Genomic DNA, 288358 nt, shown 5'->3' on the forward strand with positions numbered 1-288358 from the left:
CTTCTCCCAAAGGGTTGCCCCAATGGTGGTTTCAGCAGCGGAGAAGCTGGGCGGGGTGGGGGAGAAAGGCGGGAGCCGATCAGGGCTTTTCCCCCCACCGGGCAGCTTTGCAGCTTCTCCGCTGCTCCTCCTGCGGTGGCCACGCACACCCCAGCATGCCTAAAGTCATCAGCACAGGCGAGGGCTGGCCGGCATCAGTTACCGCCACGCTGAAGAGGCCCTGGGCGGCTTCCCCTTAGCGATGACGGAAGCCAGGGAGAACTCTCCTTAATAGGGTTCCCCGGCTGGGGAGCAAGACCCTCTCCCCGCCGCTGCTGCGCTGCCCTTCACTTGCTCTGGTTGGGCTTTCCCATCGCCTCCCTTTTCCAAACCGTTGGTGCGAAAGAGCGAAAGAAGAGCCTCTTTGCCACCAACGGTTTGAATTTCCCGCCCTTTTCCCCTGCCTTTTCAGTCCGTACGTCGAAGCTCTGGCCGCAAGTCGATCCGAAATTTTGCGGCTGGATCTGTACATACGTCGAAAAGTACGCAAGTCGGACCGTTCGTAGGTCGAGACCCCACTGTACTATGCTCCTCACTCACCTCCTTCCATCACATACTTGCCAAATCAATGCATTCCAAAACAACACACTTACCTATACCATATAAACAATACATCTAAACATATCTGGGCAACATACCTCTCACCTTCTTTTAGCTTCCAGAACAATTTTTCTGAGATTAGAAGAGACCTATGGCATAGATTGCTGTAGGAGCAGAACTGGTAACATAATGCAAATTGCAAAGTAGAAAATGAGAATGCGAAGTATAAAAGATAGTAAATGAGAATAAACATCACACTAAATTAAGCTTTGGCTGCCTGTGCATCTGGTAATCAAGGCTTAAATAAATACTTGTTCGGACAGGAATGTAAAACAACATGGAAAGTGTTCTGCCTTTGTCACCCAAGAAGTGATTTTCATATTTAGGAAAACCTCCAATAACTCATATGAGCTATTGGTATTATAACTACATTGTACAAAAGATATTGTTGGATGTGTACTTGTATTACAAATAGAAAATATATTTCTTTTTTAAAAAACTTCATGATACAAGCAAACAAATAAGTGATTTACTGTACTGGGTATCAGGAAAGTCTGTGATATAGTAAGTTATTATTCCTAAAACAAAAATTAATGCTGCACCTTTCCCTTGTTGTCTCACACCTTTTTATAATTCTTTAGTTTGGATGCATATAGATTTCATTAACAACTGACATAGAAATATCCTTAATAGAAACATCAGAGTCTACTTTAAACTTGTTCATATCCCTCCATTTTTATCTTTATCATTATTGTGGTAAGTTATGTAAGGCTGCTGGGTCTTCAGAGGTACTATCTTGCTAGTTCTGTAATTTTAACCTCTCTCCTCAGTAGTATTTATTTGTGAAAGACAAATTTTGACTGCCTATAGAGTACAGGCCTTAAAGTTGATCAGTACAGTACTTTAGAGAGGTTTTATTCTGGATTCTAGAAAGGTGCAGTTAATTGCTTAAACTACATATTGAAAACACATTCCAAAGGCAATAAACATTAAAACTTAGAAATTCTTGATCATTCTATATTATTCCCTCTCAGAAAACACGGGCAAATACACACGGGGATAGAAAAGCTTTGCCTAATTATTGTGCTTATTATTATTGTGCTTATTAACGGAAATAACCATGCTAACGCATACATTTGACAAAAAATCCACTAAAGATATATGGCAACAGAAAATTCAAGTGGAAAAAAAGACTTAAGAGCTATTGGTGCTGATATTTCACAAAATTGCAAACATGCCCTATGTACAGTTCGCACGTAGCTGCACCTGGGGCTAAAACTGTTCTTAAAACACATCATGTTAGTTTTCCTACCTCCCCCCATTAAAAAAAATGTGTAGAATTGGGTAATCATAATTCTTTTATTATACACTTACTTGATAAATTATATATCTGGTGTCATGCACAGCAATATTGCCACAGTTGATCATTACAGCATTACAACAAATAATTATTTAGAAACTTGGGTTTCCTGGTTTGTGTACAAAGTATTTTGCGTTTTGACAGCTTTTATTTAAATTGTGTATTTGCTGTCTTGACTCAGCTACAAGTTCTGTAACATGCCACATTAAACTAACACCTGAAAGTTGGCACAAATGGCAACCTTTGCCTGAGAGGTACAATATTGTAAAAAGAAAATTCCAGCATTCTGTAAAAACAACTAGTAGAAAGAAATAATAATTTATATCAAAATGCTTGCACTATTAGTGGTGTTTTGCACCAAAAATAATTCTGTAAAAGCATAATCCAATTAAGAGATATTAAAGGGTTAAAAACCCATAATTCCATAAAGTTTAAGAAACATTTAACTGCAACATTGTTAAATTCTCTTCAATTAAGATGGAGGAAATTAGCAGTTTGTTATACCACCATTATAGATAAATCCTCAAATTGCACACTAAGTTATGTTATAACAATGCAAACAGAAGAAATGTACAAAAATTACTCTAATTTATTTTGCTGCCGATTTTAACCTTTACATTTGATTTAAAGTCTGAATCTGGAGCTTAATCATTACGTCTGCTGCACCACACTAGATTTCACACTATTCGACTTGTACCTCTTCAAATATGTGCTGAAGTTTAGAAAACAATGGGAACAACTGCCTACTGTCACCAAGAGAAACGGTTTCGACTCTGCCCATCCAGATAACAGCTGTAAACCCTACAAGGAGGCAATGGGCATGTCACATTTGCTGCAACACGCCAGAATTTTATTTAATCTGGTTTGTCCAGGACAAATCTGTATGCCAGCTTCTCATTCTCAGATCGCTCCCTACTTAACTCCTGACTGCTTGCCTGGCTGTTAGTTCATGATTTCTTTTGTGTGCCATCCAAATCTGGCAGGTATTGGCTTGTTGGCTTGTTTCTCCTGACACACGGAACAATAGTTGTGTTACAAACCATGAGTTGTTTCTCTGGCTTGTTGAGAGTTTAGCTTCTCCTGCAGCAGAAAAGACCAAATGAGCAGTGGGAGCCGGCACATAATTGATTGTGATGACTGAAAATATCCTTGGTTGCTTGCATTCTCTGGAATCCATACACAGTTTTTGTTGCAGGTAAGGGCAACTACTGGAACAGCGGCCTGCAGTGCTACATGTGTAGCAAAGTTGTTAATTGGGCTTTTAATACGCATTGGTGTTGAGCCAACAAATTATTAGTTCTATTTCTATTAGAAATATTTTGAATATTTGATTTGTTTTATTTTAACACTATGAAATATTAATTTATGCCTTATTTATGATGAGTGCTTCTTAATTCAGTCCACCAGGGTTGCCATATTGCTAGCATTTTGAGAAGAAAACAATAGGTAAAAACATACAGTGTAAACCAACTGTTTTGATAATACTTTTTTTTTTTCAGGAAAAAACCACACAACTTCACAAACATGAAAAAAAATTAAGACTATTACTCTTTACACTTAAGGTGTAATTGCTTTTGATTTGAAAAAAAATCAAAACTGATTCTTCTTCCTTAACTATGCACAAAACAAGATTGGGAAAAACTCAGGTGGTTTCTTTCTAGGAAGATTCAGTGGCACAGACCACACTCAAAAACTATCCTCTTCAATATGATCTTGGTACCATTTTTGAAAGGATGAATACACTAAAGATGAATTTGAAATGTGAGCACCCAGGATTCACACTGAAATAGGCATCATGATTTCAGCAAAAAGCAAATATCCTTAATTTTTTTTTCTGGATCACATTTAAAATACATTCAATTGGCATGACAATTAGATATGCACAAAGAATTTTCAAACCAAATTGATACTAATATTCTGCTACAGAAAAACAAATACAGTACAGAAAATTATAAGCAATGTATCCAGGACATATGAAGCTCATTTTGGCTATATAATAATAATAATAATAATAATAATTTATTGTCATTGTAAAAATGCACTTTAAATAAGAAAAAGAAATTAGCACGTAGGCCACTACATATTCATATAATTAAATGCTTGTACTTAATGCCTTCCAAGAGCATTCGAAGCTTCACATTAGCTATTTACTTCAACAGCAACTTGGGTATGTGCATGAGATAATGAACTTTATATAAATATATAATGATAGACATCTATCCATAAGGTGTACTTCTAAGCACATGAGATGGTAAACCAATGTGGGGACCATATCATATTTTTTTTACAGAGGAGCATTCTATCATGTGAGCCATGTATGCTGTGAACAGAATGCTTTCATTTTAAAAAAAATCCCCAAATACAGAAAAATAAATACTAGGGAAGAGAGATTCTTGCATATCCCTCTCCCAGACATATTTTAATATGTAGTAACTATTTTAATATGGAGAAGTGTGCTGTCACATGAATAAGCCTTACTTGTATACTGCAGTGATATTTCTAGGCAAATATTTAACTGTTTGTAAGAACACCAAAATCTTTACCCAGTAAATGGAATCACTATGCAAACAGAACAATAATCCGTTTTGAATTAGAAATTCAGAGTTCGCTGTTTTAAAACAAAATGGCAGTAAAACCACATCTTGTTTGAGGCTTCAGATATGTGTCAAACAGTACATCCATTTTCCTTTGAATTAGTTAAGTGCAAAATAAACTAGTCTAGAGAAGCTCAACATTACATCAAACACAAACAAAATCTGAAGAAAAAATGTCAATGCACATACATACATTTCAATAAATCAATCTATCTGTACGAAAATTTCAGTAAAGGGCTCAAAAGCCAGTGCTGGGCATAAGGTTTAGATTCTGCCCTATGACACAGCATTGATTTCTTAACTTTTGGGTGATTATAAAGATAAATACAAAAGCCATGCAACAGTATTTAGCAGGCAATCAAGTGGAAAAGCAATTTCAGTACTAAATATGAGAATTAAATTATATAAATAAAACAAGTGTCGATCCATTTAAAAGCCAGAGACGTTTATTGTTTTTTGAACTGGACTGACTGCATTCAGTCTGCTTAAGTAAATCCCAAAATTAAATAACCCACCAAGTTCATCTTAAACAAGCCACAGTGCTGAATTTCTTCTTCACATTTCACAGATGTTTCAAGGCAAATGCGTCCTTGTAATTTCAGAGTCAGAAAGTCCATCTTCTTGCAGAGAGGGCTCATAGTCACCAGCAGTATTTGCCAAGTCAATATCTGGCTCATCATTGCTCTCTGCACTATAATCCACTTCTTCAAGAAAGCGAGGTTCATCCTCTTCCAGAACATATGTAGTGGGGCTACAGAAGGAACACCACACAGTCGGCTGTATTAAGTCCAATAGCTCATGTGAAACCATTCAATCATAATTACAAATATTTAATGCGGAACAAAACTAATAGGTTAATTCAAATATGGTCAAGATGCATGGTACTCTTAGTATGACCATTCAACTTATCACTAAGGGCTGAAATAGCGGTTACACAGGAGACTACTAAATGTTACAGACAGCAGAATATTGAATCTGGCAGTAAATGCACAGCACTGGTAGTGCCTCTGTCTTGATCCCTCCCCCCCCCATTTCACAAGAGGAGTCAAGTGTTATTACCTTCCAACTTGCTTTTAATTTATTTTTCGATATGCTTCTAAGTCAATTGTTCACTTCCTTGCATATGTAGTGTAATATAATTCAAATGAAAATTAATCATTACGTATGTTCCTCAATATTAAGTAATAATTCTGAGTGCAGAACTTCTAATGCTTATGTTAACACCTAATATAAACATCAGCCAGCAATATAAAATTCTTCTTTTATAATGACTAATTGTTAAATCCACAGCGGTATGTAACATGCCTCATTGCACAAGCTAGTTTTTCAAACCTGTAACTCTAAAAGGCAGTAAGTAATAGAAAAGTAATCCCCACAGCAACAAAACCGAGACTAGTGCTTATAAGGAATTAAGAGACTATTAAGATTTCAAGGTACATGATGTTGTGCAATCATGTAAAAAGGAATAAGCAAATGATATTAAGATTTAATGCAGTATCATTTAATTCAATTAGAAGAATGTTATTTATTACAAAATTCTTCAATGAAGCTTTAATTCCCCACATGACATAAGGAGTATAACATGATTTTTCTATGAAACTCCTCATAAAGTTAACTAAAATTGAAGTTAATGTCACCATAATTTGAGGGGAATCCAGCCGACCCTGTAAACAAGCAGTGAACAGTAACAAGAACAATATATATCATTACACCAGCAAAACAGCAGTGTTCAGAATAACCCAGGTTTCAAACTATGGGAAAAGGCAAATCTATTTATATGTATTAAGTCAAGCTCCAATCCAGCTGTGCTTATTGGAAAATTTTACCAATTCCCAAGCAATATGAATCCATTCTAATTTAGTAAATGCTGACATTAAATTTTATTCAAAATCTATCAAATGATAAAATTTACCTCTCTAAAGTGGAAAATTCAATTCCCTAGATGTTTTGGCCTACAATTCCCATCACACCCACCTATAATAATGAGAATTTTATGCCAAAGCACTTGCAGTACCAAAGATTCCCCATCCCTGCATTCTAATTCAGATATTTAGTCCAGGAGCAGAATTATGTGGGCAACACTACAGGTTACTAGATGCATTATTTTTCATGGGCACATTCATATAAAGACAATGCATCTCTTAGTATTTGATGGGAACAATATATACTCCATGGATCCAGATAAGAATGTTTCATATTGTTGTCATTTGTATCATTCTTAGTGGTCCCCAACCTTTTCCCAACTGTAGACCAGTTGGCGGGGTGCGGGAGTCCATGCGCAGGGGTGTGTGACATCCTTGTGTGGGGCATGCTTGTGGGGCAGCAGGAGATCTGTGTCCACCACCCGGTCCTGCCTAGCCCATGGACCAGTGCCGGGTCACGGACCAGGGATTGGGGACCCCTGCCTTAAACAATATACAAAAATAAAACCATTGTGTATTACCTTGTCACTTTACAGCTAGATTCAATCAATTCATTTTCAATGTCAAAGAGGGTAGATGGCAGATTATATTCCAGTGGGGAAGTCAATCTCTTCAAGCGCAACAACCCACAACAGAATTTGGCTCCCATCTCTTCCAGTTCATGTGTCCCAATCTGTAAGCCCTAATTAGAAGCAACAGAAACAAAGTGAGCAGTTTAGAAAACTGATGCCCCCTTTTTGATGCAACTGTTGAAATACTGGATAGAATTTCACTACATGTTTATGTTGGTATACACATTTGGCATAATTGTTGGTGATAAACAGCTGCAAGTTAAGAAGTCAGTGTAGGCATTTACTGTGACATCTAATAGCAAATGCCTACAATGACTTATTAACTTGCAACAGTTCATTGCTGAAATTTGTGCCAAACATGTCACATCACTGGGTGTGACTAGAATTCTGGATATTAACCCTCCCTTCCTCCCTTCCTATCTGTCCAAACGCCACTTTGGACATACAACAGACATACACAATGTAATCAAAATACAATTCAACAGAACAGAAAATAAAAATAAAATGCAAATAAATAATACAATCAAGTATAAAAATATATTTGCATATTTTTTAAAAAAATTCAAAATGGCAGACAATTTATCTTTTGAAAGTATGCCAAACAAGGAATAAAAATCTAGGAGCAGATGAAAACCAGAAATGTTTGCTAACATACTACCATGTTTCCCCGAAAATAAGACAGGGTCTTATATTAATTTTTGCTCCAAAAATGCATTAGGGCTTATTTTCAGGAGATCTTTTATTTTACAGTCATGTCATCTTATGGTTTCTGCACAATGCTGCACAATGGTGGAGGACGGGGTTTCACTTAACTAGGGCTTTTTGGAGGGTAGGGCTTATATTTCGAGCATCCTGAAAAATCATACTAGGGCTTATTTTCAGGTTAGGTCTTATTTTTGGGGAAACATGATGCTAGTAGAGAGGAAGGCAGGACACATGGAGTCCTCCTCTCATATAAATTCATTAGGAAAAATAATGCCCTGCTATAAGTGTGCTTACCATCAAAATAGCATTATATATATATATCTATTTTAAAGGGGTGGTTAAATTGCTCCTGTTTATTTTGGAGAGGTGATTACAGAAGACAAATCTGATACATGCATTAATGCAGATTAGGGCTGAGGGGTCCATGCCATTTTTTCCATTAGGGGGAAAACCCTTCCTGCCAACTGCTATTTATCCTGAAGATGCTATTTCCTATGGACAGCACATTGGAATGCAGTAACCATGGGTGCTCGCTATTTTTTACAGAAAACTAGTGCCAAGGCATGATCAAGAATGTGAGCCTCTGTGACTTCAAAGTAATTATGTTCATTGAATCCTGCTTGTTTGCCCCTCCAGAGGCCAATATATATTGATTGATGTGTCCTTCTGAAGATAATTCAAATACTTTTTTTAAAGAAGCATTTGTATTCCACCAATCATTTACCTTGTATTTCCCTTGATCACAACCACATAACGTGCTTTCCATGGTGTAACTCCTCTGAACACCTATTTCTCTCCAGACTACAACACGTGCCGTAGACTCCTTGGACTTTTCCACGACAAAACTGCAGCTGCTCATGCAGAATGCTGGAGCTGTCTGACTCAGAATCTTAGGAAGAGTCTACAGGAAGTAAGAATTTTAAAACAATTTTAAAGAATTTAATCTGTTTAACAGGCACAAACTTACATAACCACATCATATCCAAAGAAGATCATTTCTTTTCTGTTCTAGATTGGTATATTTATTCTTCTATAGACTCTGCTAGATTACTAATCAATACACTTGTCTTGACAGATACACATTTCAATACGTGTAATGTATTTCAAGATATTCTAAGGATTATTTGCGAGCAGCGACACTACAAATGGAGAAAAGATCACATAATGAATAATGCACACATTAAAAATATGCACGAGGCAAATATATAAATGTTTGGATCACAAACAAATAACCCTGAATAGAACAGCTCCTTCCACTCATGAAATGGTGATCCAGCAAAGAAGGCTGCTGAAAAGAAGAGAAATGGGGTGGAGACTCACAACCCCCACCCAACTCAGCTAGAATATCCGATGAGCAAATATCTCCTTAAGGAACTCTCCCACCTAAAGGAGTAAACTTAGGATCCCAAACATTTTCCTGAACTGGGGGAAAATGCTACAGTGAAGCATAGTATTATGGAATGGAACAGAATTGTAAATACTTTAATATAGAAGTTACACCAAAGGACAAAATAATAAAGAATAGGAAAGGTATCTGGATGACACCTATCTCCATTGAATAAAAATGTTGCAAGCAATAGAAAAATATTATTTACATGATAGTTTCAATCTGCATGTTTGTTTATTTCATGTATTTTACTACTCGCAAAATTAAAGGTAAGTCGTATCTTCATGAAATTCAGTCTACAGTATACTTCAACAATTTATGTACTAAATGTTGTCACAAGATGGCAGTAGACAAGAAGAAATATCTGCCATGACTTTGGGAATTTCCATATTAAAAATCTCTCCATCATACACTAGTGCCCAGTGTGATGAAGAGTAGTACAGGTCAAAAGATAACTTTTTAAAAAGTGATCTAATAAAGGTATCATCTGTCCTTGTTTTTGTACTGGATAAAGATTACACAGGTGTTTTTTTTCGGGGGGGGGGTTTAAACACTCCAATTTCCCATTCATTGTGACCCTCTAATTATTTCTACTCTACTCATAGAACTTGTTTTCTAAATGTATTCATTTTAAAGTCAGCATTTTAAGCTTTAGTTTTGGCTTTACAATACATTTCCTTTTCTTCAGCCAGTGAATAGACTAAAGCTTTTCCTCAGACAAACATTAAAACCACTTTCATTAGGGTTGGCTTCATTCAGTGCCCTGAATCATCTGAAACACCAGCATTATTTTGGCAGAAAAATGAAAGACGGGGTTGAACAACTTTATGCATACAGCAAATGAAGAGAAATCTAAGACTTTTGATGCCATCAGACTGAACATCAGTTAAGTTTGTTCTCATGGAAATACTTGGTAGAGGTACCTTCTCTTGTGTTCAGGAGGTCTTTCAAAAAAACTATTTTCTGAGAATCTACAGCACATGGTTATTTGTCTGTACTACGTAAAAACTCATAGGTGGTTACATTTGGTGAAAAAATGTGTATGGGTGGAAATCTATACATTAAGCTCTTGGAAAAATGATAATTCAGACCAACATATTTCACAGACTCTTTTCCGGATTTTTGATTGTTTCAGTAAAATACAGGATTTCCTAAAAACTGTTATGCATTCTTTCCTCCAAAAGAGAAAGCTCCTCTGAAGATGATCCTAATGGCATATGTCCATAATATTTCCCTCCTCTCTACAATATTTTCCCCTGTTCAAAAGAATGACTGGATTTAGTAACTAAATTTCCCCATACTACAAGTACTAAAATGTTTTATTCAGTGACTATCATCTCCTAAGGGTTAGAATCTAAACAGGAAACATATATTGTTCCTAATTTCAAACTGGTCATATGTATGCAAAAAAGCTCACCCTATAACCAAGGTCTTCAACCAGATCACAAGAGGCAGCATTAGTATGCCACATTGTTTCCTTGATGCTGCAGCCATACATGAACACGTTCTTTTTACGAGAATGACCATGATAATCACAAAAAACCTAGAAGAAACAGTATTTTCAACAATTTAAGATGATAAATCCTCATTAAGTATTTTCACCTATATTCCAACTCAGCTAGGAAATCTATCCATTTGTTTCAGGAGGGACTCAAGATCTAGTTCACAGATACCAATCCCAGTCTGACATGTGCCATGATAATAAACCACATGCTTTGTTCTCACCTTTGATGCCCAGCTTCAGCAAATATATCTTGGCTTCCTGAAACACAAGATGAATAACAACGAAGCTCTGGTTTGAGGGTTTCCTCCAAACCAGTTTCCTCGTTCAGATTTAAAGGGAATTCCAGATTAAGAAACCAAGATATATTTGTTATAGACACACATCCAAAGGAAAAGGAATGAAGCATGTGAGCAAACAGCTCACTCTTTAGTTGATAAATTGTGGGATTGTACTTTGCCAAAATATGCAATATGGCTGAGAAATTGGGTAACTTTGGGAAAAGCAAGTGTAACAGAGGGCCTGTTCCCACTGCCAGAATAAACCAGCAGAGGAATCCTTTATTATTATTTTATCCCAAATCCACAACTTCTGTGGTGGTGTGTATATCCTCACTGCCTCCTCAGGTTCTCTGTTGCCGCCACTACCACCATCTCCGTCCCTACTCAAATGGGTCTGCTCCACTAGGGCCAGGGGGTAGGCAGGAAGAACGGAAAGGGAAGGGGAGGAGGATGAGCAGGGTGGAAAGAGAAATGAGGGGCAAGGAGTCAGGGTGGGTGGGAAACCAAGCAAGGGAGTGGGGAGGGTGGGTGAGAGGGTGAGCTGGGGGGTGAGCGGGTGTTTTTGGGGAAAAAATCTGCTATCTGGTATAGCACTTTATCAGATAGCAGGAATATTTTTAAAAGGTGGATGGCATGTTTACAAATGTGGAATCAAATCAAATGAATCAATTCAACATCCACCCCAAAATAAATCGACCTCTGGGAGAGGAGCAGAAAAACTTACTCCTGTGCCACAGGGCTCTGCGTGTGCATGCATCTCATGTATATACTAAAATTTAAGTCAGTTTTTTTTAAGGAGAACACAATACAATGGGTTTTATAGTCAGTGGGATTGCACTCAGACATAGTAATAGATGAAACTGAATTAAAGCTGTTAATGTTTAAAATGTCACTACAAGTAAAAATAGAATATTCAAGCCAGGAAATACGAGGCTTAAAGATTGTTCAATACTTCAAACATCATCTACACTTTCTTAGGTGGCTTAATGATGTAAACAGACCCTTCTCATCTGAGAGAATGAATATAAGATCAAAATGACCTATAACAGACAGTCATCTGTATTGACATTTGCGCCATTCATGTATGAAATGCTTTCGGGGATGCTCAAGTTTATGATAAACTAGGTAATGAGAAATAAATCCTTTCCACCATCCATTAGCAAAGTTGCCTTTCCCCTGCCTCAGAATGCAGGACAAGCTCCTGAAGCAACTGAATAATCTTTTATTTCAACTATTTATAAAAGAACATCACCTAAGGCAACCATTACTCAACTCAATTCTTCTCAGAAACAATCATATCTGTCTGTACCTGCTAATAACACAAATCTCATTTATACAATGTAGTTTGCTAGGAAAAACTCTAGAAGGTTTTGCAAATATACTAGCCACACTGAAGCACACAAGAAGCTTACCAAATTGGTTTATGTATATTTTTGTAAAGAAATTGCATTTTCATGCAATGTCAACATAACTTTGAAAGGATTAAGCTGTATACACATACTTACCAGTGGCAAACGTTTTATAGCAGCCAAATACTGGAGCAAACCTTTTGCATGAAAAATTGTGGGGTGCAGAACTGGGTTTGGGTTTTGCCATTGTCTATTCAAGTCCTCCCCACTTAAAGAACAACGATGACTGCAGGACAAACATAATTCCAGTTAACAGTTTTCTTGCCCCAACAAAAATATTTTTATTCCCAGTCTGTCTTGCAATTTTAATTATGAAAATGCTTTTTAAAATTTTTATATTTTAAAAAATATCAACTAGAACATAGTTAACTTGCTCTCCCCAACATTCTGATTTCAATCCAGCCTTGAAAAAATGACACAAAGCAGTCTACATATATGTTATTCTTTTACTAAACAGAAAAACAAGTTAACAACTTCAGAGATGGGTACTGATTTATTTTTAAATATTTAACAGATTTGTTTCCCAGATTCAGATGCACTAAAACCCAACTGTGTGCATTCACAGAGACCACAAAGAACCTATATTATTGACCAGATTTTTCTATTATAGTTAGGAGTGACATTTCAGAATACATTCACATGTACTGTTGTAATGAAAAATGCTAAACAAAACTGCAATCTTATTTTAGCTATTGAATCAGTAGGTTGGAGCCCGAGAGGGTGCAGTATGGGGCTTTAATCAATGGAACAGCAGAATCCACTTGAAGTAAATAGGGCCATCACTGCTTTCAGCTGCACCTTCCTTCTTCACCCCCTCCTCTCATCCAAAATCCACAGACTAGTTCTAGAAAAACCTCAAGAGCTAATTTTTGGAAATTTATGAGTGTTACAAGGAAGAAGAGGAAGTTAGTTCTTGTTGTGATGCTGCAGTAGCATGAACATTATGTTGGCTTTATGCCTTAATCGTGCTTAAAGTTAGACTTACCAATATCAATGAAACAGTTACTCAGAATTCACTTTGCTCCTATTGCATTTAGTGGGTCTGCTCTAAGCAGGAATAAATTTGAATCCAAAGCATAATTTTTATACTATGAATTACATCACAGTGATGATTTTTATGCTACTTCTTTTCATTACTCAAAGGTTCCAGAGATGTAGAGTTGATAATGCTCTCAGCTTTTTAATGTTTACTGTTAAGGATTCTCAATCAAATCTGTGAAACACTGAGCACAAAGTGTTCACTGCATCATGCTGTTTAAAGTTTGTAGGAAGCATATAAGATCAGATGCATCCATTTGAGATTAGAAGGGTCCAGGCATAAGATTTATAGGCAAGGTGTACTGACAACGATTGGAAGAGTTCAGGCAGCATTAGACTCTGCCACTCAATGCAGTTAAAAACTTACTTTCCATTGATGACTCCATCAGGATTAAGCATTGGTACAATTTTAAAAATATATGATTCTCGTAAACTCTGGGCAGCAGCAGTATTACTCATGAGGTATTCCAAGGTTCCCTTCATGACCCAGCTTGAATTAGTCTCTCCAGGATGTACACGAGCAGATAGAAAAATATATGGACGATTTCCTTAAAACAGCACAAACAAAATACAATAACAGAACTGGTTGGCCATCACATCAAGCTGATTAGGAATTCTTAAAAATATACATTCAAACATGAAAATACATTCCAGTCACATTTTTAAGTAATTTTTGACTTTTAAAAAACAAAACAGTTTATGAACAGACAAGCAGGGAATAACTGGTATCTTAATAAGCACAGAGGTTAATTCAGCCAACTTTTTAAACACAGCATTCCCATGGTGGGTGAAAGGAAGAATCCACACCATAGTTACTAATGCTTTCTATTTTTATTCAGCTAGTCACTGTGGCCTCAGCAGCAGGCAGCATTTTTCTCACCATTTTTAACCACCATGGTACTTTGGTTTTAGTTTCCCCTCGCAGAGATACCAATTGAGAGAAGAACTGCCCCTACTCCAAATTCTGTATTTCAGAAAATATCAGAGGACCAAGAAGATTTGAGATCCTACAGATCCTTGGTCATCCCTATCATCCCTCCAAACATACCATGTCCCAGATTCCACTATTAAAAAGCCATAGCAACTTTTGTTGAGGACCTCTTTTAACACCTGTGAAGCTCCCTACTCATGGAAAAAAGATACAGTAATAGAGATGCCTTTAAATCTCTGGCATGCTCCCTCCCTCAGACTACAGAAATGCTTCCTAACCCATGTCATCAAAGAGCAAAGCATCCATCTCTCAACCACTGAAAAGAATGGCATATAATGTAAATCCATAAAATCTAAACATTTTGTGATTGAATGCCATCCAGTCGTTTTACTTTGTTACCGTTTCCATGTGCTATTTTTGTATATTGTTACAAAACTAATTAAAATATTTTAATGAAATGATTGACACTTAAAAGTGCTTAATGTTGGCTGGATTACCTCGCTTATATTTTGTTGAGTACTATATACATATCCATACAAAAAGGTACCGAGAAAACAACTTATAGAAGGGAAAGCAAAAACAATAAAATTTGTCATTTGAAAATATTTTAATACAGCCTCAACCAACAGGAGAAAAGGGATATACTTACTAAACTGACAGATATGTTCATAGTAATTTGATTCTGGCATGGCAGTTATAGTTACTACAGGACAATTGTTTCCTGAAAGTGTCTCACATAAAACATCTTGCCGAAAATATATCTGTTGAGGATTGTGTGTGGATTCCAATTTCTGGAGATGCATCTTCATCATAAAAAGAATGAGGTTGTTAGCAATATGCCTGGAGCTTGCTTCTTGTGGCTCAGCACCTATCACTTACATTTGCATTACAAATAATAAATAATTTAAAATCATATTGAAAAACATTTAACAGTGTTCTTTAATAAATTTAGTGGAATGTTATTTCTATATATTCATTTAGAATAGCTTTCACTTTGAATTGTTTTACTACCTATAACTATCAGATATAGGTTAATTATTTTACGTCTGTTCTTACAGGAACATGAAATTGGCTGTTACTGTAGAAGTATGGATAGATGAGGGGGAAAGGGTAGAATCAAATATATAATCTTGCCCTTATTGGAAATCTATGAAGTTGACATTAAGAAAATCATGATGGTCACACTGAAACCTGGAATACAGTGGTGCCTCGCTTAACGATGTTAATTGGTTTAAAAAAACATCACTATGGGAAAACATCGCTAAGCGAAACACCATTTCCCATAGGAATGCATTGAAAACCGATAATCAGTTCCAATGGGAACGGATTGCTGTCCTTAAGCGAAAATTGCCATAGGAAACATCGCTAAGCGAAATGCGGTTCCCCCATTGGAATGCATTGAATAGGTTTCAATGCATTTCAATGGTTTTGACAGGTCCGTTTTCGCTATTTTTAAAGTGTCTTAAAATGTTCAAAAACTGTTTAAAATGCTTGGAATCGTTAGTGCACCTTGTAAAACCTTTGCAAACTTAATTTGGCTTTGTTCTGAGTCTTCGTTATTTTTTGGTGAATTCCCCCCCCCCATTGAAATGCACTGAACTGTAGGTTTGACAGCTGTGAGTCAGATTGGACCCCGAGCACCTTTATTTAGCCTTCAACAGGCCTATTAATGATTTTAATCAGGGTACGATAAATACTTTGTTGATTTTCCCTATACAGAAAAGCAGCAGTAAAATTCTGTGTGCACTTCAGATTAATTTTACTGTATTGCAATTATATGGGAATGCTGGGAAAGGAAAGGACACCTAGCAAGCCCCTTCTTGAGGGAATCTTTTACAGCAGGGGTCGTCAACCCCTGGTCCGCAGCCCGGCTTGCTGGAACTGGGCCGCGGATACAGATCTCCTTCCCCCCAATGCACACGCAGTGGGCATGCTGCTCCTGAGGGCAGGGGTGTTGTGCCCGCACACATGCTCATGCCCCCTGCAAGCACAACACGCCCATCACACAAGTGTGACATGTCCCCATCCCCCGCACATGGAGCTCGCTCCCCCCAGCCGGTCTGTTGCCTCAAAAAGGCTGGGGACCAGTTTTACAGAACGCATTCATTTCTGAGCCTCACCAGTTAATTTCATACAATTTAATCCAAGTGTTTCTTCCTAGCATAATTTAAATATTTAGCAAGTATCTCTTCATGTGAGTTACAGTTACACCACAGCACACACCCAGAAAGTGTGTCCACCACTGTATTAGTACAACAATGTGGTTTGTTATTGTTTTAGTTATGAATTAAATGTACACCCTAGCTTGCTCCCTGAAAGATGCTAGAGGTGTTTATTGAACTATATCATAAAAGCCAACAGAACTGTGATTCCACCAAAAGTACTCTGAAGGAATGGAGGACAGCACTGATTCCTGTTCCCTTTACAGCCTTCTGTGTTACCTCCCATGATGTTCTGGTAGGTCTGTGCACTTTCTGGATCAGATTTTAGGTGGGGAGAGTGGCAAAGGGGACACAAGGAGAGGAGGAATCATTTCCACTCTCCTTCTGTAGGAGCAGCCCATGAGCAAACTCCCATTCACAGATAGCCTAGATCTCATTACTGACATAATGTTAGAGAGTACAGAGAGAACATTTCCTCAGTTACTGTAGGACAGAGTCCATTCCAAGCACTTCATTACTACTGGATATACTAGAATTAGCCACATTTCTTTGACAACTATGAAGTACCATCTACCCTGTTTCCCTGAAAATAAGACCTAACCTGAAAATAAGCCCTAGTATGATTTTTTAGGATGGTCGTAATATAAGCCCTACCCCCAAAATAAGCTCCAGTTCAGAGAAACCCCACCCTCCACCATTGTGCAGCAACCTGAAGATGACATGACTGTAAAATAAAACATCCCCTGAAAATAAGCCCTAATGTGGTTTTTGGAGCAAAAATTAATATAAGACTTTGTCTTATTTTCGGGGAAACACGGTATTAAAATTAACTCACCATTAAAGCTGAGTAAGTATAGGGATAATGGTAAGCAAAGTAACAAACATCATCCTTATGCTGGAAGGTGACTGTGAAGGTAATTGTGTAGTAAGACTTTCCCTTCTGACCTCCTGCTGCAATTGAACTTCTTGAAAAGTGATTTCTAGAAACAAAACATTAGTTTGTGTTTAAAGGTATAATGAATATTAACTGTATCTTTTCATGTAAATAATATACAAACACATAGCTCTTACTTTTACTACAAACTAAAAAGGATTGAAAATTTCTCTTTGTCTATATTCATTTTAACATTAATTGCTACAATAGTTAGCGAAATACTGTATTCAGTATTTATTTTCATCAATATCTTGCTACACTTACTTGTAATAACAAATATCTGTTCCCACACGAATCCACCAAGGTCGGCCATTTAGTGCCTCTTGAACAGAGTACATGAGGGGCTGCATACCTTTGGAAAAGATAAGTTATTGAACACAGCTGCACAAGTGCAAGAATTATAGGGCCAAATCCTCTTATTTACTTATGCAGGTATGGCACAAAATGGCATAACTTTTGGAGTCAAATCCCCAAATTAAGAAACCACTATAGACATTATCAATTATACACTGAATTATATGACTCAACATGCAACTGATAATGTCTTTGCTGATATCTCAGCATGAGGCATTCCATCTCCAAAGTTACGGCATTTCTGTAGTTAATACAAGAGGATTTTGGCCATATACTGGCACAGTTATCATTCTGCTTTTGAATATTTTATAATAAATTGTCAGGTAGGCTCGTGTGTTGTTTTCATTATTAATATTATTCATAATGTGTACAATACTTCAGCATTCACTATTTCTAATTTTCTTTTTCTATTTCATACTGTGTTAAACTCAGTGGTTGTATTTAAACACAATGTTTCTGATCCTCAGCAATTAGAACAAAACACGAGTGCTAGTAACCTGTTCTGACTTTGTCTCTTCTGCACTCAGTTGAACAAACTATAGTCTGCTGTTTGGGTATTATGGAATCGGAAGTGTTAACATGTGAATATAACCAGCGAGTATGTAGGTTTTTCCATCTTCTACCCAATACCTGCTTAAAACCTGTGTGACGTCTGTTTAATTTCAGAATATATTTAAATTAAGATGCTGCTATATTCACTTGTATCTATTGTAGCCTGTTATACATCTTTGTAAGGTAAAGGTTAAGGTTCCCCTTGACATTTAGTCCATTCGTGTCCGACTCTAGGGAGTGGTGCCCATCCCCGTTTCCAAGCCATAGAGCCAGTGTTTGTCTGAAGACAGTTTCCGTGGTCACGTGGCCAGTGCGACTAGACACGGAATGCTTTTACCTTCCCACCGAGGTGGTACCTATTTATCTACTTGCATTTTTATATGCTTTCGAACTGCTAGGTTAGCAGGAGCTGGGACAAGCGATGGGAGCTCACTCTGTCACGTGGATTCGATCTTATGACTGCTGGTCTTCTGACCTTACAGCACAGAGGCTTCTGCAGTTTAACCTGCAGCGCTATCACGTCCTTTATAGCAAAAACACTAATTATTAATAGCAGCACTACACTTGTCACTTACAGTGGCACTCAAAACTTGTAATAAATTTAACGAATTCAAGTTATTTAAACAAGCTCCAGGTGACTGAAATGTAAGAGTACAAACGAAACAGAATCAAAAGTTGTTGGAGAATATGGCATGAAATTAGAAATGAAACCTATGAAAATGACTCTCAGAATTCTGTTGCACCCACAATTTGTTTATTGCAAATACATGCTTCAAGCAACTGAACAGATGCCTGTGTCTGTCAAAACAAGACTAAGAGCATACGGTGGTACAGAAAATGAGCTGCTATTATCAAAAATTAGAGTACAGCTAAAAAGCTACCTGTTAATGACTAAAATCCTGTTGCACTTCCATGATCACTGTTACATACAGCACTGATGTTACCTGTCTGTCATGGGTTGGAGGGAAAGTTCCATCCTATGGGGAGTGGAAGGCGGGACATCAGGAGGAGGGGCTGTACTGTATATATATGTGGAGTTTGTGTGGAGAAGTTAGGAGAGCTGAAGGAGAAGCTGAGAGAAGAAGCTGGTGTGGGAGTCTGTGTGTCAGACAGGGTACTACTGTGTGTCAGTCAGTACCTACCTGATAGGTTCAGGTGTCTGTATGGTTAGCCAGAACTGATAGGTTCAGGGTCTGTGCTTTATTTAAAGGTGTTCTGTGTGAACCAAACTGGTGTATGTATGATTGAGACTAAGCCACGTTACTGTATCTTATTCACTTGATCATTTTATTTTTCCCTGTGTGTTATTTAAATAAACCTTATTCTTTTATTTGTTAAAAATCCATTCCTGGTCTGTGTGACTCCTTACAGGGAATGGTTGGTGGCAGCTTAGTGAAACTGCGGCATATCCCAGTAGGTCTGGGGTTGTCACAATCACAAAGGCTGATTATGTCATCCATTATGGATGCTAAAGTTTTCTACCCTTCCTCCAAGTTCTGAGACCAGGGATCCCTTTCAACCTGGGGGAAACTTTGGAAGCCTTGGGATGGGAGGATTCATTAATATCCAAAAATCACTACTGCTGGTCCCATCGATGGGACTGGGACTGGCAGTGGTGCTTTTCTGATATTATAGGCTTGCACTCTCCAAGGCTCCCAAAGGTTTCCTCAGGTTGAAAGGGATCCTAGAGCCTCAGAACCTCAGGGAGGGGGGATCTATAGATAGGAAACTTTACAAATTAATATCTGTAGCTGATATCATCAACCTTATGACCACACAGCTCTACCAATGAGATTCCAGCCAATGACAGATAAGAAGAAAAGGGTGAAAAAAGGGTAAATGGTGAAAAAATTAGGGTCAAACTCTTTATCTTTAACAACTGACAAGCAGGGACAAAGGAAAATTATTATAATAATCGGTGCAAGTAAAAAGAAAAGGAAAAGGAAAACAAGGGTTTTTTTTCTTAAGAGATCAAGGAGAAATGTAAACCAAGATTAATGACACTGAAAGAGCAGCAGAGGATTATATTGTCTGATCAAGAGGGGTTTTTTTGTAAAGAAGGAAACAATATATTGAAGAACTGTACAGAATTTAGGAATTCCTAACTCCCCTTTTCCTTTTTGTCACCCCTTATGTTAAAAAAATAAAAATTATTTTTAAAAAAAGAACTGTACAGAAGAGATGCAAGAATGACAGATTCCTTTGAATTTCAGAAAGAGAAAGCCATTTTCAGCTGGAAGAAACAGGCATAGGTGGGATATCAATAGAAATACTTCAAGCTACATAGATTGTAAAATCTTTACCAGAATATGACAACTCAAAACAACAACCCATAGACTGGAAATGTTCAATATGCATTCTGATCACAAAGAAAGCAGATGTCAAAGAGTAGTAGGTAAGTGTAGGACCATCAAATTGATCTATGCAAGGCAAGTAACATTCAAGACTTTGCAACAAAGATTTTTACCATACAGGGGTGACAATTGCTAGCTGTTGAAGATGGATTCAGAAAAAGAAGAGGCATGAGAGAGATGTGCCTCCATGATAAGGGCTGGACTCAATGATCCATAGAGTCCCTTCCAGCTCTGCATTACTAAGATCCAACACTAAATTTGCTATTGGAAAGCACTAAAAAATTTCAGAGAAAAATCAGCCTATGCTTTATAGATTATAGCAAAACCTTTGAACACATGGATTATAAAATGTCTAGACAATTGTAAAAGAAATGGGTGTGTCATAAAATTTGTTTGTCTTGATACATAATTTAGACTATGAACAAGGGACTACTGTTAAGAAAGTATATGGAGACATAAAATGTTATTTCCCTATCTGTTTGATTTATAAACAGAACATGCTATATGGAAAGCTGAAATAGATTTAGATGAAAAAGGAGTGAAAATTGGTGGAAGAAACTTCAATAATTTAAGATATGCAGATAACACCGTATTACTGGCAGAAAGCAGTAATATCTTGAAATGACTCCTGATGAAAAGTATTAAGAATAAAGTGCAAAACTGCTATTGAACATTAAGATAAAAATCATGACTACAGAAGAATTACATAATTGATGTTGACAATGAAGAAACTGAAACAGTTAAAAGATTTTCTATACCTTGGGTTCAATCATCAATCCAAATGTAAACTACAGCCAAGTAATCAAAAGAAGGCTGAGAGCTGGAAGGGCAGCTGTGAAGGAGCAAGAAAACATACTTAGGTCACTGGAGACCAAGGCCAGGATCATCCACTACAGCATGTACTAGCATGTACAGGTGTGAACATGGCATAATAAAGAAAGTTGAGAAAATACTGATGACAAATACTGATTCGCTGGAAATGTGGAGCAGAGTTTGATGGATATAATGGGACTATCTGAAAGACAAAAATGGAGAGTCACCTTCTCAGAATTGAATTGAATGAAGGGGGGAATCTGACCGGAGGGCAGCGAGTTCACTGGCTCTTTTGGCTGAAGTGACAGCTACCAAGAAAGCTGTTTTCAAGGTAAGTAGTTTAAGGTCAGACATGGCCATGGGTTCGAAGGGTGGGCACATCAGTGCATTGAGAATGGTCTGTAATGACCATTGAGGAGTAATACGTTGTGGTGGTGGGTGGGTATTATTAAGTCCTTTGAGAAACTTTTTCACAGCTGGATGAGAAAAGAGTCTTGCAAAGGGGGAAGGGTGGTGTGCGACAATCGCTGCAATGTAAACTCTGAGAGCTGGGATCGACAAATTGAAGAGATGGAGAAGGTAAGTGAGCAATGTTTTAATGGAAACTTGTATGGCAGGTAAGTTATTGTCTTTTGTGCATTGAAGAAAAGATTTCCATTTATTCTCATATAGGCGTCTGGTAGAGGACTTTCAAGCCCAATCTATGACTAACTGAAGGTCGGGATTATCCTCCAAGCTGCCAAGTGAAGGGATGAGAGGTCTGGGTGGTAGACCATCCCGTCGTTCAGCATCAGGAGATTGGGGACCAGAGGGAGTCGGAACGTGTCCGTCGAGATCGACCGGAGGTAAGGGAACCATGGTTGCCTCGGCCACAAGGAGGCTATCAAAATCGCATGTGTCTGGAAGTGGTGGATGCAAATTACAGTCCGTTGAATTAGTGGGATCGGGGGAAATAGGTAAAGAAGTCCCCTTGACCAGTTGACCATAAAGGCATCCCTGATGGAATTGGCATCGGTCCCAGCTCGAATGCAGTAACTCATGCATTTTGCGTTCAATCTCGAGGCAAAAACATTGACGTCTGGTGTCCCCCAGCGACGGCAGAGGAGACGGAAGATCGATGTTTTGAGGGACCACTCGTGCAATCTCGATGTTAGGCGACTCAGATGGTCCGCAAGGTTGTTCTCCTCTGTGGAGATGTGTACTGCTATGGGAAAGATATGGTGCTGGCAGCACCATTCCCAGAAGTCTATTGCTAGGTGTAAGAGGGAGGATGATTGGGTGCCCCCTTGTTTGTTGATGTAAAAGAGGGCAGTGGTGTTGTCTGTTGCCAGTTGGACTCCACGGCCTCGAATAAGTGGTAGGAAGGCATGGAAGGCTTTTATGATTGCTATGAGTTCCAGATGGTTTATGTGTAGCATCGATTCCTATCTCGTCCAGAGTCCGTGAATTTTGTATTGCAGGCAATGTGCACCCCATCCCGAGGGAGATTTGGCATGATTGACTTGAAGATCCAGGTTTTGCAGTGTAAGCAGGGTAATGCGGGTAGCTCTCATGGCGTCGAGACGAGAGTGTGCTATAATGAGCCAATTGTCGATGTAAGGGTAAATGTGGATACCCTGAAGACAAAGGAAAGCGGCAATCGGAACCATGCACTTTGTAAAAGTCTGTGGAGCTGTAGAGAGTTCAAATGGGAGGGAGCAGAACTGGTAAGCCGAATTGTTGGTGGAAGCGGAGGTACTTGTGGTGGGATGGATGGATGGATATATGAAAGTACGCATCCTTGAGGTCAATCAAGACGAAGCAGTCTCCCTGCGAAAGAAGGGGGATAACCCACTTGTCATTTGTGATGTGTTCCCAGAATGGGAGAAAAGGCCTCAATCTTGGGGGAAAAGGATTGATCTAGATTTAGATTTGCCTGGATAGGGGTATCAATATCATCAATAGCCCTTACCCTTCCCTTGCACCCTTGCTGGAGGTTGGCGGTGTTGTCGCTGGTTCCGAGCACGGGCTGTTGTGGTCGACAGTCCTGGGGTTGAGAAAGGTCTGTCAGATTGCTGTTGACCAAAGGGTCAGTGTGCCCGGTATCTCTGGAAAGGCTGGAAGGGTTTCTGGTAGTATTGAGAGGATCTGTAATTTGGTTTGTAGGGATGAAAGGAAGATGGGTTCATGTAAGTCTTAGCTGTTTTGCACATCTTGTGAACACTTTCCATGGTGTCGTCTGTTTTTTTGTTTTTGTTTTTAATGAAAAAGACCAATATCATCAAATAGAAGTTCTTCTATTCTATGCTTGGCGTCGTCAGTAAGGGATGTAGACCTGAGCATGCGTATCTGTGGATGGCTATGGAAGATGCCAAGGGTTTAGAAGCAGCTTCGGAAGCATGTCTGGCAGCTATTTTCTGTTGCCTTGCCAGGGAGGTTGCTTCAGCATGGGCGTTCATGAGGTCTGTCCTGATGGATTCAGGGACAGGCTCAAGAATGGGTAGGATTTTCGCCCAGAGGTGCCATTGGTAGGCGCCCATTGCTGCTTGGTGGTTAGCTGCTCTGAGTAGGAAAGACTGAAGGGAATAAATTCTTCTGGCTATGATGTCGAGTTTTCGTCCTTCTTTATTAGTTGGTGAAATCGATGGTTTACCTCTGGACTTTAGTAAGTTGGATTCGACTATGATAGAATTAAGAATTGGATGTTTTGCCAGGAATTCCATGTCAGGATCATGGGTTCTGTACATGTTGTCAGTGCGTCTAGACATTCTTAAGTTTGTAGGAGGAGTGTCCCAGGCATCTTTGATTATTTGCTCCATGACAGGGATGTATGCCAGGCTGAGAGGCTGTGACTTTTCAGTATGGATATCATCGAAGGTGATATCTGCCTCAAGGGAAGGCGGTTCCTCAACCTTAAGCTTGAGTGCAGTGGCCATACGGAAAACCAGATTGGAGTATGAAGTGAAGTCCTTTGACGGAGAGGATGGTCTTGTATCAATAGGGTCAGAACCGGGTGTAGGGATATTCGGAGCATACTCTGGCAACAACTCTTCGTCGGTGTCATGATCTGAGGGTGGTGGAGCAGATGAGGAATCATCATCCGAGTGGGAAGTAGCCTGAGACGCTCTAGATGGTGCAGTTCTTGATGTCGTAGTTGATGTAGTTGATGTAACATGGTGATCCTTCGAAGAATGCTTAGGTTGCTTAGATGGTAGAGCAGACGAAGAGTGTGAGTGTTGTTTTTTCAACATTGAAAGGGATGTAGATGTCGAGAGTGGTTCAATAGGTTTGGATGTCATTGTCGGTGGTGGAATCTGAGGACAGAGTTGCAAAGATTCGTCATGGAATTTTTTTGCTGGAGTTTGTAAAAATCCTTGGTATGCTTCCATCTGGAATTGATTAGCAAAAGGGAAGAAATTGTTCATGCCAAGCTGTTGGAAGGCAAGGTGTTGTTAGGCTAGAAAAAATGGGAACTGATAACATTTGAGGCATTGGAGCCGGTGGTTACACATGCTTCCTCTTCTCCTTATGTTTCTTTGGAGATCGAGGAGGAATCTCAGGTTCAGATGGCTCAGTGTTGAAAGCCCACCCTGAAATCGTGTTCGAATAGGCAGTGGCCAGACTGGATGGAAGCTCAGTCTCAACATGGCCAGTGGAGGGAGAGAAGCTACCAGGCAGGGCTGGAGCTTGTGCTGATGGAATAAGCACCTCATCCCTTTCCACTATAGATGCAGCAACTTCCATAGAAGATTCTTTCAATATGGGAGAGGGTGGATGCTCTCCTGGTGGATCCAAATGAACCGATTTAGCTTTCTTAGGCTTAGTAGCGGGAAATATGGGGGGGGGGGAGGTTGAAAGTCCAGGGAGAAGGGGAAGGCGGTTTGACAAGCTAAAAAATGACAATCTGACATGAAACATGCATGGGAGATCAAACGAAAGAAATTGTGGATTGATAATTGAAGTTGGTAATGGGTCCTTAGCAGGTATTTAGCGGCACAAAAGGCTTAATAATCACTCTCTCTCTTCTGTAGAACCTTTCAGCGGGGGGGAAAGGAACTGACGGGAGAGGTGAGTGGGAGGAACATTGCCTCATGGGAGATCATGTTACTTTTAGCTCTAGAATCTTCCGAGATCGTCAGCGAAGGCACGGACAATACCCACTGTGTGCATTCACAGAGGCCACGATGAAGAACCTCCTATTTTTCAAACAAAAAAGAACGGACTAGAGTGACAAGAGTATTAAACATGCCACATTTAACTCCTTTATTCCGCCTGTTTCTTGCTGACTGGATAGGGGCTCTTAATGGTAGCAATTATAAACAGATTCCGTTTAAAAACAGGTAGAGAAACCTAGACTTCAGAAGGGCCACAAGGTCAGTATGGATGGGGGATCTCTTAGCATACTTTCTATGCTGTTGCTGCTGCTGTCATTATGTGCCATCAAGTGGCTTCTAGGTTACAGTGACCCTATGAATGAGCCATCTCCAAAATGTCCTGTCAAAACAAACCGGGTCAGCTACTGCAGACTCCATTTGTATTGGGCCTTCACCTTTTCCTGCTGCCTTCCATCTTTCCCAGCATTATTATATTTTCCAGAGAATCCTGCCTTCTCAGAACATGCCCAAAGGGAATCCTCAGTTTCAACATTTTTGCCTCCAGAGATTATTCAGGTTTGATTTTATCTAGGACCCATTTTATGTAGTAGCATCTAAAAACTTTCAACAACAATTTCCCTTTTGATTAGTAAAAAAGTACTTTAAAGGATTTTGACCACTTCATAAGTAATTATACTTCTCAAATATATCATTTTAACAGAAAAAGAAAAACAGGTCTTACCATAATTAAATTGACTGTTTGTCTTCTCGCAGTTGATTATATTAAATCTGTAAGCAATGCCTGTCCGCATTCCACTGACTTCAAAGTAAAACCACTGGTGATAATGATTGCTGTTTATGTCAGAGTTCAGAATAAGATCATACTCATTTCTAAAAATGATCAGAAAGAAGTAACTTTTAAAATTAAGAGCAACTGTAGTACGATAATTAAAGTAAAAGAAAGGTAAAATCTTACTTTCTAATCTGAATAACTTTCCGTAGATTTCCGGATTCAAACTTGGAATTGAACTTCAAGACATCTCCTTCATCTGGCACTGGATAACTTTAAAATAAAATGGCAAGAAAAGCAAATTTACATCTAAAAGCAATTTAATTCTAATTTACATCAAATATTACTGAGTACATAGATTAAAGGGATAATGGGAACAACGTGGAAAATTCACTCTAAAAATAGTTACAAATGTCACTTATAGTCATTGTTGTTAGGATTTTAATTAGTAGGAGTTCCACTACCAGATATTTCAGATTCCTTACTGCTTTCCTCAATACAATTTAATGGATGAAATCTTGTTGCACAGTTCTGCATGAGCAACAAGGATAACAGCAGCAGTAGCAAATAACTACTGATTAAAGCTGACTTTGGGTTGCATGCAACTAGTATGCAATGTGATGAAGTTGCATCCACCTGAAACCATCAAAAGCTGTGTAATTTACTATTGGTTTATATGCAAGAAAATGTAATTTTCTTTAGAATATTCACAATAAGAATAGATTAGAATAGAAGTAGATATGGATTGCTTCATCTTTAACCTTCCCTATCTGGAATTCCTAGGGTTCTTGTTGAAAAGAACAACTGGGTGTTACACTTCACCTATTCAGTACTTTCAAAATGACTAGCTCTTTATACAAAATAATTTAAAACTGAAGAGGAATTAGGACATAAGAAAATGAAGGGAATACTATGAACCTACCTGATATTCTCAAGGTCATAAACAACTCTGTCTATTATATCATTAGGATGAATCAGCCTTTCAATGTCTTGGTTAATTTTTGTCCTATAAAAATAAAGAAAGTTCTCATACCACGTTTCTCAACTGTTAGCTAAGAAGAGGTAATTTTATGTATTAGAATTACACCATTAGGAAAGAATGAAGATTCTAATGTTCAAGTGAGATTTCAGCTTTAACATAAAATCCTGCTAAATATTTGTGGAACCAGGTACTTCCCACATAGAGAAAAGGCAGTTAATATGGGAACGGAGAACCCATTATTATTTTCCTTATTAGAATAATTATTTTCCTTCAATATGCCTAGCTTGTATTGGCAAGTGATTATTATTTTCTGTTAGTATTAGTAGCTAAACCCGGTTAAGATCTGAGAACAATTATATTTCATTAGTGATTCATGCAATTAGAGTTGTAAAGATAAGTTTAAAAGTCTCAGAGACTGTATTGTGCAGTGATTGGGTTAGTGTGCAAGCTTCTCACCTCTGGAAACCCCAATTAAAACATTACAAGGTTATAAATAAAGAAGAGAAATGCCATGAGCTAAATGTCAACAAAATGTACAAACATTTTATTTCTGAAAGTACAAGTCTTCCTTGAATTAGGTTCAATTTCTCATAGATTAAGTCAAATGGCTATCTCCAGCTCAAAGAATTGTTATACAGTTCAAATATATTCTCATAACTATTCAAGACCTACGTTAAGAAGAGTGTGCACAGTACATATAAAAACAAAACAGGAAATAGGAGATGAACAGAAAGAAAGCTTGATACAAATACAGGAGATTAATTCCAGGGCTTGATGAAAATGGCTCAAAAGCTGCAAACACATGTCGAAGAATCATATGTGAAACAGTACTGTTGAAAATTTGAACCTGGGTTCAATCCCAGGTAGCGGCTGAAGGATGACAGCCTTCTATCCTTCTGAGGTGGGTAAAATGAGTACCCAGCTTGCTGGGGGGGGGGCAATGTGTAGCCTGCATAATTAACTTGTAGACCGCCCAGAGAGTGCTTGAAGCTCAATGGGGTGGTATATAAGCAGCATGCTTTTGCTTTTTTTTTTTTTTTTTGCATTGTTGAAAGTACAAAAAGGCAGCTTTTAATGTTAACATGAGGTAAATCTTCAATGTCCAAGAAAAGTCTTGTTAAATGTTAGATATCACTGTTGTTTAATAACCACTGCCACAGAGCATCACAATCAATCATTTGTAAACCTACTTTGGAAACAATGCATCAGTTCATGGAAAGCAAAGGTAAAGGTAAAGGTTCCCCTTGACATTTTCAGTCGAGTCGTGTCCGACTTTAGGTGGCGGTGCTCATCCCGCTTTTCAAGCCATAGAGCCAGTGCCTGTCCAAAGGCAGTTTTCCGTTGTCACGTGGCCACTGTGACTAGGGAACAACGTTTTACCTTCCCACCGAGATGGTACCTATTTATCTACTTGCATTTGCATGCTTTCAAATTGCTAGGTTGGCGAGGAGCTGGGACAAAGCGACGGGAGCTCACTCCGTTACGTGGATTCAATCTTACGACAGCTGGTCTTCTGACCCTGCAGCACAGGCTTCTGTGGTTTAGCCCACAGTGCCACCACGCAAAACAGATAGGTAAATGTATAGGTTGTGCCTGTTGTGTTTCCTAACTACCCATCTATTGATATATAATGCCTCCTTTTTTCCCAAATCAAGGTGGTTGTTCTCTTTTTTTAGTGAGAGGTAATGGCTATCAATAGGCAGCCATGCATAGAAGTCAATATTATGGGCATCAATAATAAACTCTGAGGTTCTTTCATCCTGTACCATCTTTGAATGGATTTTCTGAAATAACCAACATGTTTTCTATTCTTACACAATTACGTTTCTGCAGTAGTTATTCTCATTTAATAACCATAACTTCAGCACTAACTGTACTCTGCTAGTACAAGCACCATATATTTTTACAACATGATTGGTATTTGCCATTATTTTTAAATAATGTTGCCTTATTTATTGTGTGACATTGGGCTCCATCCAATGTTACACCAGGAGTCCTTTATTTCCTCCATCCCACACAGTCCACAACACTGCTTCAGAGCAGATACAAGAAGAGGAGTAAGAGCAGCAGGACACTTTCTCTTTGTGTGCACATGTGTGTGTGTGGAGAGATTCTATTCTGTCAGTTATATCTGCTCTGCTGGTGGATGGACACCAACAGATAGGATCTGTAATAATTTTCCATGTTTATGGTAAATCCTTTCTGCTACAAAGAAATAATTTAAAAAACTTCTCCAAAGTATGAAATGGACTGTGCTCTAAAATATTGTGTTTCCCTGAAAATGAGACAGTCTTATATTAATTTTGCTCCAAAAACGCATTAGGGTTTATTTTCAGAGGACGTTTTATTTTTTTCATGGACAACTATCTACATTTTATTCAAATGCAGTCATATCATCTTCTTCTGGTTGCTGCACAATGGTGGAGGGTGGGATTTCACTTAACTGGGGCTTATTTTTGGGGTAGGGCTTATATTACGACCATCCTTAAAAATCATACTAGGGTTTATTTTCAGGTTAGGTCTTATTTTTGGGGAAACAGGGTAGCTAGCCTTGAAAGTATCATAGGATTCCTTTTTCAACCACATGCATATCTCTAAGCAACTAACAAATAACAGTAATCAAACTCAGAGCTGAATTTGGCAAAGGAAAAAAAGTAAAACAAGCAAACAAATGCTAACAAATTTCATTTTCCATTCTCTGTGTCTAAAATATAGTCCAGTGTTTAGTTTGGCCTCAGACATGGGATTCAGCAGTTAGGCCAAAACACAATCAAGCTGCTGTGACTTGATTGGCAGCACAAAGGGCATACCAAGGACAGCCACAAGGGAAGTACATGCTCATGGCCAGTGCTTATTCATGATGAAGCATGATCTGTCTACTCAAATAAGAGCAATGGTATGCAATGTAAGGCAAACAGTACACTGTAACCATTTCTATGTTTATCAGCAATTCAGCCATTAACCTAAGATTCTAAATATGAGCCAGTACTCCTAGTTGTCACCAGAGTTACACAAAAGAGTCAAGTTTCCAAGAAGAATCAGGCACAAAAATATCTCTGATGCATGGAAGACTAGCCCTCCTACTAACATAACATATAGCAAGGCCAGGGCCTTTGCACCTTACTATAGTGCAAACATTTTTATTTCACTAATAATGTGAGAAGAGTTCAGCTTCACATTATAATTTTGCAACGAAATTCTCATTTTAAGCATGGCCTCCCAATCCCCACCCACCCACCGCAAAAAAGGTACAAAGAAGTTTAACTTATCACATTGACATTTGCCCTTCATATGCTATTAACAAAACAAAGCTGGCACTCATGGTTCCAACAGCACGTTGTGTCAAGATCAACTTATCAACATGTCAGTACCAGGTACTACTATGTATTTGCACAGCACCAATAGTACCCTGGAATGTATTCCTCTGTACTACCAGAGCATAAGCTTTGGTGTCACACTGCATACTAAAGTAAATTCCATGCATCTTTGATACTACGAAAAAGAGATTTAGAGAAAGAAAAGAGAAAAAAAAACAAATCATTTGGCAGTGGTAGGATTTCCTGCCCTATCAGTTTGAAATATAAGGTTCAAGGAAACTGCACACACCCATTCACTGACAACTATGCCCAAAAAGGAGTTCAAGAAACCCCGATGTTATGAAGGAGAAATATCCAATATTTCTTTCACATACATCAGAGTTCGCATGTGACTGCCAGCCATTCTCTTCTTCCTTGTGGAAGAAAAGGAATAAAGTTTGAGATTAAAGTTTAAGAATTCTAAGACTTCTATATTCTGATAATGACGACGATGACAACTCTGATAGTAACAATGACAACAACAACAGTTCTTAGCACTTTACAGAGCATTTTATATATGGTGATCTGCACAACATCTCATTAAGATTATGATAACCTCACACAAACAATGGTAGAACTGATTTTAACAGATTGCTTAAGTCCCTCCAGAATATTCATGGAGTTCCAAAGAAATCTGAACTGGCGACCACCAAGGTCAGTCTTGGTATGGGAAATCCGGTATGTATCTTTCCCATTGCAAGAACTGCAATTTTGTCATATCATATAACTGAATTGCTATTTAAAAATATTCTACTTCAAGTTCTCATTGGGCTTCATTGTTAAAAAGTTTTATTTCATTAAATGAAAAAAAAAAACCTGTAGAGAAAACAGAATTGTACCTTCTCAAAAGATTCTCCCATAATAGCTTAATAAGAATAACTAAAATTATTCTTCGTTATTAGCAGAATCAAGTTTAATTCAGATTTCTACAATGGGATTTCCAATCATGGAATGTGGCATTCTCTAGTCTTGGTTCGTTTTGCTCTCTGCAACGTCTCCAGGATCTGCTTAACAGTGCTGGGGGAATGCTCTCAAACAACATGCTGGATAGAAAGAACAATTGTTTCATTCCCTCTTCCTTTCCATCCATAGAATTTTCACTGGATGCAAGTTCCTACTGTTCATGAATGAACTCTTTTGATCCAGACTAATGAGGTTTTTTAAAAAAATGTAATTTTATTGTGAATATTTCAGACACAAACACATAGTAAACTTCAACTACAGATTACTGAAAATGCTAGAAAAAATGACAAACTCACCTCTGCACACCATAAGGCCTTTCAAGAATAGGCTCTTTAAATGGAGGTGGAATGTGTCCAAAATAGTCTGGATAAGCCACTTCTGAATATTCAGGAACAGACTTTGTATTTTTAACTATTTCAATATAAAGTTCTGGATCATGAAGTTGTATTGTATCAGGCACCTCAAGCATCACTTGCTCTCCCACAGAATATGAGCAGGAAACTTCCTCGTCTTCAGGATCAGGTCCAGAACAGCATAGCTTTCCCAAATGCACAGGTCTTCCTTCAAATAAAACACTTCCACAAGATGACACTTGTTGAAGAGGCTTATTATAGGAAATTTCACTAAGGCTAGTTTTACACTCTTTTTTGTTCATGGCCCTTGTAGTATAAGAGCGTTCATTTTTGGAAGTATTTTGCAAAGAAATTCTGTCAAAATCTTTAACTATTTCATGGTTTAGGCACTGGCATGATGAAACATTCCTTTGATCACCTTGGTTCTGCAGGCTATTGTCTATGTTGTCATCATCCATTAGGAGACCCAAGAAAATTGGTCTTTTATTGCAGTCCTCGGTTTGTAGAGAATGACTCTCCTTCACAGGCATTTCAATTGCATGGTTTGCCAGAGACTGCTCTTCGCCAGCAGTAGGAACAACAATAGGCCTTCCTGGTCTTATGTTGGTTGAAAAAGGCTTTGGTTCCTTGGAAACTAAATCACATTCCTTACCATTTTAAAAAGGGAAGGAAAAAAGCAGGGATTGTTGCTAGAAATACTTAGATATCTGAATTCCACATTATATAAATAACAACAAAACAAGATAGGTCATGCCTAAGGGATTAAATATGATGTGGTAGGGGTATGTTTAAGAAAACAGAAGGAAAAAGCTTTTCTGGATAGAAGGAGCAATATACCTAGAAGCTAAGTAAAATATGGAGGAAGATGAGTCAACTGCAAGTGAGCTTGTCTGCAGACAAGCAGTGTCTGAAAAAACAAGGACACAAATGTACTCAGAAGTGAAGACCTTACACACTGATGCAGAAATTGACATAGAGATGTATCATAAGAACAGCTCTGCTGTATCAAGGTTTCAACCAAGATAATGTGGACATTATGGAAGTAATGTGGACACTTTTATGCAGAATCATGATGAAACCCTTCTTTGCCCTTAGCAAAAGGCAAACAACCACTACTCAGACATATATGGAGGTTCCTTCTAGTTACTATAGTTAATAATTATAATACACGACCATGAATTTTTCTAATCCTTTTAAAAAGCCATAACCACACAGAATAAGTATTTTTTTCTGTGCAGAAGTTACCACAATAAAATTTACTGGATAACAATAAGTTTTAATTTTATGAATTTCATTAATGTATGAATTGCACTGTATTGAGAAATGTATAATTATATGATCTTTCCTTCCATAGTTCATTTTTCTAAATGAAAAATGTATAGTAATCGTGCTCCAACATCTTGACTGTTTTGTTATTAATGAGGTTTTATATTCAGAGTATTTTTTTTACTCAGTTCAGCTTTATCCCACCCTTTTCCCACTATGGAAGAGAAAGAAACAAAGGATGTAATTATAATCCCTTGTTTCTTTCACTGTGAAACCGAAGATAGCACTCACTGGGATCCTAGGTAGCCTCCCATTCAGGCACAGGGAAGACTCATATATGCCTAAATTCAGCAAGGTGGGCGGACCACAAAAACAAAACAAAACAAAAAATCTATCACCTAAAGGAATATCTATTAAAATCTTTTATTTCTTGGCATTAAGAACATGTAAGATGATAAAAGAAAATTTTACCAATTGGTACAACTTCATCTTAGCAATTCTGAAAAGAAGAAAGTAGTTTTGGAAAAAGCATGCATTCAAGAAAAAAAAAGAAACAAGGAAAGACTACAGAATGGAGCAAGAAGTAAGGTAGAGATACTGTGGATACTAAGGGCTATAAGATCAATTTTAGAACTTTAGCTGTAGAAACTCATTTAGATTTTTTTCATGAAACTAGGGAAAAAGGAAGAAATGAAAGAGAGGAAAAAGAGAGATAGTCAGAAGTATAATGATGCTGCCTGAAGCTGTAAGAACAAAAAAAGTGTAATGGGAGGGGAAAGGGAGAAAAAGTCCAAATAAAAAAAAGGGGGGGGGAAATCACCCGAAAAGCAGATAGAAAGGGGAACCAAGAAGAGAGAGTATCACAGCAACCAACGGAGACAAAATGAACAGAAGCAGCAGAAATTTCAAAGAAGACAGCTGTGAAGAGACCATTAGGTGGCAAAATCTTAGGTTACAGTGGTTTCCATTAACTGAAGGCCACTCACGCAAGGAGTCTTGCAGTAAAGATGAAGGGACAGCAGCAAGAGGAAAAGGAGGTGGTCTAATTGAGTGTTTTTCTTTAAGTATGGGAAGATAGGTACAGGCCTGAAAGCAGAAGGGAAGACAATCAATGGGCATTGCTATGGAGAAAGAGGAGGGGGCATTCCAGGAAAGTCTCAAAGAGAAATTCTGATAGCTTAAGATCGCTACTTGACATTATGCATATATATTTTATGTTAAATACATTTATTAAGTTGCACTGTCGAATCTTCATAGCTTCATACTATTACTCTCTTATCAAGTTGCAACCTTGCAAGTTTGAATGTATAATATATTTCATTTGAATTAATAGCCCCATAAACTGTGCTTTATCTTGCCTGCACTTCTCATAAAATACACATTTCTTAATAAGACACCAATATCTATACCTGAAAATCCTCTGTAAGTTCTGGGAAAAAGCATTCATATATCTTCAGATCTTCTACTGATCGTCCTAATTCTTGCTTTGGTTTCAGTTTGTTGATATCAGTCTCTATATCATCATTCTAAGGAGAGGAGAAATCAATCTACATTATTGAAAGCCTCATGATACATAATAGTATTTTATACACAGACATTTGCAAATAAACTCTTGTAAACTCAAGAAGAAACAAAACAAACGCTTTTACTGCATTAATAGTGCACACTGACTGCATTTGCACAAAATGCTAAGTCACATTTTATAATTCTATCCCACAAAAGAAAAAAAGTCCATGAGAGATAGAGCACTCTCCACTTTCTTTTCTTCTTCCTCATGGTTCAGAGGTGGAATAAATGAGGATTCAGATTGGTTCTTTGCTAGGTATCAAAATACCGGTGATTAGTAAGCAAGCGAATTTTACAAACCTGTCTTGTTTCAGTCAAAGCACTTATTTTTGTGATCTTCATATGACATGAAATCAAAATACATAGGTAGCATAAAGAGGAATTCTAGCTTATTTCTGCTCCCAACTGCAGGATCTTGGGGTGACCGAGCTTGCTAAGAGATGGATGGTACTCAGTTAATAAGAACAGAAATTGAGCAGTTTCGGATTGTTTGCTAGAGTTCAGCAAGTTTGTGAAACATTACACTCAAAACACAGATTTGTACTTCTTTTCTACAAATCTAGATTAGTTTTCCCGGTACTGTTTTAACAAATCCTCTGTAGCTAAGAATTAGAATGTTTATGGTTTTGGAACATGATACATGGACAAGTAAATTTTCAGTACAAATATTTTCAGAAAAAGAGCACTGGTATTAGTTCTTCAATTCTATCACCAACCTTAAAATGTTGATCTATGTAATCTTCATTGTCATTTTCAATCTCAGATTCTGTCTCGGTGTCATCATTGTCATCACTTTCATCTACTACGTCATCCACTGTGATATAAAATTCTCTATAAGTAGGGCAGATGTACGTTTTCTACAATATGTACATCCCAGAAAAGAAATGATGCATGTGAAACTTTTCACTCACTAGCTGAAATCTAATACTACATTAAATTAAAACTTAATGAGACCATGACCTGCGTATTAAAGTACACAGATTTTTTGACTGTTAACAAAAACAATTTATACCACGCTTTTCACAGAAAGATGACAAAATCAACTAGTGGCACTCCAGTAATTTATAACATGCCTGTATGTACAAAGACAGCCTTCCAACAAAGACAAATAGAGTGAGCTTTGTTGGAGGTCTGGAGTGTAAGAGAATGATGTTGAACATCATGTGGAGTCAAATTCCATAAATGGAAGCTCCATTTCACAGAAGACATTTCTGTCCAAATTTTGGCAAGTGTCACTTCTTATTTTATTTATTTGATTTGATTTATACCCCACCCATCTAGACCAAAGGTCTACTCACTCAGCCCTTCGCATTAACCTTTTCAATAATATCCTCCAGCCAGCGGGAGGAGTGTCTTTTGGGCCTTATATAACTATTGGGGTCAGGAGATACATTATCTTCAATTCATCTCTTTCCATAGATGCTTCTCTAAATCCAAGCCAAAATTAATAGAATTTATAAAATGATCCACACAATTTGCTAATTTAACCATATTTTACTGCTGATTTGACACTTGTAAAAGTCTTTAATATTTTCACAGCCATTTGCGAAAACTATCAACTGCCAAATATCTCAAGCCATTCTAATAGATACTGGCAAGAAGGGATGAGCCACACATGCAGTTTCCACAATGCTACTGTGGACTATTTATTTATTGTTCTCCTTCTAAATTTAGAGTCAGTAGCATAGATTGTTTGTTACATCAGTCAACTTCATGAAGGGTTTTCAAAGGACTTCAAAAGGTAATGAATGGATTAGGTTGTATTATTACACAAATAGAAGTCAGGTTTCTTAGCTTTCTGCTTGATTTTCAGTGATTCCCTCCTTTCATTGCTGTCTTGGTCAAAATACCTCCCACAGTTCAGAACACTCCCAGCCTCCAGAGACAGCTTCTGGAGAGTACATGGAACTACCATGGAGGAAAGAAAAACAAACATTGCTTGTGCAAGCCTGCTTCTACTAGCACAACCATTGCACACAGACCACTGGAACAAGCTAAATTAATGTGAAATTTGTTTTCATCTCACTACATTATAGTGTGAACTCTTTCACTTAACAGATCAAAAGTAAAACTGGAGACTCAAATTTTAATCTCTTCTTTTCCAAAGGCAAATATTTCAATTATCTATGTTCTCATGAAACATAATATTTGCTATTCCTCCCTTTACAAAATGGAAGATAGCCTTAAATGAGAATATGTATTGAAATGTGTAACATTTCAATATTTTAGGATTACAAATAAAAAAGGCGTGGACAATTTTAGCCTTCTATATCTATACACTTTCCTTCAGTACTCTCATATGACAACAGCTACAGGCAAGACTACTACATTTCAAAATTAATCATACCTTCAGGAGGTAAACTATACAGCTGATACACTGGTCCATTAACAGGGATAATGGGTAGTTGAAAATGGAAAACACTTTTAATGGTTGGTAGCGGAAGACGATTTTTAGGATAGCATTTTCTCATTATCAGACTGGAAGTGTTGACAAGTGGATCAAGAGTTCTTACTGCAAGGCACTCCTATTACAACAAATAAATCATGATCAAATACAGTACTGCACCTTAAATATTTTACTATTTATGAACTATGCCTTTACTGTGGTAGTTAGTAGGTCTGAACTTTTAAGGACTTATATAATCTGATAAAGGTCCATTTGACACATTTATTTATAGTAGCAGACAAGCTGAAATATTGTCCCAATATAGGCATCTTCTTCTAGAAGGCTGCTTGAATATATCAACAAAAATTGCTGCCATATTTTAGAGTGGAAAAATTCATGCACAGTTTCTGCAGTGGAAAACCTAGCAGAGTGTGTGTGTGTGTGTGTGTGTGTGTGAGTGTGAGTGTGTGTGTGTGTGTGAGAGAGAGAGAGAGAGAGAGAGAAGTTAATGCTCAATTGCACTGAAAGCCTCTGCACATAAAATAGAGTTGCTGTTCATGCACAGAGAGTGATGATGGAGGGGGAAAGGGGTTAGCACACTCTCCTTCTTCAGTCATTCAGATTAAGTCTATTTTGAGCTCCTGAATAGATTAATTTTGTTCTGGGAGCCCACCAGATTGGTGCATATCTGAAGAAACATGAATACTGTAGCAATACATGATTAACAATTAAAAAAAACATTATGTGAAGGTGCAGAGAAAAAGAGTGAGCCGTCCGCGAAAGACAAAATGGAGGCAAAAGGAAAAGAAGGGAAACATCAGGATGTGGTTGAGAGTGGTGATGGAAAAGAAGGGTTTTTGACAGTTGAGGAAAAGGCAGGAAAGTTGGAGATATGTCTAGCTGAAGAAGAGTGGGAGGAGCAAGAGGTGTCGGTGTGGGAGGAGTGTAAAAGTGAAGAGGGGGTGGTGTGGTTTAGCACAGTGGTGGAGGAATATGAGAGGAAGAGGAAGGAGGAAAGACATAAGGCGTTTGAGAGGGTCCAACAACAAGGGCTTTTGAGGGATTTCCCAAATTTGAAAGTTGGCGGACTACTCCCTAATCACACAGCTGAGGAAGAGAAGCCAAAACGTATGGTAGCCCATGAATGGACTGTCATCGTGGCTCCGCAAGAGGCTGAGTTGCGTCAGGAGCAAGAGAATTTGACAGCACCCTTTCCTGAAAGACCGGACGAGAGGGGGAGGGTGAGGCACTCATGTTGTGGGATGATCTGTGCGATGAGGAGTGTCCCAGCCCCCGTGATCGGAGCCCAAGGAGTGACAAGGGGTGCTACACCACTAAGCCCATGGGACTACACCAAAAAATTTATTAATGTTAATAATGTCCTGTTGCCACAGTTGGAACCGACGTTGCCTTTAAGCGAAGTGCTGGTGGATGTTGGAGATAATAAAGTTTAAAGTTCTAAAGTTATCAAGACTAAGCCGTTATTATTTCCTGCCGAAAATGAGGGACCGCCTAAGGGAGGTAGCAAACTTCTTCACACATTCATAAACGCTATTGATGAGAATAGGCTCCCAATATAAATTACAATACGGCCACTGGTCCTCCTAGCTGGAGAGCAGAACTACTTCCTGACTGCAGTTCTCGAGAGATTTAATTCCTCACTATAAACATTAGATTGAGGTCAAACAATCTCATGTTGTGGCTTATCTACTGGTATCTGTGAAGATTCTCATTCATCCAGGTGAGGCTATCTGGAATTTGAGTCGTGGCAACTGGATTTCTTTCTTGTTAGGTTGAAATGTTTTGTTACTCATCCAAGCTGAGCTGAATGAGACTGAAGAAGCTGCTTGGATGAGTAGCGAAACATTTCAGCCTAATAAGAAAGAAGTCCAGTCGCCATGACTCAACTTCCAGCTTACCCACTGATCTTGCCACCATATTAGTAGATAAGATTTGTGGCTGGGGTAAAACAATGACTAAACAGGACCTCTGAAGACCTAAAAATAAACTGGGTTACCATTCTGGGTATTTATTGCTTTTAGTTCCAATATGTCCTGGAATCTAAGAAAGTAAACAAAATGTAATCCTAGAAATGAACAGTCAGTGTTTGAAAGCATATGACTAAACATCAAATTTCTAAGCACCCAAATTTAATGTAATTCAAATCAAATATAATTTCAAGAAGTTCTGCATTACTCCAGCTGGGCACTCTCTTGTTACATACTGTTGGCTATAGATGAACACTACTCTTGGCTATAGATGAACACTAACTGCTTCCACATAGCTAGAGAGAGTACATTCAGTAGTATCTCGCAAGACAACGACCTCGCATAATGACGAATCCGCATAATGACAAGGTTTTGTGACTGCCATTGCACTTTGCAAAACAGTGATTCCTATGGGGGAATTTCGCTGGACGTTTTGGTCTGTGCTTCCCCAGACATTTTTTTTCGGGACCGATGCTTAGTAAGAGGTCGATTTAACAGCTGATCGGCAGCTCTGCAAATGGCTTCCCTAGGGTGTTTGGGACCGATACTTAGCAAGAGGGCGATTCAACAGCTGATCGGCGGCTCTGCAAAATGGCTTCTCTAGGGTGTTTTCTTTCGCAAGACAGCAATTTAAAATGGCTTCCATATGGGCGAACTTCACTGGGCGATGACTATTTCCCCCATTGGAATGGATTAAACGGGTTTCAATGCATTCCAATGGGGAAACACTTTTCGCAAGACGATAATTTCGCTAAACAGCGATTTCAATGGAACACATTATCATCATCTTGCGGGGCACCACTGTATAATTAAGAATATACACACATTCATGTAAAAAGTGCTCCCAAAATTCAGAAAATGGGCACAGAAGCCAGGCAAGTAAATGGCAAATCCAAAGATGCTTCCTGATACTGATTTTAGCATTTTAGCTTCCTGTTGTGTATGTGAAATACTGTTCAGTCCCAGGAAAAAGAGACAGTGCACTACAGAAACTGTTGAAAGGTCCTCTCTTTCAGTTTTGACCCTAATTCTGATCCTAGCCTTAGCCACACTTTAAGCAAAGGTGCATAACATTTTACCCGTTTACCACAGCCCATTAATAGACGTGGTTAAAAGAAACTTGTACTTGTTCTTTTAATAAACCTTGTAACAGATAATGTAAACTAGCAAGGGGGATATCCTGCATCACCCCCAGCTCCACCCTGACACCCACTTATTTTATTTATTTAAAATATATTTACCCCAACTTTTTTCTTTAGAAGGACGCAAGGTGGCTTACATCATTAAAAGAAAATCTTTAAAGCTAAAAACTTTAAGTACACAAATATAAAAAAAAAGAGTCAAACATCAACTACACCAGTGGTTCTTAACCTTTGTTACTCAGATGTTTTTGAACTGCAACTCCCAGAAACCCCAGCCCGCACAGTTGGTGGTGAAGGTTTCTGGGAGTTGCAGTCCAAAACTCCTGTGTAACCCAAGGTTAAGAACCAGTGTACTACCTAAAGATAGTAAACAAAAGCAACACCAAAAATGCATTAAAAGCAGTTAGGCACAACCATGCATTAAAAAACCCCACTAAGGTAGCCAGCCGTTAAGGGAAAGCTTGTCTAAGAGAAAGATCTTCAGCTGCTTGTGGAAGGACAGCAAGAATGGGGCCAACCTGGACTCCTGTGTGAGGAAGTTCCAAGTCTGGGAGCAGCAACAAAGAAGGCTCTCAAAGTTTTGGCTACCAAATGTATGTGTAATGGGGTCATTTGAGGCCATTCCTTCCTACTTGTTGCAAGCACTGGTGGGGATGCTGTTCAAAACCAGACATGACTATCATGGAGGCTGTTGTTGGTCATTTGGAGAAGAAAAAAAGGGGGGATGTAGTACATCTCTGAAGTTCAGAGGGGGCACAGTCTAGGGCAGGAATCTCCAAACATCTGACTGTGAGCGCCAAACTGGATATTTTCAACATCTTTGAGGGCCGAAGGAAAAGGAACATGTGCGCCCACATGCCCCCTGCCTGCCTGTCTGCCCCCCACCTGCCCATCCCCCACCCACCCGTGTGCACAGGCTCAATGGTACGGGCTGGATAAAATGGCAAGGTGGGCCGGATGTGTCCTCATAGTTTGCAGACCCCTGGTCTAGGGGGAAAATTATTTATAGTTCACTCTGAATATTTCTGAAAATCATGTACATTATGTAAGATGTATGTAATTTCAAAGGTCACGGTCATACTGTCAACAACTGTCCATAAGGGCTATCAAGCTTTTGTTTCCTTCAGCTGGCCATCGCAAACATAGCATGCACCTATCTGCACAAATGATAATTTAACCAGGTAGAACCAGCTGTACAATGGGCGGTCCAGATCTCTCTTAGGTGATTACATAAATCAGTGGGACTAAGAATTTAACTGTAAGATCTGGTGCTTAACCTTGCTTATTCCCTCCTTCCTTTTGTGTTGTGTAACCTTGTGGGGGGGGGCTTTCTAGTTTTTATCATTTGTAAGCTCTTCTGAGCACCTTTTTGGCTGAGTAGTACAGCAAAAATGCTGTGAGTAAATAGAGGATTAGTGAATGTAATTAATGTATTTCCCTGCAAAACAAAATGAAGAGTAGTAATTGCACATTTTTAAAGATTTTAGCCATTAAGTATGTTTCTACTGACATCTTAATAGTACAATATACTTATCTATACTCATAAAAACTTACTTGTGATGTGTTATATAGAATTTTCATCCCATTGACATCAAGGAATGCTTTCCGTCCCAACTTGATGTTTGTAATACTTTTAATACACTGCAATATTCCCTTGCGGATCAACATGTGTCTATGCCGGCTATCATGACGGTGCCAATCAACATAAATTGTTAAGAGCATTTGGATATAGCCTCTGTCTACAGCTCTCCTTGCATTTGTTTCTTGGGGGAGGGAAGACATAAGAGTCATCAACAAACTCTGGAACAACTAAAAAGTGTCAAGCAGGAAAAATTCTAATAACCAATTTTGCTTCTGCTAGGATGAAAACAATTCCACACTTATCCTGGCTCTCTGATAAACCACCACTGTCTTGTTTTCTTACTACATTTGAAGGAAAAACATTTAAAAACCAGCACAAGGATTGGCTGTTAAAGATGCCAGAAACTGACAAGCCAAGACAAAGTATCTGCATAAATAGTATGACACAAGAATTGACCATGGAGGTTCATATACAAATCTGTACTCAGAATTCAATTACCCGAGTGGCTCTGGGAGAGGTTAAATACCCTTTCTTCCTAGCCTACATCATAGGGGTTATTGCATGTGTTAACTAGGAAGGTGCAACAACAATATACATTTAGCTACATTGGAAAAAGTTTAGATAGAAATTGTTATCTGAAATAAAAATAACAACAACAACCTAAAGAATGAACATGGTTCAAAATTCTGCTGCAGAGTTATGATAGTGGCCAGTATAACTCTGCAACAGGATCTTGCCCATGGTGAATACTGAGGAGCAACAGTTATTATTCCAGAGTGTGGATAAAAGATCAATGCTGTTTCTGCATTTTAGTTCTATTTCCCTGTTAAAACCACCCACCATTCTCACCATTATAAAAGGCAATACATAAAAGGATTTATTCATTTTCAAACTGAAAATGAACATTGTATAATATAATTCACAATGTTAATTTTCAGTTTTCACTCTGCAATTGTCAAGCAGCATAATTTATCAAATTCTGGAGGTTCTAAAATAATTTTAATAAAATATGGCACTATATACTTACTTGATTTTAGCAATGCAGCAAGAGTATCTAAAGCGACCCTGTGAATATAAAAAAATTGATTGAAAAAGACAAGGAATTTAGGTGACATTCCTGCTAGTAGTTAAGCATAACACTGCAATCCTAAATTATAACAATATGATAATCCTTTGAAAAGTTAGTAATAATATTCATTCAAAGCATTTTTGTTCTGTAGCCCACAGAATCTGTTCCCTGTACAGCAGAATGTATATGCAAAATCCAGATACAGTACTGGTGTATTTTGAAAGGCTATTTCCTATGGCTACAAACATCCTTGTTGCAAAGTCTTTTAAGGGAAGTTATTCACATTTTATAAAAATAGTGAACCTTCAGCTCAAGTACTCAATTTCTATGTTACTTGTGTATCCAAGAAAGAAGTAATCCTTTAAAAACTATTATCATACGCATTTCTCTTCTTAATTATTTATTTATTTTTTATATTTTATTTGGTACAAAGAAAATAACCTAGCTGCTTTAGTTGTGACTTGCAAAACTAATAGAATAACTGCATGCTCTTGAAAGTCTAATCCAGTGACGGCAAACCTTCTGGGCCCAAGTGCCCAAACTGGAGGGACCCCAGCAGGCAGCAGGCACAAAAGTGGCGGCTGAAGGGGGAATCCTGAGGATAGAGGTGCCTTGAGACCCCACTCCGGATCTGCCACCAGCACCAGCTGCTCCAGATCCTGGCCTGCCACCTGTCAGGGTGCCAGCACTGCAGCTGCAGCCGCCTTCTCAGGTTTGGCTGCCGGGGGGGAGTAGCGATCTGGCAACTTATGGCTCACATGCCCACAGAGAGGGTTTTGCATGCCAGCCGTAGCACGCCGTGGCATTGCTGGCCTAGTCTAAGGAAGTGGATTCTAACATCATCATCATCATCATTGAACTGCAGAGCTGGAAAGGACCCTATGGATCATCAAGGCCAGCCCATGTCAAGGAGGCACAGTGGGGAATCAAACTCCCAATCTGCAGCCAGATACCTAAACCATGTTGAAATTAATACATCAGTGTTTAAGATGCCATGACTCTTCGGTTTTTATTTCTGTAATATTTCATGAAAACCATAAGAAACTGAATACATCTTTCTCAGTATCAGGTCATTTAATAAAATGATGTTAATTTATCCTTAGAAATTATAAGCATTCCTTACTTTAAATGCCATATGGACTATGTTTAAAACAAATAATGGCCACAATACTGAAAATATGCATACTTTAAAATATATTCAATATTCTACTCACTTCATAAGGCCTGTATTCTTCTTGCTAAACGGACCAATTATCTTAAATATCAATTCCACAACTCCATTCTTACCCAAAGAGACAGCATTTACAGCTGAAAATAAAAGACCATATATTTACACTGAAGTGCCGATAACAATGTGAATATCTGCATTTAAAATATCATAAATCAAACCAACACACCATCTTATCCATTTGTATTTCATTGAAGCATGATAAAAATACCAAAATCAAAACACTGATCTTGGTCAATCACTGTACGGAAACTGCATAGTGAAGTCTCAGGGGACTAAATGTGTATTCAACAGCAATGGGAAACCTCTGGCACATGGGCCAGATCTGGCCTGAATTGGACAAAAAAGGCTGTTTAAATATTATGTTGCTATTATATTGCAGGCCTATTAATGAAACAATCTATTTGATTGCATTTGTTCACTAGTTACTCTTACCCTTACAACATAACTGTACAGTTAAAATATTAAGACATAAGACATAAGACATAAGAAATTTATTTGTCATTGCGCTCACAAGTGGGTGCAACGAAATGAGGTGCTCTTCCCCAAGGTAAAACTGGACAACACTACAAAAAAAAGTTAAAATATACACAACTTTCACCATCCAAATATACAGTAGATACCCCGTTTTCTCTCAGCAATTAAAATTCCACCAAAAACCTATGGCCCCGCATTTAAACTCAATACTGCACTTGGGTAAAAACTGTTCTTGAATCTGCTTGTCCTTGCTTTCAATACCCTGAATCTCCTTCCTGATGGTAATAGTTTAAAGAACTGATATCCCGGATGAGAGGAGTCTTTCAGTATGTTAGATATCTTCCTCTTACATCAGAAACCTTATGACAGACACACAGAAGGCTTAAGTGCAAGCTACTTGTATACAAAAGGAACTGTTTGTTATACAGGCACTAATCAAGAGCATTTAACTTTTAAGGGTATTGGTGAGGTAATGCTAATATTTTTGTAATCTCTGTTAAGAACGTGGAAACAAGCTACAAAATTTGCATTCCCTCTCCTGATATCAACTCCCCTCCTCTTTACCTAATATTAAACACTGCTTCAGCATTAGGTCAATGATGGCTAATACTAACTTGAGATTGTTAACCATGAGAATCAAGATTAGTATTAAGCTGTGAATAATGCAACATATAATTGTGAATAAAGCTCACAACATCCTTCTTCCACCAACAAATGTAGAAAGATCACCATACTATTGTCTGGCCATCCAATGATACAATACCTAACTCAAGGGTGTCACACCATACAGGATGCATATGAAATGAACTTCTAAAAGTATATGAGTCAGGTACTGGAACAAGAGACAGGGATAGAGCCTCTGCACCTATAACTACAGGCAAGTTGTGTGCTGTACTTGTTATGTTCCTGAACACATAGACAGTGTGCATATTTTTAATGTATCCAAATATATTAGTTTTCACTGCTAATATTAATACAGCAAGACTGTACTTTTATCCTGTATATTAAACACGTCCATAAGTAGAAACATGTTAAGGGAAAAATATCATGGTACTTACAGTTAGTTGAATATACTCGTAGCACCTGGAGACAAGGTAGTATTAGCCTTTGATTCTGCAAGTTCTGTTTCACTATATTTAGAGTAATATTTAAAGCACCACTAATTCTGGCTTTTACTCCAATTTTTTTATCTGGAAATTCAAAGGAGACAGAAACATTAGTACATATGCCAACTGAAATTTAGATCTAAATAATTCATTGAAAATAGACATGGAATTTTTGTATTATTCATACTTCAGACCCCAGAATTTGCCAAGAAATCCCCTAACTAGAATTCTGGGAACTGCTGCCAACAAAATCAAAGTTATCAGAGGAAGTTTTCAGTTTCTCAAACATGAGGAATGAAGCCTCTGTCAGGAGCCATTAAGTTCCTATGAAGAAACAGGAAATAGGAGCCCGCAGCTAAGCTCCATGGGAGCTGCAAGAGATTAGGTGACTGATGGTGTCCCTGCCCATTGGGCTCCCTACAGGGTGCCTCAAAAATATTTTTTTTCACCATTGCTCCATGTGGTAGCTAAAAAAGAAAGAAAGAAAGAAAGAGAGAGAGAAAGAGAGAGTTTTGTGTATTCAAAGTGTATTCAGAGTGTATCTTGCAACATGACAGGTATCACTTGAGACAGAGCTATCATCATTATGAAGTCCTGAGCTACTCCTGATGAAGTGATCTTATCAAGGATGGAAAAGTCCCCCAGAACTAAAGCTACAGGGACTCCAGCGTCTTGGGTAATTCAGGAAAGGAGACTGTTATGTTACAGTATGAGTAGTATGCCAAACCCTATTCTATCCCAGGAAGTCACCTTCAGTTATACAAACTCAAATCCAAAATGCAATGGTACGCGTCACCAGGTTGACAGGGATGGAATTATAACAGATCGCTGCAACTCTGCCTTCACAGTCCCAGATATTTCCTGTTGTGGAACTGAGAATCCAGGAAGACAGACCTGAGAGAGTTTAAGCCACTCCCCCCAATTCCAGCTAGCCAGATCCTTATACTTTGGGCCAAGTTAGCACTTTCATCCAGGATAGATGTCGCTTTTCCATTCACTGATTTGGCATTCAGCAGCACTATTTTCAATTCTGGGTGCTTGTCATGAAGATTATGCAGGCTATTTGAAGTGGGGACAGTTTGAGAGGAAACAACAGCCAACCGCCTTCCACAGTCCGTAGCTGCTGTGCTCCCCTTGTGATACAGTATAGGAAAAGTTCCCTCCTAACCAGTGCACTGAATGAGTTTAGCCATATAGTCTGGTACTGAAAATCTTCTGTGTGGAGCTCAGCAGTCCCATGATAACTTTTTAGTAACAAAATCTCAACTCCAGGAAGAGACATGCACAATGTAAAACCAGTACTGTACTTCTGCCTTCAATTTGTAGACCAATGCAGTGTTAACAAAGTCATTCAAACAGCAATCTGCATCAAATGGGTTCGAGATTCACTTTATTTTGCCCAGCATGTTTATCAAATGAATCTAACAATCTTCACCATAGTCAAGCAGTTGAATGCAAGTTACCTATTACTTGCTTTCCCATTAGATCTTGTTATCCTTTCCCCTACCTACACCACAGAATCCAGTTCCAGATCTGAAGACAGATGAATTGAAGAGAAAGTGAGATGGGGGAATCCCTATTTATTGGACAAGATGCACCGCTGCACTAAACTATCACAGCTTTTCAGAATCAGCAGTACAACATCAGGGTAAGTTCTCAGGAAAATGGCATGACAGAAAAGAAACAAGTACAGGTGTTAATAAATCTACAAACAGTGTACTGTTGTAGTTCTTGTACTGTCATGACATTCACCCAAAGAAGGCAAATGAGCCTTATAGAACAAAAAAGCTAGCACTGGACAGCCTGCTTCTGCTGCTGCTGAAAGCATAATTTGTATACTTCACTGTCATCAGGAGTGTGAAAGATCCTTGCCTCAAGACTACTGAAAAGCAGTGATAGATCCTCCCCACGTTCAATGCAAAACAAACTACAAGTCATAAGTGAAGAAATTGCCAGATGCAACTGCCATTTAAACAGTTCCATTCTCCAACCAAGTTGCAGCCTTTTGTATTAACTCAGTTTTCAGGAAGTCTTCACATACAATTTTCATACATGGAGCACTTCATTTAGAAGTTTTAAATAACCATAATTGAGTCCCTGAATGCTGGGCTTTACTGAATAAGTCTATTTTGCAAGTTTAAATGTTTTTAGCTATTCAATGTATTTTTATTACTATCATAGTTTAATTTTTTTTAACGGTATAATTTACTGTGTTTTTAATTTTACTGTACTTGTTTTAACACTGTGAGTCGCCTTGAATCTCCTCATCAAGAGAAAAGCTACATATGAGAGAAATAAAATCAAATAAACTATCAGTGCATGGATAGCATCATCCAGGCTATTTCTGAGCTTGTTATAATTAAATGTGGAACAAGACAGAACCCAGGGCTCTTTTGCAATTGCGGAGGTAATTATAGGGCTATTCATTTATTTAAGTAGGAACGCTTGTGCATAAGATAAAAAATTTCATTTGCTTACATAACACTAGGTTATCAAAATTAATGGCATCATTCTCTACAATTCCAACAAAATCCTAATCCCTTCTACCACATCCCAAACCCTGCTGCCTTTGCACCTTTTGGCACCCACCTATTCATCAGTATAAAATCAGCACTCTTATTCTACGCATAATGTAGAACATAATTCAAGTAGTTGATGGTGTGTGCTTTTCATCCAGCAGTACTCACCATAAGGTAGCAGCTATAATGGGAATCTATTTAGGCTCTGCTCACCTTTTGGACCTACTTTTGCAAGAAGAGAATGAAGTAGCACCATTAAGTCTTCATTTGGTGGGGATTCTTTACTGACATTCACAAGCAACTGCAATAAAATCTGTGTACCTCCTCTAGCAACAAGAACACTTGTTCTGCGGTTGCTCCCTGGAAATAAAGTATTAGTGATCAGCACAAATCCCAAGACAGACATTTTTATCATACGGTGATTATAAATTACATTTTCTTGATGTCAGAAAATATAGATTGCATTTTAAATTATGTGGGGTCATCAAAATAAATATTTATGAGAGGAGAGGAACTATAGACTCTGAGGGATAATAAAAATTACAGTTTAATATGAAAACTTACCTACTGCCACCAGCTCAATTAAGATATTTAATATATTCAGTGTAGTTTGGAGATCTCTAGTATTCTGAAATGATTTAATATTAAATATTTAATTATATTTACACTGCATCTTCCATAACATATATAAATGCATGCACCTAAAGCTGTAAAAATTACAGTTTGCAATTAAAAATTGTTCATAATGGTTAACACTTACACTGCAACAATCCTCTTTTGGAATCAAGATATATAAAAGTAAACACAGCTATATTTTATATATAAAAAGTACATATCTGTTTGTCTCCGATATCAATTTGATTTTAAAAGAATAAACTTTGGCTATATCATGCCTTAGGTTTTTATCGACAGCAGTACTAATCAAATAAACACAACTGTCGTTTATTTAAAATATATTTAAAACATCTTCAGATTGTATATTAAGTTCTGATTCCTTTTTAAAAAATCAATGAATATAAACTAACTACTATTGGAATCAAGTTTTCAAACTGCAAGAAATTTAAATCACAATGGCCCCTCCAATTCACTATAAATTCAGACTATATTTAAAAAGCAACATATACTACCTCTAAAGTTGTGAGAATAACTTCTATTCCTGTTGAACCTTTGGCAGTCATTTCCTTCCTGATTTTTTCTGAAAGTTAAAGATGTACATTTTTAAAATATAAAAATATGAGGAAACTAATTGCAAACATGGATGAGTTAAATGTGTGGAAAATACTATCACATTACTAAGAACACAAAAACAACACCAATTAACTAATGGCAATACTAACAGATTTAAATTTCAGAAATGTAGAGATTAAACACCTTCAGCACTCTATAATGTTTTGTTGTTTGTCCCACTTGCTTCCTTTACCAGCAAGAGCTGCTTTTTCTGACTTTCCCACAGTCCTGCTCTTGGTTAAAACTCCTATAAGAATAGTTTACCTTCCTCTCACTGCTCATAGCTTCCAAATGTTCTGTGGTCTCTCTTCTCTAATCCATAAAATCAGGAGCTCAAAGATAAGATAGAAAAGTATCAAGTACATTAAGACCTAAGTGTCTTTAAACTCAATAGCTTAAATCTCCATAATTGAATGAAAAGGCTATCTATACTGTACTAACTGTAGACTACTAGTAACTGAACTGTGCTTCTTTTATGTTTGCTCAAGATAATACACCTTCTAAGAAAAGGGGAAAGTGGTCAGTCCCATCTATACAGTACACTTGACTCAGCTTATACAGTGGACCCTTGACTTACAGACGGCTTGACTTACAGACTTTTTGAGTTACAGACTTCTCTGGCCGCAAAATTTAGGTTTGACTTGCAGCCTGAGAATTGACTTACAGACCAGAAAAAAACCAAAATGGAACAAAAACGGCCTGTTAAGGGATTAATCGGTTTTCAATGCACTGTAGGTCAATGGAGACTTGACCTACAGACTTTTTGACTTGAGAACCGCCTTCCAATATGGATTAAGTTCTCAAGTCAAGACCCCACTGTAGTCTGAACACAGCTTTTTGCTAGTGTACTCCTGAAATTGGCAGGACATACAGAATATATCCAAGAACTGAAAAAGAAATCAAAAAGCAACCTGAGTTAATGGTTGATTTCAATATACAGTGGTGCCTCACTTAGCGATGTTAATCCGTTCCGGAAAAAACATCGCTAAGTGATTTAATTGCTAAGTGATATTAAAAAGCCCATAGGAACATATTAAAATGCGTTTAATACGTTCCTATGGGCTAAAAACTTACCTTAAAGCGAAATTCCTCCATAGCGGTGGCCATTTTGGGTGCCTCTAAAGCGAGGCAAATCAGCAGCGGCCATTTTGTTTTTGTGGCAGCCATTTTGGAACCGCTGATCAGCTGTTTTAAAAAGTTCACTTTGCCATGATCGCTTCCCTGCGATCATCGCAAAGCGAATTTTAGCCACAGGGGACATTGCTAAGGGATCGCTCCAGCGATGGCCAAAAGTCCATCTCAAAGTGATTTCATCGCTCAATGGAGCGATCGCTAAGCGAGGCACCACTGTATATTTATTTACCTTGACTTTGAGCCAGGTGAAGAATTTTTGATGTAACATATCTGGCAGCATCTGCATCCACCAAGCATTCTGCATTGATCTTCTCAAGCTGCGCCAAGAGGCCCACGATACGAGAACTGTTGGTTAAACTACACAAAATCATTAAATGAACATATTTAGATATTACAGGCATTTTTCAGAGTACAGAGTGAAAAACTCAGAGCAAGTTAATTACTAACCACAAGATGCCTGTATAGAAGAAGCATACTCAGACTAGGCATTCACCTGCTGTTCCTATGCTTTCTTTTCTTGTAAGTAGTGGGAAAAATGAAACAGAAAAAATATATAGAGAAATACATATTTATCATTAAGCTGGACATTTAAGGTGGATCTAGATATTAAATGACTGCTCCAAATGAGTTCCAAATAAATTCTGCCTATACTGGGACAACAGAAACAAAGAGGAAGAAATTATAGGGAGGCTCAACAAATATAAGAAAAGTGTTTTCTTTTAACTCCTTTGATACTTGCAAACCCCTATCCAGGGAGGTGGTGGTGGATGACGTCAAATTGAACTCACAATGATATACTGTACATTAGAGATAGGGATATTCATATACAAATATCCCCGCACAGGTGGTGTTAATGAGGGTCCAGCCCCATGGGGCCGGATGGTCAACTCACTAATCTGCTGTGGACGCGGACAGCGCGATTCTACCAATGACTCCGCAGCACGCAATCTGCTCACCACTCCTGGCAGGAGGCGGGAGGACATGCCTCACTGCAAGGTTGAAAAGTGGTGAGCTGCAGATTGTCGCTGTGGAGCCACTGGTAGAACTGGGCCGTCTGCAGTAGATTCCCCATAGATAACGGTATCCATGGGGGATCACTTCCAAGGCCCTGCCTTGGATGCAAAAAAATTAAAAAAGGTGGAAATATCCAACACTATACAAGGTCTCCGGCTCCTTCTAATGGGCAATTATAGTAAATACATCTTGGGGGAAGTCATTTAGTATTTTCAGGAAGCGGATAAGTGAATGAGTAAACAGTGATCCTGTGGAGGGGGGGGGGGGTCCTACTGTATATCGTTTTGGTGCCAGTAGTTGTAATTAACCTATGAGGATTCAGATTAGTGACAGATTTATTCACAGTCCAAGTTAACTGTAAAGTAAAGGTAAAGGTTCCTCTTGACATTTAGTCAAGTCGTGTCCGACTCTAGGGAGCGGTGCCCATCCCCGTTTCCAAGCCACAGAGCCAGTGTTTGTCCAAAGAGTTTCTGTGGTCACGTGGCCAGCACGACCAGACACGGAACGCCGTTACCTTCCCACCATGGTGGTATCTATTTATCTACTCACATTTGCATACTTTCCAGCTGCTAGGTTGGCAGGAGCTGGGACAAACGACGGGAACTCAATCCGTCGCATGGATTCGATCTTACGACTGCAGGTCTTCTGACCTTGCAGCACACAGGCTTCTGCGGTTTAACCCGCAGCGCCACCATGTCCCTTTAAAGTTAACTGTAATATTACTCAATTAGGACAAAGTGCATTATGAAACAAATCACCTTTGTTGTTATCAGGTACCCAAGTACCTCTAGACATCTATAATGAACTGAAAAATTCACATCTATTTAGAATTAAATATAGTCTTTCAGCGTAGTTTAAGACACAAACCAAAAAAAGGATATCACCTTTCTGAGGACACTGTATGCCAACACCTCCTTTTTTTGCCCCAGCTCCACCCCAAGTAGTTAGCATTTTCTGCATATTAAATATGCTTAGTCCTCAGTTAGCCATTTCTGGGAGTCATGCTCTTCCATATACTTTTAGGATTTTTTTTTCTCAAACATTTTTCTGAGGTGGTATTTCTGTAAACAGTCATCTCTGAATATCAGAAATAAAGGAAATAATAGATTTAAATAGTTTTCTTTACATAATCATTCTAAAAACACAAGAAACTACTGTTGCCTTTTAAGAACATAGACTATAATCCATTCTGCTTGTCGACGTGTAATACAGCTACCTAGCAAGTAATTTACTGTATACAGATGAAGAAATATTGGTTATAAAACAAAAGTATATATGGCATTAGTTTAATAAACACTGTCAGTGTATGTATAACAAGGCTATTATGGATTGCCATTTCTTGGTCTGCAGTTATAAAACATTTCCACTGCTAGTAGTATTGTTCAGTATTTAGAGTCAAGTAGCTACACTATTGTATTCACCAACATAGCCTAGGATGGGTGAAATGTGTCATTTTTTAATTGAAATCTGATTTTGTTTAAATCAACCATTTTAAATCTACCATTCACTTCATGGAAAACATATAAAATCAAAACGTTTTCTACATGCACATGCTTAATAAACAGGTGGAGAGGAAGAGAGATAAGTGGTGGAGGCGGAAAGAGGGAGAAAGAGATGTCTCTACCCAGCACTGCATGTTCTGCAAGTGATATTTCCTCTTGGTCCTTGATTCTTCATGAAAAAAACTCAACCCCTACTTCAGAATAAGTGTCAAATGCAGAGTGTACAGAACTAACTGTAGTCTGACTCGATAGTATATATATATCTGGTCATGAATCATATCTGTGTGTTCTCATCCATCTGATTTACTGGAGACCCACTGCCTCTGCTTATAAGAATGCTTGTAAGAATAAGGAACAGAATCGTTGTCGTTTAGTCATGTCCGACTCTTCATGACCCCATGGACCAGAGCACGCCAGGCCCTCCTATCTTCCACTGTCTCCCGGAGTTGTGTCAAATTATTCTGGTAACTTCGGTGACACTGTCCAACCATCTTGCTCTCTGTCGGCCCCTTCTCCTCTTGCCTTCACACTTTCCCAACATCAGCGTCTTTTCCAGGGAGTCTTCTCCTCTCATGAGATGGCCAAAGTACTGGAGCCTCAGCTTCAGGATCTGTCCTTCCAGTGAGCACTCAGGGTTGATTTCCTTTAGAACTGATAGGTTTGTTCTCCTTGCGGTCCAGGGGACTCTCAAGAGCCTCCTCCAGCACCACAATTCAAAGGCATCAATTCTTCAGCGGTCAGCCTTCTTTATGGTCCAGGTCTCACTCCCATACATCACTACAGGGAAAACCATAGCTTTGACTATACGGACTTTTGTTGGCAAGGTGATGTCTCTGCTTTTTAGGATGCTGTCAAGGTTTGTCATCGCTTTCCTCCCAAGAAGCAGGCGTCTTTTAACTTCGTGGCTGCTTTCTCCATCTGTAGTGATCATGGAGCCCAAGAAAGTAAAATCTGTCACTGACTCCATATCTTCCCCTTCTATTTGCCAGGAGGTGATGGGACCAGTGGCCATGATCTTAGGTTTTTTGTTTTTTTTTTGATGTTGAGCTTCAGACTGTTTTTTTGCACTCTCCTCTTTCACCCTCATTACAAGGTTACTTAATTCCTCCTCACTTTCTGCCATCAGAATGGTATCATCTGCATATCGGAGGTTGTTGATATTTCTTCCAGCAATCTTAATTCCATCTTGGGATTCCTCCAGTCCAGCCTTTCGCATGATGTATTCTGCATATAAGTTGAATAAGCAGGGGGACAATATACAGCCTTGTCGTACTCCTTTCCCAATTTTGAACCAATCAGTTATTCCATATCCAGTTCTAACTGTTGCTTCCTGTCCCACATATAGGTTTCTCAGGAGACAGATAAGGTGGTGAGGCACTCCCATTTCTTTAAGGACTTGCCATATTTTGCTGTGGACCACACAGTCAAAGGCTTTTGCATAGTCAATGAAGCAGAAGTAGATGTTTTTCTGGAACTCTTTGGCTTTCTTTATAATCCAGCGCATGTTAGCAATGTGGTCTCTAGTTCCTCTGCCCCTTCGGAATCCAGCTTGTACTTCTGGGAGTTCTCAGTCCACATACTGCTGAAGCCTACCATGGAGGATTTTGAGCATAACCTTGCTAGCATGTGAAATGAGTGCAATTGTACGGTAGTTGGAGCATTCTTTGGCACTGCCCTTCTTTGGGATTGGGATGTAGACTGATCTTTTCCAGTCCTCTGGCCACTGTTGAGTTTTCCAAACTTGCTGGCATATTGAATGTAGCACCTTAACAGCATCATCTTTTAAGATGATGGAATGCCATCACCTCCACTGGCCTTGTTGTTAGCCATACTTTCTAAGGCCCACTTGACTTCGCTCTCCAGGATATCTGGCTCAAGGTCAGCAACCACATTATCTGGGTTGTCTGGGATATGCAAATCTTTCTGGTATAAGGAACAGAATAACTGCCCTCAATTGGGGTGTGGCAACTGTTTCAGCAATATGTTTGCAAGGAATAGTAAGCAAACTTTATGGCAGCTTTTTCTCCCCACTGGCCTCATCTGGAGACATCAGAGACATCTTCTCATGTGATTTTTCCTTTTTCTGGGAACGACTTTGAAATTCAGCCAAGAATGTGGGCATGTGTGCCAAGTACAGAGGAGAAAGTGCCTGCACTCCAGCCGAGGTTTGCCTATCTTAGCTGAACAGTATCTGATCATTCCCCGTTCTTCTGAGAAAAAAGTTATACCTAACCAGATATTCCTATCAGCTATCTCCTGCAACAGCTTCCCTCCAACTGTCTACCCAAAGCACACCATCAGTAGCTGAATGGCTGGCAGGAGCAAGATAGCTAGCTAGTCCATTACCTATTCCACACAGACTACCCTTCCTTTCAAGCAGAACTGGATCCTGTCCAGTCACAGGCTCGGCCCCTTCCACTGAAGAAGAGCTACTTATCCAGTCACCATTCAGTGTTTCTTTCTAGGAGGCAGAAAGCTAACTGATCAAGGGGACAGGGTTACCAAATATGGAAAGCCATGAGTTAAATGAAGCATATCAGGCAAAAACAAAAGAGAAATAAAGAAGACGAAAATGTTGTCTTAAAGACTAAATGCTATATTTTAATATGAGCTTTCATGGACAGGTCCACTTCCTCAGATGTGTTAGATGAAGCTCAGTCGTAAGGCACATCCTACCCTGCCTGCCCTGAATGAACAGGATTACTGGCAGGGACACTCACAGATCCATTTCTGTCATTGGAGCCAACTATTACCTCTGCAGTACAGAGTGTTTTCTAGCTGGTTAGCTTGGTGTACCTACAATTCTTTTCTCTAACCTGGCCTCAGTAATCACAATCAATGCAATTTTACTAGTTGTATCTCACCTTGAGATCTATCCATATAGTACATGTTTGAAATACTTCAGTAAATAAATGGAATAATCCACGTTCTGGTAAATCTAGTCTTCCAGATTAGACTACTCCAATTTATTATATGTGATTTAACATTAAAGACAGTTCTGAAACTACATTTATCTGACACAAGTTACATGACCGTTAATAGAACTAGACATCAGGATCTCATTAAGTCTGGGCTTTTGCCAGTTGTAGTGTTTTCAAGATTCAGTTTAATGTGCTGGTTTTGTACTTCAGACAAGGATACATAAATGATAGCTGCTAGTACACTATTTTATTCAACAGAGGACTTTCCTTAGGTGTTCATACCACCTGGGATGTAACAGGTGGATACAGTGAAACTGGTCTACTTGGTAGTGACACTCTATCCATGGAATGTTTACTGAAGAGACCCATCTTGTGCCTACCTTGATATATGGCTTTCTAATCCTCTGAACATTGCTTTCTATTTGTTTATCTGCTGGAATTTTCATGGCTTTTCATGTAACACAAATTATTTTAAGTCAGTTTCCTGGAACTAAGTAAAGTATAGGGTATAAACACTATAAGTAAACAGAAACTACAAATCGTAACAGAAATGTAACAGCCTCATTATTCCTGCAGAGAAACTGCCAAACAACTTGCAGTCCAGACCACCTGAATGTTAGCACACACTCAAGAAGTCAAGACTCAGTAAAGGACTCTCAAGGTTCTGAAGCTTACATATTATCGCCTTTCCAAGACAGCAACATACCACAGTTTATGTAACTTTGGTGGCAAAACAGTATGTGCAATTCGCACAATTTTTGTTGTTTACAGTCCAGTAAGAAGTCATACGCACATATCTAAGCATGCTTATCATACCTATATAAACACTTCTCTGAGAACGACATTCGCATTCTTCAGTGTGCTAATTATTCTGAAACAGAGGCAGAACCTATTCTTGAAGAAAGCCTATGGATATATGACACAGTTCTACAATACATTAACAATAGATTGCACCTGTAAATGTTCATCTACAAATGTCAACATATGTGAAACTTTTAAAAATATCAGAGGTAAAAAATTATTCTCTAATCTGAAAATGTTTCATGAACACTAACAGATGCTCTGTGTTAGCATTCTGGATGTGTTTGGTGAAACTATCTATGTAAGAAGTAAGAATATTCTGAAGGAATGGTTTTGGAAAATATTGCTCTAAGCATTAAGACCATCAAGATGACTTAAAAGGGTTTAGAAATTGATATTCCTTTCAAGCCCTATACTTAAAATAAATTGTTATGGAGATCCTGGCAGTTACTCTCAAGGGTGATGTGGTAATAAATTGGGCACTTGAAAGTATAAATAAATGTTACAACAGTGAATGGGAAAATCAAACTGAGAAGAAATTTCCCCTCACTGTTATTCTTCTTCCACAGGTTTTTCAACTCACCGGGAAATGCTTCCTACTTGCCAATGATGAGTGGAACTGTCAAGACCCGGCCATTTTCCAAGGGGTCTAAACATCCTAACTGTGATACAGAACCGATTACCTCGTCTCATAACTGAGTTACTTCCTCTATTACTACCTTTGCCCAAGAAGCAAACTAAACATAACCTATATCTTAATCATTTTTATACAGTGATCTAATTCTAGAGTCTCTCCCATACACAATTGCATCCTGTTAAGTTACCAGGGCAACCATTTCATGTCATAAGGCTACAGTTCCTTTAAATCTACAACCAGAAATTCACCATCTTAGACAGTTCTACTGTGTTCAGTAAAATAAATCTGGTACAAATGGATGCAGCAATTATATATTCAGGAAATAAATTACTTTAATATACTAAACCAAGAACTGTTTTATACATTACAAAATTCCAACATGCACAGCATTTTAAATCTTTCTGACATATTCCTTTTCTATAGGAATAGAGAGCTAAGATTATTTGCAAGTCCCAGTATGCATTCAACAGTAATACAAGCATAACAATCAAGTACCACTGATCTTTTCCCAGAAGTAAATTCATGCTCTTCATTTAATTGTACATAATCAAATTAGGAGTGACAGAGTGATTCAGTGGATTACAGCCTAGGACTCAGGAAACCTGGTTCAAATCCCCACATGATCATGGACATGTACTGGGGAGAAGCACCAGTAAAACCACTCTTTAAATATCTTTTATACTTTTAAAACTCTATTAGGATTGCTGTAAAATGGATACAACTTGACAGCACATAACATTAAAAATGAATTAAAAGGGTGATGTATTGGAAAGAGCAAGCACAGTCTTTGAATCCAACCGAATGTATTCAGCAAAAACATGTATATTTTTTCAGACTTTGTGAAACACTTGCTCTAGTTATTTGTACAATCCACAGCAGATTCCTTTCTGAAATATGTTTGCCAATTTAAACCACAGTATCTTATATTTCCATTTTTCTAGTACTTAAACAAGTTTGCTGAAAGCGGCGCTTTGCCGCGGGGGGTGCAGGGAGGTGGCAGGCCTGCCCCTGCCAACCCCCGGCAAAGCGCTGCTTTCAGAGGCTTCCTGGTGCATTTCCACTGCCTGTTTACCTGCTGGGCATGCCTGGGGAAGCTTCTAAGACCCAGCGCCAATCAGCTGTGAGGCGGGGAGGGGCTGGAGCAGAGAGGAGCACAAAATGCCTGCCGGCTATGAGCTGCTTGGTGCTCTTTTTCCTGCTGTTTTGAGGCTACCAAGGCAGTGTGAGGAGCTGGGCTCAGTCTACAGGTAAGTGATTTATTTTTTAAAAATGTTGTTTTGGATTTTTTTCCCCATAGGAACACATTAATTAAATTTCAATGCATTCCTATGGGAAACCTTGCCTCATAAGATGACATTTTTGCTGGACGGCATTAACCGTGGAACGGATTAATTTCGTCTTGCGAGGCACCACTGTACATATTTTACTTTCATACACTCTAAAGTAATATATACACAAACAGTTTTTAAATGGGATGGACATTTAATCCATGGTACATAAATTCATAAGAATTATCCTTTCCTCCTAGAACGGAAGTTCATATTTTGTATTTTCTCCTTCACACTCAGCAACATGAGAGAACTCCACCGTAGTAAGGAACCAAAACTGCTTCAACAAGGAAGCAAGCTAATGTTAAGTTTTTTTCTGGAAACTTACATTGTAACAGTACATTGACATTTATTTCAGCTGACTACTATCAGTTTCCTTGCCAGCTTCAGCTGTTAAAACAAAGGACAAGAAGGTTTCATACTAAAAGACAAAAAAAAATACATGATGGAATTTAAAGAAAAGCTGCTTCATCAAACCCTAAACCTAAAAGAAGGAGGCAGTGCATCTCTAAAATTTGCATGGAAGTAGATCTATCAAGAAGCACAATTGCAGTCTTCAGGTTTTTTCAGATCCATCAATTAGTCAGGTCCAAATTTCAATCTGCAGTCACCACTCTCACTTTATGTTTTATACCAAAGACAAACTAACATTCTCTTCTGTGACATTCACTTGCCATTTCATGCTCACTTTACAAGTGAGCGTCAAAGGAATAAACTTCCAATTTCTACTTCCACCCACTCTTCATTTACCTTTTTTCTGATGCCATTTTTACTTTATTCATCCTGGAAAGATTTTTCCTTCATATCAACCACAAAGGATTAGTTCCTCATATCAACATTTTGGATGATCTGGGGAAAAAATGAGAACAAATGGAGAGTGAGAGTAATATTTGGCATGTGAAACTGATCTAGCAACCGCCTCACCTTCAGAATTAGTTAAATACCTGTTTATGTGAAATCACTGAAATCGAATACTTTTGTGATTTGATATCCTCCATCTGCTTTACTCTTTTTTCTTTCGGTATGTTGTTATTAAACAAATTTTTAAAGATTTTTAAAAAAGATTTAGTAAGAGAATCAGATCAGCACTTGAGAAAAGCTATGTCATCTGCAAAGAGCAAGGCAGGTAATTCCTTGGAATTATATCTTGGCTGGTTGGGAATAGAAAACAGAGGCGGAGGTTTCCGGTCCGGCTCTTTTCTTGGAGACCATGGCTTCCTTGGACATCTCTCAAGATGTCAACGGCCCCACCCACGTGGGTGGCCATACCTTAGACCTGGTGTTCTCCTCCAAGTGGAGAGAGTGTGATCTGATGGTGACTGACCTTGTCTCAGTCCCCTTGTCATGGTCGGATCATCGCCTTAATAAATGTAACCTGTCAGTGGCTCTCCCTCCCTGCAGGGAGCAAGGACCTATTTTAATGTTCCGCCCTCAAAAGCTACTGGATCCTATAGGATTCCTGGATTCCATGAGAGGGATTCTGGCTGACTTGCCTAGTGCTCCTGTTAAGGCTTGGTTGATGGCTGGCTTGCTGCCGCCACCAGGGCTATTGACATAATCATTCCTAAACGTAATCTCAGTTGCAGAGCTCATCCAGCGCCCTGGTTTAAACAGCAGCTGCGAGCTATGAAGCAGAACAAAAGAAGGCTTGAGTGCAATTGGAGACGGAACCCGACAGAATATTATCGGAAAGCTATCAGGATCACGACTAACCATTACCTTACTAAGGTGAGGGCTGCTAGCTGAGTTCACTTCACTGTCTAGATAAGCGAAGCTTCAAATCAGCATGCGGAACTTTTCCATATAGTCCGTGATACATCCAGAATTGGTCTAAGTGATAGGCCTCCTACCAGTATCTCACCTGACCAATTTGCGGCATTTAAAAAAATCTAAAGTGGAGGCCATCTGCAGGGAGCTCTCTCCTTTTTTGAATGTAGTGGATTGAGCAGAGATGTCCAATGCTCCGCCTTGCCCGATGTGTTTCAGCCTGTGACACCGGATATGGTGGACAAGGTGCTTGACCGCTGTAGTGCCACCACCTCCTCACTTGACCCTTGCCCAATCTGGCTAATCAAAGCAGCTAGGCCTATAACAACCGAATGGGCCACTGCAATAATTAATGGGTCTCTCCAGAACGGCATTCATTGTTGTAGGAAAAAAGGAGATGTAGAGCTGGGTGTCATCAGCATACTGATGACACGAAGCCCCAACCCTAATGGGCTTAATGAGTGTCCATTAGGAAGAAACCATTAGGAAGAAACCAAATTTGGCAGCGGATGAAAAGCAACTATAGGCCTGTTGCCAATGTTTCTTTCCTTAGTAAAGTGGTAGAGAGGGTAGTGGCTGACCAGCTTCAGGCCTTTCTGGATGAAACCAACACCCTGGATCCATTTCAGTCTGGCTTCAGGCCACGCCACAGTATGGAAACGGCATTGGTCTCCCTGTTTGATGACCTCCTGAGGGAGGCCAACAGGGGCAAAATGTTTCTGTTGGTCCTTTTCAATATCTCAGCCGCCTTCGATATCGTCGACCAGTTTCCTCCTGGGGAGGATCTCTGAGCTGAGAATCGGTGGTCTGGCGTTAGCCTGGCTCCGATTCTTATTGGAGGACTGTCCCCAGAGAGTACAGCTTGGGGACAATATATATACTCCGTGGAATCTCAATTGTTGGGTTCAACAGGGCTTGATTATCTCCCCAATGCTGTTTAAAATTTACATGAGGCCACTGGGTCCAGTCATCGGGGGGGGGGGGTTGTGTCATCAGTATGCTGATGACACCCAGCTCTACAACTCCTTTTTTCCTACAACAGTGGATGCCGTTCCATCCTTTCAGCACTGTCTGGATGCCGTACTGGGATGGATACAGGTGAATGGTCTGAGGTTGAACCCACACAAAACGGAGGTCCTGAGGGTGAGTGACCCAGATATTGGTGGTTTTCGGAAACTCCCTCTCTTTTTGGGGGGGTGACCCTCATCGCGAAGACTGAGGTTTGCAGCTTGGGGGTACATCTTGATCCGGCGCTTACCATGGAAACTCAGGTTGCATCAATGGTCCACACCACCTACTTCTAACTTTGGCAGATTGCCCAGCTGCATCGCTATCTTGATGTCGGGCCCTCACCACTCTGGTCCATGCACTTGTACTCTCGAGACTAGACTACTGTAATGCACTCTACGTGGGGCTACATTTGAGATTGATGCGGAAGCTTCAAATGGTGCAAAATGCGGCAACCAGACTTCTTACTGGGGTGAGAAAACATCAACATATCTCCCCTACTCTGGCGGCCTTCCACATTAATTTCAAAGTATTAATGATGACATATAAAGCCATAAATGGTTTAGGATCTCAATATCTGGCAGAATGCGTTCTCCCACCTAGATTTACCCATATCACTCACTCTAGCCAGGAGGGGCGGCTGAGGGGCCTAATGCCGAGAGAGGAGAAAGAACAAGAAAGTGGGCCTTCTCGGCAGTGGCCCCTCAGCTTACGGAACAATCTTCCCCCAGAAATTTGTCTGGCTCCCTCACTGGGCGTTTTTAAGTGCCAACTGGGCATTTTTAAGAGCCTGGCTCTTCAGACAGTCCTTCCCTTCTGTTGATACCTAACTTATTTCACCATCCTCTAGTGCAGTGGTTCTTAACCTTGGGTTATTCAGGTGTTTTTGAACTGCAACTCCCAGAAACCCAGCCAGCACAGCTGGTGGTGAAGGCTTCTGGGAGTTGAAGTCCAAAAACACCTGAGTAACCCAAGGTTAAGCACCACTGCTCTAGTGTATTAATATTGTTGTTTTATTTTATTTTAATATTGTTGTTAGCCACCCAGAGTAGACTTCGGTCTAAATGGGCGGGATATAAATTAATTATATAAATAAAATCATGATATATCTGTGGGCAGTAGGGCTAAGAAACAGTTATAATGGATCTACTGGTTAAGCAGAAGGTAGAACGCCTTCATAAGACATGCAGTTTAGCGACAAAAGATGTCAGAGAACGGTAAATGAAGAATATTGCCGGGATATGCAAAATGGTGAATATTGAGATACTACTAATGGCAAAATGAAAGGTTTGGTATATGACAGATTATTTGCCAGGTAAGCCCAATGACTGTGGAGACTTGGGGGGGGGGGGCAAGGAAAACAAATAAACCCAGAGAAACAATTCTGTTTGGAAAACCTGGCCAGAACTTTATTAGATACATCTGCCAATAGCCCTTGATGGAGTGATCTGTCCTCCATGGAGGACAGACCCCGCATCAACTTCCCTGATTACAGTTGACGATGACTGCAGTAACAGGATTGTTACTAGCCCCACCTGTCACTACAAGGGGTGCAACAGTTTCCGAGTTGGGCATATACATAGCTTCACTGATTCCCACTCCCTTGAAGGGGATACTCTGGGGAGGGTCCTACCTCCATGGGGCCTTCCTCAACCACCTGAATCCACCGTCATGCTTCAAAAACAGTCCAAAGAAAGGGATGGCAAATAGAAACTGTATACAACTTAACCTCTTTTTCACTCATAGAGCAAAAAATGGGTGGGTGTGAGTAAGCTTCAAGGAGAATCACTGGCAGCCATGTTATTCTGCTTGGAGCTGAGCTGCAGCTGCTTTTGTACATTACCTGAGGAACAGATTGAAAACTCCATCTTTCTGATCCGCTAGGCCCACCTGATTGTTTCTAACATGGGAAAATAGCCCACACTTATGCAGAGAAGGCTGGGGGGGGAAATGGATCAAGATGGCAGCTGCCATGCCACCATCACCCCCAGCCTCATGGAGTTGCCACCAACAAACACAGTCTCCAGATAAGTCTAGACTGATGTTTTTAGAATACAAAATGGTACCTCTAAACAAACCTGTTAACTGTGTACAAAAATCCACAGGATGATATTTACCGGTATTTTCTACCCAAGATTTTCCAAGATTTGTTTCTCACAGAGAATCTCATAGCTAACAAATCCTTTCAGAAAAATTTCTTTGGAGAAATGCCACATGAAAAACCTCTGACCAGTCCTCACAAGACCTGCCTCACATTACTGTAACAAAATCAAAACAAAGTATGAACAGTTATATAATGAAGTCTGGAATTTCTCATCTTATCTTAAAAATGATGGATAGCATCGTCAAAATCCTTGTCAAATTCGTCTTCTAGCTGTCTTCAGTTAAACTGTTATGGAGGGGAAACATTTTGCAGAAGACTAGATTTTCCATCTTTGTGGGCAGTCTGTGGTTTTTGTTTTAGCTAACAGATGTCAATGTGAGCTCAAAATCTATACTAAGTAAACACATGAGGATTTATTTTTGCAAGAAAAGCACATTTTGCTTTTATAATTATAACTGTATTTTTTATCCAACAAATTATTTTACTTATAGTCTATAAATATATTTACTTATAATATATAAATATTTTCTAGAAAGTCATTATTCTGAAAATGATTTTATAACAATTTCAGCCAGAATGTTATTGGGATCTTCCTGTGGAGTAAGTGAAACTGCAGTAAGATATAATATACTGTACCATTATATCTTCACTGAGACTATTACCATGATCTTCATAACAAACTAAGCATCTTCCTGTCAAGAGTGCTGTTCCTCAATAATTTGAATGGGAAACATCGCACACAACCCCACCCCCAACTTCAAATCTTAGGGATGAAGATGTCATCATCCATCTTTTACTCTTCAGTCTCTGGAAAAAATTAATCTGCATTCAATTTCAATTATTATCATACGTCTTCCATTATGACAGTAAAACTAGAATATATAAATAAGGGCATAATCCACAAAAATATTTGTTTGTATAGTTGCAACATAAAATGTATTTGAACAATGACCGGGCTGCTTCAGTCTCTGACATCTCAGGTTAAAATAATCCAATTAGGATACTCCTTTGAGGCTCATTGCCAATCAATCAACAAACTTGACTTGTTTAATTCGTACTCTGTCGCAATACAGCACTGGTTCATGTTACAAGTATTCTGCTGATAAACAACCTATGGGCTATGCCGTGCAGGGACACCCAAGACGGACAGGTCATAGTGGAAAGTTCTGACTAAACGTGATCCACCTGCAGCAGGAACGGGCAAGCCACTCCAGTATCTTTGCCAAGAAAACCCCATGAAAAGAAACAAATAGGCTAAAAGATATGACGCTGAAAGATGAGCCCCTCAGGTCGGAAGGCATCCAACATGCTACTGAGGAAGAGCAGAGGACAAGGACAAGTAGCTCCAGAGCTAAAGAAGTGGTTGGGCCAAAGCCGAAAGGATGCTCAGCTGCAGACCCACCTGGAAGTGAAAGGAAAGTCCGATGTTTCAAAGAAAAATACTGCATAGGAACCTGGAATGTAAGATCTATGAACCTTGGGAAGCTGGATGTGGTCAAACAGGAGATGGCAAGAATAAACATTGACATCCTGGGCGTCAGTGAACTAAAATGGACAGGAATGGGTGAATTCAATTCAAATGATTATCATATCTACTATTGTGGGCAAGAATCCCATAGAAGAAATGGAGTGGCCCTCATAGTCAACAAAAGAGTGGGAAAAGCTGTAATGGGATACAATCTCAAAAATGATAGAATGATTTCAATACGAATCCAAGGCAGACCTTTCAACATCACAGTAATCCATGTTTAGGCACCAACCACCAATGCTGAAGAGGCTGAAACTGACCAATTCTATGAAGACTTACAACACCTTCTAGAACCAACATCAAAAAATATGTTCTTCTCATTATAGGGGACTGGAATGCTAAAATAGGGAGTCAAGAGATAAAAGGAACAACAGATACGTTTGGCCTTGGAGTTCAAAACGAAGCAGGGCAAAGGCTAATAGAGTTTTGTCAAGAGAACAAGCTGGTCATCACAAACACTCTTTTCCAACAACACAAGAGGCGATTCTACACAGGACATCACCAGATGGGCAATACCAAAATCAGATTGATTGTGTTCTCTGCAGCGAAAGATGGAGAAGCTCTATACAGTCAGCAAAAACAAGACCTGGAGCTGATTGTGGCTCTGATCATCAGCTTCTTATAACAAAACTCAAGCTTAAAATGAAGAAAGTAGGAAAAACCACTGGGCTAGTCAGATATAATCTAAACCAAATCCCTTATGAATACACAGTGGAAGTGAAAAACAGATTTAAGGAACTAGATTTGGTGCACAGAGTGCCTGAAGAACTATGGATGGAGGCTTGTTACATTGTACAGGAGGCAGCAACAAAAACCATCCCAAAGAAAAGGAAATAGAAGAAAGCAAAGTGGCTGTCCAACAAGGCCTTGCAAATAGCAGAGAAGGGAAACAAAATGCAAGGGAGATAGGGAAAGTTAGAGAAAATTGAATGCTGACTTCCAAAGAACAGCAAAGAGAGACAAGAGGGTCTTCTCAAACGAACGGTGCAAAGAAATAGAGGAAAATAACAAAAAAGGAAAAACCAGAGATCTGTTCAGGAAAATTAGAGATATTAGAGGAACATTTTGTGCAAAGATGGACATGATAAAGGACAAAAATGGGAGAGACCTAACAGAAGGAGAAGACATCAAGAAGAGGTGGCAAGAATACACAGAGAAATTATACCAGAAAGACCTTGAGTCAGACATCCTGGAGAATGAAGTCAAGTGGGCCTTAGAAAGCATGGCTAACAACAAGGCCAGTGGAGATGATGGCATTCCAGCTGAACTATTTAAAGTCTTAAAAGATGACGCTGTTAAGGTGCTACACTCAATATGCCAGTAAGTTTGGAAAACTCAGCAGTGGCCAGAGTATTGGAAAAGATCATAATCCCAAAGAAGGACAGTGCCAAAGAATGCTCCAACTACCGTACAGTTGCACTCATTTCACACGCTAGCAAAGTTATGCTAAAAATCCTACAAGGGAGGCTTCAGCGGTATGTGGACTGAGAACTCCCAGAAGTACAAACTGGATTTCGAGGGGGCAGAGGAACTAAAGACCAAATTGCTAACATGCGGTAGATTATGGAGAATGCCAGAGAGTTCCAGAAAAACATCTACTTCAACTTCATTGATTATGGGAGCTCTCTCCTTTTTTGAATACAGTAGATCGAGCAGAGATGTCCAGCACTCCGCCTTGCCCAGTGAGACTTGATCTCTTTCAGCCTGTGATACCAGATATGGTGGACAAAGCGCTTGACTGCTGTTGTGCCACAATCTCCTCTCTTGACCCTTGCCCGGCCTATCAAAGTAGTCAGACCTACAACAACCAAAAGGGTCACAGCAATAATTAATGGGTCTCTCCAGGAGGGCAAGGTTCCCCTTGCCCTCAAGGAGACACTCATTAGGAAGAAACCAAGTTTTGTGGCGGACGATACTGGCAATTATACGCCCGTCACCAATGTTTCTTTCCTTAGCAAGGTGGTAGAGGGGGTGGTGACTGATCAGTTTAAGGCTCTTTTGGATGAAACAAGTGCCCTGGATCCATTCCAGTTGGGCTTCAGGCCACGCCACGGTACGGAAATGGCACTGGTCGCCCTGTTGGATGATCTGCTGAGGGAGACTGACAGGGGCAAGATGTCTTTGTTGGTCCTCCTCGATATCTCTGCCGCCTTCGATACCATTGACCACAGTATCCTCCTGGGGAGGCTATCCGAGTTGGGAATTAATGGTCTGGCGCAGCCTGGCTCCGATCCTTCTTGGAGGACCATCCCCAGAGAGTACAGCTTGGGGAGAATGTCTCGGCCCCATGGTGCCTCAATTGTGGGGTTCCACAGGGGTCAATTATCTCCCCAATGCTGTTTAATATCTACATATGGCCGCTGGGTGGGTCATTAGGGGGTGTGGGGCTTCGTGCCACCAGTATGCTGATGACACCCAGCTCTACATCTCCTTTTCTCCAAGTACAGTGGATGCCGTTCCGTCCCTTCAGCGCTGCTTGGACGCTGTACTGCAATGAATGCAGGAGAATGGGCTGAGGCTGAATCCGGACCTGAGGAGGTCCTGAGGGTGGGTGGCCCCTGCATTGGTGGTTTGGGAAACTCCTTCTCTTTTGGGGGAGTGACTCTCACCACAAAGAGTGAGGTTCGCAGCTGGGGAATCCATCTGGATCTGGCGCTCATCATGGAAACCCAGGTGGCATCAGTGGTCTGCTCCGCCTATTTCCATTTGTGGTGGATTGCCCAGCTGTGTCCCTATCTTGATGTTGGGGCGCTCACCACTTTGGTCCATGTGCTTTTAATCTTGATATTAGACTCCTGCAATGCACTCTATATGGGCCCACTGAGATTGATGTGGAAGCTTCAAATGGTTCAAAATTGGGAAAGGAGTACGGCAAGGCTGTATATTGTCCCCTGGCTTATTTAACTTATATGTAGAATACATCATGTGAAAGGCACGACTGGATGAATCCCAAGACAGAATTAGGATCGGCAGAAGAAATATCAACAACCTCTTATATGCAGATGATACCACTCTGATGGCAGAAAGTGAGGAGGAATTAAAGAATCTCATAATGACGGTGAAATATCATGGCCACTGGTCCCATTACCTCCTAGCAAATAGATGGGGAAGATATGGAAGCAGTGACAGATTTTACTTTCTTGGGCTCCATGATCACTGCAGATGGAGACAGCAGCCCCGAAATTAAAAGACACCTGCTTCTTGGGAGGAAAGGGGTAAAAACTTCAACAGCATCTTAAAAAGCAGAGAAATCACCTTGCCAACAAAAGTCCGTATAGTCAAAGCTATGGTTTTTCCTGTAGTGATGTATGGAAGTAAGAGCTGGACCATAAAGAAGGCTGACTGTCGAAGAATTAATGCTTTGGAATTGTGGTGCTGGAGGAGTCTCTTGAGAGTCCCCTGGACTATAAGGAGAACAAACCTATCCATTCTTAAGGAAATCAACCCTGAGTGCTCATTGGAAGGACAGATGCTGAAGCTGAGGCTCCAATACTATGGCCATCTCATGAGAAGAGAAGACTCCCTGGAAAAGACTCTGATGTTGGGAAAGTGAAGGTAAGAGGAGAAGGGGACGACAGAGGACGAGATGGTTGGACAGTGTCATAGAAACTACCAACCAAACTCCAGGAAGCAGTGAAAGACAGGACGGCCAAGTGTGCTCTGGTCCATGGGGTCACAAAGAGTCAAACACAACTTAATGACTAAACAACAACAAAGATTGCAATACAGTTTCAAGAACACAAGCAAGCAAAGATGTTTTTATGAGTACTGCGGGCATGAAAATATTAGGTGTTTAGTTTTCTGAATTAAAAAGCTTACATTAATACTTTTACAATATATGTTCATGTTGCATGCACAACATTCTCTTCAGTGTTGAAGGGATTGTCACTCTCAAATTGGCCTTCTCAGCCACTCTAGATGCTGTTCCAAGTCTTCCATACAGAGCACCTTACCATAGTCTCTTGAGACTGAAGGATGCCTAATCTGCATGCACAACTCTATACCGTGGCGCCTCGCAAGACAATGTTAATTCTTTCCGTGAAAAATCGCTGTTAACCAAAAACATCGTCTTGCGAAACACGTTTTCCCATTGAAATGCATTGAAAACCTGATAATCCTTTCCAATGGGAACGGATTGTCATCGTAAAGCGAAAATTCCCATAGGAAACACTGTTAAGCGAAACGCGGTTCCCAAGCGAAGACAGCCGTCTAATGAAACAGAGACCATTAAAAGACTCGTATAGTGAAGCAAGACCAAGCTGTCAAAAACATCATAAAGCGAAAAACAGGGACCTAAAATTTAATCGTCTTGCGAGGCAAGGTCCCTAACATCGTAAAGTGAAAATCACCCATAGGAAACATCATTAAACGAAGTGCAAGATCGCTCCGAAAACCTCATCGTAAAGCGAATTCGTCGTTAAACGAAGCAATCGTCTAGCGAGGCACCACTGTACTGCCTAACAACCTAGAGTCATAAGAACTAGTTGTTTTAAAGTCATAAATGTAAAGCTTCTTGCAAAATAAAGACAGATTACTCCATCACAACCAGCATTCCATAGTGATGCAGGTTTGAGGAGATCAGTCTTCATTTGACACAGAACAGAGGCCTTTAGAGACACTGCATCTCTTTGCAAATCAGGAGATTCCAGGGTCACTACTGGCTGTTTGGCTTGGTCTCCCTCTTCCCATTATGATTAATTGTAGTCCTTACCAAGAACTTACATCTTGAAAGCAACCACACTGATGGTAAAGATGCTAAAACAATTACTGTAACCTTATTCTTCTCCCTAGCCAGACTAATTCAGAGTATTTTAAAAATGTGTTCTCCCATACAAACCCTAAAATTTTCATACGAAGCCCTTCCTGAAGTGCCTGCCCCATGGGTGTGGCATTTATTTAAAATAACATAATCAAACAAAGTAATGTGGAATCTTTAAGACAAAACAAATTTATTTCTGTGTGAGTGTGATGTTTCTGAAAAAGTGGGTTGTACACTATGAAAACTTAGACTGAAATACTTTCTTTTTTCAGTCACAAAAGTGCCACAATACTTTTGGTTTTGTCATTTTTGGTTTCTTCAGTAAGGCAGAGGAACTACTCTGTGAAATCCTTAGTTATAAGTATATATAAGATACTTTTTTGTTTCTTTGTTTGCCTATGCATGCACACACAGTGCAACTAGTTAGTGGGAGAAATCAGAGGTCTGGCACATTTCCCACATCCAAATCCACTCCTCTGCCCCAACACAAGTGTCTCAAGTGCCAGAAAATCTGCAACTTGGATGAGGCAGAGAAACAGGTGGATACGTGAACAGTTTGTACAGGCTTCCCTAGTAGATACATACAGGTTGTTGTGTAGAAAAACAGTCTGTACTGCTTTATGGGAATTCTCTACACGCAGCTGCCTCTGTTGAAAAAAACATGATGTGTATTTCACTGATAAGGTCTCCTTTTAAAATGTTTTGGCACCATCTTGAATAATTTAAATGCTGTGATTCTATTAATGTGGTATAAAATAAATCATCACTGGAGCCCCTTAGGACATGAGATGGAGTCCCTTAGGACACAAGAGAGTTATAGTTCAAATTAAAAAAATCATATAGGGTCAAACTGCCCACCCACACTGGTTTACTGGAGAGCTGGTAGTGATGAAATGAGTGAGATGGAATGATAATAGCAGAAAACTCAGATTGAATCTAACTATCCATTGGAAGGCCTATTCCATGGCAGTCATTCTTCTTTGCCATGACTGCATCTGCACAGAGTCATCTGGCAGAGCTCTTTTGAATTGTCAAGGACTTATTAAATGCTAGCCCGCAGGAAGGGAATGCAGACCACTCTGAAGCTCACTGCGAAAAATGTGCACAACACTTTGCAGGCAAAAACACTCAGATCTGCTCTGACTTGGATTCTGTAGTTAATACAGGCCCTGTGGATGTTAACTATGGTCTCTGCTTGTTCTGTGTTAAGGGAGAAGTTTCAGTTTTTGCACCCTGATGATGTGAATGGGATACTTGGGAGAGGTGAACACTACATGTCTGCCGGACTCTTGCCTTTCCTGGCTCATAAAAGCTGCCAGAGGGGGCTGTCCAAGTGGGTACAAGGTGTGGCAAATGCCTCCTTAGAGCAGAGTTGGATCCTAGCATGCTTAAATCAGGCAGTAGTAAAACCAATGTTGAAAAAACCCTCCTTGGATATCACAGTATAGGATAATTACCAGCCAGTGTCTAATGTTCCATTCATGGGCAAGTAGGCTTCTCAGCTCCAGGATGAGATAGATTACCTAGATACATTTCAATCTGGCTGAAGGCCTGGTTATGGGACAGACTACTTTTGTTGCCTTGGTGGATGACCTATGCTGGGAACTGGACAGGGGGAGTGTGTCCCTGTTGGACCACTCAGCGGCTTTCGATACCATCGATTCTGATACCCTTCTTGGCCGTCTCTCTGGGACAGGACTTGGAAGCACTGTTTTACAGTGGCTCTGGTCCTTCTGGAGGGGAGAATTCAGAAGGTGGTGCTGGGGGACTCCTTTCTGACACCCTGGCCACTGGCTTGAGTTGTCTCAGGGATCTGTTTTGTCCCCTATGCTATTTAACATTTACATGAAACTGATGGGAGAAGTTTCTAGACTCGAGTTTGGGGGTTTGGTGTCACCAGTATGCGGATGACACCCAACTCTATATCTCCTTGCCATCTAAATCTGAGGCAGCTGTTTCAGTTCTAGATTAGTGTCTGGAATCAGTAAAGGACTGGATGAAAGCAAATAAACTGAAACTTAATCCAGACAAGACAGAGGCGCTCCTGGTCTGCTGAAAAGGAAGATCAAGAAATAGGGACGCAGCCTGTGCTGGATAGGGTTACACTCCCTGTGAAAACAGAGGTGTGCAGCTTGGGGTGCCCCTGGATTTGTCTCTGAGCCTGGATGTCCAATTTTCAGCAGTGCCAGGACTGCCCTTACACTGTTAAAACTAGTGCACTAGATGTGTCTGTTCCTTGAGAGGGCTGATTTGGCCATGGTGACACATGCCTTGGTTACATCTCGGCTGGATTACTGTAACTAATCTATGTTTAGAAAGTGTTTGGAAACTTCAGTGGGTCAAAAAAGGTATGGCTAGATTGTTTACATCACTCTCCTGTTACAGTAGCTCCACTGGCTGCCCATTCATTTCCCAGCACAATTCAAACTGCTGGTTTTTAAAGGTTAACTTTTGAAGCCCTAAACGGCTTGGGTCCAAGCTATCATATCTCCCTTTATGAGTCAACCCAAGTATTAAGATAATCAGTAAAGACCTTTCTCTCAGTCCCACCACCCTTATAGCACGTGTGATAAAAGAGGATCTTCTCTGTCACTGTTCCCAGATTCTGGAACTCCCTCCCATGGGAGACTAGGCTAGCCACATCTTTGCTATCCTCCCAGAAGCAGATGAAGACCTTTCTCTCCAGGCAGGCTTTCATTTAGATATGTGGTTGACTAAGGGGATTTTTTTAAGTGATTATTTTATTCTGTTGTTTTACTTGTGTTTTTAATATTGCTCTTATTCTGAGTTTTAATATATCAGTTTAATGCTTTTTAAATTTTGTAATTTATTTTTTAGCTTTTAACTTTGTTTATTTTAATACTGTAAGGCACCTTGGATCTTTAAGGAGACAGGCAAGATACAGTATATTTGTAAATAAATAAGTAAATCTACCATTTTTAACACATCTGTATTCCATGAAGATGATGCACAAAATGAGCCTATTCACTACAGAAAACCACTCCCTATATCCCTGCAACTCCTGGATAAAACATTATGCATCAGAAACCTACTTTAGTTCCAACATCTATAAAAAACTATAAACTCATCTGATAAAATATGAGTCAAGCTGAATCTGAACCAAGGCATTATGTTTAGACAGCAGACATCTAGATACCTATGGGAAGCACATAAAGAGGACATGACTACAAAAGCACTCTTCTGCTCACACTCTAATACAGAAGCACATATACTGTCTCTGGTAAAGCAGGAGAGATGCATCTATTGTGACTAGTATCCATTAATAATTCCATTCTCCATGAATTTATCTAATATTCCTTTAAAACCACTGAAGCTGTGGCAGCAAATTCCACTGTACTTATGCAGCTTGTGAATAAATAATTCTTTTTATCTGTCCTAAATCTCTTACTGTTCAGTTTCACTGGCTGACTCTTCTAGTGTTACTAGAGAGGGAGCAAAGCTTCTGCTTATCCACATCTGATGTGCTATGTATAAGTTGATACATTTCTGTCAAGCCTCCTATTTCTCACCTTTTTCCCCCTAAGGTAAACACAGCTGCACTCATTGTAAGCCTTTTCTCATGGCACAGCTGTGGCAGCCTCTTGATCATTTTGGCTGCCTTTTCTGCACCTCCCATCTCTACATCACCCTTTTTCAGTTTTGGTGATCAGAACTGTACACAAACCAAGGATTTGTGGAAGGCTAGTATGACACCAGCAGTTTCAATTCCCTTTTTAATTACACCAGCAAGAAACTTCTTCTTTTGTTTTAACAGCACCCACTCCATAAGTTCACATTTTCACCCAAGACAGCCCTCCCAACCCCAGAGTCCTTTGACTGGGTTACCCACTGACGACTGTACACATGAAACGAATACTGCCCTAATATGCATCACTTTGCACTTGCTTATGATCAAGCTCATTTGTCCTTTAAACAGCCATCCCCTCAGCATAAAGCCATCCGCTTAGAGCAGTGGTGTCTAACTGTGGCCCTCCAGATGTTCTTGGCCTTCAATTCCCAGAAATCCTGGCCAGCAGAGGTGGTGGTGAAGGCTTCTGGGAATAGAAATCCAAGAACATCTGGAGGGCCACAGTTCGACACCACTGGCTTAGAGGATTTTTCTTTTTTTTGTTTGTTTTTTTGCAACCTCCTTGGCTCTAACCTCTGTAATTGAAGATGATCAGCCAACCTGCCCGCCTCGCTATTCACCTCAACTCCAAGTCATCTGCGAACAAATTAAACATCCTCGTCTCAGTAGCGAAGGAGTTTGGAAACATGAAATAAAAGGTGCAAGGGCCCTATGGAAAGGGAAGCTTTGGGGAGCACCAACCAACCAGGAGTGAGATTATCTGTCCTGGCGAGACCACCTCCCCTCTCAAACAAACCCCCCCTCCGCACACCGAGGGTCTGCAGAACCCAACCCCAAACTCTCCCCTCATTTATCTCTGTCGCCTCCGAGGAGCCGTGCCGAACTCTGCCGACAGGCCGGGACCTCTTAAAGGGGAGGCCAGCTTGCCTCGCTTTCCACCCCAGGCGGCCAGTCACCTTCTCTGGTGGAGGGCGGCGGTCTTCCTTAAGGTCTGGCCTTCGGGCACCCTCAGCGCCAAAACCGCCCTCGGCGCAGTCGCGCCCAGTGAGGTCCGGCCGCACCGGTGGAAAAAAGATGGAGGGCAGAACCTTCCGGGCCGGCCCAAGAACGAGGCAGGTGCCAGCCGGCGGGGCCCAGCCCGGCAAGCACAGCCGCCGCCGAACGCCGCTCCTGCGGAGAGGCGGCACCAACCCGGGGCTGTCGCTACACAAGCTGAGGAGGAGGAGGACGCAGCAGGAACCTGTCCGCATCCTGGAGACGTCACTGCGCTCCCCTCGCCCCCGCCCTCCACGCGCGTGCACCCAACTCGCACAAGCCGTAGGCGCGCGCGCGCTTGTGCGTTCCTTCCCCAGGGCTGGCGGTTAAACGCTCTTCCCCTTGAATGGCAGGTCGCGGCTCTTCCCCCCTCCCGCGCTCTCCCCCATTCCTGAGGAAAGGAGGTGCTGCTTCCCCTCAGCCCATAATAGCCGTCGTTTACTGTCGACCCCCCCCCCCGGTTTTACACACCTGTAGTTGGCGCTCCCTGGGACTTGACTTGGGGACTCCACATGCTGCTCGAAAGTGAACGCAAAATAATAGGGTGACAAGGTTATTTCCCTCCCTTCCTCCCCCCATTAGATGTCCCCATTAGGGCGGCCATAATATTCTGTTACGGCCAAAGCAACGCAGCTCGTGGCACCGTAAAAGCGAACAACTTTTATTAGTGCAAGGATAGGCGATACCTTTCTAGGCCCCAAATTTTCAAAAAATAACTCATACAATATGCCATCTTTCATGGCTAAATCCTAAGGCTCCATATTGTACGATTTTTTATTTTTTTATTAGCGGCCTAGAAAGGTATCGCCTGTTATTGCATTTGTGTTTTGTAATGCTACACGGCTCCCCCTTTTTTTATTTCAAGTTTTATTAGGCATCAGCTTTCGTAGCCTGTAGCCCCCACCCCACCGCTACGCCTTCCCCTTCAGGGGCATACAGTAAGATCTTTCGCATTTCCGTTGCATGTGATGTGCCACTCCTGACTCTATGTGTATATAACTGGCAGCCTGCAACTGAAGCAAACGGATTATCTTAGGCCAATAACACTTGTTAGCCTTTCAAGCGCCGCAAGACAGCTTTTTTTGCTGCAGTTTAAGGACAACATTCCGTTAGATCAAGATAAATCCAAAATTATCCTGGCTAGATGTCAAAGCTTCAGGATTGCTGCACCAGTTTCAGAAATGTTGGTAGTAGTCTTGCTGGCATTCACCTATATACTGTACAGAAATTAAAAATATTGCAGGGTAGTTATGTCTTTTATGGATGCAAGCACAATGTAAGTATTTTTTGCTACCTATGGGAGGGATCAATATAAAGAATTTTGTGTATGTATTTTGAAGCCTCAAATATACAAACTAGCTGGTTCAGAAATAGATATTACCAAACAGGATTTTTACAATTTTTGTATGGAGTAGTTGATACAGTGTTTCAAACTGCTGATTTATTACCCTCTCATGTTTGCCCTATCTGAAAACTAGTACTGTACTGTACTTTCCTAAATATACATACCCATTTGTTTCTCCGTCACATATATATTGAATTTTTAGAGGTTTATATTCAATTCAAGGTTAGGTTTCCTAAGGTTCTGAGGCTCCGAAGATATCTCCTTCAATCTGGGGAAGCCTTTGCAAGGAGCTTTTTATATCCTAAAATTGCCACCACATACTGTATATATGTTTGCCTAAGGTTCTTGGGAGTTTCAAACAAGATCAGAAAAATTAGACCTCGCCATCCCTATTCTGATTTATAGTTGAATGGGGAATACTGTACATGCAAACATGTTTAATTTCAACACTAAAATTGGTATGTTACTAAAGGAAAGGGGTACAGCAAAGACATAGTGGTTCAGCTTGCACCCAGCTATGCATCTTTTTAATGTAATAATTGAACCCCGACCTGGTTCTTTATATGTTAACAAAGCATGTAGCGTATACGTACAGTATAAGTAAAAAAATTATAGTGTTGTCCTCTTCCCTGGTAATTTCGCACTCAGATATGAGCCACTGGTGACAATAGCGTGTAAATATTCAAGCTATATATCTTACAAAGGAAATTGGATGTTCGACAACTCCCTTGTATAGAATGCATCTTTAAAAATGTATTTTAAGAGTTGTAACTTAATTTAAGAAAAGATCATTAGAGGCAGTTTGCTGCACCATTATTCTCAGTTCTCCAAGCAGAGTTTTTAGGCATGCAGCACTTATCCCTGCTTGTTTTTCTTTGGTATGATGTCACTAGAGTCTTACTGCCAGTTTTGTAATTAATAATATTAACAAGAAGAAGAAATTAAAGGATATGGAAATTAGATTGTATCATTTTCTTCAACATACTAATTTCAGCAATTGGAGTAATTCTAAAATCTTTAGTTACCATTTTAAAACAATTGCTAATACCTGCTAATTTGTGTCCTAAATTGAATTATCAGTTATGCCATCTCAACAGCTAATTCTAAGCTCATTAATTTTTAGCTTTGACTTCTGTGTCTGCTCCAATGCATCAACAATGCTGAGAAATAAGAAGTGCAATGTAATGATTACTTCATGAGAGTGCAGTGATGTTATTGTGCAGCAGAGCCAATCAACATTATACAAGCCAATTCTAAAAATGGGAGAAACTCAAATAATTTATATATAACTCAAATAATATATACTGTATAAACTCAAATAATATATATAGTATATAACTTTGAATCTGGACTTCAGATAAGCAGCAGATTTGGTACAGGTGTAGCAGACAGTCTGTTCTTGCTCTGTGCCACATTTGGGGAAGTTTGAACAGAGGTGTTTCAAGTTACGATCCTGCTAGACTGGGTGTGCACACAACTCCACCTCCCTCTGTGCAGCTCTCTTCCTTCTCCATGCAGCAATTGTGTGAAGTTCCGGACACGATGGAACCCAGCACGCAAGGGGGCAGAACCACACATGCAGGGGTGAAGCTGCCAGAGAGAGAGGGTCAAAGCGGGGCTGAAAATTAGAGGGTACATTGGTTACAATTTTTTAAAGAGTAAAATTATTCCTCCGCCTGCAGAAACAAGCAACTTTAAACATCCCCAAATTTGAATCAGTTCAAATAAATGGAGAATACCTACCTTGCTTGTCTTGAAAGAGAATGGTTGGCTCCACATACTTTTTTAAAATATTAAAATAATACAGGTTGCAGGGTCAGCTGTAGCTTCCTTTATTGAGACAATACTGTATATCTTATGTTAGGTCTTCATACTGCTCCCCACCACCATTTTTCCCAGCAATATTGTCTTTTCTGGTCAGTTCTGTATTTTAATTATACATGCATGGTAGGATAGCCTCAGTTGACTCATTTTTGCTTTAGTGAGTGCTCAGGCTTTTTTTTTTTTGTATATATATATTTTATTTTTTAGCATCGGGGGTGACAAGGGAAAGGGGGAGTTGGGATTTATGAGGAAGAGGGTAGACAATTACATTCTAATATCCAATCTATATCTATTGCCATGTCAAATTTTGAGTCATTCTATTTACTCTTTTCTGCCTTGTATATACAGTTCTCATTTCCATATATATTTTTCAGCTACTGCCTGTTGATTTAGTCCATTTGTTGAATAAGTGCTCAGGCTTGACTTGATTAAGCACCCCATTTCTGCCTTTCTGGTAGGCTGCGGTATCTGTAAGGTTCTCCGCTAACACCACATTTCAAATTAGTTGATTTTTGTCCCTGCCTTTCTTCACTTTCTTTCACATAGTATGATTGATTTTGACCTTGGTTTTTAGTGATAATCTTTACTAACTCCCAACACACTTTTTTTATTTCAAAAGTGTAGGGGACACCTTTAGGACATATGCACACAATATGTTTGCAGAATTTTTTGTCAGATATAGCATTTCATCCTCAGGTTGCCTACCCTAAGGAAAGGGTTTGGAAATTGGAACATAGCTTTCTAGTCTGCATTCTGTGGAGCAGACATGGCAACATTAGTTTACCTGAGCGGTTAAAGAGTGTGTATATTTCTCAATTGTATGTGATGCACATACTCATATCTTTGCTTTATCATTTAATTAAGTTCAAAAACAGCCTTTCAAAATACTTTGGCACAGAGAGCCTACAGCAATGATGGTGAACCTATGGCATGCGTACCACAGCTGGCACGCGAAGCCCTTTCTTCTGGCATGTAACAAACCTTTTGAAGTGACTGTAGCTGGGATTCCCCCTTTCTCTTCCTGTTCTGGGTCCTTTAACTTCCTGTCCATCCCCATGATTCCCCCTGAAACTGCTACTCCCTGTTCCAGTTCTGGTCTTCCGGGCGGCATGGCAGCCACTGGTTTCTTCCCCACCCCCTCATTTTGGGCACTCAAGCCGAAAAAGGTTTGCCTCCACTGGCCTACGGCCACATCCTAGCTGTTCTTGCTTCTGTCCTCTCTGAGCAACCCTACCCTGTTTTCCCGAAAATAAGACCTAGCCTGAAAATAAACTGTGGTGGACAGCCCACACGTCACTCCTGTCAGTCATTTTAGAGCTCTACTGCAGGAGCCTATGACAGGACAGGAGGGGTGGAGTCAATAGAACTGACAGAACCAGAGAGTCAGTTAGAACACTGGTTCTTAACCTTGGGTTACTCAGGAGTTTTGGACTGCAACTCCCAGAAGCCTTCACCACCAGCTGTCCTGACTGGGGTTTCTGGGAGTTGCAGTTCAAAAGCATCCGAGTAACAAAGGTTAAGAACCACTGAGTTAGAAGACTGTGAAGTGTTTAGAGAAGATATTGGACAGTTGGTGTGTTACAGAATATGAAAGAGTTAAAAGGAATTAGAAGTACATAGACAGTCAGAATATATTGAGACCTTGATTAAAGTAAATGAATACAAGCAAGCTTACATGTAATCAAATCCACGTTTATTGAATGAAAGATAATAGAACATCCATGATTTTCCTTCTGTGATTTACTTACTGCTCCATAAATAAACCTTGTTATATTTGGCAGCAAGAGTGTTAGATTCATAATTGATATAGTAAGGATACTATCTTCTGGTGGCAGCGAAAAAGGGGGAAAGAACAAGTCATGTCCAAAGGTGAACCTGTGTGAGAGGCAAAACATATAGGGTACACTGGGGGTGTGGGACATAAGCCCTAGCATGATTTTTCAGGATGCACGTAATATAAGCCCTTTCCCAAAAATAAGCCCCAGTTAAGTGAAACCCTGCCCTCCACTATTGTGCAGCAACCAGAAGAAGATGACATGACTGTATTTAAATAAATGTAGATTGTTGTACATGAAAAAAAAGAGAGAAATATCCCCTGAAAATAAGCTCTAATGAGTTTTTTGAAGCAAAAATGAATATAAGACCCTGTCTTATTTTCAGGGAAACATGGTAATCAGATCAGGTACTCTGCTGGAATTGTGTGTTGTCCTCGTGGCGCAGTGGTTAAAACGCTGTACTGCAGCTAAAACTGTGCTCACGACCTGGGGTTCAAATCCCAGGTAGCCGGCTCAAGGTTGACTCAGCCTTCCATCCTTCCGAGGTCGGTAAAATGAGTACCCAGCTTGCTGGAGGGGGGGGCAATGTGTAGCCTGTATAATTAAAATTGTAAACCGCCCGGAGAGTGCTTGTAGCGCTATGGGGCGGTATATAAGTCCAAAAAAAAAAACAACTTCTATTTTAAAAAGCCGAGAAATTCCATTCTTTAGAAAAACTCAAGTTCATGAATATGAGATTGTGCTTCTGTAACCATGATTTAAAAAGCAAGGAAATGATAGTTTACATTATATCCTCTTATGTTCACTACTATTCATAAAGTGACACCAAGCAAAGGGAAATCCCAGAAGCTGACTCCTGTTTTCATCAGTTAACAACTTCTCACCCAAACACAAAGCAATTGTTGAGGCTATTTTTTGACAAGTGTGAATGGTAGTGAGCAGAAGACAATGTCCTGTAGACCAGTGGTCCCCAAACTTTTCCCAACTGCAGACTGGTTGGGGGGGATGGCATGCTCATGGGGGTGGAGGTGGCGTGCCCAAAGGGGGATGGAGTGTGCTCACGTGCATGCGCACTGTGGTGCTTGCGGGGACACAGTGCACATGTGTGCGGTGGCACTAGTGAATGGCATTCACACACATGCACGAGGCGTACTTGCAGGGGGCGGAACGTGCCCGCATGCATGAGTGCGACAGCGCTCACAAGGGGGCGCTCGCGGGGGGGCAGGATATCTGTGTCAAGGGCCAGGTCCTGCCTAGGCCACGGACCACTGCTGGGTCACAGACCAGAGGTTGGGGATCCCTGCTGTAGACCATCTTGACTGTTATCAAAATTCAGGCTGCCCTTTGCTATGCAAAGCTTGACATCCTTTTTCCTGCTGGCAACATGGACTTGATATTGTGCAGCAATATTGGGCCATTTCCTGGCATTTTGAATCATGGTTAGTTCTGTGCTGTCAAGCTGGGACCTACTTATAATGACCCTAATAGGTCTTTCAGAGTACAGTAAGTAAGCTATTAAAGGAGCACTTTTACCAGTTCCACTCCCCTGGTGAGTTTCCATGGCCAAATGGGGATTCAAACCCTGGTCTCCAGAGTCCTATTCCATCACTCTATCCACTACACCACACTTACAGAACCACAATATCCCACATTCATCAACTGGAGGTTTTTAGGAATAGAATAATAGTGTACTGTCAAAAGATGCTTTTGTGTTCATGATTATGCATTTTGAGAACAGGTGGTGACAGTCTGAAACACCCCCACATATATCACAAAACTCATTGCTCCCTCATTGGATAGCTAAAGTGGCAGCCAATACCCTATCACACTGCCAGAACTCTCAGTCTTTTTAAAATTTGTTTCTTCATATTATCTTGTCACTCACATCACTGCATGGGGGAAAAGGCATTCAGGTCAGATCTTTGCTGGTTACTGTTAAGGCCAGCCGTTTATATTGATGTGCATAAAATTGTACAACCTATGACTATTTTTCAAATCTCTTCCTTATCTAACAGAAACACAGATTTCAAAGGTAAACTACAAGATCCACTCCACGCACAATCCCTTAACAATATATATGGCATTTCATGATATATCACTGCAGATAAATTTGAGCAGTATCAATTTCTGCTCAAAGATGGTGGGCATTTCAAGATATACAGTACACAGCTGAAGCAAATTAGAGAATGAATAGAGGTATAATTTAATTGGTCATCTGTTTTGCACTAGTTCAGTATTTTCCCCCCAAAAATGAACCACTATTCATAGATCCCACCTAAAAAATATAAAATATCCCAAAATATCCCTAAATGTAAGAACCATCTACTCACACTATCTCCTATATCTAATCTGGATCATTTTCAGTTTATTGGCCCACATCCAGCCTATTACCTTATCTAGTGTTATGATTCAGCAGTTTCATAGACTCATCTACTGTAAATGGAGAAATGGAGCAGAGGGCCATCAGCATACTGTACTGATGACACCACATCTCCATATCTCTCAATGTCTACACCTAGCAGTCTCATGTGGCTGTTAAACAAGATGGAAGTCTGCAAAACTTAAAACAAGTGCCAAGTGGACCAGCCAGCACTCCAACATGACCACCCCAACTCTGTTTCTTGGAACTGACATTGCACAAGCACCCTATGATCACAGCTCCTACCCCAAGCTCATATAACTGGTCTACAAGAATACAGTCAATTGTATCAGAAGCCACTCTCTTTCTATAAGCAACACTTGTTGCACCATTCAGATAAGAACGGAGGATTCTCTAGATACTGTACTTTTACACTATACCTACCATGACCCCTCAGATGTTGCTATACTTCCTATTTTTCCCTTTGACTCACTGGCCTCAGTGGTTTTGGCTGATGGAAATTGGACTCTTACCATCTGGATAATGACAGGTCTCCTATTCAGCCACTACTTGTTGTCTACATAATGTATCTGTTCTATTCCCATTCGTAGTCAAGCTGTTCCTTGAAGCAGGATGCTTCACTGTGCTTGCAGGGCTTGTCTCAATCTGGTCCCATTTGTGAATTTTTTTTCTGTAGACATAATTGGAAGGCATCTTTATTGCAGTCTTTCAAATGCTAGCCTAGGTCTGTGACCAAGCTTTTAACAGTATATATTTTAGCGACTTCAACTTCTTTTACCTTGTTTCCCCGAAAATAAGACCTAACCTGAAAATAAGCCCTAGTATGATTTTTCAGGATGCTCCTAATATAAGCCCTCCCCCAAAAAATAAGCCCTAGTTAAGTGAAACTCCACCCTCATCATTGTGCAGCAACCAGAAGATGCCATAACTGTGTTTGAATAAATGTAGATATGGAAAAAAATAAAACATCCCCTGAAAATAACCCCTAATGCATTTTTGAAGCAAAAATTAATATAAGACCATGTCTTATTTTCAGGGAAACATGGTATTATATATGCTGCCATTTTATATGTATATTCTGATTATTGTTATTTTCAGACTTTTATTTAGTGACGGGTTTTTGTTAGTCTATTTGTAAGCCATCTTGCATATTTCCACAGCAGAAAGATGGAATATACATTTCTGAAATTTCAAAAGAGTTACATAAACTATTTCAAGCAACATTGAGTTTTATTTTGTTTCTAAATGCTTCCTGCATAGGAAAAAAGGGGGAGTACTTTATATAACAAACAGAAATAATCCAGCCTTCGGGAATAAAGTGAGCACACTAATAATAGGCTATAGCAGTTGACTTTCTTTCCCACGATAGTACATTTTTCTTGGATCTTTTACACATTCCTTGTTATTTTCAGAAACTCTGCTGTGTTTCTTCATATTTTTTCCAAGTTTTGCATTAATTGATTGTAATACTATTTATCTGCAAGTTTTAGAAGCTTACTTCTAAAGGTTAAGATTCCTCAGTACAATTCATTCCTGTTGACTACAATAATAAAAGTCACAAGAATGATCACTTGAAATAAACTGCCATGGTGCATGATATAAACAGTGTAGACTGCAATGTTATACAAAACCTACAAGGGAATAAATTGTTGTGAACAGAGTGGAATGTACATCTGTATAAACATGCACAGTGTAATGTTCTAAATCTCACAAACATTGTTTTTATTGAACATGTTCTGAACAGTTTAACATTTCTGTGTTTCTGCAGTTCAGTATCACATATTTTAGGAGTTCCTGGAAACCATAGTCTGGATTAGAGATGGGGGTATTCATGTTCATATACAAATACAAATATCACCCCTGCAACTGGACTTAATAAGGGCTGGTCTGTCAGCCGGCCTGACCACTCACATGTCTGCCAGTGGCGACAGTAGCTGCCTCACTCATCCTTCCAATCGCTCCCAGAGCTCTGCTTTCTTCCTGCTCAGCTAGCAACTCAGCAGCCATGCAGGGGGAATCATCCTCCCTCCCACTGCCTACACCTGCAATAAACTGAGGAAAGTATATTTGCTGTGGGTTAGCTGCAAACAGGTGTGACCAGCTTGCAACACACATCCAAGTTACAGCACTTTTTTCCTTTACAGTGGGGTCTTGACTTGAGAACTTAATCCGTATTGGAAGGCGGTTCTCAAGTCAAAAAGTCTGTAGGTCAAGTCTCCATTGTCCTACAGTGCACTGAAAACCGATTAATCCCGTAACAGGCCGTTTTTGTTCCATTTTGGTTTTTTTCTGGTCTGTAAGTCAATTCTCAGGCTGCAGGTCAAACCTAAATTTTGCGGCCAGAGAAGTCTGTAAATCAAAAAGTCTGTAAGTCAAGCCGTCTGCAAGTCAAGGGTCCACTGTACTATCAAAAAAGTCCCTGAAAGACAGGCACTGTTCATTTTCGGAGACTTTAACGCTAGAGTTGGTGCTGATCACAATTCTTAGCCCACTTGTCTAGGCCGTTTTGGCATTGGAAAGATTAATGAAAATGGCCAATGCTTGCTGGAGTTTTGCTGTTATTATGATCTTTGTGTCAGCAACACACTCTTTAATACAAAGCTTCAACACAGAGTTACCTGGAGACATCCAAGATCCAAGCATTGGCATCAGCTCGATTTGATCCTCACTAGACTTTCTAGCCTTCCTAGTATTACGATCACACACAGCTACCAGAGTGCTGATTGCGATACTGGTCACTCCTTGGTGTGTAGTAGAGTAAAACTGCTAACAAAGAGATTGTATCACATGAAAAAGGAAGGAAGACCATGTATTGACATCAGCAAGACTTGCAATCAAGGAAAAATGGAGGAATTTGCCCAAGCGCTTGAGGAAACGCTTCCAGGTCCAGCTGATGCAAATGCACCTGAACGATGAGAACATTTCAAGAACGCTGTGTATAACACCACCTTGTCCACCTTTGGCAAGAAGACCAAAAAGACGGCCGACTGGTTTGAAGCCCATTCAGAGGAGTTGATACCAGCCATCGAGGATAAGAGGAGAGCCCTAGCAGCATAAAAGGCCTATCTTAGCGAGTACAACTTGCAAGCTCTTCGAGCTGCTCATAGCCAAGTCCAACAGGCTGCCAGGAGATGTTTCAATGATTATTGGCTTCAGCTGTGCTCTCAGATACAGATAGCAGCGGACACAGGTAACATCAAAGGAATGTATGATGGTATCAAGCAGGCTTTAGGTCCAAAACAGAAGAAATCTGCTCCCTTGAAGTCTGCTACAGGTGTGATCATCCAGGACCAAGCACAGCAGATGGACCGCTGAGTGCAGCACTACTCTGAGCTATATTCCAGACAGAATGTAGTAACTGAAGAAGCATTAAATAACATTGAGTGCCTGCCTGTCTTGGAAGAGCTGGACAACGAACCAACCCTAGCAGAAATAAAAGCGGCCTTGGACTCCCTCACCTCCGGCAAGGCACCTGGAAAGGATAACATCCCTGTTGAAGTGCTGAAGTGCTGTAAAGAGATCATCACCACCAAACTGTATGAAGTATTTCGTCTTTGCTGGAGGGAAGGTGGAGTACTACAGGACATGAAGGATGCAAACATTGTCACATTGTACAAAAACAAAGGAGACAGGGGTGACTGCAATAACTACTGTGGCATCTCTCTTCTTAGCGTTGTAGGGAAACTGCTTGCCCGTGTTGTGCTGAAGAGGCTCCAGGTGCTTGCAGAGTCTATCCAGAATCACAGTGTGGATTTTGAGCTAATAGATCCACCACAGACATGGTATTCTCCCTCAGACAGTTGCAGGAGAAATGCAGGGAACAACAACAGCCACTCTTTGTGGCCTTCATAGATCTCACAAAGGCCTTTGATTTGGTTAGCAGGGATGGCCTTTTTAAAATACTTCCCAAGATTGGATGTCCCCCTCGACTCCTTAACATAATCAGGTCCTTCCATGAGGGAATGAAATACACTGTAGTTTTTGATGGCTCAACATCAGATCCCTTTGACATCCAAAGCAGAGTAAAACAGGGCTGTGTCCTCGCACCAACCCTTTTGGGGATCTTTTTTTGCTGTCATGCTAAAGCATGCCTTTGGAAGTGCAACAGAAGGTGTCTATCCAAGGACTAGATCAGACGGAAAGCTCTTTAATCTCTCTAAATTGAGAGCGAGGACCAAAGTCCAACTGAAATGCATACGGGCCTTCCTCTTCGCAGATGATGCAGCCATTGTTGCCCACTCTGAAGACCTCCAACAACTCATGAATCATTTTAGCAAGGCCTGCCAAGACTTTGGACTAACAATCAGCTTGAAGAAAACACAAGTCATGGGCCAGGGTGTGGACTCACCTCCCTCTATTACCATCTCCACACAAGAATTGGAGGTTGTTCATGACTTTGTGTACTTGGCTCAATGATCTCTGACACTCTCGCTCTAGATGTCGAGCTGGATAGACGCATTGGCAAAGCAACTACCATGTTCTCTAGACTCACAAAGAGAGTATGGCTCAATAAGAAGCTGACAACATATACCAAGATCCAGGTCTATAGAGCCTGTGTCCTGAGCACACTCCTGTACTGCAGTGAGTCCTGGACCCTTTGTGCACGGCAGGAGACGAAGCTGAACACCTACCATATGCGTTGCCTCCAATACATTTTTGGTATCACAAAGTTCCAAATAGAGTAGTCCTGGAACAAGCTGGAATTTTTAGCTTCTATACATTACTGAAACAGCAACATCTACATTGGCTCGGGCATGTCGTGAGAATGGCTGATGGTCGGATTCCAAAGGATCTCCTGTATGGAGAATTAGTGCAGGGAAATCGCCCCAGAGGGAGACCACAGCTGCGATACAAGGACATCTGCAAGCCGGATCTGAAGGCCTTAAGAATGGACCTTAACAGATGGGAAACCCTGACATCTGAGTGTTCAGCCTGGAGGCAGGTGTTGCATCACGGCTTCTCCCAATTTGAAGAGACCCTTGTCCAGCAGACCGAGGCAAAGAGGCAGTCACGAAAGCAGCAAAATCAGGGAGGTGGACAGGGAACAGATTGTATTTGTCTTCAGTGTGGAAGGGATTGTCACTCTCGAATTGGCCTTCTCAGCCACACTAGATGTTGTTCCAAGTCCTCGATACAGAGCATGTTACCATATTCTCTTGAGACTGAAGGATGTCTAATGTAATCCAGTGTGTGGGGGGGGTGTCTAACTTCACTGTTGACATGATGGGGGCTGGATGGGTATCAGATGATGGGAATGTCATGCCCCAGTACTGCCCTTTAAAAAACATTATTAAAAAGATGTGATGTACATCTTTGTGCAGTTTTACCGTATTTTTCGCACCATAAGACACACTTTTCCCCCACAAAACAGGGGGTGGTGGAAAGTCTGTGCATCTTATGGAGCGAAGAAAACAGATCATATTTTCCTGTTTTCTTCTCCTAAAAATTGGTGCATCTTATGGAAAGTTGTGTCTTATGGAGCGAAAAATACGGGTAATTGTTATTTTAAAAAGGAAGAGCAAATTTACATGTGCAAACAGAGGCACAACAGAGAGAAAAAATGAAGACATAGTGGTTGAGGGACAAATAGGGTTGGCGAATGGAGGAGGTGAGGAAAGGACAGGCAGTTACATCTATACATGTATAAATCACCAAAAGGATTCTGGTTAACTCCTAGAATCAATTACTGCTTAATTTTAGGATGTTGCCAAACAGCATTCCTAGCACTATTTATCCAAAGGCACTTGTGTGCAACTCTTCCAACTTTTCCTTTACTAATTTTTTTCTGGTAAGAAAAAGCAAAGAGTGCTAATAAGGGAAGGCAAGAGGCTAGAAAGGGAAGACTGTACCGTTTGAATCCCCTCTGAAATTCTGAAAAGGAGGCAGGATGATTGCATAATAAAAGTCTTTCCTAAAAGCACATGAAGATACATTTTTGTTTCTATGATAACTCCTACTGTATTTATTTTGCTATAGGCTCTTCGTATATTTGTCACAGTGAGGCGCCTTGGACAATTTTTGGGGTAGACATGGTGCGTTTTTAAAAAACTAGGATCATTCCATCTATTTCAAATGTTTGCATATTTATTGTTTTATGAGTATTATTGCTTAGCCAAAACAGCCCTTATCTACATGCAAAGGTCTCATTAATCTTGGACAAATCTCATAGTTTACAAAAGAACACTGTGAAGGAGCTGTAGAGGGACATCTGAACATTCAGCCTGGAGGAGAAAGAACAGAGTGAGCCATCCCCTCAACTAAAGACGCCTGAAATGAAAGGAGAAATAGAGTAAGGAAAGATAATAGAAAGTGAAGAGCTGAATGTAGAGGAAGAGAAAGAAAATCAAAGGGAAAGAGAGAAAAGGTTGAGATTTATCTGGTGGAAGAGAGGAAGGAAGGGGGAGGAGTTAATTTTACCCCTGTGGGAGGAGGAAACAGGAGAGGAAGGGGCAATTCAGAATACCGGTGACAGGAGAAACAAAGGAAGGAGAAGAAAGAAGAGAAAAGAATTGGAATATGACAGAATGCGAGGGTTGTTAGAGGACTTCCCTAATTTGAAGGTAGGACGATTACTACCTGATCCAGGTACATCTAAGAAAAAGGGGACACCGGTGGATCCATTAGAATGGACGGTCATGGTTTTTCCACGGGGACAAGGTCCCTCAAGGAAGGTGATTCGTCCGGACTCTTCCTTCAACCAGACACCACCGGAGGGAGGTTGGGCCAGACACCCTTGTTGTGGGACAATTTGCGCAGTCTGGAGTGCTCTGATGAGGAAGCCCACTGATCGAGAATGTTTTGGGCCAGCCCCCCAATGAATCCCGTCAGTTCTAAGAATTGTTGTCCCCACAGTATGGCCAGTTGCCCAATATTAGTTTGTTTGAACCTGTAGAAGTTTTGTTGATTCACCTAATGTTAAACAAAATAAATCTGTTAATGTTCAAAAAGAGACTCCGTTCTCATTTCCCGCCAAAAGAGAGGAACTGCTCCAGATCTTTAATAAACCCAATCACAAACACACACTCTTCCTCCCTCCCACTGCATGGAGTGTCCAGGCGAGCAGATCCTATCTGATCTTCTTTGCCTATCACGATTCGTTCAATCTTGCTCATTTTCCAAACAATCATTAAGACACTCAGTCATCATTACACTGTTTTGGGATTCTCCTTATCTTGGGCTCCCCCCCAAACTGATTGTGTTCTTTTGTAAACTATGATATTTATCCAAGATTGATGAGACCTTTGCATGTAGATAAATGTTGTCCAAGAAACAGAAAAGCAAGTAAAAAATAACAAGCCTTGGCTAAATAGAGAAGTGCGCCTTTTATTAAAAGCCAGAAATGCTGCTTTTCATTCTGGTGATGAACTACAGTACAGAGAGGCTAGAGCTAAACTGAGAAGGGGCATTAAGGATGCCAAAGCTATGTACAGCCAGAGAATTGAACAACACCTTGAAAGTTCTGACACTCGCCGAGTGTGGCACGGCCTAAGACAAATCACTGGTCAGAGTAACAAAAACAGTCTGTGTAGCAGCAGTGATTTTTTGGCTGAGCAGTTAAATCAATTTTTCAGCCGTTTTGAGGTGGAAACAGGAACAACCATTATTCCAGCACCTACTGTCTATAATACATCACTAGAATCTACCATCAACAGACAACCACTAGTACTGCAGATTTCAGATGTGAGACGCGCTTTCCAGAATATTAATGTTCGAAAGGCAGCTGGACCAGATGGAATCATGGGACAAGTTATTAGGGGCTGTGCTGCAGAATTAGCTGGAGTTTTTACGGATATTTTCAATCTATCCTTGTTGCAGTGTTCAGTCCCTACTTGCCTGAAGACATCTATTATAGTGCCAGTCCCCAAGCAGTCAGCTGTGGTATCTCTCAATGATTACAGACCAGTAGCTTTAACATCTGTTGTTATGAAATGTTTTGAGAGATTGGTGCTGGATTACATTAAGGCTAGTCTTCCACCTTCTTTGGACCCATGGCAATTTGCATACAGGAAAAATAGATCTACTGATGATGCTGTGTCCATTGTACTCCATACTGTATTGAGCCACTTAGAACATCAGGGAACTTATGCGAGGCTGTTGTTTGTGGATTATAGCTCTGCTTTTAATACCATTCTACCAAATAGGTTGTTTTTTAAAATGATCAACCTGGGATTACCTCAGGAGATCTGCATGTGGATAAAGGATTTTCTGACAGATAGGCCACAGTCAGTAAGGATGGGATCTCACCATTCTTCTACCCTGGTACTAAGTACAGGAGCTCCCCAGGGCTGCGTGCTAAGTCCCTTCCTCTATTCCCTGTACACACATGATTGCACCCCACTGTATAACACCAATGCAATTATTAAATTTGCGGATGATACGACAGTGGTGGGGCTCATAAATAAGAACAATGAGTCTGCTTATAGAAAGGAAGTACAAAGGTTGATACTTTGGTGTAAAGAAAATCATCTCACACTTAACATCAAAAAAACTAAAGAACTCATAATTGATTTTAGGAGGAAAAGATATGTACATTTACCACTGTACATAAACGGTGAGGAAGTGGAGAGAGTTGGTAGTTTTAAATTTCTGGGTACTTACATCTCAGAGGACCTCTCATGGACTACAAATGCCAACATGCTAATGAAGAAGGCACAGAAGAGGCTGTATTTCCTGAGAATGCTCGGCAAGTTAAATTTATCTCAGCATTTGCTTCTGTCATACTATCGTAGCACCATTGAGAGTGTCCTAACCTATGGCATTCTGGCATGGTTTGGGAGTAGCTCTGTAGCGGACAAAAAAGCTCTACAGAGAACCATTAAAATTGCCCAGAATATCATCGGGCTCCAGCTACCAACCCTGGATGACATCTTCACATCCCGCTGTCTAAGGAAATCACATAGCATCCTGAGAGACTCTTCCCATCCTGCTTATAACTTTTTTGAACTGTTACCATCTGGCAGAAGATATAGAACAATTAAGACTCGGACCACACGTTTTCTCAATAGTTTTTATCCCAGAGCTATAATTGCAATTAATAATGAGCTTAAAGACCACCAGTAGTGAATAATTAGTTGGACTGTGTAACTTGGCCTGCGGTGTAGATGTTTGTATTTTTAGTGGGGAACTTTTAGTGGGTGTTTGGGAATTTTATGTGTGTGCATGTGTCTGGTCTCTGGGTGTCTGTGAATTTCGTTGTATGTGTATATACTTACAATGACAATAAATAAATTATTATTATTATTATTATTATTATTATGATAGAAAGCTGTTCCTTAGGAACTTCCATTGGGTTCCTGTCTTCCAGCCTAGACTTTATTTAACAGTGTTTGGATTGTTAAGGTTTGAACCTTGCTGCTAAAAGTTATTTTAAGGGGTCTTTTTTTAAAAAACACAATCTGTCAGTACTTTCTATTTTGTTATTGTGGAACTGTAGCCAGATATAGGTGTTCTGAAGGAACAATTTAATGGAAACATCAGCAAAGATTACAGAGACAGAGAGAGAAATATAGTGGGAGGTTTTATTAAAGAGATTCTGAGGGAATATCAGAACTGTCTCCAACTACACTACAGGTTGATTTGCAGTTTATTTTACCCTTCTATTAGGATTAGGTGATCACTTGGAAACCAGTCTGTTTTAGTGCCAGGGTCCACACTGGGCCCTCAATCTGTCTGATCTGCACCACAGGCCACTTCCTTTGATCCTCCCCCTGCCCATCCTCAGCTCTTTTGTTATGGTTCATTGCAAAGCTGGTGGGCTGTTAAAAGTACAGTACGGTATTGCATGTTAGGCAAAAGGAATGGTTTCTCAAAATTTTCCACAACGTACACATACACACATACTGCAGAGCCATAGTAGTTTGCCATAGTTTCTTCTATGTCATAACAATTTCAGCTTCTTTCTCTCTCTCTCTCTCTCTCTCTCTCTCTTTTTGCCCATGAAGAGGTGATTTAGAGCTATACAAATGCTTTTTATCAATGCAGTGATAATCTATTCTAGTGCTAAACTTGGTAGTTTGGTTTTTTTTTAAAAAACACAATACTTTATGGTGATAAGGGGAAAAGATTGGGCGTTCCCACTATCCAAAACATCAGGCCCGGTTTAGTGCATCAACAGTACACCACTCCTCATCCCTGTCCTTTTGGAGAAAGGAAACTGATCGCGCAAACAGAAGTCTGTTCTAATCGTTCAGGATTGAAAAAGTAGAAGGCCTCAGCAGCAGAATTAAACAAACAAACAAACAACCTCCAGGTCAGGAGCAAAAAGGGGTGAGCTGATTGGAATTGGCTATTGCCTCATATGATTAGTAAAAACACCCACCCACAAATGTATCTGTTTTAACATTCGCAACAAGTCCTGCGGTAATCGCAGGCTACCAACATGAATTTGACCCCCAACTCCGGGAGGCAGCGGAAGACAGGAGGGCCTGGCATGCTCTGGTCCATGGGGGTCACGAAGAGTCGGACACGACTAAACAACAACAAGGCACCTTTCATAAAACAGGGAGCCAAAGTACTGCGACAACAAAGTCCTGGTTTTCTCTCTTTGGAGAAACTGCCGCTCTTGCTTCTCTGAAGTCAGAGCCAGAGCACCGAAGCCACCCCTGGAAACCCGTCAGTCTCCTGAAGGCAAAACCTGCCACACTCCGTTCAGTTTAGTCGTTGCTGGCCATCTATTTCGTGCGGGTGATCGAAAGAAGCAGCGGAACACCGTGTCCCTAAATGTACACTCCAGAGGCACGGTTGAATATACACATAGCGTGCATATAAATCAATGGTCCAAAAATATTAAGACTGTGGGAATCTGAGGAAGCAGAGTTTAATTCGTGAGCCCTCACACTAAAATGATTTTTTTAAATAGCATTAAAAGTGCCACTTTTGTGTGCCTCACGCGTTCTCTACTTTTTTAAATATCTCTATAATGAAAGTGGGAAGGGCGGTTCCTAGGGCTGCCATTCCTTCCGGAATCCGTTTAGCGGTCGGAGAGCCGCGCGCACGCGCAACAGCCAAGTTCGTGCCCGCTTTCTTTGACTCTATGGTCGGGGCTTCGGAGAGAAAAGGGAAGTACCGAAGGTGCTTTCGGCAGGCGTTGCTGGAAGGAGGCGACGGGTCCTGTCGAGGTGATCGTGTGGTGGAGGCTCCGCCCCCCCTTCTCCTCTCCTTTTCTGCCAGCCGTCGGGAGTTGCCCGGTAGATAAGCAGCGGCCACGGGGTTCCGGAAGCGCGTCCCGTCACCTGGGACATCAGGTGGGAGGCCCCTTGCAGCCTCCACGGTGCTTTACTGGTGGCCGCCGAGCCCGGGGCTGTGTATGATTCCCCACACACACACACCCCGCTCCAGATGGACTGGCTAATCCAGTGGTCGAGCGTAGCGTGGATCCGAAGAGGTTGACCGTCCCTGCCCACTAGCCCGGGTATCCCTTATACATTTTGTGTAAGGGATGCCCACAAGCGCCCCGCATCCCTTATACTGTACATTTTGCCAGTCTTAAAAACCCAAAGAACGAAGGATTAGTAAATTGTATACAGCCTATGCCCTCCCCAGTTTGTCAGTAACAATGTTTGGCTCTCTTTGTTTTCTATGACCAACGTCTGTGTAGGTTTAAGATCATGGTTATGAAGGCTTCAGTAGAAGATGATGATTCGGGCTGGGAGCTCGGTATGCCTGAGAAGATGGAAAAGAGTAACACGAACTGGATAGATATTACACAAGACTTTGAAGATTGCTGCAGAGGTAAATTGTCCTACATATATATTTAGGAAATATCAGTTATGAGATTAACAGTGGTGGAGCAGTAAGGTTGAGCGGCAGTTTAGTAGACCCGAGGAGCTACTAAACTAGTAATGCCAGAGTCAATAAAGCTACCATAAAGCTTTTATGAAGAGAATTGCCATTGCCAGCTGCTGCTTAAACACGGCCCAACCGTTTCTGTTGCTTCTGGTTTGTTGCCAAAATTATCTGTTCTACTGTACAGTACATCATTTGTAAGTTCATAGACAACTTCTGCTATTTATGATAGGCCACCAGTTAAACATGGTGGGGACTGTGGGGGAGTCTGTAGTGTATCATTCCAGCTACAGAGGCACCAGAAATAGACCCATCTCTGATTCATTGAGATGGAAATACAAATAATACAGTCACCTGTGGCTTCATTTACAAATACTGGTGAGATGCCCAGTTCAACTAACTGTTAGCATCAGATGGCATGGCTGAGACCAGCTTCAAAACTTTGGGTTAGTTCTCTGCACTGTAACTGCTGCCATCCCAACCTACATGCCAGCTATCTGGCTTACTGGCAGCTCTTCTTGAACCGTGAAAGAGAGAGATGCTGAAAAGTTCTGTTTGGTGACATTTTTAAATGTGTATGTTTACAGCATCCTATGAGCTGCAGGATGTGCAGCATGCATGTGTGAGCAATGTGCAGATTGCTCACACATGCATCAAAATAAATATTACAAATTCATAAAAAAGAATTACAGGGTGAGAAACCTGGAGAGTAGAATCCTGCCTTTTCCTCTCTTCTTGTCTGCAGCTGGTGAGAGGTCAAAACATTAGCTAGACCAGTTTGTTGGCAAATGCAGGTGTTCTTCTCTTTTGTTTCCCTTGTTTATTCTTAAATGCATTCTTGATGCACTCCCCTCCTTGATTCTGGAAAACAGTAAATCATAAATTGTTCCTGTTGACAGCAGCCTTGTGCATGTTAAACGTGATCCCCGGCTCTTTTTTTCTAGACAAACTCAATATATCTTGCGATTGTCTGAAATTCTGGGTCTAAATATATATATTTTTAAAGTGCTAATTCTTTACATACGTAATTTTAGAAGTAGTGGTAGGTAAAGCACTTTAAGATATCTTTATCACTGACCAAAATCCTGTTGGTTCTTTATGCCACTCTAAGTGCAGTGGCATAAAGTTCTACAGCAAATTGCTACAGATTAAGAAGTTGCTGCTTGTATCCCTTGTCGTGCACCATTTATGTGAGATGGTATACAAGGAACACATGTGGCAACTTCTTAACTAGCAGCAATTTGCTATTGTGGTTTATGCCACCGTACTTACACAAACTAACCAATAGGATTCTGGCCAGTGTTAATTTTCATATGCTATTTCTTTGCTAACTTTCAAAATGATTAAATTCAAACTTGAGTACATTTATTGTTTTACATTAATTGATTTTTAAAATAGAACACTTTGAAATGTATGGAGTTGGATCCAGAGACCATTGTTTTATTTTGCTGGCAGAAGCATCCTGAAGTAAAAGCACACCGAGAGTTCTCCTGGTGGCAGAAAAATGGGCTCTGCTGCCAAGTGCCTCACTGTCCGCCTGTCCCAAACACAAACATAAATTGGGAGTAGGACTCTGGCCTGTATGCTTGTTTCTCTTTGTGTAGGATTATTTAATAGCCTTAGTTTAAAAATGTTTACATCTCCCTAATGTGTTATTTTTGAATTTTCTTCTAGAATTGAAGTTGGGGGAGTTGCTTCATGACAAACTGTGAGTTTGCAACAAAAATACCACTTTTTCACATGTGTGTTCTAATCTCTTCACCTGGATCAAATGCTTACCCTGGCTACAGGTCTGTTTCTGGGCCCAGTTCAAAATGCTGGTTGTGGCCTATAAAGTGCCAATTAACTTGAGTCCTGGTTATCTGAAGGACCACATCTATCTATATGAGCCTTCTCAGGTTTTAAGATCGTTGGGAAGGCCTTTCTTTTGGATCCATCACCTTCACAAACGTATTGGCCATAAAATAAGCCCTTTTCAAGAGGAGGAGCCTGTTGTACTAAAAACAGAATCCTATAACTTTTTCAAGACTAACAGATTGTATTTGGTGTGTTTTATAAAGTGGGCTACACTCATGAAAGGTTATGTTAAATAAAACCTGCTAGTCTTTAAGATGCCAGAAGACTTCTTTGTTTTTGCTGTTAAATTAATTATAGTATCTTGTCACACACTTCTCCAGTAACAGCTAGATGCCATTGCATACATAATATTGTTGTATTAAAATTGTTGTTGAAAATATATTCATTCACACACCTTAGCCAAGAACATGCTTAGTTGCTGGATTTAACTTAACTTGCTTAGTTAACATGCTTAGTTGCTGGATTTCAGTACGTCTGTCCTAAGCCTTTAGTCCTGCAATACCTGGTGCATAAACTGTAATCATAAACATAATTATTACAGTGGTGCCCCGCTTGACGACGACAATCCATTCGGTTAAAATCGCTGTTAAGCGATATCGTCGTCAAGCGAAAGGAAAAAACCATTGAAATGCATTGAAAACCGGTTCAATGCATTCCAGTGGGCGAAATACCTCATCGTCCAGCATAGATCCTCCATAGGGGAAGCCATTTTTGGTCACTGTCTCCCAGAAATAGGTCCGGAAAACAGTGGGCGGCCATTCTGAAACCCGAAGATCAGTTGTTTTTGATAGTTGTAATGCGTAGAATCGGTTCCCGAAGCAGGGAACCGATCGTCGTAAAGCGGATTTCCCCCTTTCAATCATTGTTTTGTGACCGCAATAGCGATCGCAAAAACCTAATCGTGAAGCGATTTCGTTGTGAAACGGGGTAACCGTCAAGTGGGGCACCACTGTACTTGGGAGTAAGCACCCTTTGGATACAGCGAGGTTTCCTTCCTAATTAATAGGATTGTGTTTTAAAGTATATTCATAATAAACGATCCTAGTTTTCTTAGCTTTGTATTTAGTTGTTTTGTTCTTCTCTAGCGAATCATATTAATTTTAAATTGCTCCAGCAATTAAAAACTATGAAGAATTTATGGAGTCTGTATTTGTCCTTAAAATAACTGCCCAGCGTTGCACAATATGCCAAAGTAACTTCAGTACACTCTGATTCTGCTTTGCAAGTGTATATTTAAATACAATGCTTTGAAATAATGATCTCTGTGTATCTATGTATTTATTAGTGCCAACCTTGGTTTTTTGTGTGTGCGTTGCTTTCCTTAGTTTTGGTCTTTTTGAAGCAATGTCAGCTATTGAAATGATGGATCCCAAAATGGATGCGGGTATGATTGGAAACCAAGTTAATCGAAAAGTTCTCAACTTTGAACAAGCTATCAAGGTTAGCATTCTCCTTGTTATTTTTAATTTATTGAGTTTCATAGAGTCTGTTGTTGAATAAGCAAAAAAGTACATAGTTTTAAATCCCTAGAGGAATATGGAATTCATCCAGTTCTACTTTACCAGAAACCCGCCCCCCCCCGATCCACCAATACAGTCAAGTGCAAAAATACAGTTAGAATTAAAGAACAGGTTGCATCTGATCATAATCTGATCCTGTGTATGTTTTCCCCAAGAGCAGGACCGAAATCAAGTTTTAGTCATTCTTCATTGCAACAGCCTGACTTAAAATGAAGAAAATTATTTTGTTGTTGCTTCTTGCTAAATAATGGCTGAAATCAATAGTAAGTGATAGCTGGAGTAGGCACAATAAATCAATTGAGCTTGCAGAGGAGTTGACTCAGGTCCCTACTGATTCAGTGGGCCTGCTATAATTGCAGTTTACTACTGGATTTCAGCCAATAGATAGATTAATTAATCTATTGTGAATTATCCAGAGCTCTACCATCAGATCCTGATTTAACTTATGCCAAATCCTTTTGCATGGGATCTGTCCCCCTACAATTCAAATTTGAGACGATGGTTCACATCTTCATCTTTCACATGGAGCTTTTTAAAACGCTGTTCAGACTACATTTGCTACTCATGGGAAGTCATATACATTCTCACTCTCTCTTTCTTATTATTTTGAAGGATGGTACTATTAAAATCAAAGACTTATCCCTGCCGGAGTTGATAGGGATAATGGATACTTGTTTTTGCTGCTTGGTAAGAATATTGTTTTGTTTTAATGATGGATTTGTAGATACGCCGTAAATACGCCGCCCAGAAGCTAAATACGCCGCCCAGAAGCCATTGGCAATGGTGCAGCTAAAAAATATTGTAAATAAATAAATAATAATAAATAACTAAGTTTTCTAGAAAACTTTTAGGAAAGGTACTTAGTTCAGTGAAAGTCTCTAATGAAGTGAATGAGAAAGATAAAAAAAGATGATCAGGCTTTCACGGCCAGGATCTAATAGTTTTTGTGGGTTTTTTGGGCTCTTTGGCCGTGTTCTGAAGGTTGTTCTTCCTAACGTTTCGCCAGTCTCTGTGGCCGGCATCTTCAGAGGACAACACTCTGTGCTCTGGTGTAATTTGCTCTCCCAAGCACATGTTAGGAAGAACAACCTTCAGAACATGGCCAAAGAGCCCAAAAAACCCACAACAACGGTCAGTTTTAACTTCAGAAAAAAATTGTATCTTTTATTCTGCAGAATCCACCTAGAGAGTAGTGTCTATTAAAGACAGGTAGATTACTTCTAATTAAGCATACACAGGATTGCATTTTAAATAAGATATTGATTAAAAGTGCAATACATCTTTGTGAAAGTTGTCATTGCTGTATTAAATTATCAAATCGAATAACATGGAAATTAACGGTACATAGTATAAATATTGTTTCTGCATGAGTTGAGAAAAAGTGGTTTATTTCCTCAGCAGACAAGTGTGGATAATGTTGTTATATTCCTTAGTGTATGTGAACATAAACTAGCATATATCTTTTTTGGCAGAAACAAAAGTAAATGACATGGGCCCAGTGTTATCTGTTATACATAAGAGCCAGGAAAGTGTATCTGTGCGTCAGCTGCCATGCCAAGTGGCATGGAGCCTAATTGAGTCCCAAGCAGCTTGACATTTGGTTGGGGACTTGGTGAGCCATCTGTTGTCAGGTCCATCTTGTGTGCAGTAAAAGAGTCTTGTGGTGCAAGTGGTTAAATTTCAGTACTGCAGTCAAGATCCTGCTCACAGACTAAGTTAGACCCTAATGGGCTTAGGTAGCTAGCTCATGGCTGATTCAGCTTTCCATCCTTCCATGGTTGATAAATTGAGTACCCAGGTAGATGGGGGATGAGCAGTGTGTAGCTTGCATCATTACATTGTAAACTGCCCAGGGAGTACTTTAAGCACTATGGGGCAGTGTATAAGCAGCGCAGAATTTAGAAACACTAATGTTAGAGCAAATTCATTATCATTATCATTAACTGAGAAACCAATTGTTAACTTTGATAATGTCCATGAAAATAAATTAATTTGTTATATTAATTGTTGATAGCCACTTAGTGACATTGTTGAGCAAGAGAGAGAGAGATAATTAAATTAAAACTTTACCCTCAAAGATAACAACTTGAAGTAACATGAAACAGTAATTGTGACTCAACCCAGTAATGTTGCTGCCATCTAAATATTAGCTATTAAAACCATCGTTTTATTTCTCATCTCTGCTTTCAGGGTCCCAGAATATAAAAATATTATTAATATTTTATTCATGCTATTTGTTTACCAAAATATGTAATATTATAGATGTAAGGAACATTCATGATGAAAATTGGAGCACTTCATATATATTTTTTTCTGTAGTCTGTTGGAAAAATTGAAGTATAGCATTTCCCCTTTCTGTTCTCAATAATTGTATTTTTAAAAAATTAAATAGTTACTGTGTAGTGATGTATTTATGAAGCAAGTTACAAAACTGGCCTGCTGTCAATTTATATTATGTATATAATTTTTACAGATAACATGGTTGGAAGGCCATTCCTTGGCACAGACCGTATTCACTTGCCTTTACATTCATAATCCAGACTTTATAGAGGATCCGGCCATGAAAGCATTTGCTCTTGGGATCCTAAAAATTTGTGATATTGCCAGAGAAAAAGTAAACAAAGCTGCAGTATTTGAAGAGGTAACGTTTTGTCCACTTGATTCCCCCCTCCCCCTTCCACTTAATAAATACAGTTTGCATTGTGCCTTTGAGTAGTTTGGTGCTTGTAAATTGCTTTGTTTTGATTTACTTAGAAAATGTTGTATTGCTTTTATTGTGGGAATATGTTCTGTTTTCAAATTCTTCTCCATTTTGGTCCATTCCTCATAGCTACCTTATATTCTTTATTGTGGAAATAGGTAGCAAACGTCCCTTCTCCAGCTCAGGTGTAGTTTGCATGTGTGAACAGAGAACCTCCAGGCATGTCTGCTTGGTTTGCCTCCACTAAAGTACTGGCAACTATTGCAACTGTCTCTTGTTGTTGCATATTCTTTATTTGGGAATTTGTACCCTGCCTTTCTGTCTCCAAATTTCATGTGTCCAAGGTCCACTGTATTACAAAAGCAAAGCATCAGTAACACTAATTTTAAAATGTAAACCAGTGAATAAAATTCATAAGGCAGCACTAACAAACTGTGGCCCCATTCGAAGAGCCTCGTGGCGCAGTGGTTAAAACGCTGTACTGCAGCTAAAACTGTGGTCACGACCTGGGGTTCAAATCCCAGGTAGCCGGCTCAAGGTTGACTCAGCCTTCCATCCTTCCGAGGTCGGTAAAATGAGTACCCAGCTTGCTGGGGGGGGGGGCAATGTGTAGCCTGTATAATTAAAAAATTGTAAACCGTCCGGAGAGTGCTTGTAGCACTATGGGGCGGTATATAAATCCAATAAATAAATAAATAAATAAATATGTTACATGAACAAATTGCTGTGAGTGCTGTCTTTCAAATCACAAGAAGAGATCCTCAAGCTCTGCTGGTTTAAAACTGACCAGATTTCCCTGTGCTGTCTGATCTTGCAATTACACTTAATTAAAATAGGGGTGGCCAGCCATCAAGTGTCTGAAGTGGCCATAGCTGCCCCATTTTGTATCCGCTGGACCATGGCTAAATCCACCCCTTTCTAAAAATAAGTTTAAATGGTATTTGGAGCCTAAAAGAGCAGAGGGTGGTATTAATTGCTTTAAAATGGCCAGTTGAGCCGTTGAAGGTTTCTGCAGCATGGTTGGCCATTTTTTCATCTTTTTCTAAAAATCTCACACACACCCCCTTTGGCATTGGGGGAAGGATCCTGAGCTGCGCTTTGTCCACCGTGGTTTGAAAGATGGTTTCAGAACATCCAAAGCATCCAGTCTTATTGGTGTTAAGTAAAGCTATATTGTCAGTCCAGGAAATAGTATCGTATTTTTCTGTGTATAAGACGCCCTCCACTTTTGTAACCCAAAATTAAGAAATCTAAGTGGGGCTTAGCAAGTGGAGTGGAAAGCAGGGATCAAAGCCCTGCAGGATCACTTTGATTCCTGCTTTTCCCTTCACTTGTTTTTGTTATCTCCTCAGCTTACTTCCATTTATAAGATGACCCTCAATTTTTAGTCTAAAGATTTTAGACAAAAGTATAGTCTTATACATGGAAAAATATGGTATATCAAATTAGAACAGTTCATTTATGAAATTATTTGATTTGTATTCTTCCTTTGTTGTAGAAAAGTTGCTTTGTTTTTACTAAAATTTTGGTGGAATGATGATTTTTAGCATACCTTTTACATATCTTGTGATTGTCTTAGAGGTAATATAGTAACAACTGTGAGCATGGCTCCAGTATGAAACCGGAATTCTGCACTTCAAGCAGAAATGCTGCTGACAAATATGTGTGGATTATGGTGCTGACTTCCCCTCTCTTTTGCTTTTAGGAGGATTTTCAGTCCATGACATATGGATTTAAAATGGCAAACAATGTGACAGATCTTCGAGTTACAGGTAGAATTCAACAACTCATCATACTTTTCTTGAACAATGTCATGTTTTAGTGGTTTTAGAAAATAAGACTTCAGTTACATTGGAAGGAAGTCCTATGGAATCCAGTGTGACTTGGAAGTCTGTAGACTTACTGTATATGATATCACTTAATAAGATAATGGCTGTTTTCATATGACCCTGAGTTGTCTAGAATCGAAGGATCCTGCATCATTAGTCTTATCAAACATAGGGTTTTTTAAGTATTATATCCAACTGGCAAGCTGTGAACCATCCATTCAAACTCGTTCAACATATGTCTTTTACAATTCTGGTTTTAGTCTGTAGGGCTTATTCAAATCATTGTTGCAGATTCTAGTGTAACTGTGGACTGATTTGACCAGTGCTTCCCAGCCTTAGGTTCCCAGGTGTTCTTGGACTACAGCTCTCAGAAATCCTGATCAGCTAGCTAGTGGTGAAGGCTTCTGGGAGTTTTAGTTCAAGAACATCTGGGAACCCCAGGTTGGGAACCATTGGATTACACCAAGAAAAGGTTTATTAAACTAAATAAACCAAGGGGGAAAATCCTCTAAACCAGCTTTTTGCATTAGGAGTTCCTCCAGATGTTCTGATGTGCAAATCACATCAGCCCTGACCCACATGTTTTTGTTGGTTAGTGATGAAAGGATATGTCTTCTAAATCATCTAGAGCAGAGGTGGGAATTGATTGTGTCTTATAGAGCCTGAGGAGGCCCTCACACCCTTTCTCCTGTCCTTTTTTTGTGTGTCTTGTATTTTTTTTATTTTGTGTCTGTGTTTGTGTGTTTGACTGTTCTAAACAATCCGACCCCAACAAACTTCCATGGGGCAAAATCATTCATTCTATGTTGCCTTGCTGCAGTGACACTGGCATAGAATAACAGTTCCACATAGTATGTACATGTCCACTAAGATGAACAAAACGTGTCTTACATACTTTTCTAGGTATGTTGAAGGATGTTGAAGATGACATGCAGCGACGAGTGAAGGTATGTTTTTGGCCATTTTAAAATATAATTTTATTTTTTACATAGAAATTCCCAGTACAATGAACACAAGGACAAACATATTATCAGTTTTTACTAGAAAATAATCACAGGGTCATTAATCCTTCAGTCCATTAATTATTTTCTATTACTCAGTGAACTTCTGTAACTATCTGGTAGGACTTACTGTATGCATTATGTATGATCAAAATGGCTGCTGTGTTGCATTCAATCTTTCAGGCTTTGCAAGATTTGGTATAAAAATATGTCTGTTAATAAGTAGTTTGATCCTGGATCAAGACTTGTTAGATTGATTAGCTGAGCGTTTCCAGTTATTGCAATTATTTCATTTCCAATTACTGAACAGTGTAAAAGTCTGTTGGCAATATAGACTATATGTCCCTTAGGAAAACACCCATACTGCAATTTTTGGAATCTCAGTATCTTGTAATATGGCCATTTTTGTTGATTTCTATGATTATCTTGTCTCATTTGAAGACAGTTCAGAAACTGGTCCAAAATGAATAGGAATCTTTTTCCCGGGTGTGTTAGATTTTGCTTTTGAGTGTTTTATTTTTACATGGAGAAACATATAGGAGTGGTACCCTTTACTTCTGCTCTAAAATATATTATACCATCTTATTCTCCAGATCAGTCTCAAGGTCAGGAAAAGAGTATCAGGAGCAATGAAGCATGAGGAGATAAAGTTCACATGGAGCCTGTTTGATCAGACTCTCATCCTCTTTTTATACCCTTTTGATGTAAGACCTAGATCTCTGTGCTAATGTGTTAATGAGACAGGCAGAAGAGAAAACCAGAACAGCTCCTGTCATTACACTCCAGTTGATTTTCAGTCTAGCTTTCCTAGGCCAGGTCTGCCTACTCTGTCTATTACACTTTACTCTCCTCTCTCTCCATGCACACCTTCCAAACAAAATATACACATATTGTTGGAAATTATAAAGTACTGTTATATTGACAGACAATGATGATTGGCATACCATATATTTAATGTTCCAATGTCTTTAATTACAGAGCACTCGAAGCAGGCAAGGAGAAGAGAGAGATCCAGAAGTGGAGCTTGAAGTAAGGATTCTTGTAAGCTATACAAGATGATTTAAAACATGCTGTATAATAAAGTGTATTTGTGTACTGACAAGTGGAAAGACAATGTAGAATAAGACTGAGCTGTATATAAAAGCACAAGATTGTTGGGGGTGGTGTTTTTTGTTTGTTTTTGCCTCTATATTTGGCTTCTGCACCATACTAAGTAGGAACTGTACACAGTAATGTATAATATAATATCATCAGGGGTTCTATAATAGAAGATGTTGCAATTTAATTTCATCAGTGGTAAGATCTTGGAGCCACAGAGGTTTTTGATACTACCTGTTTAATTGTTTTCAGAAAAAAGCTTTGTTTATTTAGTTTGTGAGAATTTATTTTAAAATTATGTTTGCCTTCAGAATTGCAAAGCAACTTTGTATGCATGAAGAGTAAAGCATGTTTCTGGGAGCATGTTACTCAAATTTTAAGTTTCTAGGAGTTTGAAGTATCTTAATTTTGTAATTTGATTTCTTGTAGCATCAACAGTGCTTTGCAGTATTCAGCAGAGTGAAGTTTACACGGGTATTACTGACTGTATTGATAGCCTTTACCAAAAAAGAGGTATGATTATTAAATAATTCCTTAGTTACTGCTAATGCTACAGAATATTGTCGTTTTGGGTATGCAAACCAGATTGTTTATGTGGATCCTCCATAGAGAGCTTGTACTACTCAGAGTTGCTGAGTACAAACCCTCAGCCTGAAAAGCAAGAAAATGCTTGCCTTCATGATTTGCTTGTAAATTTCCTAGTTTCATCCATTGGTCACCCTTGGAATGGTGGTGCCTTGGTTTGATCCATTGGAAATGCTCTTATTTGATTAATTAGAATAGTTCTGACATCCCCTGACTGAGAGATCTCAGGGTGGAGTGCAGTCCGTAAAACAACATAAAATAGTTGTAGAACAATATAATGCAATTCAGCAGGATAAAACAGTATGATCTCAAGTTCTTACCTGCAATACTGGTTGCAAAGAGAGAGGCTGAAGCGGAGAGATAGGGTGCATGCATTGCCTGTATAACCTAGCAATGATCAAATAAGTGTTTTTTGAAACTCTGCCACTATCAGTTGGTGTCAGCAGTCCTGGGATTGATGGGCCAGGGGTTTGACTGCAGCTTCCGGTCTTCCTCTCTACCGACCTGGAAGCAGAAGTGGACAAGTATGTTTCTAAAAGCAGTTCCTTCACACCACATGAAGCAGCCCGATATTTTTACATATCAGAGGCTACATGTCTAAAATATTAGGTAGTAGGAATGCAAATACATATTTTAAATCAGCGGTCCCCGACCTTTTTAGGGCCGCGAACCAGTTGGGGGGAGAGAGCTCCATGCGCGGGGGGCCTGTTACTCTCACGGGAGCGGTGACAAGCGTGCACGCATGTGTGACACGCCCCATGTGTGTGTGCGGAGGGGCAGAGATTCGTATCCACAGCCCAGTTCCAGCGGGACCGACCGGCACCGGTCCGCAGACCAAGAGTTGACAACCCCTGTTTTAAATTACTGTAATATTAGCAACATTGTTTTTCTTGTGCTGCTTCTTAAAACAATAGGTGTTGCTTTTCTTACCTGGTAACATAAACAGTTCTAAAAATTGATTTTAACAGACTAGTGCAGTTGCAGAAGCTCAGAAGCTGACGTCTCAGGCAGCTGACCTGCTTTCTGCTATCCACAACTCATTACACCATGGTATTCAGGCTCAGAATGACACAACAAAAGGAGGTAAATAGTTGTTTTAAATGCTGGAAGACTACCATGCTTGATGGCACCAACTTCCAAGGGGAATTGACAGAATTGGTATGGAAAACAATCCTCTAGTGTTCATCTTAAGATAGTTTTTAAATGGGATTTGGCAGATATATTCAGTTGTTATTAGAACATTGATGAAATTTGGTACTTAGATAGAGCATCTTGTCCGTTTGAAGCACGTGCTGTAAATTGTGCAGTTGCTGCTATTTCATGTGTACAGTAAGTAATAGGTTAGTGCAAATAAATGGTTTTCCTTTTGAAAAGCACATTGGTAGGCATCTTAAGTGTGGTGCTCTGAATCATGACATATTTCATGATTCATGGTTGTCTTTTTTTAAAAATACTCTTATATTTCTGGTAATTTTAACTTAATTGAATTCTTAACAGTAATTTCAAACTGGTATATGACTTAGAACAGAAGGTCTCACTGCTTAACTTAGTGGAAAGTTTTCTTTTTCTTTCAGTTTATTTTATTTTAATTTTTTGAATATTTTTGTTTGTATAAAATATGTGACATCACTTAAAGGAGAGCTTATGAGCAAGAAAGGAATTATTTAACTTTTATATATTTTCAGATCATCCTATTATGATGGGCTTTGAGCCCCTTGTTAATCAGAGATTGCTTCCTCCAACTTTTCCTCGATACGCAAAAATCATTAAGAGGGAAGAAATGGTCAACTATTTTTCAAAACTTATTGATCGAATAAAAACTGTTTGTGAAGTTGTCACTCTAACTAATTTGCACTGCATACTGGTGAGTACCAATACTGTGAACATGTCTGACTGGTTGGATCAAAAAGGTTTCTTCCTTGTATGAATCTTAGGGTATAGAGAGTATTTTGTGGAAGACAGAAGTATTCTGAGATTGGAATATGGTTGGTCCCAGGTGTATAGCTGTAGGCAAACCATATTCTTCCTCTTGGTCTGAAGTGGCAGTAGCCAGGAAGATACAATAATACATGGGTTTCTGGGTATGCTGAACTCTTTGTCTAACTAGTGAGGCACACACTACCAATTACACCACTTTCAAGCTTTTCTCCTTCTACCTTCAGTTGCCTGCTGTATTTACCTTTGGTCATAGGGCCAAGAAGGGGGAGAAAGATTGGAATTGGTTTTTGTGGGTTTTTCGGGCTCTTTAACCGTGTTCAAGACACACTAATCACCCATTACAGAAAAAGACAAAAGCCTATCTGACAGCCATAAATACTGCACTCCCAAGCCAACTACACCAGAGCACAGAGTGCTGTCCTGTGAAGATGCTGGCCAAAGAGACTGGTGAAACGTTAGGAAGAACAACCTTCAGAACACGGCCAAAGAGCCTGAAAAACCCACAACAACCATTAGATTCCGGCCGTGAAAGCCTTCACGAATACAAAGATTGGAATTATTTAGCCAACCAGATCCCCTCTGACTCTCAGTCCAGAGCTGAGTGAGTACAGGTGCCTGAATAACTTTGATCCAGAGCATGTTCGCTGCCAAGAAGGAGTCCTGGCAAGCAGAGGGATGTTGTGAAGTTTTCTTTGCATTTATTCATTATTTTTTCCATCTCCATATTCCGGCTCTGTCTCAACGGAACTTTGCAGTGTTATTTCACATAAGTGTCTTTATTTCTTCCTTTTTGCCCAAGAATGAGGGAAGGGGCTGTGCTCTGAGTAGTTCACCTTTCTAATTTATGACATTGTGCACAGAAATGTGAATATGCTGTGACCAAAATCCTGTTCCACAGCTGAATCAAGTTGGAGATCATACCTAGCAAGCAGTTCTGCAGTTGCACAGAGACAATTGCCTGATTAGGCATGCCATGTGGACTGCCTGGGCACAACTCTTGTGAACTTCTGCAAGTGTAACTTTACACTAACATAGTGCAATAGCATTTCAGCATCTGTCTTTGACTTCATTTTCATTCCATGTCATTTCAGACCCACATAGCATAGCATAAAGGAGACTTTATCAGTCCTGTGCATGGTGGCATAGAAGTTTAGTCCTACTGTTTTCATTGAGACTTCCAGCTTAGGAGAACATGTTTAAAGTGCAAAACTACAAGGGCGTCAAATGAGGGAATCATGGGCAGAAATGGCTCCTTAAAACATGGGGAGGTTGTAATATTTGCTTATGCATTTCTGAAGGAGGAGCTGCTCTTAGGGGAGCAAAGGATTGTTAACAGTGACTTTTTTTCTCCAATTCATGTTTACATTTTAGGATTTTTTCTGTGAATTTAGTGAACAGTCACCTTGCGTTCTTTCAAGATCACTGTTGCAGGCAAGTACAAAATGCCTTCTACACTAAAATGTTTTTACTGTGTGTTCATAACTGGATGAATTAGCAAAACTTCCCTGTGTTGCAGACTACTTTTCTTGTGGATAACAAAAAAGTATTTGGCACTCACCTCATGCAAGATATGGTGAAAGATGCCCTGAGGTCTTTTGTCAGTCCGCCAGTTCTTTCACCTAAGTAAGTAGCAGACTCCGGGCTTCCAATTAATTTGCATATGTATTGCTGTGTCTTCATGTTTAATAAGACAAAAATACTGTTGTTGATGTTTTAAAACTGCCTTTGTTTGTAGAGCACAGAACATCTCAGTGGATTTAGGTAACTGAATATTGTTAATGAGTTTGTAGTTCTGAAGGAAGATTCTTGGCTGCTATGAGAGTGGGACTTCCATGCAGCTTTGTTTCATTGCAGCTTTGTAGGTAACCATCCACCAATTATTTGATGCTCCGTAATTATTTATGTCTTAAAATGTGAGGCAATATTTCTCTTCCTCATCAGGAGTATGAATTCAAAGTGCTGGCAAAATTCTACCCATGATCACTGGAGGTCAGATTATCTGATACAGATATTCTAAAGTGTTTCTGATTATTTCCATATTCAAGCTCAACCCATTATTTTAACTCCTGAGAAAGTAATGCACTTATGAATAAAGTTATGTGTTTAGAATTTTAGTTCACAGATAGTGTTAAATGGAACGGGCATCTTGTGGCTGCTTGAGCCCTCAATGTAATTTTAGAAACCCTTTGTAAATAATTAAGACTTCTTCTGGAAATAGTAGTGGCTGAAGCCCTGCTCCTTAGCATAATAAATCATACTAGAGCAGGCCCGCTGCATCAGTGGGGTTTTGGTGAATCATCTCCTCCATAAATTCCATTGATTCAAATGGGCTTACTCTAGTTACATCTTACTACACTAAAGGAAGTCACAATTAGAATATGCTCATTTGAATCAATGGGATTTACAGAAGAGTTGACTCACCAGATCGCTTCAGATTCAGTGGGCCTACTCCAGTGCAACCCACTGTGCTAAGCAATAGGATTTCAGCTGATATATCCTTCTTCCAAGTGCCTTCACCATGAGAAGTGGGGAGAGAGAGAGCATAGGGTGTAATAGAAAGAGAGGAAAGGGGTAGTACATTCAGCTCTGGGCCCACCCACACCTGTATGAAGCCTTCAGTGGGAGAAGAGTTCCTCACTCCTGCCCTTGGAACAGCTTTAATACAGGTGCCTCCTGGGGTTTAAGGCTGGTATAGCCCTTGGGGGGAGTCCAGGTAGGAGCTTCATTTTCAGGACAGTGTTTTTAACTCAGAATGATCATCTTCTTCATTCTCTCTTAGGTGTTGTCTTTATAACAACCACCAGGCTAAGGATTACATTGACTCCTTTGTCACACACTGTGTCCGAGTGAGTATTGATGGTGTTAAAAAAGCTTTGTTAAAATAGCTAGGTATAATAGGTATGAATAATACCTTCCAGAATTCAAAATCTTTCTGCCTGTTTAATCAAATTATTATCTTCCTTTTTCAAGTTGAGAGGCGTTTTATTATTTGAGAGACGTGCTCACTGGTGTGAGAGGAGTATAATTTGGAATATAACATCATGTCAGAGTTTACTTTTTTTGGAATGTAACTCCCTAAATCTGCCAACCAACGTGGCCACTGATGGCCAGAAATAACTTTTCCAAGCTTTTTATGTTCATAAAAGGAGAGGCAGTACAAAGGCCCCAGTAACCCCTTCCTTCTGGGCCATTTCCCAAGAAGACTTATCCTTGTCTCAAGTGAGTAGGAATTATACCATATTTTTTAAGAGTTGGTGATTCCCTCTAGGAACCTTCCCTTCCACCCATCAATATTCTGCCTCCGCAGAGGGTGACAGGTTGTTGCATCTACAGAGAGAGAAGAGCAGAGTGATGCACTGCCTGAATATTTGGATTTTTGAGGTAGTACCATCTGCACGAATTAATAATGACATCTTAAAATTTGCATTTAGGGAACGCAAGTCCCTAAGCATGAAAAGACAAAAAGTAAGAGCAAAGATAACTTTTCCTTTTTTTTGTGCTTCATCATAATGCATTTAAAAAAGAAAGTTTTAGTTAAATGTTAGAATCAACATATAGGTGAATACAGGAACAACAATTTTAAGTGAATTGACCTTTTCTGTAACCCAGAGATGTTTTGTATGAGAATTCTTTGGTTGTGGTTGAGTGTTTTCCGGGCTCTTTGGCCGTGTTCTGAAGGTTGTTCTTCCTAACGTTTCGCCACTCTCTGTGGCAGGCATCTTCAGAGGTTCTTTGGTTGCCAATCTAAGCCAGGTTTAGCCCCATTTTTATAATGCTGGATTAACAGTGGGCTAGGCCAGAAGATTCTTCCAAACCGTTCTATCTCATCCACATACTCCCTGTTGAGAAAATGGGGACTGTAGTTGCATGTGGATTTGAATGAAGATAAATAAATATTAAGAAATGATTTAGTGAGAAGCTCTTTATTGCTGTTTTTTGCATGGGCATACTTGATGTGGGATATTGGATGTTGTAGTTAAAAATGTAACGTTTTAAGCTCTGCTTTTTGGTTAATTTCTCAAAAGTTTATGATAGACTAGAGAAATACATCAGTCTGTGATTTGTCCCTGAACCTTTATTAGCTGCTGTTCCCTTTGAATGCCAGATGCCTGCAAAGGTTGTAGTGCATGTGTCCAGTTCATTAGGCCATTAACACTCAACATACCACCTGTGAAATCAATAGCATGGTATAACTCAGCAATTTAGGTATCATCTGGCTGTGGACCTAGAGGTTGGGAGTTTGATTTCCCACTGTGCCTCCCTGGACACAATAATCCATGGAGTCCCTTCCAGATCTGCAGTTCTAAGATGATGAAGAGGATATATATCAGATATGCTCTTCCACATGCTTGTTTCAATACCATCCTCAATATGTCTGCATGTATGATTTACAGTCAGTAGGCTTAGTTCAGCATCATCCTGTCTTGTCAAAAATAGGGTTGGACGTGAGCTCAGCACATAACTAGATTTCCTGTGGAGGTATATAAAATGTCCCACAGTTAGTGTTGATAAAAAAGATCACAGTTATCCTGTCTCTAGTTTCTTAAAATAGTAGTCTAAAGATCTGTGATGTAGATGGAGAATGATGTAGAAGTCTAAAACTAATCACTTTCCTTTCCCCCCTCCCACTCCAGCCATTTTGCAGTTTGATTCAAATTCATGGGCATAACAGGGCTCGTCAGAGAGATAAACTTGGTCATATTCTTGAGGAATTTGCTACTTTGCAAGATGAGGTAATTAACAGACACGACACAGAACATTGTACGGTGTGACACTTTGAAAACTGTTTTGTGTTTTATACACTTTGAAAACTGTTTTGTGTTTTATACACTTTCCCTTTTTTCATGGCTGATATGTTTCTAGACAAATGTTTAAAATTGCACAGTCACAACTGTTGGAGATCTGGACATCTTGGACAGGGTTTAAAGCTGTGCTCTTTGGTTGTTCCTGCCCCATGTCTCCTCGCATCTACCTGCTGACCTTGCTTATTCTGCCTTTCTATATTCGACAAAATGCAATTCTATTCATCCACATTTTCCATATTTGGGATTCACTTCAATATTTGGGATTGTATTCACTTTTGTCTCTGCTGTATGTATTGACAATATAATGCTGCGGATAGCAAAGCACAATGGTGTGTTAATTGTGCAGTAATATTGGCAACTGATGGAGTTTGCAACACATAATTGTCATAAAATCTTGCTCCTAGCAGGCTTTAGCTGACCAAGAATATATTAGTTCACGAAACAAAATTCTAGTACTGTATTTGGTTATGTTTGGAAAACAGTGTGCTCAGTTTAATAACCACATGATTTTAGGGTAAATCACAATAGAATCATAACATGTTTTCTCAAATGCTTGCGTTCATCTTGTTTTTATAAAAAATGACTATTTTCATAGAACTACCAGTTTGAATCTAAAATTGAATTAATTTGAAGCAACAATAAAATTGAATTTATTATTTAATTTGGCCTCATTTTCCACTGGCAGAGAGTTCCAGAGACTGAGGGCAGAAACCCTGTTTTATTTTCCTGCTAAATGTGCCTCTTGCAATGGTAGTATAGAGAGAAGCCACTCCTGAAATTCTTTAAAACTGTGTGGGCTCATAAGAGAGCACATGATTGTTTAAATAGCCTGATCCTTTAAATGTTATAACCACTACTCTGAATTGTGCCCTATAAGTAGTCTAGTGATAACATGCAGGGTTTTTCTTATCAATAGAATTTGTAGATGCAGAAATGTAAGCTAAGTGTACTTTTTTTTTAACTTTTAAGGCAGAGAAAGTAGATGCAGCACTTCACAGTATGCTACTGAAACAAGAACCCCAAAGACAGCATTTGGCATGCTTGGGCACCTGGGTCCTTTACCATAACCTTCGCATTATGATTCAGTACCTTCTTAGTGGCTTTGAGTTGGAGCTGTACAGCATGCATGAATATTACTACATATATTGGTAAGTGTGTGAATTTATTTGAAACCTGAAAAGAAGCACTTTGCAAACCACTAGAAACATAATAATGTGCATTGTACAGCAGAAGAGACAATAATGTACCATGCATGCAGAATGTGGACTCATATGGTTGTATGTGATTTACTCATACTGTAGATAGAATTGCACTTAAAATAGCCTTGGAGACTTCATAGAATAAAAGCTTCCCTCCACATTCAGCTCCGAGTCCCACCCCATATAGCACATTGGGTCCCTGATCCTGCAGAGACTTTTTGAAAGGGGTGCAGAGGGGAAAGGGTGGGAAATGTCCCTTCAGCTTAATTCCTTGAATTAAGTTATCTTGTAATTCAAGCCATTGTTTTTAGCTGATCAATGTCTTTTCTTCATTTCAATATTTTAAAGAAGATTTTGAAAGGGTGATCTTGGTGAACACAAATGGTTTTTATTGACAACTTTGATTTATAATCCTGCAAGGATATGTTTCACTGAAGACCTAGTATGGTTAAATCCTGGAGTTTTCTTCAAATATATGTGTTTGAAATTTTTAAAATGTTGATGTAAAAACAATCCTTTGGCACCATTAACTTTGTTCTTCTCTACTCGAAATGTGTTTGAAAGAAAAGCTTACCACTCAAAAGTGAGGTTGTGTGTAAACAGAAAGCCAGCAGGTAATGGTCTACATTTAGAACTGTTTCTACTGTAGGTATCTCTCAGAGTTTCTCTATGCCTGGCTTATGTCAACACTCAGTCGTGCTGATAGCTCTCAGATGGCAGAAGAAAGAATAATGGAAGAGCAGCAGAAAGGCCGGAGTAATAAAAAATCAAAGAAAAAGAAAAAAGGTGTCTATGCTTTTCAAGTTGCTTGTGAGCTGCTTTTTTTATCTATTTCCTTCAAGAAATGCCAAATTAATCGTAGTTTTACCTGTGAACAGCTTGATGTGTCCCTTTAAATTAGATGGTAGTTGTTCTGTAGGTACGTCATTCTCTCTTCCTCTTCTTCCATTTCTCGGCATGAGTCTCTGTTTCTGTTTAACTATTTTATATTGGAGAGTAAGAAAGACTATTTCATGACTAAACTACTTTTGTCAGGCAGTTACTTTGTGTTCTTTTGTTTGTTTGCAAAATTGAATATAACCTTAATTCTTCACTGTTATTTCTGTAATTCAGCAGTCATTGGTCACAATCCTCTGGGTGATTTACAGATGCATGTGTTAAATTGCATAAGTCACCACAGTGCAGTGTCGCCAACTGATGAGGGTCAGATTGGATTACTAGGTGTGAGCCTGTTGCACAAGCCGCTATGTGTCTAGTAATGTGATCGGCACCTTGTTAGTGCCAGTTTGCTTTTTGTGAGTTACATAAATTAATTTAGGCATGTTTCAAAATTTCTCCCAACAGAACTCTAGCCTGTTTCCATGTCAGTTGAAGGCAACAATGTGTGATTTCCCCCTGTAGCCTTGTTGGAAAAAGGGAGTTGCAGTTGGAGAAGAAATTGTTAGTTCTCCCCTCACCGGCTGTAATCTGTCCTGAATTGCTCGCATTCAACTTCCATGGGCTTCAGCAAAACCCTTTTCCAAGCCTAATGAGGCTTTAGTTTCACCACTGCTGTCAAATAATTCTTATGGGTTATTATTAAGGCAGTATGTCACCCTCATAACGTTCCTTATCTAATTATTGACATGATTGTGTGCATTTTGAGTTCTGAAGAGAGAGTTACTGTGCCACTCGAAAGATGCAAATGTTGCTTAATATTGTGTAGTATCGGTAAAGTTTCCATAACCTAACTAAAACTTTTTCATGCATGTAATTTGCAGCTCGTCCTCTGAGCAGAGAGATTACCATGAGCCAAGCCTATCAAAACATGTGTGCTGGGATGTATAAGGTGATGTATTGTGGGTTAAAATTACCAATTCAATATTTTAAAATTTCAAAACTTACCAATTTTGTGAAGTATTTAAGTATAATTTTCCGAGTTGAGAATTGTATCTAAATACTCCTAAAGGATTGATTTTACATTTAGGGCCAGGATAGGCATAATCGTGGCAATTGCTCAAGTATCAGATGAAATAATTCAATTAAAGGTGAACAGCACCGATTTTTTTTCTGTTTAATACAAGTGTCAATCCAACAGCTAACTATAGGAGTTAGGCTTGCCGAGATGGGGAGAAGAAAAAAGTGTGCAATCTGGCAGAGATAAGGAACCTGCAGAGGACCTCTGGGCCAACCCATATAATACCTTTTCTTCCAAATACTTTAGTTAGTGTGCGTACAGAAGTATACTGAGTTATCTATTGAGCTGGCACTGAAGTAAAAGGTAACAATCCAGAGACTAAATAGTATTCAGAGTTAAGAAATAAGATAGTTTAAAGTCCACCTAATTATTGACAAAAATGTGGCAATCTGGGATCCTTAGCATGACAAAGAGGACATTTTTGCTATAATTTTGTGCATAATGTGCACTAGCGTTCCTGTTGCAAGCATATGGCCATTGGCAGTTTCCTCATTATGCTGTTTTCCTTTTCTTGCCCATTTTCCTGAAGACTATGATTGCATTTGACATGGATGGCAAAGTGAGAAAGCCAAAATTTGAACTTGATAGTGAGCAAGTTCGGTACGAGCACAGGTTTGCTCCATTCAACAGTGTCATCACGCCGCCGCCAGTGCACTATCTACAATTCAAGGTGAACCAGTTTTATTACTAATGCATTGTAAGACATTTGTGTATCATGAGGGTAATTTTGTGGGGGGTTTTGTTTTTAATTTTGAGAGTTGATTTTAACTGCCAAATGCTTATTCTTTTCCTCCTCAGTCAGTAATCTTTGCTAGGAAGATGTGTTTCCCTTGGATTGGGGAAGATGACCAATTTGTTTGGAGTCCTCCATTCTCTATTTAAAAAGTTGTACCCCAGACATTTCCGTTTTGCCTGCTTCGCAGAAAGTGCCGTATATGTAAAAGTGAGATCAGAGGAATTTATATATTGCCCCAGGTTCCTTACATAGGGAGAACAGTATATGTATGTATAGGGAATTTATATTCATAGTCTCAGAAGACTTTCATTAAGGTCTTCATGTTACATAGTTTGAATACCATGCCATAGATATTTATCACTGCAAAAGAACATATTCCACACTCCATTTTTTTCAATTTTCCAGAAAAAAAAAGGCAAAAATGGCTTTGGGGGGGAAAGGGGAAAAAAACCTCCCCCCTCCCCAAGTTTTTCCCCAGGCCTTCTCATCTCTATATAGAACTAAACATACGGTGTTTCCCTGAAAATAAGACAGGGTCTTATATTAATGTTTCCTCCAAAAAACGCATTAGGGCTTATTTTCAGGGAATGTTTTATTTTTTCCATGTACAGCCATCTGTATTTATTCAAATACACTGGTACCTTGACTTATGAACTTAATCCATTTTGGAACGGCGTTCATACGTTGAAAAGTATGTAAGTTGAAGTACCATTTTCCATTGAAATGCATAGGAATGGAATTAATCCGTTCCAGCATTTAAAAAAATTACCTTCAGAGGTCTCAAAGGGCTTTCCGCCCAACATCAGAGGAAGCCCTTTGAGAGCTCCAAAGGCAAAAAGGCAGGGAGAAAGGGTGGTAAATTCGAATTTCCAGCCCTTTCTCCCTGCCTTTTTGCCTTCAGTCGTCTCAAAGGGCTTCCTCCGATGCCGGGGGAGGGGGGGAAATCCCTTTGAGACCTCCGAAGGTGACAAATGGCTCCGTTCGCAAGTCGATGCCAATTTTTGCGACTGGAGCTGTTCGTAAACCAAAAAGTTCATATGTAGGGACATTCGTAAGTCAAGGGTTGACTTACAGTCATGTTTTCTTCTGGTTGCTTCACTTAACTGGGGCTTATTTTGGGGGGAGGGCTTTTATTGGGAACATCCTGAAAGATCATCCCAGGTCTTATTTTCAGGTTAGGTCTTATTTTTGGGGAAACAGGGTATATTTGCCAAAATGAAAAGCAGCATTTTCAAATACATGTGTTAATGTCCAATTACATAATAATTTAGGAATTAAATAATCTGTACAAATTGTTCTTGAGAGTGCTGTCATCTTGATGCTACTAAATTGTAGTCTAATTTTGAATGACTTAAATAGGCATTTTTGCCCTTTTAAACAGTATCTTTCAATTGATCTTTATTTCTCCAATGTTATTTAGGAAATGTCAGACCTAAACAAATATAGCCCTCCTCCTCAGTCCTCTGACCTCTATATGGCTGCTAGCAAACACTTCCAGCAAGCTAAAATGATACTGGAAAATATTCCCAACCCAGACCATGAGGTGAGTCACTCTCTAAACCAGGGCAGGCAATGGGAGCCCTTCTGATGTTTTCATATGGCAGTTCCCATAATTCTCACTATCTATGCTGACCAGGTGTCATGAGAGTTGTAGGCAAAAATCCCCTAGAGGACTACCCCCACCCTATACATAGAAATACGGAGAGTATGTTTTTAACCTCTGTACATGTAGTTTAAATGGGTAAATAGACTTTTCGACTTGCAGCCACCGTTCCAATACGGATTAATTCCGTAAGTAGAGGGTCCACTGTATGCTGCCTCGGAGCTGTTTTTTGATCCTGGATAACGTTTTGAAAAATGGGGAAGGAAAGAAGGTACTTCTTTCAGTTTATGAAAGTTATGCCTACAATCTGTCGCCAGCAATCTAGAATGGTATTTGGCATGTGTTTAAGCCTTAGTGGGACATCACATTGCAGGAGTATGCACTGAATAGGATTTTTTTTAAAAAAGGAAATGCACTATATTAATCCTTAATAATAATACTTTTGAACCATACTGCCAGTCCTCATGAAAAGACAACTCTGCTGATTTGTAAACAGTATAACAAAGAACATGTTGCAACTTTCTAAATTGCTTAGGGCAATAATGATTGCAAGTATCTTATTTTTACTAAATACTTGCCAATACTGTACTGATCTTTTAATGTTTTGTCTTCTTGTTTGTGCACTTTATTTCTGTCTAGGTCAACAGAATCCTTAAAGTTGCTAAACCCAATATTGTGGTTATGAAGTTGCTGGCAGGAGGTCACAAAAAGGATTCAAAAGTAAGAAAAACACTACTAAATTTAAAAGTACTTTTGAAAACACAAATTTGGAATTGGTCAAAAAGAAGTAGGTAGAATGCAAGTATATCACAAGCTTGGGTGGTGTGACTTATTGATGCACTTTAATGGTTTGCTGTTAACATTTGTATACAATTTCAATACCAAGAGTGGATGCCAAAATACATTGGCAGGACATGTCTTTTAAGCTAGCAATTTAACCTAAGTTTTAAATATGTTTATTTGAAAGGACATTTGACAAACTTTCATCTTAAATGTCTATTTGATTTGATAAAAATATGGAAACTTCTTGAGTCGGCCTCTCAAAAATCTTAATATATGGGTACAATATTAGGTGTTGCAATTGCAAATGAAAAGATTCAGAAAACAAGATGAACAATAAAGGAAGGGGTAGTGTACATTTCTATAAAATAACTGATGTTCAGCTGCAAGGGCTTATTTTAGATTGTAATATAGTGTGCATCTGTTTGAGCGGGCAATGTGGTGATCCAGGCATCATTCTTATTACTGACCTCTGAACTCATTTCGTACCGATTGTGGCCTAAAAACAGTGTGATGCTTACAGTAGGATTGGGATTTATTCCCTTCACTCTTTTTTCTTGAAAACATGCTCTGGACGTATTTCGAACTCTGGAACAGAGCTTTAAGGTGTGTGGGCTGGAGGGAGGTGGGAAGTGTCCCCTTTCTGTTTGTGCTTGCAGAAGGTGTTTCCATAAATAAAATGAGACTTCTGAATATTAGTGTATGCCCCCCCCCGCCAATAAGTAAGTTACTGTCATGAAAAAAATACTAAGTAAGAATCAGTCATACTCAATTTTATAGGTTGGCCTTACAGATTTTCTGCCAGGCTCTTCAATTCAAAAATTATTACCTTGTGTAAGACAGTTGTTTAGAGTCAACATTATGCTCACCCTCTTACTGTTTAAACAATTAATAAGAACATGTAATTAGTCATTTAGATGTCCATTCAAGTATCTTAAAATCTTTCTTCTAGGTTCCTCCAGAATTTGACTTCTCCCCTCATAGATACTTCCCTGTGGTGAAGCTTGTTTGAAAGACAAAGGATTAGAAGAACAAATGAACTGTACCTTGTATAACAGAGTTGCCTTGGTCGACTCTCCTACTGTGCTCAAAAGGGTCATGGTGCTCTTGGGAAAAAGTACTGCTGTATAGGAAGCAATTTTATTCTGACTTCCTTTACACACCCTGAATCACAGCTGCTGTTTAAAATATGACCATATTGTACCACTGGGGCTGATTTTATCAACTACATTGTTGAAGTATTGTATGTTTGATTTATTGCACATTTAAGTAATAAATTGTTTTTCTCAAATGTGTAGAAAATTTGTAAACCTTTCATCAGACTTTTTGTCATTTTGAAAGTAAAGTCCAAGGGCAGTTGTTATGTTTCAGTATGTACTGGCGAGCAAAAACAGTACAGCTTCAAACAAATTGCTTTGATGGCGGTGCAGCAGCATAGATTTTGGGGATCTTTTGCACATATAAACAATTACCTCCTTTTAGCTTTTCTGCAAACTGAGGGATTAATTTTGGAACACAAAATTTTCGGCAAAACAGACATGTTTCCTGTTCTGACTACTCCATAACTATTTCAGATGCACCAGGAAAACTCCATATTTGTCTACAGCACAGGTGTCAAAAACAAGGCCCGCGGGCCAAATCCGGCCGCCAGACCTCGACTGATGGCCCGCGGAGCCGCCGCCAGCCTTGCAGCCTCCCCCCCTTTTTTTTTCAATGAATTTACTCCGTGCCTGCACGGAGTAAATTCATTGAAAAAATGGCTCAAGTTAACAAGGCTACATCCTCCTTCCGATTGGCTGTGGCGCTGTCACTCCTTTCCTCTCCCTCCACCCCCTGCTCCCCCTCCCTCCTTCCCGTGCCTGTTCCTCGCTCGCTCTCGGCCTGAGGCGAGAGCCGTTCCCAAGGCCGTGCGAGGAGGGGGCTCCGCGCCGCCTCTGTCGCCCCGAGGGGAAGGGAAGGGAAGGGGAGCAGTGGGAGTTCCTGGCCGGGCTCCGAGGCAGAGGGAGGACATGCTGGGGGGACGCGGGAGGCAGCGGCCAGCGCAGCCCTGAGGAGAGGGAGAGAAGAGGGAACGCGGAGCGATGCGCTGGCCCGGTTGGGTAACGTCAGAGGCGGCCGTTCGACCCAGCCGCGGAGAGAAGGGAGAGAGGGCGGGAGGGCTGGCTGGTTGCTCCCTTCCCTTCCCTTCCCTGACGTTCCGTTCTCTCTCTTGCTCGATTGGAATGCCTGAGGATTTGAAAGGACCGAAGAATGCGTTTTTTTGCAAGATCCAAGCAGAGTTGCATATACTAAATAACTCTCTCTCTCTCTCTCTCTCTCACACACACACACACACACACACACACACACACACCGGCACTTTCCCTTCCTTCACACACACATACGCATTCTCTTCCTTCCTATAACTCTCTGTCTCTCTCACACACACACACACAGAACCCGGCACTTTCTCTTCTCACACACACACACACACACACACACACACACACACACACACACACACACACACACACACACACACGTTCTCTTCCTGTATCTCTCTCTCTCACACACACACAGGCACTTTCTCTTCCTTCACACACACACACACACACACACACACACAAACACACACACACACACTTTCTCTTCCTTCCTTTTCCCACCAAGTCGGATGGGGTCCTTGCAAGGCCATCAGTACAGATACAACCGGCCCTTTGATGGGGACCAAACTGCTGATGCGGCCCCCGATGAATTTGAGTTTGACACCCCTGGTCTACAGTATACAGTAGTACCTCGACTTACGAACATCCCTACTTACGAACAGCTCCGGTTATAACTTTTTGCTTTGACTTGTGAACGGAGCTTCCACTTACGAACTGAAACAGGAAGGGAAAAAAGGCGGGCAATTCAAATTTCTAACTGTAGGTGGGAACAAGGCTGCTTCTTTGTGCTGTAGCTCTTTCAGCAGTTATAGGGTGTGTCACGGTTGGAGGCCTGGGAGAGCCTCCTGCTTCGGAGTGAGCCTGTGTGTGTGTCTGCAGGGAGGTAAGCTGATGTTTTGTCCTTTAAAAAACTGTTCTGGGTGGGTTTTGCTTCGGAGTGTGTGTCTGCAGGAAGGGTTTGTTTCTGTGCTCTGCTTTGGAGCGAGTGTGTGTGTATTTTTGGAGGGGTTTTTTTCCTTCTTAAACCTCAGCAACGGAGGTGGCTCTAGTGCAGTGGAGGCAAACCTTTTTCGGCTCGAGTGCCCAAAATGAGGGGGTGGGGAAGAAACCAGTGACTGCCATGCTGCCCGGAAGGCCAGAACTGGAGCAGGAAGTGGCAGTTTCAGAGGGAATCATGGGGACGGACAGGAAGTTAAAGGACTCAGAACAGGAAGAAGGGAGAATCCCAGCTGCAGCCACTTTAAAAGGTTTGTCACGTGCCAGAAGAAAGGGCTTCGTGTGCCAGCTGTGGCACACCTGCCATAGGTTCGCCATCACTGCTCTAGTATATGTTTTTTGAGTTTTTTTCTTAAAGCCTCAGCCATGGAACACCTTCCGACTAGGCTTGCTGTGCTCTTTTTAATTTTTTGGTTATTTTTTTCCTCTGGGCAGCAGGGGGGAAGCTGTGGCTGCTCACCAGAGTGAGGGAAGCTCCGGAGGAGCAGGAGGTGGTGGGTGGGCAGGCAGGCGAGCGCTTCCTGGCCAGGTCTCTGGCCCCGGCCCTGTTCACTTCGGCCAGCCTTTGAGGCTTCCTTTCTCTCCTGGGTTTTGTTTTGTTTTTTGCAGCCCCAGTGCGTTCCTATGGGGCTTGCAGTGTTTTATTTTTTTGAGTATTTTTTTCTTAGGCCGGAATGGATTATTCAGTTTTCAATGCGCTCCTATGGGAAATGGTGCTTCAACTTTACAAATATTTTGAGTTACGGACACTGTTCCAATACGGATTAAGTTCGTAAGTCGAGTTACCACTGTATTTGGCTGCTGCAACTTTTCGGTCTGGTTGTTAATATGTGTCTCTGAAGCAGATTAGTTGATACTAAATATATTACAGTACAGAGTCTATTATGCTTTAACATAAAAACTCTTGTCAATGGAATTTACACTATTTGTGACCAACAGGGCCTGTCCATTTCACTACTACAGTTGGAACTCATACTAGATTTTACTCTATGCCATTAAAAGTTTTTTCAGAGAGGCAGGTTCTTGCATACAGATGCACTTCATTTTCTAAATTTAAAACCCTGCCACAGCAAAAGTCCCCCCCATGATAACATTTATTAATTCTTGTATAGTGTAATGAATGTTCTGTGAATTGTTTCAATATTTGGTCTGAAGCATAATGCAATTTAGGATTTTAGTTTACAGTACATGTTTCTAGCATATGCAAAACACTACATATTTTTAATATCATTTGAACCGATCTCTAAGCATGTAAGTCATATAATTCTTAGTCTGGAAATGTTTTAAAGAGTTGACTGCTTTGGTGGATTAAATATGAATAACTGGGACCAAAATTCTAAATACACGTACCTTCCAACTGCAATATTTTATTGGAACTCAAAACGCCAATCAAATTGCTAAAGTCTTGTAAATTCATTAATTCATCATTGATCTTACAAAATCTTTCCTTTACAGACATTAGATTTGGTTTTATTGGCTTGACCTTAATATGGTCCACTGAATTAAAAAGTACAGTATTTAGTTTCATAAAACAGTAGAGTAATTACTCAAAACTGTTCTCTTTGGTACAACAAATTTGTACCATATTTATTACACCCCCTGTTATGTTCAGGAAACTGGAAAGATGATGGTTGGTACCAGTTCAGCATAATGTTCTTTCTGAAACAATAGGATTAGAGTTTTACAACTTGACAGCCAGAATCCTCTAGGGCATTTACACTGGTGTATGTGTAACTATGTAAATAGCAGAACCATCACTAAATTATAATGTGACTTGTCATGCAAGCTGGAGTATGAGTGGCAACTGGTTAGTTAGCAGCAACTCGCCACCACAATGTATGCAATTACACACATAAATTCCCTACAGGATCCTGGCCTTTATTTAACATAAGAGTAAGATACTTAGTAGGACTTAACAGACACTTCAGGGTTTGCACATCTATATTCCCCATGTATTCAAGTTTTAGTAAGATCATAAACAAATGGTCCACTACTTTTCAGCCCAATCAAGGAAAATTCCCACTGCTAATAGCTAACATTTTTACTAAGTTCTCCTGTTCAGAGCAGAGAACATACCAATTGAATAGATGAATATAAATACTCAGTCTTAATGTTTACTTAGAAACAGGTCCCACTGTTGTAAACAGCATTTACTTCAAAGCAATCCATTTAAAGAAAGATTACCTTAGAATGTTCCAGGATATAATTTATCTGAAAAACACTGCTACAGAAAATAAATATAAAATTCATTCTCTAGGTTCATTTGGTTTTTAAAGCAAGAACCAGCAATACACGGGAAGAGGTATGAGGAAGTTAAGAGAGTACAATAACATCTCTAAAACTGTTAATAATTCCAGTTTTTGTGCCAAGAAAATCTTTTTGTCATCTTCAGGAAGAAAATCGGGTAAAGCAGCTGAAGAACAGGTACAGATTCCATATACCATAAAGAAAGGTTAGGTTTCCTTCTCCTGACACAATCCGGTTCATAAGAGTACAGTAAACAACCTATTATTTAAGTCAGGCAACAAGTCCTAAACAAAGGTCAGAACTGATTTAAATAAAGACTTAAGGATGATCAACTTCAGCTGAACTTTTCAAGCCTTGAGATTTTCAACGTAAGTAGTTCTTGCAAGAGTCAAAAACTAATCATTATTCACAATTTCTGTTGATGCTCTTCACCAAATTTAAATAAGTGATTTTGCAGGTTTGGATCATCAAGATTCTGGACTGCAAAAGAGAAACATTTTAATATTAATATTTTCCAAGTGTTGTGATAATGGAGAAACTGGTAACAATATCCTTACCAAAAACAACTGTGCTTATCTGGCAATCACTGCACACATGCTCTGAAAGTACACTGGAACCTCTACTTACGAACTTAATCTGTCCCAGAAGATGTTCATTAGTTTAAATGTTCGTAAGTAGAATCAACATTTCCCATAGGAATGCATTGAAAACCAATTAATCCGTTCTGGCTGTTTTAGGTTCTTATGTAGAGGCACCGTTCGTACGTTAAAGCAGTGGTTCTTAACCTTTTTGAAAGAAACGCCCCCTTGAGCCATTGAGGAAGTTATCATCGCCCCCCTCCCTGCGGTGATGATATTTGTTTATTTATTTATTTATTTATTTATTTATTTATTTGAGACACTTAAATCCAATGACCCCTGAAAACAAAATTAAATTGCAAGAAAATGAAATGCCCCCCAAAAGTAACATTTAATGATTTAGTTGCAAGAGAATTTTAAGATGCAAAAAGAAATATTAAAAGGGCATAAAAACAAACCACAATGCAGGAACTAAAAATTTCAAGATGAAAACTCTGAAACTAAATTAAGATTGGAGGAAAATATATATTCATGCACACTGTAAAAAGGCTGCAGTCATCTTCACAGGTGTGGCTTGCTCCAGTGCCCCCCTACCGCCCCCTTCTGCTCCAGCGCCCCCACGCCGCCCCTTTTTGTTCTACCGCCCCCCTGAAAAATGAAATCGCCCCCTGGGGGGCATTATCACCCACGTTAAGAACCACTGCGTTAAAGCATTGGTTCCCATAGGAACTAATGCAAAGCTGGTTAATCCATCCTCTACCACTAGGGGGAGAATTTTCTTTTGACCTAAGATGAACTTAGGTCAAAAAAAAAGGGCAGGGAAGGAGGGAGAGAACACCTTTAAAACCAAGCACCTTTTAAACAAAACCAAGCACCTTTTAGGTTAAAAAAAAGGCAGGAGAACACCTTTTCAACAGAGCACCTTTAAGAAAGCCACAGAATCCAGCAAGCATTATTCCAGCACAGAACTCTTCATCACAAAAGGAGAGTCTAAACTGCATTTTACAGTCTGCCTGCATCAACAGCCAGCACAACCCCTCACAGAATATTTTCTGATTTTAAGAAAAAAAGACTGTGGAGTCTAAACAAGACAGAGGGTAGAGACTTGAGTCTAAACTCCATTTTAAAGCCTGTGCCATCAATCATTATTCCAGCACAGAACTCCTCATCACAAAAAGGGAGCATTGGGGGGGGGGGAGACTTGAGTCTAAATTCCATTTTAAAGCCTGGCTGCCTGCATCTACAACCAGCACAGCCCCTTACAGAATATTTTCTGATTTTAAAACAGACTTTAGAGCCACATTTTACCCACACACATTTTAAAACTAAAATTTACACTGCAAGACCCATCAGAGCACAGAAGCATAAACCCCCACCTAGCCCTACCTCCCCAAGCTGCAAAAAAACCCTGTACAGTAAATACAGTGTACTCACCCAGAACAGGAAGTCTCTCTGTTTTGGAAAAGTCAAAAAGCCTTAAAAACAGTCCGTACAGTACAGTACCAGGCAATTCCAGGCAGTACCAGGCAGTCTAAAGACTCTCTCCCTATCCACTCTCTAACTGCTTGGATGAGCGAGGTAGCAGACAAGCATCCTCTTCGCTGGCCAACGGTCAACTGAAAGTTCAAATTTCGCACTTTCCCTGCCTCCCCCATGGGTTTTTTTCGTTTGTACGTTGAAGCTCCGTTCGCCAGTAGAAGCAAAATTTTGCGAACAGAGCTGTTCATAAGTTGAAATGTTCGTAGGTAGGGACGTTCGTAAGTAGAGGTTCCACTGTATGTGCATGTTTTCAACTGTGTCAGACCTTTGCACTTGTAAAACTCCACAAAGAAGTTTTGCCTATTACTACTGTACATACTGCAAAATCAGTAGAAAGTTTATTAACTTTTGCATTTTAATATGAAGAAAAATATTTATAAAATCACTGAGCTAGCCAAAAAACCAAACATCTAATGGTGCAAAAATAGTTTTAAAGTGTCCTAAAATTTGTTTCCCAGAATACAGTACAGAAAATATAGGATTTGAGAACACAAGAACTTACCATTGAAGTTATTTGGTTGGTCAACAAGGGCAGCCTGCTTATCTGTTTCAGATTCTGCCTCATTCACATCTAAATTATAGTCCACTCCTTTGCTGTCCTGGTTGACTCTTTTGTTACCTGGGTCTTCTGCAAAGACATAACCAGTAAGCATCTTTATCCATAATATGGAGTAATCTGGTGTTTTTAACATCCAAAAATTTTCAAATAGTAGTTTTTGCTAGGTTCACTTGCAGCATTTTGCCAATTGATTTAATAATTTGTGTGAGATGAAGATCATCTCATAAAGCTTGAGATTGCTCCTTTGCCTATCCCACTGTTAAACCATTTTAGAAAAGAATGGAAGTTTGTTAAGCACTAAATGCTGGATCCAAAATTTTTGGATATTTGCACATTTCCTTGAATATTGTAGGTGCTAAACTACAGGTAACAGATATACTGAGTAGTAATTTAAACTTCCAAATATACTGGACAGTCATTTCAATCCTCCAATAAAACTTAGTAACTTTGTTTTTATACTAACCACCCTTACTGGTATCTTGATCATCTTGCTGAACATCATCATTTAAGAGTTGCTCTCGCTCAATTTCTTCATCATCCACTTTGGCTTCATTGTTATTTTGATGGTCCACTGCTTCTAGAAGTTTGCCAGTTGTCCTTCCTACTAAAACTTCTTGAAGCCCATTTCTAACTTCTTCGTATGAGTTCTGCTCTATTCCTGGTTCTCGGGGCAACTCTTTATTGTCCATGCTAGACTTTGCAGGCATTTGTAGATGGTCCTGACTGACAGGAAGATCATCTTTCTTGGATTCATCTTTATTTATAACAACATCACTGGTTCCTTCTGTAAATTACCATAAAATTGCAGTTAGAATTCAGTGCAAACTGAATTTTATAGCAGATTGCTAAACCCAACACAAAAATTTGCTTTTCTTTCTACAGTTCATCTCCTGTAACAGCAACTTTAAACGTTTAATAAAACCTGAAACTTCCTCAGTTCCTGGAACCTGTATTTGGTTTGTTAGAGGAAAAGCTTATTAGAACAGTTTACTTATTGTACAATTATTTGTAATCTGTGTAAATAGCTGTTTATAAATTACTCAAGTGTAATTTATATATGTGCATGATGCTGGGTTACATTTTCCTGCTCTAAGCAAATTGAGTTAACTAACCTTGTCAAAGGGAGTAGGGGCCATGATCAACAATGTGCATAAAACTGGGGAGGGGTGTGTGTAGGGGGAAAAAGTCAGGTTCTCATTTAACTTTTTTCCCCTTGGGCTTCATCTTTATTCCAATCCCACTGGTTTTAATTTGCGGTTATAGCTGTGCTCCTGACATCATGGCCTTGACTACATCTCCTGATTCACCAGCAGCAACACAGGCTGGACGTCCAAGTAATGCTGCCACCATGCACCCAACTTTGTTCTAACTTTGTCTTTCCCATGCAAAGAAAGAAAGTCTGCTCAAACACAAATGGGTTGGATCCAGACACCAGCTTCTGCAAATGGAAAGGCTGATTCCATCCAGAGAAAATTTCTGAAGAAGGGAATGGAGTCCGCCACAGAAGGCAACTTTTGCTGGTTTGCCCTCCTCCCCCTCCCTATATCATTTCCCATTCAACCATGCAGAATTATGCAGGAGGTGGTGCTAGGCTGCCAACAGCAGGAAGGAATAAGCAGAGTTTGCACCCTGCTGTCTGCTTGTAGATTGAGACCCTGGAATTCTGCTTCTAGCTAAAGTGGAGATGAAGTGATACACGGCTGCTCTCTCCCCTTTCAAAAAGGCAACATAACTCATCTGTTGTCTCCCAGAGATATTCAAGAAAAAAATGTGAAAGGAAAATAAGTGACATCAGCACCAGTAATAATATGAATAGGTCAGAGCAGGTAAAGGAAAGCTTAGGAATACTTTTTTCCCCATCTATTCCTTTCTATGTAAAAACATGCAACTTCTTCAATGTAAGCTGAGGTTACCCAGTCCTTTCAAATCACCAATGAGAGTGTTCTCTGTGTGAAATTCCACTCAAGATTCATGAGCAAAGTCTTCCTGAAATTGTAAACTGAGGGTCACAGGTAGAACGTGTTAAACCAATTTAACTTCAGCACAACCCAAAATGTACATGGAAACAGGATCCACTTCATGCAAAAAGAGATCTTAATACATAAGGTATTTCAAAAAATAATTATGTCTAACCATTTAAAATTTATATCAATAAATGTTTTTTTAGGAAGGAACTGTTTTGAGAAATAAATCGGCGTTGCTATTAACTCAGGAAAAAACGTCATGCAACCCTGACTCAAAAAATACAGCCCCACCTTCCACATTAATCCTGACGAGATAAAAAATGACTTGTCACCTTTGTTGCTATATTCTTACTTTTTTGATCATCCATTTCTGCCATGTTTTTTACCATAGATGTTGGCTTCAATGCTTCTAACTTCGAAGACTCCTGTTTTTCTGGTAGTTCATTTCCCTGTTTTGTTAGATCATGGTGCTGCAGTTCTGGCTGTCCAAATGTTGGCACCTGAATGTTAACCTGTGTTAAAAAAAACACCACAGCATGACAGAAATAAAAGAACAGAAAAATAGCTAGGCACTTTCCTCTCATGTCTATTTTAATCAAGATGGAACAAAACAAAAAAAAACACCCAGTGTTCAAAATGTATTTTCACTGTTCCAGGTTATGTTTCATTACAGCACCACAGTTACATGTTAGTGATTTCAATAGCAACTTTGGTTGTTGTTATGTGCCATCAAGACTTAAGGCAACCCCACGAATGAGTGATCTATGGACTAGATGATCCATAAGATCCCTTCTAGCTGTGCAGTTCTAAGATTATTAGGATGACTGGATATGGTGATGGTGGTTGTCCTCAGTAGCCCTGCTCAGCTCTTGCAAACTCAAGCCTATGCTTTTCTTTAGGGAGTCAATCCTTCGCGCAGTTCATCTTCTTTTCCTGATGCCTTCAACTTTTCCCAGCAATACTGTTATTTTCCAGAGAATCCTGTCTTCCAGAGAATACTACCAGAGTTCCAAAAGCTATTTCTAACATGTAATTAATTACACATTTCTAGTATCCAGGCATGCAAAAGGTATTATTTTATATTTACAATATATTTGCTGTTCTCAGGTTCGCCCAAAAGTTATGTTACGGTTGCATTTGAAAGTAACTCTTTACTTTCCTGTTATTCAAAAGCAACTAAAAGCAATATTTTATTGCTAGCCCCAACTAGAGTAAACCCTCTATGTGGGATTTAAATAAATGCTGATTTACTATTTAGATATTGATTCACAGGGTTAATCTCTCGTTAAGATTAGCAATAACATACTGACCTAAAACATTTTTACTTATTTTTAAAATATGGCAATGCTCCAACCCAAACACACCTAAACAGTGAGATCACACATATTCTGCACCAATAAAAACAACTAGAAGTCATACTGCAAAAGGAGTTAAGTTACCTTTGGTATGGTAGAATGATAACGTAACTCAGATAAGGCCTAGTTATTGTGTGAAGGAATCTGATAGAAATACAGTGGTGCCTCGCTAGACAGTTACCCCGCATGACAGTTTTTTTGCTAGACATTGACTTTTTGCAATCGCTATAGCGATTCGCAAAACAGTGATTCCTATGGGGGAATTTCGCTGGACAATGTTTGGTCCCTGCTTCGCAAACCGATTTTCGCTAGACAACGATTTTGACAGCTTCCTCCACACTAGCAAAACAGGTGTTTTCGGGACCTAAGCTTCACAAGACAGCGATTTAAACAGCTGATCGGCGGTTTGCAGAGCGGCTTTCCTATGGCCGATCTTCACTAGACAGCGACGATTCTTCCCCATTGGAACGCACTAAACAGGTTTCAATGCATTCCAATGGGGAAATGCTTTTCGCTAGACAATGATTTCGCTAAACAGCAATTTCAGTGGAACGGATTATCATCGTCTAGCGAGGCACCGCTGTAACTGATTTTTTGGTAACTCATAACTTCTAAGCTCTGCAAACTACTGAAGATGTCAAAACTGCCGTGGTTTAAGTAAATATATTTTGTAATAGCTTCTTAAGAATAGGTTCAGATTCAAATTTGGGTGGCTCCTCATTTTGTGTGGGAAATACCACAGGAGTCATCTTCTTAACTTTAATAGCTTAATTTTTATTGGTAACAGAGGGTTCAACGTTATTCACAAAGGGTTCAAAGAAACTCAACTCAGGCAACAAGTCATAACTGTCCAAAGCATATTCAGTCCTCTCATCAACCAAACTTAGAAGAGTGCACGGCCAAATCTCTCCGCATCTGTCGGCTTCCGCAGAGGTGCACTCCAAACCGTGCAGATGGCAGAGTACTGTAACTTGCGTCGGATCAAATTACCTGTCAACCCCTTCCCTTGTTTTTAGGGAAAACTACTACTGAAAAGTGATTTAAACTGCTTAAAAAAATACTTGTCTAATACCAGATATCTGTTGGTGGACCAATGAAACCCAGTGCAAGGGGGTGGGAGATCCCATTCCGAGCATCCAGAAACAAATGTACTCCAAAGCTCTGTGTAGGTTCCTGTATTCCCATACCTATCCAGCTAGTGATGGTTACTAGTCACGAGCAGGACTCTGCAATACCTAAAAGATGTATATTCCACATGTTTAAAAAAAGATGAAAAGTTTACAAAACATACACAATGCAAGAGAGATGAAAGCCTTGTTCTTAAGGATGAAGCAATAGTGTGAATAAAACTGATTATTTGTAAATTAACAGATAGGTGTTTACAATTTCACCACTGTTTAGGAAATTGTATCTATGGTGGTGAAGTTGATCTAAATTTCTTGCAAGTTTAGATCGCTGAGTTACATCGATCCAGCTTGCTTTAATTTTTCAGAAGCTTTATACCTACAGATCCATCAAAATGGCACTTTCAAGTCCCATTAACACGTGATTAAGTTAAACAGTGTACAGATTTCTCCACTGAAATCAACAGAGATTTAATCTGTGTGGGAAGGCTGTTAGTCAATATACTCACACATGTCAATCCTTTAAAGAGTCATACTGGGGATGGAGACAATTTAGGTCAGATCTACTGCACCAGAGGTTACCTTACTCTCCCATCTTCCCTCTGCCTTTTCTTCCTTCCAGTGATAGCAAATGATTTCATTTACTTTCAAAATTTAAAAAATCACTCAAGTATGTGAACCTTTACTTGTTTGCTTAGAAATGAGTTATTACTGTTTACTATGGAAGCATGTAAGTCAAAGATTTTATTAGAAACAGTCACACAGAGGTTGAAGGTTCTGCTGCATACTTGAAAAACCTGAACTACTAAATGCTTATTCCTTTTTTAAGATAAAGGACCACATGAATCTGTTCATATAAAATGTAAATGTTCAAAGTAAACCATTTGAAACATCAACAAGACTGCTCTATTATGGCTGTATTCTATAACTTTTCTGCAGAATCCATCCTAGAGTCTAGCAACAGTAGCATTCTTTTAGAAAGGAACCTACTGACAAAATAAGAAGTCCTAGAAAAAATAATAATTTAAGCAACCATATGAGTTTCACCCACATGCATCCTCACTTCTATTATAGTTTACAGCTTTTCAAATATAGAGACTAATAAAGGAGGAGGAGGAAAATGGAAAGTTAGAAAGCCAACAGGGCTATGGAGGCTATCCAATGTACTGATGTTACAACTTGCTCTTTATATGCACAATGCAATGAACTCGTACATTTCCGAAAAGAAGTTTATTTCCTTGAAACCAAGTGAGTCTGAAGCTAGCTGGCTAGGAAAGACAGAGATGCTTTCAGGATGTAAGTAGCATTTACTTCCCAGTTTTCCTGCAACTTTTAGATCAATAAAAATAGATTTAAGTGTTATCTGGGTCATTTTGACCGTTCGTTTTTCTAAGGTGAAGGTGAGGGCATTAAAAAGTAACAAATAGTATACCAAGCAACTCAATAAGTCACTAAAAGATGATAGCAGCAATAGCAGTAACACACTGGAGGTGAGCACTGCAATCCATGCACAATCAAAGAGGAACTGAACTAAATAGGCACATAAATCCATCAAGTCCAACCTCCTGCTCAATGTGGGAATCCAAATCAAAGCAGATCTGACAAATGGTTGTCTAGTTTCCTCTTGAGTGCATCTAGTGTTGGAGCACTCACCACCTCCTGAGCTAATTGGTTCCACTGTGATACTGCTCTAACAGTCAGGAAGTTTGTTCTTTCTCTGAAATTCAGCCCAAATCTCGTTTCCTGTAACTTGAGCTCATTACTATGTGTCCTGCAATCTGGGATGACTGAGAACAGCTTCTGTCCCTCCTCTATATGACAGCCTTTCAAGTATTTGATAAGTGCTATTATATATGCCCCTAGTTTTATTTTCTCAAGGCTGCATGTGCCCAGGTCTTTCAGTCTTTCTTCACAGGGCTTGGATTCCAGTTCCCTGATCATTCTTGTCACCCTCTTCCAAACTTGCTCCAGTTTGTTGGTATCCTTCGTGAAGTGCAATGCCAAGAACTGGATACAGTACTCTAGATCAGTGGTTCTTAATGTGGGCAATAATGCCCCCAGGGGGCGATTTCATTTTTTAGGGAGGCAGTAGAATGAAAAGGGGCAGTGTGGGAGCAGCGGAACAGAAGGGGGTGATAGGGGGCGCTGGAGCAAGCCAAACCTGTGAAGGCAGCTGCAGCCGTGGTGCTGCCAGACAATCCAGCTCTTTCTTCCTGCCATATCTCGCCTTCCTCCCTTAGGGGAGCACCAATTGTGGATTGGGTGGAAGGAAAGGGTCTCTCGGGTCCCCATCCTTGCCCGGTGAAGCGCTGCCTTGCCTCTGGGTGGGGAGGGAGAGACAAACACCGTTTGTCCATCCTGCCTTCCCGCCCACCTTCCCGCCTGTTGCAAGGGAAGCACGGAGAGAAACGGGTCAGTTTGGGGTGGCATTGCAGGATTTCTAGGGACAGGGCTGGCTCAGGTCATCCTGGGTGGGTGGGAATTCGGCAGCTTTTCCGGCTTTTTTTGTTGTCCTGTTATGGCTGGCTGGCTGTCAGGGGGGAAGAAAGTTCATCTGGCCGACTTTAAATGGCTTTGAGGGATGTTGGACTTGAGTTCTTCCCGTCTTCTGTGTACACGGGTGTGATGTGCCTCTATGTGTAAATCCTCTGGGAGAGAAAGCTCTTAAATTGAACTGAGAGCGCTGAGGACAAAATCCACAGGGCTGTCATAGAGAGACAAGCAAACGCATTGCGGAAAGTCAGCTGCTCCTCTTTCTCCCTGAACCCTGAGGATCCGTTCAGTGGAGGCGAAAAGGGCGGCATGTCAATGGCTTGAGTATAACAGTTTGCTTCAAGAAGGGAGTGGCAGGGGCACTCCAAAAGGTTTAGACTACAACTCCCACAATCCCCTACCCTTGGCTCACTTTCCCACCCATTGCAACGGATGCGCAGAAAGAAATGGGTTGGTTTGGGGTGGCGTGCCATCTCTTATTGAGCTATTCAGCAGTTCAGTTGTTTATTGTTCTGTTGGGTACTTGGAAAGTGGTTTTTAAGATAATTTGCTATGGATGTTGTTGTAACCCTCCTCCCCCAAAGTAATCTGTGTGAGTAAATGTTGCAAAGAGTGTTAGTTACTCATTACTTTCTGACTACTGTAAAACCCTTAGGACTGTGAAGTGATTGGCATAAAACTTGTAAATTCTTCTCAAAATCTTCTGAAAAGATAATGTGAAAATGTTACATTAAACAAGTTTTGTGTGTAGAAGGTTGCTTTGGTCAACATATTTTTGCATTATTCTAACAAAGCTCCTTGAATTAAAAAAAAAACAATTTAAAACTGCTACAAGGCAATATACAACCGTAATTTGCTTCTCTATTGCCTTAATACAAAGTCTACTATCTACAGAATTTCTTTCTAACTTTGCTCTGCTTTTTCAAAAAAATTATTTTGAGACCCAAGTGGGTTGCTATTTTGAATTTAGGGTTCAGACAGCAGCAATATTCCTTTCCTTTTAAACAAATTATTATTCTAAGATTCTCCCATTCTTAAAATTCTGTTAGAACTTGTAGCTGAAATGACAAAACCAATTGCTAACATATTATTACCAGCAATGGCAATGCCAGCTGACATATTATTGGTCAGTACGAAGACTAAGTCTTTTGGTGAAACTAGAATGGGCCATTAATACACAGTCCTGGCTATGTTTTCATCAGGATGTGGCCAGAAGCCATGGAGACATATTGTTTTTAATTGCCACCTTTTAGTATCAGAGGTAGTTTGTGGAAGATAAAGTGAAGCTTTTATCAAGCTGCATTTTTCGAGGTTTGGAGTACACAGGCTTATGTCCAGTAAGGATCATTTTGCTGGTGGAAGGAGAAATTAGGCTGCTTCCCTACCTTAATTTTCTTTCTCCTGTGCTGCCCTCATTCTCCATTGCCACCACACCAAACTCAGTTACCCAACTCACACTTAACAGCAGATCTGAAGTGGTCTGCAAGAGGGAGGGGCATCACTGAAAACTGTCTCCTTCCCTCTTCTGAAAGGGGACAGTGCCTTCTATCAGTGGAGTGACTTACACTGGATAAAAACCTCAGCACCCTTTTTTCATTTTCATGTCTTGTTTTGTCTTTTGCCCATGAGTGATTGATTGATTAGGTATCCTTCAGTCTCGAGAGACTATGGTAACGTACTCTGTATGGAGGACTTGGAACAGCATATTGTGTGGCTGAGAAGGCCAATTCAAGAGTGACCATCCCTTCTACACTGAAGACAAATACAGTCTGTCCCCTGTCCAGCTCCCTGATTTTGCTGCTTTCGGGACTGCCTCTTTGCCTCTGCCTGCTGGACAAGGGTCACTTCAAATTGGGAGAGGCTGTGATGCAATGCCTGCCTCCAGGCTGAACACTCAGATGTCAAGGTTTTCCATCTGTTGAGGTCCATTCCTAAGGCCTTCAGATCCCGCTTGCAGATATCCTTGTATCGCAGCTGGGGTCTCCCTCTGGGGCGATTTCGCTGCACTAATTCTCCATACAGGAGATATTTTGGAATCCGATGTCAAAGGGATCTAATGTTGAGCCATCAAAAACTACGGTGCCCTTCATTGCCCAATGAAAGGACCTGCTGATGTTAAGGAGTTGAGATGGACATCCAATCTTGGGAAGTATTTTAAAAAGGCCCTCCCTGCTAACCAAATCAAAGGCCTTCGTGATATCTATGAAGGCCACAAAGAGTGGCTGTTGTTGTTCCCTACATTTCTCCTGCAACTGTCTGAGGGAGAATACCACACTGTGATTCTGGAAAGACTCTGTCTGCAAGGACCTGGAGTCTCTTCAGCACAACACAGGCAAGCAACGCTTAGAAGAGAGATGCCTGGGTAGTTATTGCAGTTTGCTTCATTTTTGAATTCTTGCGCTCTGTAAAACATTTTGTGTTTCTCTTTGTTTCGTACTTTTTTAACGTGCACTCCAGTTCGATATTGTATTTTGATTTCTCAGTTTTATGGTTTCAATTTTTTTGTGCTCTTTGTGTAAACTTTTTATGTAGATATATACAGTGGTGCCTCGCTTGACAACGATAATCCGTTCCAGCAAAATTGCTATAAAGCGAAATCGTTGTCAAGCGAAAGTAAAAAACCCATTAGAATGCATTAAAAACCAGTTAATGCATTCTAATGGGGGAAATACCTCATCATCCAGCCAAGATCCTCCATTGGGCAGCCATTTTCCGGTGCCTATAAAGCGAGCAATCAGTCCTAAACACAGCGGGGAGCCATTTTGCACAGCACGGAGCCATTTTGCGACCCGCCTATCAGCTGTTTCAAAACCATCGTTATGCAAAAAATCGGTTCCTGAAGCAGGGAACTGATCATCATAAAGCGGATTTTCCCCATTTAAACATCGTTTTGCAATCGCAATAGCAACAAAAGTTGCTGACCCTGGTATTGTCGTCTAAATAGCAAACTGAGTCTACATGACCCAATTCACCACTCTTTGTGTTAATATTTCCCTGCTAAACAAAATTTTAACTCTTACTTGGTCATTTTTGTCTGATGTATTTGAGATGTTTTTCTTCTCCTTTATTTGAGGTATCTCACTGCCTTTTCTTGAAATCGCTTCTATTCTTTCTTCACATTGTTCTTTCAGTTCCTTCATCTGATTAATGCACTGAGACCTTGAATGAAAGTGAAGGATGATCAAATACATTCTTCTGGAGACACAAGATACAGTGGGGTCTTGACTTAAGAACGGCTTGAGTTAAGAACATTTTGACTTAAGAACCGCTCTCATAGGAAAATATTGACTTGACTTAAGTACTTAGATTTGAGTTAAGAACTGAAAAAAACCCACGTGGGAGGCAGGGAAAGTGCAAAATGTGAACTTTCAGTTAACTGTTGGCCAGTGAAAAGGGTGCCTGTCTGCTTCCTCACTCCTCCCAGCGTTTAGAGAGTGTATTGGGAGACAGTCTTCGGACTGCCTGGTACTGTCCTGCCTGGACTGTATTTTCCCTGCCTTCCCTGAACCTTTCTTGACCTAAGAAAATAAAGAAACAAAATATCCCCCTCTAGTGGTCGAAAGCGGAATAGCAGCTTCCCATTAGTTTCTATGGACGGAAAAGAGCAGATACGGATCAAATGGTTTTCAATGCATTCCTATGGGAAATGCAGATTTGACCTGAGAACTTTTTGACTTGAGAACCGCCTTCCAATACGGATTAAGTTCTCTAGTCAAGACCCCACTGTATGCACAATTTGTAATCTACTAAGCCAGTGTGGTGTAGCTATTGAACCAGATGCTGGGCTGTGGGAAGACCCAGTTTCAAATACAGTACTTACCAAGCCATGAAGCTCAGCAAGTGATCTTGGGCCAGTCATTATGTCTCAATCTAATGTAACTCACAGGGTAACTGTCAGAATAGTACTATTGGGAGAGTATTGGGAGATATAATAAAGCCAAACATAGCCTGCAAAACAACATTTGTACTGGGCTACAAGTTACTCAAGTGGAGAGTTCTGACACAACACAATCCATCTGGAGCAGGAACTGGCAAGCCACTCCAGTATCTTTGCCAAGAAAACTCAATGGACAGAAACAAAAGGCTAAAAGATATGACGCTGGAAGATGGGCCCCTCAGATTGGAAGGTGTCCAACATGCTACTGAGGAAGAGCGAAGGACAAGGACAAGTAGCTCCAGAGCTAATGAAGTGGTTGAGCCAAAGCCGAAAGGACGCTCAGCTGCAGACGCGCCTGGAAGTGAAAGGAAAGTCCGATGCTACAAAGAAAAATACTGCATAGGAACCTGGAATGTAAGATCTATGACCCATGGTAAGCTGGATGTGGTCAAACAGGAGATGGCAAGAATAAGCATTGACATACTGGGCATGAGTGAACTAAAATGGACAGGAATGGGTGAATTCAATTCAGGCGATTATCATACCTACTACTGTGGGCAAGAATCCCATAGAAGAAATGGAGTAGCCCTCATAGTCAACAAAAGAGTGGGAAAAACTGTGCAGTGGAACCTCTACTTACAAACATCCCTACCTACAAATAATCCAATTTACGAACAGCTCCTTTTGCAAAATTTTGATTCTACTTGCGAATGGAGCTTCACAATACGAATGAAAAAAGGCAGGGGAAAAGGGTGGTAAATTTAAATTTGCTAACCATTGGTGGCGAAGAGGCTTGCACCCCAACAGTTAAGAAAAGGGAGGCTCAGCCTCCTAGGGGTCCGCCGCTGCCGCGATCGCCACCATCAGAGACCTCCCGGGGGTCCCCCGCTGCCATAATCGCTGCCTTCAAAGGCCTCCCAGGGGTCCCTTGCCACCACGATCGCTGCCATCTGAGACCTCCTGGGGATCCCCCAGCGCTGTGATCCCTGCCTTTGGAGGCCTCCCGGGGTCTCTACCAGGGCTTCCCCTGGCAGGCCCGGTCTATCCCGGGAAAGCCTGCGTTGGGGCGGGGAAGCCCCGGGAGGTCTCCAATGGAGGCGAATATGGCGGCGGGGACCGCTGGGAAGTCTCAGGTGGCAGCGATCGCAGTGGCAGGGGACCCCTGGGAAGTCTCCGATGGCAGTGATCACTGCGGTGGGGGACCCCCGGGAGGATTCAGATGAGAAAAGTGCTCCTTTTTTAAAAAAAGTTGTTCTGGGTAGGTTTTGGAGGGTAGGTTTGGGCCGGGGGGTTTATGTTTCTGTGTTGTTATTTTTCCCCCACTCCCAGCGTGGGGCTAGCTCCAATGTTTATTTTTGGATGTTTGTTTGTTTTGCAGTGACAGCGTGGGACTTGATGTGTTTATTTTCTTTCTTTCTTTCTTTGGGTATTTTTTCCTTCGGACGGAATAGATTAATCAGTTTTCAATGCATTCGTTTTAACTAACGAACATCTTCTCAGACAGATTAAGTTCGTAAGTAGAGGTTCTACTGTACTGGGATATAATCTCAAAAATGATAGAATGATTTCAATACGAATCCAAGGCAGACCTTTCAACATCACAGTAATCAAAGTTTATGCAACCACCACCAATGTTGAAGAGGCTGAAATTGAACAATTCTATGAAGACATACAACACCTTCTAGAACTGACACCAAAGAAAGATGTACTTCTCCTTATAGGGGACAGGAATGTTAAAGTAGGGAGTCAAGAGATAAAAAGAACAACAGGAAAGTTTGGCCTTTGAGTTCAAAACGAAGCAGGGCAAAGGCTAATAGAGTTTTGTCAAGAGAACAAGCCGGTCATCACAAACACTCTTTTCCAACAACACAAGAGGTGACTCTACACATGGACATCACCAGATGGGCAATACCGAAATTGATTATATTCTCTGCAGCCAAAGATGGAGAAGCTCTATACAGTCAGCAAAAACAAGACCTGGAGCTGACTGTAGCTCTGATCATCAGCTTCTTATAGCAAAATTCAAGCTTAAACTGAAGAAAGTAGGAAAAACCACTGGGCTAGTCAGCTATACTCTAAACCAGTGGTTCCCAACCTTGGGTAACCCATGCGTTTTTGGACTGCAGTTCCCAGAAGCTCTCACCAGTAGCTGTGTTGCCTGGGATTTCTGGGAACTGCGGTCCAAGAATACCTAGATTACCCAAGGTTGGGAAGCACTGCTCTAAACCAAATCCCTTATGAATACACAGTGGAAGTGAAGAACAGATTTAAGGAACACAATTTGGTGGACAGAGTGCCAGAAAAACTTTGGATGGAGGCTCATAACATTGTACAGGAGGCAGCAACAAAAACCATCCCAAAGAAAAGGAAATGCAAAAAAGGAAAGTGGCTGTCCAACGAGGCCTTACAAACAGCAGAGAAGAGAATGGAAATAAAAATGCAAGTGAGATATGGAAAGTTGCAGAAAATTGAATGCAGATTTCCAAAGAATAGCAAGGAGAGACAAGACGGCCCTCTTAAATGAACAATGTAAAGAAATAGAGGAAAATAATAGAAAAGGAAAAACCAGAGATCTGTTCAAGAAAATTGGAGATATTAAAGGAACATTTTGTGCAAAGATGGACATGGTAAAGGACAAAAATGGTAGGTACCTAACAGAAGCAGAAGACATCAAGAAGAGGTGGCAAGAATACACAGAAGAATTATACCATAAAGATCTGGATTTCCCAGACAACCCAGATAGTGGGGTTGCTGACCCTGAGCCAGACATTCGGGAGAGCAAAGTCAAGTGGGCCTTAGAAAACTTGGCTAGCAACAAGGCCAGTGGAGGTGATGGCATTCCAGTTGTACTATTTAAAATCTTAAAAAATGACGCTGTTAAGGTGCTACACTCAATATGCGAGCAAGTCTGGAAAACTCAGCCGTGGCCAGAGGATTAGAAAAGATCAGTTTACATCCTAATCCCAAAGAAGGGCAGTGCCAAAGAATGCTTCAACTATCGTACAATTGCACTCATTTCACACGCTAGCAAGGTTATGCTCAAAATCCTACAAAGTAGGCTTCAGCAGTATGTGGACCAAGAACTCCCAGAAGTACAAGCTGGATTTCGAAAGGGGCAGAGGAAATAGATTGTTAACATGTGCTGGATTATGGAGAAAGCCAGAGTGTTCCAGAAAAAACATCTACTTTATTGACTATGCAAAAGCCTGTGACTGTGTGGACCACAGCAAACTATGGCAAGTTCTTAAAGAAATGGGAGTGCCTGACCACCTTATCTATCTCTTGAGAAATCTATATGTGGGACAGGAAGCAACAGTTAGAACTGGATATAGAACAACTAACTGGTTCAAAATTGGGAAAGGAGTACGACAAGGCTGTATATTGTCTCCCTGCTTATTTCACTTTTATGCAGAATACATCACGCGAAAGAAAGGACTGGATGAATCCCAACCTGGAATTAAGATTGCCAGAAGAAATATCAACAACCTCCGATATGCAGATAATACCACTCTGAGGCAGAAAGTGAGGAGGAATTAAAGAACCTCTTAATGAGGGTGAAAGAGGAGAGCGCCAAAAATGGCCATCTTAAAAAGCAGAGACATCACCTTGCTGACAAAGGTTTGCATAGTCAAAGCTTTGGTGTTTCCAGTAGCGATGCATGGAAGGGAGAGCAGGACCATAAAGAAGGCTGACCACCGAAGAATTGATGTTTTAGAATTGTGGTGCTGGAGGAGACTCTTGAGAGTCCCCTGGACTACAAGGAGAACAAACCTATCCATTCTTAACCCCTAGTGTTCAATGGAAGGAGAGCTCCTGAAGCTGAGGCTCCAATACTTTGGCCATCTCATGAGAAGAAAAGACTCTTTGGAAAAGACCCTAATGTTGGGAAAGTGTGAAGGCAAGAGGAGCAGCGGACGAGATGATTCAACAGTGTCATCAAAACTACCAACATGAATTTGACCAAACTCTGGGAGGCAGTGGAAGACAGGAGGGCCTGGCGTGCTCTGGTCCAGGGGTCACGAAGAGTTGGACATGACTTAACGACTAAACAACAAGAAGTTACTCAAACCTCCCTGTTCTTACTGTTCTGGAGAGTGGCAAGAGATTTACTGCATTTGGTCTGTACAATTACATTTTATGCAGTCTCTAAATAACATAAGGCACTCCTTATAAACTATATTCATTCTTTCTTAGACGCAAACTTTCCATTTTTTGCATTCACATTTCTGATATTATAGACAAAAGGTAATGTCAGAGAAAAATGTCCTTGATGTTAATAACCAATCATTTAAGGCTTTGTAATTTTGATTTATTCACAGGTACAGTAAGATGATCAAATTGAAGGTCTAAATTCAGATGTGAGTAAATTAAGTATACTTTTAGAAGTACTTCAGATGTTTAGCTATCCAGGACTATACGTATCTACTCAAAAATAAGTTCCACTGACTTTAGTAGATGTGTCATGGAAGTACAGTATGTAGAAACATAAGAATGTAGCCTCAATTCCACTGACTTCAGTGAAGCAAGTCAAAATGGTATATGGCCATTTTGCTTCTAATACTACTAGTGGACTAATGCAAACTTACATGTCATATGTAAATTTCCTTTGAAGGTTGGTCTGGTTTTTCTGAAATTTATATATATCCAGTTGGAGCTTTCCATATTCCTGCTGCAGTTCTTTCAAGTGTTCTGGATCCATAATTTTTTTTAAATTTCAAATTATGAAATAGAAAAAAATATAGAAGTATGAGGAGAGGAAAATATAGATTATCAACCAGACTGATGTTAGTATTTCCATCATCAAAAAGATTAATGATCTACAGTAAGAAGATAAATGTCTATATGAGTTAAACCCCTATTACTCCTTAGTCTTTGTGACTAATGGGAGGGATGACATCACCATCAGTGGCAGACTGCTGCTGATAAAAGACTTCATTTTTTTATTTTGGGGTACGCACAGCTTTCACATGATGAGACAATTATGGGTGCACAAAATCATGTACACCCGTAATTGAAAAAGAATTAATCAATTCTCCTGCTGCTAGTGACGTCATTCCTGTTGAATGGTGTTTCAATCCTTGTATTCACCAGGGCTTAGCTCTAGCAGGTACGTTTATGTTTTCAGCTTTAAGCAGCACAACTAGAGGGTAGTGAGATCTTTTTCTAGCTCCATGACAAAGATAATCTGTCCGCATGCCTCTATGCAGATTTATCTATCCAAACAGACTATGCCATAAGAAGAGTGGAGGCCTTTTGTCCATAGAGAGAGAAGGGACGGGCGATAAACTGATACATTTGGAATCTCTGAATTGAGATAACTGTATTGAGATAAGAAGTGCTACTTGAGGTAAACAAACAAATAAGGGGTGGTCTACTGAGGGAGACTTGAAGCCAATCTGCTCTGTAGATTCCTGCCTGAAACATTTTAGGCACTGCATATTTAGAGGATTTTTTATTTAATTTTAATTAAAGTGAAAGTAAATTCCTCACATACTCCATACTCCGCCTTTTAAAAAAAAAAAGAATTGATGGATGAATAATTTAATCAGATCTCCAGCATCTTGTCTACATTAGTCCTGTGGCTTTCACTTTATAAACAAATTTCCTACATGCTACAATTATAGACATTCTGTACGGGCCTATGGTTGGAAACAATTCTGGTTGCTATCACAGTTTCTTAATACTCTGAATGGAAAATTTTCTACCAGTAACTATTTAATGAAGTTTTTTAGGGAGAAGCAAATTTATATATTAAAAAGATGTTGTTTTATTGAGATTTACCTTGAAGACTATGGATCAGTTTCTCATTTACTGTGATGTTATTCAGCAGTGTTGCCTGGAAAAAAGAAAAAAAAGTGACTGAGAAGCAGTGAGTTAAATCCAGACTAAAGACTCATTCTATAAGCCTACTCAAAAAATTATTAAGTTTGGATCCAATCTTACAAATTGGCATTTACTTTCCAGCATTATATAAATGCTAGCTAATCCTCGTGGTAGAATAGTCTTTGACTATCCTTAAACCAAAAGAACAGGGGCTGTAGCGTGGATAACCATCTAGTAATACTATAGTAGTAGAGCAGTTTTATTCAGACAATGCTGATACCTTGAATAGATCAAAACGCACACACCGCACACACAAAAGAATTATGTTACTCAATGTTTATGTTTATCATTTCTTAAGTGCCATATACAGGATTACCCAAAGATTAAAAAAACCCCAAGGATCAAGCATGACATAGGCAACTGCAACATTTCCAGTATTATTTTTTTCTTATGGACATACACTCTAGGAAACAGTCTTCTTCAATTTCTTTTTTTCATCACAATATAGTTCTACAATACGTATAACTGCATACAGTACTCTTTTTTAAAACTGCAGTTTTAGCTATGTGCCTAAACATAACACTTTTCCTACAGTATTTCAACTTTGTATCATATAAAAATTGGATGCAATGCTTAAATACATCCCACAAATATATATCTCCTAGATAGTCTGGGCCATTTGTTATAAGTTCTGCTGATCTCATCATAGTAAAATATGAACAAAATGAATAGAGGCAAAGGGAAAAAAAGTAGCAAATACAGAAGAACTGCTCTTTTATCTTGTCTTTTTTGGGGGGAAACCCTAAATTTGAAGAAGCCCTTCTTCATGTAGTAGATTCCTTTATACCTGTTGCTGAAATATTTGATAAAAAAGCAGAAGGCTTTCTTGCTGTACAAAACATATCTTGCCCCAGCTGGTGGGCAGATGGTATAACACTGCCTGCCTGAAATTTCCTGGGGAAAGAATGTCTCTTTATCCAGGAAATTTCAGGCAGTACAGAATGGTCTCTAGACAACTTATAAACTACTTAATTCCACTCAACAGGCACCCACGTCAGAATCAGCGTGTTAAAGCATATGACCTGACACTATGATTATGACACTGTGCAAATGCAAAGTTAGATACCACATACAGAAACAGAATCTTGAGAATCAGATATTTCATTTTTTAGAAAACTGAAAAAAAATCATTGTTTAAAATCTCAGAATATTAATGGAGTACAGGCAGAGCTGCCAGCAGTCATGAAGTCAGGAATGCAGTTCCCGCTAGCTTTGGAGAAACTGTGATTATTAAGAGGTGCCTAAACAATGCACCCTCTCATTAAGATAAATTAATGAAAAACATAGACTAAAAGGAGTAATTATCTGTACTTGAAAGCAAAGAGAAAAATTGAGAACAAAGTTCATTTTCCTACAAATTGGTGAGGGTATGTGTGAGGGTTCAACTTTAGGCTCCAACTTCAATTCAAAGAAATCAGCAGATCCAGGTTGTTTCAAAACAGGTGGGGGAATTTATTGGAGGATTAAACAATAAACAAGTGTCTAGAACATGATTATAAGTCTTTTCTCCTTCTGCCAACTGGTCGGGAAGGGGCTTCGACTCGTTGAACAAGAACAGGTTTGACAAACAGGTCCCTGGAGATTGTTTGAGACCCAGTCCTTTACGGTCTGCCTTGTCGCTCCTTCCAGAAAGGACACGGTCTCCTCATCCAGATTGTCATCCCACAAGATCGGTCCATCAGGGTCTCAATTCTCCCAGGATCTTCCCTGTAGTTCCTTCTCTTCATTTCTCTCACTCTCCATTCCAACCTTCCTCTCTTCTCTCTACTCGTTCCTTTTCTTCTCTCAGTCTCCTTCTCCACTCCCTTGCCTCTGTTTCCCCCTAATAAGAGGGTTTAAGACGAATCTCAACTCTTCTCCTACTATCTGCCTCCTCCTTTGGCACTCTCAATCTCTCCCACAATCCTGTCCGCGGATCCTGCATCCACACCCATTCCCAACCCGAGGGTAACTGCTCTTCCCTCCTTTCTACTTCCCCTGCTCCTGCTTCAAACTCCACCCTCTTTTTTTCTCTCCCTCCCCGCCTTTTCTTCCTGAACTTCCCCTATCTTCACTTTCTGTATATCTTCTGTCAGCTCCTCACTGTCTCCTGCAGAGGTTCCACTGAAGGTTCGGTATGGGGTCCACCTCCCCATCTATGCTGTTGAGGAGGGACGGCTCTCCAGCAAGTGGGGTATCCCTCTCACCCTCTGTCTCACAGTAAGAACACATCATATCAAAAGGGGTTAAGGAACTCAAAATTTATGCTAGATAGATAAATCCCTAGTTCACTAGAGCTGATAAGAACTTGAGCTCCTTACTCACAGTTTCCTGATGATGTGGAAAAAATATCAGGATGGGGCTGTGGATGAATTAAAACCTAGTACAGCAATCTACAACTTTCAGTTTGATACATCTATTTTGTTGTTTTTTTATGTCTTTAGCATAAATACTTCAAGGTTTCTCTAAAACAGGCATATACAGTCCTCTATTTATCAAAATAACAAAAAAGATGTGAGCAGCCAACACAATGCTTAGAAGCTCACATATGCTACATTAGAATATAAACATTAAGTCCTTCTCTAGTTTGTCTTTTGAAACTTCCATTACTCACGCTCTGTTGTTCTCACAGAATTTTTATTTAAAAGTATCAGTTTATAAATTACCGTGTAAAACATGAAAATCAAGCCAAAACAATAATTCACCATCACATACAAGACTTACACAAAGCAGATGTTAACAACTTCTGGTAGGAAAGTCAGATCCTAGAACTCATTTTATTCTGCAAAGTGATGAAGATTTTTTCTTCACTCTGAAATCACTTTGCAAAATAAATCATTATTTCTACCCTACAATGGTGAGAAAAAATTACCAGCCTTAAATGCTCCAGTAAATCTATACCTGATATAAAATCTGATCCTCACAGAATGAAATTCCACTTTAACCAGGGAGTTGCTCAATGGGACTAGTTCTGTCACTGTAAAAAATATAGTTCTGCTCTGTCTCATAGGCTTTTGGCAAGGATACAACTGAAAAAGAAATATTGCTAGATACCCTCAGCCTGGAGGATAGAACAGGCAATACTTTTTTAATTAGGAAGCATGTCCTAGATTTCTATTGTGAACATATTTTCTTCATTTGGATTTTGTAATAGATCAGACTTGCATTATACATTAACAGGACAATAAACGGGCCTATAAAAAGCTAAGTGTACAGTCTTGTAAAATTCAACATAACTAATCTGTTTCATAGCAGGCAAAAAAAAAAAAGAAAAAGAAAAAAAGAAGAAGACAAAAACGTTCTGGCACCTTAAAGACTAATTGCTATATTTTAATGTGAGCTTTTCCTCAGGCTTATAAACAAACCTCACATCAAAATACAGCAGTTAATCTTTAAGCCCTGAGGAAAAATTAACCAAGAAAAATGAACAATCTGCTCATAAAAACAGCTAACTAATTACAGCTAAATGAATAAATTATACCAGTCGCTGACCTCTTCCTACACCCAACACCTATGTTGAATAGTCAAACCATATCTAAATTGTCCAACTCTGGTTCCATATGAAGATGTTGGGGGAGAGAATTCCACAGCTTTGGGCAGTTAGTATTTAAGGCCTGAAGAAGTGGATTTGTCCACAAAAACTCTTATCAAAATACAGCAGTTAGTCTTTAAGGTGCTCAATAGGCTTTGGGTATTCTTCCATTTGGCCACAACAAAATAAAGAAAAACACATAACTAATTCATATCCCTTGCCATGTATTTGTTTCACAGGTCCCCATTTTATTTCCATGATATATCAGGGGTGGGCAATGTCCCAGTGCCTAGGGCTACACATGCCCATTCTTGGCCATTGGAGGTTGCAACAGTGAAATATCTTCCTCCTATATTAACACCCTAGAAGCAGTATATTTCTGCTGCCACCCTTAATGTGTACTTTTAAAGCCTAATTCCTATCACACTGAGATTAAACCCTCCACAGCAGAAATCTTTTCCTTTATGCCAGAAGAGATGCTATACAATTCAGGCACTAAAAAATATTCAATAAATCTACTTTTTGCATACAAATTGCACAAAGAGGCCCAAAACAGAACATTACCTTCTCATCCCTGTGTATTTTGTTTGCATTTTCCATTAAGAAATTATGACGGATCTGGATTTTCTCCATCTCTCCTCTCCGTTCTCTTTGGAATTCATTACTTTCCAATTCTGCCCTGCGGACTTTGCCTTCTAATTCCATTATATGATTCTATGAAATACCAGATAAAAAATTATGAAGAGAAAGTCTAAAAAAATTTCAATAAATATACAATAATCAATTTAAATTCCAGAAAACAAGATTTATTTATCTACACATATCTACACATGCAAATGTTCACACCTCACTCACACAGCAATCAACAGTGCGCCCTCATTAAATCACTTACTGAGGTGCCACTGAGTTGCACAGTTTAAGAACACAGATACAGATAGATGGTGAGAAAATAACACTGGGAAATAATATGGCAACAGCTGTAAATGATCATGCAACAAGGGACAATCAAGGAATCAAGAAATGGTGTTCACATACTGATCTAAAATAAGCAGCTCCAACTTCTGCATTAGGCCTATTTCTGTGTGTACATACTTATGCATGTATGTATTCATGAATGCACAGAGATGGTTCACATTTGTATAAATATCACGAAACACTGTTAAGAGTTTCCTCGTTGAATGTGCTGCAATACTGTATTTAGCTAACATAGCTACAGTATTCCTCACACATTTTTCTTCCCCTCTTGTATTTGCTCTTATGGCTAAGACTCAAATATCTGTCAGTGGAAAGATATGGAAATCCTGAAGTACATTTCATATCTGAGGCTTTAATTTGCTTAAATCTGAAACAATGGAGAAAATACATTTTTGCTTCTTCAAACAATCTGGCAAGCAACAAAAGAGCAATACTGTACCTGCAAATCAACAACGCGAGAACTTGCAATCCAGTAATTGAATCCTAGAACAATTATACAAGCCACAAGTGCTGCTACTAGAAGAGGTGGTGATTTCATCCCACGACGGCTATTTCCAAGTCCCACCATATCAAACAGACAATCTGTTGATTTAAAGGAAAAGATGTATTAACTTTTCCCCCCCTCTTGATTTCCAAAGTTTCCAACTGGGATGATAGCAAAAAAACCCACCCCAGTTGTAGTACAGAAGTGCTTACTTACAAGTAAAATTTATTGATTTCAACCCCATGTCCCTCCAAATGTATGTGAGAAATAGAAAGATTGTTGTAGCTGATTATCCAAGGTAAAAGAAATGGGACGAAAAATAGCTTTTGGGATGAAGAACTTGGGCAATTACTTTACCCAAAGCTGAAATAGCCATGATAATATCCAAAGTCTATTTAGGAGAGGAAATAGCAGAATAATCAAAGTTTTTTTCAAATCTATCCTGTATCAACAATCAAAACCAACTTAAGAGTCTAAAACAAATATTTGAACACAATTTAAAACGTATCCTATTTCTTACACCCACCCATGTAAGTGCAACAGTGTAAATCTTAGCAGTGAGCTGCCACTGGTTAATAGGTCAGTGAGTGTATTTCCTGCTGCACACTAGTTACACGATTTGACATATGCCAGGAAATGCAAACAGACTTTTTAGTACATTCTTATCAATGAAATGTATGTCATCAGACTTATACTGGCATATTCAATTGGATTCTGACTTTTAAGACAATTTAATAATTCAAGCAAAACAAAATCCAGAAGACCAGAAGCCAAACTATTATCATTACATACTGAATGCACAGGTGAAGATTTTAAATAGGCACAAAAAGAAAGGTAGCATCAGCAAGCAGTGAAACTATCAAGTACAGTGGTGCCTCGCTTAACGATTGCCCCGCATTATGACAAAACCGCTGTATGACGATCTTTTTGCAATCTCAATTGCGATCGCTAAACGATGGTCTAAATAGGGTTTTTTCGCTTTGCGATGATCGGTTCCCTGCTTTGGGAACCGATTCTTCGCAAAATGATGTTTTTTTTACAGCTGATTGGTGGTTTCAAAATGGCAGCTGGGTGCTTAAAATGGCTCCCCGTTGTGTTTAGGCAGCAAAAATGGCCGCCATATGGAGGATCTTCGCTGGACGGTGAGTTTTTACCCCATTAGAACACACTGAATGGGTTTCAATGCGTTTCAATGGGGTTTTAAATTTCATTTTATGATGTTTTCGCTTAACGGCGATTTTCCTGGAACGGATTATCGTCATTAAGTGAGGCACCACTGTAGAGGGTTTTCTACAGTTAGGGGATAATACTCGAGAAAGCCATTACTTGTCTCTTCCTGCAAAGTAAGCACTCACAAAGGTATAACATCGGATCGAGCAGGTACATAAGGAGAGAGGTGTTCTCTCAAATTTCTAGATCCCAAGTCTGTTTATAAATTCCAGTTTTACAACAGCTGATAAACAGTAATATTATTTATAAGCAAGAAGAGTATTCTACAAAAGCAAACAAACTAGCAAACTGCTAGTATAATCCGTTTTTCCCATTAATATTAGTAATTATTACAAGAAAGTATTAATATTATGGTAGAATAATACCAAAAAAGCAAGACCAAAAAAAAGTCTCAGTCATAGCCTAAGTCTATGTCTATTTGTAGTAATAACATAAGCCTATGCCTACTCAAAAGTATGTTTCACTGAACAGCTACCAGGTGTGCATATTATGTTTTTAACTGATTTACCATACATACTTGCATATAAGCTGACCCAAATATAAGCTGAGGCATCCAATTTTACCACAAAAAAACCTGGGAAAACTTATTGACTCAAGCATAAGCCAAGAGTGAAAAATGCAGCAACTACTGGTAAATTTCAAAAATAAAAATAGATACCAATAAAATTACATTAATTGAGGAATCAGTAGGTTAAATGTTTTTGAAGATACTGCCCTTCTGAGCTGCGAGACACACTTCACTGCCTGCAGAGGGAGGACTCATACCGGATGCTGCGCTTATCTACTGCTCTAGTGCTGCATAACAAGATGAAGGGAGACAGAGGATAGAGGAGGAAGGTGGGAGGAGGAAGATGGGTACACAGAATATGCAGGAGGAGGAGAAGGATGGGGGTGTCCTGGAAGCAGAAATGCAGTGTACTTAACCCGGGTCATAGGACCACCCACAAAGGCTGCAGGCACCCGTAGATGAGCGGGGGAGTCTGGAGAACACCTGCACTGCAGGGAAGAACATGTAATTTTGACACTGACTTGAGTGTAAGCCAAGGGGGTGCTTTTTTAGCAAAAAATGTGCTGGAAAACTAGGCTTATACTCAAGTATATATAGTAAATTGTTTTAAACTGGTTCTTGCTTCAACATATCCTGAGTTTTCAATATATGGCAAGACAAAAATATGCTGTATAGCTCTGCGGCTTGGGTATCTCACTACAGAGCCAGAGGTTGTGAATTCAAATGTCCACTGTGCCTCCTTGAGAGCAGCTGCTCTCCATGATCCACTGCATCCCTTCCAGCTCTGCAGTTCTAAGATTATTATGAACTGCTCAACAGCTCAGTGGTTTAGGTCTCTGGCTGCAAAGCCAGAGGTTGGGAGTTCAATTTCCCACTAGACCACCTTGACAGTGGCTGAACTCCATGATCCATAGCGTCCCTTCCAGCTCTGTAATTCTAAGAAGATTGATGATGATGATTCTAATAAATAAAGTGATTGCATACAGAATTATAACATCAGTGACCAAACCACATTAAAAGACTAATTTATACATGTATGACATTTTCAAATGGAAGCCTGTATTCATCAGTTACCTCCCCTTAAAAGCAATTTTCCCTACACTGCACCCATGTGCCTTATTTTATATATCACATTTGTTGTCCACTTCAGTCATATGTTAAGTTGTACTCTTGTATTTTATAAGTAAGATACAACTCAACATATGCATGAAATACTATACAAACACTCTGCACTATTTGGAAGACAATGAAATCCTAACTTCTCTTTAAAGATCTTCTGTTGCTTGCTCCTTTTTTCAAAGTAAAATCTTTATTGTATTTCTCAGCATACACTATGGGGGAGTTAAGGGGCATATAGGACTTCAACCATGCTCATGAACTGTTTGGCTTCCATCCAAAATAAAATGTCTGTAAATATAATCTCAAACTGCAGTATGACTATCAAATTATATTGAAGAGGTGAAAGTACTAAGCACATTGACACACCCTTTGAAGTAACAAGAAAAGTAAGAAAAATTAGGGCTGAAGTTTCACAAACCTCAATGAAATTAATAAGGTTTTAACCATCAAATACATTTTAATCTCCTGTGGCTTTTTGGACAAGAGTGCATTAAGCATTGTGAAGGAATTAGCAAAATAGGGTTTAACCATCTGATCTAATTCCCTTAAAAATCTTGAAAATAACTGAGAGAAAATGCCTATGCAATTAGAGTTGTCACAGGCAGGTGCTACCTCTATCCTTGAAAGAAGGGAGTATCTTTTGAGAAGCAGTAATACTTGATTTCTTATAGTATGCTGATTAAGTGCATATGGTAAACTCATGCTTTACTGTTGCAAAAGTTACCAATTAATTAGCTTCAGTAAGGACTCTATCTGATTGGCACTCATGAGGGAATAATGGGATATAAGGCCAGCTAGAAGAATGGTTTAGTAAACAGCTCGTTGTAGCAACTTCAAATTTACTTTAACATGTAATTTAATCTGCTATTACGCTAAACTCTGCTTGTCCCCTGGAACTACACTATTAATAAAAGTATAGCTTGAGGTTAGATAGTTTTGTTGATTGACATAGGACTAGCCCTTAACTGCCTAATTTTCTGAAACTGATTTTGGTTATTATCATTGCTACTTAGTTTTCTGAAACTGACTTGTGCCTATCATTATGGAACTGCTTCATAGCATCATCACTGTTTTAGAGTTATTAAGCTTACTTTTGAATGTATGTTTTGCTAAAAAATTGAGTAAAAATAATGACATTAATTAAATAATTACAACTGTGTTTTTATTCAGACAGCTTAGGAGTTGTTGGTACTGTACTAAACTCAGCTTTACACTCAGTAATCTTTTTGGCCATTTTATGGCCTTTGAGTTTTCTATCTTGCAAGGTCGGTTTGCAGTCTAAAGCAACCACCTGCCCGTTTTGTTCTCCCTGGAACACCAAGTGAACATGGGGCTCAAAGGTGTTGGGAGAAGGGGCTCACAGGCAGTTTTCCCAATCCATAGCACATTGACCTGCTTGGCAAGCAACTACACTAGGTAGAACAAGGGTAGTATGGCTAAGTGATCAGTGGATCATTTCTATGGTAACCTGGCATCCTTCACAAGCATGTATAAAGTACACTTTCCTTTAGCATTGAGACCGAGAGTTTTCCTCTTCTTGTATTCAGATAAAACAACAGTTCTACCAATTTCTTTGCTTTGAAACTTTAATTCCAACCTGCTTCAACAACTGGAGCTTTTCTGAAAACTGTTTAAAGGCAACAAGTAATACAGAATGCAACTTCCCATCTCTTGAAAGGCATACATATTGCTGGATGGAAAGTAAACAAGAATTAGAAATATAGTCTTGGAAAAACAGATAAGAATGATTGTTTCAAATCTGTAAAACCAAAATAACTAGGGGAAAGGGCTATCAATGCTAGCCAGTAGTGAAAAGAAAAGGTGATTGCTCCAAACTAGCTGGCACCAATGTTCCCTCTAAGCAGCAAAGCCATGTGGCTACGCAGCACTGGATTGGGGCTGCACAGCTGAGCCCGATTTGCTGTCCATTTGCTTCTGCTTGTAGCTGGAACCCTGCAAGCATGGGGTGAGGCTCCCATCCTATAAGTATAGAAAATTAGAGGGAACGTTGGCTGGCACTGTATTTTATGTCCTGCATTGGAATCATTTCCTAATGTAACTTGTGCCAGAAGCATTTTTAAAAAAACTACAGATGTGGAAATGCCTTTGCTTCCCCTCCAACTGTTGTTGGCAGGGCAGAAGTACTGCAATGACTGAGCACTGAGTAAGATTATTGTGGAAGTCAACGAAGAAGCATATCTGCTACGATGGGTGGACAAAGCATACCCCAACATCTGTTGCTGGGCTGTAACTCCTAGTATTTCTCCTTATATCATTCACTATGCTAACCAGGCTGATGATACTGAAGTCCAACAGTATCTGAAGGGCTGCACTGTGCCTACTCTTGCTGTGTAACATCCTCTTCCTCATTACTGAAGAGGATATAGTGGCTGAAGATAGGCTGGTTCATCGGCAGTTGACTACGAAGAATCTAATCTCACAGGCTCAGCATATTAATTAGACCTGTTTTCTCCTGTTCCACTGCAGTTCCTCTTTCCCATAAATACTCTTATCAAATATGAAAGGTGGTGGCAAAAATACAGCTTCCCACGTTAAAAAGAGCATTGCAAATTTCTACAACAGACTTTAATTAGGCAGTTGTTTAGTGACTACAGCGACCTTGATTTAAAGAAAATACAGATCAGAATTCTACTGCTAATTTAGACTTGCAAAAGGGAAATCACTCAAATCTTGGTGGAAAATATCTGCTCATTAATGAGCTACTAGTTGCTTTTTGGACCATGTAATTAATTGCATAATAGGTCATGTGCCCAGCACCTTCTTAATGACTGGCAATTTGGTGCCAAGTCATATGCAATTTCTCCGATGCAAGTGAAAATCAGCAACAGGATTCTGGCCACAGGTTTCTACTTCCACACGTATACAAGCAGGAAAAAATTCACTCTATGTTTGTTTTTTCATACTATGAGTCTGTGAAGGAGTAGAGGCTAGAAGTGAGCCGTCCGCGGAAGTCAAAAGGGAAGACAAAGACAGCGGAAGAGAACAACAGGCTGGCAGTGAAAGTGAAGGGGAAAAGGGAAAGGCATTGACAGGAGGAGAGGGGGATGGGAAGTTAGAGGTGTGCTTGGCTGAAGGAGAGTGGGAGGAGTCAGAGGTGACGGTTGGAAAAGAATATAAGGACGAGGAGGGGGTGGTGTAGTTTAGTTCAGTGGTAAAGGCTTATGAGGAAAAGAAGAAGGAGGAAAGACGCAAAGCGTTTGAGAAAGTCCGATTCCAAGGATTAGTAAGAGACTTTCCAAACCTAAAGGTGGGCGGTCTGTTACCCAACCCTCCTAATCCTCAAGAAATATCACAGAGAATAACCGTCAGAGAGTGGGATGTGATTGTAGCCCCAAGGGAAGCCGAATTGCAACGGGCAAGGGAGAACGCAACAGCATGGATCCCTGATGGTCCGGACGAAAGAGGGTGGATCCGACATAAATGTTGTGGGACGATCTGTGCAGTGAGGAGTCCCCCCAACCCTCAGTTGGCATCCAAAGAACCTTATGGGGGACCTCACCCGTAACTCCTTGGGACATTGATCAAAGTTTAAATGTTGGTGGGAACGGCCAGTTGCCCATGTTGGAACCAAAGTTATTGTTTGAAGATGTGCTGGTGGATGTAGGAGAAAATAAAAGTTCTAATGTTAAAGTTATAAAGACTCAGCCATTGTTGTTTCCTGCCAAAATGGAGGGTTGTAAAAACGAACGTTTTTACAGTCTTAAACCAAAAACCTAAACAGAAAGCAAACTGTCTTTATTGTCTTATATAAGTTGCACTTCACTCTAGCAGTCAAAAACTTCAAAAGTCACTACTATTCTTGTTTGTCAAATACTAATACCATGAAAAACAGTCCTAAATATAAAAGGTGAATTGTTTCTATGTGGAAAGACAAAGCTATGGCCAGAATCCTATTACTGATTTATGCCTTCATAGGAAAAACTGCATAAGCTAATTATACACAAAGAACTGCTACCATAAATAAAGTCTGTTTATCTGATGAATTCTCCAGAAGTGTATGCCTAACAACATAAATCTAGTAGATGCCAGATCCAGATGACTGACTGAGCTTCCACAGTGGAAGTCTTTCCCTAGAGGTATGATTACAACATATTAGGTAAAGAGACAGGTCATGACTGCTAAACACATGTTCAGTCCTAAACAATCCACAACATGCTTGATTCTAAACAGAGGCTCAACCTGAGAATATCATGCCAAAAACAAAAGAAAAATGAAAACATAGACAAAAATGTTACAGCATTTTAAAAGACAAACTGCTATATTATTAAAGGTTGCTTTAAGGTGCCACATCATTTGTCCTTTTAAAAATTATTTTTTCCTTTGGGCTTTGGACTAATATGCTACCACAGACTAACACAGAAACGTCTTCTAAAGCCACTGAAGAGGTACCTTAATTTCTATGAGAATGTTTCTCCCTATTTTACAGGAGCTGCAAAACAGACACGGTAAATAACTGGATTTTCTAGTTTAACTTAAATAAAGCAGATCAACAGTTACATACAAGCCAAACCTCTCATAGGGAAAAGGATTTGGTACTGCTGTTTCAAATATCCTGAGAATGTAAGTGTATCTCCCAATTTAAAAAAGCAGAAGTAGCTTCCCAAACCCATTTCCACCCCTGTACAGTACTGTAATTTATCACTCTTTCCCCTCTGCTGTGTACACTGTGCTTGACAAAGCTCCTGTCTGTTTCCAGTCTCCACTCCTGCTCAGACCACAGGGTACATCTACAGGAGAAAGAAATAAGCTTCTCCTGTTGCACTGAGAAATATAGAGCTGCAGACATTCTCTGCATTGCAACCTGTCGAAGTTAACTAGAGGGAATATTGGAAAACAAGTTCTGTTCTCATCTGAGACATTCAGTGTGATTCTGATCATACTATAAACTGATGCCACAAAATTTATGCTAGTTTAGATCAGATGTGCTAAAACATTCAGTACTGCATTCTGTAATATCCAAACTTATGGACATGAAAGTGAAAAGAAACAATGAAGTACGGGGTCATATGGGCCCACTATACCTTGTAAAAACCACGAAATCAATAAATATGATAAATAGTGTCCACTTTTGTCCAAATTTATGTAACTGAGAAGAAGCAGTGGGACAGGGGGAGTCTGTAACTTCTGCAAATCACCAGCATCTATTTTCAGAAATTAAAGCTTTCATCCTGCAGAACCCAATTAAAGAGAATCAGAGGTTTTTAGTTCCTAAAAAACCACTATAGCTGATGATGTCACTAGATTACACTACTGGATTTTAGCCACTGAAAGAATATAAATAAACAAGCCATAACACAAATTTATTTTACAAAAGCATTAATGCACACACCATAACTCAACAGCAGCCTGGCATTCCCACTGACTGACACAGAAGAGGAAGTTTCATCACCATCTTCACCACATCCCAAATGCCTTCACTACTACTTCCAGCCAGTCTCTTGTCCTGCCCTTGCAGTAAGACTGAAGATAGGCATAACACAAGACTAGCCACACAAAATGGCTAGTCCTTCACACCAGCACAAATGTCTCACTCTGAAGCATCCTCTCTTATAGGTAGGTCCTGTGGGTGCAGTACAGTGGGAGATCACCTGTGCCAGCAGCACTTGTGGTGTCTGGTTCTAGATAGGAAACATCTCAGGGGAGTTGAAAGGGTTCTCTGGGAGGGCAAAAGCAGTGCAATTTGTTATCCCTCGCACACTTGAGCACTCTGCCATACTTTGCTTAATGAATGAGCTGGCTTCAACATTATGTATTGGAATTCTAACAATTCTCTGGGCATGAAATCATAAGTGTAACTCTATTTGTTCATTTAAATTTCTAACTTAGGTCAATTGATTAATGTATGTCCATGTTCCAATTAGTTACAGTTTTATATGTACTGTATTAAAACATGCATTTTTCTTAACTATATTTTTGGTAAGAAGATGCACATATAAAATAATTTATAACAACACTGGTAGTTTTGAAATGAGAAATGTTCAGTTTTATTTCTGTTTCTTAGGTGAACTGATGCAAATTTGTATTATGATCAGTTGAGATTTAGTGTTTGTTGCATTAAGGCATGTTCCATAAATTGCTGGAGAATGTTATCACAGGATATTTATTTATAATTAATGGATATGTGTAATATTTGAGGGTAAGAAGAGAATAGTAAACAACTTCTGAGTACACCCAGAAACATTGGAAAATGTCATTCAGTCAAAACTGACTTGAAAGCATGCAATTATTATTAATAGCTAGCTAAGCCTGCTGAGCTCACACTAAGCCAGCTGAATCAAACTCTTTGCAGCCTATACTAGAAATTTACTTAAGATACCCTTGTCATGGCCTAACTTATTCTGGAAGAGTGGCTATAGGTCTGGGTTCCACTTTCCCGTCCCCGCATTTTCTGGCTCTTATGATGGCTAATCTCAGCCAGCATAGCAGTTGTTCTGGTAGATCAAACTAGGCAGGCAGATATGAAATCAGCCAGCATAAATGGGTTCTGCCAGCACTACGGCAGTTCTGTCAACACAAAAAGCTTCTATCTATTCCAAACCCAGTACAACGGGTGCATCTTTGAGTCCACTGCCTATCTAGTTGAGAACTCCCAGAGAAAGACTTCTAGGCTCTAGAACCTAAAGTGTGAAGGAGGTGCCAGAAGTGGAATGTACCCATACTTGACGTTCCAGAGCCTAGAACACTTTCTCTCTCTCTGGAAGCATCTTTAAATTGTTTTAGGATGCATTTTAAAATTCCAGGGGGAAAACAGTATCACCTCACTGTTTGCAAACTGAACAATGCATCTTAAAATACAGTAGATCAAATCCCATTTTCCCACACTCCATCTCATTTCTATTATGCCTTGTTGCATGTGCAGTTCTTTTCTTCAGCTAACTGTATTCACTACCCCCTTCACAGACACAAGTCCACTTTTTAAATGGGGCAATCTATGGCCTGCAATCAATAACTGTAAGCCTGAAATTAACAGAGCAACTGCTATGTTAAACGGATTCTGGCCACATTTTCATTGTCATTGTGTCAAGAATTACTATCTATTTATTTAAAATATCTGTTCCTCACCTTTCTTCTCAAGAAAGACACAGAGCAGTTTACAATATTGAAATAAACAATATTAAAACCTTTTTTTTACAAACAGTCATTTTTAGTTCATAAAAATCTAAGCAATTATAAAGGCAACACAGCCAGACATACATGATCTACAATATTTCTGTCACATTTTTGCAGACATTCTGTACTTTATTTAGCTGTCTGGACAGCTCAGTGTTTTAGGTATCTAGCTGCAGAGCCAGAGGTTGGGGATTCAATTCCCCACTCTGCCTCTGAGAAGAGCAATCCTATGTAGCCTTGGGCAAGCTGCAGTCCCCAGGATGTCCCCAGAAGGCAATGGTAAACCACTTCTGAGTATTCTCTACCTGGAAAACCCTGAAAAGGGTTGCCATAAGTCACTTGTGACTTGTTGGCACAGGGGGGAAAAGTATTTATTTATGCCAGGTCTCAAGGCACCTTAAGGGCATTGTGGCATGTGCACAATAAAGACTAACAAGTTTCAATGGCACAAGTTTTACTTACTGATGCCTGCCTTACCAGATGCAGATATTTTAACAGGATACTTTTGTGAGCATGCAACAGAGAAGAAAGAAGTAAAATGTACTTTGGACATGGAGTGTACATTTTGTAAAAAGCGAAGAAGCAAAAGTATACTTTATCAGTGCAGTTCAGTAAAAAACTACAGAATTAAGTAGACCCCCAGATATCACTTAATGTTGCTATTTGTTTGAAAAACATCCTGATTTGACACTGGCTTTCCAGTACTTTCCTAAATGAACATCCTAAGCATAAGAAAGTGGTGGACTGTTCCCAAGATGACAATACAGTGGTGCCTCGCTTAACGGCGATAATCTGTTCCAGGAAAATCGCTGTTAAGCAAAAACATCGTAAAGCAAAAATAAAAAGCCCATTGAAACGCATTGAGAACCTTTCAATGCATTCCAATGGGCTTAAAACATCCAGCGAAGATCCTCCATACGGCGGCCATTTTCGGTGCCTGTATAGCAAGGAATCTGTCCCTAAACGCAGCAGGGAGCCATTTTAATTACCCGGTGGCCATTTTGAAACCGCCGATCAGCTGTTAAAAAAACGTTTTGCAAAGAATAGGTTCCCGAAGCAGGGAACCGATCATCGCAAAGTGAAAAAACCCTATTTAGACTATCGTTTTATGATCGCAAAAGCAATCGCAAAAAGGTCGTCGTGAAGCGGATTTGTTGTAATGCGGGGTACTCGTAAAGTGGGGTACGACTGTAATACTTATTTCTATGTGAATAATACTATTTCTGTGGGATGGTCATGTTATTTGTAGCAGCAGAAATTAAGACAATTCAGGTTTTCTTCCTTTCAAGAAACATTCTCCAGTCCATGAAACTTTTTGTCAAATACGACTTAGTAGTTTTAAGGTTCTACAACACTTGAAATAAAACAAGTATTCTCGGAATATGTGTTGCTTTTCTTCTGTTTTCTTTTTAAAAACAGTAATGTAAGAGAGAACATGTTTAATTCCTCACTTTCTCATTTTAGGACATAATAAATATTGCCTCATTCCTAAAGTTTATCTGTACTTTGAAAATAATTTCTGTGCATCATCAGATAAATGTCAATTTAGTCTACAGGGCAATGTTCTCGATACAATTAAACCAATCATTTACAGAAGGAAGCTCCGTTTTGTTATTTTTAATGCACTGCCTTCCTGGTAGCAAGAGGTACACCTGAAACCAGTTCAATATCTGACACATTAAAGTGTCCTTTTACCCAGCAAAATTACTAATGATTCAATAGTATATTAATATCTAACATATCATTAATAAACTTAATTAATTGCTAAAAGAAACATATATGTGACAAAATTGTTTTCCAAAGAAGCTGAAGTCTCTTCATACAAAAACAAAACAAAACCAAAAAACAACAGATACGGTTTCTCAAGAATCTACCTGCCTTCTTAAAAGAGTTATTTTTAAAGCTAATTCAAATACTTGTTTGCAAGTATTTTTCAAGTGCTGTGTTTCAATTGCTTAAGGTCCAATAGTAAACTATGTGTTACTGGAATTGTTTTAGAAAAATGTGAACAATTTAAACAATAGAACCACACACTTCCAGCATCTGCAACATAAACATTGCATAATGGCAAGAAAAACGGAGAAAAGCAAGTTAAACTAGTTCACCTGAAAAAAAAATTAAAATAAGCTAAATAACTGAATCCCATATGGGCACAGCAAGACAGTAAAGAAAGAGAGAGCAAGACTGAGAGGGCAATACTTAAATCAAGCAAAAATTAGACTTCTGCTTTTTAAACACCACGTACTGTATCTCTCTCTGTGTATGTGTTTGTTTTTATAACGACCATGTATCTCCAAATTGTTTGTACCGTATTGTGATTCTGAATATCAAGGAGAAAGCAATGCAAAAAAATCAGTTTTCTTTAACATGCACTACTCCATGAAACACCTCAGTACTGTCAAAATAGCACAAAGGCATATTAAGAGGAATCACAAGTTGAGGCACTGAAAAAATACATTGATAAAGTGATTTATTACTGAACTCCATGACATTCTCAATCCCTTTAAACTTTCACTTACTTCACTATAACTAGACATGGATTAATAGCAATGTAGGTGTTTCAAATATAATCATGCACTCATCAGAAATTGACATTGTTCTAAACTAATAGAATGGTGGGTTTTCCCCTAGGCAACATAAGAGATATCACAAGCTATATTTGCCTTCTTTCCCTATGCATAGCAGCACTGAGCAAGTGTTCAGTTTTCCAACCATCATCACTTACTGTTGCCTCTACAGATGTCAATTTTTAACCTTCTGTAAGTTGCTCCTTACCTTCTCAAATCAAATATTCAAGCCAGGATTTCTTTTTTTAAAAAAAGAAGGAAAGAAAAAGGAAATGAAGCTCAGAGCCAACTCGTTGCTAGGTGTAGATGAAGTTTTGCTGTTTTACAGGTGACGACGGGCAGGAAAGTCACCGCCTGCTGACTTTCACCGTACAAACGACCTACTGTACATTAACTTCTCCCCACTTGCATATCTGTCACAGACCGGGGGGGGGGGGGAAGGAAAGAGGAGTGAACTGGAGATGAAAGAAAAGGGGGGGGGGAGAAGCCAAAACTTGCTGTTCCCTTTTCAGGTAGAGATGAAAGGGCTCCCTCTTCCTTATACGCCCCCACCCCGCTCACACGCTCTTTTCCCTGAGCACGAATAATAAACCCGAGGGAGGTTTCCCTTTTCTCGGCAGTTGCTCCTCAGGAGACTGGAGCGCGTTCCGTTTTCGAGAGAAAAGAGCAGTGCAATGAATGGCAGTCCCTCAAGAACAGGGCATTGGGGGGGGGGGACTGTGGAGGAAGGCAGCTCCCTGGGTGGCGTTCATAGGGTCACGACAAGAGGGGCAGCGGCGGCGGCGGCGGGGGGAGCCATTTTCTCCACAGCAGACGGGATTGAGGAGGGGGACAGACTAGGGAGCCGGCGGCAACGCGTAAAGCGCTCACTCACCTCTCCTTGCCCCCGCAGCCTCCCCTCCTCGGCGGCACGGTCCGCGCTCTCTTTCCTCGGGCTCGCTCAGGAGGTCATGCCTTCCCCACACACCTCCCAGAAGGGGAAAAGGCCGAGGACGAAGATGCCTCCGCTCTCCTCTCCCGGCCCCTTTCAAACCCTCCACGCCCTCCTTCTCCTCCTCCTCCTCCTGCAGCAGCAGCAGCAGGAAAGGTTTGGCTGAGGAGAAAGAAAAAAAAGGGAGCGGAGCTGCGGCTGGGAAGCCAAAACCAGCACCAGGAGAAGGAGGAGGAGGAGGAGGAGGAAAAACCAGAGGGTTTGGCGTCCAATCTACCGCTGGTGCTGCAGGAGGCACTGGGGTGGGGGGTGGAGGGGGGGGCAGAGCAGGAAACACAAGCGAGAGACGGCGAGGGAGCCGCCGGAAGAGCCGCTGCCAGGCTGCCAGGCCGGCGGATTGCCCGGAGAAGAGCGCCTCCTCTCGCCGCCGCTGCAGGCGGGAGAGGCGGCGGAACACCTGAGGGTGGGGTTGGCGTGGGTCCTGTTGGGTGAAAGGGACCTCAGTGTGTTTTATAGCGCGAGCGATTAAAAAAAAAAGATGAGAGATAAAGATTATGGATTCTTCTCCCCTTTCTGGCTGCTGGCCTGATAAAACTGAAACCACCATATAGCAATGGGAATTTCTCTTACCGCCAACGAAGACTAGTTTTGCTTTTTAAGATATTGGGGAACAGTGAGGCGGGGGGAGGGGCCCCCGCTATGTTGTGGGAAAGAAATCCTTGATCTTTTTTTGAAAAAAGATTCATCTTCCAAAAAGCACCGCTCCTACCTCTCTCCGAAATCGTTACTGTGGTAATACTTTCGCCCGATCAATCAAAACGGCACAAAAATGAGCAGCCCTTGAAAAATAAACTCCCTGATTGAAAAGACAGAAAACAAAATTAAAAAAAAATAGATCAAGTCTACTTCCTCAGACGTTTAATCTCCTGTATGTCCACAGAAAAAGAACACTTAAGCTCACATTTTTTTTGCTTCTTTATATTTTTAATTTAGTTTTAAAAATTGTTTTATAAGCTTGCACAATCTAAACATGTGTACTTTTCTGAAAACTACAGTAACTACTGATAAATCCTTATCTTGAGCATGGTTAGATATCCATTCATATAAAAAGACATGTAACTGGTAATATGGTGCTTACTATTAAATATCAAGTAACAAAGATTAACGTGCTTGTTGCTCCCTATAGGTAGATAAACAATGTTATTGGCAAAAGCAGAAAATTAGTTCTGATATGCCTAAGAATATGTAAACATATACAGTATTAATGAGAAGTATAATACTGAAGAAAGATGATAGGAAGAGCTCAAAATAAATGAATTGACAGCATACTGAAAGACTGAACTAAATCACATACAGTATTAACATAGATATTACTAGCCCGTAGCTACATTGCACAAAATGATTGGTCATTTTGAAACCTTTGGCAACACATGTACTAAAATTTAGAATAATACAGAGACCTTTAGCATGGCTCCTGTACAGGAATGCTATGCAGATTCATGAAGCAGTGAGTGGTTTTTTTTTAAATAGAAAGATTAACAACATTTGAAGTCATATGCCATTCTTCTGAAATGTACTACTCCAGAATGTCGCAGTTTTTCTTGAATTACCATTTATACAAGAACAAAGTTTTATCATATCCAGGACAGACTTTCAGTATTGCTGACATCTTTAACACAATAACAACATACCAGATTTTCCTGCTACAGTTATCTGCTGGAAGTTGCACAGTACTGGCAATAAATAGTTTCCTGATTCCAGCCAATATCCTCACCATATGTATTAACTTACATGTAGTCATTGGTATGGCTCAAGTAGTTAAAGATTATTATTTCATAGTACCTGTAAAGTACTGTACTCTAGCATCAGTGCTCAGGCAGGCTCAAAACTACTGAGCACTAACTACCATGTTTCCCCGGAAATAAGACAGGGTTTTATATTAACTTTTGCTCCAAAAAAATGCATTAGGGTTTATTTTCAGGGGATGTTTTATTTTTTCATGTACAGCAATCTACATTTATTCAAATACTGTACAGTTACATCTTCTTCTTCTGGTTAATGCACAGTGGATCCTGGTGTGAAGAGCAGAGATCCAGAAGAAGTAGCCATGATAAAGTCTGATCTGTCCCATTTTACATTGTGCCCAGTGGACACACCATAGTCTAATTAGGTAATGCTGCAGGTATTGTTCACAAGGAAAAAATAAGTGGCTTCAAGTTGTAAGAAATAAATATTAAACATTTTAATATTACGTTTCTCATTTGAATGGTATGTGTAATGTGATATGTTGATGTAGCAGGAGATATGATCCAGCATATAGCTTGCCGGATAGTGGACAAAATTCTTAACTGTGATTTTCACACTGCTAACATAGTGCCAGATGTATAATGGAAACTGGACAGCCTTGGATGAGCAAGACACATACCATTATAGTTCCAGGCCTGTTGACTATATAGATACCTTTAGAATATTGACCACCACTATTCTACAACACTGAAACAAAGCTGATAACTTTTTGTTTGATGGAGAGTTTTATGCTGGTTAGCAAATGGAAAATAGTAATGTTTCAGAAGCTATATGACTCAGAGGTGTTCCTTTGTATCAGTCCACTTCTGGGAGTAAAGCACTTATTAAAATCACGTATAGATATAATGCTCAAACAGAGGTGATAGATAATTACCAAAGTTCTGCCCATATTACCTTATGAACCTGTATATTGCTCAAGGTATTTTGCTTCAAATCTAATAATCATAGCTGTTCAAGCTTTGAATAGATTCATATAATTTCAGCAAATGATGAATACTAAGACTGCTGTCCTGAACACACTTTCCTGGAATAAGCCCAATAGATGCATCAGGTGGGCAACAGGCAACCTTCAGCTCTTGTTGGACTGCAATGTTCTGCTTTTCTCATTACAGTATTATTGTGCAGATGGAATATAGAAGCAATGTAGATAAATAAAGCTTATAGAATTAGACTAGCTGATGTTGTCTGGAATCATTGCAGCAATTAAAAGACTTACAGTATAAGTACCATGATACCCAGATGAAGTTTGATACGTTTGGAAATGGTTACAGTATCTGATTTCATTCTGGAATTAACACTTTTTCTGATATAAATGGCAGCTGTGACGAATACGGGCTTCTGATTTTCCTCGCCCCTAAAGATCTATAAAGGTCTGTAAGGCTTTTAGGTAGATGTTCAGGCATCAGATTCTGTGACTTGACATTATGGAAATCTTATATCTTCCAGAGAGAAAAAGAACTGGGGATTTTTTTTCTTAATGATGTTTTCTGGCATACATTTCCTGATGACAGGTTTTTTACAGAGCAGTGATTCCGTGGTGTTTGTTCAACTGTATATTGGGCAAAAGGCATTAGTACACTACACTCTACAAAGGTTTTGACAACTGTAGAAACAGTTGATGTGTTGCTGACTTCTTTCTTTATTAATGTCAGAGCATTACACAATTTAAAATTATGGAAATAGGTGAAATATAGGTACAATTAAAAACAAATTATAATTTTAAGATAATTAGGTGGTTTTTTAACATAATTGGTTTACTTCAATAGTGTTATCTCCAGGGCTTGAAAAATTGTAGAATATCTCATCATTCAGTCAAAAATTTCACCAGTCAGCATGACTGGACGATAGCCTTGCAATTCATGCTAAGAAATTTAAACTAGGTACTTGTTCACTTTTATTTCTACGTAACAATGCGTACAAACCGAAAATAAATTGTATTATGTACTCTCAGACTTGGGTTGCTTTATCACCTGCAAGCTTGTATTTTGAATGCCTTTCTTTTGAATGTCTCCAGCAAAAATAAAACTGAAAGCAAAAGCGCACAGCCTCTTAAGGAGCCACAGTTCCTTCCCACTTCAGGATGTGTCCTCGTTTCGGTTGAAATTGGGAGCAGGAAACCTCCATATTCTCCAGTATGGGACTACTCTACATTCTCCTGCAGAGCTATATCTCTATGTGCTGCTCAAACTCTCTTCTTGCAAGAAGAGGGAAGTTTTCCTGTTGCAATGGGAGGGGGAGGGGAGGACTGCAGGATTAGAGAGAGACAGGCTCGTGGAGCAGCATTTTTCACTCGTCACAGACGAGTGGATGAGTGCAGTTTTCAAGCCCTGGTTATCTCAGCCATTTGCTAGATCTTTTGTACATATGATGGGGCATAAATTGCGTATACCTAAGTGTTGCGTTGATTGAATTTCTCCAGTCACAGAAAATATGTCCTGTATCCAAGTAGCTCCATTTTATTTGATTATTCTTTGCATTTCCTACTTTGCTTCACAGTATATTAAGTGACTTCCAGATGGCCCAGTTAGAGTCTTGTCCTGGTGGGAGACACTCTTCAGCATTCATCAGTTCGGTAAATTGTCTTATTTTTGTTCTCCGTGGGTTTAGGCTAGCCTCTACCTCTTTAGAGCTTGAGATGTGTGCAGAAAACCTTTCATCAATTTTAGCCAGGTTGTTGTCCATGAAATGGATGGGTTTTGTGCTGTATCATCTTATTTAGTTAATTATTTGCTAGCCTCTCTCCACATACTTCTGGACGGGCAATGACAACCAAATAATAGACGTTTTCAATGGGGGTAGGTTTCAGGCAGCCGGAAATAATCCTGCCCAGTTCATTAAAAGCTACCTCCACTTGTTCAGCATGTGCTAATTTATACCATATGGCACTAGCATATTCTGTTGTGGAGTAGCACAGAAATCTATTGTTCTTATCGTTTGTGGGTGTGCAACCCTGTCTGACCCAGCCAGTTTCCTAACTATGTTAATTTTGGGACAACATTCTGTTTCATGTTTAAATGTTTTTTGTAGGTCAAGGTTTGATCCAGAGTGACACCCAAATACTTTGGGGTATGGCAATGTTCCAAAATCTTGCCTTCCCAACTAACTTGGAGCTTCCTCTCTGTTGAAGGTTCCATGAGTGTTGTTGACTGCCATGAGGAACACAGAGTTTAGCAAAGATTTAAAAAGTCACCATTTTTGACTGATTGCTATGTGTATGTTGTTTCAAAACTGCAGATCAGAGTCACTAGCAAAAAATTTTTAAAATTGCCTCACGCTGAATGTGACAGAACAGAGTAAAAAGCAGACTCAAATATCTCCATGGAAGCTGTAAAATATTCAACAGATTGTGTGGAATTGTGTTTCCAGATGGCCACTTGTACAGCTTATATTTTCAACAGCACGGTTCTCTGCCTGTACTAAGATGTCAGTTTTACTGCATTCACTGAGGCTTAGCCCCAGGTACAGAACTGTAAGTCTAAGCTAGTTTAGTTTTAATGTCAAAAGCTTTTCTACATTCATGAGCAGACAATTGTGTTACTTCCCTGCATTAATTTTGCTGCTGTTTACAGATTGCTTGCGATATAAAAATTGCAGCCTTGGTTGTTTTACATTGGGGTCCCTTCAAGCCAAATGTTTTTAATTCTTTGCCATGTTTAATTTGTTTTTTGCTTTCTTTGTAAAGAAACAAAATACGTAGCAGCCACCTGAAGGAAGGAAGATGGAACAAAATTACTGCATGCAGTTCATTTTTGTGAAGTCTCTACTGATTGAGGGGGAAGGGAAAAGAATTATAAGGGTTAGGAAACAATAAGCTGCCTGTTTAAGAATTTGTTATAATCCTTTTCAAGAAAGCTGTACAGTATGTACAGTATTTGGCATGTTTGGAATGTTTATAAAACGTTTTATAAAGAAGGTCACATGGGACCTGACAGCTGCAACAAAACATTGCAGTTTAGACTTCTTCTCCTACGTAGGATTGTAGCTAACTAGTTATACCCTCTTTCCAGATATTCTGTTCCTTTTTTGTTCTTCTCCCCTTGCAAACAATCCTTCCACCCCAAATCATCCCTCCCTCCTGGGTATTTGTTTTTATTCTCACACTGCAAACATCTGAGTTCTCGTAAATTTGCTGATACAATACCTTCTCTTTATGAATAGTTGGTATTGTGTGACATGCCTAAGGAGCAGCACTCAGGTAATGGAGGTTGCTCTTTGCATGAATGATCTGTCAGAGGAAGCCCAAAACAACTTGCTTATAATTATACCAAGCCTGAAGAGTGTGGGAATCCTGGCAAAATGTTTACTAAATGAGAGTTCCTTTCTGATTAGAATGGAAGGAGTAATATGGGAAACTACTCCTTGATCAACTGTGGTTGCCTCTCCAGGGTGAGAGTTGGAGGAACTGTCTTGCCGTGGCTCTGGTTCCTCTTGAACTTAAAAGATGGTGCTAGGGACTCCTACTTGATGCTTTGGGCCCTCAAGGTTTCTCTTTGTCCCCCTTTCTACTTTATGTATACATAAAACTGTTGGGAGAGGTTGTCTGGTCTTTTGGGTTTGCTGCCACCAGTATGCTGGCGACACTCAGCTCTGTGTCTCCTTTCCATTTCACTTCAAGGAAACTGTCTTCGTTATAAATCAGTGCTTGATGCCATTCATGTACTGATTGAGGATGAACAAAGTGAAACTTAATGCATTGCAATCAGAGATGTCCCTATCCATTTGAAAGGTAGAAGAGGAAACAGAGTCAACCTGTGTTGGATAGGATTTCATTTCCCTTGAAAACTGAAGTTCACAATCGGGATATATTACTAGATTCACCCTTGAGCTTGGATGTTAAGGCTTAGTTGGTGTCCAAGAAGCCATTTGCACAACTAAACCTGATGCACCAGCTGTACCCTTTCCTGGAAATGTCTGATTTGACTGTGTTGACACAAGTCCTTGCTATACCCTTCTGGGATTCCTGTAACATACTCAACATGAGGATGACTTTGAAGACCATTCAAAAACAGACTGTGGATCAGGGCTGCTTACAGGGATAATATAACTCCCTTGTTACAACAGTTTTACTGGTTACCAGTCTGTTTGAAACAATTCAGAATATTGTTTATGATGACCCTCTACAGCTTGGGTCCAGGCTATTTGAAGGATCATGTACAGTATTCCCGTTTAACCAAGCCTGGCTTTTGAGATCTTTGGACAAGGGCCTTCTTCAGTCCTGCAACGTTCACAGACATGTTTTGTGAGGATAGGAGAGAGAACATTTCCAGTGGCTGCTTCCAGGCAGTGGGACTCCCTCCCATGTGAGGCTAAGTTGATCACCTCCCTGTTGAACCTCTGCACAAGCAAAAATGTTCCTTTTCAGGCAGACATTTGCCAACTGAATACTGTAGTCTGATGAGGAGTCTTAGTGGGGGGTAAAGTACACTTTACTGTTCTCTTAGATGTTTTAAGTGGTTTAAAACTTTTTAAATAAGTGTCTTTTAATACGAGTATATGTTGTCATATTTTAATATCATAATTTATAGTGATTTTAGTTCTATGTATTCTTAGTCATTTGTAAGCCACCTTAGATCTCTATGCCCTATCTCAAGCTATGTTATAGACTGGCGCATGTGTTACTATCTTGTGTGCTGCATTACTACCTGGAATTCCTGCAGCTGCTCATCTGCAAAAAAAAGTAGCAGACTCTTGGGTACCAGAGGAATGTGAGAATGGTTATTTACTGCTTGAAACAAATCCCTCCTGCAAGTAGTACCTTCTAACCTTCTGGAGCCAAAAAAGATCTGTGTGCTTTTTGAACATAAATGTTTTCTAACAGATTTTTAGTTATTCAATGATGAGGGAAAGTCACCCTACCATTATTGTTTTAATATAATATAATTGTAGAACTGAAGAGGTGGATAGGACCATGTGGATCACCAAGTCCAGCCCCTGCCAAGGAGGCACAGTGGGGAATCAAACTCCCAACCACTGGCTCCGCAGCCAGATACCTGAATCACTGAGTTATTTAGCAGTTCTGTTTTGTTTTTAAGTGTTTTTTTGCAGATGCTAAAGTGGAATGAGCAAGTCCAGGTACAGACTAATAGTAAATTGCTGCAACATGGAAAACCTTTACTGCATTTGACTTAGTTATAGCACTGGTTCTTAACCTTGGGTTACTCAGGAGTTTTGGACTGCAACTCCCAGAAGTCTTCACCACCAACTGTGCTGGCTGGGGTTTCTGGGAGTTGCAGTTCAAAAACATCCGAGTAACAAAGGTTAAGAACCACTGAGTTATACCACCATCTTGTTTATGTTACTATGGGAATGAAGTGAGAGGTGGTTGTGGGATTTTGCTTGTTCTACACCTTCCAGAGTAGTGTGAATTCAGTAACTGGGTGGTATATTTAATTAATTAATTAAGTAAGTAAGTAAGTAAGTAAATAAGTAAGTAAGTAAATTGTAGTGCTATATTTTCACTGTATGTTTAGCTTTTTTGGTACACAGTATATGTGGTGGCACTGTGGGCTAAACCGCAGAAGCCTGTGTGCTGCAGGGTCAGAAGACCAGCAGTCGTAAGATCGAATCCACGTGACGGAGTGAGCACCCGTTGGTTTGTCCCAGCTCCTCACCAACCTAGCAGTTCGAAAGCATGCAAATGTGAGTAGATAAATAGGTACCACCTCGGTGGGAAGGTAAAACGGCGTCCCTAGTCACGCTGGCCATGTGACAACGGAAACTGTCTTTGGACAAGTGCTGGCTCTATGACTTGAAAAGGGGATGAGCACCGCCCCCTAGAGTTGGACACGACTGGACTAAAAATTGTCAAGGGGAACCTTTACTTTTTACCTATACAAACAACAGCACCAGCAAAACAGACAATAATTTCTCCTCATCAGTTTCATGGGAGAACAGCTGATTTTGAATATTAACAGATTGGTAATGATGAAACGCAGAATTGTACCTCTTTACACTAAAAAGATTTACCAAGTTATTTTGGAAGCTTTAAAAGTTACAGTAAACTATGAGCTGAAAAACAATGGCTGACAACAAAACATAGTGCAACAGTCTGAGATGAACACATTGTCTTTGCTCTTAGGAATAAATGCTTATTTGGTTATCCCACTTTTCCATCAAAAAAGGAGCTGAAAATACAAAATTAAAAACAAAATATTGCTTTATATGTATGAAATAAACACAATTAAAACACAAGAGGAACTGAGAACGGCTTGACGCCGTGATGAGACAGCAGCAGGAGGACAAAGCTCTGTTCCCTGGGTTGAATTCTGACCTGTTTGGGACACCCTAGGGTGTCGAAACCACCCCGGAGAGGTGGTGAACTGGGGGGAACCTGTTGATCATGAGGGGGGACGGCGGTCATCCCCGTTTGATCCAGGAAACTCCCTAATCAGCCAGCGGGCAGAAAAAAGCAGTTTCTTGCTTGCAAGTCATCAGCAGCTGACAATTAAGAGTAGCAATAATCAGCTATTCAACATCAGTGTTACTACTGGGTGAGATATATTTTTACAACTTATGAATGCTTATGAATACCCCTCGAGAAGACAATTATTATATACAGAAAAAAAGAACCTTCTATCAGTCTCATCAATCATATAGCGGCAGAAAATCTGGAGAGAGGGATAGTTGATGCAAAGAAAATAATTTAAAGATTTATGGGACATTAACTACTCATTTAAATATATTTAAAATATACTTTAAGAACATTATAATTTGGCGTTATAAATCTTAAGAAACTTTCTCGTAAGTTATTATTAATTAAGATTGGACTTATCTCATGTTTCGACTATTTGAAGTTTTTTGGCATAACGCCCAGAACAGTGACCTTGAGTAATCTACTGCTGTTTAAAAGCCTGGAAACCTGTTTTTTATTTATTTTGGATTTTTTCATGCCTGGCTGGACAATTAACCCTAAAGTGGATCTTTTTAAACTGTATTGTGAGACTCTGAGAACTGCCCCGAGAGCTGGAAGTGTTTGTGTTTGCCTAGCTGGTGTAAACCTGTGGGAATTAGGCCATCAGGCCACAGATACAACCATTGCATTGTACCTTCGTACTTTGGGGGTTTAAATTTTGGTTCAGGTCTATTTAGCCAAGGCGGACTCTTTGAATTGACTCTGGAAACTTGGAATATTTGTTTACCTGGCATCAATTTACCAGGGATCAACTATGACACAGATACAATCAGAGAACTGGACTGTGAGTCTTGGGAGCTTCGAATCTTGGGCAGCTGGAACAGAATCGCACAGCAAGAGCAATTTTGGGATGAAACAAAATCTACCCGTCAAACAATACTAGAAATAGTGAGATCCCACTACCAAGAGGAAAATTTATTTAATGAACATTTGAAGAATCATAGTCAACAAGAGACAGGGAATAATGAAGGAAATGAGAGTGTACCGGATGATGTATACCAATCAAAAGATGAGCTGGAGGAAATTAATAGGGAAAACTTAAGAGAAACAACGTTAATCTTGGATCCAAAGAGAGTATTAAGGGAAGACAAGGGGAGAAAATCAGCAAGATTAATTTTTAAAAGTCTGGATCTATTGAAGATAGATCAAATGCCTAAAGATCTAGTGGAGATGAATCAGATGCACAAAATGGTTTCAGGGGGCATGAAAGATGGCAGAATGTTTAGAGAGACAGAAACAAAAAATGAAAAAAAAGAGAAACAAGAGAGGAAATTACTTAGAAAGATGAAAAAGGGGAAAATAGGAAGGGGACCCTTAATGTTGGAAAACATGTATATACAGTGGTGCCCCGCATAGCGACGATAATCCGTGCAGCAAAAATCGCTGCAAAGCGATTTCGTCAGTATGCGGAAATAAAAAGCCCATAGGAATGCATTAAAAGCCATTTAATGTGTTCCTATGGGCAAAAAACTCACCTTAAAGCGAAAATCCTCTATACGGTGGCCATTTTCGCTGCCTGGTAAGTAAGGAAACCGCGCGAAAACACAGCAGGCGGCCATTTTATTTACCCAGCAGCCATTTTGGAACCGCCGATCAGCTGTTGGAAAATCATCGCTATGCTTTGATCGGTATGCGAAACAGGGTACCAATCATCGCAAAGCAATATTTTCCTATCTAAACCATTGCAATGTGATCGCAAAAACGATATAAAAAAATTCATTGCTATGCGGATTCATCGTTAAACGGGACGCCCGTTAAGCGAGGCACCACTGTATTTAACTTTGGGAATTGTAAAGAAGCATATTCTTTATATTAAAAAGGAGAATTAAATTGAAATAAGGGACCTCTAACCAGGGTAAAGATGTAATATGGTGGCTTTTTATTTTATGTTAATTAAACTAGATATAAGGTTGGGGCATGGAGCCGGAATTACTTTTATTAAGAATGTTATTAGAAGAACTTGAGAATATTGTATATGATGAAAGTAATATTATGATAGTAGCCATATTGTATACTAAAAATGTTCATGAATGGTTTGAGTGTTTGAAAGATGTCTGGAATCTGGGATACAATTGGGAAGACACTGAGGTGTAAAAATCAAATAGTTGTAAGCAAATCATGTAACACGATGTTTGATAAAAAAAACACAAGAGGAACTATATAGCTAGCATCCAAGTATGCAATCCCCTTTCACCTATAGCTGTATTTACATCCTGTGGCCTGTGTCAATGAAGAGAAAAGGCTTAACTGAATGCTACTAATGTCATAAAGAAAATAGGGAAGCACATGTGCTGGTTTTCCTTGGATGTATCCCCAGAACAGATGTGATCCATAATGATGGACTCACTTCTCCATGGCAATCTGTGCCAGTCTCTCCTAAACTGCTCTCACCCAGGTGTTTTAGACTGCACATCCCATCAGCTTTAGCCAATACCATCAGTGGCTGGTGATTATCTAAGTAGCTGCAAGCTGGGGCAGACTGTCTATGCCATATTTTAATTCTTACAGGAAGATCAATGACCTTCATTTTCAGGAGAAGAACTACAGTTTAAGAAAGGTTCTAGCCTTGTATTTGAAATGCAGAGTGGAGGTTTTCCTAGTTGGCAAATATGCTGTTCATGAAGGGCTGCAGTAGTTCCTTAGGCTTGGAAGAGCTCCAGCTTGAGATTTCAAGTACATTTTATAGACATTTGATGTTATTTGGGCATTTTTGTGCCAAAAGGAACAGAAGAAAAAACCTAGTATTCCCCTGTAGTATTCCCTGATAGAATTTCCATCCTATTCTGACACAAAAGGAACTAGAAATCACAATGCAATTTTAAAATATCAGTTTAGGCGTTCTCTGGAGAAAGCCTAAACTGGATCTCTGGAGATCCAGAGCAGCTGTCTTCACATCAGCACCTCCATATCAAGGATGAGATCCCTCAGGGGTCATCTTTTTAAAAATATATATATCGAGATCTCTGGTTTATATCAAGAAATAGCTTCTAAAATAAATCCGAAATAGTATTTTAAATTACTAATCTTTAATATTTCAGTGCTAAAACTTCAGGGACATCTCAGGAGCTCCACAAAAACAATATCTGACCAGCTTCAGGCCCTTTTCAGTGCAATGTTTCAGCTGATGCATTCAGGATAAAGGTTTAGCCTTTCATGGAAAGGAGTCTGTTTAACCTGAGTTTGACTGTAACACAACAGTGAGAAAATTGCAATCTTCCACCTATTGTTTGGTTCCAATTTCCATCAGTGCGAGGCAGCTTGTCCAATGCTGAGGCATGGTGAAAACCAGTATCTACAAGACTGTGGATTTATTCCCATTTCTTCTCTGATAGATGCACTGTCTAGCACACACTCTTTGCACGCACACTGTAACAAAATGCCTTTATTAGCATTTTGATGGGACAAATATTTAAAGTATTAGCATAGGGGCATGGACATGAGCATAGGAAGAAAGCATGAAGAACACACTTTTTGCAAACTAAGGCATTACAAAGGAAGTAGAAGCAGATTAAGATTTAAGTAATACTCACAGGTGTTTTTGCTAAACATTTGTGAGTCCATTGATTATGATGATTTATGCATTGTTGTCTTAACTTGTTATACTGCTTGGCTGACAACACAGAACTTGGTTATTTACGTCATGATGCTGTTGGGATGACCTAAGTCTTACTTCTCTGTGTATTGACTCTCTTGAAAATAGTAGAAAAGGAACAGCTAGCAGAACAGTATCTCTGGGTGGGAACTATTGCCCACAATTACAGTAGTTGTATACCTAATTTTAAGAATGTGACAAGATGTTGAAAAGGACCTCCAAATTGGTTTAACTATAGGTTGGTGTATCGGGTAGACTCTACCGGTTCCATCAGGAAAGGTCTCTCCTAGGCCAATAGGAAATTTTATTTACTTTAATTTTGCTATTTGTATTTATGGGGCTCTTATAGAACATGTTAGCCAATTATGATGGAATTACTTTACAATAAAATAACAATGATATAAAATGTTGTCATGTATTAACAAGTCGCCTCCAACCATATGAATTAGTGACGTCCAAGAAGTTTGGTCAGTAACAGCCCTGCTGAGGTGTTGCAAATTCAGTGCTGTGGTTTCATTTATTGAGCCAATCAACCACATTTTAAGCTTTCAGCTTTTCCCACTGTCTGCAACTTTTCTTAACGTTAGTATCTTTTTCATTCAGTCTTGTCTTCTCATGATATATCCAAAGTTTGATATGATAGTCTAAATTTAGTGTTTTAGATCTTTGCATTTTGTTTCAGTTTAGTATTGGAAGATAAAATGATTAACTTGAAAATAAAATACAAAACTGTAAAAACAGAATATAAAAACCAGTGTGATAAAAATACAAATGCAAAGGCCAGCATCATAAAAATACAGAGGAAAGCCAATATGATACAGGAGAGTACAAAATAAGGTAAAACCAGGCCAAAATGAGCAATACTTTAAACTATCCAAATATAGTACACATTTAAATGAATATGAGCCAACAGTGCAATGTGGCTGCAAAAAAAAGACAAATGCTATTTTAGGATGTATTAACAGAAGTATGGTCTCCAAATCCTGTGAGGTACTAATTGCCCTCTATTTAGCAGTGGTTAGTCCTCACCAAGAGTATCGTGTCCAGTTCTGAAGGATGCCAACAAACTGGACCAAGTCCGGAGAAGGCCAACAAGGATGATCAGGGGACTGGTAACCAAGCCCTGGGAGGATAGACTGAAAGAACTAGGGATGTTTAGCCTTGAGAAGATAAGATTGGGGGTGGGGTGGACGATATGATAGCACTTTTCAAATATTTGAAAGGTAGTCATATAGAGGAGGGGCAGAATCTATTCTCAATCATCTCAGAGTGCAGGCCACATAACAATGGGCTCAAGCTACAGGAAGCTAGATTTAGCCTGAACATCAGGAAAAAAACTTCCTTACTGTTAGAACAGTATGAAAATGGAACCAATTACCTTGGGGGGGGGATGAGCACCCCAACGCTGGAGGCATTCAAGAGAAAAGTGGATTACCGTCTGTCAGATCTGCTTTGACTTGGAATCCTGCACTGAGCAGGGGTTTTGACTTGATGGCCTTATGGGCCCCTTCTAACTCAATTATTCTATGATTCTAAATAGCCAGCATTTAAGAAGCTTAGGGATTGTTTTTCTTTCTTTATCAAGAAAAGGCCCTCTCCCTCCTAACACCTCCAACTTTGACAGCTTTGTGGGGAAGGCAATGGTAGATTATCTTATGGGACATGTAGGCAAATATGGGGAAATATGTTCCACCCCAGTCCCAAACTAAAGAGAGATTTTAAAAGGTTAAAAACAGCATTTTGAATTGGACTCAGAAATATACTTGAAGCGAGACAGGGCTGTCCTGATTATATGGCTCCAGTTAAAAGTCTGTCTACCATATTTAGACCAGCTGTAGTTTCTGGACTGCCTTAAAAGACAATTTATTTATTGGTTTGTTAGTTTATTACTGTATAACAAAAGGGAAGTTACTAGAGCATGGATCACTGCTGCCAGTTTATTTATTTCGAGATACTGTACATAGTATACCAGGCTAACCTGGTGAAAGCTGTGTTCAGCAGTCACTCTAGCTTCTTACTATGGCCAGGCTCCATCCAAGCTTGATCCTTCATGTCTAGATTTCCTTTGATTTGAAAATTGGAAAGACTGGCCGTCCTCTTTTTGTGAAGATGGAAAGATTAGGCAGTGAGCCTTGTAGGCAGATACACTGTTTTAGAGCCTATAGTAGTATTAAACCCTATGTTTTGCAAATATATTGTATACTGGGATCTCATGGCTAATGTACCTCTAGCTTGTGTATTACCAAATATTTTTTCATTTCCTTTTGTGTTCTGGATTCCTGTTTCAGATTTCATGGTTCAGTAAACCATTAAGCTTGAAATGTGTCACTGCTCATAATGAATAAAGACAAAAAATATAGCTGAAGCTGAGCAAAGATAAATTCCAGGGACAAAAATCAAATATAAGCAGAATAAATTAATAGTAGGAGCAGAGAGTGAACAAAATAGGTGAGTGGTTGTGGCGGCAACAGCAGCAGCAAGATGGCAAAATTAGGCTAGGAGCCAAGCAGGAACAGGAAGCACGAATAAAAGGGGCAAAGTCCTCAGAGATTACCCAATTGGTGTTTGTTGTACAGAGAAAAGCCTGCTAGTAAGAAGGGACTGTTTACATAGGAGCAGGAAAGGGCTGTAATCATTCACAAAGAGTAGAAAATAGAACAAAGCAAAGAGCCACAAAAGTGACTTGGGACCTCAGAATCCTGTGGCTTCCAACAAGCTTATATAGGTGAAGCCCCATTACAGTCCAGCCAGCTCCAGAAAGTCTGTGCTAACATCGGTCTATTCTGGTCTTTCTCTTGTTAATCATCCATATGGCATTTTCCTCCCCAAAGATAACACTACGTATGTGGTGGCATATGATTTAAAGCTGATCCAACCAATATACTCCTAAGAGATTGCAGGTGTTCCTGTTCGAGTGATTACAAAGGCGAAATTGCCGTTTGTCAGAAAAAGGATGAAATCCTGTTCCATAATTTCCTGTTCTGTAACATATTGCAGGTTACAGTACTTGTCAATATTTAAACATAATTTCGCTAGGTTAGATGTCAATACAATAAAAGCAGAAAGAAACCTTTTTCATTTCTTGTTGAGTAATCTGTCTTTTAGGCTTGTTTGCATGCAGTAATGTTTTTTTAAAAATAAAACATCCAGTCCCACCCTCAACATCCTGAGGCTCCTATGGAATCCCTTTCATTACAGGGGGTGGGGTGGGGGTGGAAAATTTTTTATTTCTGAAAAGTCACTGCAGTAGTGAAATCATCAGCTTTGCAAACAGGATTTCAGCCAAAAGTGCTCAACACCAAGCCATGGACTACTAAAATGTTTTCTGCATTCACTACATGCAGCCAGTGACAGCATCCAATGCTGTTTAAATACTGATAGTGGGAGACCTGCAAGCATTTTTTTTCACAAGTGGAGGTAGTCACGCATCAGTAAGCTGGTTTTCCTTACAGCCTTGTGTATTAACAGAAGGTTGTTTTATTTAGTGAAATATGTCTGAAGAGGTGGATTGTAATCAATGAAAGATCACAATAAAATCATAGAATCATTGTAGGGTCGGAAGGGGACCTTGGAGGTTTTCTAGTCCAACCTCCTGCCCAAGGCAGGAGACCTCATGCCATCCCGGACAGATGGCTGTCCAATATTTTCTTGAAAACCTCCAGCAATCAGGCATCCACAGCATCCTGAGGCAAGCTGTTCCACTGATTAATGGTTCTTACCGTCAGGAAATTCCTTCTTATTTCCAGGGTGAATCTTCCTCTGATGAGTTTCCACTCATTGGTTCTTGTCCACAATACAGAATAAATCGATGCCCTCTTCCCTGTGACAACCTTTCAGATGTTGGAAGACTGCTATCATGTCTCCCCTCAGTCTTCTCTTTGTTAAGCTAAACATACCTAGTTCTTTTAGTCATTCTTCATAGGATTTAGCCTCCAGTCCCCTTATCATCTTTGTTATTCTTCTCTGCACCCCTTCCAAGGCCTCAGTGTCCTTTTTTGTATTGTGGTGACCAGAACTGGACACAGCACTCCAAGTGCAGCCTCACCAGTGCGGTATAGTGTGGTACTATCACTTTCCATGATCTTGATGCTATCCCCCTGTTGATGCAGACTGGGACTGTGTTGGCTTTCTTGGCAGCTACAGCACACTGCTGGCTCATCCTTAGGTGGTGGTCCACTAGGGCACCTAAATCCCTCTCACAGGTACTACTGTCAAGCCAGGTACTACATATCCTGTACCTCTGCATCTGGTTTCTCCTGCCTAAGTGCAGGACCCTACTTTTCCTGTTACTGAACTGCATCTTATTGGATAGGGCCTAATGTTCAATGTGCAAGTAAACTGAAATAAATCTATTTGTGTTTAAAATGCCCCAGACTTTTTGTTTAGTATGTGGTTTTAGTGATATAGCGTATGCAAGAGCAGACTTAACACAGCTACGTCTCTGAAAATTCATGACAAGAGATCAGTAGTGACCAATCCCTTTCTATTCCTTCTCCCTCTCTAAGTATACACTCTGCATCTCCCCGGTAATTTACCACACACATGCTCCTGTCTCACCCTACCCACTGCCGGACAAGGTTCACAACAGAAACATTAGGAATTGGGACTGTTGGTGCATCGGAAGGGCTTTCCCATGTATATTTGTTTCAAATATTTAAGTCCTGCCTTTCAGAATAACAATCCTTTCATATAAGCATGCAAGTAAACTCAAAGTACATTAATAAAAAAACACTATAAGCAATATTAAAATATCAAGTCACAAGGATGCACTTCCCCGGGCCACTGTTGGTAGAAGGCCTTTCACAGGAAGGGGAGGAAAGTCCAGGTGGAACAAGGAGCAAGGTGACCTTCACTCACCTGCCTGCCTATCTTTTGTGGGATCCTTCCCACATAATCATTGGGAATAATGGCCCTGCCTTGGAAAAATGCATCTGGAGTAGGTTCTGCACTGGTGTCCCCTTGCATGCCTCTTTCTTCTAGGATCAGCTCCACAGAGTGGTATTGCTTCAAGCTGATCTATGTTAAGTATATATTTGGCAGGTCCCTGGCATGCAATTAGTTTTAGAGTGTGTGTTTGGCACTGTTTTCACTTCCTGTGTTGCAGAGGGATGAGAATGGCAAAAGAAATTGTAGGCAGCCAGTTTCTGGGGAGTGCATGTTACAATTTCTCTGTGCCTCTCCCATGTGCCCTTTTTTCAAGTCATGATGGACCTGCTATGGAGATACCCCCATGCTGGGTGTGTGAGAGGAGGCAGCCCAGGAGAGAGTTGGTGAAAACCTTGAGTGAGAGTCCAGTCTGATAATATATAGTATAGTCATGGTTGACTGGAGATTCCATTAGTTTTATTGGGCTGTGTGATTATAATTTTTTTAAAGGAAATCAGTGTCTAGTTGTTAATTTTACAGGTGCTTTTAAAACACAGAAGTCTGTTACCTGGGAATTCGTATTATATGCCTTGGCTATTAGGACAATAATATCTTGGATATGGACACTCCAATTGCAGTATTAAGGAAGAGGAGCAGCAGAATAAAGCAGTGACCCATTTGTGCTGGACCTGATAGTCAAGGTGGTTTGTCATATTGAGATTCCCTCTCCTCTCTTGGATTTTTGTTCTCCTGCCAAGGCAGCCTGAACTTCTGTGCTCGCATGACTTGTGGTGTTCTTACTCAAAGGTGATCATAACATTTCTTCCTTCAATATAGAAACCTCAGCTTCACCATATCACCGCAAAGAGAAAGACAGGAATAAGGCATGCACATCATTTCAGGGGTTAAAGTAAGGCTTGGAAAACACAAGACATACGTAAATCACTGGCACTTTCTAATTTCCCGATATAAAAATGTTTTAAGCTAGCCCTTCTTGGCAAATGGAAATGGGCAGGAGAGCTTTCTTTTGCGTAAGCACCTGCTTTTAAAAATTAATCTGTGTGTGAGAGAATGAGGAAATGGAATCAATGATATGTAGGGAATCAGTCAAATGCAGGTGTAGTTTTAGAAGAGGCAGCATCTTAAAGATGAACTGCTACATTTTAATGTGAGACTTTGTGGATCAAGTCCACGTCCTCAGACATAAGTGTGAGATTACATGGCAAATTTTATACATTCATACATGGCCCCAAACTAAAGAGACACTGGTTGGTTAAGTTGCAAATTGTGTGAGTCAATGAGGTATTTCACACTTAGTAATGACTTCTGTTTCATATTCAGACCTTTTCCATTGAAGCTTTGCACTGTGAAAAGCAATAATGTTGATTAAGTGAAGGAACCCTTAGCTATAGAGCAGGGATCTCCAAACTACGGCCTACAGACCACATCTGGCCCGCCTTGCCATTTTATCTGGCCCGTTGCCTTCAGCCTGTGCCCTTGATGTTGTGTGTGACATAGTTAGGCCCTGTAATTGTGTTTGCAGAATAAATGTGGGGGCAGAGATGGCATCTGGATTTGTAGCAGTGTTTAGTCCCCATCTCTGTGTCAGTGTTGTGTAAGTCGATTGTGTGTCAGTAGGCGCTTGAGATTGTGGGGTTGTCTGTAAGCAAGTATGGGTCTCCCACCAAGTGCTTGGGAGAGTGAAGTATTCTTGTCAAGAAACTAGTGGAGTGAGACTACAATACCTATTCAATATGATTAAGGAACAAATTAACAGGGCAAGGCAAGTATCTAGAAGTAGCCTACTGCAAGATAGACCCAGAAGAGAAAATACCAAATACCACTAGTTTCACTTTTAGTCCACAACTGAGACTACTCACATGCACCATAAGTGATCCTGAGCCCATCTCAAGGACCACATCACCCTTTGCGAGCCTGCTCAAGTGTTAAGATCACCATCAGAGGCCTTTCTTGTGGTCCCTCCATGCTCACAGGTGCATTTGGTGGGGATACAGGAGAGAGCCTTCCCTGTTGCTGCTCTCAGCAAAAACAGACTTCTGGTGAGAGTAGTCTAAGTTCCCTTCAGTAGTCCACTGAGCAGAGGATGGTGGGGGAGTAAATGGGATGCTACCTGCTGCTAGAGCTTGTGGGGGGGGGGGAAAGCATCATTCTAGAACATATCAGCTGAGAAATTCTGAAAGGTGTAGACAGTATAAGGAACATTTCCAAGCCCTGACCAATGCTGGCTTCCAGTCATGCACACGACCAACCCATATCTCCCAGCCTGTGGGAGCGAGGCTCTTTGCTCCCTGCTGAGCCATAATGTTCAACCTCTGCCTTCTACATCCACTCACAATTGTACAGTGCACCAACGCAGCCCAGAGCAGGAATGGGGAACTTGGTTTCTTCAGATATGGTTGGACTGGAACTCCCATCACCTTTCTAGACTCTAAGGGTCCATATGTTCCCAATCAGAGCCCAGAGTTTAAGAGACCTGTGTGTACACCTCAAATTCTTATCCAGCTCTGCTACACTCAAGAGTTCATGAATTTCTTTAAACCAGTGGTTCCCATTCTTGGCTCCCTGGATGTTATTGGACTGCAGCTCCCAGAAATTCTAGCCAGCACAGCTAGCGGTGAAGGCTTCTGAGAGTTGCAGTCCAAGAACATCTGGAGATCCAAGGCTGGGAACCATAACACACTAACTTTCCCGAATCGGGGTGTGTGTATGAAGGTTATAGAAGTCCACCCAAAACTTCTGTTTTCTGGAAAAACCCATTGTATTCTTTGCACATACACCAGAAGAATAGATGGGAAATGAGTGAGAAGAGAGAGAGTCTCACTTGCACAAACAGATAACTGAGCTGGCAGCAGACACCATTCATTTGATTAATTCATTATTCTAGCTTTCCTAAATTACTTTTCATCCATATGGGCAGCATGATAGTGTACAAAAAGGATTAAAAACAATAAAAACTCTTGGTAATCGCAAAGATTTTGACTGTTGCCAAAATGGTATAATGGTGTTGTACCATAATCAAAACTTAAAGATAAGGAGATAGCACTGTTCACAATGTCTGCACTGCAACTGTGACAAAATTATGCTTTTGCACACAGCAGAGAGAGGGGGAAAGGTATGCTTAGCATCTGTTATAAATAGGTGCCAGGTATCATAAATTATTCCCCTCAGTTTCACATTCCTCCATTACCTCATCGCTTATGATAAGAGTATTTATTCTAGTTCCTTGGAAATAGGACTTCCATGTCTCATACTTTGCAAGTCCCCATCCCGTTCTGACAGATTCTGGTAGTGAAACAAATAAGGGCCATAAAATCCATTGCTAATTACCTCTTTGCTTTGGCTTTCTTCTCACAGTGAGGAGCACACCAATGCCTGATACACTTTTGGGCCATGCAACCTCATGTGAGTTTTCTTTGGCTTGTACTGCCTATTTGTTGCATCTGTTTGCTATAATTGTATTCAATAAAATTTGGGCTATTTTTTTTCCCACACAATTGATTGATAGGAGGCCCAGACCTATGCTGGATTCAGATGGGCAGGATCAAGCCCATGGCAAACTCCTCCCCCTGGGTGATAGTGGTGCTTTGGAAGAAAACAAATGTAAGTGGGAGTCTGTAGGACTTTGTTTAATTAATAGTGATTGCATGTTAAAAGAAAAAAAATGTAGTCTTTAATATAAAGTTAGAGAAGACAGACATTCTGAACCACTCAGCATCTAGGCCTATAAACAAAAGGCATTTAAATGGAAAAACATGAAATGAGCACTTATAGGTCAGCAGTTCCCTGCGGAGCTGTACTTTCTAGACTTCAATATGATATTATACCCATGACTGAATTTTTCATAATGAGTTTTGTGGCCTAAATGCACTTTCTTTAAATTGATGCTTTCTGCTAGGTCATTTTTAAAATTTGTTTTGCTTTGTGATTGATATGCAAGAAACATTTTCTTGCTTCAGAGGCATTTGGACAGATGGTGTCATTATATTGGGTCAGACCCAAGGTTAATCATGTGTAAAATAGTCCCATTGTTGTTTTTTTATGGGATTACTCTAAAGATGTCCAGGTTTGGATCTAGCCTACTGAGATTAAGGTGTCTGCCAAAATGCCTTTAAGATCTGACTCCAACTCACTGATTGAGTTCACGGCCAAAAGTTTAGTAATACAGGTAGCTTTCACTAAAAGAAAGAAAAATGTGTGTTGTCTTTTAGTCTAATAAAAATAAGGTATCCGCAATAAATATTGATAAAATTTGTACCATTGTTCCAAATATATATATGCTTAACATACTGACATTTATGAGACTGCTGTACTTCAAAAGCCATGTGCAATGGCAATTGTATCTTGGATAATGTAGCTTCACTGGTGAGCATTCTTTGGATACTGTCCACCACCAATCAGCTCCAAATACACCTAAAAGTAGCATCATCTAGCCAACATTTTACCAGCTTGTCCATAAGAATATTCCGGGAAACTATTAAAACCATTGCTGAAATCAAGATAATCTATATCCACAGCATTCCTCTGAACTATCACACTTGTAACAGTGTGTTTGTGTGTGTGTGTGTGTGTGGGGGCAAATAGTCTGGCATAACTTGTTTTTTTTTTTTTAGAAAAACATGTTTGTGTTCAGTAATCACAAGTTCTCCCCTGAACACTCACTGACAAACTGTTTAATTATCTGTTTGGGAACATTTCCTGATAGCACTCATAGAATCTCACCTCTTCTACATGGATTCTCAGACTATAGGTGGCTCCTGGATTCTGAAATGTCACTTGGGTGCGGGCTAACTGTTTGCACAAGCTGCACAATGAGCTAATTAGGATCACGCTGAATGGAATTAAAAAGAACCCATGCCCTACTGCTGTGCCAGAAATGTGCATGACATCTCTTTAAAAAGGCAGGGTCAATCGAAGTGGAAACGTGTGGATGCCTCCATTTCGAACCAAACTGTAGCAACAGTGACCTCAGTCAGATCCAAATGTATGCATTCATCTGGCCCAGGAGACTTGAATTCATTCAAAGTAATTTTTCCTTCCTTCACCACACCTCTAAAAATGTGGGCTGCAGCCCCCTCCCTCTCTTATGTTTTCAGTTTGCACCACACAAGGGAGCACAGGAATTGAAGAATGCTAAGGATTTAAAATTAGGTAAAGTAGACAAAAGTAACAATACTGCAAACTCTTCAGACAGGCCTTACAACATTATGTATTTTACTACTTGTTTAATTCTATTCAGGTAGGTGTGCTTAAACCATTGACTCCAATGGGTTACAGACATCTAAATGAAGGGGCTTAGAAAATGTCTTTTTTTTTTTAACTCTAGCATCCAGAATACCCCTGGTAAAGCATGGCCCCTGGCTTTTCCAATCTTTGCCTAATTGTACTTGATCAGTTTGAACAGTCATATAGCCACAATCTCCAGCACTGCTCAACTCTGAGTCACTCCTAATATGATTATGAAATTATTTTTGTATATGGCGATGATATACAATGGTGCCATCTGCTGGGCAGTTTAATACTGTATTGATGAGAAAGATTGGCCCATTAACATCTGCAGCATGACAGACACATGTTTATTTTGTTGTTTCTTACAATGTTGAATTTGTATGCTTAGGTGATGGCTTATTTAAGTCTGTTTTTTAATTCTCTTTGTCCTGAGCCATGTGGCCTTTATATTATTGCATTACAGGACAGATGACATACGCTATTCCATGGTCTCGCCCCAAAAGGATAGTTAAATGTTAAAACACAGACACTTCCAGGTACAATATTAAATAGTATCTTTATACAGAACCCCAGTATGAAAACTATTACTTGGGGCATGATGTCCAGTATGGCAAGAACAGCTGCCCCAGTATTTTTTTGCCCTGATTGTCCTCCAATTTTTTTTTTTACATATATTAGCACTACATCAACTTATCACCTTTTCACTAGCATTGATATACTTGTTTAATGCTAGATCACCTCCAGAAGAGAATTTTAAAACAAAAAACAAAATACCCAGAAACAATCCAAACAAAATACATTCCTGCGGTATATGTTATTTCTGGACACGTTAAGAAGAACTTTGGAATGCTGCCACCTTTTCTGGAACACTGTACAACCCTTTCAAAACCAAGCGTCGGGATTGTGAACCATAAAAGGATTGGTAGAGGTGGAACCAGAGAAAGGAAGGGAAAAAAGAGGGGTTCTGAGCTTAAACGTGAGTTGCATCACATTGAGTACGAACTGAACTCCTGGATCAATTCACAATAATTGTGACATCAAGTGTATAGAATCCTACACAGTTGTTTTATTTAAAGTATCCCATGAGCCTTCAAGTGAATGTTCAGATGCTGATAGCCATCCAGATAATTCCTTACATACTATCGCAATTATACCAGAAAGCCACATGTAGTAAAAACAATGCATGGCAAAATAGACACATACATGGTCCAGCACCAGACTTGCTGTTGGCCTTGAGTTTCAAAGCAGCAGCAGATGCTTCATGCTTCAGCCAGGCTTCTGGGTAAAACGAATTAACCAGATGCACAGAACAAGGTTAGTGAAGGAATAACACTGATTTCCAAGTTGCAGCCAGCCCAATTTAAGGTTTTACTGTTAATATATAAACCTGTAATTGACTTGGGACCTGGCTACCTGTTGCCATACAGACCTGTCTGGTTCCCGAAGTCATTAGAGACATGCCTGTCTGTAATGCAAGCCTCCCTGCTGTCCTTTAGATTAATGTGTATATCACCTGTGTGCTCTAAGCAGATGACAAAATACACACAAAAACAAAACAAATGACAAAAGAAATGGAGTACTGTATTTTTCCATTTATAAGTCATCTTGCCATACTTCCTGAGGTCCACACTTCAGAGCAGGGTATTGAAAGTGGTTGCATAATACGTGGAATATTCCACCTCCTGATATGAGACATGCCGCTCCCACTAGACATGGGCACTTCATATTGTTTTCCCTGGAGAATCCCAATCCCGCCTAATTTGCCCCCCAGAACAGGCTGGGCCACTTACTGGGTATTGTACGGCACTCAGCTCTGTCGTCATTATTGTGCCAATTGTGGAAGGAGCCCGGCCAGCTCTTCCCTGCCTCCCCGTGCAGCCAACACTTTGGTGCCAAGGCAGAACAGGGGGTCCATGAGTCGTCAGCTGCAAGGGGAGCTGGGCAAGAACTGGCCGGGCTCCTTCCGTGATTGGTGTGATGACCACAATGGAGCTGAGTGCCATGAGGAGCCCAGTAAGTGGCCCAGTCAGTTCTGGGGAGCAGGATTGAATGTGATTAGGTCACCATGGCACCTGCGATGCTGTGGTTCACATTTGTTTCTCCAGGGAAAGGAATACTAAGTGCCCATGTCTTGGCTTCCACAATTTTTATTCTGAGGCCTTCATTAGAGACATGCCTGTCTGTAATGCAAGCCTCCCTGCTGTCCTTTAGATTAATCTGTATATCACCTGTGTGTTCTAAGCAGATGACAAAATACACACAAAAACAAAAGAAATGACAAAATAAATCGAGTACTGTATTTTTCCATTTATAAGATGCCCCCATTTATAAGATGCCCCCCACTTTTCTAACCCCCAAATTAAGAAAAATTAAGCTTTTGAGTATTCAGCCTCTAATGAATGTATTAGTCTTGAAGATGCTGCAATACTTTGGAGTTTGTTTTGTTTTGTATTGCATTTTTTGTGATCCAGGCTGAAACATAACTGAGAATCTTGGAGATTTCTGATTTTGTTGATGGAACAGATTAACATGTACACCTCTCTGAAATCTATTAAAAGGCACCCAGGTGCTTTATACTGGAGGTGGGTAGGCATCTTTGATGGACACAAGGCCCAATTCTGGCACCCCACCTGTATTTGGATCATACCTGTATGCCACCAAAATTCAGCAGCAACAGGGGGAAAACAGGTTCAAACAAGCATATTATTTGTTTCACATGCATTGTAGCAGTTCACTATTGAAGTCTGGCAGCACAAGAGTGCTGCACAACAATTAAAGCAAACAGTTTCTGTCTTTCAATGGGATTTTTCTTTTTATCACTAAATAAAAAAATGCTGATCTTTAGAGGCACCTTTTTCAGGGGTGCTTTCAGAGACCTCAAAAACAACTATATATCTGTTGCCTGAAACATCACACAATAGTTCACTTCATGCATTACACAAGTAAATTACTCATAAAAATTGGAATACTAAACTAACACTGGAAGTTGTTCAATGTATTTTAGACAAATATTCTCCAGGTTTTGGCTCTCTGTTCATGAGTTTCATTCTTTTTCTAGAAGCAGGTGCATCATTTCCTCTGAAAACTTAAGAGAGTCATCAATTATCCAGTCTTTAGGCATCAAAGGGAAGATATATTCTACATCCTTGGGAGCAGATACACCTTCAATTCCAAAACTGTATGTTGGTTCCCTCCACACTCCAGTTGTTTTGGGCTTCCGTTTTAACAAACCTTTGAACAACTTCCACTGTAAATCCTTCAGGCTGTCAAAAGTGACGTACTTCACTTCTGAAAACAACAAAAAGCAGGAGGTTCAAAATGCAGCTCTTATTTAAGAGGGGAAAGAGAAGAAACGGCATTGAACAATAAGCAGGAAAATGCACTAGTTTTGATTGGGAGTTCTGGATGCTAGGTTGGCTTCATCGGTAAAGGGGGGGAAATGCAACTGTGCTGCTTTTGGGAGCTGATGAATTCTCCTGGGGTAGGAACCAGCTTTACAATTCAGTTTGTAGGATTTAAAATGATGATGCATGTAGTAATGGCAGCAGGCATTGTCTTAGCAGAAAAGACAAGTCCAAAGAAACAAAGAGAAAGAAACTACATGATCTTTAAATGTAAGAGAAATACATTGAATATTAATAAAATAGGACCCCCATGTCCGTGGAGGATTGGTTCCAAGCCCCGCTGCAGATGCTAAAAACTGTGGATAACAGTGAATGCTATACATAGCAAGGGAAACGGGGGGAAATCCAGATATTTTCAGGTGCATTACCAGAACTAGATACTAGAGGGTATTAGAAACCATACTATCTATTCTTCAACAACAAGAATTCATAGCACAGTCTCTGGGTCTCTCTAGTTCTGGTAATACATGTGAAAATAATGTTTTCTGGATTGTTTTCATTTGATATTTTTAATATTTTCAGGCCATGGGTAAGTGAAACTGTGGATACTGAACCTGCAGATATGGGGGCCTTACTGTAGTATTATGAGGTTGACTAGGCTGGAGCCAGAAGAGGGGGACCAAGTAACAAGGGCAGGGAGTATCAGTGCATTGAAGGAAGGAAGGAAGGAAGGAAGGAAGGAAGGAAGGAAGGAAGGAAGGAAGGAAGGAAGGAAGGAAGGAAGGAAGGAAGGAAGGAAGGAAGGAAGGAAGGAAGGAAGGAAGGAAGGAAGGAAGGAAGGAAGGAAGGAAGGAAGGAAGGAAGGAAGGAAGGAAGGAAGGAAGGAAGGAAGGAAGGAAGGAAGGAAGGAAGGAAGGAAGGAAGGAAGGAAGGAAGGAAGGAAGGAAGGAAGGAAGGAAGGAAGGAAGGAAGGAAGGAAGGAAGGAAGGAAGGAAGGAAGGAAGGAAGGAAGGAAGGAAGGAAGGAAGGAAGGAAGGAAGGAAGGAAGGAAGGAAGGAAGGAAGGAAGGAAGGAAGGAAGGAAGGAAGGAAGGAAGGAAGGAAGGAAGGAAGGAAGGAAGGAAGGAAGGAAGGAAGGAAGGAAGGAAGGAAGGAAGGAAGGAAGGAAGGAAGGAAGGAAGGAAGGAAGGAAGGAAGGAAGGAAGGAAGGAAGGAAGGAAGGAAGGAAGGAAGGAAGGAAGGAAGGAAGGAAGGAAGGAAGGAAGGAAGGAAGGAAGGAAGGAAGGAAGGAAGGAAGGAAGGAAGGAAGGAAGGAAGGAAGGAAGGAAGGAAGGAAGGAAGGAAGGAAGGAAGGAAGGAAGGAAGGAAGGAAGGAAGGAAGGAAGGAAGGAAGGAAGGAAGGAAGGAAGGAAGGAAGGAAGGAAGGAAGGAAGGAAGGAAGGAAGGAAGGAAGGAAGGAAGGAAGGAAGGAAGGAAGGAAGGAAGGAAGGAAGGAAGGAAGGAAGGAAGGAAGGAAGGAAGGAAGGAAGGAAGGAAGGAAGGAAGGAAGGAAGGAAGGAAGGAAGGAAGGAAGGAAGGAAGGAAGGAAGGAAGGAAGGAAGGAAGGAAGGAAGGAAGGAAGGAAGGAAGGAAGGAAGGAAGGAAGGAAGGAAGCAAGCCTAACAGACCAGCAAAGACTGAGCATATGGGGTAGTCATATATGAAGTTCAGGAATCTGTTTCTGTCTAGCTTATATTGTTCTAGAGGAGACCATGCTGGATAACAGCGCTCCACAAGACAACATTTTGTTGTATATCCTACCTCTCTTGCCCAGTTGATCAGGTCATTTTTATACTGATTAAACAATATTATGATGCATTAGATTGGACCTGGTCAAAGACAGACAGAGCCATTGAAATCAGGAGCACGTTAAGGCAGCAATTTGCCAACAAGATTTATGCCAAGTGCATTATAGTGGCAGATGTAACTAACAGGATTTTGAACCATCACATCATTTTCCTAGTTAATGGAAATCTGCTTTGGTTATTGATCCCAGAGCGGAGGACATGTGGCCTTTCTGGTAGTGCTGACATATAACTGCAACTCCCATCAACTCTAGCCAGTGTGGGCAGTAGTGAAGCGTGATAGGGGATGTAGTTCAACAGCCTTTAAATAACCAATGATGAGGGTGGGAGAGGTAGCCCAGAAATATCTAGAAAGTTTCCCCTCCTTTTTTATAGAATGCTTTCTATGTGTCTCTGTTGAAACAGTTAAAATGCTATCAAGAATGGGCATAGAATCTAGGGGATTATGGTTCAGACCGCACTTCACTAAGCATGACTCTTCGCTGTGGTAAACATGCCATGCATTAATAGTTTACATAAATCAAGCCTTTTTTTTTCCAGTTTCCTCCATGCAACACAACAGTGCAGCTATCCTATTCAGATGCGGCTCTGTTGATTTGTCATTCTTAGAACATATTTACAGAGAACTAGGGCTTTGGAAACAACTTTGAAAAGGATCTATTTTCTGGTAAACATGCTCTGGACCACACTTCTATTTTCACTTTTAGATTGTTAACTAAGAACCACTTATGGCAACAGGCTCTCAGTTAGCCCTACCAATTCTCACACTCTTACTCACCCCTATTTGCTTTCAAGTACAATTTGCTCACCTTTAACTGTTGGCAGTTTAGGAACACTTAATTCTGCTGATTCAGGCAGAGTTGATTTCTTCTTTGTGCACCTCAACATAAAATACTCCATCCTGCACAGTATCTCCCCAGAGACACATAGTTTTTGGATGGTGGAGACTGGCAAGGAAATGCAGTTCTTAATTAACACCACATAAGGAAGCAAATAGGCTGGAGGCAATTCTTCAAGACCATGTTTCTGCTGCATTCGAAAAATAACACTTTTGCTTTTTGACATAAGCAGGTGTTTGGAATGTATACGCATGGAAGTGCCTTTGTCTTTTCGTCTGTCTTTTAGAGAAGCAGGTTTTTCTTTTACAACATCCTCCTTCTCAGGCCTGACAAGGGAAGGGTGATGAAGCTCCTTGATGCCCAAGACATTGCTTTTACCACGTTCTGCAGTCTTCTTGTAAGATTTTACAATTGAATGAATAGCATGGAAAAGGGATGCGTGAGACTCTATAAGAGTCAAATGCTTCTGATCCTTTTTAAGGTTTCCATAGACCAGCAGCAGTTCCGATATCTGAACAAAAACAACAACACAAGTCTTTCTGCATGAAGCTGTGAAGAGACGGATGCAGTAGTTTGAGAATATCTAACCCACCTTTTCATCTATTAATTTCTTCAGTTCGTTAACCACAAAAGCTGAGAGCGCAATGCAAAATATGCATACAAAAAAATCAATCTAGTAAACCCTAGTAACAGCAGCAGCAACAACAAAAAACAGCAAATCTGAACATCAGCAAAAGTAATCATTCAATGATCTTCAAAAGCTGTCTGGAAGAGAGTGTCACATTTGCCTGGCTCCAAATGGAAGGACAGGGAACAAAGTTCCATAGCCGCTATGTGATGAATACTAAACAACAACAACTTTCTAGTTCTCTACGATTTGCAAAGCCGCACTATGCTGGAATTTTTTGCTGAAATGTCACCTGGCACTAGCAATATTCCAGTGAAAGTGATACCCTATTCTTGTTTTTCCCCATTGTTGTTGTTGTTGTTGTTGTTGTTGTTGTTGTTGCTGCTGCTGCTGCTGCTGCTGCTGCTGCTGCTGCCTGCCTGCGTGTTCTTTTGTACAAGAAACTGCCAAATTCTGTGCAGCTCACTGCCCTTTCTAGGAAATCTTATGTAGGAAAGATGCCCCTTTCTACAAAATTACAGCAATTCGTTACAGATCAGTGTTTCTTCCAGGAAAAAAAGGACAACAAAACATCCAAAGGAATCTCACAAGACTTCCTGGAAGAAAAAAAATACCTTGTAAAAAATGATATCACTATGAGGAGAAAAGAGGGGTTCCCCATTCCACCCCAGTTTCTCATCAAGAATGAGTGGCTGAAAGATTCACACCCCTAGTCTATGGCATGGGTCCTCTGATCAACTGACTGGATGCACACAGCAAGATATCTCCTCAAGATTCCAGTAAACAGACAGGTTTGTATGGAAGGTCCTAGAATTAACCCAGAGCATAAATGCTTTGATTAATTGATTCTGACAAGTCCTGATTTAAAGTGTGCTGGAGCATCCCGCCCGTTTGCTTATACTTAGCTCCACCCACTACCACTAGCAACTAGACTTTGAGCCTGTTGTATCTTCTACAAGGTGAGATCTAAAGTAGGATTGTTCTTGACAACTGAGAATCTTTAGTTTTGACATCTACTTAACTTAACCGAAGGGTGTACAACTTCTGGGGCCCGAGATGCCAAATTGCCACCCTCCCCATCAAAGCTTGGACACGATGCATTTATTTAACATACAAACAGTGCAATAATTACTTTTGTGTTAAAAAGAGGACAAGCTTTAGCGCTGACTTGTTAAGTCTAACACATCACTTCCAAATGGCTCCCAATACAACTGCACCACTCGATCAGCATACTGCTGAGATTTCATGGCATGATCGTGATTTTGTACCTTTAAAGCAACTACTTCTGTATCAAAGTGAAGCACTCATGGAGCACACACCTTGTTTGCAAGCCAATTAGTGCTTTCAGGAGGCTTTTAGAAGCTGGGAGCTGGCTCACAAATAAGAATCAGGCTCTCAGAGTACTTTGCTTTCATGTGTAAGTGGCTGCTTTAGAAGTTACAATACAGTATGTCTTTTTGCACAGCAGGAGCAATGGCACTAGGGATTCTGAGGGTCACAAAGGCACCTGCATGTAGCCTGCCTGTTGTTTCGCCTGTTACACTCACAAGAGGAACCAAGCAAAGGTATACAGGCTATACACTCCGGCATGTAGCTTGCCAGGATTTGCCGGTATCCTGGCTCTCCATTGTATGTACTGTATATAAAGCAATGGATCAAAACTTCAGTGGTGTGGATCTGGAAAACTTTAGGAATACTTCTGCCATAACAACTGGGACACATTTCTTTCAGTGGCGCTAATACAATAAGTCAGCATGCACAGGTGTATAATGGGGATTTGTTAAGACAACTGCATAAGTTCCATTAATTCAAGCGAGACTATTCTAACTACAACTTACATTAGCATAGTAAGTCCCAGTTAGAGAAGGCCCATTTGAATCAATTAAACTTTTGGAACCTTAATACAATCACCATGAAGCCACTGATTCAATGGGCCTTGTCTAATGTGATTTACTTACACTGAGCATCAGGATTTTGGCCACTATTTACTTACTTGCATTTCCTTTGATTTCACAAACTAGCATCAAATCAAAGAGAACATCCCATGCTGTTATTTTTATTTTTAGAAGTTAACCGTCCATAAAGCTGGATGTGCCACTGAAGGACCACTGTAACTGGGCCATACTGATCGTGTGGTCTGCACAATCCCCATTATAGGAAGTATGCTGTTTCAGAGATGAATAATCTAGTGGAAGCCAGTTCTGGCAAGTTGGTGCACACTAAAATGCTTGTGACAACATCATAATTTGATTTTGAAAGCACACAATTTTGTTAAAAATAAATGGAACAGAAGCATGTAAGAAGCGTAAAAGATTGCCTAATTCCGTTTTCATTGCAAAACACTCACACTGCAGCTAGAGGAAAAGGACTCCTCCTTCTTGCTGCTCACTGTTGGCTCTCCATCTTCAGTTTGACTACTGGTGGCAGCACTTTGCTGAAAATCAGACAAGAACAATGTGCTTAGAGTAGTGGCATTGTATTTCTTTTAAAGACTCTTAAAGAATGTAACTTTGATTCACTCTGCACCTTGACCTGGGTTGATGGGTATGGGTGTCATTTGGTCTTTTACTGTGGACAGAAGAATGTCTTGGGCTCTGACTGTGACCAGAATTGAAGAAAAGGTCCATTGGAAACAAGACAATTCCAGGTATTACAGTGAATGAAAGGTACATGTAATGTATATAGACTGCTGTAGAGTTACTTGAGATAATCTTATAATATTTGATCCTGACTGCCGTTCTGGCAAGTGCCTTACTTACTAAATTGTACATGGCTTCCTTCAATTTGAAACAGAAGTTTTGTTTTGGCATATTTGCCCATTATTTTCTTTTGCCAAGGTATCCAACAGCCTATAAATATAGTTCAACAAACCTTTCTGTTATGTCAAATTTATCACTTCAAGAGGCATTAAGAATAATGTAAATTGCATCATCTTTGAAGGTAAAAAGGTAAAGGTTCCCCTTGACAATTTTTGTCCAGTCGTGTCCGACTCTAGGGGGCGGCGCTCATCCCGCTCTTCAAGCCATAGAGCCAGCGTTTGTCCGAAGACAATCTTTCCGTGGTCACATGGCCAGTGTGATTTAGACACGGAACGGTGTTTACCTTCCCACCGAGATGGTACCTATTTATCTACTCGCATTTGCATGCTTTCAAACCGCTAGGTTGGCGGGAGCTGGGACAAGCAACGGGCGCTCACTCCGTTGTGTGGATTCGATCTTACGACTGCTTGGTCTTCTGACCCTGCAGCACAGGCTTCTGCGGTTTAGCCCACAGCGCCACCACGTCCCCTATCATCTTTGAATCTTATTAGTTAAATTACAACTTTGCACCTGTATAAAACTTGATCTGCTGTTAATAATTAAATTCATTTAACAGTAAACCCTAGAAAGAAAATCTTCTTTCTTTGAACAGAATGCAAATTCTAGTCTTTAAAGATACAATTGAATTAGAAACTCACTTTGTGACCATTAAGCCCTTACAGAAAAGAAACAGAGACAGGATAAATAATCATAAATTTCATCCTGGACTCTAAAATAGCTTCTCTAATTTGGTTCTATTTGATATGTACCATATTTTCTTAGCAACTCATCCAATAAAACCTATTCTTTCAAAAGAATTAAGGGCCATCTTAATTCAGTTATTTTCATATTTCCATACAACAGTGACTGAACTTGATTTTGCTTAATCAGAATTTGGCATCTTGAAAAAACAGAAAATAATTTTGAGAAGAATATTCATCTTTACTACAGTGGCTAGTATCCTGTTGGTGCAGATCTACATGTATAGGGCTGATGATATCAACAACTGAGGGCTTTTATCTTTAATTAAACTTTGGTTTATGTTTGTTGTACTTTCATGGTATTTTGCCTAATGTGGAACTTAGAACTAATTGACTGCAAACCATTTACTCACCTGTAGCTGGATACGATGCACGTAAGTACTCAGAACTACTTCTGAAGTTACTTTGCTGTGCAGCAGTGGTTAAACTGCTGTACTGCAGCCAAAACTGTGCTCACGACCTGGGGTTCAATCCCAGGTAGCCGGCTCAAGGTTGACTCAGCCTCCTCTCCTTCCGAGGTTGGTAAAATGAGTACCCAGCTTGCTGGGGAGGCAATGTGTAGCCTGCATAATTGTAAACCGCCCAGAGAGTGCTTGAAGCACTATGGGGTGGTATATAAGCAGCACACTTTTGCTTTTTAAATACAGTCATTGCCAAAAATATTCACATGTTCATTTCTTTGGCTTGCGTTGGAACAATACAAAAAAACAGAGATATAGTAATCACACCTGCAACCAGTTAAGATGGAGAAAAGTTGACTCAACCTTTGTGTTGTGTGTTACACTGAGCATGGAGAAAAGAATGAAGTGTAAAGAGTCGTCTGTGGATTTGAGAGAAAAAACTGTGGAAAAACATTGACAATCTGAAGGCTACAAGTCCACCTCCAGAGATCTCCTGTGCGCAATATCATCAAGAGTTTTACAGCCCATGGCACTGTAGCTAACCTCCCTGGCCGTGGACGGAAGAGCAAAATTACTGAAAAATTACAACAAAGGGTTGTTTGAATGGTGGATACAGAACCCAGATTAACTTCCCAACAAATTCAAGCTGATCTGCAGACACAGGGTACAATACTGTCAGCTTGCACTATCCATCGCCATCTGAATGAAAAGGTGATGGATGGAAGGAGACCCAGGAGGACACCACTGCTGACACAAAGGCATAAAAAAGCAAGACTGGAGTATGCCAAAACTTATGAGACAAACCATAATCCTTCTGGGAGAACGTACTGTGGACAGATGAGACAAAAGTAGAGGGGTTTTTTTGGTCAAGGATATCATGGCACTGTTTATAGAAAAAGAAATGAGGCCCTCCAAGAAAAAGAACACAGTCCCTACAGTCAAACATGGTGGAGGTCCAAAGATGTTTTGGGGTTGCTTTGCTGCTTCTGGCACTGGATGCCTTGACTGTGTGAATGGTATCATGAAATCTGATGATTACCAAAGAATTCTGGGGTGCAACGTAGCAGCCAGTGTCAGAAAGCTGCATCTCCACCAGAGGTCATAGGTCTGCCAGCAGGACAATGAGCCCCAACACACTTCCAAAAGCACTCAGAAATGGTTACAAAGTGCTGGAGAGTTCTGAAATGGCCAGCAATGAGTCCAGATCTGAATCCCATAGAACACCTGCGGAAAGATCTCAAAACAGCAGTTGAGAGAAGGCATCCTTCAAATCTGAAGGCCCTGGAGCAGTCTGCAAAAGAAGAGTGGTCCAAAATTCTAGTAGAGAGGTGTAAGAAACTCGTTAATGGTTACAGGAAGTGATTGATTTCAGTTCTTTTTTCCAAAGGGGGTACAACCAAATATTAAGTTAAGGGCGCCAATAATTTTGGCCAGTGCATTTTTGGGTTTCTGTGTGGGATTGTATCAGATTTGACTTTTCTTCTGGTTTTTTTGTGTTGTTCCAACGCAAACCAAAGAACTGAACATATAAATACCAGAACATTTGCAACTGCAACAATTTTCTGAGAGAAGGGTTGCATTTTCTGACAGAGTTGAAAGGGTGCCAATATTTTTGGCCATGACTGTAGTTGCTTTCTAAGGGCATTCTGAAAGGAATTTTCCAAATTTTATTCCAGTCCCATATCTATCCTAAATGGTAAAGGAAGCATTATTTCGTTTCATCTTTTGCAGTTTTCTCACAGCTGTCAAAGAGTAGCCACATTAGTTTCCAGCAGCAAAATAAAAGAGTAATGTGACATCTTTAATACTAACCATACTAACAGCTTAATTAAAGCATGAATTTTCATTGATACTGTGTCTGCAAAAGCTCATACTATAATAAATCTGTTAGTTTTAAAGATGTGATATGTCCATAAGTATTTCCAATGCATTGGTATGACATTTATATGAAATGGCCACCAGCAGGAATTCAGAAAGTATTTTTTTTTGCCATTAATTAACCAACGCAGCCCAACACACTGAAGTACTTTTGCAGTAACAATACTACAGATATTTGCAACTTAATTTGTAATGCAAGAAATTCCTTTTACAAAATAACATTTCAAGCTCTGTCCAATGTTAGGGTCAGCTCTCTTAGCTGGGAGTATAAACCCATACAAAATTGTTGGAGAAACACAAGAACAATGATTCTGCTGACAGTTACAGATTAACGTGAATACCCTGCGATGCCATTTATATGACAGTTGACCATTTACCAGTTCTACAAGTTATCTTATACAATTTTATGATAGTTTTCTTAAGGAAGAAAACAAGATTTTAATAAGCAACTCAGTAGTGGGAGTTGCCATGCTAACAGCTGCATACTGGAAAAATTCAATAATACACTTACTTGATGAATACAACAGGAACAACTGACACATATGTATTTCTTTTCTACTTTTACAAAAGATTAAAAAAAGAAAGCTTGTACAAAAAACTCTGGAATTGCCTGCCACCCCCCACCCTCTGCACTGTGAATCACTCACGCTGCAGCTTAATGCATCCTTCCCTTCATTATCCATCAGCTCCTCTTCTTTCACTTGAGTCATGGTGGCTGCATTTTGCTGGCAAAGCAAGGAGAGAAAACCAAACATACAGCATTTTAAATATTAATCAGTTTTGGAAATTAAAAATGCAACCATAACAATAATTATAAATATTGGCCAGCTGGGTACGAGCTTTCAGAGCATGAGCCCACTTTGTCTCCTGCATTGTTGAAGCAGAGTGAGAAAGCTGTGGATATACAGTGGACCCTTGACTTACAGACGGCTTGACTTACAGACTTTTTGAGTTACAGACTTCTCTGGCCGCAAAATTTAGGTTTGACTTGCAGATTGAGATTTGACTTACAGACCAGAAAAAAACCAAAATGGAACAAAAACGGCCTGTTACGGGATTAATCGGTTTTCAATGCACTGTAGGTCAATGGAGACTTGACTTACAGACTTTTTGACTTGAGAAGCGCCTTCCAATACGGGTTAAGTTCTCAAGTCAAGACCCCACTGTACATATAGGGACCCACAGGAAGTGCAGAGAAAAATACACAAGTCAGTTAAAAAGAAAAAGAAAAATCATGTGTCATCAAGTCAATTGTGACCTATGGTGACACTTTTCTGGGTTTTCTAGGTAGAAAAGACTCCTTAGAAGTAGTTCCCTTCTTCTGGGGGCATCCTGGGACCTTGCAGCTTGCCCAAGGCCACACAGGCTAGTTCTACCCCCAGGAGGCACAGTGCGGAATGGATCTCTCAACCTCTGGCTCTAACCACTGAGCTATCCAGCCATCTTAAAGTGATGCTTAAAGATGAGGGGGGAAAAATAAAGAAATAATCCTGAGAGTTGCAGAGTCATCTGGTAAAAATAGGGGTAGGGGTGTGAAACCACAGCGCAGAGCAATTGCACAATTCATTATTTGTATTCCTTGCAGTATTGAAAATGGAGACAAAAATATAAAAGAAAAGGTATGAAACAAGAAAACATTTAGCTGTTCCAGAAGTGTGGACAACCAAAGCCAAGCCTATAATGCAGCCAATTATCTCAGGCAGCAGTTTTTTGGCACCATGAAAAGACGGTCATTGTTTTAATCTGTTGTGTTTCTACTCTGCCAGAGACACAGAGAAGCATAATGGATTTCTTTTGCCATCATTGCTGAAAGGCAGATTCTGGGTAACGTTTGGTGTCCTAACAAGTTGGGAGTACCATTGACTGGGCTGCCTCAAGGAGCTGCCGTAGGTTGGGTCTGGGGATGACCAAGCCAGGGCATGAAGAGAGAAGCACTCTTCCCTCTTTGATCAAAACAAAAGGCATTTATTCTTTAGAAGCATGATCTATCTCTGGTTTGCTCACTGGCGCTATGTGACAAATATACGTGACAACCAACCAAAGGTTTGAAGTAACTAGCTGGTTACTTAAAGGCACTGCAGCATTCAACTAGTTTTATCAGCCATTTGTTACTTTTTATAAATAAGTTTCATTTTAAAACCAACATAACAAGTAGGTAAAGCTACTTTTTGCATAGTAAGTAATCTTATTTAGTTATTTTCAACTGTTACTTTGAGCCATTTTGGGAGTATTTTGATAGGAATTTTTAAAGTTTTAAACTATTATCTTAATATGAGAACCACTTCATCTTTGGCATTTTTGTAAGCATTTTCAAGCATCAAAAACTAGCCACTACATCAAGTAACATTTCCCTGTATTTTTCATGTGCTGGCAAGCAAACAACAAAGTAATAGTGTATAAGGGATACCCAATGTGGTGAAGTGGATAAAGTGATGGACTGGGATTCAGGAGGCCTGGGTTCAAATCCCTACTCAGCCATGGAAACTGACTGGGCATGTGGGACTGGTAAAAACCACTCTTTAAATATCTCACTTACTTTAAAAGCTCTGTTAGGGTCCCTATGTTGGCTCCAACTGGAAGGTACATTACAACAATAGTGTGTAAAACAATGGATTGTCTTTATGGAGGAAACAATTATGATAATCTAACTGTTTCAAAGTAATTTAGAATGCAACAAGCGGCATTTTTAAAAACAACATTCTCAACTCTGTAACTAACACAAGGGCTTTGATCTTTTTAAATATTCTGAATGGAGGAACATTCTGGGCCATGCTAAATCCCCACTTCAGAAGTCTGAAAAGTGTCTCCCCATAATCTTGTCTGGAAGCTCATGACTGGTGTGTGTGTCATTGTTTCTGATTAAAAACAGACCAAAGAGAAGATCTGTGGGCCCATAGAAATTAATATCCAGAAAGCCAACAGCATACTCCACAGTGTGTTTCACTTAGAAGTAACAGTCCCATGTTTTCAGTTGGGCTTATTCCTAAATTGTTCCACACAAGACTAAAGTCCAAGAGGAACATGTTTATTTTTAAATGTCATTGATTTATTTTAATTGTACTGCACTAAAATTTAATGTTAACTATGTAATTGCATGTATTTTTTATATTTATGCAAATCATGCAATTTACACAACTCCTTTGACAAGCCAGTGTGGTCCAGTCATATTCAGGAGACCTGGGTTCTAATCCTTCCTTTGCCATGGAAACTCACAAGAGGATGGTGGCAACAGTGACCTGTTCTTGGATAGCTTACGTGCCTCAAATACTCTATTAACACCCCACAAAGTTAGGAGCAACTTGATAGTATACAGTGACTCCATTTAAATTTACCCTACCTTTCCTCCAGCAACCTCACGCTGGCAGATGTGGCTCAGCTCTACTGCCACTTTATGCTCACAACATCATCTCCGTAAGGCAGGCTGAGAAGAGTGTATCTGACCCAATATTATACACCGAGTGTCTGGCTGCGTGTAAGGATGCTTTGGCAGTTTTGATCTTATTTCCTCCCTTCATAAACTTTGAGGGGCCCTCCTCAGGAAATCGTTCGCGATGCTCCTGAGAGATTACAACGGGTCAACCAATTCCTTGCAAGTAAATATATTTTCCGAGAAGAAACACTAGGATTGCGTTTGGAGCTAAGCCCATCAGAAGGCTCCGGGGGGGGGGGAATTCGGATTTCCAAATGTGCACAACTGGCTTTTTCTAAAGTTTGTCCACGGGGGGTGGGTGGGGGAGGCTCTTTCTTCAGCATCCATTGCGGGAGTGCCCCAAGGTGAATAACCCTAAAAGGGGGGGGGAGAGATGCCTGCACTTCGATAGTTAAGGAAAATGGGGAGCTGGGAACTCCTTCAGCACCAGACGAAAACCTCTTGGTGCCTAGGAAAAGGAAGGAGGAGATTTACAGATGAAAGGCGGAAGCAAACCCTAGCCGTCGTTTTGCACGCGAACAGGAAAGCAGACAGGGAAACCTGGCCTTATCCGGGCAAGTTATGTACCTTTCCGGAACCCGGATTTAACCGTGGAAGAAAGTAAACAGGGGCTAACCCCGTTTGATCAAGCAGGACGGCAGCCAAGCGGTACAAGCGCGCATGCGCCTCGCGGGGCTATGTTAGATCCTCCGGCGGCCAGGCTCTGGAGCGGAGAGGGGGGGGGATATCTTCCTTTGGACCAATCAGCGTTTCCCAAATTATCTTATTATCACGTCACCATTTTGCCCCTCCAGTGAGGGGGATGAATTGGGGGGGGGGGGGTGTTGGCTGATATTTGGGAGAGAAAAATGAGCTAGACTCAGCCCGTGTTGTTCAAGAGCCTGACAGGAGGCACCCGCCAAACATCCTAGCAAGGGAGAGTAAGCAAGACAAGAACGCGTTGTTGTTGTGGAAATTGTAGTTCGGGAGGTAGCCGGAGGCATCAGTTCTGAGGCTGCGATCCCGAGAATTTATATGGAAATTACCAGTAACTAAACCAAGTGGTATTTACACCAGGCTCTGCCTGCACAGGATCGGGCTACATGCCCTATACATTCAAAGAGGTGGCTCAGGTGTTGTTGTTTAGTCGTGTCCGACTCTTTGTGACCCCATGGACCAGAGCACGCCAGGCCCTCCTGTCTTCCACTGCCTCCCAGAGTTTGGTCAAATTCATGTTGGTAGCTTCGATGACAATGTCCAACCATCTTGTCATCTGTCATCCCCTTCTCTTCTTGCCTTCACACTTTCCCAATATCAGGGTCTTTTCCAGGGAGTCTTCTCTTCTCATGAGATGGCCAAAGTATTGAAGTCTCAGTTTCAGGATCTGTCCTTCCAGTGAGCACTCAGGGTTGATTTCAAGGGGTGGTTCAGGTGTACAAACCTATATAAACACCTGCTGGGTAGTCAGTTACATTGGCCTCTGCAGCCTTCCAGATGTTGTTGAACTACAACTACCAACAGCTCTAGGCAGTACAGCCAATTGAAAGGAATGCTGGGATTTGTAATCTGATATCAGGAAGGCCACCCTCTGAGGACCTCTTTTAACAAATCCTGTTGGTCTTCATTAAGTCCAGCTTCTCTGCTGGCTTCTTCCCTTGCTATTCCCCTTTTCCCCTTGTAAAGGGGCATGGATGTGCAGAACCATTGGTACAGGGAGCAATGGAGATTAATACATCTGACTGACAAAAATCGATGAAACTGTTCTTTCATCTTTGCCCGTTTCACCAGAGTAATGGCCTAGAGACAGCACAGTGCAAGTAATCTGAGTAAAATGAGGGTCCAACTGTCAGTAATACAGTACAGTGGACTCCCTACTTAAGGAATTAATCCGTATTGGAATGGTGGCTGCAAGTCGAAAAGTCTGTAAGTCGAATCTCCATTGACCTACAATGCACTGAAAACTGATTAATCCCATAGCCAGTGGTTTTTATTCTATTTTTATTCCATTTTGGTTTTTTTCTGGTCTGTAAGTCAATTCTCTGGCTGCAAGTCGAATCTAAATTTTGCAGCCAGAGAAGTCTGTAACTCGAAAAGTCTGTAAGTCGAGCCGTCTGTAAATCGAAGGTCCACTGTATTACAATCATGGCATAGTACCCTTAGGCAACTGAAATCAGGATCCAGTGCAGGCAAGTGGGGGGAGAAAAGTGCTTTTGGCAGCACCAGTTGGAAAGGATTTACTTTAGTAACACAGAAAAGCATGAACTGTAGATACAGTAGCTCTGACATATAGTAGGCTAACTGAGCTGGGCAGTTTAAATTTACAGCATTTCCCATCCTTCAGGTCATGAACCCCAAGGAGGTCAGAGTGTTTTCTGGGGAGGTGGCAGGTCAACTTATGTGTGTTGTAGCCCTTATTTTTTTTCCTTGACCATTTGGAGCAAGATATTAAAGTTCGCATTCACTATGTGTATATATGAGAGACAGGCCCTTTGGGGGAGAAAGAAACCTCTCTGAGAAGGGATGACTTCTCCCTATTAAAAATGCCTTTTTATGCAGAAGTGATGGTGGGTTATTGCAGGTTACTTGGCTATTATCTAAGGAGACTGCGACTTGAAAAAGGTTGGGAATCACTGGTTTTAAATGTGATTTCTTCCTGATACAGAATAGTAAACTTGAGACCACCTTAAAGTAGGACTAGGACTTTTGTAGCTTAAATGTAGCATTTGCTTTTGGGAAACACTGTGGTAGGCACATGCTGACAGGGCCAAAACAAGCCCTGGCCTAAGTGAACATGTTTGCCATCCATCCATCCAGTTCCACCCTCAGCTGCAACCCCTGCAAGTTACCCCTTCCCATGCAGAAGACAATCATCCGTAAACACCAATAAGCCGCCCAGAGTGGTCCTGTGCTGACTAGATAGGTGGGATATAAAATAAATAAGTAAATAAGTAAATAAATAAATAAATAAGTTTTATAGTGCCAAATCACTGCACTAGATTTTTGGGATTGCCTTCCAAAACATCTCTTCAGCATCTTCACAAAGCAATTCAGAATTAAAATAACCTTCAGTGCCAGCACAGCAGGATCTTTCCAAAGCTCAGTTGTTGGCTGATAGCTCAATGAGTCAGAGGAGATGGCTGCAGAGCCAGGGGTCAGAAGTTAAATCAAGGGTTCCCAAACTTGGGTCCCCAGTGCACTTGGACTACAGCTCCCAGAAATCCTGCCAACAAAGCTAATGGTGAAGGTGGCTGGCAGATTTGAGTCCAAGAATATTGGGAGACCCAAGGTTGGACACCACTGAATTAAATTCTATACTGTGTCTCCCAGGAAAAGAACCAACCTATGCAGCCTTGGTCAAGCTGCAAAGTCCCAGGATGCACCCAAAAAAAGGGAATGGTAAACCACTTCTGAATGCTTAATAGCTGAAATCCAGTAGCGAGTCACAATTAGAGTAGGCTCACTGAATCACTGAAATTTTTATAGATGTTCACTCACCAAATCCCCCCTGATTTAATGGGCCTACTCTAGTTACTGAATTTCAGCCTATATCTAGAAAAACCTGGAAAGGGTTGACATAAGTCAGAATCAACTTGAATTTCTAAGTGATACATTTAGCTGCTGCTATGCCCATTCATCTTTAAATAAATGACAAGATGGCCTGTACAACTTTAAATCATTAAAAAAAAACACTCAACAACAATAACAAAACCCATTATCTGTGCTATACTAATTCAACTGGCAATTGTGAGAGTGAAGTAGAATTCTATAATGTTCATGTGCGATTTGCTACGGAAACTTCTAAAGATCTGCACACCATGTTTACCCAAAGTTAATTTATTACAACATAACTACCGTAAATTACAGTATTGCACACATTATAGATGAATGAGAATATACTCTTTCTTAAACTATTACTAACAAATATTTACTTCCAAGTTTGTGCGTAGTACTTAAATTAGACAACACTTTTTATAATATGGAAGTGCACACTTTCATTTCACAAAGCTGTTTCTAGGAAAACACAATCCATCAATTAAAAAAAACAGATTGGAGTACATCAATAACATTCTTGATACAAGCTATACAACATTCTTATATAGTGCTGTTTAATTCCTGCCCTTTAAGCAGTTAGATACCAGGGCTCTTCTCAGTCTCGAATTTTAGATTTCAAAATGTTGCAAGATGAAAAGATTATACTATTAGGCTTAGCAATAGTTCCAATGTTCTCAGACACACTCTCAGTGAAAAGTAACTCTTTGTGGTAGTTACACACAGGACTGTAAATGTCTCCATCCTTGACAAGCAATTTTTCTAAAAGTTGCAATTGAGCCTAGAACATCCCATGTTTTTCTTTGAAGATCTGCAAAGCAAAGCCAGTTTCAGGCAGTATCCTTGATCACTGAACTGTTTTCATGAACGAGCATAAGTAGTACAACTGATATCATTCCTTTAACCAGTAATCTTTTACTGGTACAAATGTAACATCCTCACAATGACACACCTCTTTTTCCTTCACAGTAAGGATAGTACAAAAGTCTGCCTAAACAAGATAATTGAACATTAGCTGTAGAACAATTTTGAAAAAATTATTTGTGCAGAAAAATGGCTCTGAGCAGGTAAGAATCAGAATATAGATTCTGGATGTACCATAATGTCTCAATTGTAAGACCATTCAAACCTGAAAAGTATGTTTTCATTCACGATATGACCATGTAATTACAATCAAATACAACAAAAGAGCGTTAAAGAATAAGAAATTATCACAATTCAGATCTTTTACCATCAAGGTGTGCTGTTCACATTTGGGCTAAGCTTTAATAAGTACACTCGTAAATTCAGACTATAAGCTGTTACCTAACAAATAAACTGCTTAGAAAAAAATTAAGCTTTCCTTGCTGCATAACCAGAACACTTTAAATGATTTCCATCTATAAACTGCAGAGAGAATGTGCTTTCAGAATTCATTTCAGGATATTTGAAAAACTGACAGAAACAAGTTTTTTAAAAAAAAAAATAATCTAAACAGGATTCTGCCATCTGTCTCTCTGCCTAATATTAAGCATATTGCTTAAAATATCGATGGCTTTCTCAGCAGCAACAAATATTTACTCACTTTTTTGGGGGACGTGGGAGGTGAATTAAGGGGGCAGGATCTAGTATATGGTATCCAAAATGCATACTGATTTGCCTCAAGCTATGTAAGCCCATATGCCTCTGAGAACTCAAATGTTTACATCTAAAGAGACACAAAATATTTTAAATAACTAATATTTGAAATTTCCAGTAAATGTGAAGTGTACTTTTACTTTAAAACATAATTTTTAATGATTTACAACACACAGAGCAGTGTAATTCTGTCTAAGACAAACACACAGAAACACAACTTTGCATAATACTTTTCATTATGTATTTTATGAAGATGTGATGGAACCATTAAGAGGAAAAACAAGGATTTTTTGCAAATAAAATAAAGCTGTATTTTTGTACTTTGTGTTCTTGGCTTTCAGAAACACAACCTTCCATTTTAAAAACTGAAAATATGCAAGAGCTGAAATTTAACACACAGATAACTTTTTAAAAAGACAGTACTTTTATTTTCCTGAAAAGACAGCCATGTTACAAAGCCTAAAGACCTGAAAAACACATGCCAAGTGATTAGAAAGCAGGGTTGTGGTGTTAAAGGTCATGGAATCAGTCCTGGTATGTTATATATTAAAGCTTTCTCCGCAGCCACACGTTCCTTTGATGTTTGGGTTATTGAAAACAAATTCGCTGGACAGTTTGTCTTCTATATAATCCATTTCAGTTCCTAGAAGTGTCAGCTGTGCTTTTTTCTCAATAAACACTCTAACACCTTGAGAAAAAGAAGAATGAAATTTGAAAGATGTTGCATACTCTACACTTATTTGCTTTATGTAAAACACTCTGGTTACTTAAGGGCTAAACCTTGCAAGCAAGATACATCAAGACATTTTGGATATTTCACTCAGAAATAATGGACAAACAACTCAAGTCTGCCGTTGTTGGAGCAAAGGTGGTAGCTTTCCACATTTTGTTGGACTACAAAAAACAAAATATGTTTGTCTAGTGAACTCAGCCAATGAAGAAGGATGATGGGAAGCATAGTCCAAAAACATTTTGTACTCAACATTCTTTTTCACTTGCAGTTCAGAAAATAGACTGACTAGTAGTCATGTCATGGACCGGCTGTCTTCTGTTAATGTTGTGCTTTTTCAACAGCTAAGACGTTTTCATAGATGTAAAGTCTTGTAGATTTTTTTCTGAGTCCAGAACTATAAACCTAAATATAAGTACTCGGATGTGCTCCTGGATTCTCATATATGAACACATTCAATTTTGGGGCCTTTAATACTTGACTATAGATCAAGAACACTAGGCGTATTTGAGTGAGAAAAATTAATCTGTCAATGCAGTGGATTAAATTTATTTTACACTTAAGAGATGCTAACTGAGGTATGTGAAGCTTCCATAACCACCGCCAAATAGAGCTCTATTTAGAAGAGTAGAAAATGGATTTGCAATCATTTTTGCAAACACACTTACCATCCTGTACTACTTCTTCATCAGAATCTCCTTTTGATTTTGTATATTCTAGTGTGTAAGAAAGTCCATTACAGCCTCTTGTACGAACACCAACCTTAACTCCTATCTGAAACATAATGTTTAACATTTCAGAAATATTTTTGTACATATCTATGAAGGGAATGGAAATACTGGGGAAAGTTGAAACGTATTCAATAGTTATTAATCAACCCTAAATTTATTTTCTACTTTAGCAATATGCTGTATTCATAACTTAAACATATTTAGCATGTTTAAGAAATTTAAAAATACAAAACCCTTTTATTTTGTACAAGCAAAACTATGAATATATAGTCTATATTAAGCAAGAAAATACAAATGTATGTTACCTAAGCACTTTTTGGGGGAGGTCATCTATGAAGTAAGAAAAACTACACTGAATTCATAAATATTGCAGTAAACAAAGTGAAATATATTATTTAAATAATTCAGCATATTACTTAGACAAAAACTAACTTGCTTTTACTTTAACTCTACCAAATTTGAATGGAGGTCAGCAAAAGTTGCTATCTGTAAACAATGAAGGCCTCTATATCCTCCTCTTGTGAAAATGACAGCATTCCTTAGGTACATAAATGTTAACAGCTCTAGTTTTATATATTTACATACAAATCTTCATACTACATAGTTCCTAATATTCCGAATGAGTATAATATTGTCCTAAATATTTCAATCACTCCAGAAGAAAAAAACATTTTATCAAAGTTTCTTCTACATTTTCCCAAGCTTTTATTTTTCCACTTGAAAAAAAAAGGAAAAATTATTGGGGTAAGGAGGAGAAAGAAGTTAGAAAGACTGTTGTCCTTCTTTTTGGGTGGGGGCTTTTCATACCTCTACTGACATCTATAGCAAGCCTACTTATTTAAAAAGTGGCAGCCAAACAAAAATAAAAAAATTTAACAAATGACTGAGAAACTTCTAGGTCTCCACTTGTTTTAGACTGTAGCTCCCACAATCCCTATCCACTGGCTATGCTGGCAGAGGCTTGATGGTACTTGTAAAGGAGAACAATCAACATGCCTGAAATGCACTGCTCCTGTTTACACTTACCTACTTACTGCACTGATCTCAATGGTACTTAGTTCTGAGTAGATAAGTACAGATTGCTACTGTAAATCTAATTCAGTTGCACAAGTTTAGCATAACTCAAGTCCCAAATAGCTACATTAAGTATGCTATCACTTACTTATAATAGCCATGGAAGATAGTAAATTGAACTGTAACACTAAATTTGCTAATGATAAACCAGACACTTGTTAGTCTAGACATCTTTAAGGATATAAAGATATTCCACAAATTTCATTACACTTTACAAGAAATGGTTTAGAGTTATACAGGAGAAAAACACCAGTCTCACCAACAACATTTTTGTTTTCCTATACTGTACAATATGCAGTTGTTAGATTAGTATTTCTTTAAGTTTATCACAAAGCTCAAATCTGTAGGTTGTTCACACTGTTTTATGAAGTCTTAAAATTGCCAGATATCACATATACTACAAAGGCAATTGCCGGTATTACACACTTAACTGCATATTGTAACCTGTTAAATTTATGCCTAATGTCATGAATACCCTGAACATTTACTTACATGGTCAGGCTTGTCTTTAAGCAGTTGCTTTATCTTATTCACAGCAGAAGGGGTCTGAAATACATTTTCATTATTAATAGTTTTGCATTTGATTAATAATAATTTGCATCCAGATATCTTAGGTTTTATATTCCCAGCATTCAGAAGCTAGCTTCAGTGCATGTTTCCATTCCCCACAGTCAATATCAACAATATAAAAATGAACAAAACCAACTTTTCAGCTTCTTGAGATAATAGGATTAGGTTGTAAGCAGTGAGAGGCCAGTTCTTGTTGGCTCAGTTCAGGCAGCTTAGCAAACAGAGGTACGTATTTTAAAATATAAGAATTAAAACTAATAGTGTTTCAGTCCCGTCCCCCCCCCCCCCGATCATTCCCAAAACTGCAAAAGAGCCAATGGTTTCAAATGCTGTCCCCACTTTGCCAGGGCTTAGCCTGGCCTGCTCACTGCCTTTCCACTTATCTAACCATTTAGCTGCTGTGGTAATAACAGCAAAAGAGAAATTTCAATCTTTCTGAGAAAACATTTCAATGCTTTCTATTGAAGATAAGCACTTGGAGCTACACAAATATGTATTAAAAATCAACCGATCATGAACTTTGGCAACATATGTTTAATTCAATTATTGTTTAAGTGAGAAATGCCAACAAAATTCATGATTCTTCAAAGTGATTTTCAGACATCTATAGGTAGGACAAAAAATAGTTGCAGACACTATCACACTACAACTTCATAACAGAGTAGAAAAGAAAACGTGCTGCATAATATGTTAATATATATTAACGTTACAACACCATAGAGAATCCACCACCAACATGTTTTTGCTGGTACATTTTGGCTAGTCTTTAAATCAAACTCTACAATGGCATCATCTCCTTTTAAAGTTGTCAAAGGTGAAAGCATTATTTCTTAGTAGTGAATTCATGTTTTTCCACACATTACAACATTAACAAACTTTTATCTCCCATCATTCAACTCAATGGAGATAACCCAACGTTATTAAATCATAACATGGACAAAAAAAACCCCTTCTATTCACTTCATTCCCACTATGCATGATGTTATGCATCATGTCCCTGCCATGTTACTTGTTTTTTCTTAAACCAAAGAGTCTCAAATTTTGTCATGGGAGAACTGTTTCAGCTCCTTGATCATAGTCCATGTTTGCCCTTTCCTTTGCATCCTTCTTTGCTATGGTGCAGTGGCCAGAATTATCTACAACTCCACTAATCCTTCACTGAATGCCTCTTTAAACTCATCAACGTGTGCAGCAAACCAGGTTTTCACTTCTTCAAACAAATCTGCTAGTTATAGTGCTTATTAAGTGGGAAAACCTTACATATGCCATTCCGTACAGAAATCAAAGATGCATCCACTGGGGTGCCCCTTATTGCTACAATTCTCATATTCAGCTGGCTCATATTGGATCAAAGTCCAGCATAGGATGGTGCTGGTGTATTCAGAATGAATACAGGAGGGCCTGTCAGGGAGCATGTATAAGGAATATAAGACTAGACAATCCTGCATGACTCAGTGACATCTTCTTCTCCTCAGGTAGTGAATTGGCTAGGATTAAAATGGCAGCCTTCTGTTACAAGTTCACTCTCTGTCAAAACCATTTTTACAATTAAAAATCTGGTTAAAAGTCTCAGGTTTTTATTGCTCAATTTGAACAAAGCCACAATAAAATTAACCAATTTAAGGTACAATTTGTCATTGTGTCTTCAACAGACCTTACAATCAGGTGTTCACAGGCCTAAACAATGATAATGTTAAAAAACACCAACAATTATTCAAGTACTGCTGTTTGAGCTTCTGTGATGCCATAACACTAAAATATCCCATTGCAATTTGTTCTACTTTTGTACCATTTTTACAGCAAATAATACCCACTCCCACAGTCCAGCAATCCATTTAATATAAAGGCTTGTGTTTCTGCAGTTTTTGAAATTATCTTTATTATCCACTTCTCCTGGATGTGGCACTGATGCTTTTCCAACTAAGTAATATTAAATTTGATAAAAAGATGATTGCAGGATTAAGACCTGCTATTTGTACTGTATGTAGCCTTTGCATTCAACCATTGACAGCAAAGAAGGGCTCTTTATCTTGTGCACACACATTGCACGGATCTTGCAGAAAGTAGATGGACAAGTGGCTTTAACAAACTAACAACTATACCCACTGGTATTCTAGAAGGCTTTCATGGCCGGGATCTGATCATGGTTGTAGGTTTTTCGGGCTGTCTGGCTGTGTTCTTGAGGTTTTTCTTCCTAATTTTTTGCCAGTCTCTGTGGCCGGTGTCTTCAGAGGACAGAAGTCAGAACTCTGTCTGCGTTCTGACTCCTGTTCTCTGAAGATGCTGGCGACAGAGACTGGTGAAACGTCAGGAAGAAAAACCTCAAGAACACGGCCAGGCAGCCTGAAAACCTACAACAACCATATACCCATTGGCCTGATGCTTTCACCCTTTGTGTTAGGCAGAATATGAAAACTGGCTTTAGTGTGAGACTGCCAGGTTTCTTCTGTTCTGTTTGTTGGGAGAAACCCTGAAAAGTGCACTGCTATGTCAAATGAATTGGTAACATAATACATATGACACCAATCAAACTGGACACCTGAAAGTCACAATTAACTTTTTTTTTTCAGATGACTACCTGAAAATGTCTTACATTCTGTCAATGTGTTCCATCAATGCCTGCATTGTGGGATATGCTTCTGCTGGCCCTGCTCTCCAACCTATGCTTTTAGGAGTACAAATAAGCTGAATTAATGCTTATTTATTTTGTTTGAAATATTTTCAGGCCACCCTTCAGGTTAACAAGCCCTCTCAGTGGGGCTTACATAAAAGCACAACACAATAAAATACAATTTCAACAATGTAACACAATACACAGCTTTCCTATATTCTCTTATATATTTCCAGATACCAAAATGCATAGAATGAACAAGATCTTTTGACCAGTCTTGCCCCTTTTCAGAGCCGTAACTCAACAATATGTTATACATCATTGACAGTCAACAGAGGAAATTGGTGGTTATACACACTTATACAGGCTCTCTAGTATGCATTTTTTCATGTTTGGCAAGGTTTCCCTTTTGACTAAAAGTCTTCCCACATTCCATGCACATAAATGGTCTCTCTCCAGTGTGAGTTCTCTCATGGATCATAAGATTCCCTTTCTGAATGTAGCTTTTCCCACACTCAGAGCACTTGTATGGCTTCTCTCCAGTGTGAACTCTCTCGTGATTCTTAAAATTTCCTTTATGATCAAAAACTTTCCCACACTCTAAGCACTCATATGCTTTCCTTGTTTGTTTGAATCTCTCATGTACTCCTAGGCCCGAACTCCAAGGGAAGTGTCTTCCAGAGAAGTGGATGTTATGGTGTGCTCTGGCTCCCTTCTGGTCAAATTTACCTTTCATGCTGGGAAAAGCATTACTCATCTCTAGGTCAACTACCTGCTGACTCTCTGGTCTCTGCTGATTTCCACACTTTATTTCTGCTTCATAATTTTGCAGTGCACTGGTTCTCAGCAATGCATCTCTTGATTCAACATGCTCTGGCTTCTCCTGCGGAAAACTGTTTTCCTTATGGTGAAGGTTCAGTTTCTTTCCCAATGAGCTTCCCTCTTCATTTTGCTCCTCTTTGCATAGAAACCTCTTCCAGGTATCCGGGGGCTGACCCTGACCTGTCTCAGAGGCGTTCACATCTTTTACCACCCCCAAAGTCTCTGACACTGGGAATTGCTCTTCTGGCCTTGTGGTCTCCTTCTGGTTAACCAGGAAACTTTCTGCCAAGAGCACAGCCTGGGCACAAGTCTCTGGGCCATGCTCCCTGACCCATGCCTGCATTTCCTGGGGCAAGACAGTCAGGAACTGCTCCAGGATCAGAACTTCCAGGATCTGCTCCTTAGTGTGTCTCTCCACTTTCAGCCACTGATGGCAAAGCTCTCGGAGTCGACTATAGACACCTCTTGGCCCTTCTGTTTCCTGATAGCAGAACTCTCTGAAGTGCTGGCGCTGCCTCTCCCTAGCGTTGGCCTCCCCTTGAAAGATGGCTGCCTTCACTCTTTCGTAGTCTGCCCTGTCTTGGGTACTGAGGCTGCTGAAGGCCTGTTCAGCCTCTCCACTCAGGGCTGGAAGGAGGAGGGGAACCCACTTGTCCTTAGGCCATCGGCATGCTGTTGCAACTTGCTCGAAGGAGGCCAGAAAAGCCTTAACGTCATCCCATGGCTTCAGCTCCTCAGACACAGGTATGCTCTCCCATTCTGAGTGAGGGGCCTGAAGTGTCCTCAGGAACTCCTGCCATTGGGCTTCCCAACGTTCCTGTAGCCCCTCTTCTGGTTCTCGTTTAACCTGCCGTGGAGATGCCACAGTTTGTAATTCTTCCAGTGTACATGTGCAACCTGTGTAGGTTTTGTTCCCTCCAAACCTACACTCAAATACAGTATGTACATGCATAGGATGTGTATGATCAATTAGAATATTGTCACAGCCAGAATTTCCAATTGAACATACGCCTGTATCAGTGTAGGAACTGTTCTAATCTTCACTAAGCTGCAGAGAGTTTGGGGAGGGGGCCAGCATGTACCATCCCCACTTGTCATCCACACACTGATTTAACACAGAGACAGAAGTAGGACTAGGGTTTTATTTAGATAACTCCTACTGTACAAGTTTTGGGGCATATTAGTATTTATGTTTAAAAAATTCAGTGTGAATGTGCATTATTTCTCAAAATTCATGTTACACAATTCATGTTCCTACTATGCTATGTCTCAGAGTTTTTACAAATATTTCAGTTAAAACCATTTCCAAGTAAAACTTTACATGTAAACATAACATTTAAATAATCCCCAGTGCATTTTGTCTACTGTTTCTGACTAGCATTTAAGTTCAAATATCTTTGGCAACATGGCAAGCTTTCAGGATATGTGTAGAACATGCAATAGTAGTACTTTAGTTCTATTTACTACACAGATCAAACATGCTAAAAGGATTCCCAATATATTTAGGGCACGAGGAACTTATTTCAATTATATTCTCTGCCTTTAGCTGTATCAGGGCCCGCAATCACAAGTATAACCCTCTATCTGTAACTATATGGGCTTTGAACCTATTCCTACATTCTGTTCAAAGCACTGAAGTCTGAAATGACCAGGTTCCCAGCAACCACATGCAACTAAAGGGATGGTGCCACCAGGTGTCATGCTGCTTCCCTCTATGCAATCATTAAACACACGAAGGAAAGGAGTCAGTGTCAAACACTTGTTTTGGCTCAAGGAAAATTCCTTTCACATATTTTATCCACTTGTGAACTGAAAGGGATTCAGATGACCAGACTCAAAGGTTAACAGGGCTGTACTCCTTTGATAGTCAATCGTCAGCAAATATGGCTTTCTTAGAAGCCTTATGACATCTGATCGCTGTAAGGGAGCTATAAGGACAGGTGTGGAAAAAATTCCTTAGGCTCATTAAACAAACGTCTGGAATGCAACGAGACAACACAGAACACTTTACAACCACCCTACAAGCTACGGGTAGGACAGTAGGGTGACCCCGCCTCCCCCTTCCTTTCTTTTTACGGAGACTAACAAAGATGGCTTTGGCACCTGTCACACAGAGCAGGCCTTCTCTAGGAGAAGCACCCTGGTGTCTTGAAAGAACTGCTGGATCGAGGTTGGGAGTTCAATTCCCCCCACGGTGCCACCTCGACAGGGGCTGGACTCGATGATCCCTAGGGTCCCTTCTAGCTCTGCAGTTCCAAGCCTGGAATGAAGCTTCACCTAACGCATTTCTGCCGCTGCTGGGTGTATTGGAACATTACAGAGGGGGGGGGGGAAGGCGGGGGCCGGCGGGCACAAAAGCCCCTGAGGAGGCCTCGCTCGTGCGCCCGGTGGGCTCCACCAGAGCTTCGCCGAGCCCCCCCCCCGCCGCCTCGGACAACGCTCGAGGGCTACGCCTGCGCAGCACGCTTGTTTACCAACCGCCCCCATCCCCCCGCCCCCACTCCATGGTGCGAAAAAAAAGAGGAAAAGGCGCGTATTTAGTCGCGCCTCTTCCAACTACTACTGACCAGCGTCAGGGCAGCTCTGGTGGCTTGAATCTTCCTCTTGCTCACGGCCCGGACGGTCGCTCTGACCATAGAAGAGGCCATCTCCTCCTCGACCACGGACTCCCCCCGGGAACGGCCCCCTCGCCTTCCCTCTCAGACCCGTCCTTTGAGGCGCTCCATGGACACGGCGGACGAAGGGACGTAAGGCACGACGTCCCGGCGCTCCCCTTGCGTCACGTGAGAGGCAGGCGCCTGTTTCTGGAGCGTTCATTCCTATTGGGTAGATTGAATGCCAGTAGAAAATCAGGCTCCGGCACAGGCGATATAGAGGCGGGTCGGTCTCCGCACGGCTGGCCAATCAGCCGAGAAGACGGCACAGAGAGAGGCGGGAAGAATTCTATTGTGGCTTTGAGGGACGTTTCCAAGGCTGGGTGGCGTTGAGGCCATAATTCGTCGTGGTCTCTTTATGTGATTTTATCCATAAAGCAAACGATATCTAAGTTATTTCCAGTGGCTGATATAACCAGAACTATCTGGCACCAAGGGAAACAAAATCCTTACTTTTTAAAGTGTTAACTTAAAATATTCCAGACCCTACCCTTTTAGACAAATGAAGTAATAAATAATCCCCAGGAACCACACTGTCCTAGCTTTTTTCAGAAAACAGACTAGAAAAGCAACTTACGAGTAGACTAACCCAACCATTAGTTGGATGTCATGGCAGAGGGGCTTGAGTAATTCAGAGAAGCTATGAGTTATGCCCTGCAGGAACACCCAAGACAGACAGGTCATAGTGGAGAGTTCTGATTAAACGCGATCCACCTGGAGCAGGAACTGGCAAGCCACTCCAGAATCTTTGCCAAGAAAACCCCATGAAAAGAAACAAATAGACTAAATGATACGACGCTGGAAGATGAGCCCCTCAGGTCGCAAGGCATCAAACATGCTACTGAGGAAGAGCAAAGGACAAGTAGCTCCAGAGCTAAAGAAGTGGTTGGGCCAAAGCCAAAAGGATGCTCAGCTGTGGACGCACCTTGAAGTGAAAGGAAAGTCTGATGCTGCGAAGAAAAATACTGCATAGGAACCTGGAATGCAAGATCTATGAACTTTGGTAAGCTGGATGTGGTCAAACAGGAGATGGCAAGAATAAACATTGTCATCCTGGGCGTGAGTGAACTAAAATGGACAGGAATGGGTGAATTCAATTCAGACGATTGTCATATCTAATATTGTGGGCAAGAATCCCGAAGAAGGAATGGAATAGCCCTCATAGTCAACAAAAGAGTGGGAAAAGCTGTACTGGGATACAGTCTCAAAAATGATAGAATGATTTCAATACGAATCCAAGGCAGACCTTTCAACATTACAGTAATCCAAGTTTATGCACCAACCACCAATGCTGAGGAGACTGAAACTGACCAATTCTATGAAGACTTACAACACCTTCTAGAACTGACACCAAAGAAAGATGTTCTACTCATTTTAGGGGATTGGAATGCTAAAGTGGGGAGTCAAGAGATAAAAGGAAGAACAGGTAAGTTTGGCCTTGTTGTTAAAAACGAAGCAGGGCAAAGTCTAATAGAGTTTTGTCAAGAGAACAAGCTGGTCATCACAAACACTCTTTTCCAACAACACAAGAGGCGACTCTACATTTGGACATCATCAGATGGGCAATACCAAAATCAGATTGATTATATTCTCTGCATCCAAAGATGGAGAAGCTCTATACAGTCAGCAAAAACAAGACCTGGAGCTGACTGTAGCTCTGATCATCAGCTTCTTATAGCAAAACTCAAGCTTAAACTGAAGAAAGTAGGAAAAACCACTGGGCTAGTCAGGTATAATCTAAAGTTTTAATTTGTGGCTTTTTCTCTCCCTGTCCCCTCCCACAAGCCTCCATCCATAGTTCAGGCACTCTGTCCACCAAATCGAGTTCCTTAAATCTGTTTTTCACTTCCACTGTGTATTCATAAGGGATTTGGTTTAGATTCTAAACCAAATCCCTTATGAATACACAGTGGAAGTGAAAAACAGATTTAAGGAACTCGATTTGGTGGACAGAGTGCCTGAACTATGGATGGAGGCTTGTAATATTGTACAGAAGGCAGCAACAAAAACCATGCCCAAGAAAAGGAAATGCAAGAAAGCAAAGCGGCTGTCCAACGAGGCCTTACAAATAACAGAAGAGAAAAGAAACAAAATGCAAGGGGGATAGGGAAAGTTAAGAAAATTGAATGTGAACTTCCAAAGAATAGCAAGGACAAGAGGGCCTTCTTCAATTAACAGTGCAAAGAAATAGAGGAAAATAATAGAAAGGGAAAAACCAGAGATCTGTTCAGGAAAATTGGAGATATTAGAGGAACATTTTGTGCGAAGATGGACATGATAAAGGACAAAAATGGGAGGGACTTAACAGAAGCAGAAGACATCAAGAAGAGGTGGCAAGAATACACAGAGGAATTATACCAGAAATATCTGGATTCCCGGACAACCCAGATAGTGTGGTTGCTGACCTTGAGCCAGACATCCTGGAGAGCGAAGTCAAGTGGGCCTTAGAAAGCATGGCTAGTGGAGGTGATGGCATTCCAATTGAACTCTTTAAAATCTTAAAAGATGGAACTGTTAAGGTGCTACACTCAATATGCCAGCAAGTTTGGAAAACTCAGCAGTGGCCAGAGGATTGGGAAAGATCAGTCTACATCCGAATCCCAAAGAATGGCAGTGCCAAGAATGCTCCAATTACCGTACAATTTCACCCATTTCACATGCTAGCAAGGTTATGCTCAAAATCCTGCAAGGTAGGCTTCAGCAGTATGTGGACCAAGAACTCCCAGAAGCACAAGCTGGATTCCGAAGGGACAGAGGAACTAAAGACCAAATTGCTAACATGCGCTTGATTATGGAGAAAGCCAGAGTGTTCCAGAAAAACATCTACTTTTGCTTCATGGACTATGCAAAAGTCTTTGACTGTGTTGACAGTCAAGAAACTATGGCAAATTCTTAAAGAAATGGGAGTGCCTGACCACCTCATCTATCTCCTGAGAAACCTATATGTAGGACAGGAAGCAACAGTTGGAACTGGATATAGAACAACTGATTGGTTCAAAATTGGGAAAGGAGTACAACAAAGCTGTATATTGTCTCCCTGCTTATTTAACTTCTATGCAGAATACATCATGTGAAAGGCAGAACTGGAGGAATCCCAATCCGGAATTAAGATTGCTGGAAGAAATATCAACAACCTCAGATATGCAGATGATACCACTCTGATGGCAGAAAGTGAGGAGGACTTGCTCTAAGATCATGGCGACTGGTCCCATCACCTCCTGGCAAATCGAAGGGGAAGATATGGAGGCAGTGACAGATTTCACTTTCTTGAGCTCCATGATCACTGCAGATGGTGGCAGGAGCCACGAAATTAGAAGACGCCTGCTTCTTGAGAGGACAGCGATGACAAACCTAGACAGGATCTTAAAAAGCAGAGACATCACCTTGCCGACAAAGGTCTGCATAGTCAAAGCTATGGTTTTTCCTGTAGTGATGTAGGGAAGTGTGAGCTGGACCATAAAGAAGGCAGATCGCCGAAGAATTGGTGCTTTTGAATTGTGGTGCTCAAGGAGACTCTTGGGAGTCCCCTGGACTGCAAAAAGAACCTATCCATTTTGAAGGAAACCAACCCTGAATGCTCACTGGAAGGACAGATCCTAAAGCTGAGGCTCCAATACTTTGGGCATCTCATGAGAAGACTCGACTCTCTGGAAAAGACCCTGATGTTGGGAAAGTGTGAATGCAAGAGGAGAAGGAGATTTCAGAGAACTAGATGGTTTAACACCGTCACCAAAGCTACTAGCATGAATTTGATCAAACTCCAGGAGACAGTGGACGACAGGAGGACCTGGTGTGCTCTGGTCCATGGGGTCACGAAGAGTCAGACACGACTTAATGACTAAATTACTACAACAATCCAACCATGTGATGACTGGATTGATGCCTCAGTGTGCAAAACATCCATAGCAATCACATTACACTGTTCATTATGGGCCAGATTTCCATATAGCAGAAAATGCCCTGGTGGAATAGCTATTTCCGAGTAGGCCATCTCTATTCACAGGGCAGAGATACAAGAAGCCATAAAATACCCCTAGGAGCCAAAGTCTAATACTCATTCCAAGCGAAATGTCCGTATCTTGCAAAAAGACCCTGAACAGGACTCCTGAGATTCGTGCGGCTCCCTCGCTGGATATTTTTAAGAATCAACTGAAAACATGGATATTTAGGCAGACCTCCCCCCCCAGTTAATTCCTAATTTTCTTCCCCTCCTTTTCTGCTATGATTTATTTTGTCTTTCCTTCCATCTTGTAGCAATTTTTTCTAATTGTGTAAACTATTTTATTTATATATCTGGTTTATATTTTGTGTTGTAAGCCATCTAGAGTGGTTGTGCTGACTAGATAGGTGCGGAATGAATAAATAAATAAATAAATAAATAAATACACAAGACTCCATGGAAGCAATGAATGCATCAAACCACAAAAGGTCCTCAGGAACCACACTGCACATACAGAAGCACAGATTTTGATTGTGTGTTCCACCTTTTTTTGTTCTGACTTTTGCCTAGTCTCAAAGATATGCATAATGAAAAAAAACAAATGTTATAGGAAGCAAGAGGACACTTTTCATGTGAAAAGAAATCCACATAATTACATCAAGTCTCATTGAGAAATGATTTAAAATCATGATTTAAATTTGATTTAAATGAAAACCACTCTGATTATAAACATTTGATTAGATCTGTATTTCTATACATGAGCTATATATTTTTCTATGGAAACAAAATGAAATGAAAATTCTAAAGACACATTCAGCTGGAATACTGTTACATGTTAAAAAGATACAGTAATTTTACAAAATTTTGTAATTCTAGTTTCATAAGATATTTCATATAACAAAAAAAGTGTAGAAATTAAAAGTTTTCACTTGGGTATTTTATTTCAAGGTCATAAATAACAGTGGCTTTTTTTTTGCTGTATACATTTCGTAGAAAGGGTATACTGTACCATCTGCAGAAATCCTGACATTAAGCCTTGATGAAAGTACAAAAGTAAATCCTTAATCAGCACACAGATTATTTTCTTTACTTTTCAAAAAAGCAGATGTGCATTCATCTTCTTTTAACTGCCAAATATACCCTTTGTTTCCTTAGAGGAAATTTGTTCCTGTGTTGCAGACAATGGGAAAGAATCATAGCAGCAGCAAACAGAACTGGCTTCTCAGTCTCTACACGAGCACAGCAGCCTTTCAATTTATCATAAAATAACAGGAAGAACTCGATGGCACTGTTTTTCCACAGAGTTTACATAAAAGTTTACTTAATGTTCATGTCTTAGTTCCCCACAGATTAAAATATTTGCAAATACAGCAGTAGCAGTCCAGAAACATTTTCAAGCACTTTTAACACAAGAAATCAGGAAGTGTTCATCATGAATAAATACCCCTTTATCCTTGAAAAATAGTATTTTGAAGGTGTCATTATATTTGGCTTGCACACCATGGAAGTGCACTCAAACATTCAGACTGAACGTAGGAAGAAGTGGTTTATGTTAGGTACTTCCCCCATCTATGTATATTACCTAGTAAATACAAACAGTATGGTTATCTGTTAAAATGCTCAATCAATTAAGATCAGGGATTCATGGTACAAAGAAACATTAAAACCCATTGCTTTCTCATCTTTAGCAATTTAATTAAAATAAAATGTGATTTTAACTTCATGTTGAAGATTGTTTGTGCTGCTGTTTTGTGAACCCAGAGGCTATAAAGAAAATAAAAATTTCTTAAGGAAATGGACGGTCAGTATTGCATCTTAAAAGATTGCTTCAGTCTCTCATGAATCTTGATAGGGCTTCTTCTGTGAAGCTTTTCCCTGAGTCATATATTTACTGGAAAGGCTACCTGTGTGGGAGGGGGCAGGGAGAGAAAAAGCCACAAATTAAGATGTAATCACAAAGGAACAAACATGCATGAGCTTTCATGTATTGTATTGTATTTATTTATTATGGTCAAGCGACCAGCTTGTAAAACACATTATATGGCTAAAACATACAAAATACAAATAAAAGAATGTACAACAGATAATTAGTTGTGTACTAGTTATAGTATATGGGGAGAATCAATTACAGCATTTTATAGCCATCCTTTGAACTACTGGATCGTCTAGGGCAAACTGGTTTGGACATGCATAAACTTTAATGTTATGTTTTTACATGAAATCTGTTCTGCTCAGCTGAGGAGAAATGGGATGCTTCTGAGTCTGATTTTAAAATCCCTTCAAGCTTGAACATATTTGAACAAAATATTGCATGCCACATTCTACGAGTTCTGTCTGGCATCCCCCTTCTAGAAATAAGAAATCCTCCTGCTTGAAGGCATAATCATTTGTCCTATTGAGAAAAGCATCTCCCTCATTACTTCAATGCACAGTAAATTTGCAGATAATCGAAGTTATGTACTATTGTAACAATATGTATTTTGGTTGTCTTCGGGACTGCTCTTTGCTTGCTATATTACTTTCTGGCTTTTCATCAGAAAACAAAAAAAATCTTTAGTAACACATTCATCTTCTCATACTTAGATTGAAACTTTAAAAAGAAGTAACCCATGGTGTTTTTGTCCTAGGAAAAAGGATCTGTATAAGAGAGGTCACCTGAGTTCCATCCCCACCATCACCACCCTGTAGCTCTTTGTGCCATTTTACAATCTGTAACAGAGCACCGCCTGGCCCTTGGGAACAGCTTTAGGAGAATGTGATGGGCTTAAATGTATAGAAAGTATCAACAAAAATTTAGTACCAGATCTTACAGAAATAAAAGTGCTTCTCACTAAGGCACAAAACAACCTGTTATTTATTAACGCAGGCACTGCAAATCCCAACACCCACATAGTGTTGGAGAGCACTAGTGGGAGAACACTTTCTCCCACATAGAAGGGAATGTCTCTAAAAGGATGCTCGGAGAGAGAAATGCATGCATTATTTAAAAACAAAGTAGGAATCTTAGTTCAGTCCTTTCTATCTGGAACTTAAAAACTACTCATGGAAAGAAATGGGTAGAACGGAACACTCTTGCATTCCTGGGCCCCACAGCTTGTTCTAAGGGTCAGGGCTCCCTCCTGAAACAGCTTGGTTGTGGCTGCAGCTAGAAATAGAAAGCTGCTGGGGAATGGAACTGACAAGGGGAAATAATTTACCTAATCCACAGCTTAAGTATATTTGCAGCATTTATGGATTGGTTTGTGTATGTTTTATGTCTGTGCACTTTCTTCTTAAGGTTGTAGACTGCATTAAAAAAAGCCTAGTACACAAACCTGACTGAGGACTCAAGAATATTTTTCCTTTTTGCTTCTTTTTTTCTTCTTGTGGAAGAAGTCCCTTAAAAAAAACACCAAAGCAAACATCTGAAGTTAGCTAAAGCACAATGCAAGAGAAGCAGCATTACATTTGGGATTTCTTAGTCAATGGAGACCAAGACCAAGATAATCCACATTATTGTATTTCTAATCACCATATATGGCTATGAAAGCTGAACAATAAAGAAAGCTGACAGGGAAAAAATGAAGTATTTGTCTAAAATATAATGCTGGAGGAAGACTTTGTGGATACCCTGGACTTCCAGAAAGACAAACAAGTGGGTCCTAGATAAAATCAAGCCTAAAATAGTTCTGGAGGAAAAAATGTTGAATCAGAGGCTTTCCTACTTCCACCACACAACAAGAAGACAAGGTTCTCTGGAAAAGACAATAATGCTGGGAAAAGTTCAAAGCAACAGGAAAAGAGGAAAAGCACATAAGATATTTTCTAAAAGAACCCACAGGCTTGAGTTTACAAGAGCTAAGCAGAGCTGTTGAAGACAGGACATTTTTGAGATCAGTCATACATAGGGTTGCCATACATCAGAGGAGACTTGATGGCACATAACAATAACAGTGAATGTTTGATTGGATATACTTAACTTACAAGAGTTGTGTCTATATTTAGAAGAGAAAACCTATTTCTTAACAAACAAATCAATGTAATCAATGTTTAGCATACTAGTTACCTGGTGTAATCGACCAGAGTGTTTAACTGCACTGGATAAAGGAGATCCACATGGGCTTTCTGACTTTAGAACGCCTGAGAAAGATAAAAATGTAATTATTGAACTGTAAAAAAACTATGCCTTTCTACCTGAACGTTCTAAACAACTGAGCATAGCAGAACCTCATCCATATCATTCTTGAGGGAAGTCCAAACATTCAAAGCAAATACTTAGGTACACAAGTAAACTGCAAGGTGGAAGAGTAATCAGAACAAAATCAAACCACTTTTCCACCTGCAAAAAAGTTTAGTTCATTAATGTCCTATTCTGATCCACACAACTTTGGATTCAGTTCCACAATTCAGAAAAACAGCTAACATCATCAAACACTTTTAGCCATGTGTATACTTCCAGTGTTAAACTATACCCACCTTTTATACCTGTAGAGCCTTTATGCTGTGGACATTCTTTTTTAATGTGTCCTTCTCTTCCGCAAATAAAACAACGCTTTTCTCTTAAATCTCTGTCTTCCTGTCGCTTCCATTTCTCTGATGGCTGCTTGGGAGACTTCTCTTTTCCAGTTTCCATTGTTCCCCATCCCAATTTATTTTTGTTGGGTGTGCATATCTGTAATTTCCCATCCTTTAGCAAAACCTCTCTTTCTGTAAATTTAGCTGGGGCCTCTTTTTCCTCTTTACTTCTTTTTTCTTTGCTTTCTGTGTATCTTTGGTTTTTAGGGTCTTCACTATCATGCCGTCTTCTCAGTCTAAGAACACAAGCCATCAGAAAGGAAAATTGAGTGTAATTTTAGTTACCAAAACGTGTAAAAGCACCAACAGAACCTTGAGATGTACAAAATATCACATATCCAGCGTAAGGATTGTATATTGGAACAGCGGGCAAAGTATATTTTAGAGATGATTCTTTGTAGTTGAAGCTACTCTTTTCAACTTGTAATTACTGATTCAAAATTTCAAGAGTTTCATAAGATATGATGTGGTATTTGTAAAATAACATCTAGCTCATTTTAGAACTACAGAGCTGGAAGGAACCCTATGGATTATCAAGTCCAACCCCTGTCAAGGAGGCACAGTAGAGAATCAAACTTTCAGCTCATATTGTTTAAAATACTGTAATGTATCTGTAAAGCCAGATGATATTTACTGATATGGTGAATACATATTAGTAACATACTTCTTTACTAAGTTGCAGAGGCTGTATTCCATATACTGTATCTTGCAGGTAGAAGGTCGGATTAATCAAAGCGAAGCCCATTATCTGCTTCAGTGACTATGTGCCAGCCTTAACAAGAATTGTGATTTACTACCCTAGCTAATAGAAATATCTATAAGAATATATTGGAAGCAGGTACAGAGCTTAAGTAATTTATTAGGACCGTAAAAATGGCAAGTTGATAAGAAATGATAAAAAGGAGTATAAACAACAAACCAGGAGTGTTAGCAAAAAGGAGGGAGTACATATACTGGGGACAGACTCTGCTGGGGGTTAGGAATTTATGTAAATCTAGAACATTTTTTGCTTATGCTCTGATTTATCAAATTTATTGATGTTACTGTGACTAATTTAACTGAGAGATATTAATGTAATAATCTTGTAGTATCCCACCTTAACTAAGTTTCTAGGTTTCTATTTCTGATATATCATACTTGAGCATGGAAATATAAATTTTGTAAGTAATAATTCACACACATTTTCTTGTATGTTTGGAAAATAAAAGCCAGGTATTTTTTTGAAACCCAGTATGTCAGTCTTACATATGGTAAAGGAACCTAAAAGCTATCCAGAAGAAGAAAGTAAGTTATAAGGGATGTCAATTTTTGTTTTGGTTCACACTGGAATTAATCCTTTTGGGATAAATGCCAACTGTAATGAACATATGCTTCTGATTTTCTTCTTGAATGGCCACTAAGTTCTGTAGGACTCTTAGGTAAAATTTGGGTGTCAGTTTATCTGACTTGAAAAAAGGTACCCCCTAAGGCAGAGGTCCCCAACTCGGTTCTGCCAAGGCCTCGGTCTGTGGCCTTGGCAGGACCAAACTGCAGAGACAGATCTCCTGCCCCCTACCTGCACAGGTGCCCCGCCCATCTGCACATGTGCATGCATGTTCTCTGCCCACCCATGGGCACATACCCTGCATGTGCGCCCTGCCCACCCATAAGCACCCCCATCCACGCATGTGTGCAAGCACACCCCGCCCACCCACGAGAGTGCCCAGCCCACCCACGTGGGGGTGCCCTCCTGTGTAAAGCCCCCCCAACTGCTCCACGGTTTAGAAAAGGTTGGGGACCACTGCTCTAAGGTGTGCGTCACTCTGCTTTCCTCTGTGCAGCTTTCCTCCTCATTTCCAGCCCCCTTGGTTCCAGTCATGATGGAACCCCATGCGCAAGGGGGGGGGGAATCAAAGTAACGTGCACACACAAGCGAAGTTCTGCATGTGAAAGGTGACGCTCCACCCAGCGGGGCTGAAAATTAGAGGGTACATTGCCTAACAATTCTACCTCATTTTGCCATCACTGCTCAGATTTCATGATTTGCAAATCAAAGTCATGCCTTGCTGATTGAAACATGATTCAATTATGTACAAAGGGAGTGTCTAAGTTCTTGAATTGTATCAGCTGATATTTATGAAAGGAAGTCTATATAAAGTCTTATTATCCTATATAAAAACTGTTTAAACTGATATAATACACATCTAGGATAGTATAAATACTTAGGAATTGTTACAGCAATGCATTCACATACACAGTGTTCTAGCACAGATGTAATTTATAAATTCTTCTAACTGGTCAGAAACTGAGAATATCATATTTGCACCGTGCTAGTTAAAACATTTGTACTAACACTGACAAGTTGTTCTTTGATAAGAGAGAAACAGTTCTTACTTCCTCCGCATAGGACAGTCTTTCATGAAATGTCCAATTTTACCACAAATTCTGCAGCATCGATCATTAGGGGCTAGTTCTCCTTCTGTCAATACTTCCGGATCAAAAAAATATTCCTTAGAAAATAATTACAAGAAGTTAGCATCTGACTCTTAAGAAAGCACTTATTTTTTTGTCTACTTCAGTATTGGTAAACACTAATAATTAACAAAATAAGAAAAAGCATGCCAAATCAGACTGAAAACCTCCTTGGGGCCACATTCTGTTTACATAGGGTTCAATCAGTTGCTTAAGGGCAGGACAAGAGTACAACAGGACCTTCCTACTCATATGCCTCACCAACTGAGATACAGAGGCATACTGCCTCCAATACTGGAGGTAATATGCAGCCATCATGGAGATGTTCAATTTCTATGAATTGTCTTTCAAAGACATCCAAGTTGAAGACTACTGATACATCTTGTAGCAGCAAATTCCACAGTTGAGGTTTATGAAGTAGTTTTTCCCATCCTCTGAAATCTCCCTCCATTCAGCTTCATGGGATGATCCAAATTCACAGAGAAATCCTTCTGCCTATCAATTTTCCCCATAGCATGCATCCTTTCATAATCACCGATGTCGCTACTCCATTACTTGTCTTTTAGTTAAGCTAAACAGCCACAAATATTGCAGCCTCTTTATTCACAGGAGATTTGCCCAGTCTTGTGATCACCTTGTCTGCCCTTTTCTGCATCTTTTCCAGCTCTACAACATCCTCTGAGAGGGACTGCCTATGACTTGTTTAATGCATTAATTTGCTTTTGTTTTTTAAATAACCTGTAAGGATTCTAGAGAAGCATCAAATAAAACTACAGAAATCCATCTTTGAATCCAATCTAGTTGTAGATTTATCTAGATTTTCATTTGTGTCTGCAAAGCTGCACGCTGTAATGCTCATCTGAAGATAAGTGAGAAGAAAGACTCTGTAGATGTACTCACCAAAGAAATTAAATACATCTGCTGAGTTTTCCCTTGTTGCTATTATTTTCATGTCCAAGTGGCTTACACGCAATCAAAGTCATGCAAGTGCACTTTGGATGAATATATGAAATCCATGGAAAGGGAGAATAGATAGGTCATATAAGTACAGTAAACTGAAAAATGTGGGGCACTATTTTAACAGCAAATACTATATATAGCATGACCTCTGCTTCCCTCTAGTGTCCAGCTCTGGTAACTTCATCTTAAGAAACATTTATTTTATTTTAATTTTGATATTTTAAAAATATTTTCAGACCACAGATAAGTGAATCAACAGATAGTGATCCTGCAGATGAGGGGGTACTACTGAATGACCAGGTGACATCACTCTCTCCCAATCCATTGAATTCACTGGATGTAAGAGCTTCAATTTCTTTCATACAGATATCATGGGCATACATAGTTTGATTTTAGATGTGCAGTTTCACCTTACAGCCTATGTGGTTTCTGTGCTCATCAAGAATAGTTAATATACACACTAAAATGTTTAGTAGAAGGAATTTTGACAAAAGACTCTTTAATAAAATTAAGTTATATAAACAAAATACTTTAATATGGCCAATCTTTTAAATAGAGATACCTGCCAATCTTGGATGTACACGTATAATTTCGTTTTTCTACAAGTGGTCAAATTCCTGTTTCGTAGTTATGCTAGAGGAAGGGGTGGAATTCACTTTGGCAAATTGCTGCTAATTAAAAAGTTCCTGCTTGGATTTCATAGTGCACACCATGTGGGTAGCTTGGTGCATGGCCAGGAATCTAAGTGAGGGCTCATTAATTAGTGGCAATTTGTCACTGCAAAAATAGGCCATTTCCCTTCTGCTAATATAACTGCCCAGTACAATTTTGGCACTGAGGGTTATGCAGATATTCCCATATCGCTGGTGGGGCAAAAATATCCCAATACAATATTTGCAATGCATTTTTGTTGTTAGATTTCTAGCATACTACGAGGAGGCTGCCACTTGTGCCCCGGGCAGATTGTCTGCCCCATCCCCAAGAGCCCAGGTAGAGCAGCTGCTCTGAGCTTTCAAGAAGGCTAGAAGGAAGAAAGCCCAGGTGTCTCTGGGGAGATGGGGGAGGGGATGCACCTGGAAGGTTACGGAGAGAGCCTGCCAGCAGGGTTAAAAGAATGTGGGGGGAAAGTTTTGGGGTCTTATGGGCTTGCAGCACCTGGTGGAGGGTCGAAAGAGGAGGAAGAGACATTGGCCTCAGCGGCAGAAGAGCTGAAACCCCACTTCTCCATGATGGATGATCTGGCTTGGGACTGAGAGGATGAACCCTGGCAGAAGTTGGCATGCAGGTTCCATGTGGCAAAGGGCCAAAGCTGGAGAAAAGAGGCTTCCACCATGCCAGCCCTGGAGAAGGCTCCTGCCCCACCAGCTCCGTGGTGCCTGAGATGCCTGACAGGGTCCTGTGGAGCCCATGCCAATCCAGCTCGGGTGCTGGCAGTGCAAATGTCAATGCAAGAGGAGAAGGAGGCCCCTCGAGGAGCAAGAAAGCAGCTAACGCTCACTGTCCAGCTGCCTCAGTGACAGGAGCCAAGGCCAGCACTGAATTGACTGTATCAAGCAGACCAGTGCAGGAAACCCAGTCTTCTGGGGTGGGGGTGGGGGCAATGATGGGGAACCACTGCGGAAAGCACTTGGCTTTATTTATTCAAATAAAGAATACAGCAACATGGAGTAAATGAAATTATTGGTGAGAGATGTAAAGGCCACCAGGGCTGCAGAGGGCAGTGGCAGTGGACCTCAAACACACTCACCATTTTTGAAGGATATTCTTTAGGGAATCCTCTTACTGGAGTGCCAAACACTCTCCTGCCATTGATAAAAGCCTTCATTATAAAGTTTGTCACTAGAATAATCAAACAAAAATAATTAACTGTCTAAATGGAAAAAATCACATGTCAATTACATGAGCATTTTTGTTCAAGATAAGTAGGACAAGAAATCTTACTTTTTCTTGATAATCCAGCACCAAGGTTATGATTCAGATCAAAAGGATCTACAAGTAGAACATGACACACTTTAGTGAAAACCCGCTTTAAGGAGTCAATCAGGCTTAAAAAAGAAATTTCTTTCAAATGAAGTTAAAATGGGAATATTCAACACTTCTTCCCCTTTTGCTCTCTCTCCCCTGAAATAGAAAGGAAACACTGAAGACTGTAAGTTTTTGAAAACTGAAAATATTTCAATGATAGAACAGTCTTTTGAACTGAAAACCATCCGTGGAACATTCTAATGCATCAAACTTTATTTCACTAAAACGATCCATATAAGAAGGGAAATAAAATTCCAATACTAAGGAACAGAAAGGACCAATGAAAGTAGGCTTGCTGGGACCATGTTTTAACTACAGTTACAGGGACAGAAAGAGTTGTTGGTAGAGCTAGGCCACCATCATGACCAGTTCCTGGCAGATAGTTAGCAAGGGACAACTACAGCAAATGCAAATCAAGAGAAACAGATGCATAAATAAGTTACAGGCATGGTCAATGTCAAGCACTGAGAGATGAACACATGAAGCACAGTGCGGAAGTGGCTCTAAAGCAGGTTCAGAGTGCAACTAAGCAGGTTATAAACATCTTCACCACTATGTTTATATATCAGTCTTATTTTTTTAATGCAATACTTCTTTGTTTACTCAGTGTTCCATATCCCTTTCTTTAAAGCAGGGATAGAGAATGTGTGGCCAACCAAATACAAATGGACTGGAACCTCCAACAACCACTGAACTCTAGGTACTGTCCTAACATAACCAATGAAGTATTTAAGGAACTTGGCTCTTATAGTAAAATGACTTTTGAAAAATTGGTAGGAAAACTATCGTAATTTGTAGTAATACCTTCAATCACTATGTATTTTGAAGTCCATTGCTTCTTGAATGTCGTAAGCAAATTTTTTCTTCGGATGCAGATAACATGTTCTTTAAAATCAAATTCTTCAGTATAAAAACGCAGAAGTCCCAGCCATAACTCTCCAATGGATTCCTTGTTCTTACCATTCTCTGGCCAAACTGCTGGCTGAAATTAAGAAAAAAGTTTGTGTTTCTTTGACATTCAGTACTTTAGTCTTACCATACATAATGAAATATCAGATAAAGATCCATTTAAGTATTTCAGGGCAGTTGAACCTACTAAGGTGTTGCGTCAAAATACATAGTTGTTGAAGCCTTACATAAAATTTAAAGCATAACAAAATTCAGGTTATGTATGTAACTTGCACACTTTTAAATTTATTCATTAAACAAAATGAAATTACATTTCAATCTGCCCAAATAAAGCATAGTTTTACCAATCCAATTTCAGGGAGGAATATACTCCAAACAAATTCAGCATTTTATAAATTATAATCACTGTAAAATATGAACAAACAGGTGGGGGTGACCTGTATACTTGAAACACACAACTTGTGTAGTCTACAATCCCTACATTTTAGAACAACTAAAGCAGCAGTGGGTAACTTCCAAATGTTGAGGGCTATTTTCAATCTTTGCTAGAGGGTCAAGGGCTACAATTTGTGTTTTATGCCCCATTTCAAGTTTTCTAAGCCAACTTAAAAATATATATTTTTAGAGACAGGGAATGACTGGTAGGCCACTTCTGATTTTTCAAAAAGAAACTTTATGATTAGAGATGGCGATGATTCACCATTTTGGTGAGTCGTCCTGCTTCGTGAGTTGTCAAAAGTTGATGACTCACAAAGCATGAAGTTGCTCCCATGAAGTGACCAATAATGACTGTTACATACAGCTATGACATCACCTGCCCGTCACTGCTGAAGCTGTGTGTCATCTACCAATGGCGTGACGGGGGTGGGACATAAGGGGTGGAGCTGTTGTATACAAGGGGAAGTGAATGGTGTGAGAGATTCAGATAGGGCTTGGAGATAGGGCCAGATAGGGCTTTGAGATAGGGCTTTGAGATAGGGTTGAGATAGGGAGTTAGGGCTTGGAGATACTGTGAGATAAGAACTGTGCTATATAGTGAGGGTCTGTGAGAGTGTGTGTGTGATTGTTATATTATTATAGTGATTGCTTTATTATTTATATTCAAGTGATTTTCCCTTCCTTTTGTTTGTACACAATAAACCTTAAGTTTTTATTTTGAATTCATACTTTGGCCTGAAGATTCATTTGAGGGAATGGTTGGTGGCAATGGAAACAAAGAGTGATTGAGTGTGACGTAACGGCCCCTTTGTGAGGTATAAGGAGGATGTTACAATGACGTTGTCAATTTGTGGGGGGTTGATCATTAAAAAAAAAAAACACCCCACTGCCCCTCTTCCGATCATACACACACACACACACAAAATCACCATTCTGCCATGGCAGCAATAGGCAGCCACCCCCCACAGCCAGCCAACCCCACAGCGTACCCCCCACCCCTTCCTTTTCCTACCTTAGCCCTTCCCCACCCCCATCAACACCCCCCTAACTTATTGGCTGCTGCTGAGGTCTCTATCAGGCCTTCGCAGCCACGGCATGTAAAAAGGGAGACTGGTTGCCCTTTACAAATATGGTGGCTGCAGTTTCATTTAGAGTAGGGAAGCTGCAGCCGCCATCTAAGGGAACCCAGGCTGCCCTTTGCAAAGATGGCAGCTGCAGCTTCCCTACCCTAAATGAAGCTGCAACCGCCATCTTTGCAAAAGGCAGTCTCCCTTTTACATGCCGTGGCTGGGAGGCCAGAAAGAGACCTTGGCAGCAGCCATTAAGGTAAGGGGGTGTCAGTGGGGAAGAGATAAAGTAGGGAGAGGAAGGGGGGTAGGCTGTGGGGTTGTGACTGCCTATCTGCTGCCCATCAGCTGATTGGTGGCTGGTAGGCAGAATGGTGTTTTTTGGGGTTTTTTAATACGAAGGACAAATAAAAACAGGTAAATATTGATCCTTTCATATTTGTGGGGCTTCCTGGAACCCACAAATATGAAGGGATGAATATTTAACAAATTGGCTATTTTTGTCAAAAAAGCTGATCTGTTTTCATATTCATCCCGATGTCTATTTATGATCTAAAACGTCCTGGGGGAGAGATTTGATGTACTGTTCAGATTACACCCCTCACAGACCTTGAAAGGTGTTCTTTGCATATTAGGGGCCAAAAATTTTATTGGGGGTTTATGGGAGCTGAAGAGGCATGGGCAGTGCATTGGATTCGGGGGGGGGGGGAGAGGCGGTGGCAGGGAGGCAAAGGCATGATGTATAATCTGTTTTGTCCATCCTTACTTGAGCAGACTTCCTAACTTTACCTTCAAGGTTCACGATTAATGTCTTCTCCACTGACCCACTAAAATTGTTTTTCCAAGTCTACTAATTTAAACTCAGAAATATAGATTATGAATCAAGTTCAAGGAATCCTGTGCAACTTTGTGCACAGAAGGCTGATGGGAGTAATCAGCCAGAGCTTTTTATCTTTAAAATTCATATTCCACCCCCTCACCCAAATTCTGAGGCTCCCTAAGGATCCCTTCAGACCTGAGGAAACCTTGGGAGCCTCAGGATGGGGTGGAGCCTTTATTGATGGAAAATCACCACTGGAACTGGGACTGCCACTGGTGACTTTCAGACATAAAAGAGTTCCTCCCCCCCCCCCCCACCAATCCACATAGACTTCCTCAAGTTTAAAGGGATCCATAGGGAACGTTCTGTGGGGAAGAGAATAGGAAATGTTTAGTTCAAGATAAAAACCCATGGCTGATGACATCATCTGCCTTATGTCACAGAGCCTACTATAGTACGATTTACTATACTAAGCAATGGGACTTTGGACTATAAAGAGGAGAGGGAGTGTGAGCCACTGCAATGTTATTGTCTTGTTTAAGTTGAAGAGTATAGTGTTCTAGAACACTAAAAGCAATGTTTTTTCAATCCTTTTCCATCCCAACACATTTCAGTCATTTTTTCCTCCATTGTTCTGCCAAAGATTAGAAATGTGAACTTGAAGATGTGGCATTTTATCTTACCAGTTCATCTACTCTGTCAAAGAAATAGACATTCCAACCATCAACTTGAATTTCAGGTTTTTTTGGCTCTTTGTAGATCTAAGGAAAGAAACAAGAGTCAGGACACAGTTTAAGATTTGCAGCTTTTGAATTATGTTGGCAAGTGTATCAAAATTTAAATATGTATTATACCTCTTGAAGAACAGGAATGACAGGTGGGTTTCTCTGCTGAAGGAAATAGAGCACCATAAGAGTGTAAGCATAGGAGGATAAGCTGCCTCTAGATGCATCACCAATGTCACACATCTGAAAAGAGGGAGAAATTAATTGCAAAACCTGACTGGTGTTGCATTTTATCCAATGTTACCTCTCACACTACTTTACCTTGGTAAATACTTTCATTGTGTAACAGAGATATTTAACTCTGGGATCAATAGCTGCATAACAGGACAGAAGTCTTGTATTATGCAAAGCCTATAAAAAAAGAAGATCAAATGTAAAGTAGAGATGACAAAGAATATTTCTGGCTCAGCAAGTTCTATGAAAATGTGTTCACATGCAAAAGAATTACGATGTTTCAGAGCCACTCAAGTTGGATTTGTTAAGGTGGAACCCTTTAATCTTTTACTATTAAAGACAAAAATTCAACTTATTTTTAAGACAACAGAATATTAAAAATAAAACTTAAAATGAGATACTTTTGAATTTTTTTTCTGGCTAGATATATTTTAATGTTTAGCTATTTCTACAGTCCATGGTGGAACAAGACACTGAAGGGACAACTATGACATCTTTACTCTTTGATTTTTCAAATGTTCTTGATCTGTTCACACAATACTTCATTTTCCTTTTTGTCAGCATGAAAGAAGGCATTAAATGCAATTAAAGGCATGTTGCCCGTTGCAGTCCCAGTTCCAGTGGTGATTTTCCATCACTCAATAAAATACAAATTAGCCCTTTTGGTAAGACTTATCAAATGAATGTTTAAAAGAGTTTTTGCATAACAGATTAGAAGATGCTCTTACCAATGTGTTGTACAAACTGATGTCTACTTCAAGACCACTTCGGACATGAAAGAACTTGACAATTGGCACTTTAGCAGTTGTAATGGGTAATATATTTCTTAGACCTGAGAAAATAGGAAAGATGGATTTATACCTATTGAATTGAATGGCAGCATTACAACAGAAACCCAGCATTGTATAATGTATAGCAGTGGCCCCAACGTTGGGCCTCCAGATGTTCTTGGACTACAACTCCCAGAAGCCTTCACCACCACCTCTGCTGGCCAGGATTTCTGGGAGTTGAAGTCCAAGAATATCTGGAGGCCCAAGGTTGGGGACCACTGATGTATAGGCTCCAGCCCCATGCACGTATAGTTGTTGATGCCTCAGTGAATTCAACACATCTTATTTTAGCGCTTCCTTTTTCAAATAATTTTCCAGGGAATATTTTATCATGGGTTTCTCTATTTAAAGAATAGTAACAGCCAACAAACAGCTGGCCTGCCACTAGTGGTGCTTCCCTAGAATTCACAGCTATTAGGGAATCTTCTACACATTCAAGGACTAAATTCATGACAAGTGACAGTGTCACTGAATTATGTGAATGAATTATTCATCTCAGCTTCAGAGGCATATTCTTTCAAATGAACAGGAGTTGATGGCAGATAAGTCAGTGTGAAAATGATTTCTTGATGGCAAAGAGTTTAAGAAACCACTCTTTTAATGCATTATATTTGAAAGCAATAACAAAAGTGGTAACTAAACCTACTTTAAAGTTTTAACAGGCTTCTCAGCTGGAAAACCTCGTTTCAATAAAATCAAGGCAGTCTCTTCCCTTAGGTTTACAGCAAAATATGTGAGATGTATTTGTTTACAACTAAAGAAACAGCTACTAAGTGCTTGCTGTTAAGCTACATTTACACTTGGTATTATACTCAACAATTCTTCCTGCATTTCATAACAGTACTCCCACATCTCCATTCAATGCCTATGATGAGTCTGTTTGTTAATAGTCAGAATCCCACAAGGATTTTACTCCAGACTAAGTGGAATCTGGTTACGTAACAGTGGAAGAAGTTGTAAGCTTCATCACATGCCAGTCGTAAGACCAGGTGCAAGACTGGTAACTTGCTAACTTGTAATCTGCTGCTGATTGATTTCTCATATTTCACATATATTTCATTTCACTAGGGGTCGGTGATGAGAAATACTGAAATCAAGGTTCCTTTTAAGGTGAATGCCTGTGTGACATAAATCATACTCTTGAATATAAAATAAATAAATAAATAAAAATTTAAAAATAAGAGCACATTTCCAAGAAAAGAAAGGTTACCTGAATGTTTCTTGAGAACACGTGCAAGTTCTTCAATAATTCTTATACAATCAAGACCCTGTGACAGAAAAAGGATTCTATTGTACTATTGACATATTCTAATATTCCTGTTAATTATTGCTTATGGAAAGCTTGGGTTCCTATTCAGTCAGTATTAAAACATGTAGAACCCACATGCATTGAAGAGAGTGGCCTGGCTCTGCCACTATCTATCACTGCTTTCAACACATGAAAGTGACACTGAAAGGAAATTGCTCTGTCTGAGTAGCCTCTCCATGTCTACCAAAATTTTGGGTTCTGGTTGTGGCCAAGCTACATGGAGACAGCAGGACTTCCCCCTCTTCAGACTGTCATTTTCTCATGTCAAAAGTAATGGAGGGAGTGGGGCTAGTGTTCTTCCCACAACAAAGTGGGCATCATGTGCTTCAGCAATGACTGAATAGTGCTTTGGTGATCAGTTTCATTGTTTAACACACCAATTCATATGGCTTACAGCTCAAACAGATTGCAGTAATGCAAAAACTTTGTGTGAAACCTGCTTTAACATGTGACATACGCTTAGGCTGCATACGGTCTTTTCTACAATTTCAAATTCAGAAAATTGCAAGCATATGCAACATATCCTGTTCTTACAAAGCAATCCATGCTGAATAATGAAAGCAAAGTGAAAAAAAAACTGGCATTCACTCTACTTGGAGCTGAATCAGTTTTGTGTGTAAATACAGTGCCACTGGAACTTTACTGTAATACATTTCATAGAAGCAAAATAAAAATAAAAATAAATTGTGCTATATACCTCTTATTTTAAATGCAGACTTTTAAATTGTCAACTTTATATTTACCTATTTTCATGTTTTTTTTTCTTTTGTAGCCCAGTCTCTCTACCCCCAACCCCCAGATATAATTTTATGTTTCGGCATCCTTTGGAATTAATAAAACACTTCAAGCACTGGTTTAGGCATCAGGTGCCTTTTTCAGAAGTGGCACTGACAATCTTTTTTGATTCTTAAGCAGACAGTAGAGTTGGGGAGGGTATCTGTCTGAGGTCCAGGGGAAAGCATATGCAAACCACTAGACTGCAAAAACTGCACAACCTGTGTTAAAACGAGGAAGGAAGAATGAAAGGAAGAATTCTGCATTTTGCTTCTCTGCTCTACAGCCTCCAAATGGATATGCTGGAAGAGGTTTGCAGTCTACTACACTAACAAAGGCAGAAAAAGCCATGCACTGAAAACTACTTTTAACAGATGCAAATAGCTATAATTATTTTCATTCCCTAAGCTGCTTCACATATCTAAGGTGACTGTCAGGCACCACTTATATAATTAATTCTGGCCAAAATTACTATAGAGATTATTGCATACTGAGTCATGCAACTCAGCACACAACAGGTAATATATAACAATGATTGCTTAATCTGAGGCAATTTGACTCCAAATGTTTTGTAGTTAGTGTTATGCTGGCAGAATTATGGAAGAGGAGTATGGCCAATAATAATTTAAAAAAGAAAAAGCAGTCCCTATAATTAAGATGATGTTACACAAATGTTTTAGTACAAACATCTCCTAAAGGATGATGGGAGTCATCATCCAACACATCTGCAAAGTGGTGGGCTGGGGAAAGTTGTTTCAAGGGGTATATTGATAAGACAATATATGTTATTTACTGAATATGCACTTTGAAATAAAAGGAAAGATTTACTAAATAAGCTTGAATGATGAAATAGTGAACCTGATTATTTATCAGCTTTGCAATGGATAATTATTACTAATACAACATGTAAATGCATGTGGAACAAAACAGCTCAGAAAATAAAAAAGATGAAAGACAGGTAATGCTGTATGTTAATAAAGTTTCCAATGTTTAAAGCTACCTCAGCAGTTTCCAGACCCTCAATTGTCATACAAATGTCAAGATCACTTTGCTTGAAGCCAAATCCATTCTTTGAAGAGCCAAACAAGTTTAATTTTGTGCCTATAAGGAAGGATGTGTTTCAGTGAAAGTAACTTAAAATTAGGCCAGTTAACAGCATAAGGAAATCTAGAAATAAGAAATATAGGCATATACACTTAAATTTTCTGCTTGCTATCACATTTAGCAGAGCAAGCTAAAAATATAAAAATATTCTCAAACAGTCTCAAATTCTGCAAAATATTCTAAAATTATATAAAATAAGAATTTTAACTACAAGGAACACCTGGAAATTCTTGCTGGATGAATCTTTCAAGGTTTTGCCGTATGTATTCACGAGCCTGGTCCTCTATAACATTTGGAGCAAAATCCTCTGTTAAAAAGACAGTTATGAATTCAGTTTAGGAGGATCATGACCATAAGTGAGAGATATACCAAACAGATATTTCTACTAATATTTTTAAACAGCATTGCTCTACATCATAATTATCTGATAGTCTTAGTAAAGCAGGAAAAGTGCTGGATATATGGTGCTATGAGAGAACAGAAAAGCATCATGCAATACCCAACAGTTGACAACCTGACGTAAAAGAACCAATATTAATTCAGAAAAATGAATTTTTGTAAGAAGAAATTCTAGTTACATTATATGAGACTGCATCTTTTCTTATAGTAAACAAACACAAAGAGAAGACATAGTGAACTCTGTGTACATTTTGTATCAGCTACTAGTTACAAAGTGTATAAATTTATTCAGAAGCAACAGGAATTTAGCAATATTCTTAGATATGTACTCTCTCTCTCTCTTTCTCTCTCTGGGTCAGCAGCAGACACTAGTTGGGAAATTTAGATGATAAAACAACACAGTCATGACTTGCATCAGGAAAGTGACTGGAAAAATTGGATATTTTAACCATTTAAATACCCAATATGACCTATAAGCAGGGCTTGAAAAATTTTAGAATGTCTCACCAGTCAGTCAAAAATTTCACAAATCAGCATGACCGGACTGTAGCCTTGCAATTTATGTTTAAACTTAAATTTAAATTTAAACTAGGCACTTTCTACATAACAATGTATACAAACCCAACATAAATATACCCTCAGACTTGGGTTGTTTTATTACCTGCGTGCCTGTGGGGTCATGAAGCTTGTACTGTATTTTGAATGTCTCCAGCAAAAATAAAACTGAAAGCAAAAGTGCCTGGCCTCTGAAGGAGCTACTGTAGGTCCTTCGGTTGAAATTGGGAGCAGGGAATCTCCATATTCTCCAGCATGGGGCTACTCTACATTCTCCCGCTGAGCTATATATCTATGTGACGCTCTCTCTTCTCTTGAGAAGAGGGCTGTTTTTCCTTTTGCAATGGGAAGGGGGGGGGAGGACCGTAGGATCAGAGAGAGAGAGAGAGAGAGAGAGAGAGAGAGACTGAGGGAGCTGTGGCTCGTCAAGCAGCTTTTTTTCACTTGTCACAGACGAGTGGAGGAGTAGATTTTTCAAGCCCTGCCTATGAGCAGCTGGAGGAAATGGAAAAGCAGTCCCAGTAAGAGAAATACTAAGAACTTTTCTTAAGCCCGATGTTAAGCCTGCAATTAAAATAAAGTTTTGTGAACTTACTATGACACTGGATGCACACTTGATCCAACATACTGGAAAATTTGGGTGTTAATGGTGGCAAAGGATCTAGCTCAATTTTCTTGAAGTCTTCTGGACAGTCTCTTTTTAGGTGACCTTCCCGCTTACATAAGCTGCACACGATTGTAGGAGCCTGCATCAAAATAAAGCAAGGCACATTTAAATATTTATCTGATTTGATCTGAATCACTCCCTAGCTTCTGAAACTACAAAGTGGAAGAGAAACCAGGCAGCAGTTAGCAACCATTGCTTAGTCATGGGTATACATGGGGAGACTGAATTTATCATCTGAGAGGATTAACTTAATGAATTAGGCATGATTTAAGTTTTGTATTACTGAGGGCCAACCTATTCTCCTAATCACAGTGCGGAGGTCAGAACAATCTAATCTCCCCATGGATGGTCAGGATTCTCAAATACCAGAGTTACCTAAGAGTGAGGGGTTTCAGTGTCATGTAGTGTGATTGTACGAGACCAATTATTTCATAACTAGGCTCCACCAGACATTTGGAAAGCCTGCCACAACCAGGTCTGCCTGCGAACTGGTTATCTTTGTTTCACTGTATGGGGGTTGGGGGGGCAGCAATGCCAGACTTCAGGGATGAAATACCCTGAGAGCAGTTTCAACAGAAGTGATACTTCACAAATGCTATGGAAGTCAATGATTGAGTCTTTATCACTTTGCACAGCAGGAGTGGGAACCTCCAGTTCATGGGCCTACTCTGGAAATTACACTACTATGCTGCTTCCACAGAAAAGCATGAGCTGGAATTTAAGCACCACAATACACACAAGAGTTTGACAGATATTATTACCTTTCCTTTTGTGAAAATAGATCTATTAAACTCATAGCAGAATTCAGATTTACTACTCTGGTCTATGGCTATGTTGCTTTCTGAAAACTTCTCATTTTCAACACTGTCCCCTTTATTCAAATCTGCTCTTGGAAGTTCATCCTCATTCTTCTCGAATTCATTATCTTCATATTTGAGAGACATAAACAGTTCTTCCTCTTCAGACAGAGCTTCCTCAATGCCAGATCCAGTGTATGTGTTGTCCAGTTCATCTTCAGTATTGATAACATTCCTATGTTGTTTCTGGTTTACAATACTGTGTTCTTCTTCATCTTCTTCTTCCTCTTCTACCTCCTCTTCCTCTTCTGAGTTATCCATTTCAAATACTTGTTCCTGAGTTGGTGGTTCCAATTTGACCAGCGAATCATCCAATTCATCAGTACCTTCTGTGCTCTCTTCGTCAACATCAACCTTATCTTCCAACACACTACTGCATTCTAACCCAAACTCATCAAGAGCTGCCACCATGTTTTGAAAACTTTCCAAATCAGAAATGCTGTCAGTTTCAACATCATGTTCATTAGTTGGCATCGCAAGGTCCCCACTTTCACTGTCTTCATCCAAACCTTGATTAATATCCAAATGACCTTCCCATTTTCTAACATGTTCATGCTGTTCTTCTTCTTCGTTTCCACTCTCTGTCTCTTCACAGCTTGGCTTAAGTTCATCATTGTCACCAGATATAAATTCTTCAATTATACAGTCTGAGTCCTCATGAGAAATTCCTAAATCATCGATACCATCTGTCAGCTGTTCTTCCACAAAGTTTTCAGATCCAAATATCTGAGAGGGCTCAAACGTGTGCTCCTGAGAAAAATACAGACTTTTCTTGGCAGGAACTACATAATTGTCTACTATATTTCCCTCTGTTTCATCATGTGCAGTTTTCATGTCAGGTATATCATGTTTCAAAGCACTCTCCTCAGGTTCTAGAAGTGCAATGGATTCAGGAAGGCTCTTCTGGTTATTTTTTGTACTCTGCTTATGTGGCATAGCGAAATACTTGTATGTTGCCCGTAAACAGTGAAGAATATATTCATATACCAACTGACTATTAAGTGTTCGTGCGACATTTCTCTTCACAGAATAAGGATCTGAAGGAAAGAAAAATCAAATTCAAATACTGACACATTACTGAAGGTGTTTCTCCAGGTTTAAATATGACTTATTAATCACATTTTTATTCACCTTGCCATTTCAAGTGATGTCTCAGGTGAAATAAAAAGTATGAATAAAAAACCAAGTCAAGACACATAAACAGGAAATTATAAAAACCACAGAGAACTCGCTTTATTTGCAGAATGTAGGAAACCTCTAATGAAACAAAAGCTTCAGCTTCCAACAAACTGCAGAGGAAAGAGACCACTCTAAACTGCCTCAAAAGGCAGTTGGAAAAGGTGAGTTTGTACATGCCGTGAAAATGCTGTGCTACGTGCCTGCTGTGAACCAGCATGTCAAGCATGACCTAAGCTGTTTAACATACCAAATATTTTTAAAAGTTCAGAATACTGTAATGGAAGCAACTTCCAGGGACTAAAGTGTACACTGTATAGAGAGATACATGAAACAGTATCTTCCTTACTGTGATTCCTTTACACTAACTGGGATCCAAGAAGCATTGGGGGAAAAGGTGCTTAATCCCTTCCCTAGCTATGTCCCCAAGTGGCTTTTTTGCCTATGGAGTTCTTCCCACAATGGGAAAAATCTTTCAAGTGGGGTGATCTGGTTGGCTCCAAGTACCTTGCTTTTGCAGACACATTTTGTTTGTGGCATTGCCTGGTTTTCACAAAAAGCAAACATCTATTGAATTCTCACTAGCTTTTGGGTGCTGTCCGGCATTATGTGAAGGAATACACCTGATTATGTATATTGTGATCATCAGTGGATGGCCTAGGCCAGTGATTCCCAATATTGGGCAACCCAGATGTTCTTCAACTGAAACATCCAGAAGTCTTCACCACTAGCTATGCTGGCTGGGGTTTCTGGGAGTTGCAGCCCAAGAACACCTGGGTTACCCTAACTTAGGAACCACTGGCCTACACTGAACCCTTCTACTCTATCAATTGTATAGGACAGGAAATATGTTATAACACCTTGTGTCTCAGCTGTACATTTTTATGCTTCTGGGAAGTCTTATATAAAAACAGAAGGTTTTACAAGCTTCCAGATCAAAATTGTTTGTTTCTATTTGTTTGTTTACAGAAACAAACACAATTTAAAAATTCAATTTAAATGCTTGCTCAGTTATGGAAACTAACTGAAGGACGGCAGTGGTTGCTTGAACACCTTGTAGACCTCAAAAACCCATTAGGGCTGCCAAAAGTTGAAACTGACTTAATGGCATGTATCTACAACAATAAACAAATATTACAGAACTTATTACATACATCAACTATCTTGTTGTTGTTGTTTTTTAAAACAGCTGACAATGAAAAGACCACCTCATTCACATGGCCAGCAGATGCTCACCTATGGCTTGCTACATGGAGCCAAGAGCCATAGGGAACAGTTGTAAGTGACTGCAATCTAGCAATTGTTTTGTGCGCCACCAGGCTATATCAGGAGTTATCACATTGCATTATAACAAAAATGAAATGATCTTGCATTGTCACAGCAGTAGTTAAGACGGGGGCGCCATGTCAGATGTATATCAAAAGGAAGAAGGAACAGACAAATGTATCTGCTTTGTCCTTCAGAAAAGCAAAACAAATGGGAGGGCAGAGAACGAAGGATGAAAGTATAGCTAGAGGGTCTGCAATGGGTAGGAGGATAGCACTGTTTTCCGATGCAAAGGCTACACCTTCCTTCCTTTCTTTCAGAGGCTTAACAATAAAGTACTACAACAGTAAATCAAAAATGGTTGAGACTTCTCCAACAGTTATTGTAAAGTGGATTTTTCTGTAAGTGAGCTAATATAAAATACCTTCCACAGCAATTCTCTTTTTAGGCCAGTCCTTTGATTCACGGGAAAGTTTTTCTTTGAGACGTATGCTGATGACAAAGTCAGCCAAATTAAATTCCAAGGCATAGAAACGAAGAAGTTCAACCCACAACTGACCAACTGGGCTTGAACACTGATGATCTGAATCAAACACTAAAGGAACCTGCCAATTAAAGCAAAGCCTTAATCACTATGCTTGTCTAGAACTCACACACCAAAGCAGGAAAATACAGCAATATAACAGCATCAACAAGGCTCCAGATGTTCTGAATGCACGGAATGGACTGAAAGAGACAACTGTAACACTGAGTGTCCATTGAGACTTATTCTCAACTCTCAGAGTACAGCACTACAGTCTGAAATGTGAAAGAACCTCATGTGATCAGGTTATAAATTGTTCAAAGCACACAATGACTGGCAGCAGAATTCCTATCAAGCACATTCTCATAGCTGAAAGCAATTGATTTCAAACAAAAAGCTATGTCATTAGATAGAATATAACAAGACTTGCTGCCTTCAGGAGAGTTACCTCTCCTGAAGGCAGCAAGTAGTATCCTCTAGTGACAGTGTAAATGTGCTACAAATCATTGCTGAAGGAATATTTTTATAAATAGCACAATGGCTACCTGTTTCAGTTTAAATTGTTTTTAAAAGAACAATATGTGGAATGCTTAAATTTGCTTTCCTTAAAGCAAAACTAATTTGGCAGTAAACAACATGAGAGACTGTAGTGAATCAGTGCCTTTTTAAAAATAACATGTTTAATTCTGGCTTCCATATGTTTATACGTACTCATCCTCAGGCTTTTAAACCTATCTCAAGAAATACAAAATGGTACAGCAACTGATTGAAGACATCCTTTATTATAAAACTGCATTGCACAGGACCCTGATTTCCTGCTTAGATACAATACATTATGACCTATTGCGAGGACATGCACTCATTGAATCCTTCGTTCTGTAGTCCGGCTTGCATGCTTGAAAAACTGATTATGTGCTGTAGGCACAATCAAATCTCACTGAAGTCAACGAGAAGACTTTCATGTCAGACTTCTTTTCCCAGTCTTGCACATATTCCAGTAATAAGAATAACATTTCTTTTTGACAATTAAAGCTCATTATGTTTTACTCCACAAAAACCCAAGGCAAATATAATTTTAAAATATGTGTATTTTAAATATTTTCTCTGTTTAAAAATAATGCATCACCCTACCTTGCCCCTCTTAGGAGAAGCCTCCTTTGAAGAACTGGGATCATCCCCACCAGGACTGTGCTCCCAGACCACAATGTCATTTTCAACTTCTTTTAGATTAAAGTTCACCAATTTGTTTAGTGAAAACCCTCCAATCTGGAAGAAGGAAATATTATTATATTAGAGCAAGGAAATTAAGGCAAAACACCCCCCCCCCAAATATTAAGAACAAAAACTCCTCTGGAGAAAAGAGGAATCAGACGTTTACTTTTGCCAATTACCCCTTCCCGCACAGCCTCTTCCATCTTCTGAAAATCTGCTCCAGAGAGCTAGGCAAACCCTCCAGAAAGGGTGGAACGTAGTGATGGGATTTTCATGTATTTTTAAAAACTACAACACCCAGAAACGTGCTGGAATTGCCCTGGTTAGAACTCTCGGGACCCCCCCAAAAAAAGCCTTCTCAAGTGTTTGGTATCACTTGCAGCTGATGACAAAAGATCCCTCCATTGCCGAATTTCACGACAGAGGCAGTGACTGTGCGGAGCTAAGCTCTTTGGTGCCACAAAGCATTAAGAATAGTGTCTTGCCCCTGCCCATTATGCTCCATACATGGTGACTCTTAGGAAACTACAATACCCCTGATGCTTTGCAGTACTCCAGATCTTAGACTTGCACAACTAGCTCCTCTGCATCAGTACTCAAAAATGGAGGGATCTTTTGTCATTTGTGCACCATCTACAAGTTATTCAAACACCTGAGAGGGCTTGGGGTGTGTTGATAAAGCCCCATCAATTCTAGATTAAGCAATTTCACAGCAGATTTTTTTTTGGTGTTGAAGTTCAAAAAATATGAAGATCCCACCCTTGGTTAAAGGTCAAAACAAACACTTTCAATTGCTCTTGGAAGCACACTGGCACCCAGCAGAGATTTATCAGAAATAGTGAGATTCTTCACAGCCAGATCACTGTGTTCTGAACCAGCTGGACTTGGGACTTCATCCTTGACATTCTAGTGACATCTGCAAATTTCGTAGTTCACTCTCAAATTCAGATCATTTATTAACCTTAAAAGCACTGGTTCCTGAAGGCCCTCTTTACCTACTCAGTTTTATAGTGAGAACTATCCAATTTATTCCTATTCTTTGATGAGCCATTTAACAATTCATAGAAGACCTGCTCAGTTCTCCTCGGGACCTTTGATAAAGACCTTTCTCCAAACCTTTTGGGAAGTGAAAAAATGCAATCCTATTAAATAAATATGCAGGTGTAATTCCACTGTTATAACTTTCAGTGGTAAACTGCAATCTGTTTTTTTCTGGCCACACACGTCTGACAAGAAAAATATCAATATTTTCATTTCTTGCTCCTTAACTGTGGCACTCAGTTTAATTATGTTGGCAGAAATCCTGTTTGCGAGCTACAACTCGTAGTTTGTGTGACCATCAACATTTGCAGCGATGCTGTGGTTATTTCAGGGGTATTCTCCCCTCCACCCATGCTGAGGATCCTTAGGATTCCCCCTTCAACCTTTGGGAGCCACAAAACAGAGGTAGGAATTCTTTATTGCCTGAAAATTGCTGCCACTGGGATCTGCAGTGTCCTCTCTCAATTTTGTGGCTCCCAAAGGCTTCCTCAGGTTGAAAGGAAACCTTACAGATCCCTGCCACTTGGAGAGGGAGAGGAAGCTTATAATGCCCTAAAAATGGCCACAGATGGCAACACAAATGTTACAAGCTATAACTGGTGAAACAGGATTTCAAACCACCGTTTGCTGGTCAGACTTAACATCAAACTATGCTTGATCAGATCAGACAGTACTGCATTATAAGTATGTACTTGAGAGGGTAGAGGTGATAAAAACAGCAACAGTTACATTTACAGTTTATTCCTAATCCTTAATCAAGATATAATTTAAAGAAACATCTCTTTTTAACATTGCCTGTTTCTTTCAATAAGAACAGCATTGTATATGGAATTTATTTAAGAAAAAAATAATTCAAAACTTTTTAGACATTTAATAAACTCATGCAGTGCATACATACCCACGATCCTAAATAAACAGGCAGAAAAGGTTCCTTCCTCTGTTGTAGGAAAAAAATAACCATCAGAGCAAACACATACTGCGGTAAGCCACCTTCTTCAGGACGGTCTGCACAACACAACTGGGAAGGGGGAAAAGTATAATTAGCCATTCAATTAGAGCCATTTGTGAAACATGACAAGCCTTTCAACAGAAAATACCAGCTGAAGTATTACTGGGGATATTTGGCAGCAAGATCTTATACAGCCATTTGGGCTGTAATGATTTTTTTTAAAAAAATATTCTAACTAAAGCAACATTCCATATTAGGCTGCAAAGCGATGCCTCATTTTGCTTTGCAGTGGAACCTTGGGAATTGGTGAGTGCTTCAACACTGGAGGCATTCAATAAAAACTTAGATAATCACCTGGCAGATATGCTTTCATTGTATTCCTGCACTGAGCAGAGGGTTGGGCTTGATGGCCTTGTAGCCCCCTTCCAACTTCAATTTTCTATGAGTCTATGATTTTGTCTTAACACAATAGTCAACTGTGCTGAGGCACCACCATGTCAATACTTTGCCAACTGTCAATCACTTTCACCAGCTAGCCTGTTTTCCACAGGCAGGAAGTTCCAAATGTTGGCGAGGAGCCCTCTCTCATCTTGCCAATGTGCTTCCAAAGGTACTATGACAGCCTCTTAAAAATTGGGAAAGTCACATCTCATTTTGAAAATAAAGATGGGAGAGGATAGCTCCAGTTGTCTAGTCATGACAGTTTGGGAGGAAAAAAAGCCTTTCATAAATAGTTGGGGGTGCAGCAGCCTGTGGGCTACTCCATGCCCACTGCTGAGTTAGATAATCTGTTTTATCCAGAAACCCTGGAGCTGCAGTCATTTACACTAAAATGGAATGGCTGGAAATTATCCACTATGTTGAGATCTGGTTGTTTTTTTTTTAAATAATCACAATAAAAACGATGGTCTCGCCATCTTGGGGCCAGTTCCATTCACAGTTGCAAACTGAAAAGTATGAATTTTAATGCAGAGCCCAATGTTATATTTGCCAGACCTGTATTAACCATTATATCCAAATCAGATCAGATCCCAGCAATTTTATCTACAAACTGCCATGAAAACTGATTAGAACCCATGAATAATAATAATAATAATAATAATAATAATAATAATAATAATAATAATAATAATAATAATAATAATAATAATAATAATAATAATAATTTATTGTCATTGTAAGTATATACACAGTATACCCATACAACGAAATTCACAGACACCCAGAGACCAGACACATGCACACACACAAAATTCCCCAAACACTCCCCACCCACTAAAAAATCCCCCACTAAAAATACAAACATCTACACCGCAAGGCAAGTAACACAATCCAACTAATTATTCACTACTGGTGGTCTTTAAGCTCATTATTAATTGCAATTATAGCTCTGGGATAAAAACTATTGAGAAAACGTGTGGTCCGAGTCTTAATTGTTCTATATCTTCTGCCAGATGGTAACAGTTCAAAAAAGTTATAAGCAGGATGGGAAGAGTCTCTCAGGATGCTGTGTGACTTCCTTAGACAGTAGGATGTGAATATGTCATCCAGGGTTGGTAGCTGGAGCCCAATGATATTTAATACACACTGATTAAAAACCTTATTGCACATGCAAACATGCATATACATGCTTTGCTCCTGAAATCAGACTTACATTGGCCCAGTGTCTGAAAGCAATAACTAGGGACACAATACGAGGTTCCAGTTTTCCTAGCATAGCCAAGTGATTTGATGTCAGGCAGGCGTTTTCATTCCCTGCACTTACTCTGCAAACAAGGCCACTAAAACAATAAGGACAGAAATTAAAATTATTTTCTCCTAAAGGATAGCAAGAATAGAATTACACAAAATTGACAGCATTGGCTACTGCTGAAAATAACAGCTCTGTATTTCCTCCCCCCTCATTCCCAATAAATGTTAAACCATTATAAAACTTCTAAGAGAACAGTTATTTGTAACATTTAAATATTTATAACATTACACTAAATCACATTTTAGTAGTTTACTTAACTCAACTGGCATGCTACATCTAAAACTCCCTTCCTGCAGTAAACATAAACCAATTTGCGGTGTCCTTTTAAAAATACTTATAAAATAGGCCAAAAGCAAAGAATGTCAGCTGACCACAACCAAATGTTTTAAGTAAGCAATGCTCAGTAAAGGGCTAGAAAAGAATACAACTTTCTTGTTGATTATTAAAATCACACAAACTGTTTTTACAAGTACTTTTACCTAAATCCTAAATATGTTTGTTCAGAACAAAATCCTATTGAGTTTGAAGGGATTTATTCCCAGGTAAGTGAACACAGATTAAAGAGCAGCCTTAATACAGTACTTTAGGGGCAGCTTATATCCCCCAGATGTTGTGGAGCTACTACTCCCATGTTCTTTTACCACGGACTATCCTAGCAATGACTGATGGGGGGGTGCGGCCCCCCCAAACATCTAAAACACAAATTGCTCATTCTAATTTTAAAGAGTTTGGATTGGATCCCAATCATAAACATACACACAAGTACTAGATGTCAGGAATGCACAGCAACCTACTTCTGAGTAAACAAAGACAATGCTTTATTTTTCCACTATATGGGGGGAAGTGTATTTTGTTTGTTTGATTTTGAACAATTTAACATTGGGAAAAGGCTAGATAAACTAAAACTAAGATGATCAAGGGGCTGAAGCAACACTCTTATCAAAAACTTGTAATGTTTTGGTCTTTTTAGCTAAGAAAAAAAGCAGTTAAGAAGGGATATAAGAAAAAATGGACTGAAGGACCCTATTTCAGTGTTTCCCAAACACCATTGGGGGCTGGAAAACCCAGCCAGGGGAACCACAGAATTCTCTCATTCTTCCCTCCTCCCAAAGTATCCTACAGCACTGGTTCTTAACCTTGGGTTACTCAGGAGTTTTGGACTGCAACTCCCAGAAGCCTTCAACATCAACTGTGCTGGCTGGGGTTTCTGGGAGTTGCAGTTCAAAAACATCCGAGTAACAAAGGTTAAGAACCACTGTCCTACAGCACTTACAGTTTCTCTGGTGTCTGTGCATGATGGGAGAGATAAAACCCTAGCCCGGGACTGGGTTTCCTGCCCTCCTGTTCACAAGGGAGCATTCCCAGTCTGCCCACCCACCCAGTTGCTGGTCAAATACAAGGAGCATCCTACTTCCTTTGCTGCCTGCTTGAGGGCACCCCGAAGGTATGCAATTAGCTGCCATGTGAATAGAATGTGAGATAAGATGATTTGCCCATACAAAGGCAGGCGTGGGGGCTGTATGATTTACATTGCTATACACTAGAAAAATACAGAAATTCACCAAGACCTTTGTTTTTCTTTGCACACCACCACAGGTACTCTTGCATGGAAATCTGCATCAACATCAATAAAAGATTCTAAGAGGAGAAAAAAGAAAGCCACGTTAATCAGGATACTGAAGAACATTAATACATAAGATCTCTCATACAAAGAAAATTAAATAAAAGTCCTCTATTTTAAAAGGAAAAATCACAAGAATGTAGTCTTCATTTGACAGTTGTGGTGAATACACCACAGTCGAGATGGGCATGGACTATGGTTCGGCAGTTTGGCTGCACAGCTGTTTCATGGGTGCCCCAGCTTCCTTTGCCCTGCCTCCTCTAGCAGGTGCCCACTTGAATGCAGAGCCTGGAAGAGGCTGGGCTAGGAAGTTCTGCCACTGTCTCTGAGCAGGTGCACATTGCAGGAGGCAAGGCAAAGGAAGCCAGGGCACACGTGGAACAGCTCTCTAATCCACAGAATAAGTATTTGAAGCTACAACCCACTGTTTCTACTCATGAAACCATTCTGATATATGCAGGTTACAGCTATCAGCTGACACGAAAGGGTGTTTCAGATGACCATCGGAATTCATTCTTAGACTGTAGAAATAGAGACTACAAAAAACTTCCAAACAATAAAAATAAACAAAAATAGCAAATAAAGAAAAAATACACTAGGATCCCCTTATCCACAGGATCAGTACCTACTAATTTACTTATCCATGGTCTGAAAATATTTAAAATATTAAAAGAAAAAAAATTCCAAAAAACTCCACTATTTTACATGTATTGCCAAAAACTGCCACTAGAGGGAGCCAGAGACTGTGCTGTGAATGCTTGTTAGTGACAAATACATAGCATGTTCTCTGGCACCCTCTAGCAGCTACTTCTGGTAATGCTTGTGAAAATAATTTTTTCTGTTTTTTTTTCCTTTTACCATGTGATTATATAATACAGTGGTGCCTCGCATCACGACGTTAATTCGTTCCAGCGAAATTGCTGTAGAACGAAAACGTCGTGATGCGATTTTTAAAAGCCCATAGAAATGCATTAAAACCAGATTAATGCTTTCCTAGGGGCTTCAACCTCACCGTCCAGCGAAGATCCTCCATAGAGTGGCCATTTTCGCTGCCTGTGCAGCGAGGAATCCATGCTAAAACACAGTGGGCGGCCATTTTGTTTACCCGGCGGCCATTCTGAAACCACCGATCAGCTGTTAAAAAATCATCGCTTTGGGATGATCAGTTCCCGAAGCAGGGAAACGATCATCGCAAAGCGAAATTCCCCCATAGGGAACGTCGTTTTGCGATCGCTTTTGCGATCGCAAAAAGTTCGTCGTGATGCGATTTCGTCGTCAAATGGAGCGCCCGTCTTGCGGGGCACCACTGTATAGTGTTTGCCATTATCCACACTTTTCGGTATCCATGGGGGGGGCTTGGATATGGGAGTCCTACTGCATGATCCTCAGCAGCTAATCAACCACAGGTTCAGGAGTGGTAAAAAAAATTACATTTGTTCAGCCATTATTTATAATGGAAATACATTTCATTTTCATGGCATATATAGGTAAATATTAATAGACATTTTTCTGTCAGAGTAAAATCTAGAATACATTTACTATTATATGAGCAGTTAAGTTTCCATTCCATTTATGCATATCACTTTTTTCCTTCTGGAATCAGATCCCATTAATCCTGAAAATCTTAAAAAAGAACAGCCAACCAATTGTTTTATATTTGCATGAAGCCAATAAATCAAGATATGAAGCTAGGTGCACCTGACACAAATCAGTGGCAATAACAGAAATCAGTGGCTAGGTTTGCAGAAAAGCTTGGCAAGTAAAGGGTTGGAAGTCAATGCTATGTTTCTATTAACTAGAAAATGTGTGAATTAGCTGCACTCAGATTGGGCATACTTGACACTTTATAGCTTCTGTAATCCACATGTTTAGGTTAGACAGGTGTAAGAAAATGCAGGAACTACGATTTGAGAAAATGATATGCCATCCTGCCCTAAGGCCAAGGGACTAGGTGTTATCCTCGTCTTTTCAGGCTTTGTGGATGCATATTCAAGATCGCATTAGCTTAATTTAATTCTTTATATTCTTTAGTCCAAATGCCCTATTCAGGGTTCTGAAATAAACTGTAACCACAGATTTGTGTCTACTATCTTAAACATACTGAAGAGTGAAATACCAGATCTCAACAGATTGTTGCACATTATCTTGAAGAAAAAAAATGATCTTAATTTTTACGAGTGAAAAAGGTCTAAGTTTCAATCCAAACAATTGTGCCTTACCACTATTCTTCAGACTTTCTTGTACGAGTAAAAGAACATCTGGCTGTGACATCTGTGAAGAACACCAAACAAAAACTATAGAATCTTAATAGATAATATACTTTATACTTTAAAGAAATATATTTTGATAATAAACTTCATAGAATTTAACCTGTAGACTTATTTTTTAATTAACATTTTAGACAAGATTCTTGTGCAATTCTAAGTTAAACATATAGGCTTTGGTTTAACTTACAATTTGGTTTAACTTACAATTTCAATAACTACCCAAGACCTCTATTACACCAATATAAACCACTGTATAATATTATTATTTTTCTAATAACCACATTAAAAAGGAGAAATCTCCTTAAGATTTTAGTTGAAACCTGTTACTTAAAAATTTAAGCACATTTTTGCTAAAAATAGAACTAACATTTTAAATCTGCTTTGCTTTGTAAATCTCCCTGATGTGCATCTTCCTATGAAACTGCTAAATTCAGAATTGTGAAACTCCTAGGACTTCAATTTATTCAATAGTTTCTAATAAAAGAAAACCAGTCATACTTACATTAGTTGGAAACTGAATGTCTAGATTTACATCAGAGTTTTTGAAACCAAATCTGCTACAGGAAGAGCCATATAGCCTTAGAGAACAATCTAGGGTAAAGGAAAAGTGAGACTTTATCTCAAATTGTGGAAGAGGAAAAAGAAAATCCATTTCTTCTCCAAACTAACTGGAGATGGTCCAAGAGCCACAAGAGATCTTGCTCTCCAAATGCCTCAACAGTTAGCCTATGTTCCATCAATACCATAAGGGACATGAATACTGAAACATGATTGAGTGATCCTTGACGTATGATTATTCTCAGGTGTCATGTTGGCTTCTCTAATGGCTCATCTACCTTACAGTTTCATGGCCTCAATTTGTACTAGGTAACTGAGATACTGCAAAAATGCAGAGTGAACCATAATTTATTGCAGTCTATTAGGATGGAATTGTATAACCTACAAACTTATTACCTGGCAATTTCTGATGCAGTACATTTTCCATGGCAGTTTTAATTCCAACCCTTTGTTCCAAATCTTCATTATTTAAACCATGTTCCTGCACTACTTTATCAATGGCAACCCCAATAGCTTCAATTTGCAAAGGTGTTGGTGGAGGTAGAGCAGTCAGCAGTTGTTGTTCTTGCTTTTCCTTTCGAAATAAATATGCAAGAAAATGTAAATGTATTTTCACAGAACCATTTTAATAACCCATTGAAATATATTCCATCAAAAATTACAACATCAAAACATCCTTATATCCCTTAAAGAGTATTGCAAGAGGTATGCCTTCTCACTAGCTAAAATATCACAATTATATATAAATATTGACAAAAAACCCTTTTCTACAAAGTAAAAAAAAGCATATTATTTCCTACTACCACCAAAATTGTACCATTGATGTTCATAGCAGTTTATACATTTGATCTTAGCCAAAAGGCTGAGATGCCTCCCTAACTCCTCCCATTTCTTTTGTGGGCATGCCATAATTTGAATAAAAAGAGCAACAAGTGCTTTTAGTCACAGGTTTCAAGATAGTGGTGAAAGGGTATAGTGGGGAGTAAATGCAAAAGATCCTGGCTACTAAATTTCAATTCTGAAACATCAGCACAGAATAACCTGCCCTGGAACAACAGGAAGGTGGGGCAGGTGGGTGGGAGACATTGAGGCTGATCATCTATGATGCTGCAGCACATGATACACAGAGATCTCTCTAGTTAGAAGACAGAGATTTACAAGAAAAAAATTACTTATAAACTTACCTTTATGTTTTTCTTGTGTCTTTTTTCTTTTATATGCTTATGAGCAAATGCCACTGACTCAATCAAAGCATCGCATAATCTGCAAGTATACTTTGCTGTTGGGTAGCTTCGAGGTCGCTAAGGAAATAACAATGCATTAAAAGTTATTGTTTCAGGACTTTTTGCGGTGGTGGTAGAAAAAAACAGTCAACCTGAATTCAAAGCCAAGATATGCATTTAGCTAACTATCTTGTGTCATTAGAAGACATGGACAACTAGTTCAACCCTACCAAAACAACAAGAATAAAAACAAAAACATAAAGAGTAGTGCTGTTCCACTAATGGAAGCAGTATATTGAATTAAAGTAATACAAAAAAGGGGGCCATCTAGTAACATAACCCAAGTTGATCAGAATCCTTTTTCCAACTGACTTCAATGGCTTGACTTCTTTGCTGGGCAGGTGTCATAAGCATACTGAAATATGTCTCTGCCATGTATTAAAGTGAGCAGCTATTTTGATCATAGAAGCTGTCCACAATTAAAGAGTGCACCTTTAAAAGAATGTTGTCCTTTGGTCCTGAATTGAAATGATTTTTACATATTCTTGCATTTGACTTATTTGAGCATTTCAGCCATTCCCTTTCCATAATCTGTGCTGACAATGAGAATTGTAAACAAAATGTAAACAAAATGACTTAGGCACTTCACATTCCTGTTTCCCCTAAAAATGTATGCTGAGTTAGACTCAGAACTTTGAAAATAACTGCTGGGTAGCTCAGTGGTTTAGGCATCTGGCTGCAGAGCCAGAGGCTGGGAGTTTGATTCCTCATTGTGCCTCCTTAACTTGATGATCTGTAGGGCACCTTCCAGCTCTGCAGTTCTAAGATGACAACGATTACCCATTAAAATTAAAGCAGATGGGTGGTCAGACTTTTTGCCTTGAGACTAACTCTGTGGACTTGCCCTGCTTAAAGTGCCTACTAACTAGCAGAGATATGTACTTCCTATTCCTATGTATTTTAGGCCTACTAAGTAGAACACTATGATGTACCCTGAAAAGGTGTTTTCCAGGTGTGTTGGACTACAGCTCCCAGCATGCCCAGACAGCATGGCTATAAGGTGATGCGTGTTGCAGCGCAGCACATCTGGAAGACATCTGGCTGGTGGTGGCTGATTTAGAGCATGTACATGCTTTACAACAGAATACCTCATACTATTCTCTCCAATAACAACTCAGTGCTTCCTTACCAAAAGAAATGGAATCAAGGCAGAGCCACTCAGAAACAAGAGTGAGGCATTATCATGGTCAGTGAAAGGTCTGCAGCTGCAACGTTGTCAAAGACAATCTTTTAAGCCTCCCCACCCATTTCAGGGACTAATTACTCCCCATCATGAAAAACAATCTGAAGACTTAGCATTTCTTGGGCACAACAGGAGCCATAGAATATCAACTGTCAGCTTCAAAAGCAAGGCCAATAGCAAATGGCAAAAGGGAACTGGCATCATAGTAGTATGCTGGAAAAAAACAAGAGCTGACTGGCTCAACCCTGAAAGAGATCATTGTTGGGAATGTGGAAATAGTGCAACATTTTTTTACAGACCCAACTTGCATATAGTAACAGTAAACTCAAGAGGTCAACTGGCTATTCTTTTGATAGCAAATTAAGATCATTTCAAAATATGGCACAGATTATGGATGATTCTCTTCAGATTCAGAAATTTGCAAATCCGTAATAAAAAGGGGAAGATCAATAACAAAGTGACAGCACAATGAGGACCAATCATTCACAAAAACAAAAATGGAAAAACAGGTAGCGGAGGTGATGATGTGGCCTGCATCATCCTGATTCCTTAAAAGCATCTAGTATACTGGAATAGAGCATGGCTGACTGAAGCCATTAAGAGCAGGGTTGCTGAGGAACTTGTGGTCCTCTGGATGTTTCTGATTCTCCAGCTCCCATCATCCCAGCTTATCAGTGGTAAGAGATACTGCGAGTAGTAGCTCATGAATACCCGAAGGACCATAAGTTCCTCTGCCTCAAGGATGAGGAAAACATCTTCTATGGAGAGTAGATCTTGCAGCAGATCCCACTTGTTGAAAATCTGTTTTTCTCCCCAATATGCCTAGATAGGCACTATGTTTTTGTAAAACTATATTAATATTTTTTAACATCTAACTGGCTATACTTGCACTATATAGTGACTCTGCGAACTACAATAGGCTGAAATTCTAGGCATCTCCTAGGTTACTGCTAATCAGCAACATAATGACACATATTGCCTCATAGTTTAGCTCTTCTCATTAACAGTAGGAGCAAACCACTGATCTTCCACCCATAGTTTACTGGGTGGAAGATCAGTGACATCCACACAGAGCAGAAGTGATTGTCTGGCTTGTATCTTTCCTGGCAAACTAAGGAAATAAGGTCTGGGTACTATGATAAATGATAAACAAACCACAGACCAAAAGTCGCTGTCTTTTTTAGCTGTCCCAGCTTGTGGTAGAAGTGGCTGGCCAGTCTGCAGTTAAGCATAACAAGCAAAAATTCTTTAGCCATGTATACAATGCCTTTGCTTAATACTGCAATGGTGTTGTCTTACTGTCCTGAATAAATTAATTTCAACACTACTACTACAAATAAAGCTTATCTGGCACCACATTTCTACACTTCTTCCCCATTAGCTCTTTCTAACAGACCAGACACTCATCTTCAACCTGCTACTGTCCAACACTTCAAGCTGGAAAAAAGTGACACAGGAGAATGGGAGATAAGCAATACGAGTGTACATGGTTACATGTATTCAAACACATTCTATTAAAAATGAAGGTGAGGAATTAAGTATAACATTTCAATTAACACTTTTCCTCATGAGATTTTATGTTTGTTGATGATTATGCCTAGTTTAAAAGAACAGACCTCAGATTTTAATCTACTATATCTGATGCAAACTGACTGGAGAGCACAGCGAGTTAGATATCTGGCTGCAGAGCAAGAGGTTGGGTTCAAATCCCTACTGCTCATCCCAGAAAAGCTGGCCTGTGTGGCCTCAATTGCTAGGATGCCACAAGAAGAAGGGAATGGCAAACCATTTCTGAGCGTACTCTTTCCAGAAAACCATGAAAAAAGTTGCCATAGGTCAGAATTGACTTCATGGCACATTATTATTAATTATTTCTGATGCTAGATTGTTTAAGTCAAATAGCAGACTACAGATGCTTATTAGAATCCTTCTCTTTGTAACAATGTTCCAATTGTTACCCTCTTTGTAACAATGTTTAAAAGTGATATTCTGCTGAACAGTTCTACTGTATTATGCTTTCCCAAATCCTTCATTTTTGTTGTCTTTCAGTAAGATATTTGTAACAAGTGTTATCCAGATTCAATTCATATATTCACAAATGAAAATAATCAACATGGTGCAAATAGCTACCTTCCTCAGCCTGTAAATATAGTCTCGCTTAAGCCGTTCCTCCGCTTGTTGCAGTCCTAGTAATTCTTTTGCAGTCAGTAAAGATTCATCTATAACTGGTCCATCCAGTTCATCATCTTCATCATTCTCTTCTTTTCTCATCCTTCTTGATCTCCTTGGTTTCCTATGTTTCTTCATTTCTTTTTAACAGTTATCAGAAAAGGTTTGTATTATGTCAGAATCTCTAATTCCTTACATATTAAACACATTCACAAATGTGATGACCTCAATGTATTAATGAAAACCCAAGTGATAAAGTATTTAATCATCAAGTAGAAGCTTAATGGTATGGTGCAAAAACTCCAGTCACAACACAAATAGGAAAAGTTTAGCACAGAAAAGGGCCTCAGAATATAAATAAACATGATACACCATAACATAGGCATTTACTCAATATTTCTAATGGAATTTATCCTCTAACAAATGTGCATAGGATTATAACTAACATTATGAGTATGTGTATGCTTTCATCTTCTAAAACACTTGTTAAGAATGTTTTTAAAATTGTTTATTAAGGTTATGGCCATGATAAAAATGTGGCTACATTGAAATAACTATCATGCCAATAGAACCAATAAACTTAGACCTCTCCCTTCAATTTTATTTTTAATACTGTTCTTTTCAGTTGCCTCAAAGACTGTTAAGCCTTAATATTTGTTTCTCTGAACAGAAGACAGCATTATGCCAAGCATGTCCATACGAGGCACCTGAAGGGTGCAGTCAGACAGGCATTTGTCTCATGGTTTGGTTCAGATTGGGGATGGGCTAGATTGCTTCTTTTTCTGATGACATGACATTTGTGCCATCGCAAACGAGCCCATCCTGATCAATGCCTACCTGTATCTTTCTGAATAGCTGTTAGGTGCTATAGTGCTTTATTCTGTTTTTGTTTTTTTTGGTGTAGGTAGAACTGATCCAATTTAGTTCAATTCCTGTGTGTGGTTTCATTCATTCATTAAAAACATATATTTATATGCTGCCTTTCTCCTCATGGTGGATTAGCCACTCCTGGCAGAAGATGGGATGAGGAGCCTCTCTGCCAGGTCGAACAGTGGCTAATCCACCACAAGTTCCGAAGCAACAGGAAGGGAGTGTCGAGCCCGCAGCAGCAGTGGAATGGTGAGTGATCAGTCTGGCCAGACTCTCATTATCTGCACTTGTGAGAGGATATTTGTATTTGTATACGAATACCCCCATCTCTAATTGTGATTAACAAGGTCACTTGAGGTGCAGCCGATCCTTACCTGTGGATGCAAGGAAGGCCCCAAATTACATACCACACCTTGAAGTGATTCTGTTAAGCATGATCAAAACCAATCCAGGCCAGGATAATTCTAATTGCTCCCCTAGTCCTACTAGAGTCATGTTTTGTTGCAGAATTCATATAGAATTAGAACTACAAGGTAGAGATTATAGAACACTGTCATCTGTAAAGCTGGAAACAACATCCTTGAGTTTCAGCCATCGGGCATTTAAAAATTATGTGGGTTTTCTTCTAAAGGAAATAAAAACAGCTGTGACAAAAATTATCTCAGCAAGCCAATTGCTTTTTGCTACTGGAGTACTTTTTTGTTGCAGCTAATGTAATATATTGGGACAAAAATGGTTCATGCAGTACAGGAGGTCCAACAGGAGGAGGACTGGAATACTCAGTGAGTTCAGGAAATGCAAAATGTGCAAATTTAACTCAAACCCTACTGTTAACCCTAAGTACTCTGGAACTTCAATATAATCAGATAAAACTCTATAATTCACTCAATGTAAGTTTTTCTGTCTTGTGTATGAGGGTTAATTATTCCATATCACTTTTTACCAAACCCATGAACCTGGGAACCAGAAATGACATACAGGTACTCTGGTTGTTTTTAGGCTGGCCCCATGAGGTGTGCCTTTGTGTCTGTGTTGGCTGGTATTACCTGTGGGATCAGAGAATATGAGACAAACTAATTTAACCCAAAGTCTAACTTTCAACCTTAACTCTACTGTGCATCCTCAATATATTGGAACTTTAATTAGGTCAAACATTCATAAGAACTCACGGAATTGAAGTTTGTTTTGCTTTAAATGATGAATAAAAGATAGTTTAACCCATAAAATATGCAACAGGACTTTGCACCAAACTATGCCCCTAGAATTTTGATGCAGGCATTTGATTTTTTTTCCCCATAATGCTGTGTATAGATCGTGGCCTACAAGGCTGATGTTATTCCTAAAAACTGAGACTGGTGCTTATGAATTTGATGCATTTTTCCAACACTGGCTGGGAAGTTTCACTGAGATGTGGGGGGAAAGATGTGTGGCGCAGTGGTTAAAACTGCTGTACTGCAGCCAAAACTGTGCTCACAACCTGGGGTTCAATCCCAAGTAGCGGCTCAAGGTTGACTGAGCCTTCTATCCTTCAGAGGTCGGTAAAATTAGTACCCAGCTCGCTGGGGGGGGGCAATGTGTAGCTTGCATAATTAACTTGTAAACCGCCCAGAGTGCTTTGCTTTTGCTTTGCTTTGCTTTCATCCAAGGATACTACCCTAATTGCTGCAACAGAAACTCTGTTTTTACTAAAACGCCTACAAGCAGAAGACAGAATTGAGGTATAACCAATTAACTCAACCCTTGTTTGGTAGTTTTAATTCTCTGCCATAAAGTACTGTAATAACAATACTGCTTGAAATGGGGTAGGACGGTATACTAAGTACCTTTCTGGATTAGAAGATCCCTGAAAATAAGTCTTAAGGCTGTAGACACCCAAAAGGTCATGGAAACATTTCAACTTGACAGAAAATTATTTAACATTGTGTATATTACCGGAGTTTCCTTTCCTATCTGATACATCTTCGCTGGTCAGGTCTTTCTGGAGCTGCCTTCTTGTGTTTCTGTTTCCTGTGCTCTCGCACTCATGAGAAGTGTCTTTCCGTGGCCTGACCGGAATGCGGACTGCAGATCTGTACTCTCTCCAGGTGTCAGAATTAGCATGATGGTTGTCAGATACCCACTTCTTTATTTGGTCTTTTGAGGCATTATTTAGCCTTATCCCTTGATTGTAAACACTGTTTTTAGGTGAAAGTGGACTACTCAAAGCACCATGTGCTCCCTTTCTGGGACTCGTTCCATAATAACCCAGGGCACCCTTTCTTTTCTCAAGTCCTGTGTCCATCTTGTTGCTATGTCCATTTCCATAATCATCCATCACTTGGTGATCATGACGTAAAGCGTGCTTCTGAAAATCTTCCTCATTTAAAATTCCTCGTTCTTTATTATGTCTGGCAAAGCAATGTTTTGCAGCATCTCCCATCATAACAGCTGTTCAATATTTCCTATGGGATGAGGGAAAGAAAGCAGTTTTCTCAATAGGGGTGGAAAGGTACCATGGAGAGAGCAGTGCTAATTTTAAAGATATGACACTTCCACAGTGAGGAAGCTTGCTGCAATGCTTCAAGCAAGTCACTACTTCTCTATCCAAGTGTTTATTAGTGAACAAAAATATTTTTTCTCTTTGGCAAAACAAATATACATAAGAAATCTTTTTTAGCATAAGGTTTATGACTTAAAATAACTGACCAATATTCTGACCTTTCAACATAATTATACTGGTATGATCCGGGCAGAGCACATGCTGTAGAAAGTTTACTACCTTTGAGACCCAACTGGAAAGGTGTGTATATCTATACACAATCAGCATCCTACAAGCAATATCATTTCAACAACATATGCAATACTCAGCACCAATACTCCATTAATCTTTGGAGCTAAATTAATAAACAAGGAACTGGAGAGGCAACTTTGTACTTAAATTACAGGCTCTACCTCTTGAATTGACTCTTCTAATAACAGAGGCCTGGGTGGAGGAGTGGAATGGAGAGCATCTCTTTTAAACTTCATTAACTCAGACTAGATACATTGAATAGAAGTAATTTACCATCACTCAGTCTTACAAGATTACAGAAATAACCACTAAATATTGCATCTAGATCCTTGTTTCAAAGTGCACACAGTGTAAAACTGAAAGGTTAACTAATAGAGGAAACAGAAAGCAAGTGAAGACCAGACAAAAAATGAATCAGCTGTCCAGTCTTTTAACTCTTTTAAGGGACCGAAGAGAAATAGTGATTCATGAAATAACTCAGTGTATGAAATACAGATACATATACAGTATATAGATAGAAACATAATCTTAACCAATATGATGTTGTCTTGATGTTTTGGACTGCAATTCTTACCAGACTCAAGCAATATGTACAATGTTAAGGTACCATCATATTTAAATCCAAAAATATTTGGGGGTACCAGGAAAACTCATCCAAAGAGCAGAGAGTACTAATTGCTCAAGCAATGCTAGTGTAACATCCTTAATAAAAAGCAAGTTTTTATCTCATTTTAAACTGGAGAAATAACTTTTGAACACTATTTAATTTCTCTGGAAAAGAACTAATTAACCCTGGCCAAACATGCATTTAATTTTTATGCAAGCTCCTTCATGTTAAGCACTTTTTGCTAGCTCTTGTAGCACAAGTATTAAGACGAAGATGCTTGGCACCCAAAGGTTGCAATCCTAAATCAGAAAATAAAGCTCCACTGAACCTGTAAATATGGATAACATTGCACTGGTAAACCATTAAATATTTTGAGTTAATACCATCAGGCTGTCCAGTGAAGAAGTGATTCACAGGTATTAGGAAGTAGTAGGGTGCAAAGCCAGAGAGAATTTGACAACCACATAAAATGTCCCTCAGAATTAATAGTTTTATGATGGAGAGCCTCCTTTCCCAATGACTGTGAAAGGATGGAACAACCCCCACCCCTGCAATTTAGGATAACAAATCTATTATGGTGTAAATTTCTATGGACTAGTATTCATGAGATGTGAGAAATGGATTTCAACCTACAGACGCCACAATACATATGTTCATCTTTTAAGTACCACAAAACTCTCCATTATTCAGGCTAGTTTGGCAACATTCATTTTAAAAAGTCCATGCTCCTGTCCTGTCCTCACTTAGAATCCATCAGGAAAAAAAGCAGTCATTTTTTTTAAAGTTTCACGTGTTGTTTACACAATAGTTTCAAGCAAGACAAATTAACAGAAATTATGGTACCTGGGTGGCTAACACTGGCAAAGCCATCCTTCACTCTGACCCTATTCAAACCCAGTAATGTACTTCATCATATATGCCTGCATTTCGTTATATACTCATGAAGTACACAGCCAGTGTATTTACAAGTTGAACCACATTCATCAAAAGCTCTTTAGTACTGCGCGGGAGGTCTTTAGCACAGAAATCCTTTCCACAGGAGCGATAATATATATTTATCTATATATATTTATAAATATAGAGTATATATTTTTAATTGCATTTTAATTATTTTTGCCCTTTTATTTTGCCTTTTTATTGTATTTTAAATGTTGTAAGCCGCCCAGAGACCTTCCAGGGAAAGACTCCTGTTGAAGCAAGTATATCTCCCAACCTAGGCAGCTGACCAAACAGAGATACTGTACATAAACTGTTGTGTACCTTATCCGGAGAAGGCAGAAACGAACCACCACCACCACCTCGAACCCCGGCACCTGCTCCTAATGTCAGGATGCTTGCAAAGAGTGAGTAAGGTGGGGAGGGGAGGGGTAGGAGACCGGCTGAAGTCCCAAGCCGTGGAAAAACCCGAAGGGCCTGGCCAGGTATGGGGCGCCTGGGGGGGGGGGGGGAAGAGGAGAAGGGTGTCGGAGAGGGGGGGAAATCCCCTTCTCCCTTCAGAGGCGGCTCCTGGTCACGCCGCCCAGCACTGCGAAGGGCAGGGCCCTGCCAGGGCACTTTTGAGGCCTAGGGAGCCCAGCGAACCTCCTTCCGCTCCTCCGCGGCCGGGGCCGGAGGGACACCTCGCAGGGTTCACCTCTGATCACCTTTTCCCCCCGCAAGAACCAAGGCAGGCAGGCGGGCGAAATCTACGAGCAGGAGGAGGAGACGTCAGCCGGGGGTCTCCCTTCATCCCACCCGAGGAGGAGGAGGAGGAGGAGGAGGAAGAAAAGAGGAAGCGGGCGAAGGTAAACTTACTCGGTAACCGATATATAGCCGCCCGCCGCCCGCGCCGTCTTCGCTGCCCCGTCCTCGCCAACGGCTCGCCTCTCGCCCTCTTACTGCCCTCGCTCCATTGTACCGAGGGCGGAGGCCAGCCAGCAGCCCCCGCCGCACGAAACCCTCCAAGCCCGTCGCCGCCGGTCCCGCCTCCTCCTCCTCCTTCCCCTTCTCTTCTCTCCGCCCCTTCCCCAGCCCCGTCGCCCGTCGCACCGCCTTTCCTCCATCCGGCACATTGTGTTTACCTCACCGGCGACGGGCGCCATGACAGCAGAGGCAGAGGAGGCCCGCGCACGCGCGCTTACTCTCCTCTTTCCCTCCCTCTCCGCCATGACACCAGGGGCAAGACCTGCCTTTCGTCCCCTCAGGACCCCAGTTATAAAGCAGAGGAATCTCTCAGAAGGAAGGAAGGAAAGATGCTAGCTAGCTGTTAAACACAAGTACAACGAGCTATCTTATCCTCAGCGCAAACCCACCATAGTACATTATCAATTTCTCTTTGGTACATCATACATAGTACATCATCGTTTTCTCTTGGAAGTTCCGCCCCTTATTATGTTTTGCCCTCTACTTTTACCAAGCTAGGGCTGCCTGGGTAATGTCTACCCTGTGAAATAAATTGGGCAGAGAGAGATTGAAAGAGAGAGACCAAGGAGCTTCCTGATTAAACTGAGATTTGAACCCCACCCCCAGGTCCAACTCAGTGTTCCTCCACAAGCAAACATATTTTTAGTGTAAACCACTGGCGGCAAAGTGAGCTATGGTAGAGTGGCTTTGGCCTTATAAAAAGGAATAACATGGAGGTGATGAGCTGCTCAGATTAGGGGGGGTGTCGGTATTGACCTTGTATCTATTTGCCACGGTCCACCACAGATGTAGAGTAGTGAAGACTCTGGGTGATCTTGCAGAACAATACCCAAGCTACATACCTCTGAGTTAACATAATAATGTGGCTGAGATGAATTGAAATTGCAGTTTTTCAGGAACTGAAATATCAATGAGTTTGGATTATGTTCAATAAATGCACAATTTACCTATGCAAACCAGAAGCAGGAACAACAAAAACCTTTGTCTAGGAAAATGCTACAGTAGATGTGAGCCAGTTTAGATAGTTTTCCCCCTTTTACTTCTTCTGTCTCTTTCTGTATGTTTTCCTGATGGCCTTCTTAGATCTAATACTTCCTCCATATATTAAGGTGGAAATAACACAGTTATCTGTAAAATGCAGGCTTGTGTAGTGCATCACCACACCTTGACAAAAATTAGGCCAAGTTATTGTAAGCAATAATACGGATGTCGCTAACTCCCAGCGTCGCGTTTGCTTTCCCACTCACAGGTCCACCTTCAGACATGACTTGTTCTTTTTACCTTTTTTCGCTGTCATCAGAGAGTATTACCCTCACTGTACCAATTATGAATCACAGACTAATATAACAAGGTTTATTTATGGTTTTGTAGGTAAATCACAGAAGTAAAATCATTGATGTTCTATTATTATTCATTCAATAAATGTGGATCTGATTTCATTCATTTAATCAAGGTCTCAATATATTCTGACTGTCTATGTATTTCATAGTACAGTGGTGCCTTGCATAGTGATCGCTCTGTATAGCGACGAAATCGCTTTGCGATGGACTTTTTGCCATCGCAAAAGCGATCGCTTTGCAATGGTCCCTATGGGGGAAATTCGCTTTGCGATGATCGCAGGGAAGCGATCATCACAAAGCCCCCATTTTCGGCCAGCTGATCGGTGGTTTCAAAATGGCCGCTAGGTAAACAAAATGGCCGGCCGCTGTTTTCAGGCATGGATACCTCACTTTAGAGGCACAGAAAATGGCGGTGCTATGGAGGATCTTCACTTAAAGGTGAGTTTTTAGCCCATAGGAACACATTAATTGTGTTTAATGCGTTTCTATGGGCTTTTAATTTTCGCTTAGCGATGTTATCGCTTAGCAGCGATTTTTTCTGCACGGATTAACATCGCTAAGCAAGGCACCACTCTTAACTCTTTTATATTCTCGAACACACCAACTTTCCAATTACTTGTCTAAACACTTCTCAATCTTCTCTCTCTGTCTCACCCAGTTCTGTTGACTCCACCCTTATTATGTTAAGTAGTCATGCATATTCATGTTGCAGGCTAATGTTGCTGAGAGGCAGAGCTGAGAGATATGTAAAAGAGGCAGAAGCAGAGGCAGAGAGTGAGTCAGTCAGAGTCAAGAGGGAGAAGAGAGTGGAGAGTGAGACAGTGGTATTTGGGAGAGCTGAGGTGTGATTAGTGTGAAGAGTAAATAAAAACTGTTATAACAAATATAAGGTTGATATTGATGATAAATAAACCCGTAGACGTTACATATGATTAATTATCAAACATCTGTAATCAATAATTTTATTTAAAAGACAGTGATGTTTGGACCTTCATCTTCATCCTTTCACAAGGAAAGTATGTTGATTTAGTGATCAACTGGTGGCAGCGTGTGAAAAGGAGTATTGGTTTGCCTTCGTGTGCTCTGTATTTGGGGAGTCAGGAAGGGGCCGCGAGGTGCGGACACCACATCGCCCCTCCTGTCCTGTCATAGGCCCTTGCACTAGAGCTCTAAAACGACTGACAGGGGTGACGTGTGGGCTGTCCACCACATACCTCCCCCCTTGGAAAGTTTGTATCATGGGGTAACATCTACAGTAGGTTACCCTCATGAACAACATATGAAATAACTTACTTATATGTACAATTTTCTTTAAAACATTTTTCAATTGAACATATGCCATGTATACTCACTCAATTACACAGTTTAAAGCATATTAATATTGATGGTTGTTGTGGGTTTTTCAGTAATGTTAAAAACCCACAACCCATCAGATCCCGGCTGTGAAAGCCTTCTAGAACATATTAATATTATTACTTTAAATTACATTTATCGACATTTTTATTACTTACAATACAAACCTTACTTACCATTAATTCATATATAACTTAGATTTTTAATTAATTTTTCCAATTAATATACACTTAGAACTTTTAATTACAATAGTTTTTATAACATTAAAGTTACATATTATTTTAGTCCCTTTTTGTCAGTCTTCTGTTCTTCTTGACAAGGCATCGACCACCACATTTTGAGTCCCTTTAACACTCTGGATCTCAAAGTCAAAGTCTTGTAGGAGTAGGGCCCACCTCCTCAACTTATTATTGTTCACTCTGATACTGTAGTCTGCAACCACCGCAGTGGGGAATGGTCTGTGCAGAGAACAACATGTCTTCCCCATATGTACGGTTTGAGCTTCTGTAAAGACTATACAATCGCCAGACACTCATGTTCTATAGTGAAAAGGTGTCTCTTGCCTGCCTGCAGCTTCTTGCTCAGGAACGTCACCGGATGAAGGTCCCCGTTGTTGTCCTCCTGGCTCAGCACAGCTCGATGGAACTCCAAGACTCTTAGGACAGGACTGGTCATCAGTGCAGTTTTTACCTTCTCGAAGGTCTCCTCACAGTCGCTCAACCACTGGATCTTGTCAGCTTTTCATTTATGGTTATGTCCAATAAAGGGGCAGCTATTTCACTGAAGTTCTGGATAAAGTGCCTATAATAGCCCACTAACTCTAAGAAAGATGTGACTTTTTTCTTTGTTGTTGGTCTAGTCCAGCTACTGATTACTTCAATCTTCTATGTAAGGAGTTTGATTATGTCTGTCCCAATAATATGGCCTAAGTATTTTAACTTGGAGTTACCTAGCTGGCATTTACTAGCCTTCACTGTTAATCTGGCCTCATTTAACCTTTGTAGCACTTTCTTAATATGCTATAGGTGATCTGACTATACCATATTAAGAAAGTGCTACAAAGGTTAAATGAATTCTCTGATCATTCGCATTAGGTCCCATAAATTTTTCTCTTAATCGATTTGTCTGAGGATGGTATGGGGATGATGTAATGTGAGCTATGCCAGTGGTTCTTAACGTGGGCGATAATGCCCCCCAGGGGGCGATTTCATTTTTCAGGGGGGCGGTAGAACAAAAAGGGGCGGCATGGGGGCGCTGGAGCAGAAGGGGGGCGGTAGGGGGGCGCTGGAGCAAGCCAAACCTGTGAAGATGGCTGCAGCCTTTTTACAGTGTGCATGAATATATATTTTCCTCCAATTTTAATTTAGTTTCAGACTTTTTGTCATGAAATTTTTAGTTCCTGCATTTGTTTTTATGCCCTTTTTGTATTTCTTTTTGCGTCTTAAAATTCACTTGCAACTAAATCATTAAATGTTACTTTTTGGGGGGCATTTCATTTTCTTGGAATTTAATTTTGTTTTCAGGGGTCATTGGATTTAAGTGTCTTAAATAAATAAATAAATAAATAAATAAATAAATAAATAAATAAATAAATAAAGAATTAAATAAATAAATAAATAAAAGGTATCACCGCAGGGAGGGGGGCGATGATAACTTCCTCAATGGCTCAAGGGGGCGTTTCTTTCAAAAAGGTTAAGAACCACTGAGCTATGCCACAAAGTTGCCCCAGCCTTTTCATTAATCTGGAAATGATGATGTTCCTAACCCAGTGACGATTTCTGAAGCGAAGCCCATGCGACACATATAGTTCACCAAGGCATCTGCCACAGTTTTGGTCTCTATATTTTACAATGGAACGGCTTCTGGATATCTGGTGGTGTAATCTATTATTTTTAAAATGAAATGGTTTCCCCTTCTAGTTACTTTAGGTAATAGTCCCACAATGTCCAGGCCTATGCATTGAAATGGGGTTGATATAATTGTAAAGGGCACAATTGTGGAGAAATTGTATGCTTTTACAATGTATATATCTGTGGCTATAGCAGACATTGTGCTAAGCGCGCAAATCACGTACACAGCAGTAAGGATGATTCATTAACCTGTTTCGGTATCTAGGATAATTACCTGTCTCTGGGTAAATTGTATCAACTTACTTGTGTATTTAAAGTGTTGTCTGTCTCTGTTTACCCTGCTCTGTATTCAGGAATATTTACCCTGCTTGTGTATTTAGGATTTACGTGCCTCTGTTTACCGGCCCCTCTGTTTACCATACTTGTGTATTCAGGATATTACCTGCCTGTGTTTAGAATGGTCACTGGTTAACTAGTGCAAAGGTAGTAGAGAACAATAAAAGGGGGGCGCAGCGACGGATGGGGGGAATTCCCATTGAACAGCGTTGCACAGCATGCTGTTTTTTGTTCATCCGGATCCCGCCCTGAAACAAACACTCGAGTGCTCGCCTCTTCCTTTCTCCTTGCTGGTCAAGAGGGGGGAAAGGCTTCATCTGCAGATCCCTACAACTAGACTTCATCTGCAGATCCCTACAACAAGGTTTCATCTGCAGATCCTGACAACTAGGTTTCATCTGGAGATCCCGACAACAAGGCTTCATCTGCAGATCCCGACACACAATTTTGCTTTAGTTTGGTCATTGCCAGTACCCTGCCTTTGACATATGTCACAGCTTTGACAATATGATCTTACTTGCTTCCCCATCCCAGGCCAGTAAAAATTTGCACTATCCTCTGCTTTGTGCATGTGATCCCCAAATGTGCTGCAAAGGTATCTGTATGTCCATTTTCTATTATCTTTTCCCTGTACAGTGGTGCCTCGCTTAGCGACGTTAATCCGTGCAGGAAAAAACATTGCTAAGCGATTTCATCGCTAAACGGAATTAAAAAGCCCATAGAAACGCATTAAAACACCATTAATGTGTTCCTATGGGCTTCAAAACTAACCTTAAGCGAAAATCCTCCATAGGGGCGGCCATTTTCGGTGCCTCTAAAGCGAGGACACACAGCGGGCAGCCATTTTGTTTACCCGGCGGCCATTTTGAAACCGCCGACCAGCTGGCTGAAAATGGGGGCTTTGCGATGATCGCTTCCCCGCAATCATCGCAAAGCGAATTTTCCCCATAGGGACCATCGCTAAGCGATTGCTTAAACTCCATCGCTAAGCGATTTCATCACTCAACGGAGCGATCACTAAGCAAGGCACCACTGTACTTAAAAGGGATGATCAGTTATCTGTGGATGTTTTCCCCTCCCCTCTTAGGATTTACCAAGACCTTCCTATATAACAGGTCTTTGTCCACAAAGAATCTTTCAGGGTACTTAGGAGTTATTGGTCTTTCTCTGGCCAACTTAAAACATTGTTGTAAGGTACAATCCTGTCTCTGTTCTTGTCTAAAACTGTTTTCATGAGGATTCCTTTGTCGCATTCCCAGGGAGTTTCAACAGGCAACAGTCCAATAAACTAGTCCAGTATCATAAGTCCAAAAGATGCAAAGCAGATACCAAAATGCCAAAGCACAGAGTCAGTCAGAGTCCAAAGCAAACTTAGAGTCCTGGAGAACTAAGATATTTAGTCAGAGATAAACAGCCTAAAACAGTACAGCAAGCAAAGCGAAGGGTCCAGAGAACAGGATCCAGGATAAGCAGGAGCATGAATGCAAGCCAAAGTGTCAACTTGTTGCTTCCACAAGCTTGCAAGCCTCTGGGTGCAGATTTTATAGCAACAGCAGCCATCTAAACACCTCATCCTGCTAAAACTCAGGGCTGGTCGATCTGATGTTCCTATGGGAAGTATCCATGCGGGCTTTGGAGCTTTGTGTCATGAGTCCTTGCCGAAGCTTATCCCTCATTCTGGCTACTGGGGGAGGATAATAAGGTGGTGATTCAGCTGCCTGCGATTCTGATTGCCCAGCATTCTCCTCAGCTGTAATTAATCCCTCAGATTCCAGATCTTCTTCGGCTGAACTCATGACATTCTTATATTCACAACTTCAGCTAGTTCATTTGCTTCATTTTCTCCTATTTCTTCATCTGGGAATTTCACAATTTTCCTCAGGTGTTTCTTTTCTATCTGGGAGTGAGTAGCTATTAAAACACTCTTAACATGCTCAGATAAATCCAACCCAATCAAACAAGGAGCAGGAATTTGATTTGTGATGGCTACCTTCCACCTTCCATTCCACCCTTGATAAGTCATGTGTACTTTAGCCATGGGTAGAGTAATTAATTCAGTCCCTATACCTTTTATGGTTATTTGTTCATTTTTCATGATATCTCCTTGAGGGACAATACTATATCAGAATGACACAAGGTTACCTGAGAGCATGAGTGTCTCAAAGCTAGATACTTAGTATTATTTATATAAATAGTTTCTCCAGAGCAATAAAGCAGCTCCTGGTTGCTTTCAATAAAATAACATTGCACCACATTTGCTAAAGGTGGCTGTTCTTCCTGGCTTTCTGCTCTAGCAGTCACTGATCCTTTTTCAGCTGCCTCAACGTTCTCTCTCTGCTGCTGTATACAGTAAACTTTATTGGGCAAACTTCCCCCTCCTTTCTGCTTACTAAATTCTTTATTCTTTGAGGTCTGACATTGTGAAATGAAGTGTCCTTTTTCTCCACATCCATAACAAGTTTTTGGGACTCTTTGTTCAAAGAAAGGGGGCTTGTCTCCCTTCCTTTCACTGCTTTTATACCTCTGTTGATTTTGCTCTAAGGGGTTGTCTCTAAAATGGCTTCCAGTTGCCTGTTTATTTCTGGGGTAATCCCTGGGCTCTTTCTTTCTGTCCTCCCAGCTTCTACCACCAAATTTTACCTCAGAAAATTTCAGGTTTTTGATTTCTGATATAAAATCAGCTGTCTCACTTGCTTGCTGTACTGTTTTAGGCTGGTTATCTCTGACTAAATATCTTAGTTCTCCAGGCAGAACCAAATGGAATTGTTCTAGCCCAATTATATTTTTCATATCCTCTAAAGTTTCAACATTAGCTTGTTCTAGCCATTTTTCCAAATATCTGACCAGATTTGCTCCTAACTGAGAATATGATTCCTCAGCATTTTTTTGGTCAATGCTCTAAATTCCCTTCTGAGGTGCTCAGCATTGATTCCAAATTTCGCGAAAACCAATTTTCTGAATGCCTCATATTCTCTTGCTTGCTCTTGTGGCATTTGAGAATAAATCTCAGCTAAGGTAAAGGTAAAGGTTCCCCTTGACAATTTTTGTCCAGTCGTGTTCAACTCTAGGGGGCGGTGCTCATCCCTGTTTCCAAGCCATAGAGCCAGCATTTGTCCGAAGACAATCTTCCGTGGTCACATGGCCAGTGCGACTTAGACACGGAACGCTGTTACCTTCCCATCAAGGTGGTCCCTATTTATCTACTTGCATTTGCATGCTTTCAAACCGCATGCTTTCGAATCTCAGCTAGTTCCCCACTTGTTTGCGTTCTTAGAATAACCATTTTCTTTTTTATAATCCCAGCACGCTCTCTCAAACAGGATTAAGAATGATTTGAGGCAATCACCCTTTCTAAATTGAGGGAATTTCTTAATGTCCACTTTTGAGATCCCCTCAGGCGAATTATTACTGTTGTTACTGTTGTTACAGTTTAGAGATGCCAATTCTAATATTTTCATTTCTAAAGCATTTTCATTTCATTTTGAAATGACTAGATAGGCGGGGTATAAATACAATAAATAAATAAATAAATAAATAAATAAATAAATAAATAAATAAATAAATAAATAAATAAATAAATAAATAAAATAATTGGTATTCCATTTCTTTTGCTCTCATTTCAGCTTCCGGTCTGAGCTGTAATTGTCTTTCCTCAGCTCTGGCTTTTTCCCTTTCCCTTTCAAAATCTAGCTCCTTTTGTCTGGCTTCAGGCTCAGCCCTAATCCTTATTTCTGACTGTCTGGCTTCCTCAGCTCTGGCTTTTTCTCTTATCTCTAATTCTTTTAATTTAAATTCCTGCTGCAACCTCCATCTTTCAAATTCTTGTGAGGTTAAACCAGTTTCTCCCCTTGATGTTTCCTCTTCCTGCTCTATCATTTCAAGAGAGCTCTCTTCTTCATGAGGTAAACTTTGCATATCAGATGCCTCCATCGCTAACTTTTCCCCTTGCTTAGAAGGCATGTTTCTATGTGTTTTTTTAGACAAATAGGCTGGTGTTTAAAGAGGCAGCTAGGCAAGCCTCAGTTTAAAATCTTTTTTTCTTTTCTATGTTAGAGAGGTTGAGACACTGTAGCTCTCCTCTGGCAACTTTGAGTGGCTACTTTATTTCTTTAGGCACCTAGCCTCTCTGTTCCTGTGTCTGAAACCCTGTTTCTTTTAGCCTCCAGACACCCAGTTGTTTTAGAAATATTTTTCTTCTCTAAGCCTCAGTTATTTTCAGCCACCTCAGCTATTTCTCTTGACCCTGGCTTTCACTTAGGTCCCCTCAGTGCTCCCTTTTCTCAGAGCTTTGGGATCTAAAGCTAGCCCCTAGGTCCTTCCTTTCTAAGTGTGAGGTAAGCCTTTAAACCCAGACTTCTCTTCAGAGTCTTTTCCCTGCCTTAGCCTTTCCTAGGTCTGTGAACTGGAGTCCCTTTCCAAGCTGTCCACTAAGAGCTCTAGGGTTCCTTACTCCTTCTTCCACAGACTTCAGCTACCAGGTCCCTTAGATTCAGAAGATTTATCTTTACTTAGGCTCACTGGAATTCATTCATTCTGAATCACACTGCTGCCTCCACTTTTGTCATGCACCCCCAGTGTCCCCTGTTTGCTTTCCCACACACAGGTCCACCTTCAGACATGACTTGTTCTTTTTACCCCTTTTTTCCTGCCACCAGAGGGTATTACCCTCACTGTACCAATTATGAATCACAGACTATTGCTTCCAAATATAACAAGGTTTATTTATATTTTTGTAGGTAAATCACAGAAGTAAAATCATTGATGTTCTATTCTTATTCATTCAATAAATGTGGATCTGATTACATGTAAGCTTGCTGGTATTCATTCATTTAATCAAGGTCTCAATATATTCTGACTGTCTATGTATTTCCTAGTACTCTTAACTCTTTTATATTCTCTAACACATCAGCTTTTCAATTACTTGTCCAAACACTTCTCAATCTTCCCCCTAACTGACTCTCTGTCTCACCCCGTTCTGTTGACTCCGTCCCTCCTGTCCTGTCATATGCTCTTGCGCTAGAGCTCTAAAATGACTGACAGGAGTGACATGTGGGCTGTCCGCCACAACGGATTACACTACCTCAGATTGTAGACTGAGGGAAATGATTTAATATATCACTAAGAGGTGATATTTCCTTTCATGTAGTCACCAAAATTGTTTCAAAACACAACCACTGGTCAATGCGTGTGCATGGGATGCTTTCCCTTTATGATTAGTGACAAAACATGCATAGGGGTGTGGTTTAGTTTGGTATCATCGCAGGATATAGAGAAGTAGAACAAACAGAATTAATATACACTGTTTCATTAGAGTATCAGTCCAAGCCAATTACAGTTATGCTTTCTCAGAAAACAGTTTCATGCTGAGTAGGTGTGTGTGTGTGTGTGTGTGTGTGTGTGCACCCCTAGTAAACTGTTGGAACTGCCAAGTATTAGGCAGCCAAGATCAGGGCAGATTTCCTCAGTATCACATGGGAGGGAGTCCATGCAGCTGAAGGAGATATGTGTGCCTGACAAGGAACAGTTGGAGGAGACAGGGTCAAGGAGAATAAAAGATCAGGATTGGGAAAGCACAGGGTTGGGGTTGTTGCTTATGTCCAAAGAAGAGGATGTAAGAGAGGAGAATCCCCTCGTGGGGTTTGTTTGCTTGCAACAGGAGTCAAATACTAGAGACATCAGTCACATGCTTGGACAAAGGTATGTTAGCCTGGACATTGCCACAGCCCTGGAGAGATAAGCGATGACAGGCATGCCGAGGGAGAGGATGGGCCTGTCTTCGTTTGCTCATCTATGCAAGCCTTCTCTAACAGGGCTGTGTTCTTAGCTCTCTTTTGTGCCTGGAACCGGAACTCCAAGGATGTTAGCTGGGTCTGCAAGTTGGTAAATGGCGCCCAAGGGTTTAGAGATATAATTCATTTCTTTGAGAGTGTGGGAGAAAAAGCAAGGGGAAGTGACACTGTATACTATTAAAAGCTGTCTTGAGCTAAAAAGCTGAGCTGGAGGCTACTGAGTTATTGCCAGGGGACTCCAGCCCTACTGGACTGTTAATGATAACAGTAGAACTGTTAATGATAAGACTTTTTGGAAGTCATTAATTCATAGAGTGGCCCTCAGCTGTAAAGGACATAATGCCAAATAACAACAAAAGGAATCAGTCAACTCTGGTATTGACTACCTGCCACATTTGTTTTGTATTAAGGCATTGATGAAAAAGTATATACAAGTTGGTTAACCTATCTCTTTGTTTTCAGCCAGTGCCAACTGTCTTAATAAGCTACAGGACCAAACCATAAGTTGCTTAAAATATGTTATACGTATATAGCATATATAGGTATTTCTGAACTCATGTCTGTATAGAATCTGGTACAGAACAGCTCCAGTATGTTTGAAAACTAGCCATTTGTTCTCACTAGATGGCAGCAGATTCAAAATAATAAATTACAGGAACATTGAAATTCTACAGAGAAAGTCTGAGGAAATATTCATATTATTTTGTTAAGTGGCACTTTTGGCAGAGCATGCAACAAAACTGCAGCTCCATAAAACCTTACATTCAGAAATGTTCATAAAGATTAGAAAACATATCTGCCCTACAGGTAATTAAAGAGCTGTAAATATACATGCTTGAAAACTGCTGTTGCTGGCCATATGTTCCCACCATGTGTAGAAATATGTACACACAAACATTTCAGCTGAAGGTGAATCTGCAAATGCGATTCACACACTTTCCTATCTAAACCCATTATTATTCTATGCCTGTGATGGTGAACCTTTTTGAGCCCGAGTGCCCAAACTACAACACAAAACCAACAGATTTATTTCGAAGTGCCAACAGTGCAATAAAACCTGAATACTGAGGCACTATCACGATCTCTGAGGCAAAAATGATGAAACTGAGGTTGTCCTACTTGGGCACATCTTGAAAAGACAGGATTCTCTGGAAAGGACATTAATGCTGGGAAAGGTGGAAGGCAACAGGAAAAGAGAAAGATCAAACACGAGATGGACGGACTCCCTAAAGCAAGTCACAGGCTTGAGTTTACAAGAGCTGAGCAAGGCAATTGAGGACAGGTCATTCTGAAGATCATTTCTTCACAGAGACTAGGTTAGCCGCTAGCCTGATGGCTCACGTGTCCACAGAGAGGGCTCTGTGTGCCAGCTGTGGCACGTGTGCCATAGGTTCAGCATCACTGTTCTATGCAATAGATCCAGTCTTTGCTCTCTCATTTTGATGCAGTCATGTGCAGAGTCCATTATGTATAGTTGTCTGGAAAATAACCTGCAGCATGAACTAATAGGCAGCTGATTTTGTGGTCCTGCTATTCTGGGAATAGGCATACCAAGGCAGACACTCATGCTTCTATGCGCATCATATAAATAAGAATGTAATACACAATAGTAAAACTTTCTAAACACATTACTGCACCACAAGAGCTATACAGTGAATCAAATTTCTATAAGGCAATTCTAAACATGGGGCAACTCAAACAAAACGTTAAACTTTTAAACTGGTCTTCAGATCAGTACCAATTGTGGCACAGTTGTAGCAGACAATCTGCTCCTGCTATGGGGCCAATTTGGGGAAGTTTGGACAATGGATTTTTGGGTTATTATATTTTAAAAGAAAAATGATTTTAATCTCCCCATTAAGAAATAAGGGACCCTAAACATCCCCAGATTTAAAATAGTCCATATAAATAAAATAGTCCATATAAATTGAAAATCTCAACTGTGCTTACCTGGTTGGTTTCACCTACTTTTTTATTTGGAAAGAATTTCGGCTGCAGGAACTGAAATACTGATCCTCAAAAAAGCCTTTCAAGAAAGGAGAAACAGCCGCTTCGTCATAAGACTGAGTATGCATGGTATAAAGCTCCTCCTTGCCAGGTAGTAGCTTTGTGAAATGAAACATTGTATACGTTTGTAGGCATAGGGAGGAAAATATTACAGTAAGCATTCTCTGGGACCAAACTGTCTCCTCACATTAGTTTTCTAAAGGGAAAACAGCTTCAATTCTGAGGCAATCTGAACCTTTGATCCTGTCAATCAGGAAGCAATTAGGTGACTCTTTTTAACTCCTTACTGGAAAAATGGGCTTAACAGAATCATGCTTTCAAAACTATTCTGTGTCTGGCTCTAAAAATGAAGAAACAAAAACAATTTTTTAAAAATACAGATGTTGAAAATATTTTCAAAATATATATATTTAAAAAGAGTGCAGAACAAATGTTCAGAAACACACTCATTTAAGTTGTGAAATTACAGTAGGACTGCAGCATCCACAGGGATCAGTTCCAATCGCCCCTGTGTACGCCCAAAAATGTGGAAATATCAAATGCTATACTTTGCATTGTCTCTGTCTCCCTCTAGTGGTCAGTTCTTGTAAATACACTCTGGGAATACAAATAAATACATATTACTGGTGTTTTTATTTAGTATTTTCAGGCAGCAGATAACTGACTCAGCCAATATTGATCTCATGGACAGGAGGTCCTATATACTGTTTTGTGTCTGGGATTGATATTGGCACAGCTTTGGTACCTATATCCTCTCATAGTCTCCTGGCATAGTCTCCATTCCACCCATCTTGTCACTATATAATTGCTTGACAATTAAGAAAAAACATCTCAATAGATGTTATGTGCCATCAGGTCACTTCTCATGTGCAGTGACTATATCAGTTAATGTCCTCCCAAATGTCCTCTCATTAAATGTCATATCAGATTTTGCAAAGCAACAGCATCTCATTTTTTTTAATGTCAAGTCTGCCATCTTTTTTTCCTGCTGGCAACATGGGCATGATATTGTGCACCAATATTGATCATTTATTTGCAGTTTGAATTGTGAATACAGAAGCACAATATCCTACATTCCTAAAGTGGAGGTTTTTTGAAGGATTGAATACAGTGGTGCCTCGCATAGCAACAATAATCCGTGCAAAAATCACTGCAAAGCGATTTCGTCGCTATGCAAAATAAAAAAGCACATAAGAATGCATTAAAACCTGTTTAATGCATTCCTATGGGCTAAAAACTTACCTTTAAGTGAAAATCCTCCATAAGGTGGCCATTTTGGGTGCCCGGTAAGCGAGGAATCCATCCCTAAACACAGCGGGCAGCCATGTTTTTTACCCGGCAGCCATTTTGGAACCGCTGTTTTAATATCATCGTTTTGCGATGATCAGTAAGCTAGGCAGGGTACCGATCATCGCAAAGCGAAAAAAACCCAATTCAGACCATCGCAAAGTGATCGCAAAATCCTCATCGCTATGCAATTTCGGCGTTAAACGGGAAGCCTGTTAAGTGAGGCACCACTGTATACATATTTCTACCATCTAATGGTGGAAGTGGGTACTGCATTGTATCATCTGGGGATCAGGATGCATTCTTGTGAAGGAAAATTATACGGAGATAGCTGGAATTTCTTTATACATCACTTGTATGGATTTATAAGAAAAAAGAACATAACAGATGCTTGCGGCCAGCCACCCTCATGAAGGATCTGGGTTCTGAGTCTTCCTGGATATTGAAGCAACAAGAGCACAGAAATATTTTAAAAGAGACTGAGGGTTTTAAGCTGATTTTATAAGGGACTAATTGGTTGTTATTTGCTGTTATCAGGACAAGAACTAAAACAAAATAGTGATGGATGGTGAGATCTTGCTGTACAACTCAGGAATGGATGGGCTTTCCTTTCATTACTCAAATCTGTGCTTCAAAATGAAGGTCATATGCAGTCTTACAACTTGAGGTTCTCTCAGCTTCAATTCCAATTGGCTGATGTCAGTACGCGGTCAAACAGATGCTGGGAATGGGTTTGTTGTCACCTGCTGAAGCTTCCTGACTACCATGCGCTCATGTTTAATCTCGGAGAACTGACCCCAAAGCTGCAGCTTCGCACTGGGCCCAGGAATGGCTGGAAATAGCAATTAAAAAACAAAAAACAAAAGCAGAACATTTATATTAAGCCCGCAGGGCACATGTTGCTCCTATAGGGCAAACACAGGACAATTGTGAAATTACTTTTAAAAGTGACTCAAGTTTCAGAAGAAAGTTCTAATTTTTATACATTTATTAATCCTTTCTCAACCCCCACTCTCAGAAAAGAACGGAAAAGAAAAGGAAAAAAAAGGGTGGGGAAAGCAATGAGGAATGTAATGAAATAATGTTAACAGGTAACATAATGAGGTTTTTATTTTTATAATGTTAACACTACCATATTAGCTTTTGGGTTAGGGAACAGGTAGCATAATAGGTTACTTTCTAGAGTTTTGCAGTGGGTAGCATAGCAAATTAATTTTCAGAAATAACTTCTCAAGCTGACCAGATAGATAAGTGCCTCGTCAGGTGCATGCTACACAAAGAGCCTGTATTTCCCGACCATGGCAGAAGTGGCAATTTTGACACAGTGGCAATGATGTGTCACAGAGTTTTCAAGATACATGTTCATCTTCCAAAAGCAACCTTTCTCTTTTCATCCAGCATCCAGCAAACTTATGGGAAGTTGCAGCTGTTATGGAAAAACTTAAGCAATAATTCCGTCCACCCATCTGACTTAAGCACATATGTGTAAACTTCATGAAATAGTTTATGAATGTTTTATTTTGTTAGGCAATTTTATAGCCTTTAGGTTTTGTTGCTGTTTTTCTTTTCTTTTTCAAAAACCATTTGCTAGGCTATCACATTTCTTTAAAAAAGCTAAGCATGAGGCATTAAAATACTGCAGAGGGAGTTTGAGTTAATGTTTCATCAAAAGCATACAACTGGGGAGGGAGCAAATTTCATAAATGTTCACTATGTCTAACATAGAAGTCCAGGGTTGATGGGTGCTGGTGTAGTGGTTGTGTCAGTTTAGGCACCCTAGGAATCTGGCCCATTGTTAATTACATGTCTGCAGCAGAGGTGGAATAATTATTATGGATAAATACAGTATATAGTTAATTACTGGAGTGGTACACTATCCTGTCTGTGGTAGATATTTGGGGTCCTGATCCTGTTAAAGTTGGGCTTGATCAAGCCTAACTGGATGAATGGAAAGTTAAAAACGAGTTGTGAGTGGCATGGCCACAAAAAGCAGAGAAATTAGTGAATCAATCCTACTGATGCCTAGTTTGAAAGAAGGCCCCATTTAGATGGACAGGACTTGCTTCCATGTAAGATCACAGTGGATACCCAGTGTGCTGCAGTGGATCGTGATGGACCAGGGCTTAGGAGGCCTGGGTTTGAATCCCCTCAGCTGTGGAATCTCGCTGAGGGTATGGAACTGCTAAAACCACTCCTTCTATATCTCACTTACTTTAAAAGCCCTATTATGGTCACTGTAAGTCAGTTCTGACAAAATAAAACATGCCACATAAGACTGCACTGGCTTATGAATCTATGTTTGTTTGCTCAGAAGCAAGTTGCACAGACTGCGGCAGACTTACTGCCAAGTAAATATGGATATGATTGCATCCAGAAGTGTGAGTACACAAACTAAGTCACTTGCATTGAAGCTGCAGTGAAGCTCTGCACTTGCTCAGTTGAGTCTGCCCTAACGCTAGTTTAGCCAGTCAGGGTTTTTTTCTGCCTGGAATAGCTCCCTGCTATCAAGTCCATTCTAACTTATGGCAAACCTTTTCAGGGCTTTCTAGGTAGAAGCACTCAGAAGTGGTTCACCATTCTCTTCTTCTAGGAATATCCTGGTATGGTGCAACTTGCCCAAGGCTGCACAGGCTGGATCTTCTCTCTGGAGGCTCAAGTGAGAAACTGAACTCCCAAGCTACCTAACTCACTGAGCTTTCTTTCAGCTTTCAGAGCAGCTCTCCCAAGTGCAACAGGCAGGGGAGACATCACCACTCCTGGTAGGATCTGCTGCCTGAAATAGCTGCCTCTCTACATCTAGTCTTAGGGCTAGCTCTGATGAAGGGGAAAAATAGGTAAATACAGGCTTACCATGTAGCTCTAGAAAAATAAAACTGCAATATATAATGGGACCTCTTTGGAATCATCCCTAGTAAGTAATTCTAGTAATTATTGCTGTTTATGTTGTGGTTAATAAATAATATTAATAGCGATGATTCTGATTCATAAAGACCCATGCCAGGGCTTCCGAGGTATGAAGTTCTGAGAAGTGGTTTTCCCTTCCCTTCTGCTGGGGGCGCTCTAGGACTGTGCCTCTTGCCTAAGACTAAACAGCCTGGATCTTCTTATGAGAGACATTAGTGGGGAATCAAACTCCCGGACCCTGCTTTGCACCATCTCACTGGCTGGACTCAATGAATGGTGGATGAGAAAGAGAGACGGGGGGGGGGAGCAACTTGTGGAGTTTGTTTCTGCAGTTCAGTTGGCCACTCAAGATGGGGAGAAAAAGTAGGCAAATCTACAGAGATCTGGTTTATGCATTGTAGGCCCAGCTGCATTATGTGTGTGCAAAGGCCTTATGGTTACTTTACCGGCCACTGCAGGCTATTCAACTGACCCTTGTTAATGTGTCTGACTAACAAGTTTCTTAGTTGGTGACTACCTTCTCATTTATGAAGATCTTCCATGAGTAATTTTAGTTGCTGGGAGGGTCTTTGTTTTTTAATATGATTAATATTTTTGCTTGCTCTGTTGTATCATTGTGCAGCTGCTTTCGTGGCTAATTTATGAAGGGTTCCCCCCCCCCCCATTTGTGAAATGTTTACTTTATATGAGGCACCCAGCTGAGAAAAGGCAGCATGTGTATGTTTTCTAAAATAAATGAAATAAAACCAGTAAAAGGACCTCTGTATAGAATCAGATGCAGCAAGGCCACACCTGCACAATATAAAGCAGTCTAGCCTCCCTTGGTTACAGTTTGGTAGTGGGTGGGGATTACAGCATGCATTACTACATATGCCACTGCTGGCTAGCTGTTCTTTACAGGTGTCTCCTGAAAAGATGCATGTGGAGGCCAAATCACTGTACAGGGTTTTCCATGGGATGCTTTCCAAAAATAATCTCATGGAAGAAAATGTTTCATTGGGAGAGCCTATAATGTTCCATTCCTCTGCAGAAGAAGGAGGACATTACTGCAGCTGGACACTAAAGGCTTGCTAATCCTGAGTTTGGAAGATATATTCTTAAAAGGAAAGCATCCAAAGGAAATAATCAGGGCTCATTAATTCCCATCACACCACCCTGAGCACACCAAACTTGTCTGATCTTAGAAGCTAAACAACATTGGGTGTGGTTAGTAGGAAATACTAGGTTTGAGCCACCACCGCTGGTCAGTGTTGACAGTATTGGCTTAGAATGGACCAATAATTTGACTCAGTAGAAATCAATTCTTTATGTTCCTAAGTTTACTGCCTGCCTAAGTGAGCAGGAAAAGAGAGTTAGCAGGCACAAGCTGTAACCAGCACTTGAAAGTTACTTTTTTGGATTATAGCTCCAAAAGCTTTCCAACAAGCAAGGGCACAATTATGTTGGCCGAGAGATTCTCGGAACTGTTGCTTCAGAAAGTAACATTTCCAAGGTCTGACTCGCCTAGGTGGCCGTTGTTAAGCACCATCAGTTGCAGTTTCTACAGGCTTATTTTAGACTAAACTTTTTATCCAAATATAATCCTCTTTATTTGATCCATTTATGTTGCAAATGTGACTATACCAACCAGGATGTTGATCAGAACCACTAAGCTGCATTTTTACTTGGAAAATAAAGTTGTATCACCCAGTTACGTACAGGCTAAAGTTAGGAGAATGTTAGGCACCAAGATGTAGAAATTCTATCTTCTGTCCCTTGCTTCATATATTTCTTAAAATGAAAGGGACTCCAAGCATATACTTAAGAATTTGACCTTAAAAGACAAAAATGTAATTGCATTGAGTCAATCCTCAACAGGTTACACATCGAAAAAATTCTGGGTTTGTATTCGGTTTAGCGTGCTTGAAATCAATTTTAAAATATCTGTTTACATGATGTACAGCTGAGTGCACTTTTTTTGGCCTGGAAGCATGTTATTGTTGTTTGGAAAGTGAGATATTTTAAACAAACTCAAGGGACTGTTTATTTTAACTCAGTTGTGGATACAATTGTTAAAAATCGTTTTGGCGTGTGTGCTCACCCATGTCATAGTAAATTGTATCTACGTATGGGGTTTGTGATATAATGGATGCCAGGTTCTTCTGTTACAATTAACAGAATATGATTTTAACGTTTGGCAAGGATTGATTAATAGATATGGTAATGAAGGGAAGAAAAGCAGAACAAATAAAAGGTATTGGTATAAGACAATTAAAAAAAGGAGATATAGGTATACCAAATATTAAAAATTATTTTATGGCTAATCAGTTGAGATTTATTGGGGAAATTATATATAACCCAGAAAGGATAATTTGGTGGGAAATGGAATCATCAGAAATACAGGTTGATATTGAAAAATATCTGTTCGGAATAATAAAAAAATAAAATAAGTGAAATCAATAACCCCCTTTAAAAACTGTTTTTAAAATAAATAAATAAAACCTCCAGTTTATATATATACACATATACACATATAAAAACTGGAGGTTTTATTCATTTTTTAATTTTTTTTTCAAAATGTAATAGTGCTATTACAAAATGTAATAGTGCTATATATATACTGGATATAATATCTGTACTACTGAAATAGCACTATCCCATTTTGAAAAAAAAATTAAAAATGAAACAAATACTAACAATAACACTGGCAGTGGCAAGTGGCTGTGAGAGGTATGTGTGCTCATCTGTGTCATAGGCTCTCTGCTCCCTCCTCCCCTTCATTCCTTCTGCCTGCAATTGGAACTGGAGGGAATCAGAAGAACAGGACTATACCTTTAGTATATTTAAAAAGAAAAGAGAGCCAACAGAAAGAGACATGTTGGGTGAAAGAAAGCGCTCCCTCCTTTGCAAGCCTAGGAGTTGCCAGACTGGTCAATTTCTCTTTGCTACTCAGTGGTGTGCCTTCCCTCTTACCAGCCCAGGCTCCGGTTGTGTTGCTCTTTGTCCTTCTCCACCACCACCCCTCTCCCTGTGTGCATGCATGTGTTGGGCTACAATGAAACCTTGCAGTTTAATCTGTTTTATTTTTTTTTCTATGTACTAGTGCTATTCCAGTTTGAAAGAAATAAAGAAAAATGTAAAAATAACACCAGCAGCGAATGTCTCTGTGGGAGGCAGGCAGGGCAGGCAGCCATAGGACAAAGCCTCAAATGCAATGATTCCAAAAGTCCCTGTTGCCCCCTCAACCAATATACAACATGTTTGGAAACAGATCAAAAGTTTTCCCAGGAGGACGCACAAACTGACCCCCAAAGAACTATGTGACTACCAAGAGACTTTAAACTGATTTTAAAAACCTCGATTCATCTGAGGAAAGCAACAAAAGTGGCCTGGCATTGTCTTTTTTCCCCCTCTTTTTTCTTTAGTTTGGCCTCACACACAAAGAAGGGTACCCACATTTGGCTGTAGTTTGTTGGAGCAAAACTAGCAATCTCTTTCAGCACTTTACAGACTAATAACATTTCTGGGCACATATTTCAATGGACTATAGCTTTTGTTAGTCTCTAAGATGCTGCAAGACCTCCTCTTTACAGGAGTGTAAGAGTCAAGGTGTTCTCTGTTTGAAAGGCTGTCTAGTCTGCCTCCTGTTTGAAGATCATAAGAAAGAGGCGCGGAGCTTTAAAGTTGCCCATCAGAATTTATCTGTTGAACTGCAAACTGAGCAGATACAGATCACAGCCTTCTCCACTGTAGTAAATGATATCTATTGTTTCCTAATGTTCAACTAGTCATAGAGATGACTGCACATTTTATGCATGTCTTTGTCCTCATTTTGGGTGATGTGTCAATGGTCACCCTAGGAATAGTTTGGTGTGGGGGATATCTTTGGGACCTTCCACTATGCTCTTAGTGTGTTTTGTAAATACTAAATTTTCTTCGTTTTCTAATCTAAGGTTTCCTTTGCATAGGGATGCCAGGTGCTTTGAGAAGGAACAGGTTGGATAAAGTATGTGGTCCTATCAGTGGAGAAGGATACTTGGGGAGAGGTAAACTAAGCAGTCAAGGAGAAAATAAGGGTACAAATAGAGAAAGAACTGAGTGAATTCTTTCTTTCTTTCTTTCTTTCTTTCTTTCTTTCTTTCTTTCTTTCTTTCTTTCTTTCTTTCTTTCTTTCTTTCTTTCTTTCTTTCTTTCTTTCTTTCTTTCTTTCTTTCTTTCTTCCCCTTCCCCCCCCCCCTTTTGGCTGGATATGTACTTCTAGCCCACATGCTCTCTGGTGTATCGTTTAGCAGAAGGAAATTTCAGTTTGGTTCCAAGAACTATTAAGCACACGAAATTGGATTGCAGTGAATCTATAACACCTCCATTTGATGTTATTCCAACAGTGGAAGGTGCACAAATGTTCTGTCCCAAATGTAGCAACATCTTCATTAAAGTGCCATAACTCAGAATATTAAGATGAACAGGAGAAGCAAAGCAGTTTTACACCAGATGTTCATGTCATGGGTCTCCAAAATGAAAACGGGGAGTTCTAACAAACTGAAGCTAATGCAGGATAATGAGGGTACTATTTTCAAAGCAGTTCACCTAGGTCTGTAGCAGTCACTGACCTGAACCATAAAATGATGAAATAAGTGCTAACAGAATCTGTTTATGTATCACTTCCCTCAGGTATATGCATGCACTGATTTAAGTGGTGATGGCTGGCCTGGGAATGCTATTATTTATTATTATGAATAGTAACAAAACTATGTACTTAGCATTTGAGATGGTGTGTGGCTTTCCAGCAACTTGGAGACATTATTGTAAACTTGTAATTGCCTTGCAGTGTATATTCTCCATTTCTTGCCATCACATCATGGTTGAAGTAGGAAAAGTTGAAAATAGCTACAAGCACCATTATCGCCCCCCGTGTCAATTAGACAGCTATATTACTGGGTGCAAGTGTGCACTTGATAAATAAGGCCATTTTCATGAGAGACAGGTACAATGTCATACCTATGGAGCATTCTGTCACCCCAGAAAGTGCTACTGGTGATGTGGCTCAGGTTGTTAGTTCTTCAGCATCTGGTTCCTTGAAAAGTTAAAGGCCCAAAAATGAGACTGGAGAGAGGTCTATGTGGTGTCATACGGTGGCCCTTTGCAACTTCCCTCAAGCAGGCCAAGCAAGAGTTGGGAAAGGTCTCACATGTCTTCTTGGTCAATAGATTGTGGAAAAAGGCAGAAGAAAAAAATGAGGAAAGGAGACTACAATCTGGATAGAACACAGGTAACCAGGTAATATGGCAAAAGCAGTTGTCAAGGCATTCAAATATAACTGGCATTTGTAATGGTTCCCACCATATCCATTTGGGCTGTGCTACCATATCTTCAACACACATGATCCATATTCCACTTCAGGAGTTTGTTAGAAGCTTACTGTCAGCCGCACAGGGAACAAACATTTATGCCTAGAGATGTAAAACTTCCTCTGTTACTTGTCAGAGCATCTCTCCTTAAGTTAATCTGCCTAACCCACAAGATCATCCCAGCTGAGGCTCCTCTGGGTGGCCACTCCAAGGGAGGCCCATAAATCCTCTACAAGAAGTAAGGCCTTCTTTGCAGTGGCTCCAACTTTATGAAACCAGCTTCTGGAGGAGCTCTGCCTAGCCCCCTCCCTGTGGACTTTTAGGAAGCAATTAGACATTGCTTTTCAGGGAGGCTTTCTACACCAACTCCAGCTGACCACCTTCTCCCCCCCCCCCGTTTGTTTGTTTGTTTTCCCTCCTCTTCTTCCCTCCCCTCTTTTCTTCCATCTGCTCTGGGACTAGTCAGTGCCATTTGGTTTTTAAGGGTTCTTGTTGTTCGTTTTACTATCTCTATTTTTATTTTTGTTTTCTATTTTACAAGTTGTAAGCCGCCCAGAGTAGTGCTGGGACACTAATGGGACCAGGATACAAAATGAATGAATAAATGAATAAATAAAATTTTCTAAAATCTCATTCTTTTTCAGGGAAAAATATTTTCCCCTGTTTTTTTCCAGAAAAAAATGGAAATTTTCAGAAATTTTACATCTCAATCTAAGCCTCGTGCTATCCCATATTAAGACACTCTCGCACAAAAAAGCAGTTCTTTCTCTTTTTCCCAGGACTGCTTGTCCTTAGATTTGGCTCCTGCATGGAGATTCCAGGAAGCGTAACATCCTGAGATTGTATTCTGTGCCTTGAAAGCTGGTAGTTCAGGTTTGATTTGATGTAGGACCACTTGCTTGTCTTCCTGGCAGTCCAGGGTATCCACAAAACTCTCCTCCAGCACCACGTTTCAAATGAATCAATTTTTTTCCTGTCAATTTTCTTTCCTGTCCAGCTTTCACACCCATACATGGTGATCAGAAAGACAAGAGTGTGGATGATCTTGGCCTTGGTCTCCAGTGACACATCCTTACACTTTATTATCTTTTTTAATTTCTTCATTGCTGCCCTTCTGAATCTTAGACTTCTGATTTCTTGGCTGCAGTCATCATTAGGATTGATGATTGAACCAAGGTATATAAAAAAAATCTCTATTTCAATTTCTTCATTGTCAACGTTGACGTTGTGTAGTTCTGTAGTCATGATTTTTGTCTTCTTCACACTCAGGTGCAGTCCTGCTTTGGCACTTTCTTCTTTCACTTTTTCCTAACAGCCGTTTCAAGTCATTGCTGTTTTCTGCCAATAAGATGGTGCCATCGGCGTATCTTAAATTATTGATGTTTCTTCCACCAATTTTCAGTCTGTCATCTGAATCTAGTCTGGCTTTCTGTATGGTATGTTCTGCTTAACAGGTTGAACAGGTAAGGGGATAAAATGCACCCTTGTCTAACACCATTGCCTGTAGGAAACCCCCTCCATATTTTGTCCTAACGGTAGCTTCTTGATCACAATGCAAATTACACCTAAGGACAATCAATGGTACTCTTTCATTATGCTAAATGGTCAAAGACAAATAGGGACGAGGATGGGTGAAGAGGAGCTCCTCTTGGTGTCCCTAGCCAGAAGCCTGGTTTGCCCAAATGTGCTCTCATTGCCTAGTCAAAATCCACATGAACACCCACTCTAGAACATAGGCAGGTCGCTGCAGCAAGAAAATATTGGTTCTGCAAATAAAGACCAATTTCAGGCATTAAAAATTAAAATAAAGTAGAAAATGACTGATGGAGAGGGGGAGAGAATGATCTGTCCATCGTATTACTTTGCCCTCTCCAAAGCAACGCCCACCTAAAAGAGTCGGCCATCCATCCCATATTCAGTTACACACGCACTCCATCATAAGCTTAAGGAAGACTCTGTGTAGCCACCAGAACATGGTAATATATGGGATTTTCTCAGAAACTCGATAATTGGAGTTTTCTCGGGAGGTTCTGGCTTTTATGGGGGCTTAAACTGTCAATCTCTTTCTACTTTTGTGTCTCCTTGTTTTACCATGGCACCTGGTGCCAAGTATATCTGGTTTATATATATATATATAAAACATTTGTAATGCCAAAAACATTTAAGCAAGCTTTTGTGATTTGTTGGGACACGAAAACTGTCCCAAGGCTGTTCAGCAGCTTCTTGAACCACCTCAGGACTGATCTGGAAAAACACAAGCATTCCTGCTACACCCTGTTTCAACACTTTTTTCTGAGATTTGTGCACATGCCTGGAAAATATGTATTTCTTCTTCTTACAACATTTCCCCTCTAGGTACACCAATTTTAAAGCTATATGTCTGGAAAAAATCAAATATACAAATGAAGCCATGTGTCGTCTCAGTGAATACAGTAATTATGAAAGAAGAACAAGTTAATTTGTCAAATGTGGACTGAGGTAAACTCATGTTAGAATAAATAAACAGTCTTTTACCTTTTAAGAGAGGTCTGCTTCTATTGATGTATTAAGAGTATCATCTAGATTGGCCCTAAGCCTCAGGTTGATGGTTGGTCAGTTCTCTGTGGATCTTTGCAGGTGTTTAAGCTATCCACGCCCTAAAACCAACTTGGCACTATGCAGAGTTTTGTGAATGGCATACAGATGTGTTAGATACATTATAATGCAATGATCAGCACCTCTCATATCTGGTGGCTTACTGGAATTTTGTTCATAAATGTGGGGAGGGAAAATTACTGCAATTGTACCTTGAAATATATGCCCAGCTTTAGACCTTTTCCTTTCTTACTCTTTCTAATATGGTAGCCAAACAGACAACCACACCTCTGCTGAGACATTTTAACAAGGTAAAGGAAAATCTATAAAAACTGAATTTGTCCCAAATGTCTTATTAAGTGTAATTGCCACTTAATGACTGGCAATATTGCTCAATCCTGTACAGCTAATGCAGTCCCTCCTGTTGGCTGCTTCCCATGTAAAATGCTTACCTTGGGGAGCTGTGGTGAAAGTGTGGCTTGAACATTAGTTTTGCTGCATAATTTGAGATGCAGCATCAATAGCATAGGATATGTTGATTCAGAAAATGCATTAAGGGAATTTGCACATGTGGCTTCCTACAAGCTAATGGCAGAAATTAGAAGGATGTATTGTGAAATGCTGGCCCTTGGAAAGATCTGATGAAGTGGAAAAATAAAACCAGATTTGGCTTGTGTGTACAAAAAAAAAAATATCAGGTTTTAGCTTGTGTGAACAAAAGTGAATCCCTTCTCCTGCTCTATGTCTGTCACAAATGTGACTGATGCAAAGGAGCATCCAAGATTTTATGCAATTTGTTTTTGAAGCAGAAGGGGTAGAAATTTTCCAAAACATTTATGGAGCTTAGTGGGACATGTCTACTGAGTAAGCCTGGATAAGGTCTCAGCGTTTGATATTGTAAAAATATAAACATTTAATAATACTTATTTATTTATTTGAAATATTAGTTACTATTTTGTACTGGAAGGTAATATAAAACAATCTAAAACCACTGTAGCACAACACAGTCCAATGCTGAATATTAACAAACATTTAAAATCCTGAGCAATCATGTGAGCTAGGATTCGGGAGATGCGGTCAAATTTGCTCACATGTACTGTGTTGCATTTTGAACCTGCCGTAGTTTCTGGGTCAGTCTCAAGGAAACAGCCACACAGTATATGAACAGTAAATTCAGGAACGTCTAGTGGTTAAGGTGTTGCATTGTCCCTTTAGAAAGCTTTGCTGCTTCTGTCCCTTTAAGGATGCTCCATGTGTTCCCACAGAATACCAGACAGAAATCAGGGGTTCCTGGTTTTACACTGGTGTAAAAACACTGATCCAAGCATGGATGCTCTAGAATCCCCACAATTTTAACATGGGATCTGCCCCAAAATGCTATCAAACCTTAAGTCCCATTGGTATCCACTGAACTGAGAGAGGGGGGCTGGAGGCGAGGGAGAGTGCTGGCAGGGGGTGATTGGGCAGGGAGGGTGAGCGAGGGGACAGGGAGGTGAGGAGCAAGGTGGCAGAGGGCGATTGGGAAGGGAGTAATTTATGGCAGGAAAGGAGGGCACATTGAGCAATTCGAAGCATTATACTGTGACTGAAGCTCTGAACTAAAATGACTCTGCCAGGATGAAGTTAAATGACACACTTCCCAACAGAATAATGTGAGTCGGGGGGGGGGGCATGGGAAGGAAGAACTCCACTGTGCCTCATGTGATCAACTTTTAACACTTAGATATAATGGCAGCGCAGCTCTTTTGCCAATGCAATCAGCAAGAACATTACAGTAGGTGATATTGGAGACCCCCCCCCCCGCGCAAGCACCAAAGTCCTCAGAGTCCCTTTGTCCAAGCAGGAATCCCATGAGACTTGGATACAGGTTCCGACCTTGATCTCTAAGTGGAAGGGTTGCCTCTCCTACATAGCAAAAGATGTGTTTGTTGTATGATGTGATTCCCCCCCACCCCACTCCATCTCTGTTCCTTACAGCCCAATGTGCTTTGTTTTGTGATTGGTCACTGGAAAGTAAACATGCTGAATTTGCAAATCTGATTGCTGAGGTGTGTGTCTCTGA

At 39.9% G+C, this 288358-nt stretch overlaps 6 protein-coding genes across 31 annotated transcripts; 1 reads left to right on the forward strand and 5 right to left on the reverse strand.

Moving 5' to 3' along the window:
* Positions 1-1919: 1919 nt before the first annotated feature.
* On the reverse strand, positions 1920-75263 carry AGTPBP1 (ATP/GTP binding carboxypeptidase 1). 15 transcript variants are annotated; one of them, XM_072992295.2, is made up of 28 exons: positions 75120-75257; positions 59609-59707; positions 50885-51012; positions 49422-49489; positions 48859-48922; positions 48508-48654; positions 45728-45859; positions 44179-44272; positions 42923-42960; positions 41868-42076; positions 37145-37322; positions 36568-36705; positions 35514-35611; positions 34641-34757; positions 31909-32612; positions 30985-31023; positions 27234-27317; positions 26498-26584; positions 26264-26412; positions 17640-17727; positions 17277-17421; positions 14929-15082; positions 13716-13896; positions 12407-12536; positions 10537-10662; positions 8457-8633; positions 6977-7137; positions 1920-5284 (listed from the first exon to the last, which is right to left on the reverse strand). In XM_072992295.2, the coding sequence occupies exons 2-28, from the start codon at positions 59638-59640 to the stop codon at positions 5107-5109; spliced, it is 3846 nt and encodes a 1281-aa protein (XP_072848396.1). In that variant the 5' UTR covers positions 59641-59707; positions 75120-75257; the 3' UTR covers positions 1920-5106. The 15 variants fall into 15 exon arrangements, 14 of the variants coding, with proteins under 14 accessions (XP_072848396.1, XP_072848397.1, XP_072848394.1 ...); XM_072992296.2 differs by lacking the exon at positions 75120-75257 and adding an exon at positions 74570-74709 and having other exon boundaries at positions 50885-51000; XM_072992293.2 differs by lacking the exon at positions 75120-75257 and adding an exon at positions 74570-74709.
* A 17664-nt stretch (positions 75264-92927) lies between these two features.
* On the forward strand, positions 92928-118656 carry NAA35 (N-alpha-acetyltransferase 35, NatC auxiliary subunit). Of its 7 annotated transcripts, none has more exons than XM_072992304.2 (23): positions 92928-93089; positions 93569-93702; positions 95431-95464; positions 96939-97053; positions 97746-97820; positions 99607-99774; positions 101540-101606; positions 102567-102610; positions 103643-103693; positions 104192-104275; positions 105316-105430; positions 106033-106211; positions 107657-107716; positions 107802-107908; positions 109065-109131; positions 110920-111018; positions 112060-112238; positions 112939-113099; positions 114050-114117; positions 114776-114916; positions 116403-116525; positions 117225-117305; positions 118318-118656. In XM_072992304.2, exons 2-23 carry the CDS (start codon positions 93579-93581, stop codon positions 118375-118377), a joined length of 2202 nt encoding a protein of 733 aa, XP_072848405.1. In that variant the 5' UTR covers positions 92928-93089; positions 93569-93578; the 3' UTR covers positions 118378-118656. The 7 variants fall into 7 exon arrangements, with proteins under 7 accessions (XP_072848405.1, XP_078242283.1, XP_072848404.1 ...); XM_078386157.1 differs by having other exon boundaries at positions 112939-113075; XM_072992303.2 differs by having other exon boundaries at positions 92956-93215.
* A 3196-nt stretch (positions 118657-121852) lies between these two features.
* On the reverse strand, positions 121853-161466 carry GOLM1 (golgi membrane protein 1). Of its 4 annotated transcripts, none has more exons than XM_078386159.1 (11): positions 160524-160863; positions 159858-159888; positions 147050-147192; positions 146200-146349; positions 142023-142077; positions 140828-140930; positions 135385-135523; positions 127745-127904; positions 125901-126212; positions 125372-125497; positions 121853-123232 (listed from the first exon to the last, which is right to left on the reverse strand). In XM_078386159.1, the coding sequence occupies exons 3-11, from the start codon at positions 147176-147178 to the stop codon at positions 123159-123161; spliced, it is 1248 nt and encodes a 415-aa protein (XP_078242285.1). In that variant the 5' UTR covers positions 147179-147192; positions 159858-159888; positions 160524-160863; the 3' UTR covers positions 121853-123158. The 4 variants fall into 4 exon arrangements, with proteins under 4 accessions (XP_078242285.1, XP_072848410.2, XP_072848411.2 ...); XM_072992309.2 differs by having other exon boundaries at positions 125892-126212; XM_072992310.2 differs by lacking the exon at positions 159858-159888 and having other exon boundaries at positions 160524-161466.
* Positions 161467-168405: 6939 nt separating this feature from the next.
* Positions 168406-200137, reverse strand: LOC110085553 (uncharacterized). Of its 2 annotated transcripts, XM_020805837.3 has the most exons (5): positions 199992-200137; positions 196642-196719; positions 192504-192590; positions 189499-190039; positions 168406-186790 (listed from the first exon to the last, which is right to left on the reverse strand). In XM_020805837.3, the coding sequence occupies exons 2-5, from the start codon at positions 196702-196704 to the stop codon at positions 186546-186548; spliced, it is 936 nt and encodes a 311-aa protein (XP_020661496.3). In that variant the 5' UTR covers positions 196705-196719; positions 199992-200137; the 3' UTR covers positions 168406-186545. The 2 variants fall into 2 exon arrangements, with proteins under 2 accessions (XP_020661496.3, XP_078242286.1); XM_078386160.1 differs by lacking the exon at positions 199992-200137 and having other exon boundaries at positions 196642-196892.
* Positions 200138-203221: 3084 nt separating this feature from the next.
* Positions 203222-213894, reverse strand: ISCA1 (iron-sulfur cluster assembly 1). The gene is made up of 4 exons (XM_020805833.3): positions 213675-213894; positions 207597-207650; positions 205968-206073; positions 203222-205257 (listed from the first exon to the last, which is right to left on the reverse strand). Exons 1-4 carry the CDS (start codon positions 213753-213755, stop codon positions 205109-205111), a joined length of 390 nt encoding a protein of 129 aa, XP_020661492.1. The 5' UTR covers positions 213756-213894; the 3' UTR covers positions 203222-205108.
* Positions 213895-218619: 4725 nt separating this feature from the next.
* Positions 218620-261559, reverse strand: TUT7 (terminal uridylyl transferase 7). Of its 2 annotated transcripts, none has more exons than XM_020805821.3 (29): positions 261422-261559; positions 258183-258691; positions 255342-255520; positions 251930-252046; positions 251142-251319; positions 250690-250778; positions 250140-250191; positions 247868-247937; positions 246201-246327; positions 244496-244615; positions 242476-242610; positions 241246-241426; positions 238284-239416; positions 237451-237601; positions 236122-236208; positions 235798-235898; positions 233925-233982; positions 232613-232716; positions 231972-232061; positions 231780-231893; positions 231609-231686; positions 228496-228673; positions 227608-227655; positions 227414-227505; positions 224629-224744; positions 222157-222491; positions 221747-221820; positions 221016-221079; positions 218620-219605 (listed from the first exon to the last, which is right to left on the reverse strand). In XM_020805821.3, exons 2-29 carry the CDS (start codon positions 258670-258672, stop codon positions 219538-219540), a joined length of 4629 nt encoding a protein of 1542 aa, XP_020661480.3. In that variant the 5' UTR covers positions 258673-258691; positions 261422-261559; the 3' UTR covers positions 218620-219537. The 2 variants fall into 2 exon arrangements, with proteins under 2 accessions (XP_020661480.3, XP_020661481.3); XM_020805822.3 differs by lacking the exon at positions 261422-261559 and adding an exon at positions 260888-261042.
* Positions 261560-288358: the final 26799 nt, after the last annotated feature.

The sequence above is a fragment of the Pogona vitticeps genome, chromosome 2 (assembly GCF_051106095.1).
Source record: "Pogona vitticeps strain Pit_001003342236 chromosome 2, PviZW2.1, whole genome shotgun sequence".
Taxonomy (NCBI): Eukaryota; Metazoa; Chordata; class Lepidosauria; order Squamata; family Agamidae; genus Pogona; species Pogona vitticeps.

Bases quoted from the DNA above. Each gene is read 5' to 3' on its own strand.
- NAA35 (XM_072992304.2), top strand. From the start codon at position 93,579: ATGGTTATGAAGGCTTCAGTAGAAGATGATGATTCGGGCTGGGAGCTC. The intron at 112,239-112,938 runs GTAAGTGTGTGA...TTTCTACTGTAG, and splicing joins GAATATTACTACATATATTG to GTATCTCTCAGAGTTTCTCT. The intron at 113,100-114,049 runs GTGAGCTGCTTT...TGTAATTTGCAG, and splicing joins CTATGCTTTTCAAGTTGCTT to CTCGTCCTCTGAGCAGAGAG.
- AGTPBP1 (XM_072992295.2), bottom strand. From the start codon at position 59,640: ATGAATAAAGTAAAAATGGCATCAGAAAAAAG. The intron at 42,961-44,178 runs GTGAGTAGAATA...TTATATTCACAG, and splicing joins AAGAATACAGGCCTTATGAA to GGTCGCTTTAGATACTCTTG. The intron at 26,585-27,233 runs GTAGGTTCATAG...TTTATTTTAAAG, and splicing joins TATGACCTTGAGAATATCAG to TTATCCAGTGCCAGATGAAG.
- TUT7 (XM_020805821.3), bottom strand. From the start codon at position 258,672: ATGATGGGAGATGCTGCAAAACATTGCTTTGCCAGACATAATAAAGAA. The intron at 239,417-241,245 runs GTATTTTATATT...TCTTTCCTTCAG, and splicing joins AAAGAGAATTGCTGTGGAAG to ATCCTTATTCTGTGAAGAGA. The intron at 227,506-227,607 runs GTAAGATTTCTT...TGATTATTCTAG, and splicing joins TGCTGGATTATCAAGAAAAA to TGACAAACTTTATAATGAAG.
- GOLM1 (XM_072992310.2), bottom strand. From the start codon at position 161,187: ATGGTGGTTTCAGTTTTATCAGGCCAGCAGCCAGAAAGGGGAGAAGAA. The intron at 147,193-160,523 runs GTGAGTGAGCGC...TTAAATCAACAG, and splicing joins GGCTGCGGGGGCAAGGAGAG to ATTGTCTGTTTGATATGGTG. The intron at 146,350-147,049 runs GTACAGTATTGC...GGTATTTCATAG, and splicing joins CTCGCGTTGTTGATTTGCAG to AATCATATAATGGAATTAGA.
- LOC110085553 (XM_078386160.1), bottom strand. From the start codon at position 196,749: ATGTTTGGTTTTCTCTCCTTGCTTTGCCAGCAAAATGCAGCCACCATG. The intron at 192,591-196,641 runs GTGAGTGATTCA...TCTGATTTTCAG, and splicing joins AGGATGCATTAAGCTGCAGC to CAAAGTGCTGCCACCAGTAG. The intron at 186,791-189,498 runs GTGAGCAAATTG...TGTTGTTTTCAG, and splicing joins TAAACTGCCAACAGTTAAAG to AAGTGAAGTACGTCACTTTT.
- ISCA1 (XM_020805833.3), bottom strand. From the start codon at position 213,755: ATGGCCTCTTCTATGGTCAGAGCGACCGTCCGGGCCGTGAGCAAGAGG. The intron at 206,074-207,596 runs GTAAGTAAATGT...ATTATGTTTCAG, and splicing joins TTAAAGACAAGCCTGACCAT to ATAGGAGTTAAGGTTGGTGT. The intron at 205,258-205,967 runs GTAAGTGTGTTT...CTTTTTCTCAAG, and splicing joins TGAAGAAGTAGTACAGGATG to GTGTTAGAGTGTTTATTGAG.